Source organism: Panthera onca, chromosome B2 (genome assembly GCF_046562875.1).
Source record: "Panthera onca isolate mPanOnc1 chromosome B2, mPanOnc1 haplotype 2, whole genome shotgun sequence".
Taxonomy (NCBI): domain Eukaryota; kingdom Metazoa; phylum Chordata; class Mammalia; order Carnivora; family Felidae; genus Panthera; species Panthera onca.
The window spans coordinates 114,474,229-114,762,586 of NC_138343.1; the positions used below are offsets into that span (position 1 = coordinate 114,474,229).

The window sequence follows — 288,358 nt, forward strand, 5'->3', positions numbered from 1 at the left end:
GTATGCTCTCAGTTCTATTAATAGTTGTGGGCTCCCAGAAATGTTTGTCAGTCCTGAAAAAGACAAATGATCTGTAGACATAGTAACAAGTAGACACCAAACCATTTTTAGACTGACTTCAATCCATCAACAAACACTCCCTTCGGTGAACAGGTTTTGCAAGTATCCAATAAGTGACATCTCTTCATTTCTAAAAGTCAGTCAACAAGGAATGGACTCCCGGCATAAACATTTCTCTAATGACAAATGACAGCTGTCTCACCTGCATAACCCTCCTATACTGATGACTCAACTCACTTAAGTGCCTAAAAATCTACCCGTTTCTGAACCCTGCATCTCCTAATAACTTACCTCAAGATGAAAAGAGTGCTCTTCAAAGACTTCAGTGAAAAAGACAGTGTAAGATGGAAAGATTATTACCATATTGAAACAAAATAACTCTAGATCCACTCTTACCTATTGTGAAAGTTTTTACAAGCAATCTCCAAAGATGAGACATGTGCAGCCCATAAGTACTCCAACAGGTCATCAAAGCTACTAGAATGTGACTTTACGTGCTATCCAGGGAAAAAAACAAGTTATTGATATGTGGGCAATTATAACAATCTGTCTTCTTGAAAATCAGTTCTATTTACAAATATAATTTTTCAACATTCTAAATAAGGGGAGAACATTTTTTTCTAAGAGTTAAGGTATGAAAGAAAGATGTAATGCTTAACACTTCCTGAAGAGCTCAATATCAGTTATTTTAATTACTAGTGATACTGAAATCATACGAAAAGAATAAACCATGTGTTTCAGAAATGTTCAGGATTTTACACTGTTCAGATCCAGATCTTTAGTATTTTGTACATTTGTTTTTTTCTTGCCATGCAACAAACTGTCCACAAAGTGTCAAAGCTAATCTTATGCAATATAATGAAGAAGTTCTCTAAAGGGAAACCCAATCTTTAGTCATTTACTCTTTCACCCATGACACTTTGCTTTGGACATCAATATTTGCTTCTGAGTGTCAAATGCTCATTTTAATCAAGTCATATGTGATTTGCTTATCAAGAGAGTTGAAATAAGCTGATCAAATTCACCACAACCTATCCCACAATTGCATTTGTATATCAGTTATTGCTCAGTTGTCCTGAAATTGTGATGAGCTAGGATACTTCATGCACTGTTAAGCCATAATTTCTCTGGGTTCACCTGTGTGTATATAACTTTAGTATGAGAAGAGTAGATAGGGCAGTCTTGATACCTTATTGGCAGTGAGGATGTTATCGAGGTATGATGTCATGCAGCAATCCACTCATACTAATATTGCTGTCACCATAATATTTTCACATTAGGAACTTTATTCCTTAGGACTGCATTGTGCAATGCATAAAAAATCTACATGAAGTGCTATTCAAAAATTATCTGGCTAGCCTTGAAAAGTATTAATTAAAGCACACACACACGCCCACAAACACACACACAAAACCTGGTAAAATTCATTCCACTTTTTCATTGCTTCTGGAAAGGATGAATGACAGCTAGAAACATTGTAACAAAAATTCATCTGATCCTTGGGCGGTGGCAGAAAGATGACTTTGTCTGATGGTATCCCCATTATACCAGAATCAACCGCAGCAAGGAAGGGCATTGCAGAGAGATAATAATTAAGATCTGTATAAACAAACATTTATTAATATTGTTAATATATAAAAGAAGTTGTTTTTGAAGTAAAGAAGTCTCTCATAAAAGTACACCCACAGATCTAGAAATGTGGTAAAACTTAAGCAGTAATTTTGGGAACTTTGGGAATATTATCAGAAATTTCCCTTAATGTTGGGACACCTGGGTGACTCAGTGAGTTAAGCATCCAACTCTTGATTTTGGCTCAGGTCATGATCTCACAGTTCATGAGTTCAGGCCCCACATAGGACTCTGTGCTGATAGCAGGGAACCTGCTTTGGATTATCTCTCTCTCTTTCTCTGCCCCTCCCCTGCTCATTCTCTCTCTCTCTCTCTCTCTCAAAATAAATAAGTAAACATCAAAAAAAGAGACATTTTCCTTAGTGTTATATACAACTTGAATATGCTTCTCTTAAAAACCCTGCTCTCATAAAGCAAAATAGATTTATGTTGTACATTTATTATTTTATTTTATTATTTTATTTTACACACACACACACACACACACACACACACACAGAGTGGGAGAGGAGCAGAGAGAGAGGGAGACACAGAATCTGAAGCAGGCTCCAGTTTCTGAGTTGTCAGCACAGAGCTCCACGTGGGGCTCGAACTCACAAACCGTGAGATCATGACCTGAGCTGAAGTCGGAAACTTAACTGACTGAGCCACCCAGGTGCCCCATACATTTGTTATTTTAAATCATGGATAATAATTGCACTGGAATTTAAAATACTAATTAAATTCCAAGGTACAGTAAGTGAAAAATTTAAAAATTAGTAACAGAATTCTATACTTTTCTAAGTTTTTATTCTAAAGCTGAAAATCTGACATAGCTTTAAAATACAATAATATTTATCTAGATATTTCCCTTGTTAACAAGTTTTTATTTTATAATATAACACAAATTTTGCTCCCGCCTTATATGTTTCAATCAAACTTTGAGGTTTCTGGTCTCCCTGATATTTTTATAATTAAATAAATTAATCAGTAAATTAAAAATATATCTATCTCAAAACCCATTTCAAGACATCCACATTTGAGCCAAACAGACTTTGTTTTGTTTCGTTTTATAAAAGCAGTGATTCTGGGTTTGGTTTTGCTTCTCTGACTGGGATCTTAAGTTGAACTGATTTTTTATGGACAGGTCATCTATTTGAGGTTTGACGGTCACACTGAACTCACCAGCCCACCAACTGTCCACAGAGATGCACAGATGATCCCCAGACTTATGGCCACAGTCCGTACTTTCCGTGGGATCGGCTAATCTGCCTAAAAGAGACAAAATCCAGAGTTGGTTTTACCAGGACCCCCTCCTAGCTGTAGAGACAAACGCTAACTAGACACACCATGTTTACAGGAATAAAGAATTGTGTCAGCTTTCCTATCACATTGTCTTTCCTTCACTTCATGACTTTCTGCTTCCTATCTCCCATGCATATTTTTTCCTTTTCCTTAACATCCCTACAATGATCTACTTTCTCTCACAGGCCTTATGTTTTTTTAACTTCTGTAGTCTGTGTTTTTTCCCTTTACTAACTACTCTGCATCTTCGATATTAGGGAGTGAATATTCCTGTATAGTAAGCAAGATCTGGACTCATTTGCTGAAAACCAAATCCTTTTTCATTGCTTACTGACTATTTGACCCTGGGTAAGTAACTTCTGCAAGCCTCAATTTTCTCGTGTATATATTAGAATAACAATAATTACCTCCTAGAAGTCTGGGGTTTTTAAATGAAGGACTTAAAAAGTGCTCAGTTCAGGGGCATTTGGGTGGATCAGTCTGTTGAACGTCTGACTCTAGATTTCGGCTCAGATTGTGATCTCACAGTCATGAGTTCAAGCCCCAGGTCAGGCTCTGTACTGACAGTGCAGAGCCTGCTTGGGATTCCCTCTCTCTCTTTCTCCCTCTGCCTCTGACTTGCTGTGCTCTCCCTCAAAATAAATAAACTTTAAAAAAGTGCCCAGCTCAGAGAATATGTGTTTCCATAAATATTAGCAATTATTCTATTTTTATCTTTTTGTCATCCTCTCTTACCTCCGACTTTCAAAACATGCCTTTCTGGTTTTTTTCACACTTGATATTTTTTACCTTCTGCATATACTTGCATATCCCTGAAGCTGTCTCTGACTCAATGCCCATCTCTGTCCCTGTTTCAACCATTTTCACACTGGCTTATTCTCTTTACTCCTGCTAACTTTCTCTTTTCTCTAGTTCTTGACCAGATGAACTTTCAATGGGCAAAAGGAAAGGTTTGAGTGGTTCTGCTCATTCATGGAAATTTCCCAAAATTGTTAATCTTCTTTTGAACTAGAATAATATTCAAGTATGTGAAACATACCTCTCCTGGTTCTTAGGTTTTGTCTCAGTTGGGAGTTATTTTAAATCTGCTTCCAAGACTCTCTGTCCTTTTAAGACCACTCAGTCTCAGAGGATGGTTGCCCATGAAGCTAATCTGAGGATTTCCTTATGTTGCTGACTTCTGTGTCATCTATTCTATATACGAAACTGTGCTCCAGTTCCATTTTTGCCAAATCTCCACAAAACTGCTTTATTGGTGATTCCAAGTCACTTCCAACTGAGATACCTGAGAGCATACCTGAGACTGAACCCCTAATCTTGATTGTCAAGGAAGATTGCCTCATGAATCTTCTGTTCTTTGTCAGAGGAGTTTCAGGACTCTTCTGGATATCTTCAGTACTTTCTCTTTCTTTACAGCCAAGCTGTGCCTGCTTCCAGATGTTTTATCTTCTGAAGAAATTTTTTTCTTGCCTTTCCATGGCAAGAAATACCTCATCCTCCATAACCTTGACCAAACATTGTTTTTCATCATACCCACTTCTTCCAGAACAAAATTTATGTTGTATTTATTACTATTCAAATTCAAAATTTTGGAAAATATAGCAAACTGTATTTTCCAACTAGATTTATTTCTGTAGCATACATTATGTATCTCCTATACTCTCAACATTTTCCTCTTTCTCTATTTTTCTCATGTATACAAAACTAATTCCACTAATTCTTGCCCTTTTGTTCTTTCTAGTTCTTTGTCCCTGGATTACTATTTTAAAAGCCCATCAACATTGTACCCTTTTCTCAAGATTCACTTCAAATCTTACTCTATTCCCAGATGATTCCAGCTCACGACATGCACTTTTATCTAACATCTTACGATTCAACTCTTTCTTGTTCTATGGTTGGATCATTTCTAACTCTCCTTCTTAACCATGTTGTAACTCCTTCAAGGGAAGGCAATGATATCTACTGTCAATTTCTCGTATATGTGCCAGTCTTCCTTTTTTTCATTTAAGTGACGCTTCGTCACTTCTTTATCCTCCCTCAGACTTCCAGTGTTCTCTCCCCAATTCAAACATTATTCTGATTAAAATTTCAGCTAACCAATAAAAATGAATGAATGCTGACATATGAAACTAGACAGATGAATTTCAAAATAATCATGACAATTGAAATAAACCAGACCAAAAAAAGAGCACCCAACTGTCTATATGAAAATTCTAGATAATGCTATCTAATCTGTAATGATGGAAAGCACATCAGTGGTTACTGGTGAAGTTTGGGAGTGGGGGGATGAGTAGTTGGAGGAATGGGGAAGGCTGGGAGAGACTGGGTAAAGAGAAGTTCCTGAAGATGAGAATACAAAAGGGAAAAGAACATTTTTGGAATGATACATATGGTCATTATCTGTGGTGATGGGCTCAAAGCTATATACCTATACCAAACTTACCAAAAAATACATTTTACATATGCTGTTTATTCTATGTTTATTACATATTAATAAAACTATATTTAAAAAAAAAACACGTGCTAAGCAATCTAGAAGCAAACATTTAACGTATTCAAGTATTGTGAAAGCATTAGGCTCTTGTTACTAAACTAATCCATATTGCTTAAGAGCCCAATTAAAATTCCCCAGTCTGACTTAAAGACATCTCTTTCACTAACCTTGGTTCATCTTCTCAAATAAACCACCCACTACTCTTTCACATCCCAGTTCTTCTGCCTATGTGGTTGTCTTCTTCCAGTAAAACCTGCTATCAATGTCATCTTTGTAATTAGTATACCAGCAGTTATATTCTCGAAATGCCTCCATCAAGCTCTTTGGTCCTCATTTCTTCCCATGATATTCTCAGCCCATGGTTGTCACTATCTGTCCTGAGCTACTCTTGTACTTACAGTCCTTATCATGTCTTTGAGACTTAGCATACTGTGGGTGAAATATTTTTATGGGCTATTTCATAATTTATAATTCTGTTTTGGTTTTCTCTAGTCGTATCATAGAATTCAACTCAATTAAATACATAAATCAGCCCTTAAAAAACAGTAGAATCCCATGTATTGTATTCATGAATGAAAATGATATTTTGAAAATACCTTATCCAATATTTTACTTTACTGTTTGTTCATTACTGGGCCCAGAGCTGAAAATTTTTGTAGGAGTAAGTGTGTGCACCCCTTGGGGGAGTTGATTATTGTTTACGGAGGATCTTATGTTTTTGCTTCTCCAGAACCATGTCTCAGGAGTTCATATATTCTTCTTTTCCATGCCAAGAGCAGCCCAAGAATGGGAATTATACTGGATGTCAGGAGATTCTCCCAGCGAACTTGGAATGTCATCACAGATCAGACGTTGCAGTCTCTTTCTCTGTCTTTTCTATAATGCCACCCATCTTCTCACTGATTCCTTTCTTCCAATAGTGTTTTCTAGAAGTTGATAGTGAAGGTCTCTTCCCATTGAACAAGATGACTTGGGGCTTATGATATTTTTGTTCCAAAACAAATATCTATGTTTATTCCTCAGTAGAGATGCTATTTTCAGGTTTTCCTACAGAGGTTTTGTTTTTTCTCTTTTGTCACTCCAATCTCTATGACTATAGTCTAATCATATTTAGAACTATAGATAATGCAAATTAATCTTGTACACCCATGTGTAGTTAATGCATATCACCTTAGCTGTTTTGTTGTTGGATGTACTCTTCAGTGCTTAGAACTAGGCTTGGTCCCAGTAGCCCATCAATTAATATTTATTGATATTGACTGAACTAAGCCTAATATGCTGTGCTTCGGTGAGTGTGGTAATCACTAGCCACTTGTAGCTCTTCAAGTTAAATTAATTAAAATTAAACAAAATCAAGAATTCAGTTCTTCAGAAGCATTAGCCATTTCAAGTGCTTAGTAGCTTCATATAAGAATATAAGAGCTGCTGCTTTCATAGAGAACAGTGCAAATAGAAACATTTCATCATTGTACACAATTCTTTTGGACATTTCTGGCTAGCAAAAACCATGCATGTAGGGGACATTCCATAAATAGTTGATAGAGATTGGGCAAGAACGCAAATGGCTGGAAAAGGAATAGAAAGGAAAGAGAAAAAAATCAATTTTCACAAAGATGGTGCTAAATGTACAAGGTACTACTTCCTAATTAATTCACACTTAAATCAAAGGTCATTGTAATGTAGTCATTGTAATGAAAAAGAGACATTCTTACCTGTCTGATATTGCCATCCATGATGTACAGGCAATCCCCATAAAATATTTTGTTCATTTTCTGGTGAAAATTTTGCAAAATATTTGGCTGTCTTGTTCAGTAGGATTTTATACGTCCCCAGTCTCTCAGGATAATGCCAGAAGTTAATGATATACTTTCCATTTTCTATCTTATAGTCACTGAACTGACCAGGACTCTCTTTCCACAGAGGGGGATATACATCTGCGATATCGGATGCTCTTGCTAAAGAAGCAAAAATACAATCAATGATTAGATAGGGCCAGGAAAGACCGAAAGCCATGGTGTTTAGCCCAGAGATTGAGATTATGACAGGACCTTTGTTGGGAAATGGAGGAGGAAGCTACGTTGTTTTTCTGCACCTCATCTAATCAACACCTTCCACTGCCTTTCTTGGTAATGAGAAGGTGGAGGTAAACAAATGCCTTACCAAAGATAGTAGGCTACCTCCCTTGTTAATCATCTCAAAAATTGTTGAGTATGTATCAGTCTCTAGAATTTTTAGTAAGACTGGGTTTCATCCTAAATTTATTTTTGTCTCTATCTTCTGTCTGTCTCTCATATTAATTATAATAATAAATTCTATGTCTTCCCCAGAGTTACTTGACTTTTTTTTAAATTTTTTATTTTTTAGAGAGAGTGTGTGGGTGGGGGAGAGGGGCAAAAGAGAAAAAGAATCTTAAGCAGGCTCCGTGCTCACTGTGGAGCCCAATGCAGAGCTCTATCCCATGACTCTGGGATCATAACCTGAGACGAAATCAAGTCAGCTGCTCAACTGATTGAGCCACCTAAGCGCCTCTAGAGTTATTTCAGTTTTAAAGAACGGCTGTTTATCCAATTTTATCTCTAGTTAGTGGGATTTCAGCCACATAAATAAACAGTTAAATAAACAATTTTAGATACAATTTGTAAGACATTTTAGTGATATTTGGGACTTTACCAAATTTCTTTGAAATTTTAGTTCAAGTGCAAGTCCAGACTTGTATGTCAGACATAGCAACCCAAATTCCATGTTACCAGGATCTGAGCCAAAAACTTGTGTGCAGGCAGTTGCTTTGTGGTTACAGAGTAAAAGAAAAAGAGGGAGAAAAAAAAAAAAAGAAAGGAGGAAAGTAAATACAAGGAGAGACTATCAGTTTGCTTCCACTAAGGGTGTGGGTGCTTAATGTTTTCTTGGGACTAAGGAGGAACACTCCTATGAAAAAGCCCCTGGCCTTGAGGGATGGAATTAAGCATTTGCTCTTACCGTTCACTGGCCAAAGGCGACCCAAAATGTAGAAACTCTGCTGCACTTCTGGTTGCACAGACCTGTGTGCTAAGTCTGTTGTTATTGCTGTTGTTTTTGTTTTGGTTACACTTTCTTTCCAGATAAGGAAACAGGTTAAGTAGCTCAAAAAGCTGATGGAGCGCTTTAAGTGAGCTGAAAACTATACGTGTGTTATTCTGCTCCACCTTGAGGGTAATATGTCTTCTGACTGGTTTGGAGACACATTCTTTGCATGCCACCAATCGCAGGCTTCCTCTTTGCCCTGAACTCAGCTGCTCCAAGGATTAGAGGTGAGGCCAAAGTCTCCCCATCCCTAATAGACTGGAGGGCCCTACATATGCTGAAGAACTCCAAAGGCAGGGAGAGATTGAACTCTTCAAAGCTCTCTTGGATACAGGGACCCAAATCACCAACTTTCTCAGTCCCATATGAAAAAGGGATGCTGAGTAGAGGTGGTAAAGCCATGACTCTGGAGTAGAAACCACTGTACCATGTGAGGGAGTAGAAATAAAGAGCATCTGAGCCAGAGCACTTTCTAGACACTGAGAAAGACACAAATGAAGCACCAACGAGGAAAAAAATCTTCTCCAACAGCTCCAGCCATCACCTCCAGTCTAACCAACCTGCCACTTTCTGCTTCCCTAACTCTCAGGTAGGAAGCGACACAGTGTCCCGGAAGAGCAGTTGGATCCCTTGATATCCTGAATTGAACTGATAACAGATCAGTTTATAAGAAACTTTTTTTTATTAGAAAACCATTCCTAAGCCACACACCTAAGTTGAAAGGCGTTTATTGAGCAGTAACTTTTATTGTAGGTGCTGTATCAGCCCTGGCCTGTCGTGGTGAACAAAGTACAAAGATGCCTGTCTTTGAGATGTTGTTGGTTCACAACCCTCTCAGGAGCTTCCTAGATGTCACCTGAAACATATGAGGAGGGCAGGGAAAGACCGAAGAAAGAGGCAGACCACTCCAGGTTGGTAGATGGCAGCCTTCCTAAATAAAGGAAGCGTACATAGGAGGCTTGTTTTGGACAGCAGCAAGATGAATGTATCCTGCGTCTGTCTGCCAAATCTTAAAAGTTTCTAAAAAGGCCTTAACTGTATTTAGTCACATATACCATGTAGGTGTTTTCAACACCGCATCCCTATCCCTGTAGGTTTCAGATAGGTAGGGATAGGGATAGGAAAGACAAGCAGAACCCACATTCCAAGGACAGAGGTGGGGGGGGTGCGGGGAGGAGCCTCTGAAGACCAGGATCCAGCTCATGGGTCAACTGGCATCTTTTTGATGTCTTTCCCCAACAGATGCTCAACAAAGGATTTTGGTAAAAAGGTAATCTCTGAAAAAAGAAAGTAATTTGATTTGTGACAGATGAACTTTACCTTCAATTTCATTTTTCAATTTTTATTGATGTATAATTGACAAAATTTGTATATATTTAAGATACATAATGTGATGCTTTGAGATGTATATACATAATAAAATGATTACTACAGTCAAGCTAATAGCCCTTCCATTACCTCACATAGTTACCACTTTGTGTGTGCATGTGTGTGTGTGTGTGTGTGTGTGTTGTGAGAATACTTAAGTTCTACTCTCTTAGCAGTTTCAAATATGAAATACAGTACTATTCACCATACTTGCTATGTTGTACATTAGATCCCCAGAACTTATTCATCTTATAACTGAGTTTGTGCACTTTGACCAGTATCTCCCCACAGCCCCCAGTCTTTAGTCCCTCGCAACCACCATCCTACTGAGCTTATGTGAGTTCAACTTTTTTAGATTTCACATGTAAGTGAGATCATGCAATATTTGCCTTACCTGTGTCTGGTCTATTTCACTTTGTATGATGTCCTCCAGGTTTTTCTATGTTGTCACAAACGGTAGATTCCCTTCTTTTATACAGCTAAGTGATGTCCCATTGATGAGTTCTTATAATTTATATTTTATTACATGGAAGAGAACTAAGTGCATATGCAATGCTGGGAGACTGCAAAGGAGGAGGAAACATCTTAATATCCGAGAATCCTAACAGTGGAGTAAGAAGGGTTACACATAATTTATTAGGTCAGAATTATGATATATTTAATAGTATTATCTTAGTCTTTTAGGCAATATTGGTATTACTGATCTTAAGAGCTCAGGATGGAGTTTTAAACAGCTTTGACTTCATGAATCCAGATGAACTGGAAAATTTAAACATTTTATTTCTTCTGGAAGAGGGGCATTTATTTTTTCATTTATTTTTTTTAACTATATATTTACTGAATATCAACTAAGTGCAATATATTATGGAGAATGAACATTTTAAAGGAATCAGATATTATTTATTTTCAGGGGAAAGTTTTGAGAAAATTATGAATAAAGAGTTATAGAAGTTCAGAAAAGGGAGTGATATCTGTAGGTTTCAGATAGAACTGGAGTCATCAAATAAGAGAAGATTTTTAAAGAGGAGATGGTATATGAGTTGGAATTTATACATGAGTTCAACGAGCAATGAAGGGTCTGTTTTCTGATTCAGAGACATCTTGATTCCAGTCAGAAACTGTATATACATGAAATAATGGAACACACAATTAAACACATATATACATGAAATAATCCTTGGAGACACTCATCACTTTATTTTTATTTACATGTATAGCTTTATTTTACAAACATAGCTTCTCTTTTCCATGTAACTTGTTCAACTTTGGTAAGACGTGCTCCAGAAACAGTTAAAAATAGATTGTTGTAAGAACAAGGTGATATATACACAGTGGGAGGGAGAATATATTTGTATGTTCTCAGTTGAGTTTTAGCCATATATTGGAGCTAGGTGTGATACCAGCTCAAATTTCTGTTTTTCCATAAATCTTTCGTGACACATCATATTGCTGTGTATACAACAGGACTTCATTTGATGTATTTGATTGCACTTGTTGTTGGTAAATGAGGATGTATTCTGGATATATTGTAAGTAAGCCAGTAAAAGAAGAAAGAACTCAATAACTTTTAATTTTCAGTTCTAAATTAACTGTTCTGCACAGAATGGCCATGTCTCAACATTTTTAGTGCCCTTCATAGTTATTCGTTTTCCTGAGTATATGTCAGTTTCACAGTTCTTAAAATGAAACTTGATGTCTGTTTGTGGTCCTTGTATTGGGTAAAGACATAAGCCTAGAAAAATTTGGTTACCAATTGTTAACTGCTTATTATTTATGCAGAATTTTAATATAACCTGGCAATTAAGTTGTTTGTTTGTTTAACTGCCAATATTTTTCTTGGTTAACTATCAATAAGCATCTAATAAATATTTTTAAATCACATACTTTTGTCAAATCCAATATAATTCATTCTGCTGAAATATTTTCATTTACCTGAAGTTAGTGCTTTGTATAAAGGTATAACTTAGTGATAGAGATTTATGCTAACACTGAAACAGAAGTAGCCAAAGAATTATTTAAGGACAGACATCACCATAATCTTTCAGGACAGGAAGTGGTTTACTCCATCACAAACACCAGGCACAAAACTAGGATCCCTTCACTTTGGTTATATCTCTGTTGTAAAAGCTGAATAAAGATAATATAAACTGTAATTAACCTGCTTGTAATGATCCAGTCTTCCATTAGAGGTGTGTGCGAGTGTGTTTGTGTGTGCATGTGTGGGTGTTAGCATTTTGATATGCTTCTAGGTTCATTTTTTAAAAAAATATTTATTTATGGAAAAGAGAGAGAGCATGGGAAAGGGGCAGAGAGGGAGACAGAAGCAGGCTCCACTCTGTCAGTGCAGAGTCTAAGGGCTGGAACTCACAACCTGTGAGGTCATGACCTGGGCGGAGAGTAAGATAGGACATTTAACCAACTGAGCCACAGAGGCACCCCTAGGTTCATTTGTTTATGTTAAGATTCAATTTTGATTTTTAATCTATATTCATTTTATTTTATTTATAATTTAAATTGTTAACACTTTAAATGCCAAAACAATGTAAGAAGCTACACTCGAAATTTCATTCCTTTCTCTATCCCTTCCAAGCCCATTTTCACACAAGATTGGTAGTCAGTTAAATAGCTTCTGGTTTATCCATTCTGTGAGTGGGTCACCGCCACCATATCAATCCCACCTGTCCGCACTGAAAGCCTTCAGGGAGCAAAACAGTGCCACCTAGTGGACACTGGAGCCTCTTACACCAAGTCCAGACCCCTTGTGCCCCCGAGGTGGATTTCCACTAAAACATTAGCCTGAGAATCAGCGCCGCAGGCCCCTCTTCCAAATGACCGGCATAAACCAGTCTACCAAAGAGTGCTACAAAGGTTCAACTGTAGGGGAAATAGGATCTAGTTTCCTGTTTACTTTTATTCTTTATTTTTTATTATTGTTTTTTCATTTTTTTCAATTCTTTTTAAAAATATTTATCATTATTTTCTATTTTTATATATGTTTATATATATCTTATTTTTTGTTTATTTTAATTTATTTTATTTATTTTTACTTTATTTTTTTCATCTAGGTTTTTTTTTTAACAAGGAGACCAAAATACACCCAGGATCTAGTTTTGTTTTTTTGCTTGTTATTGTTTTATTCTTTTTTGTTTTGTTTTGTTTTTCTCTCTTCTTTTTTTTTCTGGACAAAATGACGAGATGAAGAAATTCACCCCAAAAAATGAACAGGAAATAGAACTCATGGTCAGGGACTTAATACACTTAAGTAAGATATCTCAACTAGAATTTAAAACAAGGATTATAAGGATACTAGCTGGGCTTGAAAAAAGCATAGAAGATACCAGAGAATCCCTTTCTACAGAGATTAAAGAACTAAAATTTAGGCAGGCCAAAATTAAAAATGCTATAACTGAGATGCAAACCCAAATGGAGGCCATAAAATGAGGATGAATGAGGCAGAGAAGCAAATTAGTAATATAGAAGATAAAATTATGAAAAATAATGAAGCTGAAAAGAAGAAGGAAAGAAAGGTCATGGATCATAAAGACAGATTTAGGGAACTCAATGACTTATTAAAATGTAATAAGATTTGTATCATAGGAGTCCCAGAAGATGAAGAGAGAGAAAAAGGGGAAGAAGGTTTATTTGAGTAAATTATAGCTGAAAACTTCCTTAATCTGGGGAAGGACACAGACATTAAAATCCAAGAAGGATAGAGAACTCTCATTAAATTCAACAAAAGCCAAACAGAGCCAAGGCATATCATAGTCAAATTCACAAAATAGACAAGGAAAGAATCCTGAAAGCAACAAGGGAAAAAAAAGTCCCTAACCTGCAAGGGAAAACAGGTTAGGTTTGCAAAAGATCTGTCCACAGAAACGTGGCAGTACAGAAAGAAGTGGCAGGATATAGTCAACATGCTAAATGGGAAAAATATGCAGCCAAGAATTCTTTATCCAACAAAGCTGTCATTCAGAATACAAGGAGAAATAAAGAGTTTCCCAGAGGAGCAAAGGCTAAAGGAGTTCACGACCACAAAACCAGACATGCAAGAAATTTTAAGGGGGACTCTGTGAGTGGAGAAACAAAAGACCAAAAGCAACAAAGACTAGAAAGGAACAGAGAACATCACCAGAAGCACCAACTCTACAGGTAACACAGTGGCACTAAATTCGTATCTTTCAGTAATCACTGTGATGTAAATGGACTAAATGCTCCAATCAAAAGACATAGGGTATCAGAATGAATAAAAAATCAAGATCCATCTATATGCTGCCTACAAGAGACTCATTTTAGACCTAAAAACACCTGCAAATTGAAAATGAGGTGATAGAAAACCATCTGTCATGCTAATGGAGGTCAAAAGAAAGCCAGAGTAGCCATACTTATGTCGAACAAACTAGATTTTAAAACAAAGATTGTAATAAGAGATGAAGAAGGGCAGTATATTAAATTGAGTAGCCTATCCATCAAGAAGATCTAACAATTGTAAGGGCACCTGAGTGGCTCAGTTGGTTGAGTGTCTGACTTTGACTCAGGTCATGATCTCATGGTTTGTGAGTTCAAGCTCTACATCGGGCTCACTGCTGTCAGTGCAGAGCCTGCTTCGGATCCTCTGTCTCCCTCTCTCTTTCTGCCCTTCCCCCATTTGTGTGCTTTTTGTCTTTCAAAATAATAAATAAACATTAAAAAATAAAAATAAATAAATATTTAAGATCTAATAATAGTAAACATTTATGCCCCCAACTTAGAAGAACCCAAATATATAAATTCATTAATAAAAAACATAAAGAAACTCATTGATAATAATATAATAATAGTAGAGGATTTAACACCCCACTTACAGCAAAGATCATCTAAGCAGAAAATCAACAAGGAAACAATGGCTTTGAATGACACACTGGACCAGATGGACCTAACAGATATATTCAGAACATATCACCCTAAAGCAGCACAATACACATTCTTTTTAAGTGCACATGGAACATTCTCCAGAATCAATCACATACTGGGTCACAAATCAGCCCTCAACAAGTATAAAAAGTTTGAGATCATATCATGCATATTTTAAATTTACAACACTATGAAACTTGAAGTCAACCACAAGAAGAATTTTGGAAAACCCTCAAATACATGGAGATTAAGGAGCATCTTCCTAAAGAGTGAATGGGTTGGGGAGCCTGGGCGTCTCAGTCAGTTAAGTGTCTGACTTCAGGTCATGATCGGGTAGTTTGTGAGTTTGAGACCCACATAGGGCTCTGCACTGACAGGTCAGAGCCTGGAATCTGCTTCAGATTCTGAGTCTCCCTCCGTTTCTGCCCCTCCCCTGTCTCTCTCTCTCTCTCAAAGATAAATAAACATTTTTTAAAAATTAAAAAGAAAAAAAGAATAAACGAGTTAACAAGGAAATTAAAGAAGAAAGAAAAAATACATGGAAACAAATGAAAATGAAAACACGACAGTCCAAACCCTTTGGAATGCAGCAAAGGCAGTCCCAAGAGGGAAGTATATTGCGTTTCAGGCCTATCTCAAGAAGCAAAAAAGGTCCCAAATACACAACCTAATCTTACACCTAAAGGAGCTAGAAAAGGAACAGAAAATAAAACCTAAATCCAGAAGAAAAAGGGGAAATAATAAAGATCAGAGCAGAAATAAATGATATAGAAACAACAACAACAAAACAGTAGAACAGACAAATGAAACTAAGAGCTGGTTCTTTGAAAGAATTAACAAAATTGATAAGCTCTTGGCCAGACTTATCAAAAATAAAATAGAAAGGACTCAAATAAATCAAATCATGAATGAAAGAGGAGAGATCACAACCAACACCATAGAAATATAAGGAGTTATAAAAGAATACTATGATAAATTATTTGTCAACAAACTGGGCAATTTGGAAGAAATAGACAAATTCCTAAAAACTCACAAACTACCAAAATGGAAACAGGAAGAAATAATAAAAAAATTGAACAGACCAATGAGCAGCAAAGAAATTGAATCAGTAATCAAAAATCTCCTGACAAAGAAGAGTCCTGGGCCGGATGACTTCCCAGGGGAATTTTACCAGACATTTAAAGCAGAATTAATACCTAGTCTTCTCAAACTATTTCAAAAAGTAGAAATAGAAGGAAAGCTTCCAAACTCATTCTATGAAGTCAACATTACCTTGATTCCAAAACCAAAGACCCCACGTAAAAGGAGAATTACAGGCCAATATCCCTGATGAATATGGATGCAAAAATTCTCAACAAGATATTAGCAAATTGAATCCAACAGTATATTAAAAGAATTTTTCACATGATCAAGTGGGATTTATTCCTGGGCTGCAAGTCTGGTTCAGTATTTGCAAACCGATCAATGTAATACATCACATTAATAAAAGAAAGGATAAGAACCCTATGATCCTCTCAACAGATGCAGAAAAAGCATTTGACAAAGTAGGAATAGATAGAACAGACCTTAACATCATAAAGGCCATTTATGGAAGACCCGGAGATAATATCATCCACAATGGAGAAAAACTTACAGCCTTTCATTTGTCAGGAACAAGACAAGGATGTCCACTCTCACCATTACTATTTAACATAGTACGAGAAGTCTTAACCTCAGCAATCATACAGCAAAAAGAAATAAAAAACATCCAGATTGTCAAGGAAGAAGTCAAACTTCCGCTATTTGCAGATGACTTGATACTCTATATAGAAAACCCGAAAGACTCTACCTAAAATTGGTAGAACTAAAACATGAATTCTGCAAAGTTGTAGGATATAAAATCAACATGCAGAAATCTGTTGCATTTCTTACATCAAGAAGGAAGCAGCAGAAAAAGAAATCAAGGAATCAATCCCATTTGAAATTGTACCCAAAATAATAAGATACTTAAGAATAAATCTAACTAAAGAGGTTAAAGATCTATACAACTATGTAACACTTATGAAAGAAATTGAAGAGGACACAAAGAAATGGAAAAGCATTAAATTATCATGGATTGGAAGAACAAACATTGTTAACATGTCTATACTACCCAAAGCAATCTACACATTGAATGCAATCCCTATCAAAATACCACCAGCATTTTTTTTCAGAGCTAGAACAAACAATCCTAAACTTTGTATGGAACCACAAAAGACCCTGACTAGACAAAGTAATCCTGAAAAAGAAAAACAAAACTGGAGGCATCATGATTCCGGATTTCAGACCATATTACAAAGCTTTAGTCATCAAGCCAATATAGGACTGGCACTAAAAGAGATACACAGATTAATGGAACAGAATAGAAAACCTAGCAATGGACCCATAACTATATGGTTAACTAATCTTTAACAAAGCAGGAAAGAATATCTAATGGAAAAAAGACAGTCTCTTCAATAAATGGTGTTGGGAAAACTGAATGGCAACATGCAGAAGAATGAAACTGGACCACTTTATTACACCATACACAAAAACAAATTCAAAATGGATGAAAGACCTAAATGTGTGACAGAAAACCATCAAAATCCTAGAGGAGAACACAGGCAGCAACCTCTTTGACTTCAGCCACAGCAACTTCTTACGAGACACGTCGCTGAAGGCAAGGGAAACAAAAGCAAACATAAACTATTGGGAATTCATCAAGAGAAAAAGCTTCTGCACAGTGAAGGAAACAGTCAACAAAACTAAAAGGCAGCCTAGGAATGGGGAAAGATATTTGCAAATGGCATATTGGATAAAGGGCTAGTATCCAAAATCTATAAAGAACTTACCAAACTCAACACCCCAAATATAAACACTACAGTTAAGAAATGGGCATAAGACATGAATAGACACTTTTCCAAAGAAGACATCCACATGGCTAACAGACACATGAAAAGATGCTCAACAGCACTCATCATCAGGAAAATACAAATCAAAACCACAATGAGATGCTTCATACCTGTCAGAATAGCTAAAATTATAAACATCAGAAACAACAGGTGTTGGAGATGATGCAGAGAAAGGGGAACACTCTTGCTCTGTTGGTGGGTATGCAAACTGGTGCAGCCACTCTGGAGGTTCCTCAAGAAACTGAAAATAGAAATACCTTATAATAAGCAATTGCACTATTAGGTATTTACTCAAAGGATAAAAAAAATACAGAATAGAAAGTGTATATGCACCCCCAATGTTTATAGCAGCATTATCAACAATAGTAAAACGTGGAGAGAGCCCAAATGTCCATTGACTGATGACTGATGAATGAATAAAGAGGATGTGGTATACATACACAATGGAATATTACTCAGCCAATCAAAAGAACAAAATCTTGTCATTTGCAACTATGTGGATGGAGCTAGAATGTATTATGCTAAATGAAATAAGTCAGTCAGATAAAGACAAATACCATATGATTTCACTAGTATGTGGAATTCATAGAGAACAAACTGAGGGTTGATGGAGGGAAGTGTGAGGGGAGGGGAGATGGGCTAGATGAGCGATGTGTATTAAGGGCAGTTGTGATGAGCATGGGTGTTGTATATAAGTGATGAATCACTGAATTCTAGTCCTGAAACCAATGCTGTGCAGTATGTTAACAGACTAAAATTTAAATTAAAAACAATAAAGAAAAAAATCTTGAAAAAAGTAGGGTGAATAATATTTAATATAAAATTAATAACATATTAATTTTCTTACTCTTTTATAACTTTATTTTCAAAGAATTACATTACTGTGCAGTATGCCTCTCTAACTGGAGAAACTATGTATTAGCTTATCATCACAGGTAAGTGGTTTTTAAAAAGTGTAGTAATGTTTCCAATACTGTATTATGTATATGACTATAATAGTGTATGTCATAATGATTCATTCATTATGTACATTCATTCATTCATTAATGTACAGGTTAGACTACCATGAAGAAATTGTATCAATTACACTGGTAGGTTAACATAAAGCAATCATATTGCTTCTTCATTATCAATGCATGAGTCATTTACCTGTAAATGAATTTGAATTTCTTTCTCCCACATTGTCTTTTCAATTTTTATATGAGTTAGTAAATGCATATAACATCTACAGTGTTTTGTGTTATATAAGACAATATTGATATAGGTACTGACAGGCAGGTGATTTGTTTTATAAACAGGTGATGTAAACTTACAGTATCTGTAAATACAGAATAGTAAATGTAAATGTGTTTTCTCTTCCTAATGGCTTTCTTAATAACATTTATTTTCTCCAGTGTACTTTATTGTAGGAATTCAGTATGTATTACATATTATATACAAAATGTGTTAACTGACTGATTATGTTATCAACAAAGGTTCTGGTCAACAGTAGACTCTAAGTAATTAAGTTTTTAAAGAGTCAAGTTGTACATGGATTTTTGACCATGCAAGGGGCTGGCACCCAAAACCCCTATGTTGTTCAAGGGTCAACTATATGTATATACAACAAAACTGTAGCAAAAATTAACTGCCATTCATTCTTCCCAGCAGCAATAAAAAACCAAAATGCATTTAACTACTTTTGAATTTAAGAGGACAATTGTTCGTATTTAAAAATAATAAGATATTTGGTGTATGCATTTCACATTTGTCTAAGAATTGAGATTCCCATAATGACAATGTAAATTATTATTGAGTAATAGCATTACTATAGGGTGATATATCATTATTAACTCTTTTCAAGAAAGAATTGACATGTACTCATCCATTCCTTTCTTCATAAATTAAACATATAGCCATCTTGAAGGATGGAGAAGAAGGTGTTTAGGTTAATTGAAATTTCAAATCCACCAAGGCTAACCCTCTTTGTATAGATATGATTGTGAAATTGGTTTTTGCAGAGTTGAAAAGTGTTTAAACAATTTTGTGGTACTTAAAACTGAATATTTGTTGGCCAAGGCTTATCACAGAAACTAGACTTGGTCTAAGTTTGATTATGGAAAATAATTTTAGTACACTTTTATATAACCAGGTTTGTGGAGGGATGTTATTAGATTAAATGCTATATTTTCCCCTCAGTTTTCATAATATCATTCTAGCAGAAAAACACATAAACATGTCCCCCAAATCTGGTTCTAGCCATTATGAATACTGATCCACTTTGAAAGTATTCCAGCTTATTCTTCCAGATACTTACCTACTACCACTGAAACTCTTTCCTGTGTTTTACACATAAAAGGTTTTACATATATATGACAACCACAAATGGCATTCATGCGTCACTTATAACACTGTAAAATTATATGTGTGAAATTTTCAGTGAGAGAGATTTTACTGTGGTATAAATATTAACTAGAGTCTGCCCCTTTGGTTAGCATTCATAGGCATCTTTTAGGAATTTGATAACACACTAGGAACTAATAGACTGCATAGTTTGTCCCTGGAAGTTGCTGGCAATATTTTTAATGATCAATAATATTGGATTCATATATTACTTTAAGTCATAATTTATATTTGTATAAAAATACACTTTCATTCTTAAATTTTTGTAGAGAAACATAAAATACCTATATAATAGTTGAGGAGGCAAAAAGCAAAAAAATATTATATAGAGTTCAAAAATTAAAATAGGCAGAAAATAATGTGTGAAAAACAGTCATATACTTTCCTTCCAAAAGCAAAAAATTACAAGGATATTTTTTAAAAGTCCATTTATCACCAATCTCTGCCTATAACTCTTGAAAATGTAACGGAAAAGAAATGCCTGCATATCTGGATATTTTTTTTTTTTACCACAGAACTATAATATGATCAGAACACTCTTAAATAAAAACTATCATTATGATGTGACAAACGAGGCAATGCACAAGAGCCAAACGAGGTTACCTAAAAAAAAAAAATCACTCTTTAACATACAAATATAAACACCATACAAATATGCTAGTTAACATATAACCCTGGAAGTACGTATGCTATCAAAATTAGGTCTCAATAAATGACCTGATCTGGAGCATGTCATCAACTATCCAGAGTGAAACAGATATGCATTAGAAATAGTGTATCCGTATATCCAAGCTTGCCTGATAGGGAGTTTGCCTGGCAATTTTTCACTTACAATGTATCCAGATTTGGAGGAGAAATTATATGTCACCCTAGGCCAAAACCCGGATTGAATCCCGAGAAACAAAGAAAGGAGGTGTTACTGCTTGCATGAAAACATAAATCCAGGCTTGTATGTTTCAGGAATGTTGATATGTACGTGTTGTTTCTCTCACTGACTACTTGATTCATATTACCTTATCTATCTATCTATCTGTCTATCTACCATCATCATCATCATCATCTATTTGTCATCTATCATATCCCTCTATCTTTTGATTTTCTGTTACAACGGATCCTCAGACTGAAAGGTGAAGGATTTCAGGCTCTTGGCTGCTCTGGTTTCTGTCATTTGAGGTAGGATAGTAACATCTGCAACAGTGCTTCTGGTTTGTGAAAACTGCTAAGGAATAATGGGACCGAGACCATCCCAAGTTTGAGGTGGACAAGACATGGTCAATATTTTTTAAGTGTTGATTGGCAATAAGTCCTCATAGAATATGTTGGTTTTATTATTATTGTTATTACTATATACAGATTTTCAGGCCCACTTTTAAGAGTGACACATTAGAAAATACCATTTTGTTTCCAGCATAATAATATTTCAAATGGTTAAAATTCAAGGAGACTGCAAAATGTTATTCTTACAGGTACACTTCTCATCATTTGTGAACTTAGTCTGTCACGCTCACTGCATTTAGTCTACCGCTGTTCCCTACCCTTGAAAAGATAGATTTAAATAAACAAAAATATATATGGAACTCCTGCAACATGCAAAGGTGAGGCAGATATAAAAACTATAAGATAGATGTTCTTCCCTGAAAAAAGATTACAATACTAAAGGAACATGGCCACAGATCAGTTAATTAATTAGTTAATTAAATATGAGATCCCTTTAGACCCACTTGTCTCTCTCTAGAGCTGAGAACACAGATCAAGTCAGCCGTGTCACATTCAGTGTGTAACGAATCCTGAGAAGAGACTCTCAGTGAGCCCACCAGGATTCAGGAATTTATGCTTCAGGCAAAGTTTCTTTTTCTTTCCATTTTGTAAAAAAATTGACTCATTAAAAAAATTTATTCAAGCTATGTATGCACATAATTTGGACTCAAAATTTCTATAAATATTTTTTTTCTTATAAGCCAAAAATGGAATTAGATTATTGTAGAAGCTAAAAATACCCACAGCACATAATACCAACATAATTATGTTTGCTGTCTACTATGTGGGCAGGCAAAGTCCTAGGTGCTGGGATAGTAAATAGTAAATGAAGAATAAATAGAAATAAATGAGCCAAGTGATTACATAATATGTTTATTTTTAATTTTTTTAAATTTTTTAATGTTTATTTATTTTGGAGAGAGACAGAGACAGAATGCGAGTGGGTTAGCGGCAGAGAGAGGGAGACACAGAATCTGAAGCAGGCTCCAGGCTCTGAGCTGTCAGCACAGACCCTGATGCGGGGCTTGAACTCACAAGCTGTGAGATCATGACCTGAGCCGAAGTCAGACGCTCAACTGACTGAGCCACTCAGGTGCCCCTACATGATATGTTTAAATGACAAGACAAACTCATAGAAAACAAAATTAAAACCATGGTAGATATTACTAGTTTATTATTTATATTACTAAAACACAAAATGATAAAAAAGTTAATTAAAAAATAATGTCATACTATTCATAAATTCAATGAAAATAAAGATAATAAAAGTTAAAATAGAAATATTTAGCAAAAGGAATAAAGAAATGACAAATATAGGTACCGGTGCAAAGTTCAGGATGAACTTATTTGAGGAAAAGATATTATATAGATCTACAGCTTTATGAGGATAGGGGATCTCTGACCTGGATGCCTTCTGAGGCTGAAATTTACTGCACAGGGCTTATGGGGGTTGAAATCCAAGTTTAGTTGTCCTCAAGCCAAGAGCGAAAGTTAGGGAACAGAATGTAATCATAAGCATCAATCATCAGTTTGCCCTAGCTGATTAAATCTAGCAAACAAATATATTTACATCTAATTGTGGAAGTTGCCAGGGATGGATATAATGCCAAAACAAGAAACAACAAAAATGTTTCCATCTTTGCAGTTAGGTAACTTCCTTGAACCTATTTTTAATACCAATTTTACTTGTTACAGGAGTACATTAATTTAATCAAATACTATATACATAGGTGATGCAATGTGCTTTTTTGCCCTATTCTGGAAAGTCTCAATAAAAGGGAATTGCAAAGACAATTGTGTCATATTAAAAATAAACTATAAAAGTTTACGGAGTTGGATTCTAGAAGAATTTTGCACTCAGACTACGTTTTAAGGATCCTTAAAATGTTACCTAATTTGCAGAAACCTATCCAGGAAATCATAAGGTATTGTGTGGTGGAGACAAGGACAAAGCTGAATTCTAACTAACCAAGTCAAGGGCAGGCTGTGGCTGGGGAGTAAACATTGATACATGGACAGTTCTAAGTTAGAATGAGATATTTAAGTCATTTTTGTATCTATTTGTTTTGTGATTTTCTGTCCAATTTCTTCAAATCACTGGCCAACTCCTTCATCACCCAGTTGTGGTTTTAGGAAGACTCCTGCTGAATGTTACTTTTGCTTTTACGTCCTCTGTGTCCTGATCTGTCACCCTCATGGCTTCCTCTTTTATGGGTTGCTAGCAACCCTGTAATTTACTTCATGTCTTGAAATGCTTTTGTGATGATTTTGCTGTCCTTACTAAATGTACTTATAGGCTCACTTGTCTACTCTGCTGTGTTTGAACAGCAGCTGTGGTATACTGAAAAAAGCACTGACCAATACAATATTGAAAAAGAACAAAGTTGGAGGACTGACACTACCTAACATCAAGACTTACTATAAGATGATAGTAATCAAGACAGTGTGGTATTAATGAAAGAACAGACAAATCAATGGAACAGAATAGAGAGCCCAGAAAGAACCATACAAATAAAGTCAACTAACAGATCTTTGACAAAGGAGCAAAGGCAATACAATGGAAAAAAAGATCGTCTTTTTAACATATTTTTTTTAAAAAGTTTTATTTACTTTGAGAGAGGGAAAGAGAGAGCTGAGGAGGGGCAGAGAGAGAGGGCAAGAGAGAATCCCAAGCAGGCTTCACACTGTCAGCACGGAGACCATTGTGGGGCTCGGTCTCACGAACTGTGAAATCGCAATCTGAGCCAAAATCAAGAGTTGGAGGCTCAGCCAAATGAGTCATCCAGGTGCCCCAAAAGATTGTCTTTTTAAACAAATAGTGCTGAAATAACTGGATATTCACATACACATAAATGAATCTATACATTAAACTTACACCTTTACAAAAATTAACTCAAAAATTAACTAAATGTAAAATACCAGGGGCTGGGGGGAAGGAAGGAAGAATAGGTAGAGCATAGAGACTTTTTCGGGCAATAAACTACTCTATACAATACTTTAATCGTGGATATATGTCATTATACATTTTTCATAAGAATATACAACACGAAGAGTTAACCCTAATGTAACTATGAATTCTGGGTGATAATTATGTGTGAATGTAGGTTCATCAATTGTAACACTTTTGGACACAATTAGATTTTGAGTGATAATGATCTATCAGTGTAGGCTTACCCATTGTAATAAATGTACCACTCTGGTACAGGGTATTGATAATGGGGGAGCCTGTGCATGTATGGGGTTAGGAAGTATAAGGGAACCCTCTGTACTTTCACAACCAATTTGCTGTGAACTTAAAACTACTCTAAAAATAGTCTGTTACAAGGAAAGGGGGGAGGCCACTGAATGCCTACCACCTGCCTCCTAGGGGGAGGCAGAGAATGTGTGCTATTAGCATCAAGTTCCAAAGGGAGAGCAAGCACTGTGATCTGGGTTAAGTTATTGTTTATTCACATTAAGAAGCAGGAATTAAGCAGCTACTGTGTAAGATACACAGGCTGGCTGGTTAGAGACTTGGAGATGTAGACAGCAATGAGATCTAAATACTTGTTCACTACATGGAATGGGGAGTTTCCAGACGCACTACCCCAGAATATGGCAGTTTAGCATGTTCAGATATTTAACATGCTACTTTATACAAGGCTGAAGGAATTTGGGAATGGCTGTGGCAGGAAGTACTTTCTGATTTTCCCTCGAAGCAGGTCACACAAACTTAAAGTGAGAGGTACCCTCTCTACAAGAGGAAAGCAACATCCTTATCTCTGAAGACAAGGAACACATAGAGAAATCTGAACAAACAGTCCTGTTAAGAAATTTCCCTTAGTTTGGGTACCTGGGTGGCTCAGTTGGTTAAACATCTAACTTCGGCTCAGGTCTTGATCTCACGGTTCGTGAGTTTGAGCCCCCATCAGGTTCTGTGCTGTCAGTGTGGAGCCTGCTTGGATCCTCTGTTCCCCTCTCTCTCTGCCCACCCCCACCCCTCAAAAATAAATAAACATAAAAAAAGAAATTTCCCTCAGTTTAGTTTATTTACCTCATATCTTTTGTCCTAACATATCTTTCCATTCTTCATCAAACCTAGTACAAAAACACTCAGGTTTAACCATTTCTCCGGATCTTCATTTCCTTCTGAAGATTCTCATGTCACATAAAGCTTATATTAAATAAATTCACATGCTTTCCCTTTGTTTTCCTGTCTTTTGTTACAGTGGTTGTAATTGAGAATTTCAAAGAGTAAAGGAAAAATACATTTCCCCCCCTATGGGGGAAATTAACAGGTAAATATATAGTCTCTATGGAGTGTGGAGTGTGAGGGAAAAGGAAGTAATTAACTCAGCTCTGGGGGCACAAGGAAGCTTCCTGAAAGATGACATACACTCCAGTCTTAAAGGGTGAATCGGATTTCACCTGGTGGAAATTAATGGCAGAAGAAATGGCACACAAAACAATTTCCAGGAAAGTTCTTGCTGCATGCCTAGACAGTCAAGTGGACCGGTGGAAGGATTTACACAGTTGTGTGAACACTATTCGCTAGCCTTAATATTTACTTTTTACTTAAGATTTCCCTTGAAGAAATCCTGTCTTTTGAATTGGAAAAGCCAGCTTCTGGGTGGATTGCCACTAGAAGACTGTCACACTTAAGAAGGAATTCAAGTTCTTTCTCAATGGTGCTTCACATTCTACATGCTGATTTTAGCAAAGGGGCTCTGCTTGAAAGATCGCCAGATCTGACCAGAATTTTGCCTCAACCTCTTTGCCTTTGTTTCCAGTGTTATTATATGTTTAACGTAAACATTTTTATGTGGTTTTATCTGGTATCCAATTATACTGAACATTAGTACATGAGAAAATATAAGTAAAAATTAAACATTTGATGAGAAAATTTTTAGAAATTTAAAGTTTTAATAATCTCATCTTGTATTTCCAAAGAATGAAGATTAAGTCACCAACATCTCCCAAAATATTTATTCTAGTGAGTAAACTCATATACTTGATGTGATGGCAGATAAGATCTCCTCATCTTACTCGAAAATTAGGGAGGGTGAGACTCTGAAAAGTCAATCAGTTTACATTAACTTTTACCTTTGTTTATATATGAATATTATGAAACAGAATAAGCAAAAAGCTGAGCTGTCTTTGTGGACTGCAACACTCATTCCTATAATCTTGATGAAAAAAATCTTTTTCTAAGGGACCTATCACAGTAGATCTTATTACTGGAGATGAGGGCACCTTCTGAGTGGCTTCGCTAACTTAAAGGACAGCGTTGTCTAATTTAAGTTTTTTCCACAAACCACCTAATTCTACAGGTTCTCTAGATTCTTTGATACATTTTACATTGTATGTCATGAATAGGTAACAAATTAGAAGTTTAATCACAGACATAAGTCATTGATAACTAATTTAAAAAAAAAGGAAGTGTGACTTTCTTAGAAATGCCATCCAATGTGTTTGCAACAACAGTTGATGGGTGCCTTTATGGCTCTCCTACAATCATCCTGCTGTCTCCCTGTGGGCTCAGGCAGCAGGTACCTTGTAACATCCCCTTTGATTGACCTGGAGATGGTATGAAGCTTCTCTCTGTTCCTTTCCCGGGGCTCATTACTTTTGCTTCCTCCATTGCTGTTGAACAGAAAAAAAGTTAAACACAAAACTCTGCCTAAGTAATGGAAGCAATAATCACAATTGCTTTACCAGAATTTTGCCTATCAAGCTCTGTAGATTTCAGACATAGCCAAAAATCTTTTTCCCAAATCTTAGTGTTCTGTAGCAGGCTTTCCCCAGCTCCTGGGTTATATAGCAAAGGAAGAAACAGAAGTACATTATAATCAAAAGTTTGAAAATTACTCATTTAGCATAGTTACAGAATAAATGTGTCCTGTTGAACCAAGTTAAAACATAATTGAAACATCTGTAGTCCTTAGGACAAAAGTATCCAAATTAATATGGGTATGGAGGGAGGCAGGTTATATATTAAAAAATATGTTAAAAATAACTTTTTAGATATCATTATGATATTCCAGATTTGGATGCTATAAACTATATCTTATCTTTTAGATATAATTAAAAGATATTGAGTGGAGAGTTCAAAATATTTCTTTTAAATTTTGAGATGTTACAAGTTTTAGCTTTTTATAAGCTCTAATGTTATTGAAAGTTAGCGTTGGATTGGATACTGTATTTGGAAAACATTTGTGAAGAAGTCTAAGGTATAGAATTGTCCAACCACAATGTTGTACACGAAACTAATATAACATTGTATGCCAATTATACTTCAATAAAAAAAGAAAGAAAGAAGGAAGGAAGGAAGGAAGGAAGGAAGGAAGGAAGGAACATGGGTGCAGAAAAGGGACAGGCAAGTTTTTGGAAAATGTGGCTACTTAGGTTTATAAACTAGATGACTAGCAACATCTAGTGGTCATTCTTATAATCAACTCCTCTATTTCTATTGCTTAGAATTCAGTCACATGACAAAAGTTTTGTCAGGCATTTTGAACCAAGCAAAAATAAAATAAAAGGATAAAATCGCTCTTTATAAGCTCTATAAATTGTCCTTCATCTCATCCTTCTGTCCAGCTGTTGATTACATGATTTCTCTGGTACATACGTTCTCAAGTGTGAACATGTCTGCCTCTGCCCCTTGCCAGATTTCCCATTTTTGTATTGAAAGCTTTCCAGGTTCAATAAAATAGTACATTTTGTCTGAAAAAAATTAATGTTATTTGATTTTTAAAATTTTATATTTACAGATAAAATTTTATATTTTAAAATAAAATAAATATAGGAAACAACATAAACTGCAATCTAAGCATTAATATATATATAATATTTACCTGTTATAAGAAGGGTGATGACTTTGCTCAACACAGGACCCTGGACTTAATTTTGCCAACTTTAGCCCTAAAAGTTAAACTAATATTTTAAGATTTCTGTAACAGATAACTCTCCATTATTTTAATTGATAAAACTGGCATGGATTTTGAACCCTTGTTTATTTTACTCAACTGTTTGAAATTATTCAATGAGAATAGCAGGTTTAAATCCTTGAATACATGTAATCTGGCAGTGAGGGCTCATACACATGCAATTACATAATAATAGCTAATAATTACTTGGCCATGAAAGAGAGTTTGCCTGGAGTTTTTATATTTTTCATGGCCAATCTACACATAAAAAAATCAAAAATTGAATACCGATTAAAAATTGGCAGGAAAAAAAAAATTGGCAGGAAATGGACGATTCCTATTAACATAATTCAAACGCTCTAAAAGATTATTTATTTCAAATATTGCTAATATAACATATAGTATTGATACTGAAAACATAAGCAGGATTCCAATCTAAAAGCAGAGGGGAAAGGAAGGAAAGAGACCAACATTAACCATGTACATTTCAAGTGTGAGACACTGGGTAGTGCCTCATGGGCATCTAATATCTCTCTTCATCTTCATGGCAATTCCAGGAGCAGCTGTCAATAGCTGTGTCCCCCACCCCATTTTATAGGTAAAGAAATGGACTCCCACTCCTGTGATCACACAACTAGTAAGTGACAAAGGTGGCTCTGAGTTCAGCTCAATCTAACTCCAAAGTCAATGCTATTGTAGATCGTGCTGCTATAAACATCAAGGTGTGTGCAACACTTTGAATGAGAATTTTTCTATTCTGTGGATAAACACCTACGAGTACAATTGCTGGATCACAGGGTAGTTAATTAAAACTTTTAAAAAAAATCAGCTTGTTCTACTACAGATTGGTTATTAAAAATTTCCCATTAGAATTGTAGAGTTCCCTGTTATCATTTCTGTCAAATTTTTGCTTTATCTATTTTAAATCTAAGATCTAAAAAACTTACAATTGTTAATTTTTTAGTCAATGTGTTAAATATTCTATTTTTTTTATTTTAGTCTAATATTTTTATTATAATGTGTAGCCATTTATTCTTTGGACCTTCCTTATTGGCCTTAAATCTATTTTATCTACTTCCAATAAAGCTATACTAGCTTTCAAAAAACCCCCAAAATGCATGCTGTCAGTGCTTATCAAATTTCCATATACGTACACCAAGCTTGTACTCTAGGAAAAGGCTCTAAATTTAATATCAACAATTTTTTAGTTCTCTCATTGTTTCACAAGCTTTGGAAAAGTGGCTCCAGGGTCACATGTGGTCTTGAAGATGCCCCACTGGTCAAGTTTGACTTCTATTCAGGTGACTAGAGAAAGCTTAAGACAAGATCTAAGTTAAAGGCAACATAGTAAATTGGATTTACACATCAGAGATTCATCTACTTAAAAAACATGTATCATGTATCTACAATGGGTCACTGCAGGTAAAAATAAGCCCTGAATATCAGGAACCCAATGAAAATATTCACAAGTATTCACAACACTGAAGACACACTTGTCCCATATGGACGATATATGGTGTGGTGAGAAGATGTGGGAACAATGGTATTTGCCTCAATGAGTCCTGTAGAAATTACACAGGAGATGTTTGAATTCTGCCATTCACTAGCCTGGTTGAGGCGGGGTGAAAGCGGAGTGCATGTAAAGGCAAGAAAGGGATGCAGAGAAGTAAATGGACTTGAAATTTATTTAGAAAGTAATAATACATCTTGGGTAATGACTCTTCATGGCCTCAGAGTAATGGGAAATAGGCATCCTCACGAGGATGCAGGAGAGTTTGGTGCAATGAGAAGAAGCTGTTGACTCTTGCACATTAACTGGTTTAACCTGACATGCTCCCTCTCCCTGGTATCATTCCCAAAGTTATGAATCATTCATTTCCTACTTTGGTAACACTTACTATTTAATATAGTTGTACCACTGTCCCATAGTTATTTTTAAAACTGTAATGTATTTATTGCCAAAGTTAAACTATACACCGCCATAATTTAGGCCCTCAGTCCTTGCTTTACATGGTGCCAAGGAACCAGAAAAATGACTGTGCAAGCTGACATTGGGCACAGTCAATGAGAACCTTTAAAATTGTTCCATGAGCTTTACACTCTGCCTAAACATGGAAAAAACTTTACTGCCTGTTATAAATGTATAAGGAAATGACAAAGAAGAGTAAAACGAATATCGGTTTAGCATACTGTAAATGAAAGCATTGGGAACATTGAGAATTCAGGTGTCATATTTCTTTGTAAAAGGCGCATCAACAATAGTGAGGCCAGACCTTGCCTCCTTCGCATGGTGAATCCTACAATACAGAGCGAGCATACCTCGAAAGGCTTCCAACATTGCATCCTTTCAGTGTTGTGAAATATCTCAGAGAGTTCCTTTAATGTGAGAATCTGCAGTCAGTGCCTCCTCTGAGGGCTCTTCGTTCACCTTTTTGCGGTGAGGTTGGCTTTTACCAGGTTACCGCGGCTGCGGAGCTAGGGTCTCCAATGGCAGCCACGTCAACACTCTCGTGGCAGCCAGCAATTCTTCCCAATTGCATTCATGTTTCACTCAAATTTCACCGCCGGTCCTGCCATCTTCCATTTCGTTGCTTCATTTTCATTTCTGTTAGCCTCTTTGATATACCCATTTTGAGTTCTTTAATTTCGTGAAGTGTCGGGTGAGTTTATCACTGGGAGACAAGGAAGCAACCCAACTACATGCTTTGCTGTCCTGTGTGAACACAAGCAATAACAGGCAGTGAAGGAGCAGTCGCCCGCATACCTCCAAAGAAGTGATGTGATTAATCACTGATCAATATGTACACGTGTTCCTTGCACAGAGATTCGTGGAATGAGGAGCTAGCACCCCTGTTCGCACTTTGTGTCCTTAGCTCATTTACGGCGATACTAAAATTTGATGTGTTGTTAGGGGACTGTTATTCTTTGGTGTGGTTTAATTAAACCATGGTAACTGAAAATTGTGCAGAATGGAACCATGCAACACACACACACGCACACACACACACACACGCAGGATTTAACACACGGAGGTGTGGAACAATTGGAAATCTCATCATACACAGCTGATTGAAATGAACATAGGATAATTTTGGAAAACATTTTGGGAGTTCCTTAAAAAGTTAAGCATATACCTACTGTATGACCCAGACCTTTCATTCCTAGATATTTACCCATGAGAAATAGAAGCAGGTATCTGTAGAAGAACTTGTAGACAACTGTTCCTAGCTAGTAGCTTTATTTGCAGTAGCCCAAAGCTGGAAACAATCTAAATGTCCATCAACAGGTGAATGAATAAACAACTTGTATATCCACACAGAGGAACATTACCCAGCGAAAGAAAGAATAAGCAATTTATATATGCAATATAGCATGTATGACTCTCAAAATAATTACACTAAAGAAAAAGTAAAAGAAAGTAGTATATACTCCATTACTCTGCTTATAAAAAGCCTGGAAAATGCAAGCTAATTTATAGTGATAGAAAGAAGACAGAAATTTTGTTGCATGGGGATAGAAAGAAGGGACAGAGAAAAAGAGAAAGAGCTAATAAAAAGGTGCAAGAGGAAATTTTTTTTGGCATTATGGATATATTCATTATGTTGATTGAGGTGGTGGTTTTAGGGTTTAAATATATGTAAAAATTAATCAAATTTTCCATTGTGAGTATGTGCAGTTTATTGTATGTCAGTTATATCTCAACGAAGCTGTTGCAAATGTAAGTAAATATAAAAATATATTCTATTTTTCTTTGTCCTTCTTTATACTGTCATTAACTTTGTATATACTTCAAAATTGTATTGTGTTTTGCTGGTTCAATGGTGGATATAAATTACTTAAAATAAATTTGGTTTAATATTTTTTTCAAAAATTTGTTCTGATCTTTGGCATTATAGGACAAGAATTGATTCATTACTGACACAATATGTATTAAGTTCCATGCCATTCTTGTTGTCCAGATAATTTGTAAAAATAGGTAATGAAATCTAAAAGATATTTAGACTCTTTACCTATGTGGTTAATAGATCAGTATAATTTCATCATTAAAAGTAGTTAATGAAATCTAAAAGACTGTTTTATCTTAATTGGCTAAATAGATCAGTGTAATTTTATCATTAAAGGTAATTAACATAACTGCCAGCTGTTAGAATAGGATGCTTATTGGTCACAAAAACACTTAAAAATTGGGCTTCCTTTTTCTCAATAAGTAAATTTTTTCAAAAATTTAGAAAAAGCAAATTAGGATGATTTAAAATATTCATTACAATTATGGGCATAAAACTCAAATTGAAAAAGTTTTACTAAAATTCCCATTTATGGGGGTGCTTGGGTGGCTCAGTCAGTTAAACATCTGACTTTGGCTCAGGTCATGATCTGATGGTTCATGAGTTTGAGCCCCACGTCAGGCTCTGTGCTAACAGCTGGGAGCCTGGAGCCTGCTTCGGATTCTGTCTCCCTCTCCCTCTCTGCTCCTTTCCTGTTCACACTCCGCACCTTTCTCTCTGTCTCAAAAATAAATAAACATTTTTAAAAATTTAAAAATAAATAAGTAAATAAATAAATAAATAAATAAATTCTCATTTATGGTTGGTTTAAGTGTACTTTGTAGAAATAAGATAAACGGTATCCTAAAATGAATTTATTGAGCAAGAAATTTGAAACAATATTTTTAAATGAATATAAGCAAGTTTTATATTTGCAGAAATCAAGGGAAAACATAGGACTTCTCCTTCCTTCATAACTTATAGTTAAACTTACGTTTTGACATAATTGAGTCAAACTATCTATGAATCAGAACAGGAGCATGTAGGAGGGAAGTGGTCAAATCTAATCATTCATGCTTTCTTGTTGCTGTTGCCTTGTTGTAATTTTGTGTTTGCGGCCCTGATTACTGTTAATGGTAAGGTATTCTTGCAAATAAAATTAAAATTAACAAGTTTACATACATAGTTTACTTTATATAAACTGATGAATAGTGTTCCCCAAATATCAAATTTCAGAAGCAAAAAAGCTTTTAGTTGTCAATTTTGGCACATGATTCTGTGGAGTACTGTTAACCATACTCATAGGTTGGAATTGTTACAGTATCCTAGTAATGTTGCCTGGCATTTCCAGTGATTAAATCTTTGCTCTAGGCTGTAGCCCTTTGTAACTACTTTAACAGAAGAAATGCAGAAAGAAGATAGGAATGTTGTTGTTGAATACCCTGGTGGAATGAGAAACTGATCTAAAATCTAATACAGCCTAAGCAATACCAATTTCAATGGAAAAACCAACATCAAGCAGACAAAAGATATTCATTGTTAAAATGAAAATGAGTCCATAGGAAACAACACATGCTCTAGCAACTAATCTTAGTAATTCAACCGACATCAATGCAACATTTTCTATGTGTGGAGTTTGTCTCAGAACAATGATCAAGATTATGGATGAGGACAATTACTGCCTTATGTGTTGTAAGATTTGATTTTAAGAACAATAAGTGTTAAATAATAAATAATTGTGTTATTATCATTTAATTTTTAATGATTTTTATTTAACATTTATTTTGTTAATGTTCCAGTCTTTAACTTTTTTCTAATAATCAAATATCTATTTCAGGTAGACATCATTTTTACATTTTATCACAATATATTATCTCTTAAGAATAATAAATCATGCATTTATTGCCACAGCTTTATTTTTTAACTGAAAACCTCTGAGACTAAAACTCTCTCTCACACAAAATGATTCACTATTTACTATTAGGGGCATTCATTATTATTTTAAAGTATAAAAATAAATTACTATTTTCAAATCTAAGAAAAACATGATTTACAGAATTCCTCAGATTCCCCACAAATGCCAATTTCTTATGCCTCAACTCCCAGTATTAGTATCTACAGGGAATTTGAGAGCATCTGGTTAGCAGTTTTATTTATTCTCCACTTTAACAGTCCCAGATATATAGATTTATGTGAAATCACCTTCATCTCTAGTTTCCATGGCTGGGGGGGTATTAGTGCTGGGTCTAGACTGGACCTACTTATCAAATTTCCCTTCCCCATGACTTTGTTGTAAGAATAAAATGTAGTAGTATTTTGAGTATATCTTTCTGTACACATACGAAAATGAAATAATTCAGTTACTCAAACACAAACCACAAGGACAAAAATTACCAAAAGTAATATAAAACAAAATATATGGTCTAATTCTCCCTCTTATAAGGGAAATATATTTGTGACAGACTCTGATAAAGTGAATTAATATTTTACACTTTTAGAATCTAAATCAGAAAAAAAACATATGGATACCTTTTACTTTTTCATACTTTAAATTTATAAACCAGTAATCCAAATGAAATTATTATCAGGCAATTATTCCCATGTAATGAGATGAGAAATCATTTGGCCATTCTCTTCCAACTATTAGTCTAATAGAGGATATGACCACTTGAAATTTTTTTGCTACTATTTCACTACTAACCTCTAACTCAGAAATAAGAATTCTTCACGTACCTTAACATGCATTGTAAGTATTCAACCCAAACCTGAGGTTTCCTCAGAATGCACAAAAGGAAATGAAATTAAATCAATTAAATATCCGGGTTATGTCTAAAACCATATAAATATCATGTGCAGTAAATGCTTTGATAACACTGACTAAAGAGTTCAGCTTTTACTTTTGAATACTGCATAAGATAAGAATTTGACAATGTGGAAGGCATTTATTTTTAACAAAAAGATTTGGAGGCATTTGAAGAAACATGCTGAAGAAAATGTGTTTCTTATCTTTTATTAGTATGTGGGATAAATATACGAAAATATTTTTGAGACTATCCCAAGGGAAAAACGCATTCCAGCAAGATAAAACTATATGCCTCCTAACAGAGTAGTTGAGCAAGAGCAAAGCAAAAGTATGCGCTTACTAACATTACATACGATAGTGCGCTCGCGGAGGGTTATAATGTATACTTTGACGAAGGTTTGCCAAATCTTTACTTCCTCTGTTGGCCAAATCAAATAGCAGTGTTTTCTTTGTATCATTTTTCTTATATTGATTAGAAAATATTTCACATACACAAAAACCTATATATAACATGATATAATATACATACCATATAAGTACATGTAAAGAGTAGAAAGCATCCACAGATCCACCAACAAGCATAAGAAGTAGAACGTTACCAATATACGTGAAGGCCCTTAGGTTCCCGTCCCAATCCCTCTTCAACTTTTACCCTGGGATTAAAATTATTCTGAAACTTGTTCTTATCATTCTCTTGTTTTATCATACCTATGCAGTGAAGTGCGCAACTGTTAAGTATAAAGTTCGCTGACCTTATATCTACATGCATCTCCATGTAACCAGATAACAGATTAAGATATGTAACATTTCTAGTACCCTAGAAAGCTCTATTGTACATCCTCCCAGTCAAACCCAAATGCAAACAGTAGACTTTCTTCTATTAATATAAGGCAGTACTGCCTATTCTTAAAATTAATATAAACGGAATCATGCAGCATATACTATTTTTGCTTCTGACTTCTATCATTCACGTTATGGTTTTGGAATATATTCAGGTTGTTGCATGTATCATTGCACTCATGTTGTTGCTGCCTCATTTTCCACAATTTGTCTATTCTACAGGTCATGGGCATGGAGTGTTTCCAATCTGGAGCTAGTATGAATAAGGCTGGTACAAACATCTTTGTACATGACTTATTGGTAGGCTAATGTATTGAGCTTTGGTGGTGATTTACACCTAAGAGTGGAAATTCTGGGTCATGGGTAGGTATATGCTTAGCTTTAGTAGGTACAGCAGTTGCCAAAGTAAATATATCAAACTCCCACAAGCAATATGTGTGAGTTCTGATTGCTCCACACTTTCTTCAAAACTTGTTCTTTTCATTTTTTAAAAAAAAATTTAGCCATCTGGTGGATTTGTAATGGTATATGTCATTGTGGCTTTAATTTGCATTTTCCTAAAGACTGCTGTGATTTTGAGCACATTTACATATTCTCATTATCCATTTGGATATCCTAGTATGTGAAATGCCTGCTTAAGTCCTTTATCTTCTCTGAAAACTGGGTTGTCTGCATTTTACTTAATGATTTTTAGGAGTTATTTATATATTCTGAATATACTTCTTATGTTGGATGTATATATGTGATATATCTCTCCCATTCTGTAAATTTTCTTTTAATATACCATTCCTTCCTGATTCTCAGATTTTATTCCTGGATATATTTTCTTTCTTAGACTACATCCTTCATATAGTCTGGTACTGAGAATTCAGGTTACTGCAAATCCTGTCTGTTTTTGGTTATGTGTAAGAGTCTTTATTCTTATTTTTTTAATTATTTAATTTGGCTTACAGTTCTTGAGAGATTTTCCCCTTGCATCCTGGCTTCCAGCTTCTGTTTTGACGTTAGAAGTCTACTGTTTTCCAAATTATTACCATAGCCTGATCTTCGTATCCATCTTCTCAAATTATACTATAATATGATGTGTTGGGAAATTACTTTTTTATCTTTCTTGAGATATGCTATACTTTTGAAATCTGAGACTCAATATCATTTATCAATTCCAGAGTTTTCACATATCATCTCTGAACATTGCCTCACTTCAGCCTGGCACCGTTCTCTCAATTTCAATGTGTGTCTTCTTAAACACATCTCAACATCTTTTAACATCTCTTTTATATTTTCTCTTGTTTTTATTTGATGCCTCCTGAGTGATAACTTAAAGTTTACCGACTCATCGACTTTCTCTTCTGTTGTGCCCAACTTTAAAAAAATATATTGTATTTTTTGTTTCTAGTATTTTTATGTTTCCTTTGTACTCTTGCAAAGAGAAGACTACTAAAATGAGTTTCACTTTCAGGTTGTCAATCAAATGTACAAGACAAAACAGGCTCACCTTGCATCAAGTTTATTTAGCTTTAATAAAGGGGAGAGAACAGGAGCACTATGCAGAGCAAGACAACCTTGGGGGCTTCAGACACCCAGCTGCAGCATCTCATGTGCCCAAACATTGCACTGCTCTAAGAAGGGACAAGAAGATGTTAAGAGTGTCAGTCACAGAGGGATAGGGAAGCCACAGAGACTTAAGTCTCAGCTTAAGTATCTTTCTAGTCACCTAAAGGGGTATGTAGTGAGATCCCATTCTTTAGTGAGGCTTCAGTACCTTAATGACAGAATATGTAATAAACAATAGTTAACAGTCATGCACACAGTGCTTGATTTTATCCTTTCATAAAGTAGGTCAAATAATAAATAGAGTCTTCCAGTCCAAGTCTATCCCACAGTAAGTTTACTGGTTCCACAGACACAGTGGTCATTCCCTCAGTTCTCAAATTATAATCAAAACAGACATACAGACTGGCTCTTAGAACCCTAGCAGTGATCCCTTGGTCTGTGGAGAAAGTCCACAGACCTATTATAGCAGAAAAAGCTGAGTTGAGGGGCTCCTGGGTGGCTCAGTCGGTTAAGCGTCTGACTTCAGCTCAGGTCATGATCTCACTGCCTGTGAGTTCAAGTCCCATGTCAAGCTGTGTGCTGACAGCTCGGAGCCTGGAGCCCGCTTCGAATTCTGTGTCCCCCTCTTTCTCTGCCCCTCCCCCACTCACACTCTCTTTCTCTCTCTCTCTCAAAAATAAAAATTAAAAATTAGGGGCACTTGTACCCCAATGTTTATAGCAGCACTTTCAACAATAGCCAAATTATGGAAAAAGCCTAAATGTCCATCAACTGATGAATGGATAAATTGTGGTTTATATATACAATGGAATACTACTTGGCAATGAGAAGGAATGAAATATGGCCTTTTGTAGCAATGAGGATGGAACTGGAGAGTGTTATCGTAAGTGAAATAAATCATACAGAGAAAGACAGATACCATATGTTTTCACTCTTATGTGGATCCTGAGAAACTTAACCATGGGGGAGGGGAAGGAAAAAAAAAGAGCTAGAGAGGGAGAAAGCCAAACCATAAGAGACTCTTAAAAACTGAGAATAAACTGATGGCTGATGGGGGGTGGGAGGTGATGGGTATTGAGGAGGGCACCTGTTGGGATGAGCATTGGGTGTTGTATGGAAACCAATTTGACAATGAATTTCATATTTAAAAAAATTAAAAATTAAAAAAGCTGAGTTGAATCTCTTGAATCCCTTCTTCACTTTCTTATGACCAACATACTGAACATAAAATAAATCATATCATAACTGTATTGGCAGAAATCCGTGCCATCCTCAAAGATTTGAGGATATATAGTGTATTAGACAGAATCAATCCTTAGGGAGAAAATAAAATAAAATGTGGAAGGAGATAGGAAGAACCAGGTGGGGTTGAGGTGATAGTTGGAGACAGTGTGTTCAGGGCAGGCATTTGTACAGAACCTGAGGAATATCTGGGCAAACTACTTCCTGTGGAGAGAAAGCAAATGCAAAGGCCTTGAATCAAGACCGTCCGGCCATGTTTGATGGGCAGTGGGGAGGCCAGCATGGCTTGAGCTCAGTGAGTGAGAAGAGGCCAGAGAGGTGACAGCAGTAAATCATGTAGGATTTTGTAAATCATTGTAGGAATTTTGGCCTTTACTCTGAATGAGGTGGGAAGCAATGTGGCATGAAATAATAAATGTTTTAAAAAGCTTCATGCTAGCTACTTCATTAAGAATAGATTGAACGTTAGCAAGAATAGGAGAATGGTGACAGGGTTAGTGCAAGTAGAAGCAGTAGAAATGATAAAATTGTGGAAATGTTTCTGTGGCAACATCAGAAGAATACTTTCATTCTATTAGATTCAGTTTTTAGTGTTCCAGCTTATTGAGATATATTCCTACGAATTTTATATATCCTCTTTCTTTTAGAAGTAACTTGTATCTTAAGCCTTTGGATAAACATCCAGAAGTCTCATTAATGTTGACTTTGATCTTAAAACAAACACTTTTTATATTAAAGTCCTGGTTTTAAGAGCCGAACACATCTCAAAAAAGAACATTTTCCTTCTTCCATTTCTCACGCCTTTCCATCTCCTTCCCAAAACTGTTTACCTGATTTAATTAGGAAGACGGTAACATTCATAATTGGAAATCTTGGCAGCTATCCATACAGCCTGACCATACTGTGAAATGTGGTCACTGGGACCATTGTTACAGGCTCCTGGTTGTGGCAGACAGGGGCAGGAGGACAGTATCTCTATTCTCCTGGCTTCTCTAACATAGGCGGCCTTCTTCTTACTAGTGAATAACTGGTTTCAGTTCTAGTTAAAAATTTTAATTTAGTTGTTATATAATTTAGTTATATAATTTAGTTGTTATATAATTTAGTTATTCCACAGTTAAACATGACAAAGGACACACACACACACACAAATACAAATTAAAATTAGAAAATTTATTTCCAACCTTCCAAAATCTTCCATAGATGAACATGAAGTTGATTAACAATTTTTAATAGCAACAGAGCTGGAAGCATAGTACCTATAAGGATTTGTATTGTTAGAGATGTTTATATATGATTTCCACTAGAAAGACCTTGATAGTTTATAACCAAACTAAGACATGCATTGTCTTGATTTTCTAATCAAAGAATTGTACTGACTAAAAGTACTAATTTAATTGTTCTCATATAGCAGATAAAAACCACTAATTATTCATTACTATTTGAAAAATAGAAAATTGGTCTGTGAGTTTTATGAGTTTGCCAACATCGATGAAGTGAGAAGGGACTTTCTGTGGAATTTAATAATCAAAGGTGAGGACATAAGCTTTTTGCAAAGTTCTTGTTCTTATGGGCATAAACCAGCAACATAAATAAAAGTGAAACCTTCTCAGAAAATTTCAGAAGTTGTAAATAACCAACTGTAGCATCACATGAAGTCACTAAAACAGTCTTTAGGGTATTGGAAATCAGGATTCAGTTCCACTTAAAAAGAAAAAAAAAGGTAAGAAGAAGTAAGCTATACCAGTTTATCAATAAAGCATTGTGCGAAAGATCTCTTACTGTAGGTTTTTTTTTTTTTTCTGTTGAAGAGATGTTTCATGATTTGTTGTCTTCAGAGACTCCTTGGTACTAAAGCAATGAATAATTGCTATACCCAATAGAAAATAATTATGATATAGGAGATTAACTAACAGTTTTTGTATAGAGTATGACCTATGAACAAAGTCCAAAGCTTGCCATTAAATTCCTGTGTAACTAACAAGATAACTTCTCTGTCTCTTCATTTTATTAGAGGCAAAATAATATGTCCCTGTATACTCAGTACATAATGATACATAAAGGAAATGGCTTCACTATAATCCTAACAAGCATTCATCTAAAGGGTTATCTAGTATACAGTACATAAAATAATAAAGCATATTATCTGATCTTTGGTGATATCGTAGTCATGAACTCTGGTTGTTAGGAGGCAGGGGAGAAAGTTATAGAAAATTCCTGTGACTCATGATAGCTTTGGGGGCTAAGCCTCAAACATACTTATTTATAAACAAACTGAAAATGGGCAGTCAAATTCATTTTCACAGCTCCCAGGGAATCAGATAAGAAACTTGGGTATTTTAAATCACCCTCAGATATAATTATTTTTTAAGTTATTTTTAGCAGGAATGATGATAATTCTAGAAAAATTCTAGAAAGAAACCAAATTCTGAAACACTGAAAATATTTGGTGGGCTTTCAACCTATTTTCAACTGGTTCACCTAGAAACTGAAATATAAAATTCATTTTCAATTGATTCATGGTTGGCAGGGGAAATAGGAATCACAGAAAGTGTGTGCACATTAAATAAATATGTCCTAAATAACAATAAAACCATATATACAGATTTTGGCACAACAGAATAGATTATGTGAATTCCATACCATAGGTTTCTCTTTGAGTATTATCTGTTAAAACTTTTAAGGTTGTGTTTTTCCTTTGCCATGGCCAGTCCAGTTTCTTCTGAAGTCTGTTGGGGAATAGTTGTTTTCGGCTTGAAGGCTAAGCTTACTTTTCCATTGCAACATTTATGTTCACTGCCCAGGTGGCTTCAGTTGCATCTCATTACTTTTGATGTTTTTTACTTTTGGAGATTTCTATAAGTAAAGAAAAATAAGAAGGGTTCATCAGAAATGTGTATTGGAAATAGCCAGGAAAGAAACTATGTGCTTTCAAATACTGTTTATTGTATACTCACATGCATATATGTTTTGGGGAAAATAATTAGAAGCAAAACAAGAGGAGGCAAACAAACAAACAAACAAAAAGCCAACCAAAAAACAAAATAAGACAAGGAAGAACTATAAGCTCTTCAGGAACAAGATACATATTTCTATGAGGTAGGAGACAATACCTTAAATTTGTAGTGTTTTTCAGTTTACAAATTGCTTTTCTTTGCATTTTAGTTTAGAAAAACTCTATTATACAGGCTATGTAAGGTAAAAACAACAACAACAACAAACCACTGAATCCACAGTGAAGAGACTTGCCCAGCAATCACACAGCTAGTAAGAGACTGAAGCTTGATTGTGCTCTGAAAGTGTCTGATTGCAGACCCATCACCTCGGCTGTGACATGAGGCCTACAGAATGGAGCCCAAACCTAGTGGAGTTCCAAAGACTGCACAAGGGGAAAAGAGTACCTATAAATGTTAAACTGAAGAAAAAGTACCAGGTCCCAAGCGTAAGCAGAATGATCTACTGTTTCTGAGGAGCACATACAGATTTTCCATTAACGTAAAATAACACTGTATCAAGCCCTCAAGTAAAGCAAGCTATATCACAGTAGGGATTCTGTCTATGTTCAGGCAAGACACTTCATTCCTTTCCATTACGGCTTTGGGGAGCATGGGGGCTGGGAGGTTTAAAAAAATTCTACTAGCATCCACTATAATGGTCAAGAGGTACAGAAAACCTGTCATCTCCTTTGCTCTCCCATACCTCCATTGTACTAGTGATCTGTTGAGTGCTAGCCATGTGGCCCTGAAGAGGAACACTTCAAGGTTCTTGACTCTGAGCTCTCATTAGCCTATGACTTCTTCCCTTCCTTCCCTTCCTTCTCCTCCTTCCCTTTCTTCCTCTCTTTCCCCCTCCATTTCCTTCTTTTCTTCTCCCTCCCTGTCTTTTTCCTTTTGTTTTTTCCCTTCTTTCCATCTCTTCCTCTCTCCCTCCCCTTCTCTTTTCTCTCCCCTCTTTTCTCCTTCTCCTCCCTCTCCCTCCTCCTTCTCCTTCCTCTTCCCTCCCTCCCTTTCTTTTCTTCTTTCCTTCCTTCCTTCCTTCCTTCCTTCCTTCCTTCCTTCTACATACTAGCTGTATAATCTTAAGGAAGTTACCTAGCCTTTATGTGCTTCATTTCCTCATGTTTAAAAAGAAGAGGGGGTAAGGGATAATAATTCCTATTTTACAGGGTTATGACAAAGATTAAATTAGGTAATAGATGCAAAGAGTTTTACATTTAACACTAAAGAGGTTTACTGTCTCACCAACTGTTAGCTATTTTTATTACATGTGTGAAATATAAAGACAAAGTATAGTTTTGTGACATCTGAGGAGCTCACAGACTAACTGGGAAAGAAGAAAGGAGATGTCAAAGCAGAAAGAAGTGGAATTTCTCCACACATCATGCTAATTTCTCTGGAAGCCTCAATTTATGTTCCTGCGTCAACATCTCTCAGTGCTAACTGGGGCGGGGAGCTGAGGGTAGGGGGTGGGATGGGGGTGGTCAGTGGCCTAATGAGAGAAAGCCTGGATTCCATGCGCTTATGATTTCATTCTTTCTCATCACCCGCCAGTCCCAACTTCTACCTTTAGATTTTTAGGTCTTCCTCACATCTCAAACAGCAATAAAACTACACACTGTCAAATATACATTATAGATGAAGGAACACAGCTTTTTAGGCAGTATGCCCAGATTTAATTCCCACTTCTATCACCTACTATCTTTATCTGTAAAAAGGGATAGCAACATTATTTCTCCCTCACAGTACTGCTTTCCTTGTGGGAAGAAGGGGGCAAGGGCAAATGAAATCAATATATTGTGATATAAAGAAAGGGAATCTGAAGAACGAGGTCTGATTCCTGAGTCTAAGACTTATGGACTGTGTGTCTGGAGGAATCTCTGAATTCCATTTCTCTATCAAGGAATGAGTTGTGATAGTAATAACTGAATCATAGAGGTGAGGAAATATCAAACGAAATAATGGATCTGCAAGTGCTTTGTACAATGTAAAGTGCTACAGAAATATTACCTGTTATTACCATCTCATATTCACATAAAACTATTTATAAGCCTGTAGTCTGAAAGTTCAATCTGTCATCTTGACAGTTATTAGTCTCATTCTCCCTTGTCAATAAACTGATTTAAGATAGTACATAGTTAAGCAGAAAAATGGGAGGTGAGGGAATTAGAATAATCAGGTTATCTCAGTATAAAATAATAGGATTTAAATAATCTTAGTTTGGAGGGGACCTTACAAGTTGCCTTTCCTTGATCGAGCCCAATCTTCCATCCAGCACAAGAACGCCTCAAACAACACTTGGGTTCTTGTGGCCAGTTCAAGTTGACAGAGCAGATTTCACATGGAATAGAAAAGGAGTTCTTTATTGTATTAACTTTTAAGAATCTCAAAATGTACAGGAACTGACTTTTCTGACAATTGTTTAGGTTTTAAAATTCAAACTGATTTAAAAGCTTCAACTCTTTTGGCATTCATCAACCATTCCTTTTGGAAATGTCACAAACTTTATATGGAGGTGATGTTTCTTACACTGAATTGAATATTCACTGATGGCTTTTGAATTCACATTTACTTAAATGACTAAATTAACTGAGGGATGTAGAATCATGTACACCCCTTGGAGATCAAGCCAAACACTTCATCCATAGAAGAACAGGTAAACAATGCAGTCTTGTTTTGTTTTTCTCTCTAAAAAGTATTCTTTAGTAGTTAAAATCTACATCTTTGTAAGAATAACCTATTATTCAATCCACACAATAAAGCTTTATATAGGTAAAATCAGATGAATTTTTTGAATGAGAAGATTAAGGTGAAAGAAAAACATCCATTTCCTTTTAGTTTAGAGGAATCAAGTTCAAATTCAAGTCTATCTAAAATTGCTTTACATTATCTTCTAATGCTGATCCTTCCTAAGGAGTGAATTTGAACCACTGCTAGTCACACCCTGCTCATTTTCCCTTTGGGAAACTTTGGGATCCAGTCTCCTCAAATTGCTCAAGCTGATGATGAACAGTAGAACCTGCAGAAAGCACAACTACTTCTTAGAGGAGGCAGCTCAACTGTGAAATGTGGCTTCCTGGAATCTCTTCTCAAGGTTTTCAACTGGATTTTCATCCATTTACCCATTTTCATATCTGTATCTAACCTCTACTTTCCTTAGGACCTTTTGTAATTAAGTTATTGGCTGAGATTGAAATAGCTGCTGTATTCTTCCTATCATCATATTTCATCATTTTCTAGGGGTGAGTCTTATATTTATACTCATGGCAACTATTTTTGCACACAAGAAATGTTTCATAGTTGTCACACATTATCCATCAAGCCCAAAATGGGAATCTGGGGCTCATTTCTTTGTTCAAGAAATATTTATCAAGAGAGTCAGCACTCTTTTAGAATCTAAGGATAGAGCAAACCGATAAAAATCCCTGCCTCTATGGTGCCCTCATGTGGGGGAAGGTGACCCCTGGTCAAAATAAAAAAGTAAGGTGTATATAATATGTTGGATGGCACCAGGGAGATAGGCAGCCCCATACAGGAAGGTTATAATTTTAAATAAAGTGTTTACAGAAGGGATCACTAAGAAGCCAATGGTTAAGGGAAGACCGACTGAAGACAAACCTAAGTCCGTCACTCTCTGGGGGAAGATTATGCCATTTGGAGAAAACAGTCTGTGTAGGTGTTGAGGATGCAGCACACTAGAGTTTCAGAGAAACAGTTGGGAGGCCACAGTAGCTAGATAGTGACAAAGGGGGAGAAGTAGAAAGGCCATTGGAGGGTTTTGAGGAAAGGAGTTACATGATCTAAGGTTTTTACACATGCACTCTTGGCTGCTGTGTTGAGAATGGACAGCATGAGGCAAGGGCAGAAGCAGACTGGGGCACCTGGGTGGCTCAGTTAGTTAAAATGTCTGACTCTTGACTTTAGCTCGGGTCAAGATTTTGCCGTTCATGGGTTTGAGCCCCACATTGGGCTCTACGCTGAGAGTGAGAAGCCTGCTTGGGATTCTCTCTCTCTCCGTCTCTTTGCCCCTGCCCCACACATGTGCTCTGGGAAGAAGAAAGAAGGAAAGAAAGAAAGAAAGAAAGAAAGAAAGAAAGAAAGAAAGAAAGAAGCAGACTGACTAGGAAGCCAATACAAGAATCCAAAAAAGAAATGATGATGACTTGGACTAGGTTGACAACAGTGAACATGGTAAAAATAAATAGTCATATTCTAGATATTGCTTGAGGATAAAACCAGTAGGATTTGCTGATAAAATGAGTGTGATGAGTGAGAAGAGAAAAGTTGTCCATAATTCTTCCACTGCATTGTTTTTCAAAGTGTGGTCCAAAGAACCTCCTGCCTCACAGTCACATAAAATATACGTCAAAATAGATTCCTAGTTTCTACCTGAGAACTACTGAATTAGACTGTTTAGAGCAGAGGTTAGAAAACTTTCATTCTAAAGGATCAGAGAGTAAATATTTTAGGCTTTGCATATGGTTTCTGTCAAAATCACTCAACTCTGCGGATACAGTATGAAAGCAGCCATGGGCAATATTAAATGAATGAGTGTGGCTGTTGTTGCAATACAATGTTATATAGACATTGAAATTTGAATTTCATGTAATTTCCATGTCACAAAAAATATTTTTTCATTGTCTTTTTCTAACATTTAAAAATGAAATAACAAATATTCTTAGCTCATGGGCATACAAAAACAGACAATGGGACAGGCTGACCGACTCACTGCCAGTTTGCCCATCTTGCTCTAGACAGCAGATTCCAAGAATATGTATTTTCCCCCAAGAATATGTATTTTTAAGATGCTCATAAAGTGACTTTTTTATGTGCAAGAACTTAAGAGAATCACTGCAATAAGTTTTGAAAGTTACTGTCAACTGTTCCTTTTTCCTTTACTTTGTTCATTGGTGAGAATAAAAAACGTTTCTTTAATAAAACAAGAACTAGAATTGGTATGAAATAATGGATAAAAGAAAGATTCTCATGTGCCAACAAGAAACATGTTTAGAAAAAAAAAGGAGAAAGGAAATTTGAAATGATAAGATTGAAAGTTATTTATGAGGATTTTCAGAGAATTAGGGAAAGACTCAAAAGTATATTATTTAGAAGTAAATTCTATAGTTAAAAAAATGCCTTTACCATTAAAAAGGATCAATTGATGATTTGTGCATGACTCCATAAAGGTCAAAGGCAGAGGTTACCACACAGATTCAGGCTCCTGGTCTATACAAGTGAAGATACTGTCCTCAGTCTGGAGAAAACTATCATTTTGCCACATGAAAGAATATCACCTATTGTAAGTTGGACACCATGCACGCAGCTTAGTTGTTAGGTCACAGTTGTTAGGCGTTTACACCATGACATCTCCTTTTTTCACTTGATCATCTAATGCTTTGATCGCTCTTTCTTTCTAGTGTCACACTCAAATCACAAAAAACATGGGGGAAACAAGAAAAAAACTTCATTTACTTAAATGGATCTGTTAATCATAATCATAGTACAAAAATCATTATTCTCGGCTTAAAACCTGATTTTGATTTTTCATCTAGTATTTCTCAACTTCATCTCTACTTTTCTAGTATATTATTATCTTCTTAATCTCAAGATTTAATTCGCCAAAGTTTTATTTCTGATACTGAATCAAATATAAATTGATAATTTTTATTTCAGAGAAAATAATTTTGGAAAATATAACTCAAATGCAATGTACAGTCCTAATAGATAGATCTAAAACTATTAGCAAAGAGCCTTTGGGTACCTAAAGAATTTACTGGTGAAAAAAACAACAAGTTTCTAAGTGTTTAGCAAGCATTGTGAAATCTAGATGAGTGGAAATGAGAAGAAAAAGAAAATGGAGTGGAAGACAAGACTTCAAACAGGTTATCTCAATAATATATCTTGGTCTAACACTCCTGACAACTAACAGCTAGAAGACATATATTTCTTCAAATCTCTAACAGATTCCTTGGTATACTCACATGGTTAAATATGATGCCACAGCAATCAATAGAGTGCTAAACAAAGACTGTTGATTGACCCTATAATAATAATAATATTTTAGTGTATCCTCTGTGCCAGTCTCATTACACAATTTCATGTGAGGCAGGTATTTTTATTCTCATTTTACAGATAAAGAAACAAAATCACAAGAAAATGTGACATTCATTCAAATAAGAGTTCAGCCTTGGGTCTGTCTGGTTGCAAAGCCTGAATATTTCCCTCTATAACTCACCATCTTGCACAATGTTTCCCCAGTGGTTAATGTTCCTGTCCAGCCGCAGATTGAGGAGAGAATGGAGTGAGAAGAAAAGAAAAGAAAAAGGTTGCTTTGCCTAGAGAACTGCTTTTCCCTTTCAATATGGTATATGATTTTGCTTTTACAATTAACATTCTGCTGATGAGATTTCCCATTGGTGAAGGCTGACGAGTCAGATTTTCCGCGAAGAGAAAACACTGCAGGAAATAAATTAATCTCTGGGGAAGATGAGGGGCAAGGCTGTCAGTACTCACACAACTGCCTAATAGGAAATGATATTTCAAAACTGTTGAAAAAATGAAATGACTGTGGGTTCTCCTTCCAGCATATTCTTAAACATTTAAACCTTCCGAGAAGAGGAAAATGGGTTGCTATAAAATGAAGAGCAATCTTACAACATTTCACTTTAGGCTGTCAGTACTTCCAAACTCAGATAGTATTCCCTGGAAATGTCAGAGGAATCATACCAGTGTCCTTGTTTTGTTTATATTATGAAAAATCTGCACTGATGTTAAATAGAAGGATGAATGATATACCAGATTTTTTGATTACCAGTTTGAAATTATAAGAACAAAACAGATGAACATAGGGGAAGGGAAGGAAAAATAAGATAAAAACAGAGAGGGAGGCAAACCATAAGAGACTCTTAAATACAAAGAATAAACAGGGTTGCTGGTGAGGAGGAGGGAGGGGAATGGGCTAAATGGGTGATGGGCATTAAGGAGGACACTTATTGGGATGAGCACTGGGTGTTATATGTAAATAATGAATCACTGGGTTCTACTTCTGAAACCATTATTACACTATGTGTTAATTAACTTAGATTTAAATAAAATTTAAAGAAAAGATAAGCAAGTAGGCGTCTTTCATGGAATAAATAAATAAATAAATAAATAAAATTGTTCAATATTTTATATAACAGATTTTCCAGTCTTTGGAGTAAGGGTAATTATTGTGCTTAGAATTACACACTACTTACAATAACACTGAATTACTGAAGTGTTCCTTTATTAAAATTGAGAAACGGAAATATGTTTTATGATATCTAAAGTACTATCTCTTGATAGCATGTTTTCAGTCATTCTTCAGTCCAGGTCTTTAATACAGAACACCAACTTTATCTAACTCTCAAAGTAGTCCCGATAGATAACTGCCTCATGTTTCATTTCTCATAATACAAGTAAAATCTAAAGTTGAGATCAAATGTTAAGGTTAAATTAAAGCTCAATATAAAAATTTATTTATTTTCCGATAGATCCATTCTTCATCTGTAGCTTCTACCTTGACTTCAGTGATGAGTTTTTTCCACGGAACTTGTTTTCTTTCCCCTGTTTAATTGACCACAATATGTAGGTTCCTACATGTGGTGAATCACTTCTATGTGACTTTTGCTTACAGATGACCAAAGCTGCATGCTCTATGATATCAGAATAGGCCACAGAATCTCATACTTTCAGAATTGACAGGGCACAGAGATTTCTTGGTGTACCTCCTCTTTTGGTAAGGAAATTATAACTCAGAAAAATGAAATGGCCTGTGAAGGGCAAGACATCTGGGTATGGCAGAACTGGAACTAGACCTCAGGATACCTGTTTTTTGTTTTCTGACCTAGGGCGTCTTCTCACTCCTTGACAAGTTGAATTTATTATGTAAGATGAGTTGTGGCATGAATTTAATGTAAAGATGGAGGAATAATTAGAAGAACATAACTGAAGCTTCAAAAGAAAGGACATTCCAATTGATAGCTTTGTTCAGGAGAATATAGAATTTGCTCAGTAGAGCACATTTATGCAGGGCAAAAACAAATAGGCATATTTAAAAGATTATCCTTTCTGGCAAAGAGTGCAGTTTTTAGAAAGACACAGAAGGAGGAAATCTTTGTTCAGCCAGTCAGATCACCACAAGCAATCTCTGCAATTAATGAGTTGACCTACATTATAGCCAGATCCTTTTCACAACTAAATGATCATCTTCTGATACCAAATGACTTTGCCCTTGGCTGAAGGAAGCCACCTTACCCACAGTCCTGCCCCCTTCTTGGAAGCCTCGATATCCAATGACTGATAAAGACCTGGCCCCTCACCCCAAAACAGGACAACTCTGAAGAGCCATACCAGCTCCAGGCCTTCCGGTGGGAACAGCTAAGGTCTCTGTTGTGACTGTATTATGACTCAACTTCCCCCTCTGCCTAGACCTGCTTTTGTTTCTCTGCCATATGTGTCGTTCCCGAGAGCACTCCCAATAAACGTTCCACATGCAAGCCCACCCAGGGAACTAGACATGAAACAAATAGCTTAAAACAAACATTTGTACTTAACACACGTCGTCTACCAAAAATAGCACTTTAACTGAATAAACAGTGAAGTCCTGTGCTCTTCCTGAGCTATTGCAGCTGACCTAAGATGGGGAAGATGTCCATTAGGGAGGGTCAGGGCTTTCCTGTCCCTGCAAAGTTGCACTATATCTTGGACTCAGAGGAGTCAGGGTCTCATCTCCAAAGAAGGTTTCCAATTGACTCCCAGGCACATGGGATTCATAGGAGCCATGAATTTCCCAGGAGGATACATTCTTCAAAGGAAAAAAGGCACCAGCAGAAACTCAGAAACCACAAGAGCCACAACAGGTGGTCACAGCCAGCGCTTTGCAGAAGACACTGTCTGGAACCAAAGTTTTTCTTAGCGATCAACTCATAAGGATGAAAAAGTTAGTTATAATAGCTATGATTCAATTGGAGTTTATTATGTCCTATACCAACTTTAACCTATTTTATCTAATATAGTCTCCAAAATAGCCTATGGTGTAGCCCTATTATTAATGCAGTTTTACAAATAAAGAGCTAGAGACATTAACAAATTGCTCGTGGTACACAGCTAGCAAGTGGGAGCCAAGATTTAAACCCAACAGTCTGAGTTCAGACTCCAAAGGTTAAGCACTTAATCATCCCACTTTTAGAGGACTGTTCTTTTAGTAATTTATGGACAAAACTATGTACAGGCTTAATAACAAAGTTCCTAAAATAAGACGTGGGCATTGCCAACCTGCCAAGCAACCAGAGTGAGTCAAGGACCCACAGAAGAAGGTCATGCAGGAGACTGGGGGAAGCATTTACATTGGCTGCTTAGGGAAGAAGAGCCAGGCCAGGCAGCACGGCTCCTGAGGTAGAATTTATTGCTCCCCTGGCTGCAGCAGTGCAAACTTTCATCACACGATGTGCATGCAGCCATTCACAGCAAATCTTCTCATTATTTACGTTCAATTCTAAAATAAAGAATTCCTTTTAGTATAATGATTAGATACATATTTGAATTGGTTCCACTTCATCTAAGTGGAAGAACAAGATTTGGGCGTCCAAAAGGAGCAAACTGGGAGAAGCAGCACCCCTGTCTTCATAAGATTTTTGCTTTTGTTTTTGCTTTTGTCTGTGATGTGCTACAAAAGACTCTAAAACTGCCATTCTTACCAAAGAGAATGACTTCTGTCGAAGCACTAAAAAGAGGGAAAGTTCAGAAAGGGTATCAATCTGTGTGTCCTGATCTCCGTGGTGGCTCCTGGATCCTCAGAGATGAGCTATCTCTGGTATATGGTAAATATTAAGTAGAGATCCAGTGAGTCTTTTTTTTTCCAAATAGAGAGACATATATTACAGAAGATAAAATGGAATTTGAAGAATTATATTTCTGTGTTATCTAACTTTTGTATTTTTACATATGGAATTGTCATACACTTTAATTCATAGTGAAGACAGCTTATTCTGTAATTGATTGTAATTACAGATGGGAAAGCAAATGAAGATATTTCCCAGATAAGCGGACTAAACAATTTCTAAATAAATGTATGTTGAAATTAACCTAAGTAAGGAGAGGTCAGTTTACCGTTCTTAAATAAAGTTAGGAGTCTCACTTGCTTAAAAACACTACTTTAATTCCAGGTGTTCTTTTTTCTTAAGCCATCACTTAGAGGCGACATCTTCAAAGCAGGTGCTGCCCGGGTCTGTGACATATTCTGCACGATTCATGCAGGGTGCAAAGCTGGGGCTGTCCAGTGCCATCCCAGGAAGAGGCACACACAGGGGTAGATCAGATAAGTTTTCCAATGATTGAAACATAAACTTTGATCTTGGGAATTTTGTTATCTGGTATTTTGTAGGATCCATAATCTTAAGGGGAAAAAGTTTGCAATGAATTAGTAATGGCTTGAGACTCAATACACTGCAGCAATATTCATTGCAGTGGTTGTTTCTTTTATAGTCATGCTTGATTAGTATTTGAAATTTGCAGGAATTGCAATATGCATGGTTTTCAAAGCCCTTCACAGAATTTCATTTTTATCAGTCGGCAAGAGTCAATGAAAAGGCAATAAGAAAAGCTCTATGGGATATTTTTATAGGAGTGTCAAAAGTCAGTAAGCTAACTACATGAAAGAACCCAGATTGTACAGACAGAGTTTGAGCAGAAACACTTCAGAGACGTTATATCTAGTATTTTGACTTTTACATGCCCTTGGAGAAAAAAAGGAGCGCTAGCTACAAAACCAAATACGGAGGGGAAAGGAACAAACCATATGCTTAAGAATAATTACTGTTTCCATTTTCCTACAAACGAAATGTGAAGTTTCAAAGATAAAGTGTAATAGAAATTGAGCTGCTTTGGTGTGTCTAAAATATTGCCAAGAAAGAAAATTCTCATTTCCCTTGCTAACTCATCCCAGATTTCTACAATATGGAAGTTAGTAGCAACGCTATCAACTTCTCCACAAGTCAATTTGTTCTTGTTTTGCTTTTAGTAGAGATGAAAAATATCAGATCATCACCCCTAGAAACAAAACCATCATAATTCACATATACATTAGGTTACTTCTTTGACACATCTTTAAATTAAAGACATCTCAGTTGCTATAACCTCTTCTCAAGCCATTAATCCTTCTTGTTAATTCTAGCAAAAATTTAAAAATATTATTGTCATGATAATACAAGCAATCTTAAAACACATCCTTGGCCATGAAAACCATAAATGAAGAGAATAAAATAGAAATAAAAAATAAAAAAGAACAGACTTATTGTGAGTGTCTAATATTACGCTGCACTTAAAACTACATCTCAATGAGATTTGCAATTCAGGCAGTCACTTTGAGAGAGCCATATATTCCAAGCAAAGTGGTAGTAACAATCTCTAAATTATGCATTTGTCATGTGGGCAATTAAAACCATTGTCACGTGGCTTAACTAACCTGTGGTTACATCGGTGGCTGCTACAACAGTTGCCCCACTCTTGCTTTTCTCTTTCTCCAGATCGGCCGAATCATTTTGACAACCAACTGGTACTTTTGAATCCAGGCCAGCTTGATTTGAGTGCAGTTTCTTGTCTACATGGAGACTCTGAAATGACACAGGCCAGAATGATTGATTTCACAAGTAAATTATCAGTCCAAAATAAATGCTTCCCAGAGATATGACAAGGATAAACATTTATCATATGGCAAGTTATGTCTGTATATCTGAATCAGAACATTCGAAATGTCAAAGTGAGTTACAAATTACATTTTCATCAATATATTTTGGTAATCTAGGTGTGGAATTTTTTAGGCAGTCTGAGTGACTAGAATAAGAAGTCATCTGAGACTCAGAAAATCATCTTCAAATCCTGTTTGTGTACATCATTTTCTTCTTGTGAAGTTTATAAGATATTTCTCATTTAACACATTTTCACTCAGTTTTTATTCTTAGAGTTAAATTCTACAGCATTTCATTATGTGTTACATAATCACATATTGTATAATGAAGAGCAGGTTTCATTTCTGCGTTACCTGTGGCCTTTATGTAAAACAAATCATAGCATCTACTTTAAATTAAATCATATTTTATCAGCATTATGCAAACTTGACAAAGCTTCTCTACTCAATTTAAGAATAATAATTCCTCCTAACAATGAATTATTAAGGCACAACATCAATGGGCCCTAAAACACCTCTCACATATAAGAGATGTCAGTGTTTGATGTAATACTGACATATTGTATGCTTCAAAAGAATCATCAGATAGGAGCAAAAACTAGAGACCTAAACAGGAAACTGAACTTTCAGCACTTTGAACCATATTCAAATTCAGACTAGAATTTCAATTTAGTTTTCAGTTTAAACATGGTTACATAATATTCAAAGATTCATAGAGTCAAAATTAGCCAGTCAACATTGGCCATCCATATTAGCCACTTTGGTTCACTAAGGGATAGGATAATGAACAATTTTCCTTAAGTTCCTCTCGCAGACTGTGTACAGCATTAAGTTTATTAAAAGCTTTATCAAAAGCTCAAATTAAAGGCTTTTAAAGCTTGTAAAAGGCCAATCAGGAAATTAGGGTCCATCATGATTAAATAATTAACCCAAATAAACAGAATGAATGGTGCCGAGCCTCAGGGATACGTCTCCCAACCCTTAGTCCAGTGCTTTTCACACCACTGTGCAATCCATTTGTTCATTTATCCATTCAATGTGGTGGATTGGTTACATTGATGGCCCCATTTCTCCACCTCTCTCTGTATTCATGTCCTTCATGTAATTTTGCCATGTCCTTCTACTTTGACTTTTGACTTGTCCATGTGACTTCTGGATCAACAGGATATTGACACATGTGACACAGAGACTTGAAAGAGAGTTCCACAATTGGCTTTGCTCATTCTTGTCCTTTCACTACTCCATGAAGACATGCTTAGACTAGCCCACTGGGGGTTGAGTGGCACAGAGAGTAAAGTCAGGTTACCCCAATCATCAGAGCTGAGACAACCAACAGCCAGTAGAAACCCAGACATTTGGGTGAACCAGCCTTGATCAGGTCAGCTGAACTACACAGTTTCGTGGAATAAATAAATGTGGTTTGGCTATATGCATTAGGTTTTGCTGGTGAGTATGCAGCATTGTGTGGCCATAGATAAATGATATATCCAATTTATCTATAGAATCCCAGATACTGGGTACAGTATGAGAATACAAATGTAAATATGACATAGTTTCAGACTTTAAATTGTTCCAACATAATTTCTTAAATTGTTTAAATGGAGAATTAAAATAGAGTGTGGTAAGTCATTTGTAGATAATTCTCAAATTCCTTCTCTACTAACAAAAGATGGGATCCAGGTGATCCTATGGGGGACAACTCAAAAGATCAGCATTTGAATGTCGGTATTGCCCAAATTAAACCGTTTATATTTGACTCATCCACAGCCCAGAAAAATTTAAGTCAGTATGAATTTTTAAATTTATTGTCAGGCTTGTCACATAGTTTGTATTGGCCCATAGCTTTGAAAAGAAGCAGATCAAACTAGTATTTAAGTATTTTTGATATTAGATGCCTTTGGAAAATATATTCATTCAATGACTATTAAATCATAGTTTTTCAGTATTGAGTAATAAACTAGGATAAAGAAGAAATGTGGCTTCTTGTTTTTTCATTTCAAATTCAATCAATATTATTAAAATGTTGAGGGAGAAATGTAAAAATTCATGAAAATTATGTGAATTATAACCAGATTTCAAAGAAGAAACATAAAACTTAAATAAATTTCTTAAACCTGAAACTTGTAACATGAAAGGCTGAGCAGATCAAGGCTGACCATTTGATCATAATGGGTCAAGTATTGCACAGGTCTTGGTGGGCTGGGGGTAGACATCAGGTCGGACTGCGGCCCCGCCCACCAACTCCAGTTATACACCACAGCACAGGGGAAGTGCCCTGCAGGTCCTCACCACTCCAGGGACCAAACGGAAGAATTCCCCTCAGAAGAATCTCCAGGAAATAACAACAGCTAATGAACTGATCAAAAAGGATTTAAATAATATAACAGAAAGTGAATTTAGAATAATAGTCATAAAATTAATCGCTGGGCTTGAAAACAGTATAGAGGACAGCAGAGAATCTCTTGCTACAGAGATCAAGGGACTAAGGAACAGTCACGAGGAGCTGAAAAGCGCTTTAAACGAAATGCAAAACAAAATGGAAACCACGACGGCTCGGCTTGAAGAGGCAGAGGAGAGAATAGGTGAACTAGAAGATAAAGTTATGGAAAAAGAGGAAGCTGAGAGAAAGAGAGATACAAAAATCCAGGAGTATGAGGGGAAAATTAGAGAACTAAGTGATACACCAAAAAGAAATAATATACGCATAATTGGTATTCCAGAGGAGGAAGAGATAGGGAAAGGTGCTGAAGGGGTACTTGAAGAAATTATAGCTGAGAACTTCCCTGAACTGGGGAAGGAAAAAGGCATTGAAATCCAAGAGGCACAGAGAACTCCCTTCAGACGTAACTTGAATCGATCTTCTGCACGACATATCATAGTGAAACTGGCAAAATACAAGGATAAAGAGAAAATTCTGAAAGCAGCAAGGGATAAACGTGCCCTCACATATAAAGGGAGACCTATAAGACTCGTGACTGATCTCTCTTTTGAAACTTGGCAGGCCAGAAAGGATTGGCACGATATCTTCAGTGTGCTAAACAGAAAAAATATGCAGCCGAGAATCCTTTATCCAGCAAGTCTGTCATTTAGAATAGAAGGAGAGATAAAGGTCTTCCCAAACAAACAAAAACTGAAGGAATTTGTCACCACTAAACCAGCCCTACAAGAGATCCTAAGGGGGATCCTATGAGACAAAGTACCAGAGACATCACTACAAGCATAAAACATACAGACATCACAATGACTCTAAACCCGTATCTTTCTATAATAACACTGAATGTAAATGGATTAAATGCGCCAACCAAAAGACATAGGGTATCAGAATGGATAAAAAAACAAGACCCATCTATTTGCTGTCTACAAGAGACTCATTTTAGACCTGAGGACACCTTTAGATTGAGAGTGAGGGGATGGAGAACTATTTATCATGCTACTGGAAGCCAAAAGAAAGCTGGAGTAGCCATACTTATATCAGACAAACTAGACTTTAAATTAAAGGCTGTAACAAGAGATGAAGAAGGGCATTATATAATAATTACAGGGTCTATCCATCAGGAAGAGCTAACAATTAGAAATGTCTATGCGCCGAATACCAGAGCCCCCAAATATATAAAACAATTACTCATAAACATAAGCAACCTTATTGATAAGAATGTGGTCATTGCAGGGGACTTTAACACCCCACTTACAGAAATGGATAGATCATCTAGACACACGGTCAATAAAGAAACAAGGGCCCTGGAGGATACATTGGATCAGATGGACTTGACAGATATATTTAGAACTCTGCATCCCAAAGCAACAGAATATACTTTCTTCTCGAGTGCACATGGAACATTCTCCAAGATAGATCATATACTGGGTCACAAAACAGCCCTTCATAAGTTTACAAGAATTGAAATTATACCATGCATACTTGCAGACCACAATGCTATGAAGCTTGAAATCAACCACCGGAAAAAGTCTGGAAAACCTCCAAAAGCATGAAGGTTAAAGAACACCCTACTAACGAATGAGTGGGTCAACCAGGCAATTAGAGAAGAAATTTAAAAATATATGGAAACAAACGAAAATGAAAATACAACAATCCAAACGCTTTGGGACACAGCGAAGGCAGTCCTGAGAGGAAAATACATTTCAATCCAGGCCTATCTCAAGAAACAAGAAAAATCCCAAATACAAAATCTAACAGCACACCTAAAGGAAATAGAAGCAGAACAGCAAAGGCAGCCTAAACCCAGCAGAAGAAGAGAAATCATAAAGATCAGAGCAGAAATAAACAATATAGAATCTAAAAAAACTGTAGAGCAGATCAACGAAACCAAGAGTTGGTTTTTTGAAAAAATAAACAAAATTGACAAACCTCTAGCCAGGCTTCTCAAAAAGTATTGCACAGGTCTGGTGCATCTTGGTGCAAATCTCTGGCAGATTGAGCATTTTATAAATACATTAGCATTTCAATAATTAAGAACCCACTTTGCTAAATAAAGGCAGTCCCCATACTGGCCTCTGCTAGTGGAGCCATGCCAAGTTTTTCAACCTCTCCTTTTTTTTACTTGTTACAGCCTGGTTCCTATTCCCCAGTCCTAATGTAAAAGGAGTTAGATATGTCTTAAACTGCTGATCCTGCTGTGTTCTCTCAACCTTGTTTACTTAAAGTCAGTCTCTCCCTCCAGTTCCTGGCTTTTCAAACCATCCACAGGTACTAATTTTCTACTTCAAAAAATCTCCACAATGCTCCATTTTTCGCTGACCAAATGCTTTCCATTAAGCATCAATCCCTTCCTCTTTCTCTTCCTTCTTATCTCTCAGATTCTCTCAGATGCCTTCAGAACTTTGCTCCATAGTTTGCAGTTTTCACTACATATTCAACTTTCTTTTAGAACATTGTCACTACCTCCCTACCTTGACTAAAATTCCATTCTCCATTGAGGATAGCACTTCTCCTACAAATGAAGATGCTGCTTATTCCTCCACACTCTAGACAGCCTCAAGTTGATATTCTTTTTTTTTTAATGTTTATTTATTTTTGAGACAGAGAGAGACAGAGCATGAATGGGGGAGGGTCAGAGAGAGAGAGGGAGACACAGAATCTGAAGCAGGCTCCAGGCTCTGAGCTGTCAGCACAGAGCCTGACGCAGGACTCAAACTCACGGAGTGTGAGATCATGACCCGAGCTGAAGCCAGACGCTTAACCGACTGAGCCACCCAGGTGCCCCTAGATAGCCTCAAGTTGATATTCTTGCCATAGTACTGTCCACTGCACCCTTACCTCCTTGCTAAAAATCCCCACTGCTTTGATATTCCTGCCAGCTAGGTAGGCACCATCTCCCTTCTTGTTGGTATCATCCATCTACCAATCTCTAGTCACAACCCATTCTTCATAAAAAAGGACAGGATTATTGTTTTTCCTTCCATCCCCATGATCCTGGATGATGTTCATATTTACAAAGACATTCTATTCAACACCCTGACTGGATCTCCTTATTATGAATGAACTTTCCATTTCTCTCCCTTAGACTTTCACTCCCAGAGCCACACCTGAAACCTGTCATAATAACCTTTTCCCCCTCCAAAATCACTAAGTGTCTTCCTCCCTCACCTAATCTCCTATCTTTTATTGTCTGTACTCAAGCCAAGCTCCCATCTCCAACACTGTTTTTTCCACCAGGACAATTCTTGGACCTCACTGGAACCTGGGCTCCATTGATCATTCTACTTTCTCTATATCCACCAGCATCCAAGGCTCATTTCCCCTTTTTTTCTACACATCATCCATCCCAGTTTGAAAACTTCTATCTGTCCGACTTGATCCTGCTTTAGCCTTCAGCAGCACTTGACATGTCTAGTCACTCCCTTTCTTTGCCTCAAAGTCTCTAATACCACTTTGACCATTCACTCTTAGTCCCCTTTGCTGTTTCAACCTTCTTTACCTACACATTGACTGTTAAGACTTTCTCAGAGTTTTGTTACTGACTGAGCTGTCTTTGTACCATCCTAGATAATTCCAACAATCGTGTGGCTTAATTTACTGTCTATGTGTTTATGACTTCAGGGGTGAGGGAAGATTTATAAAATGAGACGACCAAGGGCTTGTGTGCTATGATAAGTACTCTGGATTCCAATTATAAATGTGCTTTAGCTTTACAACTCCACCACTATTCCTTCCTGTCTTAAGGCTTGGATCTTCTGTTTGCCTAGAACATTCCTCACAAACTCTTCCTCTTTAAAAAAAAATTTAATGCATTTTTATTTTTGAGACAGAGACAGAGTGTGAGTGGGGGAGGAGCAGAGAAAGAGGGAGACACAGAATCTAAAGCAAGCTCCAGGCTCTAAGCTGTCAGCACAGAGCCCGACGCAAAGCTCAAACTCATGAACTTTGAGATCATGACCTGAGCTGAAGCCAGACGCTTAACTGCCTGAGCCACCCAGGTGCCCCACAAACTCTTCCTCTTTAATTTATTAAGTCTCAAGTTCCTGCAAGTCTCCCTTCACCATGTAGCCTTTAGTCAGCACCTTTGTCTTCTAGGCTTTGAGTACCTTGTAGTTCTACTGTGATGCAGTTTTCACAGTATAATTAAATACTACCTGATTTAGTGTTTAATGTTTATCTCTCTGGTTAAAATACAAACACACTAAGAAAAAGGACTATGTCTGTCTTATCCATTGTTCTCAGTCCTTATCTCAGTATTTTAAATATAGTAGGTATGACATAACTACATGCTAAATTAGTGGAGAAATGCATGAATAAATATAGACTTAATTTTTATGACTTTTTCTTTAGCTAGCCTATCAATGGCTACTATATAGTCACATGTTCATATGCTAGAAGTGATATCCAGTCACTCTGAACAGTAATACTTATTATATATTTGAAAGGAACACATATTTTTAACTTGTTTCACCCATAAAAAATACATATTGCAAATTTTGTGCTTTTAAATAAATTCACTGTTGCAATCATTGAAAACACTATGGTTATATAGTGTCCCATATATTTCTGTGACTCAATTTGGATTGGTTACTATCTATGAAAGCTATAAATCAAGGAATGGTTACATTAGGGAAATAGAGAACTTAGTGTGTACACACTGTGGGCCCATATTCCCTAGGCATGAGATTGTGACCTGACAATAATGGAAGAAATAAAACTCTGTCAGGCACTGCTTCAGTGATGTCAATCAAGCCTTCAACCTGAATATCAGGTCCAGAGGAAAATGAGAAAAATAATGTGTGCAAAGAATAGAGAAGAACACAGATAAATTTGAACGGGCATCATCAGGCCTTTGTGACCACTTTACAGTTGTAGTTCAAAAATAAACTGTTTATTTTATATAATTTCCACTTAACTTGTCATTAGAAATAAGTCATTATAATCCTGTCTGCTAATATAAAACAACTGTTCAATTATTTTTCATGTTATTCTTGGTGTGTAGCTTGTATATTGCTTTTAGTGGTCCTGCTGAAAGCAATGATCCAATAACAACACACTGAATGTTTTTCTCATGAACAAAGAAAGGAACAAATTAATATTACCCCAAAAATATTTTCTTTCTTCAAATCCATCTTTCATCTCACCAAGGCCATGTTATGAGGGAAAAAAATCATCCTCTTCCAAACAATTTATTGAGATTCTCTGTTCATGATTGCATTCATCCACGTCCCTTTTCCCCAAGGGCGAGACTCTCTTTTCTTTAGAGAGTCACAGAGGGCCTGTCTTGGCCCAGGGACTGAACATCATTTACATGTTAAACAACACGAAGTATCCCAGATAACGTGCTTTACTTTTTACAAAAAACCAACCACTCTCCTAACAGGCTAAAAAAAGCGTCCTCTTTCTCTGCTTGTATAAACAACTGATCCTTTCCACTGTCTGTACTTTTTCACTCCAGAAAAGTGAGTACAAGGGACATGTGACATTTCAAGTGGTATTTGGGAAGAAATTTCCCATTAACTAACTTTCTTCCCCATAATTAAATTACACTTAAAACAAGAAAATAGTAACAGTAATTCAGAAACTATACATTAAAATAAAGAAATGAGGTTCCAAATCCAATCATAGGAAACATAGGTTTGCATATTCAAATTATCGTCCCAGAACATATAATCCTCTATGCCATCTGTCTTCTAATGGGAGAGAGAGAGAGAGAGAAAGAAAGAGAGAGAGAGAGTGTGTGTATGTGTGTGTTTTCTCTTTTGTTTGTTATATGGTTGAATCACCATAAATAATTCAGAAGATTATTAAGCAGTTTAAAAAAACTAATAAATTTCTCATTGTGCGTTATAAAGACCCAATTAAATGGAGACAAATGTTTGTTTTTTCTGACAAAAATATTTAAACAAGCAAGAATATAAACTGAAAAATAATTTAAAGTTGATCATATAAACAGTCCTCTCTTTCAGACAATATCTGAGATTTCATAGAATTATCCATCTGTACTAATAACCTGTCTTTTTACATAGAATATGTTCTTTTGTAAATATTTTTTTTTTTGAGAGACAGAACAAGAGACTGTGTGTGTGTGCAAGCGAGAGAAGGAGGGTCAGAGAGAGAGAGAGAGAGAGAATCCCAAGTAGGCTGTCAGTGCAGATCCCAACATAGGGCTCAGTTCCACGAACCATGAGATCATGACTTGAGCTGAAATCAAGGGTAGGACACTCAACCGCCTGAGCAGAATATGTTCTTTATACGACCTGCAAGAGCGTCCTTTTGAGCTTGTTCCACCCAATCCCAACAAACTATCTTTGAGAACCTTCCTGTCCCTTGCAGCCGGAGGTTGTTTATAGGGGGGTTGCCCAGAACTATGGTTGGTAGGCCTCATTTCATCAGCCCAGCAGAAGCCCACTACCACCTCTCCCACTTATCCCAGAGTTCCAGGCTGTGTCCCTCCCATGTGAGACCCTTTGCTGGCATCCTTTATCCTCAACAAGTGTTTTCCCCCTCAACCATGCAAATGAGACCATTCTTCAAGTGAGACCATGATGGCTGGGCTCTGAGCTGGCAGCTAACTGGGCACCTCAGCAGCAATATCAAGTGCATGCATGTGGCTTGACACTTAGATACTCTTGGCCCAAATGTGGTTAACAAGTGGGATAGATCTGTCTCTCTTTTACCTGCTGCAAGTATCACCAGAAGTTCAGGACATTTAAAAGAGTTGGGGTTTTCTATCTGCCTTGCCCTTGCCCTTGGGTCAGAGAAGAGGCAATTGGCCCATGCAAAAGAAATATGGCTGTGTCTGCTTTCCAAGTTGCTCTGATTAAAAAAAAAAAAAGACATCTTTCCATCATAGCCCTTCAAGAACTTCTACCTGCTGAACTTCCTGGAACCAGGTCCAAGAAAACAAATCTCTGCTGGAACTATTAGAGATCTTATCATGCATCATATATCAAAGATGTACCATGCTCTCTGGGAGAGAAATCCTTCATTTACCTAAAGACTGCTTTAAACCTTAACTTTCAAAGACATCTTTCCAGAGCATATTATGTATTAAAGAAGATATTATCAGTGTTAATATATTTCAGTTGCATCTTCCTCTATTTTCCCTGCTGAAAACAGGGAACTAGACAACTTGACATCTAAAAGTCCTGCCATTCTGATTTGACCACCCTCTTGAGGAAAACCAAGTCCTAGCTCATGAATATTGAGGAAGAACTCAATATAATCACAGACTCTGTTTGATTTAAACACGTTTAAGAATTTTTCCTTCGGAGTACTCAGGGTGAAGAACCTCTTCACACCCTTTTGTCAAGCTCAATTCAATCTGCTTCTTGCTCTTCTAATCTTCTATAATTTTAGCCAAAAATGAAATGGACACTTGAAGAAAGGCTTAACCAATATATCTTCACTTTAAAATGAGTCCAGAAGAGACAGCTAATCTGTACGTTTGCTAATCTTAAGGAGATAAATGAGAAGTCTAGCTGCCCTCAAAAATGTTACCCATGTCACTTCAGACAATGAACAAGCATGCAAAAGGGTTTGCTATTTTAAAGCTGCTGTGACAAGTGCATTTCCTACAAAAGACCAAGGTCCTCTTATCTTTAATGTTGATCCATGGACGCTGGAATAACTCTGTATATAAATAAATTTTCTCCTTTCTTTCTATTTGCCTTCCTGCAAATTTTAAAATTATTCATTCACAGGGCTATTGTTATAACTTTCAAGCTCCCATTTTAATTGGAAAATCATAACCCTCAGACTCAGTGGGGGTAATCTGTGGCCAAAGGACAGGAAAATTAATTTTAGTTTAAATTACAGACGCAGAAATTACAGTAGAATAAAGTATGTGACATATTTTTTGTTTAGATTAGTTTTCAGTGGATTTAGTTTTTAATCAGTAGATGTATGAATAGCATTTGAAAAGTGTCCAGCAGAGTAACACTGGCTGCAGATGGCAGATGGGAGCTGCAATGCACCATATAATAGTTCTGTATCCAGGAAAAGTATTCTAAATTCATTTATTAAAAACTACATTTGAAATCATTTGAACGTCCTGGATATTAAAACACAGCTTTTCATATAAGTCTTTGAAAGTCTTCCATATACAGCCTGATGTAAAACACTGCTGTATTATTATTTAAGCTAGAAATGATTTTGGTGAGTATGATTCATCTATTTCTTTAAGCATTCACATGACATGAAATGTAAAATGGCATGCTTCCCACTGAAGAGTTGCTAAAATGTAAAAATTTCAGGCCATTGTGATCTAGTGGCTAACATACCGTGCAGTCACCGAAGGATGGTTCCCACCTTCTCACCTCAACTCAAGCCTGGACACATTTCCTTGAAACACTTTCCCACGAAGGCTGCCCTTTTGACTTCTTCCTACTCACACACCCTATTCCCCATGCCCTTTATAAAGCACTGTCTGGCACTACCATTCAATACCTTCTCTAAATTTCTACAGAAACCTGGCCTGATCCTTCAGTTGTCTCCACGATCCTCCTCCACTTTCTTTATAATGCATTCTTCAGCTCATGGCCTCCTCTCTGCCATTCCTCTGCCAACATGACATCAGAGGACCTTAATGTTCACATCTCCGTGGAACTTTTTTCCTACTCTTTTTTATCCTCTTGTAAGTACAATCGGAACCTGGACCTCATTGTCCCTCAGAATTTCTCCATCGTCAAGATCTTGGATTTTAGCACCCTCTCTGTGCCCATAATCTCTTAACAATGTTCATCTCTCTCAATCTTCAAATCGTTTCTGCCTCTCAGCCTCTTTGCCTCACCTGTTTCCCCATCCAAGGGGTCCCTGGAAACTCCTTATCATTTTTCTTATTGTGGTTATAAGATCCTCACTTTCCATTCTACTCTTGTCACCGATCTTCCAAAGGCCACTTATTTCTGGTAATTTTTTAAAGGCTTATAATTTTCCTATTTGTCTCTAATAAATTTATGTTTCCTGGTGATATCTAGGTCCTCCAGGTTACCCAGTTATCTGAGGATCTCTGTTTCAGTTCCTAGTGAGAGGTACATAGATGATATTTCAAATCTTTTCCTCTTTTAACAAGCTCACAGTCACAGCCTGGCATTCCTCAATCTTAGGAAGTTATTTGATCATGTAATTCATTGAGATTGTGGCTATCTGAAATCAATTCCCACAGCTTTCCTTGTCTTGTCTTAGAAATTCATTTGATCTTTCTTACGTAGAGTCTTTCCTTTTTCTAAAGTCAGTACCTTCTCCTTTTTCTGTGACACTTCCCCACCTTCCTCTTTGAGTTAATCAATTATTCTGCCCACTTATATTCTTTGACTCTGCCTCTCCATTGCCCCATTCATTTTCTGCCAAACTTTAGTAAGAGTAATCGATTTTTACTGCTCTTCCCCCCACCGTCCCCCCGCACTCACTTATTATCTATTTACTGAGTGGAATCTGGTTTCTGTTACCACTTGATTAAAAATATTTTCACCAATAGCCTTTCAGCCATCAGTCATAAATTCCATGGCCTTCTCTCAGACCTCACGGTTCCTGAGCTTTCTTTGTACATAACTCTGATAACCATCTCATCATCTGAAAAAAGCATTTTCCCCTCAATTTCCAGCAACTCCGTTCTGTCATTTTCCTTTTATCTCTTGGTTCTCCATTCACTCATCAGCTTTGCCATCTTTTCTCTTTCCTACCAACCTGCAAATCAGTGATTGCTAAACCATTCTGATTGCATGTTCTTAATAAAACTTTGAAGCACAAAATATAAATGTCATACATGTACATATACATAAAATTACATATATATGTACTCTACCAACATATATGTAATTGTGTACATTTACTCTACTAATAATATACCATGTATAGGGTGCCTGGGTGGCCCAGTCGGTTAAGTGTCTGACTTTAGCTCAGGTCATGATCTTGTGGTTCATAAGGTTCGTGAGTTCGAGACCCATGTCGGGCTCTGTGCTGACAGCTGAGAGCCTGGAGCCTGCTTCCAATTCTGTGTCTCCCTCTCTCTCTGCCCCTCCCCTGCTCACACTCTGTCTCTCTCTCTCTCTCAAAAATAAACATTAAAAATTTTTAATAAAAAAATAATATATCATGTGCATTATAAAACAAACTCAAAGTAGAAATTTTAAATAATAAACTGAAGTTGATTAAAGTTGAAATAAAAATATTTTAAGCAAAATTATTAATAATATTGAGAAAAATAGTTGAATATTTTTCATTACTTTTTTTACTTTATTATTTAAAAAAATTTTTTTAAATGTTTATTTACTTTTTTTGATAGAACACAAAGTGGGGAGGAGAAGAGAGAGAGGGAGACACAGAATCCGAAGCAGGCTCCAGTCTGAGCTGTCAGCACAGAGCCAGACGCGGGGCTCGAACCCAAAGACCATTAGATCATGGCCTGAGCTGAAGTCAGCCGACCAACTGACTGAGCCACGCAGGTGCCCCAGTTTTCATTACTTTTTAAATCTTAATTTAACACTTTGTGATACAGCAATTCAGTTGTTCATTTTATAATTCAGTTGACCGATATACTGAGTTTTAATGGCTGCCATGCTAAAAATGATACTTCACAAAGACACATAGATCCAAATGGAAAAGGCACATTGTTAGTAATTTTACAAAGATATTGATATTGGCTAGTAAATTATTATCTTCGCTGATGTCAAAGTGATAATATTTTAATTATTGGATTAAAAACATACTGAAATTCTGTGGAAGATTTTATAAATGGTTAGAAATTTTGTTTCCAAGTTTTTGAAGTTTGCAAGATGAGAAGTTGCCTTGTTTTCAGTAATGGAAGCACATAACATCAGAAATATTTTAGGGGCACCTGGGTGGCTCAGTCAGTTAAGCGTCCAACTTCAGCTCAGGTCACAATCTCACAGTTCGTGAGTTCGAGCCCCACGTCGGGCTCTGTGCTGACAGCTCAGACAGAACCTGGAGGCTGCTTCGGATTCTGTGCCTCCCTCTCTCTCTGCCCTCCCCTGCTCATGCTCTCTCATTCTCTCAAAAATAAATAAACATTAAAAAAATTTAAAAAAGAGAAATATTTTAAAGCAATCCATTTTCAAAAAAACCCTATATAGGAGTATTCTTTTGGTACAGATATGTTTGCTCCTTTTAATGGAAGGGCCAGCTCAAGTGTGTACGTGTGCGTTCCTCCAGGTGGCACACTACTGACAGGCAATTATGAATTAGGTAGATAAATTTGAACACTCACCTTTTAGTAAAATAAGTCTTAGTATCTGTGCTGCCGAAGCGAGCACGTAAAATAAATCTTAATATTAGTACATCTATAATTTTGGGAAAAATGATTTGTTACAAGGCAATCAGCAAATCTTTTTTTTTTTTTTTTTTTTTTTCCCAGAAGCATGTCTTTTTTATTTAAATTTTATTTAGGTAGCATACAGTGCACTAGTGGTTTCAGGAGTAGAATTCAGTGATTTATCACTTCCATGAAACACCAAGTGCTCATCACAGTGCCTTCCTTAATAGCCATCACCCATATAGCCCTTCTCCTACTCACCTCCCTCCATCAACCCTCAGTTTGTTTTCTATCGTTAAAGAGCAAATCTTTAAATGGTTCAAAAGAGTACCACCCTTATTCCTCATCTTACAAAGTGTCATGAGAGGGGGTATAGCTCAGTGGTAGAGCATTTGACTACACAAAGTGTCATGAGGGTCCTACTATATTTTAAACTTTCGTTTCTATAAATTAACCCGATATTTAAAACATCATTCAGAACTTTGTAAATTTCTGGCTACTATTTCTTTGCTGTAATAACTTGCTTACAACGGCACTGGGAATACATTTCATATGTGGAGTCATATCATTAATCTTCCTTTAGAATCACTTTTAAAAGTCTAGACAATGCAGTTTTTCTATTAGTAGTTGTACTTACTCAGTTCATCTGTAAGGTAATGCTTTTGCTAAAGAGGTCATTAAGGAATGGAATAATCTTTTTTCCAATGTATAAAAAAAATCTCATGGATTTCATTTTTTAAAAATTCTTTTTAATTTTTATTTATTTTTGAGAGAGAGAGACAGACAGAGTGTGGACGGGAGAGAGGCAAAGAGAGAGGGAGACACAGAATCTCAAGCAGGCTCCGAGCTGTCAGCACAGAGCTTGATGCAGAGCTCAAACTCACGGACTAAGATATCATGACCTCAGCTGATGTCAGACACTAACCAACTGAGCCACCAAGGCACCCCCTCATGGATTTCATTATTGAAGCATAATTTAGGAAATACAATAAACTCATATGTTGGAAAACAACTGAAGTCTTACGCAACTTTGCAGAAAACCTCCCTTACTGAGTCATTTGTTCATACAGATAATTATTAACAGCTAACATTTATTTTTTACTTTCCAAATGCCAGGTACTATTTTATGTCTGTTACATGTATTAGTCTATTGAATTCTTCAGCATTTTTTTTCTAACCACCTTCCAAGAGTATTTTCAGAAAAAGAAATGTGTTTCGTTTTTCATCATACTGCTTCTTTGTATTATTCTAGTCATTTTTAAGAAAAAAACTGATATACTTAATAAAATGTAGTGTTTTTTTATCTCTGGTAAAAGAAAAGCCTCATATGGGTTTAACCTTAATTTTAGTGAATTTTAAATGTAATGAAGTACGGGACTGATTATAACATAATTATAAGCAGCACTGAAAAAGTAATTGTCTTCACATTCTTTTTGCTCAGTTTTAAAATATATTGTTAATCATGAGAGCTTCATTTTCCCAGTTTCTAATATCACATAACACAGTATAAACTATGATGAAATTCACCATCGCTTATACTATTTGTGAATCTTCATTTCAATCTTCTTGAAAATTTCAAATTTGGGGCTATCTTGATGGGTATGATTAGTTTATCTTCTTTAATTTTTTTCTCCTAATACAGCCTATGGAGAAATCTGAGAAGTGTGAACACTGTCAGTTCTACTTTTCTTTTTTATCACTCTGGTCTTTTGCTCATATTATAGATACAATATTTTAATAAATTTATCTTCTGAACGATGTAATGCTTTTAGAAATAGGCACAAATAATAAGGACAGCTCAATGACTTGACACAAATTGAATGCATTATGTAACTCCTACCCAGATCTAGAAATAGAATATTAATAGGCCCCCAGCAGCTCCGTCATGCCTCAACCAGTGACATTTCCAATCCCTCTTCCCCAAAGATAACCAGTATGCTGACTTCTAATATCATAGATTGCTTTTCTCTCTTGTGTGGAAGTTTCATATACTCTAAGTCATAAAGTACATTCTCTTTTGTGTCTGGCTTCTTTCTTTTTATCCCTAACTTCAGAGTATTCCATTGTATGAATACCAAAATTTGTTTGTCTGCTCTACTACTGAAGAATGTGTAGAGTTGTTTCCAATTTTAGCTATTAGAAAAAATACTACTATGAATATTTGTATACATGTATCTTTGTGCACATATGTACACACTTCTTCACATATGCATATGCTTCTGTAGGCATCTAATTGCTGGTTCAGTGGGGGTATGTATGCCCAGCTTTAGGAGATCCCGCAAAATGGTTTTCCAGAATATTTTCTCACCAGGAGTAAACAAAGTTCTAGTTTCTCCATAATCTTGCTGTACTTTGGTACCATCAGCCTTTTTATTTTATCAGTCTATGATTCTATAGTATTATGTCATTGTGGTTTCCATTCATATTTTCCAGATGACAAGCTTAAATACTTTTTCAGTGTTTTAGTGGTCACTGTGAAATACCTATTTTGTAATGTAACTATTCAAGTATTGCCCATTTTCTCTATTGTGCTGTCTGTATTTTTGTCATTAATTAGTAGAAGTTCTTTATATATCTGAATACAAGTCCTTTTTAGTATCCTTACCTGTTTTGCACAGAAGCTTCCCCACTCTGTAGCTTACCTTTTCACTCTCTTAATGGTGTCTTTAGTTTAGTATAATCTTAATTGATGGGTTTGTTTGTTTGTTTTTTTAGTAAAAGATACTTGTCCATTTTGTGAGATTCTATTTTGCTTCAAGTAGGAAATAACCATTTTCAAACAACTTGACCAGGCTCATTGAATCTACAGCATAGTACGATACTCCCAAATGAAGGGTGCCTAGTCAGGGTCCCATTCTCAGAGATATTCTCTGGAAACAAAAACAAGATCCAGTGGCCAGAACTGCTCTATATTTTGAGTTAACTATGATCATCAACAGCTGCTAACTTTATATATTAAAAAAAAAACACACACACACACACACAAAACAAACAAACAAACAAAAACAAAAACAAAAAACTACCAGATGCCATAGATCTCCTGATAGAAAACACACAGCACACATTATGGAGTAGTCTTCCCAGAAATTCAAATCTGAATCTATTAAGTATCAAGATTTAACTATCACAGTACAAGACAGAAGGACATCTTGATAGGAAGCAACTCACAGGCAAAACAATTCTAGAATATATGACATACAGAATACATGTTATCTAGAATACATGGCATGTGATAGACCAGGGAAGAGACTGAAATACAAAAATCATATGGGAAGTATGAGAAATGTAGGAATAAAAGGTATTTGGAAAACAACAAAGGGCACTAAAACATCACAGTCCAGTTTCTACACAGGTTGTTCATACAACTGGCAGAAGAAAAACCATTTCCACTGCTTCTCACTGGGAACGCAAGCAGCAGAATTCATGTTTTGGGAAGTTCTGTAGAAGTAAGCCGGTTTCTCCAACAAATTGAAAACAAAACAGGAAGAAACCTATAGATTAAAAGAGATTTTAAAACAAATACTTCGATTGCATTGTGTATACCTTATTTAGATCCTGATTCAAACTGTACGAATGCATTTATGGGGAAACCATGCAAATCTGAATCCTAACATGATATTTGATATCCCTAAGGAATTATTGCTAATGTTTTCAGGGATGAGAACTATATTGTTTGCTTTAAGAATCTCTACTTTTTAGAGGTATCTGACGAAGTATTTGCTGAAGGAATGAAATTAAATGCTATCTGCTTTTGTTTTCTCCCCAAAATATCCAGTATGGCTGAACAGTGAGGGATATAGGTAGAACAAAATTAGCCTTGCATTGATAGTTGATGAAGCTGGGTAATGGCTATCTGGACATTCATTATGCTATTCTCTCTACCTTTGCATGTACTTGAAAATTTCCAGACTAAAAAGGTAAGAAAAATAGTTTTGCCTGACTTGAGATCAAGGCAGTAATAGACTTGTGCACAATGTGAGGACACATGAAAAATATACTGCATTTCAGAAAATAGGCTATAGTTGCTTAAATCATCTTGTCTGCCTAAAACTGGAATTGGTGGTTAGGACTTACTTGGCCAGGATGACGTAGCTGGATCCCCTATGCTTTCAGAGAAGAATTGCAGATTTGACTCCACTTGTCCAGAATCTACATGAAAAGCTGCAGTCTGGAAAATATCGCAGGGAGTTGGGGAAGGGATGAGGGGGTAAGACTGCAAGCTAACAGCAAGGTTGAAAGGCCTAGAGGGATTTGCTGGTGAACAGTGACACAGACCAGACCCTCCAAACTGGAGGCCAAACTCACCATTCAGCATGGCATTTGCTTTTGGTTAATTATAGGGAATAAAGAGAGAAAAGAAGAATGTTTGGTTCCAGGTGTCTTTTCCATCTATACCTGAAACTCTCACTTTATAAAGAACCAAAAATTGAGACACATCTCTTGATGTGTTAGTAATGTACGCCTAAAGTATTGTATTGTGAAGAAATTAATTGTATTATATATAACTTGTATATTGAGTAGAGAGATTTTAAATTCATACTTAGAAAATACTGAATAATAAGTGTGGTTCACTCACACACAAAACTGATTTATACATACCATTTGAAATTCTACAGAAAATGCTTCAACTTACTCCCATGTTATGTATAAGAGAAAGAAATTCAGTAGAGAATAAATTGATGGTAAGAGGCATTGAAGAGTTGAGCATTAGTAGATATCTTTATAACACCAAAATCTAGCCTCAGGATCATATTAGCACCTTAAATACATCAAAATCTCCACACAAGTACTTGTGCAATCTGTCATTACTATCTGCCAAATTAAAGCTCAGCTGACACTGAAACTATGGAGGTCAAATCTGATAAATAAAACTCAAGTACAAAAAGATTAAATAATATCCTCAAATGCAAACCAGACTAGAGTCTAACTTAAAAGCTCATTGTTTTCAGATCTATGTTCAGATTATTTTTATTACTTGCCATTTTATTGATTCATCTATATTTTTGATCTCCCAAAGTAGTCAGAGTTGTGTATTACATTGCCCTTATTGTAATCACAAGGTTTATCCCGGTTTCTGAGGACTAAAAAGTGATGAGTAGGGAAAATCAGATGGAATAAAAGAAAAATATGTCAACTCCTTTTTTTTTCACAAGTCAGAGAAAAGGTACAACAACAGAACAAAAAAAACAATATAACAAGAATAATCACATGGTTATTAATTAAAACATGACTCAGGTGGTGTTTGATTTAAAGTATCATTTCATTTTGCTTTCAAGGTTAGGTTGTAAACAAATGCTTGACAAAGCAACAGGGAGCTTGCGACTGTATTTTAGCAGTAATTTCATTTGCCCACCAGATGGCAGGCTTCTCCGGATCTTCGCGGCTCCCTCTAGAGTCCAGCTATTCATTGCTGACAAAGCAGTCAGATTATATCTGTGTACTCCGTTTGAATATGGGAAATCTGCCAGGACTCCGTGGCTCCAGGATTAAATGTCTCTTATTTGAAAAGAGATTTCCATGGGCAGAGGTTTTTATTTTTTTAAGTCATACATATATCTTCGGGACAAAGGCTATTTACATAAACTCCAGGCTTAAGTTGAGCTTCTCAGGATCTCAGCTGGCACTTTTTCTTGATGTTCAGCACCCCAAGAGGCTGGTAAATGCACTAGTGAATGTTTCAGAGTATTGTATTTCTTAAAGCAGAGCCAAGTAAGAAGTATTCAAATGCTACCCGTATCTCAAGTATTCTCATCTAATCTCAGCTCCTAGAGTATTTACTTAAAACATTTTTATTTTCTTGGCAAGGAGCTATGTAAATACATTCAATTTTACCTTTTTTTATACATAAGTCCTTGAGACATTTTGACTAATGTGTTAGGTTTAAGAATTTTACTCTCTAACTACATGTGCACAAATATATCATAAACTAATTCCAGAATAAAAGGCTTACCTCAATGATCAGTGACATTTACATTCAGGAATCATAAGCAATTGAAAATTCATCTACTCCCCATACTGTTAGAAAGAAACAATGCATTTTCACATTATGTATTTTTAATTTGTATTTCTAACAAATTCCTATCTCTGACAGAGATCAATATTAGTGGACTACTTTTTCAATACAGGAAATCACACAATCCTAGACGCTATCTATACCTTAGATTGGGAGAAGGCTAGGAACATTCTCACAGGATGCCTGCACAGAGCAAAAGGTGTGGCTTTAGGGAAAGAGACTTCCCAGGCAAGGAGAGCATGACTGGGACTCAAGGAGGCACATCTGGGGTGGGACTCTGTCCTTATCACCTTGACTTTTTCCTACTGGAGGGTAGCAGAAAATGCCATCCCCAAATATGACTGTAGGAGTTCAGGACGTGCCACCCCAAAGATGCCACTTTGGAATACTGATTACTCTTAGCTGTAGGCACTAACAAAAGGCAAACACAAGGAAAGACTGTCTCTGAGCTCCTTGTATCTACCTAGAGACAGATCCTCCAAAGGTACTTGGTTATTATAAATCTCCATCAACCAGAAGATTGCCTTGTATTATAGGAGAAGAGACTTGAAGTTGACATCACACCCAGACAAACTTGGTCACAAACTGCCATACCTCCCATCTATTTTTCTAAAGGTCCCTTCATTTTCTCTAAAAATTATTTGTAAAAAATCATTCTACCCTAAGAAGCCTGCATTCCCTAACCCCTTTCCCTATTAAAGTCTAAATTTAAAGCTACCTCTTTGTGTTACTCAGTTTCCCTGGGTATCTCTCTTGTGTATATGAGGTCTACATGTTAGTAAACTTCCATTTGTTTTTCTCTCATTAATTTGCTTTTTATTATATGGGTCTCAGGCAAGAACTCCGAAAGGTAGAGGAAAAATTATTTCCCCTTAAACTACTCATACTTAACAGAGAAAGGCACAAGTTAGTGAGCAAAACTATGGGTAAGATCTACCCTGCCTTAGATTCTCATTCTTTCCTCGTACCCCCTACTCCACACAATGCAGTATGATGCAAGTCTAGAGAATCTACACTATTTTTCATACATGTAATACAATGCAAGTATTAGAACTCAGTGTAACTTTTCATAAAAAAAATACTCATTACCCAGAACTAAATTCACAATGATTCAGAGAGAATAGGTCTGTAATCCAGTTGCCAAATAATGTAGCATATGTGGATACAATCATGCATAGAAAAGGGAAATTTTCTATGGATGGGGAATTGGGGACAAAATTATTTAGGCAAACAAGGCAACAAGGAGAGGTTTTAGTATTATTCATGCTAGTTAAAACAGAGAGGGAATGGGGCGCCTGGGTGGCGCAGTCGGTTAAGCGTCCGACTTCAGCCAGGTCACGGTCTCGCGGTCCGTGAGTTCGAGCCCCGAGTCAGGCTCTGGGCCGATGGCTCGGAGCCTGGAGCCTGTTTCCGATTCTGTGTCTCCCTCTCTCTGCCCCTCCCCCGTTCATGCTCTGTCTCTCTCTGTCCCAAAAATAAATAAAAAACGTTGAAAAAAAAAAAAAAAAACAGAGAGGGAATTCTATCCTATTTCAAAAGTGAAAAGCCATAGGTGCTTCATATAAAATTAGAGTTTTCCATTTAACTTCTCTATTTAAAATTCCTCTATAACTCCTATTCTGTAGCCCAAAGGATTAATTCCAGACCACTTTCTGTGACCTTTAAGATTAGTCCACAGCTCCCTTTCATGGCTCCCCTTCTCTGCTTTGCTTTGTAATTTCCTGAGTAGACTGTGAGTTTCTTATTTTCAAGTCCATCTTGCCAGATAGTATGCTCCTGGCCATTTTTCTGCTTATCTTTGAAATTTCCAGTGGATTCTCAATACGTGTGTCATGACTTTGTTAATCAATTAAGTAACCCAAGGTTAGTTTTCTGACTACACTATTTCTGTAAAATTCCAAACACCTGCGAAATATATGCCTATTCATTTTTCCCTGGAAAGCCCTGGAACACCTGTGTATTATACTAGTACCCTAGGGCTGCTGTAGCAACTACTAAAAGCTGGGTGGCTTAGAACAGCAGACATCTATTCTCTAAAAGTTCTAGAGGTCAGGGGTGCCTGGGTGGCTCAGTCAGTTAAGCGACCAACTCTTGACTTTGACTCAGGTCATGACCTCACAGTTCCTGAGTTCAAGCCCCTGATCAGCTCTGTGCTGAGAGTGTGGAGTCTCTTTGGGATTCTCTCTCTCTCTCTCTCTCTCTTTCTCCCCTCCCCCACTTGTGCTCGTGCTCTCTCTCACAAAAATAAACTTTAAAAAAATTTAAAAATAAGTAAAAGTTCTGGAGGTCACAAGCTTAAAGTCAAGGTATCAGCAGGGCCGTGTGCTCTTCAGAGGGTCTGGGGGAGAAACCTTTTTTACCTCTTCCAGCTTCTGGTTGTTGACATTCGTTGGCATTTCTTGGCTCTTGGCTGCACCACTTCAATCTCTATCTCCATCCTCACGTTGCTTTGTCCTCTGTGCTTTTGTGTGTCTACAGTCCCTCACCCCTCTCTTATAAGATATGCATAGTGGCATTTAGGGTCCAGCAGTTAATCCAGGATAAAATTCTCCTCTCAAGCTCCTTACCTTAATCACATCATTGCCAGATAAGGAAATATTCATTCTTCTGCCATATAAAATGACACTCAAATTTTCAGGTGATTAAGATGCAGACTTCTTTTTTATTTTGTTTTTTGTTAAAAATTCTTTTTTCTAATGTTTATTTATTTTTGAGAGAGAGTCAGAGTGTATGCGGGGGAGAGGCAGAGAAAGAGGGAGACACAGAATCTGAAACAGGCTCCAGGCTCTGAGCTGTCAGCACAGAGCCCGACGTGGGGCTCGAACCCACAGAACGCGAGATCATGACCTGAGCCGAAGTCACATGCTTAACCAACTGAGCCACACAGGTGCCCCTAGACTTATTTTTAGGGGCCACATGTAGCCCACTATAACCTTAGCACAAACAATTGAGCTTATGAGAATGTAAAGTCAAAACTGGGTTCAGGGTATCTATCACCAACACAGTGTATTCTTGGAGAGACCTAAAGTTAGATGTTTCTATATGGTGAAATGGAACCTTTACATATAGTACATCCAGGTGGATTGCTAATGCTAAGTGAGCTTTATAAAATTTTTTTAATGTTTATTTATTTTTGAGAGGCAGAGAGAGAGAGAGAGAGTGTGTGAGCGAAGGAGGGGCAGATAGAGAGGGAGACAGAATCCGAAGCAGGCTCCAGGCTCTGAGCTGTCGGCACAGAGCCCGATGCGGGTCGAAATCACCAACCACAAGATCAGTACCTGAGCCCGAGTCAGACGCTTAACCGACTTAGGGAGCCCTTAAGTGAGCTTTAAATAAACTGACATTTCCTAGAAAAAAAAGGGATGCAGGAGACAAAAGTACAAAAGACTCTGGGCGCGTTTGGGTGGCTCAGTCGGTTGAGCATCCCATTCTTAATTTCAGCTCAGGTCTTGAACCCTGGGTTGTGGGATCGAGCCCTCTGTCAGGCTCTCTGGGGATTCTCTCTCTCTCCCTCTCTCTCTGCCCCTCCCCTGTTTGCTTTCTCTTGGGGGGGGGGGAACAAACAACAACGACAACAACAACAACAAAAAACATAAATAAAAGAAGACTCTGGTGATAAAAGCATAACAAGGCCCTCTGGCTCCCCACATTCGACAGGCCAGTGTTGTGAATGTTTAGGGATGGAGACCTCAAATACATGTAGCCCAGAAAAAATATTTGGAGGCTAGATCCAAAAGGTAGATAAGAAGCTCAAGATGAAAACTTAATTTTCATTTCCCTGAAACAAAGGAGTTGAGAGAGCAAGAGTGAGCAAACTGTGGGGTAAAAAGAAATAAAAAATCACTTCCACCTACCTCCAAAAGCTCAGGATAAAGGAAGAACCAGCCAGTGTGAAGGAAGATGTGGCATGTGAAATGGGGGGAGGGGCGGGGCGATGGTCAGTCTACTCAGTGCTGTAAACTAACAAACTGTCCTAAGCATGTAAACTAAAATAAGGTTTTATATGAATCTGTAATCTGCCCGCCACTTTGCCAATATTCTTACACTCTAAGATTCCACTATATGGAGAAGAGATCCCTGGATTTTGAAGCAGAGATTCACCCCTGATTCCGCCAGGGAAAGAAGTCAGAAAATAATTAGAACATTGGCAATAGGAAACTAATTTTTTTTTTCCTGGGCAGGGTGGAAATATTTTATCACAAAGGACACAAAAAATCATTTAAAATACCTGTAAAATTATATGCTGGAAATTCAAACACCTTCTGTACCCATAAAGCAAGGCTCAAGACAGATAATAGAAGAAAAAAACCTAAGGACTGTATTTGTGATTGACTCCAGGATTGAAGTCACCACTTTGTCAACCCTAATTAATGAGAGTATCTTGTCAGACAAATACTACTAGTTTGGAAGCCTCTAGTGGATTTGAACATTACTAAAATCTTTACTGGATATAAAGTTCAAACTGTAGTCATAGCCCAGTGATTAAAAAAATAGAATAAAAGTGATTAATTAGGTGATTTTAACCAAACTCAATTGCATAGCCAATCCAATTGATTCTTTTAAAAGTGTCTCTTAATTGGTCTAAAACCTCCCAATGTCATTAAAAAATGGTGACCATAAGGCCACCCCCATTTTGCTGAGTTGCTGCAAACAGACATGAGAGCATAAACAACTTGACCATTATTTTTCTTTTGTTATCTGAAAATGAAGCTAGTATGTGGTTACAAATGGCTGTGGTGAAAGGGATGCTCTATGTATTGAAACAGTCGCATTTATGAGTTATTAGGACTCCAGTACACAACGTATAAACCATTTACTACAATATTTTTTTAAAAGAAAAGGAATAGGAACTCAGTGGGCATTATATTGTGTGTGTGTGTGTGTGTGTGTGTGTGTGTGTGTGTGTGTTTTATATTGCCAGCAAGTATTCAAAAATCAAAAGCCTTTAAAAATTTTTGCTCTTGTAATCATCTTTGAAAATATTTCCACCTGTCTCATCCCCTCATCATATATATACAAGGACATTTGCACATGTTTGTTTTCCCACACCTGAAAAGTACTTAAATTTTATAGCTACCATCTATGAGAAACCAATAAAACCCTACAAACACTATAGCTCTGTAGAAAATTCAGTTTTAAATCTGCACATTTACTATTCAACTTCACTATGTATCAACAAACATGTAGTTAATAGACCCAGAGCAGCAAAAGATAACCATCTACGAAACATGAATTATAAACATATAGGCAAGTTTACCATTTTCTTTAAGCTTTGACATTAAAATTTCTGGTGTGTTTTCAGTTTCATTTTTTTGTCTTTTTTCTGATCTTCAAAATAGTTCTTTGAATAGCACTATTTGATGTTGCTTATCAAATTTCATTTGCAATTTATAGACTTACAATCTACAGAGGAAGAATCTCCCAGATATGATATGGAATTTGTTCCATAATAAAATGAAGATGCAAAATGAAGTGAATGAGGAGGATAAGCCAACTAAAGATAAACAACAATGTTAGAAAGTTTTTTAAGGCCTGAATCATAAAAAAAAAAATCTAGAGACATGGCAGAAAATGTTCAGCTAGGAATTTAGAAACTATTCTAACTGGTTTCTCCAATTCCCTCAGTGACTTATAGAAATCATTTATGTTTACTCAGCTCTTCAGTTAATCCTTACTATACCAACGAATTCTCATTACATACCTGCTCATCTAATCTATTTCTTAATCTGCAAAATGGGAATAACAGCTACTGGCTGGCCAAGATAATGGCTCGAAATTACATGAGGCTGCTCAGGCTAGATGGGAGTCAGAAGAAATCGCTGGAACTCAGATATCTTTCAGTCAGGTGACACTTGATACCCAAGCAAATAATAATAACACCAGTGAAAAATGACAAAAGAAATGACTGCTGCAGAAAACACTAAGGAAAAACAATTTAAAGAAGGTACTTGCTGGGCAGCCAAGACAGACACATTACGTACAGTGGGGTAGGGGTGGGGGCGGTGAGGGATACAGATCACTGTGGGAAAAAGTATGGTGGTTCCTAAAGAAATTAAACATAGAATTAGCATATGAGCCAGCAATGCAACTTCTGGATATTATATCCAAAAGAACCAAAAACAGGGACTAAAACAGGTATTTGTGCATCATGTTCATAGCAGCATTATTCACAATAGGCAAAAGTGGAGGCAACACAAGCATCCATTGACAGATGAATGGGTAAACCAAGTGTGGAATATGCATTCAGTGGAATACTGTTCAGCCTTAAAAAGGAATACAATTATGATACATGTTACAACATGGATGAACCTTGAAGACATGATGCCAAGTGAAATAAACCAGACACAAAAGGACAATAATATCACTTATATGAAGCACCTGGAGTGGTCAAATTCGTACAGACACAAAGCATAATGGTGGTTGCCAGGCCTGGGAGGCTGAGGGAGTGGGGAGCTATTGTTTAATGGGTGCAGAGTTTCAGTTTGGGAAGATAAAAAAAGATCCATAGATGGATGATGGTGATAGTTGTACAACAATATGAATCCACTCGCTGCTATTGAATTTTACAGCTATAATAGATTAAAATGGTAAATTTATATTATGTATAGTGTATCACGGTGAAGAATATTTCTTCCTGAGTTTTACAAAACTAATTTATGAAAGAGGCTACCATATAAAAGAACAAGTTATTTTAAAAATAATATACAAGATATGAAAGGTGATTTATAAGAGAAAAGAGAAATAGAAAGTGGGCCATTTTCTTGAGGAAGGTCAGCATACTAATAAAGGTCCAGAGAAGACTAAAGGCAAGAAGCACCACTAGATGACTGTCTTTTCCAGGTTAAAATAATGATACCCAGTTCTGAAGATAGTTTTACATTAGAGCCTCGTAATTTCAAGTTTATCACTTGGCTGCTAATCTTTGGGACACCAAACACTCCAGATATGAAGCCTAAGACTGAGAAAATGGCATCACCCTCAATTTTTCTCCTACCCAAAGCCAAATTAAATGAAAAAGTCGGCGTGGCATTTCGAAATTTGTGGATGTGAATGGAATGAAAGAAGTTCATGTTAGAAATATGTTTGGTGTTTAAGAGGACTTAAAGAATGATATATATGGAAAAAGAGTAGAGCAGAATTGTATTGTTCAGAGGATTAGGTATTTAATCCTTAAATGTTATGGATATGGAGTATAAAAGGTTTCTTAAGATAGAGTCTCTTAAAGAAAGGTGTACTAGTGTTTCTTAGTTGCTATGGTATTAGCTTTGTGGGCAGATGCTGAATTCAAACAAAACTACAGACATCTATCTTATTGTGCCCCAGGCTACTTGACATATTGATGATGAAGAGGATAATTAAACCAATTCCTTTTGTAAATCTTAGCCCAAATTTCTCAGGTCCATAATATATCACAAAAGCAAATCTTGTATCTAGAATAAGTTCTACTGAAAAGAATGTATAAATAGTGAGAAGCAAGTCTATTTTTTTCAATATTATTTTAGTCATTTCTGTATTATGCCTACAGGTGTTCCCTTAGGTAAAAGAACAACAGCTCGCTAGTTTTACTTTGAACAATTTAATATGTTATCCTTTGAAAATTGCTTTTGGCCAAGAAAAAAATAAAACTATATAGTAAAGATGAATAACTGAGACTTTGAAATAAAACTTTTATTACATCATTGAAATTGACTAACCATCCAATATCTGATATCAGGTACAATGACCAGAGTTGCCCCTAGAACACTAGATTTTTCATTGCCTGCTCCAGGCAATTATCCTCCAATAAGTTACAGAAGCTGCAAATGTCTGTATTGGGTTTGCCAGAATCATCTGGACTTACCTCAGGAAGCTAAACAGTGGTTTGATCTTTCAGAAATTTTCAGTGGAAACAAAACTTGTCTTTAGTAGTCTCTTTTCTTGCTCATTCTCCCTTCTTTAATTCTCCAAATCATCTTATTATCCTCACATTATCCCTGACCCTTCATATTGTGTCAAAAGTATAATTGAAAAATAATGAGAAGGAAAGACTAATATAATGAAATAAAACATAGCGGTACTTATGTCAAGATGACCCCTGATACTTAGAGATATTTAAACGGAATCTCTCTTAACTTCACAAATAAAATCAGCCAAAGTGACCAAAACAGCACTTTCATACATTCTAACTTGGGAGAGCATAAAGTATTCCCTAACCCTGCAATCCCTATCAAAATAACACCAGCATTCTTCACAGAGCTAGAGCAAACAATCCTAACATTTGTATGGAACCAGAAAAAACCCCAAATAGCCAAAGCAATCATGAAGAAGAAAATCAAAGCTGGAGTCATGACAATTCCAGACTCTAAGCTGTATTACAAAACTGTAATCATCAAGACAGTATGGTACTGGCACAAAAACAGACATATAGATCAATGGAACAGAATAGAGAATCCAGAAATGGACCCACAAATGTATGGCCAACTAATCTTTGACAAAGCAGGAAAGATTATCCCATGGAAAAAAAAAGACAGTCTCTTCAGTAAATGGTACTGGGAAAACTGGACAGTGACATGCAGAAGAATGAGCCTGGACCACTTTCTTACACCATACACAAAAATAAACTCAAAATGGATGAAAGACCTAAACTTAAGACATAAAGCCATCAAAATCTTAGAGGAAAAAACAGGCAACAAACTCTTTGACCTTGGCCACAGCAACTTCTTACTTGACATGTCTCTAGAGGCAAGGGAAACCATAGCAAAAATGAACTATTGGGACCTCATCAAGATAAAAAGCTTCTGCACAGCCCATTTCTTCACTGGATTATTTGTTTTTTGGGTGTTGAATTTGGTAAGTTCTCTATAGATTTTGGATACTAACCTTTTATCTGATATGTCGTTTGCAAGTATCTTCTCCCATTCTGTTGGTTCCCTCTTAGTTTTGCTAATTGTCTCCTCTGTGCAGAAGCTTTTTATTTTGATGAGGTACCAACAGTTCATTTTTGCTTTGGTTTCCCTTGCCTCTGGAGATGTGTTGAGTAAGAAGTTGCTGCGGCCAAGGTCAGAGGTTTTTGCCTGTTTTCTCCTTGAGGGTTTTGATGGCTTTCTGTCTTAAGTTTGGGTCTTTCATCTGTTTTGAGTTTATTTTTGTGTATGGTGTAAGAAGTGGTCCAGGTTCATTTTTCTGCATGTCGTTGTCCAGTTTTCCCAGCACCACTTGATGAAGAGACTGTCTTTATTCCATTGGATATTCTTTCCTGCTTTGTCAAAGATTAGTTGGCCATACGTTTCTTCAAAGAAGACATCCAGATGGCCAACCGACACATGAAAAATTGCTCAACATTATTCATAATCTGGGAAATACAAATCAAAACCACAATGAGATACCACCTCACACCTGTCAGAATGGCTAATATTAACAACTCAGGCAGCAACAGATGTTGGCGAGGATGTGGAGAAAGAAGATCTCTTTTGCATTGCTGGTGGGAATGCAAGCTGGTGCAGCCACTCTGAGAAGCAGTATGGAGGTTCCTCAAAAAAATTAAAAATAGAACTACCCTATGACCCAGCAATTGCACTACTAGGTATTTATCCAAGGGATACAGGTATGCTATTTCAAAGGGACACATGCACCCCAATGTTTATAGCAGCACTATCAACAATAGCCAAAGTATGAAAAGAGCCCAAATGTCCATCGATGGGTGAATGGATAAAGAAGATGTCATGTATATATACACAATGGAGTATTACTCGGATATCAAAAAGAATGAAATCTTGCCATTTGCAACTATGTGGATGGAACTAGAGAGTATTATGCTAAGCAAAATTAGTCAGAGAATGACAAATATCATATGACTTCACTCATATGAGGACATTAAGACACAGAACAGATTAACATAAGGGAAGGGAAGCAAAAATAATATAAAAACAGGGAGGGGGACAAAACATAAGAGACTCTTTTTTTTTTTAAATTTTTTTTTAACGTTTATTTATTTTTGAGACAGAGAGAGACAGAGCATGAACAGGGGAGGGGCAGAGAGAGAGACACACACAGAATCTGAAACAGGCTCCAGGCTCTGAGCTGTCAGCACAGAGCCCGACGCGGGGCTCGAACTCACGGACCGCGAGATCATGACCTGAGCTGAAGTCGGACGCTTAACCGACTGAGCCACCCAGGCGCCCCAAGAGGCTCTTAAATATGGAGAACAAACAGAGGGTTACTGGAGGGGTTGTGGGAAGAGGGATGGGCTAAATGGGTAAGGGGTTTAAGGAATCTACTCCTGAAATCATTGTTGCACCATGTGCTAACTAAATTGGATGTAAATTATAAAAAATAAATAAATTATAGAAAAAAAATTCCCCCCCATTGAACCTTCTTGCACTGTAGGTGGGAATGCAAACTGGTGCAGCCGTTCTGGAAAACAGTGTGGAGGTTCCTCAAAAAGTTAAAAATAGAACTACCCTACGACCCAGCAATAGCACTACTAGGAATTTATCCAAAGGATACAGGAGTGCTGATTCATAGAGGCACATGTATCCCAATGTTTACAGCAGCACTTTCAACCATAGCCAAATTATGGAAAGAGCCTAAATGTCCATCAACTGATAAATGGATAAAGAAGATGTGGTTTATATATACAATGGAATACTACTTGGCATGAGAAAGAATGAAATCATGCCATTTGTAGCAATGTGGATGGAACTGGAAGGCATTATGCTGAGTGAAGTAAGTCAGTCAGAGAAAGACAGATATCACATGTTTTCACTCATATGTGGATTTTGAGAAACTTAACAGAAGACATGGGAGAAGGCAAGGGGAAAAAATAGTTACAAACAGAGAGGGAGGCAAATCATAAGAAACTCTTAAATACATAGAACAAACTGAGGGTTGATGGTTGGGGAGAGGGGAAAGTAGGTGATGGGCATTGAGGAGGGCACTTGTTGGGATGAGCACTGGGTGTTGTATGTAAGCGATGAACCACGGGAATCTACCCTAAAAACCATAGGCACATTTTAAACACTGTATGTTAGCCAATTTGACAATAAATTATATTAAAAAATCATTAAAAATATAACATTTCAAAAAAAACACAAACAAACATAAAAGCTTCTGCACAGCCAAGGAAACAAGCAGCAAAACTAAAATGCCATTGATGGAATGGGAGAAGATATTTGCAAATGACATATCAGATATAGAGTTAGTATCAAAATCTATAAAGAACTTATCAGACTCAACACCGAAAACACAAATAATCCAGTGAAGAAATGGGCAAAGGATGTGAACATTTTTCCAAAGAAGACATCCAGAATGCTAACAGACACATGAAATAAAGCTCAACATTACTCATCATCAGGGAAATATAAATCAAAACCACAATAAGAAACCACCTTACATCAATCAGATTGGCTAAAATTAACCACTTATGCAACAATAGATGTTGGCGAGGATGTGGTGAGGATGTTGCACTGTTGGTGGGAATGCAAACGTGTGCAGCTACTCTGGAAAACAGTATGGAAGTTCCTCAAATGATTAAAATTAGAACTACCCTATGACCCAGCAATTGAACTACTAAGTATTTATCCAAAGTGTACAAAAATGCTGATTTGAAGGGACACATGCACCCTAATGTTTACAGCAGCACTATAGCCAAAGTATGGAGAGAGCCCAAATGGCCATCAACTGATGAATAGATAAAGAAGATGTGGTACATATATACAATGGAGCATTATTCGGCAACCAAAAAGAATGAAATCTTGCCATTTGCAAAACGTGGATGGAACTAGAGTGTGTTATGCTAAGTGAAGTAAGTCAGAGAAAGACAAATATGATTTCAGTCACATGTAGGATTTAAGATACAAAACAGATAAACATAAAGGAAGGGAAGCAAAAATAATATAAAAACTGGGAGGGAGACAAACCATAAGAGACTCTTAAATACAAAGAACAAACTGAGGGTTGCTGGAGGGGTTTTGGGGTGGGGGAATGGGCTAAATGGGTAAGGGGCATTAAGGAGGACACTTGTTGGGATGAGCACTGGGTGTTATATGTAAGTGATGAATCACTAAATTCTATTCCTGAAATCATCATTACACTATATATTAAATAACTTGTATATAGATTTTTAAAAATGATAAAAATAAACAAATTATTCCCTAACCCTTATGAAAAGCAACTTGGAAATATGTATCAAGGCCTTTAAATATTACTATACCCTTGACTGATAATTCTACTTGTGGGATATATGCCTAAGTAACTAATCTTAAATATAAAATGTTTTACACAGAAAAATTATAAACAATCATTCAGATGACAATTAAAATCTCAAGTAATGCAGAATAACTAAGGAAACTGTAGTGAATCCATATGGTAGATATTCAAAGCCATTTAACAAGATGATCTATAACACTTACAAATATCTTTGTGCTATCATTTATATGGAAAAAAGCAAACAGCTGTGCAGGTAGGTTGCAGAATGTATTTGCATTACGGTATCAAATTATAGGTACTGACTGTTGGCATGAACATAACAGATTAGTATTTTACCCTGTGGATTTGGATCCCAATTCTAATTCAACATATCCAAGTATGTTACTTAAAGTTAAAAGTTTTTAACTTATTGTCTAGATCAATCATCCTATGTTTATAAATATGGGTAGAATGGTCAAAGATTGTTCAAACTACTAGAATAAGATTTGAAAGTATAAAATGGCTGAAGTTAATATGCACACTTAGAACATTGAAACTATTTGTTTCAAATTCCGTTTCTATCCAGCTATTTCTCCATTTCTTTCCAAGTTATTCTTTTACTGTCTTCTATTTCCACCAGGTAATATTCTAACATTCTAATATTATTAGGTTGGGCTACATCAGAGACAAAACCCAAAATATTAGTGGCTCAATGGAGAGATTGTATTTCTTTTTCACAGGAAAGGACAGTAGAGGTAGTCCATCCAGGGTTGGTATGAATTGAACATTACCAGGCCTGCAGGTGTCTTTCACTTTCTTTCTCCTTCCCCTTCTCCTTCATCAAACATCCTCAAAACATTGCTTCTTCCTCAAAGCCATGATAGCTCTGAGTTGCCATAGTCACTCCAGCAACCAGCCTTCCACCTCCCATTTTAGAGACATTCCTTGGCATTTACGGGTACTATTTCATGCTTATATCTGAATGCTCATAACTTTGTCACATAATCGACCTTGCTCCTAGGAAAAGCTGGGAAGTATTTAAACTGGCAGCCATGCCCTAAAAATCAGGGACTGTATATTACTGAGGAGGAAGTACAGAAGAACAATTAGAAAATAACCAGCAATATGCTGCACAGGTCTTGCTCTTCATTATATTCTCATGGTACCTATCACAGGGCCTTGCACAAAATAGATGTACAATAAATAGTTCATTAATAGTACTTTTAAAATTTAATTCAACTGATAGAGATTACTCGGACACAAATTTGGGAATATGATCTAGAAATGCTATGTCTAGTCATTTATATTAAGTAATAAATCAAAGATGTACTAAAGGATTTAACAACTGCTTATTAAAATACTGTTTTCAGGTTCAATTGGTTAAGAGTCTGACTCTTGGTTTTGGATCAGCTCATGATTTCATGGTTCGTGAGATTGAGCTTGGCATTGGGCTCTGCATTGACAAAATGGAGCCTGCTTGGAATTCTCTCTCTCCTTCTCTCTTTTTGCCCTTCCCATGCTCATACTCTCTTTCTCTCAAAATAAATAAATAAAATTTTTTAAAAAAACATAAAATATTGTTTTCAAGACTAAAAAATGGGAAATAATAAATGACCAACAATACAAGACTGATAATGTAAATTATTGTATATCCCTAAAATATGATACTATGTTTGGAAAATGTTGGTTCTATATTAAGTTGAAAAGGGCTGATTACAGGGGCTCCTGGGTAGCTCAGTCGGTTAAGCGTCTGACTCTTGGTTTCGGCTCAGGTAATGATCTCACAGTTTCGTGAGTTCGAGCCCCACATCAGGCTCTGTGCTGACAGTGTGGAGCCTGCTTTGGATTCTTTCTCTCTCCCTCTCTCCCTGCCCCTCCCCTGCTCACGCTGTCTCTGTCTCTCTCAGAAGTAAATAAATAAACTTAAAAAAAAAAGGGCTGATTACAAATCAGATTTAGCAGAGGAAAAGGAAACTGAAAGATTTATCAAAATTATTAAGGTAATTAGCTAGGTAGTGTATTATAGGCAATTGTATGTTCACGTTTATGTCTTTTGCAAAATATTTTTTCTACAATAGCATTTTTTTTCACAAAAGACTACTCATATGATGAAGTTACTTTTCAAATCATACTGTGAAAAGTAGATCAGCATCAAAACAGGATATTGGTCAGAATTCACACAATATTGTTCATACTCTGGACAAAAGATAATTGAGGGACATGAGAAATCTCCACCTTATTTTTTCTTTATTATGTATTTTTATTTATTACATTTGCATAGAAAACAAGCTAGCTTTAAGAAAAAGAAGAAACAATATAAATTTCCAAGGTAACTATAACAATTGTTTAAACTGAAAACAGCCTCAAAAAATGCCATATGCTATGAAGGCAATACATACAAGAAAAGCCTCAATTTTTCTGCTAGTGTTTTCTACAACTAGCCATGCTGCTGAGCTGGAGCTAATGGCTGATAGGATCTGCTGCTAGTCAGATTATAGTCTCTCCTCTGTTGAGTGGACTATATCCATTTGGATTTATTCACTTGGAAGAGTCTGCTTTACCAACATACATAAGCAAGATCTGAGGGCCAAAGGAAATGTTATGGATAGTGCACCAAAATGCGAATTAAAAAACAAGTATAAAAAACTCTTAGAAGAAAACATAGGTAGTAAGCTCCTTGACATCAATCTTGGTGTTGTTATTGTTGTTGTTGTTTTTGATCTGACACTAAAAGCAAAAGCAAAAAGTAAATATATAGAATTACATTAAACTTAAAAGCTTCTGTACAGCAAAGGACTATCAAGTGAATGGGAAGTTAGGGGTTAATATTCCAAATATAAGAAGAACTCATACAACTGAATAGCAAAACAAAAACAAAGACAAATAATCCAATTAGCAAATGGGCATTATATCTGAATAGACTTTTTTTCAAAGAAGACATACAGATGGCCAACAGGTCCAGGAAAAGATGCTCAACATCACTAATCATCAGGAAAATGCAAACCAAAACCACAATGAGATATCATCTCACACCTTTAGAATGGCTATTATAAAAAAGACAAGAAAAAACAAGTGTTAGTGAGTATTTAGAGAAAATGGAACACTTGTGTAGTATTGATAGGAATGTAAATTGGTGCAGCCATTATGAAAAATAGTATGGACTTTCCTCAAAAAATTAAAAACAGAAATACCATATAATCTAGTAACTCCACTTCTGGGTACTTGTCCAAAGAAAAAAAAAGCATTAACTTGAAAAGATATATGCACCCATGTTTAATGCAGCATTATTTACAATACCCAAGATAGGGAAACAGCTAAGTCTCTCTCAATAGATAAATGGAAAAGATGTGATATATATGTATACAATGGAATGTTACTTGACCATAAAAAAGTTGAATGAAATCTTGCCATGTCTGACAACATGGACAGAACGTGAGAACACTATGCTACATGAAATAAGTCAGACACAGAAAGACAAAATACCACATGATCTCATATATGTGGAATCTAAAAAATAAAAAGAAAATCAACACTAAGCTCATAGATATGAGAACAAATTAGCAGTTGCCAGAGTGGGGGATAGGGGTGGGTGAAATGGGTGAAGGGAGTTAAAGGTGCAAACTTCCAGTTATAAAATGCATAACTATAATAATACTGTCTTGCATATTTGAACATTGCTAAGAGAGTAAATCTTAAAAATTCTCATCACAATAAAAAAAATGTAACCATCTATAGTGATGGATATTAACTAGATTTATTGTGATGATCATGTTACAATATACACATATATCAAATCATTATATTGTACACCTGAAACTAATATGGTTTTGTCAGTAATACCTCAATATAAAGAAGGAAATAAATTATTAATCAGTTCTGTTACTACTACTATATAAGTCACAATTTTCCAGAAAGTTAGTTTCCATGTTAACCAACTGCAATATAATTATATGATATTTAGATACTTTACTGAATTAAAATGAGATTCATACCTCAAATTATTTCTTAGTGAAAAGCAGCCCTGGGCTGAAAGCCAGGAGATTAAATGTCCACTCTCAGTTCCAGTCCTAATTTCTTATTAATTCTAGGCTTAGACAATGTATCAGAAGCTAATAGCATATCTGTATATGAAGAGGGATATGATGAACTCTAAGGTCTCATTGAATTTATTATTCCATTATTCTGTGAGTATGGCTTCCATAACAATTTCACATGCCAGAATATTGCCTCTGGCAAAAATTTCCTCGTATGTAAAACCTGATCCAGTTTTGAGAATATTATGCCTTATTGAATCTAGAGCTCGCCATAGTGTGAAAGCTATTCATCCTTTATCTGGAAAAACGATGTGCTTTTCCAGATAAAGGAAGAATAGCATACAGTTACTCAGTCTATGCCCCTCACACTGTGGGTAACTTCTCTAGTCTGCCTTGTTCAAATATGACAAAAGCATAAAAAAATGTAGTGATTGTAAACTGAGTGTAAGCAAGGCAACTGAATTCGGTATTTATTTAAACCGCAGGATTGATGCTCTCTATGTCAAGTTGATAGGGAAGAAAAGTCTTCATGGAACTAGATATGAAGCATGACACATTAGCAGCTTATTTTGAAAGAAAATTTGAAATAGAAAAGAATGATTCGCATTCACAAAAAGGCTCTATCACATTTTCAATTCTCCCTTGGGATTTTTGCTGCATGTTCCATATGCCTTCATGGGAAGTGACATCTCTAATGTAGCAGGAAACTTTCAGGTGGGTCTAAAATTGATGCTGTGATAGGACCAGAGACTTTTAGACAATTTGTGAAAAGAGGCTAAGACTCCAATTAAGTAATCTTGTTTTGTAAGACCCTGACAAAGCATTATTAGGCCATAGGGTTAAATGTTCCTAGACCTTACTAGATTGAAGATGAAGTGTAAGCCATAAAATAGGCCTTATCCTCTGGACATGTCGCTGAACTGGAAGTTTATTAGAACATAATACATCATGCAGAATTGTGGCCAACTCCACTGACCACAATAACACCATGTCATGAGTTTTGCAGAATATAGACATAGATTTCAAATTTTGAGTAGATCAAGGTATTAATAAAAAAGCACTTAACTTTATATTTTCTGGGGCACTAATAAAAAGCCATTCCTAATCTCTGTCCATTTCTTAATAAAAAGGGAGCACCATTTCTTAGAGCACTTGAAAACACTTATCAGAAATGTTCCACATAAAGTGTCAGTATCCTCATTATAATCATTGTTATTAAGGGATATTACCATACTTCTGTCTAGGTCTCAGGCAACAAACTTTATTGGATCTCAGTTGGGAGAAGAAAGTTGTCCTTGCAAGGAAGAGGAAAAATTACCAATGTCTTTTCCCAACTAATTAGCATGTTCTGATCACCTACAGTCAAAACAAAATTTTTCTCTTAAGTGGGAGAAAAACAAGGACATATTATACTTTATATATCATCCTTTTGAATCAGGCATAATTTTTTGTCATAGCCTTGGCCTACGAGGAAAGTATCCCTTCATATATACATTTGACGAGCTGATTCTGTTTATCTGTTTTTATATATATTGCATATAGTATTTTGTATGGTTAACCTGAAAGGGAAAACACAAAACAACTAATTATTAATAGGCGAAATTTCATTCATGCCTGATCACAAATTCTAAACCAGGATGTCAATGTATCATTAATATAAGAGTTGTTCTCCCAACACATGTTTGAATTTGGACTTCGAGACAGTGGCACAAGACATGGCCAAACAAGGTCTTTTTATCTGATTTGAGGCAGGAAAAATTTGTTTGCTCTAAGACTGGATAACTACTCATATAATTTTAGAGGTTAAAATTTATGAAACATTAAAATATTATAACGAAGTTGCTTAGTATTTATTTGACATTACTTAAATGCTTTTGTTTAAAGTACTTAAATGCTATACAAATTAAATGTTTTATATAAGCAGTCCCCAAACTGTGAAGGGATTATATTCCCACACTCGAGCAAAGTGATCTGGCGAATTTTTTCTTAAATGCATTCTAAACATATGCTTAGGCTTTAGGACTTTCTCACAACAGTTCCCTTAATGTAACTGAACTTTAGTACAAATAAAAATTTTAAATTGATATTTAATACATAATTCTCATGGTGAAGTGTTTATGAAGTCGAAACTCAGGATCCTGTGGCCCAGGGATAATGTCATGGATCCAAATTAACAATGTCTCTCCACTCTTGTTTTTAGTATGTCAATTTTGTCCACCAGCCTATTCCTCCGACGGTCACAAGATAACTACCAGCAGCAACTTTAGTCCACGTCCACTGGAAGTCAGGGAAACCTTTCCCTTAACTAAGGAATATAATATTCTCCTTCCAGTCTCACTGGGCAACCTTGGATCATGTGCCCATCTCCACACCAATAATGGCTGTTAGGGAAATTGCCTTAAATTAATCATGAAATTACCCTGGAACTCAGGACAAAAGTTTTAAAAAGCAGGGGGGGGGGTGGTTTTATATTAAGAAGAAGGAAGACAGCAATGTATTTAGGGATTTGGGATTTGGGACGCAGTGGATACAATAAGAACAGATGAAGAGAGGATGGTGAATGGGGACAACTGTTCAAATTGGTGAATTGTTTACAGGTTATCTGTTGATAATTTAGGGAATATTCCTATTTTTTAAATAAAATATGTATGTAGGGTCATGTTTCCAGAAATTATTGCAACTAATTTGAGAATCTTCCCAAGAAATCAGGTAGAGGATTATCTTAAAACTCCATCACATCTATTCTTTTCAAAAGACCTCCTTAAAAAAATCCTGGTTGCTGAGATGGAAGGCATCTTTCCTCTAAAACTGCCAGCACTGGGGCACCTGGATGTCTCAGTTGATGAAGAGTATGACTCTTGATCTTGGGGTTATAAATTCAAGCCCCATGTTGAGTGTAGAGATAACTTAAAAGTAGAGTTTTTAAAAAAAATTAAGCTTGGAAAAATTTTTCCCAGAACACATGATGCTTCAAAACTATATTTGTCATTAGCATTATCCTCACTAATTATATTCAGACAACGCAATTTGATGTTATAGCACATGATAGGCAATGATTCCCTAAATAAAAAAAAGACCAAAATACTTTTCAAATAATGTTATTATAAGGAACTGGTTAGTTTGGCTTCTTGGTCTAAGCAAGTTTTAGATTTATACTAGGAAACCAATTGAGATGTCAATGAATAAGAATTGTGATTTTCCAATACATTGTTTAATATTTCATGTTTTCATTCAAATTATACATTTTTCCCTCATCCTACAGAATGCTGGGAGGAACCATCTAGCATAACAAGATACCACTCTTTAAAGGTTTTGTTTGTTTGTTTGCTTTTACCTTTGGTATCAGTGTGCTAGAACTTTAAGTTTGGGTTGTGAAAACACTCTCCACAATCAAAATAATTGCAAAAAATAAGCAATATTCTCATTTTCAATGTCATGAATTAGCAATCAATATCCAACTCTAACTCATCCAAGTACAAAAAGGAATTCATTGCAGGTAACAAAGACAGGTCCTTAAAGAATCCCCCTTTTTTAAAAAAAGGAAGGCTCTATCATCATTGTCTTTTAAAAAATTAGGAATTTTGTTTCAACCCTGTTCAATTTAACTTTCAAGATACCTAAATATAAGATTATCAATATACAAGTAGGTATACATTTGTGTGATTTTGCAAGAACAATTGTACAGAGTGGCTGTCAGGTTAAAAAGGTAGCACATAAACATCTCATTAACTTGTAGATCAATGCCACAAATGCAACTATAAAATCATGGACAAATTTTACTATACAAAGGTTATTACTAATCAATTTCACTTTTTGCAAGAAAAAAGATGAAAACTCTTATATGACATTCTCTAACAGAATACTTCCGTGACCAAATTCACTTTAATTCAAGATGGCTGCATGCCCATTGTTTCTAATGGCAACTTTTGACAAGATGATAATAAAATAAAGAGGTGAGAATGCTCAACACACAAGACACTTCAGAAAGCATTCTGGCATTTTTAAATGAAGCTTCTGGCTTTTCCCACTGATTCCTCTAACTGTCATTCAACTGCAACCTCTAATATTTTGCACCAATTATTAATTATTTACTAATATGAAAGCTACTTTATTTAGCTGAAGAAATAAAGCCTAGAGAGATAGTGTATTTTCTAGTATTTTAATATGCTAGTTGAATTAATTCCAAAAGTGAGTTTCATTACAGTTGTTCATTGTTTAGCTTTTATGAGGGAGCAGTAATGTCACTTTGAACTCAAAAATGTGCCTGTTCTACGGTCCAGTTATTTATATCCTAACAGAAATGCTATGATTAATCTTGTTTTTTTTTACTATTAAGTGGACAGTACATAGTGACTTTTCAATTCAGATGTTTCCTTATTAGAATGTTTCTGCCAACTTGTGATTTTTGTGGCAATAATAATAATGAAATCGTTTCATAATAAAAAAAAATGGTGACCACCATATATTAGAAAGGAAAAGTAGGAATTCAAAATAATTTGTACTGCAAGTCAAAAAACATTCTTCTATTCAATAATAGAGCTTCCTAACAGAACTTCTTGGGAAGATAAAAATGTTCTATATCTGTGTTATTCACTACTGGCTACATATGGCTATTGAGTACTTAAAAGGTTTGAACTAAGGAACTATATTTTTAATTTTAGCTAATTTAAATTTAAATAGCCCCACATGGCTACTAGCCATATTAGTCATGATATATGGTGTAATATGTTTCTGGTTTCTACAATTATTGTTGGAGTTACTGATGTATCTAAGTCTTTAATGACAATATACATATGTGTGTATATACATATATATATGAGTTTATTCTTGAATACAATGTACTAAAACAATGTACTAAATGTTTTAAAATGTACTAAATGTAGTAAACTGTGACAATCTCTAAAGGCACTAATATGTTTAGGTACTTTATATGTGCATGTTTGTATATAGATATGTAAATCTATAAATCTATGTGATAAGTAAATTGACTTCTCTTTAAATACAGACACACATATATGCATATATGTATACATATTAGTATAAACTGTATTAGCTCAAATTAGTTGTGGTATCAACAACTACTAATTCTTAGTAGGCTACAACAATATAGGTTTGTTTCTTACTTCTGTTTTTCAGGATTCAATTATAACTAGGCTCTGGGACCAAGCTAAAGGAGTGGCTACTATCAATGAATTAATCAATTTCTTGGCAGAGAGAAGAGAACGATGGTAGAACCAAGTACAGGCTCTCAAAGATTTTGTTTGGAAGTGGCATATGTCACATATGTCTCATTTCATCGGCCAAGTCAAGTATGGTAGACAGATCTGATATGAGTGGTGTTGAGAATATTATCTTCCTTTAGAAATAGCCTGGTAGAGAAGAATTTGATAGAGAAGAGCAGCAAATACTTTGACAATAATATAATTTATTTTCTAGAGATACATGTATACATACGTATAGATACAGATATATACCACAAATATCTATATGTGTATACATTCATGTATTTGTATATATACATATATACTTACACAGCTTCATTACAAAAGAGATTTGAATCATATACATGTATATATAACACCAAGAGAATACAAAAAAAGAATTAAGAATACAACAAAAATAAGAAATAGTCAAAAAGAGGGAGTACATAAATATCAAATCAAAGGTCCTTTACAATTGATAGAGTTGGGTTGTAAAATGGATTCTAAACTTACTAGTACACCAAAAGGGGGAAACATAATAAATTCTTACATTTACATTAATCATAAGATAAAAATAAATCAATTTCCTAGAGAAACATAGCTTTCCTTGGTAAAACAATTTATGAAAGCACTATGTGATAATAAAAAAAATTTGCCTCAAAATGAATATATATTATAAATATATGCCACTACAATAAATAAACAGCCTTAATGCCCAGTAGGCATTCAGTAGATATTGACTTAATGGAACAAAAAAGATAGGAATGTCAAGTTTCCTGTAGCAGCAATGTAAAAAGTCGCTTAATGTGTAATGTTAAAGCTCAACAAAGTAAACTATCTTTTATAAGAAGGCAAATATATAAATAATTATCTAAAATATAATTATGAAAACAATTTTAAAAAACAACAATTATGTGACTTGATACAAGAACAAGTTTAAAGTATATGGAAGAATGAATGGACTAGACTATTTATGCAATAATTAATGAAAGAATTAGACCATTTCGTGGAAAAAGAAACTGATTCTTTAGTGGTAAAATAACATAATCAGAATTATAATAAAAGTTTACAAGAATTTTTAATCTAAATTGTGTACTTTAAAGTGATACTTAGGTAAAGGTTGGTGCAGTTTCATACATGTGTTAAGGACTTAAGAAATACCTATAAACAAAAGAATTCAATGCTAGAGATGCCAAGAAGTCCCAAAAGAAATATACTAAAGCACTGAAGTCATATTAGACATTCCCTTTGAAAATGACTATATTTTACATACAGATATTGCTTATATTTTCAGAATTTAGGAATTTCCTAAACTAAAAAAGGAGTTTATTATGTAAGTGTAAATTTATATAGGGGAATTAAATGCATACTAAAGGATTAGAGTAAGGGTTAGGATGAGGATTACATAATTAGAGATGACTTCTTTTAGCTTAAGTCATTCTCTCTTTACATAGATCTGCATTATCCAATATGTAACTACTAGCGGCATGTGGCTATTGAATGCTTGAAATGCAGCCAATCTGAACTGAGATGTGTGTAAGTGTAAAATACACACTAGATATGTTTTTAACTTAAAAAATGTAAATGATCTCATTAGTAATTTTATATTGATTATATATAAATCAATGAAATTATTAATATTTTTAAAATATCAGACTGAAGTCTATGAACCAGATTAATTTCACCTGTTTTTTTTTTTTTTTTTTTTGATATGGCCACTAGGAAATTTAAAATTGCATATATGGCTAACATTTGTGGTTTACATTATAGCATTATTGGATAGATAATTCTGAGAGGAGACATGATAGAATCAATCATACACATACCTAAAAGCTGGCTTAACTTAGATTTAATTAAGAAGGAGATAATTGAGAGCAACAAAGGTATCTATCACCAATTTAGAAAGACACAAGAAAGTGTGCAACATAATCTGTATCCAAAGACTGGCTGGTAGACACCTTAATTATTGATAACATTTACTGAGTGCTGACTAGGTACCTGACATAGCACATACTTTATCCCATTTAATACTCATAAAAGTCCTATGAGGTAAAGACTAAATCGGACTGAAGGCACTTGCTGTACCTTTTCCATAGTCATTTGCCAAAAATTAGCTTGTCTTTCTTTTTTGTTTATCTAAGTCTGCAAAGGTGGGGTTTTTATACTTCAGTAGCTTTCCTTCAATTTTCAGACAGAAATGTTAAAACATGAAAAAGAAAGTTGGTTCTGAAGTGTATGTATGTAGAAGAATCCGTGATCAACAAGATTAAAATATAAAATAAACTGATTATTAAGTATATAGAGAGATATCATAGCCTGAGAGAGGGACTGAATGGGGCACTAGTTTATTGACACCTTATCAGAACCTTGACTTTTAAGGCCCTATTTCCTAGAGTAATATATTTGGTAAAGATCTAGAACACACCCCATGGAGGGGTGTGGCATGCTGGCCTTAACTGAAGGCAGTGGCAATCATTGGTAATCACACTGTGACAGATTGCATATTTGTCTTACTCTTTGCATTCTCTCATTTAATTTTTGGGAATCTATATTTTCTCCACGAGTTGCTCCAATTCTGCTTTTCCTGAAGAGATTAGTATAAAAGTTATTGTTTGTTTTGCTCTCTCTCTTCCACATTATCACAAAATCAGACCCCTCCCCCCACTACAGTAGGAGTTTATTCTTCATTTTGTTCTGACATCTCCATTTGTATGGGCCACCACCAGGGAAATCTCATTAACTGTGAGTTTTAAAGCTTCATGTAAACTACAAGTGTCTCATAAACCTAATTCTGTTATAGGAGACCCTTGCATTCTCAAGGGATACCCCCCTGAGACTTTCAAGAATGCTCAAAGTTAAGACTACTATTATAGCACATTTCTTCCTTAACAATGCAGTAATGCAGAATGAATTATATATATATACATATCTTCAGACTCTCAACAGTTCTACAAACACAAGGCCAAAATCATGTATAAAGCTATTTGAGGGATAAGAATCGTTACTTTCTTAGGTCTCTATCCTGCTCACCAACATTATCATCGGGCTATTTTCTGGGGAGTATTTCACAAAGCAACAAAGTTTCCATCATGTCACAAGTGTAACTATTGAGAAGATGATGAAGAGAGAACAACAGAAACCCAAGTTGACAAAGATTGCCACGTAGAAAAAATGGATGGGGAAGCTAACTCGAGCACACTAGCTTCAAAACATGAGATTCAATTTCAGTTGTGGTAAATTACAAATTATTACTTGGTATTGTGTCTAAAGATTGGTTATGAAATAATGAAAGGAATTTTCTAGCACCAAATTTAAAGGATTACTCAAGCAATTTAATCAAAATTGAATTGTATTGGGTGTATTTGAATGCTAGCTGACCATTAGAGCATTCCTTGGACACATCTATAATTATACTTTAGCAAATCCTTCTTTATGTGAAATCTGGAGCAAGGTTTTATTTAGTGGTTAATGTAGAAGTAAACAGATCAAAATTTAGCACCCAAAAGTCAGAGCACTTGCTCAAATGACTTTCAATTTGTGGGACCTATCTGAAATCACTATTTCATTTTCTGTGTCCATGGCAACTTAATAAGAGAATTGTAATAAACTCTTAATCATCATCCAATGAGCTCATTACATTTCTGATTTAGCCCTTCTAATGACTGCTTATGTCTTTGAGATGCCCACTAGGAATCCCCAAAGTGAATTTCATACATTCTATGTAGCTTTTTTGTTTGATGCAATAACCAACAGAATTACTGAATGCAGCATAAACCATAAATCAATATTTGGAAATCTTTGTTTTAAAAAATGTCTAATGATACTTTTGGTGAAAATAGTTGGCTATTAGACACATATTTAGCCTTTTTTCTGTTCTACTTCTAGAAATAAGAGAATTCCCTTCCTCACGTAAGTAAAAATGTAAAATACATTCGTCAGTTCCAGTAAAACAGTTGATGAGTTCTTTATTAATAGCTTGTAATAGAACCCCCAAATATTCATAAATAAATCTCCCCCTTTCTTCTTAACATCTCTTTTTCTGAGCTGTAGAACACACGTGCACGCAAATACACAATTCACTCTATTTAGTTCTGAGCCTAGGTATTTAATGATTTTTCCATTCATACAGATTATAAATTGGTGGAGTATGATGCTTCTTTCATTTAATTAAAGAAGTACACTTGTAGAGCAAAATAAATCTTAAATAACATTATTTGTATTCCAGGGATTCATTTTCCATTCCTTCTAACTAACTTAAATGTCATGCTGTGTTTCTGGATTCGTTAACAACTCCAGGCACATTTCCCTCCACTTGCCTCTGTCAACCCGGCAAGCTGTTCCTTCTAACTTCAAAGTGTGAATATTTTTGCTTCATCATCAATTTTGTAGTTTGAAGGGAGAGTTGGCTTACCTAAAAAGAAACCATACTTTCCAATGAAAACAATAGAATAGGGATGCTAATTACCACTTCCTTTTAAAATATGTATGCCTTTTCTTCCAAAAAAAAAAAAAAAAAAGACAAGGGAACTTTCTTTTGTAAAAGAATAAAGGCAAAGTATAAAAGAGATCTTCGAACAGTATTAATTATATTTTTAAAATTTAGAATATTAAAACCACAACACAATTATCAGCTGAATATTCATGTATTCAGACTATTCAGATCAGAAATTGAACAGTTTCAAAAATATTACAATGTTTCTAAACAAAAGTTCCCAAGTTGCTCATCATTTCTACAAAGTTACCTGGATACAGCTCAATGCTGAATATAAAAGTATCACTTTGTATTCCCTATATTGGCTTTGATTCTACTAGCAGGATCTAGTCATTATGGCAGTCCTGGTCTTAGTTCCAACCGCACATAATCAATCTTGCTAGTTTATCACATGGCTAACCCTAAAGAATCTTTTTACCTTAAACAATACAAAGTTGAGCTCAGTCTAAAATGTAAATATTACAGTGTTCCAAACACATCATCAGAAGACAATATTCATTTCCAATTCACTTTACTGACTTTACTAGGTGGCTCTCTGAATTTTAGCGTACAGCTCTGCAGAGAGATGGAAACAGCAATTATGTTTGGAAGAATTATTTGATTTCTTAAAGCTACCTTTCAAATGAAAGGTTTAGGAAGGAAATAAATAAACGGAAATAAAACTAACATTTTTAAGGATTCCATTAAATTGGGCAAATCTTCAGAGTTAGTGATCCTTAGCTTTCTTTACTTGGTTCTAATCAGTGATTTAAATTTCTAAGTTAGTTGTATTTATTATCAATAAGTGAAAACACGTACCAGTATCTCAGGACTTATGTGCTTGACAGTGTATGAAATGTTGTCCTCTAATATCTTCTTTGGTCTCCCCCAGGAATTTATAAGGTGTATATCACCTCCTCATTGTACAAGCGAAGAAAGAGCAACAGAGAGATGAAGCACCATGTTCAATGTCACTAAGCCCCTACACTGAGGCTTTGCTCTCTACTGCCAGTCATGCTTATTTCCCCGGTTTGAGATTTTATTTCCGCTCCATTAGATAAAGGACTTTACAAACCACCTTTACATTCCATAGCAATTACTGACCTCACATTGAAATTTGGAACTGCGAAAGTGCTTAAATTATTTATGGTTCACCTAAGTATAGTTTAATTATGCTTCACCTAGGCATAGTTTAAAACCAAAGATGGGATTCTTTTAAGTTGCGCCTGGGATTTTTTCCTATTCTTTTTATTTCTGCATAATTACAAAATGAATATATGCATAGCCCTGATTTCACAATTTCTTCCACACCCATCCCCAAGATCACTGTATTCAGAATGATATGTGTTTCACATCACATATATGTATCAGAATACATGAAAGATCATATGGAAATGAGTAGTTTTGTGATTTTTTTTAATAAATGGAAAAATACTGTGTATTTTGTTCTACAATTTTCTTTCTTTACTTAATAATACATCTTAGATGCTTACCTTTCACTGCATCTGTCTCATTTTAAAATGTACACTATAGATTTTTTAGATTATATAATCATTCTTCTATTAATAGACATCTATATTGATTCCATATGTTCATTATTTGAAACAATGTAATAATGATTATTCTTATGAATGCACATATGGGAAGACTTTCTCAGTCAGATAATGTTAAGTGGAATTGCCAGGTCAAAAAAGTATTCATACAGAGTATAAGAGAAGCTGTTTCCTTGTACAATCTGATTAACTTTTTATATTTTTTTTATTTTGCCTGTGATGAATTAAAACAGCTTATTTTCAAATTTGAATATATCTATTTAATGGGATTAACAAGTGTTTTATATATTTACTGGTCATTTGTACTTCTATAAATTTTCTATTCCTGTAATTTGCCCATTTTTCAAAGAGAATGTTCATTTTTCATGGAGGATTTTTAAAGAAGAGTCCTTATATTTGAGCTAATGATGTATTTGATTTACAATTTGATTGGTTAAAGATTAAGTTCTTGGGATCATTTTTCTGGGAAAAAAAAAACTTGAATGTGATGGTTCATTTCTGTGTATCCAGAATCATTCAAATATCTTCCATTCCCTAATTCTCTTTTAATACGTATTCTTGACAATAGATTCTAATTCCTCTGGCTTCCCCCCCCCTTGAAACAACAACAATATCTTTGAAATCTAATGTGATTTTGATGTTTATATTCCCAGAGAAGTCTAAAAATGTAAACTAGCTCTGGTGAATGACATAGAAGTCTAATCTTTTTGCTTAGGTGGTTGACTAAAAGGAGAGGAAAACTCAGTCTTTGAGGAATTCTTATTCTATGAGAAGTAAAATGTGTTTATTAGATTCCTCTTGGCTCTGCCAGTCGTGATCTACTTAACAGACAAATAAGGTTATACTAAATCAAGTTGGTAACACTGGGTAGGTTCCAGAATTCAAAGTCTGTCTGTGTATAAGGATATGCTGATTCAAACTATACACCTAAAGCCTCAACATTACTTGTTGCATTGTTTTGAGGACAGAAAAATAATAAGAAGCTACAGGTAATTCCAAGATTCTGCTGATAATAGAACTTTGGCCTAAAATGCACTTCCTCGGGGGGCAAGATAAAGAGCGCAGCTTGTTATAATGGTCTTATGTAATTAAGCTAATGTGGAAGCCTTAAGACTTAAAATGTTTCTGTAAAGGATCAATGTTTCTGATCATCTCACATACTCTGGATATATTTCAGCATGACTTGTATCCCAAGTGGTTACGCTAGAAATTTCCAAAAGAAGGATTTACATTTTGAGAATGTGTTTGAGCCTCTTTATTCCATTTTCCACCATCAAAAAGAAAACAGTTACAAATACTCAGAGATCCCTTAAAAATTCTTTATCTATTATTAAAAAATTATCTGCTTTCCTATGACTGAGAAGCAACTATAAATTTAAACTAACACTAAAGGATTGAAAAGACTTTTTAATGACAACAAGAAGATTATGGATAGTTCCATCACATACATGACATCTGGTATCTTCTTCCTTGCCAAGATCTATAAATGGCTTAAACTGTCACTTAACTTTGTAAGGAGCAATTCTTTTTTGAAACCAAACAACCTAAAGAATGATAATCAATACAGCAACAACTGTAGAAGCCTTTAATATTAGTGGCTATGTAATTATATACCAGAATAAAAGGTTTAAGATTAGCTCAAGTTCAAGTAAAATTAGCCAATATATTGATTTTATTCTATAAAATCTTATGTGCAGATACATAGTGACTTGTATAAATGTCTTAGCTAGCAACTGCTGCATAACAAATGATTTCAAAAGGTAGTGATTTGCAACAGCATTTTATTATCTCCACCATTCATTCTGTAAATCAACTAGACCCAACTCAGTGTGATGTTATCTGGGTCTGCAATGTCCAAGATGGCTCGCTATGTGCCCAGCACTTTGGTGGAGAAAGCTGGGCTCTGCTGGGATGCTGTGACAACTGAATATCCCAGTGGTCTCTACAACAAGATAGCCAGTTCTTTTACAGCACAGTTCAGAGTTATCCTAAAAGGCAAAGCAAAACCTACTAGGCCTTCTAAAGGCTAAGGTGAGAAACTGGCTCATTGATACTTGTACCACAGTAAAATGGTTAAAGCAAATCACGGGGCTAATTCAGATCTAGTGTGGTAAAGCACTAGAGAGAGGCACAAACACTAGGAGGCGTGGTTCATTGGGGGCTGCTGAGAGTTTAGTTAAGCAACTCCATGGCATTGATGCCTTGGCATCCATTTTGTTTGACCAAGCATCCTGCAGGGGCCTTAAACTGAGATCAGCCCATCATACAAGCTGACACCCTAGATACAAGTCCACAGAGTCATAAATAAACATTAAGTTCCTGTTATGACTTCGCCAGTGGTCCTGTGATAAACAGTCTCCTCTGTCTCCCAGAGCCTTTTCCTTATAAGCTCCTTAGATAAGACTCCTGCAAAGCTTACCAAAATCTCACTCTTTTTTGTTTAAATTGACCCATTTAATCTAAGCCTGGAAACTCCCCAGAGCACTCCACCCTGGGACCTAATTAAGGCATGTGCCCTTGGTCCTGCCAGCTCTTTTTGCTGTACCTTGTCTTGACCTCCCCATGTGGTCTCTCCAGGCTTGCCATGTATTTTTTCCAGGACTTGTGAGTAATAAACTTCTCTATTTCAATTCTTTTGTGATCTTTTGTTGAAATGAAGCTCACCATATGACACCCTAGTGTTTAACTTAACAAATGTTAATCTAATAAAATTACGATAGGGACCGTTTTTGGAGAACAACGACCACAGTTAGTCCTCTGGCCAGATATGATACACATCCTTCCCATTTCTGAAATACATTTACCAAACTCCCTAAACCCTCAAAGTTTCATCCCATTTCAACATCAGGAGCACACTTTAAGTCCAGGAATACATGATGTAAATCAGGTTCAGGTGCTGTTGAGGTTAGTTGTGGGGGCCTCTTCTTGATCAGAAAACAATGGAATAAAGAAATGGGAATAAAGAAAGCTATTGGGCCCCACATACCCAACGTACAATGGGGAGACCAGATCAGGAGAACTGCAATAGTTGCTTCCATTCATAAAGAGGAGGAAAAATGGGAGCAACATAGAGTCACTGGCCTGAAAAAGTCTGAGATCTAGCAAAGCACAGTTGCCATCTCACTTTGCTCAGAAGGGAGTATGTTGATCAGGGCCCAAACACATTCTCTGGGTGGTTCTTCTTGGCTGCTGGTGCCATGCTCTGGACACACTTTCATTTTTCCTTGGTAAGTTCCTTCAAGTGGAATGGCGAAGTTTCACAAAAGATTGATATGGAATTTCTTTTAAAAATCTGTCATACAGTTTGGTGGTTTTTTTCAAGTTGTATCATTTAATCTACATCAGCATGTACCAGTTCTTCTAGAGTTCCAACTCTTCCCAAGTGAACCAAAAGTTGATCTTGTTAGCCTTTTTAACGTTAGCTGTTTGGTACCTCATTGTGATTTAATTTTTGATAATGATTATCTTACCTGTAGAGGATTTTTTTCAGTTATCGACCATTTTCAATGACTTCTTTGTAAAATGGTCAAATATTTTTTCTTCTGTTTTTAGTTATGTTGTCTTCTCATTGTTAAATTTTAAGAGGTTTTTTTTTAATGTATAGCAAATACAAGTGCTTTGTGTTTGTATATAATATTTTCTCTCAGACTGGGGCATTTCTTTTCATTTTTAATAGAATATCTTAAAAAGTGAATAAGTTTTTAAATCCAATGACATTCAATTTAATTTTTTAAAAATGGTTCATTCTTGTTGTATCCTATTTTTGAAAAGTCTTTGCTGTGAATTTCTATTTTTATGAAGTCAGCTGAATTTTTATTGGAATAGGATTAAATGTATAGGTCAATACATATATATTACAAGTTATTTTTTCAGAATGATACATCTTAAAGTCAGAAAGTTCTATATGAAGTATACTTCCTTCCTTTAGATCTGATTTGGTGTAATCTCTACTACATGAAATGATTTTTAAAAAATGTAATCACCAGGGACGCCTGGTGGCTCAGTTGGTTAAAAGTCCAACTTTGGCTCAGGTCATGATCTCACGGTTCTTGAGTTTGAGCCCCTTGTCGGGCTCTTTGGTGTCAGTGCTAAGCCCACTTCAGATCCTCTGTACCCCCTCTCGCTTCCCCTCCCCCCTAGTGTGCATGTGCTCTCTCTCTCTCAAAAATAAATAAACATTTTTTTAAATGTAGTAATTAAAATAGTTCAGTTAGAGATGAAGAACAACTCTTGAGCCAATAGAGGCATTTTTTTCTTGCTTACTCAAAACTCAGAGCCTTTAGGATACTAATAAATATAGCCTCAAAGAGTATTTATAATGAAGTGGGTCATTATATGAATATTATGCTTAATATATCTATAGAATAGAGGGCAAATAACTAAAAAATTTTCATAATTAATTACTATTGTTAAATATTCTGAACTGACCATTTTGATTATACATTAAACTTACTCATGGAATTGCCACGTGCTTTCTCAGACCGGCTGGAGTTCGCTGACATTTAAGGCACTGAAGGAGTCCTAATATCCATTCTCCCTCAGTAGAGAATGTCTTAAGGAAGCATCTTTGTTTATCATCAAAATTTAAAACACTTTATAAAAACATCAATGACTTTGAGAGTTCTAGGTATTTCATAAAATATTGTAAATTTTATATTTGATCCCTAGGCAACCCTCTCAAAAAGTGCTGTTTTATATACCATCTTGGCAAAAGAACATACATAATCAGGCTTGTATTTCTGAGGTAACAAAAGGCAAAATTACCCTGTTTGAGTATGGTTTTCAGCCTGCTTATAACCATAATGTCTGCAACGGCCGGCCATCAGTTACTGTTTAAAAATGCTCCGGGGAATATTCAACTGCTGTAGTCTGAAGCTTTGTGGAATAGAACCTATAAATCTACCTACCCAAATAAACCAATAAAAAAAAGTGCGACTTATGCTATGAATATAAAACCAAAATTAAAAAAAAATAATAAAGGGTAGGTTTGTTATTATTTTATTTAAAAACTTTTTTAACTTATTAATTTATTTTGAGAGAGACAGAGACAGAATAAGTGGGGGAGGGGCAGAGAGAGTGGGAGAGAGGATCCCAAGCAGGCTCTGTGTTGTCAGTGCAGAGCCTGACATAGGGCTTGATCTCAAGAACCATGAGATTGTGACCTGAGCAAAAATCAAGAGTTGGATGCTTAACCAACTGAGCCACCCAGGTGCTCCAGAACTAATATATTTTAAATAAATATACTTGATCTTAATGGCAGGTGTTTATTGGGTGTTTGTTATGTGCCAGGTACTATTCTCAGTGATTTTCCTAAATAAACTTGCAACAACTTTCTGAGGCATGTTATTATCCCTGTATTACAAATGTAAAAACTGAGAAAAAAGGAGGTTAAATAATTTGCCCAAGATCAACAGTTAGGAATGGTGGACTAAGGACCTCCAAAATGCCACTCATCCATAAAACCAATAAACACTGGCAAAAATCATTAGAATCAACTTTTTTAGAACTCCAGAATTAACTAAATATTTTCAACAATCCGAGAAGCTTTTATTCAAAAAATGACTCAGTTTTGATGAGAACGGTGAATTTTGTGGCATCCTGCCTTGCTTTCGTCCTATTCCCCTCCCCCCAGCTCTGTAGTAGTCTCTAAACCCAGCAGACTTGCAACCACCCAGAGGGGCACACTGGGTTTGGAGCTCCTTAGGAAACAGGATAGAAATTCCTCAGACAATTAAAAACACAACCAGTATATGATCTAGCAATCCAAAGTCTAGATAGTTATCCCAAAGAATTGAAATCAGGATCTCAAAGAGATATATGCATTCTCATATCCACTGCAACACTATTCACAATAGTCAAGATGTGAAAACAAGCTAAATATCCATTAGCAGAGGGATGAGTAAAGAAAATGTGGTATATGCACACATACAATTCAGCCTTAAAAGAGAAGGAAATTCTGCAATATGCAAAAACATAGATGAATCTTGAGTACATGATACTAAATGAAATAAACCAGTCACCAAAAGACAAATACCGCATGATTCTCCTTATAGGCAGTATCTAAAGTAGTCAAATTTATAGACTCAAAGAGTGGAATGGTGGTTGCCAGAGGCTGGAAGGAGGGGAAAATGGAATTATTAATCAATAGACATAAAGTTTCAGTTAAGGAAGATGAATAAGTTCTAGAGATTTGCTATATAACATTGCACCTATTTGCAATAATACAGTATTATACACTTCATTTGTTAAGACAGTAGATCTCTTGTTAAATGTTCCTATCACAATAAAACAATTTTTTAAAAAGCTTCATTCACACACAGACTATTGTCGCTGTTACACTAATCTGGCAGCTCCCTGGAAAAGCTCCTTTTGGAGCTGACTCCACCCACTCTGGAAGCAGTCCTATCATTAGCCATTTTTTGAAAACAATCAGCAGCAATTATTTAACATTGCATCATCCCAAAGCTGTGACGCTAGTTGTGACAATCAAAACATAAGATATCAGGTTAAGTCTCCATATTCTAACCCCCTCCCCCGCAACTTTCTTGCTTTATTTATCTCCAAGTCTCTCCAGCACCCTTGCACACACACACACACATGCACACCCCACATACCACACCTTCTTCCTTTAGCCAGAAGACAAAAACCTTGCTTATCTACTCATGCAGATAAAAAGCCTCACAAGTCACCAATCCATGGCGTAAGCCAACATGACTCTCTGCTGCACTCATGTCACCATGTTCTTTGCATGACATCATCCTTCACAGCATGTTTCAGTGAAATTCAAACCTATCACCACAGCCAAGGAAATGCTTTTATGCATCCATCTCAACAGTCCTGCAAATATGTGTGTGTGAAGAACTCCATATTTACACACACACTATTTCTGTTATCTGTTTTGAATGTATCATAAAGAAAAAATGACACACAGAATATCTTGACAACTAACATAAAATGAGTCTCATTCTTCATCAGTACAAATATCAATGTGGCGTGAGTCTCATAAAGAGAAGACATCAGTGTTGAGTCTGAAATTTAAGGGTCTGAGACAATACTTATAACACAAGAAGTTAGCCTGCCACAGTGTCAGATAGATAGATGATAGAAGATAGATGAAAAATGATAGATAGATAGATAGATAGATAGATAGATAGATAGATAGATAGATATCCTGACAGGAAACACAAAGTTTTTGTTATCACAGATCATCTTAGCACTGATGAGGCTATAAATGGCCTCACTACTAAAAGCATCCTGAAAAATGGTATTGATATAATTGTCTAATTATTTGGGGGGAAATTAGGATTTTGCACAAACAGAGGGGTTGTACCACAGACTCACAAAACCACGACACCCAGAGCTTGGCTGGCACATTCTCCCACCCTACCGTCTGGAGAGGGAAAGGCTTTTATTCTGGGATATAAGCAAATACTACAGGAGAGAGAAGTCTCTGAATCTCTCTGAAGTAATATACTATCTCTATCTTCCAGGACATGTTTGCTATTCAATCTTTCTCTAACCAAATTTGACAGTGGTCATTCCTCAGAAAGTTTAGACCATGAGGGAATATGAAAGCATTCAGAGAATTGCCTTCCAACAATCAAGATATAGAGAGTGAAGCTAAATAGTCTAGTGACCTCTACTGATTTATTCCACAGCTTTCTATTATTGAACAATGAAAAGTTGGGTAGACTAATGTAAATGGGAAAAAAGTAAAATGACGATTATTGACATTTTGATTAAAGAAATCAATGACATTCATAATTATTGTCTTAGTCTAAACTACCTGAACTTTTAGAGTAATCATTTACTGGCAGTAACATGGAACTATAATATATTTTCAGATTGTAGTTCTTATTTGAAAGTAAGTGATTTTTAGAAATGTTTTTCTTCCTAAATCTTTTCTTGAGAAGACACAACAAAAATAACCATGCTTCAGATATTGTCCCTTTTCATCACTGAATAGGTAATAAATTTATATATCTTATAAATTCTGGTCAGACCAGGTTACTTTACTTAAATCCTCATTACCTTCTGCCTACTTGCCCAGAATATGGCAAAACATTAGAAAAATAAAACTGACTTTATTTACTTTGATATAGCAAAGATATGTTCAAATACATTTCGAAATGAAACAAAATGGCCCTAATATCTAGAGTACCCTTTGGAAACAAAGCTTCACATCCTAAGCATGGCCTATGTTAAATAATTGGACCCCCTCACAGCCATAGTGATTCTTTTAAAGCATAAATCATACCATGCCACATCTCTGCTCTCCCCTTTTGATAACTCCCTATCTCAGAAAAAAAATCAGAATCCTTTTGAATGGCCTATAATAACCTTCATGGTCTGCCCATCTTGAGTAACAGTTGCTTTTTGTTTCTTTTGCTTTGTATTGCTATATCTACATATTCCAACTACTTGGTGGATGGTTTGATAAATTGAGTATGATTGGCATATAGACTAGAAATAAGTCCTAGGGTTACTTAGCTTTCCATTAAAGCTAGATACATTCTGTATATAATCCAAATGGTTTCTCCTGGGAGATTTTTTAAGTGTCATGAAAATGTGTTCTCTTGTTCAACCCCAGACAGAGACTTATTAAGCATCTTTTGAGAGCAGTCATACACTCATTCAAGACATAGTATTTGGAGTACAGACTATCCCAGGTCTAACAGAGGAGATAAGCTATGTACATCAATATTAATATGAGCAAAGTAGCAAAAGAAAAAAAAATGAAATGCTAAGAAATTCCAAGGAAATTATAGTCAAGACCACCTGATTACTTGGTCCAAACTGGAAAATTGTCCTGAGTGAAATGAGAAATATCTAGAGATTTAGTTTTGCCCTATTTCAGAGAAAGACAGAACAGAAGTAGGGTCACGCTAATTTTATAAATTTCAGAAAAAAAATTTGGTAGTGATATCTATATATGATATAGGTATATTGGCATAACACAGGCTTTGTTTGCCTGGTTAGCACACAGAACTACAGAATTCGTGCAGATCCAACTAGGAAAAGGGCATACAACACCTGTCTCTCCAGCAATGTGTCAGCAACATCATTTTTGTATGAAAAGAAAAATGTGCTTGCTTCTATATATTACTGATGTACCTAATCACAATGACTTTCACTTAGAGGAGAAGATTTTATTTTAAATCATGGAATTTATATACAAAATTGAGCTTTTTAGGCGAGGTCATATTAATTCCCTTTTGATAGGGCTTTTTTTTTTTTTTTAGGATGTGTGTCATTTCTTTGTATTTTGTCTTTACAACCACCCTATGGTGAAGGTGTTATTGCTCTGTTTTGTCAATGATGGAAACAATAAACATGGATATCAAGCAAGGAGCAGTAGAGCAGAAAAGTTGCTGGAGATATTCATACACCACCTTTCCAGAACGCATCATGGGACTATAAGGAGGGCCGGAGCTTGCTTGGCTAGCAGCAGAAAGGTCCACATGGCACTTGCCGTACATCTAGGAACTCTGGGCAATTTGCTTCAGCTATACGATGGGGACAACGATACCTATATCCCAAGGTTGTGTTACAAGAGTTAAATGAGATGAAGTACACAAAACCATGGTGTACGATTATCATGGTTCTCAGGAAAGCATAACTTAAAAAAAATGTATATATTTATCAATAACCCAATGTTAGAAAATTCTGAGAATCATCATTTTGGATTGTGTTTCTGCGTCTCTCAAAATGCTTCCCATTTTGAACTATTCCCTGAAAAACTTACATTGCCAATCAAATCTGAATTACTGCTTGCTTCTATAGACTACTTTCTTGAAGACTGATTACCTTTTGACTATGATTTGAGATTTAGTTTTCATAATGGGAAGTAACAGTTTTGCAGAGTGGTCTGGCAGGGTTTTATAGAACAGCTTCAGTCAGGCTGACATGTGCTTTTATTAACCATATTTCCTGTAGCTGCACAGACAATGAGAAATCCACTTCTGTGAGCAGAACCAATTATAACTGAACAGGTACACTTTTTCCTCAGCCTGGTCATGATGTCAAATGTTTGATTAGAAAGATCTTGTGCTTTTAGCAAAGTGGGGGTGAATTTCTTTCCATTTGCAAGAACAAGCTATTTCTGCCTTTCATTTCATAGTCTCTTAATATCTTAATTCTGGTCTCTCAATGTCAAATAGAGTCATAAATACAATGCCCTTGAGATGAGGAAAACAATATTGTTCTATGTTTCAAAGCAGATTGAGCTAGCTTTGGACAGGAGCAGGCTGCACCTAGGCACAGAATCAGACGTATTATGTGATCTAAGAGAGAACAGACACAAGGTACACATGAAGAATATGACCCAGGGGAGGCAACATGGGATGGACCCTGGTAGCCCTGCAAAGGAATCTTAAGAACAGCATCAACTACAGGGAAATGTTAGGCTGAAACAGATAGAAAGGTGAATGGAAATACTGCCTTGTGCATATATAAAACAGTGACACCACCACAATAAATCAGGTTTTGAAAGTGTGGGACTAAAATAAGGAAGGGTAATTCTAAAAAGACATTTCTTAGGAAAATCCTCTTATAGATGGTAAGAAGACAAAGTAGGAACCAAGTTCCCACAAAATGCAGGATTACAAAGACAAAGCAGGCCCCATTAAGTCAAGCATTACAGACGAGGGCCCCTCCGCTCTCAAAGAGAGAAACTTGCCAGCAATGTCAGCAGAAAGACTACCATCCCCTCAAAATACTATAAGCTTATCTTTGGAAACTTCCTAGTTCTTCTCTTAAAAATTCTTCAGCTATGGCAAAACAATCTGCTGATATTTCGAGGAACTCAAATGAAGATTTTTCAGTTACTTTTAACTCTTTCCTGACCAATGTACAGATACAGAATCATAGATGGGTAGAATATTTAAGCTCAAAGGAATAGTAGTGATCATTTGTTCTAACCTCACTGTGTAGTCAGGAATGCCTGGATTATCTCAGATCACATGGCAAGCTAGTAACAGAGCCAGGACAGGAATCACATTCTCTTGATTTCCATACAGTATTTTTTTTTTCCACCACAGCTCAATATTTTCAAAAGAGAATTGCACCTGTATAAAGTCCAAGAGAAAACTCTGTTAATAAGAGAACCCAAGTAGGAATAAGCTAAATTTAAAAGGTCACCAGCAGAGACTTATAAAATGAAGATTCTTTATTAAAAGTAGGAGGGGAAATGGGGTGTCTCAGTGGCTCAGTCGGTTAAGGATCGACTTCGGCTCAGGTCATGACCTCACAGCTTGTGAGTTTCAGCCCCACATCGGGCTCTGTGCTGAGGGCTTGGAGCCTGGAGCCTGCTTCAGATTCTGTGTCTCTGTCTCTCCCTCTCTCAAAAATAAATAAACACTTTTAAAAAACTTAAAAAAAAAAGTAAGAGGGGGAAAAATGCAACCTAGAAAGAAATACCTTTTACTTTCACTCAAAATATATCTAAAGCTAACCATTTTTTGTTATTCCCATTGCTGTCCTGCTGACCCAAGGAAGCATCATGTATAGTAATGTCCCCTAATTGATTTCCCTGTTTCCATCCTTGTTCCCCTACTAACAGCAGCACAGAAGTCAGAATGAGCCCTTTAACACGTGATTGTCATTCCCCGACCCAATCCTCCAATCACGTCTTGTTTCATAAAAATTTAAGCCAAAATTACTACAATGACCTGCAAAGACCTATACAATTTGCGTCCTGCATTCCCTCTCTGATTCCATCCCCTTTTGTCTCCTTAGCTCACCATATTGCAGCCATCCTGGCCTTCCAGGTGATTCTTGAGTACATTAGGCACATCCCCGCCACAGGGTTTATACTATCTCTTTCTTCTGCCTGGAGCATTTACCCCACTCTCTGTCTGCAAAGCTCATCTTAACTATTCAAGTCTTTGGACACGTGTTGTCTTTTCCATAAGGCACACCATGGCCAGCTTATTTAAAATTATTCTACTCACTTTGCACTCTAAATCTTACTTACCTTGGTCTATTCTTTTTTACATAGCACTTATCAAGAACTACTATATTATTTACTCCTACTAGAATGTAACATTAAATAGAGTATCAAGGCATTTACCAAGATGTTTTGTTATTGATGAATATGCAGCATCTAAAACAGTACCTAAAATATAATAATCAAGAAGTATCTGCTGAATGACAGACTTGACTAAAAGCAGAGGGTCACCATGTTAAAAGCCATAATCTCTGGTTTTACTCAAATGAAAATACAAAAATTCTACACTGGAGAGAGTACCACAGAACGGAGTGTTCCTAACTCTGAAGGAAGGGGTCTAATATGAAGAAATGGCAATCTGAAGAAATGTCAGAAGTATGTCAAAATTTGTTATAATGATAGTGCTCGCTTTGGCTGCACACATACTAAAATTGGAATGATACAGAGAAGATTAGCACGGCCACTGTGCAAGGAGGACACGCAGATTCGTGAAGCGTTCCATATTTTAAAAAAATGTTATAAAGATATTCAGGACTTGAATTACAAGATTTAACTAAATGGAATATCAAACAATTGGCCAAGATGGTAAAATAAAAATTCATATTCTTTTAAATTAATATTTAAGTTTAATAAAATTTCAATCTAAAGCCCCACTAGCTGTTTTTACAGAAATTAATGAAATAACTTAAAGGTTCATTTGAAAGAATGAGGAGCCGAGAACCTACCTGATCAGTGATAAGAAGAAAAAAATTATACCAATATTAAAACGAAATTAGACAATACTACTTGTGAGCTACTGATTTAAAAAACGGCCAGATAAATCAAAGAAATAGAATAAAATATTGAGAAACTTCTTTCCGAACAGATGGGTAAAGAATAATTTAGTAAATGTATGGAACTGGGAAAATGTTTCAACCATTTGTTTTAAAAAAGTTTTTTCATACAACATACAAAGTAAATTCCTCATGGATTAAGGAGTTAAATAAGAAAATAAATACAGATTTAGAAGAGTTATAAGTGGGTCTCATCTTAAGGCAAGTCAAGCTCTCCAAGTTTAAGATTTCATAACTAAATTAGGAGATGAACATTTCTGAGAGCATTATTATTACTATTATTACTATTAATAATTATTATTATAATATTATATCCCATTCCTGGGATACTTTGGCAGATTACTTGGAAATAATAATAATTGTTAATATTATAATGTTGTTACTGTTAAAAAGCAAACAACCAATATGAGATGATCCTGGAAGGAATGGCACTAATTTTGTGAGATAAAAGCCTGAAGAGGATTCAGGGTCAAGGATTAATCAGTAGGATTTAGAACTTTCACTTTCTGTTCCTAGTTATTATTACCAGATCTTCAGCAAGTTCATTTTTACCCACAAGTGCCCTGTTAGTGGTTCCTTGAAAAATCAAAGAAAATAAATTGAATTCATAGTTTGGGGCATTAAAGACCAGAGCAATCTCATGCAGTTGGAACACCAGAACTGAGATGAAAGATAAACATGAAGTGAGAGTGAAGAGCAATAATAAAGAGGATGGCAGGAAACTTTTGGAGCTGATGGACAGGTTTATGGCGTAGACTCTGTTGATGGTTTTGGGTGTATACTGATTACTAAACTCATCAGGTTATATACGTTAATTATGTATCACTTTTTGTATGTCAAAAATATAAAATAAAAAAATAAAATTTGGAAGAAAGAGAGTGAAGAGCAAGAGAACAAAAAAACCAAAGTTGAATATATATAAATCTCCCACATAAATTTTTGAAACTAAAGGAGGAGGGCACCGGAATGTCAAAAATTATATGAAATTGAGGGCTTATTTGATTTTATTTGGACATTAGAAAACTTGACATCTAAAAGGATGCTGGAAAAAACAGCATTGCACATACCCACACTTCCATACTCATATACAGAGAGAGGCACACATGGGTGTACACACACATGTACTCCCAAGTAATTTACTAAGAAAGTTAGACTTGATGGATATAAGAAGGAACCAACTTCATTCTTGTTCTCTTAAATCCCTTCAAATTTATGTGAACTAGTAGTTGTTCTAACTCTGCATAAAATTTTAAGGAAATCTCTTTTAGTCTTTAGTGAACAGTAGTTTATAAAAATCCACATTGTGTTAGCCACTTAGATCCAAGCCAGTTTTGTATAACAATGAAAGCTCAGAGAGCTTCTCTAATTTAAGGCTTCTCCCTGTAGTAGCTTAATCTCCCTGACTGCCTTGAGAGTAAAATAAAGTTTCTTCCTTCCTTCCTTCTTTTCTTCATTCCTCCTTTCCACAAAAATTTATTGAGTGATTGCTCTGAACCAGGAACTTTAATAAAATACCAGGGAAGCAAGCACAAATATATATTTAAAGAAGCACAGTATCTAATTAGTAAGACAGGTAACTAAGAGAGCCATTATAACACTTTATGGTAAAGACTCTGATAACAGTTCATTAGGCCTATTATGGAAACCCAAATTAGGAACACCAAACACAGACTTGTGAACTAGAGGACAGGAGGAAGAGCACCAAGGAAATTTCCTTACAACAGGTAACAACAGAGAGCAATTTAGATGAAGGATAAAGAGGATAGCTTAGAATTCTAGCTCTAACACTTATTGATAGCTCTCTTACTATGGGCAATTATTCTCTGAGCCTCAGTTTCCTTGTCTATAAATTGGGAATGATAATAACATTCATATGAACACTGAAGGGATTTAATTAGAATTATTTTGTTCTTTAGAATTTATTAAGTCCCCCATAAATGGTTGTTAAAAACAAATAAAAATAACACAATTCCATTTGGGAAGACTGGGAACTCAGGAGAGAATAAAGTCCTTTGCAAACTGAAAATTCAGTGTGGCTGAGGTAAAAATGTGAGGCATGATAGAGAGAGAAGTAGGCTGAAGAAACAAATAAGGGACAGATGGTAAAAAATTAAAAGGAAAGCCACAAGGAATTTTTAGCAAGAGAGTCACACGGTAAGATTTTTCTTTTATAATGATAAATATATCAGAGTGTGGATAATAAATTTGAATATAATGTGACCAGACATAAAAAGACTAGTTAGAAGATGGTTTCCATAATCCAGAAATGATGAAGACCTGAAGTAGAGAGGTATATATTCAAAAATGTTAAAGAAGTAGAATCCAGACGATTTCACGACTAATAAATGGGAAGAGGGGGAATCAGTAGATGCTGGTGGCCTTCGCAAAAATAAGAAATCAGAAGGAGGATTAATGTGATTAATTTTTTTAAGACAGTATAGCTGTCCTTTTGTTGTTCACTGTTACCCAGTTTCTTTCCACTTTGAGGGATAAGGAAAGATTACACTTTCTCACCCCCAAATAGACATAATACAGTAATCAGTGCAGTGGATAGAGCTACACATAGAGATCTCTTGGTGCATTATTTTGAGTTCACGGTTGTGTACCTTCTCTTACTCACAGGGTGACAACTGGCCATGTTCCAGAAGGAGCCTCCCTTAATATGGGTCCCTAACTAGAAGATTCTGTGTTTGAGAACATTTTCTTTTGACAATGTATAGTTCCATGGAATTTTAAAGTCCATTTAAATTCTGTATCTTAATGATTTCCACAATTTTTCTAGGAAAAAAATAAGCATCACTTAGTCATAACTTGAATTTTGATTCTAAAATCACAAATACTCTCCAAGACTGACTAAGTCTCTTAAAATATTGCTCATTACTTCTATTGAAGGCCAATAATCCAGACTTTTGGTCTTGGAAAGTTACCCAAAGTTGATGAGCCTTAATCACCTGTAGAATTGAGATAATAATTTTGAAACTAACTTCACTGGATTTTCATGAGGATTAAATGAGTCTATACACGTAAAAAGCTTAGAATTGTGACTGATTCACTGTAATCACTTAGTTAATAAAGCTCTCCAGTTGGTTATTTTTAGGCTTTATATGTACTTTTTTTGTTCCTTATATTTTGGACTTCCTCATAGAAGTACACCTTTTTTTCATTTTTTTTTTCCTCATGAGCTACACACTCTCCAGCTTCATCTCATCTTGTCACAGAACTTTATTTACCATTTGCATTTGTCGACACTTGGATCACCAAATTCAGCTTGGAATTCTTTCCTAAACTGTAGATCATCGTTAACTTCATACTGGTCATCTCAGCTCAGACATCTCACTAACATTTCAAACTGAGCATACTTTAAACCAAACTCCTCCCTTGCCCTTGCCCTTGCAAAATCACCATTCTATCTAGGTCTTGAGCTCCTGATTTAGTAAGTTTAACCACCATCTATGTTGATGCTTATGCCAGGAACCCGGGTATTTTCCTCATACTGTGACTTTCTTATTCCCTACACTTCATCAACCACCTGTCTTACAAATACCACCTCATAAAGTCCTCTTTAATATTAGTCTTCCAGTCACACAGGCGGTCAGCTCTCTCTGATATTAGTACTTCCGTTTTCTAACTGTTTTCCTGCTTCTGTTTGAATTGATAATCTGCTCTAAAATTAGGCTGATTTTCCAAAATGGATATTTATGGAGGTATAATTGATGTTTTCACCATTGTAAGTGTGCAATTCAATGAATTTAATAAATTTAAAGGGTTGGGCCACCATCCAGGTGTAGAACTTTTTTATCATCCAAAAATTTCCCTCTAGCTTGTTTGCAGTTCACCTCTGCTCCTACCCACCACTCTAGATAACCACCACTCTAGGCAACCACTTATCTGTTGTCTATCTCTATAAACTTGCCTTTTCTAGGTGTTTTGTATTTAACATCTAGATATTTTGTATTTAAAAATAGGAATTTTATTGTTAGTTTCCTACTGGAAACTCTAAAATGCCCTCAATTTTTCCTCTGTAGAAAGTACAAATTCCTTTAAACATAGACTAGTTTAAGGAAGGACCAGTCTTTTTTTTTTAATATGGAATACAACTGATTTTGTTTGTCTTCATTCTTTTCTGTACTAGAAGAATAAAATGTGGTATTTTTTTTAGGAGGGTGAGGTGAATATGGGAACTAGCTTGTTTCACGTGCTAATGTTTTAACTGTGGGCTTAATGGGGCACCAGGGCCTATGGTCAAAGGAGTGGAAGTACAGAAAACAAAACAAAACAAGGAACAGTACCTCTTAGCAAAATCCAAAGAAAGGAAGAAATGACTAAAAGTTTGAAAGATAAGGGATTATGGGTGGAGTCCCCAAGAACATAGAGGTAATCTTTATGAAATTAGCCAGGGAGAGAGGGGTCCATAGTCATGCAATTGTCTGATGGCTGAACCAGGTAAAGGAGAGATCAAGTAACATAAAGACTGAGCCCTGAGCACTGAGAGAGCACAGTGTGGCAGGGAACCTAAGAAGGTGATATTGAAGAAGTCACATTCTTTATCTGGAACAGACTGATTAAAGAAGTGAACTGAACTACTTGCAAGCCTGAGCTAAGAAACTTGGTAATGACACACTTTTCCTGATCTGGTCCTCTTCGCTCTTCCATCCTCATAATATTACTCTGTGCTACAGACATTATAAACCTATCCAGGATCCTGATACAGTTATGTCTACACCAGATGCTCCTCTGGCTGGATCACGCTAAACATCACTGTACATCTGACTAATTCTACTTGTTTAAACTGATATACTTCAATCTGGACATCTAAATATCCTTTTCTGATCTCAATCCTAATTTTTGATAGATTATAATAAATTGTCCCCCAAACCCCTGTAGTCTCCAACTAATAGCACTCTTCCCTTGAGTTCTCATACTGAAATTGTTTTCCTGTAGCTAATCCATTAGACAGAAAGTCTCTTGAGCTTAGATACTGTATTTCATTTTCTTAATGTGTCTCCAGTGCTTATCACAGCAAATGGCACGCAATTAAGATTTTACATCTACGGAGCTAAAATAAGTGTAAACAATTATAATAATAATCATTATTTTAACATTTTAAAATAATTATAGATATAAATAATTTAAAAGCATTTTACATACAATATACAATAAAGTAATAGATTTTTAAATCTTTCTTGTCAATCTTTTCTTGCAATTATATAATTGTAGTTTTCCTCTATGTAGCAGTAATATACGTTGCATTTTTCTTGGCTTATTAAGAATATGTCCATTATTTTGAGCTCTTTAACATATTGATCCTTATTAGTCCTCTTTTCTTTATTAGTTTCATCTCTCCCTTGAAAAAAAGGGTTGACAGTCTTTCTGGATCTTATGTTATCACCTACTTGACGTAGAAATTCCAAAGTTACTAGTTCTAGTCCTAGTCTGACGTCCAGCTTTTTAAGTTTATTTCAGCTAAAACTGAATTGTTACTAAAAAAGCTTTCTGCTGATGCCAGGAATGGCCTTAGGCCTTCCCCAAAATTCTAACATCTCTCACATAGTTTAAGGTACTCTCCAGCTTTTTGCCATCACTGGAACATTAAAAAGAAAAATCCTAAGCATGACAGGGCACGTGGGTGGCTCAGTCAGTTAAGCTTCTGACTCGATTTCAGCTTAGGTCATGATCTCACAGCACGTGGAGCCCTGTGTGGGGCTTTGCACCAAAACTGCAGGGCCTTCTTGGGATTCTCTCTCTGCCCCTCCCCTGCTTGTGCATGTGCTCTCTCTCTCTCTCTCTCTCAAAATAAATAAATAAACTTAAAAAAAATCCCAAGCCCGACAAACCTACATTTACAAGAATAACATCAGAAGGAAGTGTCTGTCCTCACCTTGATCACTTCCCTGACCTCTGACAACCACAATAGATCAGACACAATGTCACAGGCTACTATCTCTTAAAGATTGAACTTTCTTTTTTTTTTATTTTTTTAACGTTTATTCATTTTTGAGAGACAGAGAGACAGAGCATGAGTGGGGAAGGGGTAGAGAGAGAGGGAGACACAGAATCTGAAGCAGGCTCCAGGCTCTGAGTTGTCAGCACAGAGCCCGACGTGGGGCTCGAACCTATGGACCGCGAGATCATGACCTGAGCCAAAGTCGGACGCTCAACCAACTGAGCCACCCAGGCACCCCTAAAGATTGAACTTTTTTTAGCAGACGATATCTAAGCACATAAAAATAGATTTTAAATGAAAAATATGAGATCATTTCCAGTTGTTTTTCTTAATAAATCCATACACATGACTAATTCTCCTGAAAGCCATTTCATAGGTATAAAATAAGGAATCTGTGAGTACAGATGAGTGTAGATATGGAGAGTGAGTATGGATAGAGAAGACACTGAGGATTAAACTCTAAAGCACTCAAAAACTTACAGTTATGGGAGACCAGAGGGAAAGCCAGTCAAAAATTCAGGAGGAAATTCAACCACAACGAGATAAGAAAACCACGATGTTCCAGAAAATAAAGGATTTCAGAAAAGAGGGAGTGTTCAACTAGTATTCAAATAATACGAGGACTTTGGATACTAACCCTTTATCGGATATGTCATTTATAAAATCTTCTCCCATTCAGGAGGCTTAGTTTTGTTGATTGTTTCCTTCACTGTGCAGAAATCTTTTATTTTGATGTAGTCCTAATAGTTTATTTTTGCTTCTATTTCCCTTGCTTTGGGACACACATCTAGAAAAATGTTGCTATGGCCAATGTCAGAAACATTACTGCCTGGCTCCCTTCTAGGATTTTTATGGTTTTAGGTTTCACTTGTAAGTCTTTAATCCATATTGTTTTTATGTATGGTGTAAGAAAGTGGTCTAGTTTCATTTTTCTGCATGTAGCTGACTGCTTTCCCCAACACCATTTGTTGAAGAGACTTTTTCCCATTGTATATTCATTCCTCCCGTGTTGAAGATTCATTGACCATATGACTGTTGGTTTGTTTCTGGGTTTTCTATTCTATCTGTTGATCTATGTGTCTACTTTTGCACCAGGATCATACTGTTTTGATTACTACGGCTTTGTAATATAGCTTGAAGTCTGAAATTGTGATACTGACAACTTTGCATTTCTTTTTCAAGATTGCTTTGGCTATTTGTTGTCATTTGTAGTTCCACATACATTTTAAGACTCTTTGTTCTAGTTTTGTGAAAAATGCAATTGGTATTCTGATAGGGATTGCATTAAGAGGGGAAGTAGGTGGGGGGATGAGTGAAATAGAAGAAGCAGATTAAGGAATGCACTTGTCTTGATGAGCACTGGGTGATGTATGGAATTGTTGAATCACTATATTGTATACCTAAAACTAATATAACACTATATGTTAACTATACTGGAATTGAAAAAAAATAATATGAGGACTAAGGATTGACCACAAAATTTGCCAATCTGAGAATCACTGATAACCAGGACACACGACCTACCTCTCAGCCTCAATTACCTCATCTGCAAAACAGGATAATAACAGCACCCATGTCATGAAGCTGTGTGAAGGATGAAATAAGATAATACATGTAAGCACCTAGCATAATGCTAGAAACAGAGGAAGAGCTCAGTGATGGGCAACTATATTTTAATTACGGAACACTGAACAGCTTTGATCATAGAACTTATGATATTTTATTGAACACAGGATGCCTGACAACCCTGTGGGAGAGAATTTGGCTAGAGAAGAGTCTGGTGTGAGTAGAAACATATAGAAAGGATTCCAGCTCAGGGGAAAAGCTAGAACAAGAGACAATGAAGAGAAAAATACCTTGGGTAGGGCAATTTCCATCCTTGTATAACACAATTGATATGACTCTGGGTTTTATACTATTTCACAACTAGTAAGCATGTTCTTTTTAAACATTAGTTAAGGTTTGGAAACCATGTGAAAGCAAAAACAATTTTCCATTAAGGACAAATGTTACATAAAGTTTAATTATGTAAATAAGCTTAACATCACAAGTTAAAATCACATTTGTATCTCTTAACCTAGGAGAACAGGTATTTCTTGTTTTTTATATATTGTGTAACTCCACAATTTTACAATCAGCCCTTTCCAATTCTGTGTCTACACAAATAACAATAGACTTATTATACAATTTTTGTGGTCCATGATACATTTATATTTGTTCCATTTGACTAATTTTGTAGTCAGTGACCTGATCTTATAGGACTTCCTCTATTTTTTCCTCTCTTCACCAGATTTTAAATTACCTATGTAATTGGTTCATGGCAAATACCTTAGACAGTGGCATATCTTACAAAATAGCTAAAAGACGCTTGTTCTAATAGAAGTGTATATTGATATTTAAGTACTGGGTGGAGGTTTTCTAAGACATCATGATCATATTGTTGTTAGAGTCTGATGAAGTGTGATAAAAAAAACTTAGTGCTATAATAGGCTGGCTGAGAGTTTGTCCTTAAATAATGTATTAATATGAGTCATTTCTTTCTCTTTTAATTTCTAGAGTTTTTATGGACCCTCTATTCTCTTAAACTCTATGTTCATTTTTACTTACTACTCGTCTATTATTGAGATAAATCTTTTTCTTAAGTTTTCTATTTTTCAAATTAAAAAAAAATACTGATTTTTGGAAGCCTATCCCCATGCATGCTTTCATAGCACTCTTATACTCATTTTCTATCCTAACATTTACACAGGAAATTTGGTTTGGGAAGCAAAATATAAATGTTTTCATTTATACAGGCCTGGAAACAGCACCAAAGATTAAAAGTAATGGTTCACTTGCAAGAAACTGTGAGTTGTAGCAAAACTTATTTGCTCAAATATATAGCTTATGTCTTATCAATTTATTTCGGGGTATGGTTTTTATTCTAAAATAAATTCAGAACTGATATAGTAATGGAAAACTCAGATAAATCAGTTTTTAAAACTGCAAAGCCAGCCAACTTACCTCCTCTAGATTTTCCCAACTACTCTTTATATTTTTTTGAAAAATTAAAAAACAGAACTAAAGGTACTGAGCTCAAAGAACAGAATTTAAATATCTAGTGAGCCCACACCTACCTCAATGAATCAATGAATCCCCATAGGATTACAGGAAATTGGCAATTCAAATGCCCTTACTCTATACATACTGTGCACTGAACATTCCAAATTACTGATTCTTCCGTTATAGCTGGCCATTTCTAAACAGGGATTTCTAGGTTATGAACATCTTAAAAAGATGAAAACTCTCCTAATCTTCATAAAAGCCAGAAATCTAACGTGAAATGATTTACTACAAATTTCATTCACTCATTTTGCCAATCCCCTGGGAAAATAAATACATTTTTTTCTTTTTCTTTTTTAATGTTTATTTATTATTGAGAGACAGAGAATGAGTGTTGGAGGGGCAGAGAGAGGAGGAGACACAGAACCCAAAGCAGGCTCCAGGCTCTGAGCTGTCAGCACAGAGCCCAACACAGGGCTCCAACTCAGGAGCTGTGAGGTCATGACCTGAGCCGAAGTCAGACACTCAGCTAACTGAGCCACCCAGGTTCCCCTGAACACATTTTTTAAATGACTTTTTTTTGAAGCTAAAAAGTAATACTCACTAATACCGAAAATGTGACAATCACATATTTGGTGGTATATTTTAGTTCTTTACCCCACAGATGGCAGAGGGAGGGAAGGAACAGTATTAACTAATGTTTTTCATCAGCATTTCCTCACTTTCCTGATGAGAACATTGTTAGTTGAAAACTCAAAGAGGGCCAAAATTTAGGTCAATTCAAGTATTTCTGAGTAGGAGTATACTTTAGTCTCCCAGAAGGAAACAGTGTTCTTTGGACATAAACTCTCTGGAGATAATGAGTATTTTATTATTAGTCAGATAACATTCATTTTGGTTGAAATTTCCTTAAAATCAGGCCATGTCTCCTAATGCCTGCCATTTAGGAGTTGTTTTCATTTAGTGGTCATTTAAACCATTCTTTGGCTCTCCAGCTAGAAGTATTAATACAGTACATGTTATGCCAGAGGAAAATTTTAACAGTTCTGTTTACTCTCCCACTTCCAAAAGCACAAAAACAACTTATAACTATTCCACACTTCCCATTGGGCACAGGGTTCTACCTGCAAGGATTCAGCTGGAGCTTGAGTTTGGCTAATTTTCAACTCAGCACTTCTTTATTCATCCTTTTCCCTCCCCTCCCACCTTTTTCATTTGCTCCTACTACAGTTGGCTATTTACAGGCTCCAGACCTTGGGCAACTCAAAAACCATGGTGTATTAATCTTTATGTGTCTCAACCTTGAGGACAGCTCAAATATCTGCTAAAAATATGCCAAATTTGTCAACTTTTTATTTATTTTTTTTTATTTTAAAAAAATGTTTATTTATTTATGAGAGAGAAAGAAGACAGGGCACGAGAAGGGGAGGGGCACAGAGAGAGGGAGACACAGAATCGGAAGCAGGTTCCAGGCTCTGAGCTGTCGGCACAGAGCCCAATGCAGAGCTCGAACCCACAGACGGTGAGATCATGACCTGAGCCGAAGTTGGACGCTTAACCGACTGAGCCACCCAGGTGCCCCAAATTTGTCAACTTTTTAAAAGAAGATCATAAGCTCCCTGTATCTTTCTTATTTCTCAGATTTAAAATCTCAGTGTTTCAATTATGTGCATGTTTTCCACCATCTTTGCCTTTGGTGTCTGAAGACTGCTAAAGCATTACTTTTCGTTATTCATAGGGAAATAGACTTACAGCTTCTCTGTTAGACCAAGAGAATACACCACAAGTAGAGAGATAGTGATCTTTCAAAGTGCAGAGGTGGTTACAAATCCAAACATTCTTAATGTCTACACCACATTGCATTAACAAAAATAAAAGAAGGAGATATAATACTATTGTCTAACGATCTAGATTTACCCTAGGAGCATGGTTTCTTTAATGCTTTTTCAGCCACTAACTGTCACATCAGATCAGAAGTGAGTCTTAACACCCAGCAGCAGCTGGTGAAGTGTTCTCTCTACACCTCCCAGAAACGATTGCTTCCCTCTGCCTTTTTCAGCTCTCACTCTAATTCTGGTACAGGGTTTGTTTTCTGCTCAATTCACACTACCTTGCCATTACTGCCTCCCTTGCTCTTTGCCTTAATGTCTCCTATGGGTGTTCTTGTCTGACAGAAATCTAGGAATTCCGGCAGCAAAGTGGACACTTGGGCATCAAATGGCCAAACAGAGTTAGTGAAATGCAAGATTTCTGGTCCCAGGTGCAGCCTTGGAAGGAGTAGAATATCTCATCTTTCAACCAAAGGTTTGTTTTTCTATGTGGTTATAGGCCCTTTCATCAGAATACAGAAGTTACATTTCTCCTATGTGGCACTCAGCAGTCATAGCCATATATATCCAGGACAGGCAGAAACCCCAGTGAGTACATGTTCTTTCAAACTATCTGAAACTATTTCTGACATAGGAACTAACCCTCAGGAAAGGAGAGTCTGCCCCAGAAGATTCCTATTTCGAAAACAGTTTTAAGCCCAGACATTTATTTAGTCATTTTATAATATTGTTCTCATCTCATTAAGAATCTGAATGCAAAGCTCTTAAAGATACTATGTCTACATTGTCATCAGGCTAAAAGGAATTTTGAGGGGTCACTTGGTATATTCTTATCCCTTTGTTTAGACCCCATACATTATTTTCCCTAACAGCTATCACATTTTCAAAACAACAATAAATTCCTTCAGTGTAAAACTTCATAGGCTTTGAGATGTGCTGTCATCTCTATTGAGATCTACCCCCCCCACACACACACACCCCTCACCTGCCCTGCTCATATCCATATCACAGTTCTCAAAGTGCTACTACAATTGATTCTTATTTTAGGCATTGCTGAAGCTACAGAACAGTTGTAATCCTACCCTGGAAAATAGTTCTTTCTATTTATTCTAGTTTCTGTAACCTGTCCTCATATTCTCTTCATTTCTAAACTTCTTTGAACATGTAGGTTCATAACTAACAGTGGATACCTGTACTCTTAGATAGCACATGTGTCTGTCCTGTTGTTTAATAGTGCAAGAAATGATCTAGTAAAATTAATGACCCACTGGGAAGGCACAAATAAAGTTACATAATGAGGAATTTGATGCTCTACTCTACATATATAATAAGGTATTTTAATGAGTTAAGTGAGTTTGAATATTTAAACACTGAATAGCCCTTGCAAATTATTCTCTGAGTTTCAAGCAATATTCCATATGCAATTCAAAATCTTAGAGGCTTATTTCCAATGGCTGCTTCCTGTCTGTGGAATATAAAAAGTGTTCTAACCAATCACTTCTAAAAGCATACATCGATAGAAGAGCTTTAATGCAGATATCAGAAGAAACATAAAAGAAGTATATGAAAGGATGACACTGTGATGATAAGAAATAGTTGGTTGCAAGACTTTTCAAGTAGATTATGCAGAAACTGACAGAGCTTCTGTTTATATTCCAAAAATGATCCACTAAGCAGATTTTTATCTTCCTGGTGAAAAAAATTGTTGAAAATGAGGTCAGTAGGTCTGAGCACAGGTAAATTATAGCATCCTTTGATTTTAATGTGATTTCAGAGAAAATATAGTTTTTTATCTACCACACTAGCATTGATGAAACTAATTACAAACAAAGAATTATAGACCCTTCTCAACTGACTGATAAACTGTCAACTGAGGAGAAGTGTCCTGATAACATCACTGGCCTGGGATTTTTCCTAGCTTCTGCTTTCACCTTTTCTGGGACAAGAAATCTGTTCCAAAATATCACACCAAAGTTGTCTTCCCTTTAACTCGCAACCAACGTTGTGATAGAAAAAGAGAATGTGGGGTGCCTGGATGGCTCAGTGGGTTGAGCATCCAACTCCTGATTTTGGCTCAGGTCATGATCTCCTGAATGTGAGATGGAGCCCCCCAACCTAGCTCCATGCTGAGCATGGAGCTTGCTTGGGATTCTCTTTCTCCCTCTCTCTCTGTGCCTCCCCTACTTGCACACATATGCTAGCTCATGAGCGCTCTCTCTTTTAAAATAAACAAATAAACATTAAAAAAGAGAGAGAGAAGATAACTTGGCCACACAGTAGCTCCTTAAATGTATACAATAGTATCAACTAGCTCCAAGTCATTCAAGTTTAGACTATCACTCATTTCCCTCAACCATTTGTCAGATGAAAATGGCTCCTGGGTTTTTTAACATCTTAACAAACAACTCAACATTTAATAAACTTTAATTAATATTCTTCAGAGGTGGAACTCAGAAATAGACAAAAGAATCCATGTGAGGTCTGACCAGTGAAAAAGCAGTCAGAAATTATTAACTTGATATGGAATTCTACATGTAAATGGCATAGGATTTAGTCAAAGACTCTGTTAGTTTTATTTTAGTAACTGTGAGATACCAGAAAATATAAATAGGTCTCTATCATAGGTTCCTGACACTGAGTTCCTAAATCCCCTGGAATTTCCTGGGTGATAGGAATATACATATTTTTTTTTTTTTCTGATGAGGTGACCCTGAATGGATTTCTGGATGGGGGCTTGTCACCAGAAAAACCACCACATAATTAGAAGCTTGGAGTTTTCAGCCCCTTTCCCACTGTCCACTCTGGAATTTTCCAGAGAGGGGAGAGGGACTGGAAATAAGGTTAATAATTGATTGTCCCTGTGTGAAGAAGCCTCCATAAAAATCCCAAAAGTATGGGGTTTGGAGAGCTTCCAGGTTAACAAGGGGGGGCACATCCCAACTATACAGGACAGAAGCTCCTGTGTTTCCAGACCCTACCAGACCTTGCCCTGCTTATCTCTTCATCTGACTGTTTATCTGTATCCTTTATCATATCCTTTAACAAACTAGTAAACCTAAGTATTTCTGAGTTGTCTGAGCCACACTAGAGAATTCATTGAGCCCGAGGAGGGGCTCGTGGGAACCTCCAATTTGAAGCCTTCTCGGACAGAAGTTATAGGTAACCTGAGGACCTACTACCTGCAATTAGCATCTTAAGTGGGGGGCAGTCTTGTGGGACTGAGCCCTTAACATGTGGGATCTGATTCTATCTCTGGGTAGATAGTGTCAGAATCGAGTTAAGTTGTAGGATGTCCAGTTGGTGTCAATAAATTGCTTAGTATGAGAAACACTCACATATCTGGTGTCAGTATTGTGAGTGTGGCAGTCTTGTGAGAGGAAAGGAGAGACTCAGGAGGGGGTCTGGAGGTTTTTCCAAGTCAGTAACCTATGTGTAACTTGTTTTTTGAGGTTCTCTCCTAATAAGACATGTACATCATTTTCATCTGACATTCTGTGAAATGGCATTCTAAAAACTTTTAACCTTTTTTTTTCTATGAATTCTTCCCAATAGTTTAGGATTGTTGACTCCTTCCTTTCTGATTGTAATGGACATCTTCAGATCTTCACATACTGTTCCGGTATCTCTACTACTTGCGACAAGCAGTCCTCATTCCCTTCCCCAACAATCTTGGCTGTAGTTGGGGCAGCCAATGAACTGATTCAGCCAGGATATGGGCATGTGCTCCAAAATCCTAGACTTTCTAAATTGGAACAAAACAAAGAGATGATATTCTTATCAAGCGGTGAAACTCATGATTAAGTTGGACCTATGTGGTTAATCCAGAATAATCTCATCTCAAAGTCCTTAATTTTTAGCACATGTGCAAAGTCTCTTTTGCTACCTAATGCAACATATCCATAGGTTCTGGAGGCTTAGACATGAACATCTTGGGAGGGCATCGGGGGGCAAGGGGGTTATTATGCCTCCTGCTAAAAATGAGACCAGCATCGCATCTCTCACATCATTCCATTCAGCAATAAAAATATATGAAACAGGAAAAGCCATATACTCTCCACATTAATAGCAGCCTGTTAATCAACATTATTTGGGAACAATGATTTAATTTAAAATGACTCTTTCAAGATTGTTTTTCTGGAAAGGAAATTTCTGCTGCTTTTATCTTTTTCTGAAGATGAGTTTGAAGATTCTTACTGGATTTATCCAGCATGCACTCAGAATGCAATCTTTGAAATGGAGAATTAAAAGTATTTTCATACCCACATACTTGAAGCCTGAGGCTGCTATCATTCCTGAGTATAGAGAGTAAACACAGCGTCTCTCTTTGTTTTACTAATTGCTTTGTTTCCCCAAGCTGCTAGCACAACATCTGCTAGGCCAGAACCGCTTCTTCCACACGCCACAGAACCACTGCCGGCCAGATGAACGACCTGCGCTCCATGGGGTAAGGGCAAGTGCTTTCCAGGCACTCAGCAGGCAGTTTCCAAGAGGCAAAGACTTCAAGTAGAAATGAAGCTGAAACCCCACCCCTCCCCAAATCTTTACAATGGTTATGGAGTTGTTGATTCTGTAATGATCTCACACTGTCTGCAATTTTATTGATTTTGTTTTTCAATAGAACTGTTAAAGATTACAATCCTCAGATAGGCAGAATGTGGGCAGATGCTCATATGCTCACACACAGTTCTGCCAAGATATTTTTACATCTTTCTGCACATAAAACAAAATGAAGACATGTGTTATAGACCCATGCTACTGGTAACCCCCCCGAAGAAGGGAGTTTATGGTATGCTCATTTCCTGGATGAAGTATTAAAACAACTCTACCTAGAAAAAACGAACAGCACTTTCAAAATAAAAGAGATTTGCTTCTGAGGCACCTTATAAAACATTCCTAATTACCAAAACCCATTGAGACGGCAATTTGGGTCATCATATCCAAATGTCATCCCTGCTATTTCTAATTCAATATAAACTTCTTGTCACATCTACTGGTTAAGCATCAAAATACAAAATGCTGCAACAGCTTATGCTCTGTTGATGTTCATTCATCTACTGTGCATCAGAAAGGCTCATTTCAAATACGGCATGAAAGAAAGAAAAGTAAGCAAAAAACAAACTCAGAACTAAGACTTGAAATAAAGTGCGTCAAGAAAAATGCTAAAGAGGAAAAAATCACAAAATCATAGCCTTACCTTGGGAGACTTAGGCAGACCTACGGCCCTGTCTTCTGCCAAGGTGAGCAGGGTTAACCTTGTTTCCTCCACTGCGGGATGTTTGGGAGGGCGAGGTGGGGGGTGGGAGAAAGAGCTTTCATATCTTCGCATCATGTAATATTGTTCTTCAGTGATCTCTTCAACCAGAGTCCTGACTAGAAATGATTTTGTGTCCTTAGAAAAACTATTAACTAACTGAACAGTCATATTTAAGCGGCTGACAGGAATTTCCCAGCACTCCTTGGGGTTGGCAAAGTCACTTATGAGTAGGTAAGAGTCTGTGATGGCTTCCTCCAACCGCAGTCCTGGTGTAGCAGCCAAAATGTCTTCGTCAATGGAAAGATCTCTCACAGATACCTTCACATTGAAAGGCAAGTGGAACTGCGAACAGAGCTCAGAAATCTGGTACTGTTTCTTGTCATGAATCAGCTCTACAAAACCTCCTTCCATGTATAAAGGGAGCAGTGCTGCCTCATAGGATTTTTTGAGGATTTTTTCACAGGCCAGAACATTCACCACTTTTTTGATTCCCTCACAAAGGACTTCAGTCATCTGTGAGTGATGCACTAGAAACTGGTCCCCGACAGATACAGATGACAGCTCATCATGAGGGGGATGAAAGGCTTTGGTGGCCACCACATGGAGAGGCTCCTTTTCGCTCTTTGCTATCTCAAGGTCATAGGCAGTTGGGAACTCCCGAGGTCGCCGCTTGAATTTGCCTTTATAGCTAGTGGGGATCAAGAAGTGCCTTTTAGGAAAATTGCTTCGAATTTCTGAAGCTAAGATCCTCGATGCCTGATACTTTTTGTGGATCACAATGGTTTTCCCAGGCTGTAAAATGCTTCTGGGCAGATGGTTTCCTTGAGGTGCCTCTATGACTTCAGCCACTATGGGGAACTCTTTACTGGTCATTTCAAAGAGCTCTCGTGTAGATAATAGCTGAAGAAACCAGTTGGCATCATAACTGTCAGTAATGTCTTTGACTTCAACATCTAAACTGGGGAGGATGCGGACTATGTCCTTTCGGACTGAAAAAAAAAAAAAAAGACTATGACATTTTGTCCATCAAAATGTTGCTCCGAGATACTATTAGAATCTCTCTTGGTGCCACAGATAAACTCCATTAAAAAAATCAGATACTCATGATATAACATACGTATGTGTGACTTCCTTTTTTCAAATTTTAAAATGAAGTAGATAATATGTAAAATTCACAGCCATAAGCCCACTGCTCAGCTTAAAACACAGGAATTAAGCTGTCCTTTAGAGCTCTGTGAAGCTCACCAAAATCTCATCCTCCTCACTACAACCTAAGGGTAAATCATTCTCCTGATTCTAGTGTTAATTATTTCCCTGGTTTTATCATACATAACATAAATACATAAATATATGCACATATCTGTAAATGTATACTTGGTACTCTGAATAACACCCTTCCTGTAGAAGGCCCAAGACATACATTCTTTACATAAAATTCAATCCTCTTGCAGGACAATACTGCAAGATCATGGGATATAAGGTACTTAAGATTAATATAGGGAAGTGGACAACAAGATGGAATCCTTTTCCAATGTGAAAGTTATTCTTTCTCTGCTGATGTTCCGTTAACACCTGGATAGAGGAGTATCATAGGACGGGTCACAGTCAGAGGAGCCATTCAGGAGCCTTAGGTATGCTGGTGGCTGCTTACCACAGTATTCCTTGCCTAATGTGGAACTGTAGACTAAGAAATCTAATTCTTTCTCTAAGCATTCACTATCCTATAAGTCTTTGTTTGAGACTACAGAGACACTTAAAATATTGTCCTAAAATTATTTACCTGTTGTCCATGCACTCTCCCACATAGATTGTTATAAATAGCCTTGAATTAGAAACATAGTTACTATTAACAGGATTTTATAATGGCTCATATTTTCTTAAATTTTTTTAACGTTTATTCATTTTTGAGAGGCAGAGACAGAGTGTGAGTGGGGGAGGGGCAGAGAGAGAGGGAGACACAGAATCTGAAGCAGGCTCCAGGCTCTGAGCTGCTAGCACAGAGCCTGATGCGGGGCTTGAATCCATGAACCGTGATATCATGACCTGAGCCAAAGTCGGACCCTCAACCGACTGAGCCACCCAGGCACCCCTTTGGCTTATATTTTCTTGACAGTTTCCTACCACTTAATGTTTTGCAACATTTTCATGTTTCCCAATATACCCTCTGTCAATACACTTTCTTCCTTGCATGCTTTTGGAAAAAAATTAATTTGGCAGATTTCAACGACAGAATTTCCTTTTATAAAGCATTACCTATGTTACTACTTCTTATATTATTAACTTTATGCAACTTCTGGAAACTATAACTTTATAATTTATGTCATATTACTTGCACATGCTGTGTAACAGAGTTGCTGAAGACACAACATAAAAAAGTATTATTTTTTTGAATAGAGAACAGAAAAAAGAAAAAAATCAATGGTTATCAATAGGATAAAGGTCTGTAAAATCTGTAAAGATTTTTTATTTAAAAAAATAAAAAGGCAGCTAAAAGAACACTTCTTAACTTCATCAATTCATTGTATAACATTTAGCATACCCAAACTTTTAAGATTGTTGCCACAGGCTTCCCTGGACCCCAAGGTAATTTTAAAAACACTAAAATCTCAGTAATTGGATAGAAATTAATGAGGTTTAAAAATTGTAGAGTTATCACTAGATCAGCATCTTAGGCTCATGCCATTTCTCAAGTTGGAATAGTTAAGCATTGGTAGAACAGATGTCATTAAGGACTTTCTGGGGGCTCTAAATTGATCCATCAGAACATAGGGACCTTAATGTAACTTAGATCCCAATCTATATTGGGGCACTATATGTACTGTGGACACAAGGGTCTTTGATTATTTTGTTGACCAATTTATCACAATGTGTTAAATGGTGCCTGGTACATTGTAGGTACTCAACAAATGAATTGAATAAATGAAAAACTATTGCCAGAATAATGTTTTTGATTGAGCATTAAAGGATGTGATCCAGTAAATAAGTAGGGTTCCACATAACATTTCATTGGGGAAAATAAATTTCTAAGACTAATATTCCTGCTATACATCATAGAAGGTATTGTACTTTCATTTAAAACACAATGGAACTGGAGGGTATTATGCTAAGTGAAATAAGTCAGGCAGAGAGAGACAGATATCATAAAACCTCACATTAAAGGCCTATTTGCCTCAGTTTCTTTTATCTGACACATCATGTCTAGCTTTCAACAAAAAATTACAAGGTATATTAAAAGACAAACAAACAGTACAGTGTGAAGAGACACAGCCAAACCAGATATGCAGAGATTTTGGAATTTTCAGACTAGGAACTTAAAATATGATTAATATGCTAAGAGCTTCAGTGAAAGAAAATGGCAAAAAAGATGGGTAAGGTAAGCAGAGAGTTGGAAACTTTTGGAAAGAATTAAAAGGATTTGCTAGGTGTTGAAAACATAAAAACAGATATGAAGGGGCGCCGGGGTGGCTTAGTTGGTTGGGCAACCAACTTTGGCTCCGGTCATGATCTCACAGTTTGTGAGTTTGAATCCCGCGTTGGGCTCTGTGCTGACAGCTAGGCACCTGGAGCCTGCTTCAGATTCTTTGTCTCCCCCTCTCTCTACCCCTCCCCTGCTCACACTCTGTGTTTCTCTGTCTCTCAATAATAAATAAATGTTAAAAATTAAAAAAAAAAACAGATATGAAGAATGACTTTGATGGGTTCATCAGAAGACTGGATATGGTTAAGGAAAGAATCAGTGAGCTTGAAGATATTCAAGATATATTAGTAGAAACTTCTCTAATTGAAAAGCAAAAGAAAAAGAGTGAGAAAAATGGAACATAATATCTAAGCACCATGAGACAACTACAAAAGGTGTAACATGTGCACCACAGATATGCCAAAAGGAAAACAGAGATAGGAACAGGAACAGTATCTGAAGTAATAATGTCTGACAATTTTCCAAAATTGAGGAGGCTTAGAGAACAGCAAGCATGATAAATACCAAAAAATCTACACCTAAGCATATTATATTCAAACTGCAGAAAATCAAAGAAAAAGAGAAAACCTGAAGGAGCCAGAAGGAAAAAAAAATCTTACCTCTAAAGGAAGAAGTATAAAAATTAGATCATATTTCTCTTCAGAAACCATTCAAGCAAGAAGAGAGTAAGTGACACACTTAAAGTATTCAAAGAAAAAGCCCATGAACCTAGTATTGTCTCCAGCAAAATTATCCTTAAAATTCAAGGGTGGCAAAATATGCCACCTCAAAGTATACCACTTTGGCAAAGATTATTTTGAGGTAAAGGGACTTGAAAAACAGCAGATATATGAAGGGTATTCTAACCTCTCCTTTTCTTCCTGAAAACAGGTGATAAAACCCCCATGTGAAAGATGCCTTCCCTATACAAGGAGAAAAGAATCATCCTTCTATAGGGAGTTAAAGCCAAGAGAAATCTGTCCAAACAGACCTTGTTAAAATAATTCTTATCTTCCTTTAGCCTCTCCACATTCTTAGAGTAGCTACTCTTCCACAGTTGCCTCTCTTTGTTCAAACCAATATAAAAGTATTCAAGTTTTGCCATTTTGGGGGTCTTCATTCCTTTATGAGGGCTCCCCAGTCACATAAAACATATAAATCTGTATACATTTCTCTACTTAATCTGTCTAATGTCAGTGTAATTCTCAGGCCCCGACAATAAACCCTAAGAAGTGACTGTTCCTACAAATTCTTTAATTTTTAATTTTTTATTTTTTTGTGACTTCCATTCTACAAAATTTTTAAAAAGTAAGTTCTGTCAATTCTAGCCCTGCAGTTTCAATTGCTAGTTCCTCCTATATTACTATCCAATAATAATAATAATTCATATACTTATTGGAAATTTTGATTTTTCTAAGTTTGATTTCTTTGCCATTTACTTTCCAAGATTATAATTATTTTTTTTCTCAAAAGTGTTTTCACATTTGATGGCCAGTGAGTTGTTTTGTTTATATTTTGTATCACATTATACTCTTTGCTATATGGTGCTTATTAGATGCACAAATAATTTCAAAGATCTGCCTTATTCTAGACATTTTTAAGAAGTTTTTACTCTATCCGAGTTTTATTTGTTTATTTACTTATTTATTTACTTATTTATTTATTTGACATCCAAGTTAATTAGCATATACTGCAATAATGATTTCAGGAGTAGAATCCGGTGACTTATCCCCTATGTATAATACCCAGTGCTCATCCCAACAAGTGTCTTTTTTAATGCCCCTTGCCCATTTAGCTATCTCCCCACCCACAAACCCTCCAAAAACCCTTAGTTTGTTCTCTATATTTAAGAGTCTCTTATGTTGTGTCCCCCTCCCTGTTTTTATATTATTTTTGCTGCCCCTCCCCTATGTTCATCTGTTTTGTATCTTAAATTCCACATATGAGTAGTCATATATTTGTCTTTCTCTGACTGACTAATTTCACTTAGATAATACCCTCTAGTTCCATCCATATTGTTGCAAATGGCAAGATTTCATTCTTTTTGATTGCCAGGTAGTATTCCATTGTATATATACACCACATCTTCTTTATCCATCCATCTGTTGATGGACATTTGGATTCTTTTCATACTTTGGCTATTGTTGATAGCACTGCTATAAACATTGGGGTGCATGTGTCCCTTTGAAACAGCATACCTGTATCCTTTGGATAAATACATAGTAGTGCAATTGCTGGGTCATAAGGTAGTTCTATTTTTAATCATTTGAGGAACTCCATACTGTTTCCACAGTGGTTGAACCAGTTTACATTCCCACCAGCAAAAGAGTACCCCTTTCTCTGCATCATCGCCAACATCTGTTGTTGCTGCTTGACTTGTTAATTTTAGCCATTCTGACTCATGTGAAGTGGTATCTCACTATGGTTTTGATTTGTATTCACCTGATGATGAGTGATGTTGAGCATTTTTTCACGGGTCTATTAGCCATCTAGAAGTCTTCTTTGGAAAAGTGTCTATTCATGCCTTTTGCCCATTTCTTCATTGGATTCTTTGTTTTGGGTGTTGAGTTTGATAAGTTCTTTAAAAATTTTGAATACTAACCCTTTATCTGATATGTAATTTGCAAATATCTTCTCTAATTCTATCAGTTACTTTTAGTTTTGCTGATTGTTTCCTTCACTGTGCAGAAGCTTTATACCTTGATGAAGTTCCAATAGTTCATTTTTGCTTTGGTTTCCCCTGACTCCAGAGACATGTTGAGTAAGTTGATGCTGCCAAGGTCAATGAGGTTTTTTCCTGCTTTCTCCTCTAGAATTTTGATGGCTTTTGTATTATGTTTGAGTTTATTTTTGTTTATGGTGTAAGAAAGTGGTCCAGGTTCAGTCTTCAACACATTGCTGACCAGTTTTCCCAACACCATTTGCCAAAGCAACTGTCTTTTTTCCATTGGATATTCTTTCTTGCTTTGTCACAGATTAATTGGCCACACACTTGTGGGTCCATTTCTGGACATTGATCTATGTGTCTGCTTTTGTGCCAGTACCATACCGTCTTGATGATTATAGCTTTGCAATACATCTTGAAGTCCAGGATTATGATGCCTCCAGCTTTGGTTTTCTGTTTCAGGATTGCTCTGGCTATTTGGGGTCATTTTTGGTTCCATACAAAAATTTTAGGATTGTTTGTCCAAGCTCTGTGAAGAATGCTGGTGATATTTTGATAGGGATTGCACTAAACATGTAGATTGCTTTGGGTAGTATCGACATTTTAATAATATTTGTTCTTCCAATCCATGAGCATGGAATATTTTTCCATTTTTTGTGTGTGACTTCAATTTCTTTCATAAGCTTTCTATAGTTTTCGGTGTATAGATTTTTCACCTCTTTGGTTAGGTTTATTCCTAGGTATCTTACAGGTTTTGGTGCAATTGTAAATGGGATTGATTCCTTGATTTCTCTTTCTGCTGCTTCATTATTGGTGTATAGAAATGTAACTGATTTCTGTGAATTGACTTTATATCCCGCAACTTTGCTAAATTCATGGATCAGTTCTAGCAGGTTTTGGGGGGAATCTTTTTGGTTTTCATATAGAGTATCATGTCATCTGTGAGGAGTGAAAATTTGACTTCTTGCTGATTTGGATACCTGTTTACTCCTTTGTGATGTCTTATTGCTAATGCTAGGACTTCCAATAATATGGTGAATAACAGTGGCAAAAGTGGACATGCCAGTCATGTTCCTGACTTTAAGGGGAAAGCTCTGTTTTTCCCCATTGAAGATGATATTAGCAGTGGGTCTCTTGTATACGGCTTTTATGATCTTGAGGTATGATCCTTCTATCCCTACTTTATTGAGGGTTTTTATCAAGAAAGGATGCCATATCTCATCAAATGCTTTCTCTGCATCTAGTGAGAGGATCATGTGGTTCTTGTCCTTTATTAATGTGATGTATCACAATGATTGATTTATGGATTTGAACCGCCCTGAATCCCAGGTATAAATCCCAATTCATCATGGTAAATAATTCTTTTAATGTATTGTTGGTTCTGGTTGACTAGTATCTTGTTGAGAATTTTTGCATCCATGTTCATCAGAGAAATTGGTCGGTAGTTCTCCATTTTAGTGGGGACTTTGTCTGGTTTTGGAATCAAGGTAATGGTGGCCTCATAGAATGAGTTTGGAAGTTTTCCTTCAATTTCTATTTTTTGGGACAGCTTCAAAATAATAGGTGTTAACTCTTCTTTAAATGTTTTGTAGAATTCCCCTGGAAAGCCATCCAGCCCTGGACTTATTTTTTGGGAGATTTTTGATTGCTAATACAATTTCTTTACTGGTTATGGGTCTGTTAAAATTTTCTATTTCTTCCTGTTTCAGATTTGATAGTTTATATGTTTCTAGGAAATTGTCCATTTCTTCCAGATTGCCCAATTTATTGGCACACGCATAGTATTCTCTTATTATTGTTTGTATTTCTGTAGTGTTGGTTGTGAACTTCCCTCTTTCATTCTTGATTTTATTTTTGGGGGTCCTTTCCTTTTTCTTTCTTTAAAAAATTTTTAAAATATGTATTCATTTTTGAGAGACAGAGGGAGACAGAGTGTGAGCGAGAGAGGGGCAGAGAGAGAGAGAGACAGAATCCAAAGCAGGCTCCAGGCTGTGAGCTGTCCGCACAGAGCCTGGCATGGGGCTCAAACTCATAAACAGCAAGATCACAACCTGATGACAACCTGAAGTCAGAAGCTTAACTGACTGAGCCACTCAGGCACCCCTTACTTTTTCTTTTTGATCAAACTGGCTAGGGGGGTATCAATTTTGTTAATTCTTTCAAATAACCAGCTCCTGGTTTCATTGATCTGTTCTACTGTTTTTTTGTTTTTGTTTTTGTTTTCGACAGTATTGATTTCTGCTCTAATCTTTATTATTTCCCATCTTCTGCTGTTTTGGGGTTTTATTTATTGTTCTTTTCCAGCTTTTTAAGATGTAAGGTTAGGTTATGTATCTGAGACCTTTCTTCTTTCTTTAGGAAAGCCTGGATTGCTATATACTTCCCTCTTATGACTGTCTTTGCTGCATCCCAGAGGTTTTGGGCTGTGGTATTATCATTTTCATTGGCTTCCATGTACCTTTTAATTTCCTCTTTAACTTCTTGGTTAACCAATTCATTCTTCAGTAGGATGTTTTTGGTCTCAAGGTATTTTTTGTCTTTCCAAATTTTTTCTCGTGGTTGATTTTGAGTTTCATAGCATTGTGGCCTGAAAATATGTATGGGAGGATCTTGATCTTTTTGTACTTGTTTAGGGCTAATTTGTGTCCTAGTATGTGATTATTCTGGAGAATGTTCCATGTGCATTCGAGACGAATGTGTATTCCATTGCTTTAAGATGAAATGTTCTGAATATATCTGTTAAGTCCATCTGGTCCAGTGTATCATTAAAAGCCATTCTTTCCTTGTTGATTTTCTGCATAGATGATCTGTCCATTGTTGTAAGTGGGGTGTTGAAGTTCCCTACTATTATGGTATTTTTATCAATGAGTTTCTTTCTGTCTGTGATTAATTGATTTATGTATTTGAGTTACTGTGGAGTAACCCAATGTGGATTGGATGCATAAATGTTTACAATTGTTACATCTTCTTGGTGGGAAGACCCCTTAATTATAATATAATGTCCTTCTTCATCTCTTGTTACAGTCTTTATTTCAAAATCTAGATTGTCTGATATAAGTATGTCTACTCTGGCTTTCTTTTGGCAACCATTAGCATGAAAGATGGTTTGCCATCCCCTTACCTTCATCTTTAGGTGCCTGTAGGTCTAACATGGGTCTCTTGTAAACAGCATATAGATGGATCTTGTTTTCTTATACATTCTGTTAATACCATGTCTTTTGATGTGAGAGTTTAGTCCACTGACATTTAGAATGAGTACCGAAAGGCATGAATTTATTGCTATTGTGTTACCTGTAGAGTTGGGAGTTTCTGGTGGTATTCTCTGGTCCTTTCTAGTCTTTGTTGCTTTTGGTCTTTTTTGTTTTGTTTCATCTTTTCTCCCCTCAGAGAGTCCCCTTTAAAATTTCTTGCAGGGATGGTTAAGTGGTTACAAACTCCTTTAGTTTTTGTTTGTCTGGGAAACTCGTTATCTCTCCTTCTATTTTGAATGACAGCCTTGCTGGATAAATATGACTGCATATTTTCCCAATTCAGCACATTAAATATATCCTGCCATTCCTTTCTGGCCTGCTAGGATTCTGTGGATAGATCTGCTATGAACCTAATTTATCTTCCCTTATAGTTTAAGGAATCTTTTCCCCTTGATATTTTCATAATTCTTTCTTTTGACTATTATATGCCTTGTTGATGGAGAATTTGGCTATTATATGCCTTGCTGATGGTCATTTTTTGTTGAATCTAATGGGGGTTCTCTGTGCTTCCTGGATTTTGATGTCTGTGTCTTTTCCAAGGTTAGGAAAGTTTTCTGCTATGATTTGCTCATGTAAACCTACCCCCTTTTCTCTCTTCGTCTTCTAGGATCCCTACGATTCAGATGTTATTCATTTTTAATGAGTCACTGAGTTCTCTAATTATATCGTGCTCTTTTGCCTTAATATACCTGTTTTTATCTTCATTATTTTCCATAAGTTTATCTTCTATATAGCTGATTTGCTGCTGTACTTCATCCACCCTTGCCGCTGTGGCATTCATTTGAGATTGCATCTCAGTTATAGCATTTTTAATTTCATCCTAACTAGATCTTACTTCTTTTATCTACACAGAAAGAGATTCTATGCTTTTTTCAACTCCAGCTAGTATTCTTATTATCATGATTCTAAATTCTGGTTCAAACATCTTGCTTATATCTGTGTTGATTAAGTCCCTGGCCATCATTTCTTCTTGTTCTTTCTTCTGGGGTGAATTCCTTCATTGTGTCATTTTGGAGGAAGAAAAAGAATAAAATAAAAAAATTTAAAAAATTTAAAACACCAAAAATATCAAGTAAAGGAAGCTAGATTTTCAGGTGCGTTTTGGTCTGGTTGTTGAAAGCTTGATCAAATAGAGAAAAAAAGGAAAGAAAAGGAAAAAAAAGGAAAAAAGTTAGGAAAACGTTTAAAATTTTAAAAAGATGTATACAATAAAGTAGAATAAAATGAAATGAAGTAAAATGGACTAAAAATTACAAAAAAATAAAAATATAGTAGAAAAAATTTTAAGAAAAATCTTTTTTATCAAAACAAAATAAAAATAAAATTTTCTCTTTCTGTATACTCAATAAAGAAAAAAATGAATACATGAATCAGCGAACAGAATGAAATCAGAATGAAATTACATCCAGTTTCCCCTAGAGGCACTAAGAAGTTCTTCCCCTATGAAGCACTTCATAGTCCCTAAACTAAGCAGGCAGAGAGACTTGTGGTATTCCTCTAGGGCTTGGTTGGTGCAGCTGGTAGAGGTTGGTGTAATAGCTCCATTCTCCACTGGGTGGTGCTGCTTAGCTCACTGTGGTGAATAGGTGTGGTGCTCCTATGCATGTATGCACATGCGTGGGAGAGGTGAAAATGGTGTCACCCAGCTTCCCAGTCTCTCGCATCAGAACTCTGCTCTCGCCAACTGGCAATCAAACACCCCTCCTTTGTCTCTGGCTTCCATCCACTCCTTGCTTCTACATTGTCAGTGACAAAGCTGTCAGCCTGCCAAGTGACACCTCTCTTTTGAATTTTATCTCAGATGGAGCTGTTTCCAAACTTAATTTCTTAGAGCCCTCTGGCTTGACCCCACTCCGACCTTCTGGGGGAGGATCTTGGGGAGCAATGGCTAGGTGTTGGTCTGCCCCCAGGAACATTTACATGACCATGCCACTGCAGAGGCCCTTAGACTGCAGCCAGGTGCCAGCCAAGCCTAGAAAATTTTCACATGATCGTGTAGTAGCAGTGGTTCAGGGACTATAGTAATTCACAACATGAATCTGGCCGGGCTTCACAACACCCTAGCAACCTTGTTCCAATACCAGCAAATGTGGCTGTAATCTTGGGTCTGCTGGGACCTTTGTGGGGAGGCTGCATGGCCTCTACTGAATGCCCTCCCGGCAGGGGAATCACCTCTCCCATGTGGCCCTCAGACCCCTTGGACCCCACTGTCTTCTCCTGCGAATTTGCCCTTTACACCAGAGGACTGCCAGGTATTGAGCTGTGGAGTTTCCGACTCTGCACTCCCCTGTTTATAGTCTTTATGGTATTTAAACCCTCTCCTTTCTCCCTTTCTTGTTCAGTTTCTTATGGGTGTTTCCCTTCTTTCTCTTTCTCTCCAGCTGCTTTTGAGGGGAGTGTTTTTCCTGTACTCTCCCCTCTGTCTCCATCTTCTCTCTGCAAACCACAGCTCCCTAACCTCCACGGCTTCTCTTTCCCGTACTTCACCTCTCTGTGCCACATACCTGCTGAGTTCTGTGGCTCAAGTTATGTAGATTTTTGTGTTAGTCCTCAGATCAATTTTCTAGGTGTGCAAAATGGTTTCATGCTGACCTAGCTGCATTTCAAGGACAAGAGAAGCAGCAAACTGCTATCCTTATTCTAGACTTTTAAATTAAAATTTTCTTCATAGTTCATCCATTTGGTTTCAGTTTCCTTTATGAATATTCTGTGAATTATATTTTTTTTCCATTTACTTAGCTTCATTTCAATTTAAGAGCAACTATACTGTGAATTTCCATTTGATTAGATAGTTCTCCCCCATTTCTACTGCTGTTTGTATTTATGAATAGAGAAAGTGCCTTTTGGGTTGCTGATCATGACCTTCACTGAGAAATCAAGGGTCATTTTAAATGAATATACTTAGGGGCACCTGGGTGGCTCAGTGGATCGAGCATCCAACTCTTGATTTCTATTCAGGCCATGATCCCAGGGTCGTGGGATCAAGGCCCATGTCAGGCTATGTGCTGAGTGTGAAGCCTGCTTAAGATTCTTTCTCTCCCTCTGCCTATCTCCCTTGCTCACACACACACTCTCTCTCTCTCTAAAATAAAAATAAATAGGGCTCAGTCGGTTAAGCATCTGACTTCAGCTCAGGTCATGATCTCGTGGTTCGTGAGTTGGAGCCCTGTGTAGCACTCTGTGCTGACAGCTCAGAGCCTGAAGCCTGCTTTGGATTCTGTGTCTCCCTCTCTCTGTGTCACTTCCCAACTTGTGCTCTCTCTCTCTCTCTCTCAAAAATAAACATTAATAAAATAAAATAATAAAATGAATATACTTACATTTAATATGGGCTTATTTATGATACTTTTCTTTTTACATTTTTATTTAATGTATAAAAGTTAGGAGAAGTGAATAGCCATTTTCTTATATTGGATGATACATGTCAACCTGTTTTCTCCATTGATGTTTGTGATGGTTATTTCTATGTATCAACGTGACTGGGCTACAGTACACAGTTACTTAATCAAACACTACTCTACACCTTTCTGTGAAGGTATTTTGCAGATGTGGGTAACATCTTAATCAGTTGACTTAGGATAAAGGATGTTATCCTCAATAAGGTAGGGGAGACTCACCTGATTAGCTGAAAGCTTTGAGAGCAAAAACTGGAGTTTCTCAGAGAAGAAAAAACACTGCCTCAAACTACAGCATCAACTTCTGCCTGATTTTCCAGCCTGCCAATCTGTCTTATGAATGCAGAACTTATAACTCCCATAATTACATGAGCCAAGTCCTTAAAAGTAATTAATTAATTGATTAATATGTAGTCTTGTATATATTAAACAATATAATTATATATGACATTATAAATAACTTCTGTTTCTCTGGAGAACCTTGACTAATAAAATATTTATAGTTGGTAGTAAAAGAATAAATATACACAGTGAAAGCTGTACTTTCTTCTTCTTGCTGTTTGATATTTCTATTAGCAGTAAGATTACTTGCCTAAAGGAAGAAAATGAAATGGAAGCTGACTAGGGTATTCACTGGTTCTAAATATCATGTTAAGTCACAATATTTTCATAGGCACCTTAGGAAAAGCATCACTAATAAAAATTGAATTGTTATACAAATATAAATGATATCAACTTTGGTGCCCTGAAGTGAATATTCATTCTCCTTAGGTGTTAAATTCATAAGTATGTTATCATAATAAATCAAATCTGGATATGGTGAGCGAGAAAAATCTCTTGTTACCTAAATAGGAACTCTGTACTATGCAATAAACACATGCACACACACACACACACACACACACACACACACACACACAGAGAAACAAATGTTTAAGCTTCTTCATTAATTCATGTATTCAATTTGTTCAATGTTGAATATTTACTTTATCTCATCATTGAGAAGATAAAAATACATAAGATCTTGACCCTGATATGTTTATAAATTACTGAAGATTACATTTTATTAGAAATATTGTTTATAAATTTTACTTACTTTTTAGCAATATTAGCAACCAGTTCTTTCAGGATTAAACTAGCTCCAGGAAAAGCTCTGGGCTATGACTAGTTTAAGTAAGTAGTGAGGTTTATAAGTAAAGTATATTGCTTCCCAACCCTTTTTCTCTCTCAAATTTACCACGAAGGTAAAAAGAAGAAAGACAAAGGGAAAAAAAGAACAAGATCCCATGAATCTAAAAGGCATCTACAATCCTTACAGTGAATGAAAACAGAACTCAGATGGAAGAATAGTCAAAATTTTGGTAGAATAGAACAAGGAAAGGTCACATGCTTAAGGAGCCACAGTCCAATGAAAAGTTGTTCTTTATCACCCCATGGGATCTCAAAAAGGCTCATAAATTGGAAGTGTAAGTCCCCTCTGACCAGTGAGTGAGAAGCTAGAGGGCAAAGGGGGTTATCTGGATATCTGAAAAATGGTTAACCCATTCTCCAACTCTATGTTGGGGAAGATAGGCGGCCACCCCTTCCACCACTCTGTGCCGGAAACAGTAGATACAGAGGCCCAGAATCTGAAAGCCAGGCATTGGTGAGCAGGGAAGAAACACAGGTTAAAAGCAAAGAAGGTAAGTCTAAACCTGTAGGGAACAGTGAAACCCTCAGCAAGTTTCCCATCAGCTACAATAGTTTCAGGATCCCTGGAAGGTATCAGAAAGATTCTTCTCAGGTGAAACTGTACAAGTCCTAGAGGAAAGGCTCACAAGAGGCTGAATTTGGGGTATGCTCCGATGAAAAAGATGAAAAAATGAAACCTAAAATTCATAAACAAAAAACTTGTATGTAAATAGTGCTTCACTTGTAAAATAAAAATAAAAGTGCCTCACATGTAAATGTGAACAAATGGCGAATAATCACCAGGCATTCAAGGAAAACAGTCAATGAGAATGACAGATCAAAACTTTCTTTTAAAAAAGCCTGAAAGAGGCAGATAAAATGTAAGGAACACAGAAAACTTTCAGGAATTGTAAAATATTCTCGGATAAGGTACTGCATTCTTAAAACAAGAACACAGTAACATTTAAAAATGATGTGAGAAATAACTCTTGGAAATTAAAAATATGATAGCTGAAATTAAAAATTCATTAAAACAGTTGGAAATGCAGTTAAGGGATTTTCCCTAAAGGTAAACTGAAGACAAGAAAAATAGAGAAGAAAATAGTCCTAGATCAGTATGGGATCTTCAACATAAGATTAGATGTTACAGAAAGAGGAAAGAGAAAATAAGTAGTTGAAAGGAAACTGTCAAAGAAATTATCTCAGAAATGAAATATCTGAATTTCCAGACTAAAAACTGCCATGGTAATGAAAGAACAGACCTACCCAGATGGTTTTAAATGAAGTCCCAGGACAGCACTATTTTGGACTGTCTTCCTCCTCCAGGATTTACATGTTGAAACCCTACTCCAATACCCCAATACCAATAGGTGCTGGTATTAAGAGAAAGAGCCTTTGGGAGGTTACTAGAATTTGATGAGGTCATGAGGGTGGAGCCCTCATGAATGGGATTAGTGTCCTTCCATCCTGTATAAAGTCATTGACCTGATAAATAGGCAGTATCTTTAGTTATTTGGAAATTTAAATGCAAATACAAGAAAGCAAGGACAAAATATTTAAAGTAGTCACCTGCAAGTAGCAAAATGTGGGGAAAATTTGGGAATGGTCAAGGGCATAAAGTGTGCTAATCACACTAATAAGTCCTTTTACCACTATTTGACTTTTTTGACTTTGATAAAAATTGAGATTATTTTTTAAGAATAAAATGAAAGAAAAAGGAAGTTTCAGAATACTGAAAGATCAATGTATTTTTTTTGCTATTGATTTATCACCTATTATGCAATATTCAGACACTGCTTTTCTGATACCATCTTTCTGCTCATGTGATGTCAGCCCTCTCCTTATAAATGAGTTAATATATCATATATCTCAGCAAAACCTGTACCCTCACATTTTGGAAGGCATTGAGGTTTCTTTCTTAAAATGAAAGGCAGCTTTTCAACTCAGAATTTTCATTAGGGGAGAAATAATTATCAATCTATAAATCAAAACACAGCACAATTAACAAGTTTTAACTAGCAAGACTTCTGAGTTTTAGAAGCAACTCAAAAGAGCTGGCTCAATTTTTCATTTGTAAATATTATGCATTTGCCACACTAATATGAGTTTTATCTTCCTATGAAAGGCCAAACAGATCTTACTATTACTTATATAAGACTAGTAGTTAAAGGTCTTGGGTGGTTATTTGTATCTATTTTTCAAAGAGGCAGAAATTTTTACAAATCATGAAATGTATAGCGAGAATCAGAGGGGCTTCAGGCCTGCAATGGGGATTATGACCAAGAGTTTCCAGGAACTAATATTTCATTTAAACACGCCCTGCTACTTGTTTATGATGCCTGAATCTTCACATCAATAACATATTAAAAACCTAGCACCAGGAATAAAATATGTTGTATTCTTTCTTTTCTCTATTCACTATGTTCTCTTTTAGCAAATCAATATTTCAAAACTTCCTATAGTTCTCGATCTTTTTCATCTTGCTTTTATCCCTAAGGTTTCTCTAAAATTTTCTATCCCTGACACAGACCTATTCTTTTTCTTGTCACTTTAGAAAGGAAGGACTTGAGACGGGAGGGTATTCAAATGTGCCTGACAGTCAAGGCCATTGGAAAGTAACTTAGCAAGCAATATACTGTTGTATTCAAGGCAAGTTTGAATCTTCAATATAAGAAAGAATAACGTAAAACAAGACCACAACTGATTTTAAAAAATAGTCTACATTTTATATTTAGAAGAAAAAATGTCTACAACAATTTTTAAAACTGGACTTTTTGTGTTGGACAACCATCCTCTATTTCTAGGAAATATTCTGCAGTCAGTATACATGCAAAGCAGTCCCATACAGCATCTGTCCTGAAACTGCTTTACAAAAAGAACTAATGTTTAAAATAACCCCTAAGAAGTTAAAGATCCAAAATAATTTAAATCAAAATTCAACTTCAATACCATTAAATAATGGAAATTGGACCAAAAAACTTTGGAAAAGTCTTTATTTTAACCAAAGGCTTTCTTCTGGGACCTGGGTTAGCATGAAACCATATATAAGTCCATCTAAACAATTCTGTTAATAATGCCCTGCTCATCTGTCAATGTTTATATTTAGTAAATTGCATCACCAGCCAACCAGTAGATCCAGTCAGACACCTGGGAATCAGGCTGATTTCTTTCCTCCTTCCAAAAGACCCCCAAATCTTGGTGGTTGTACTTTTTTTTTTTAAAATTTTTTTTTTTTTTTTAACGTTTATTTATTTTTGAGACAGAGAGAGACAGAGCATGAACGGGGGAGGGGCAGAGAGAGAGGGAGACACAGAATTGGAAACAGGCTCCAGGCTCTGAGCCATCTGCCCAGAGCCTGATGCGGGGCTCGAACTCACGGACCGCGAGATCGTGACCTGAGCCGAAGTCGGGCGCTTAACCGACTGAGCCACCCAGGCGCCCCAAGAATGGGAATCTTGCATGATACCACTACACCAGCGGCGCTGGTTGTACTTCTTAAATACCCAGTAGGAGCAAGTGTCCCACTGATATCACTATTGTACTAAGCCCCCAATACCCTACTGCACATCCAATAGCCTTACTACATGACTCTGCCCCTGTCCTTTTCACTGAAACCCTTTTAATTTGCCCTGTGGAAAGACGTTAACTCCTTAACATGTATTTCAAGACTCTCCATGACTGATTCCAAGACCCCATTGTATGTTTTGATATTTGTCTCAATCTGCCCTCTCTTTTCTCATATCAGCTGCACTGGAGCTCCAATATCTTGCTTATTTGCCTTCCTGGAGACTGTTACCACTTCCTCCAATGCTGTTCCCTCTTTCTTTGCCTCATCAGCTCCTATTCATCATTCAGGTGTTGGTTTAAATGCCATTTCCTCACAGAAGCCTTTGCTGACCCCCGACCTAAATTCACTGAACTCAGTAACCACCTTGTTCACATGCTTACGTCGTGGGTTGGTCTACATTTGCAGCTGTGTGATAGGAGATGTCGATGGTTTTTAAAAACTAACAAATTTAAAAATGAGAAAATGCTATATTCATTATTTATGAAAAATGAGGAAAACTCAATTATCAATTTCAATTATACATTTGGGGATAGATAACAAAACACTAATGTGAGGTCTAAAATTTGCTGCGACTTCCATTTTTTGTCATATTAAAAAATGATCATGCTGTTGTCTCAATTTTTTGTAGTATTAAAATATAATCACTACTTGAGTGAAATTCCTTACCTGTACCTTTAATTCAGATGAATTAATCAATTTCTAGTTAAATACTTAACATGCCACAAAATTTAACATGTGGTTCTAAAACACATAAGTTTTTTCATATTTATATAAGTGACCAACAATATGTATAGGAACAGAGATAAATAGAATTTGAGATGTTCATGGGACAACCTTTGACCAAACATCTTTACATACTTTTTTTCTCAAGTGTATTGTATATAGTACTTTAATACAATCTTATATCATTCTCAAAACAACTCTAAGAGGTAGGCAAAAGAGGTATCATTACCCCCTTTGCAAAGACACAGTTTAAATGGTTCACCCAAAGTTACCACCTACCGAAGTTAATGACCCAACGTTAGAATCCAGGACTTTGATTGCAAATACAGAACTCTTTGCTCCATGTGCTATAATCTTGAAAACTCCACGTGCAATACCTTGAAAACTCAAGGTTTTAATTCCTTTAGGGTAACAATGCTCTCTCGAGCTTTTCCTATTTTTAAATGCAAATAATCCTATCTAAATTACATATTAAAACATACTTATGTGTGAATTATTTTGTCACATCATCTCCCTTAAGTCAGAGGGACTTTCAGCTAATAGGATTTATGACCAGTGATGGGTAGTTGAGAAAAAAAAAAGAAAAAAAGAAAAAAAGAAAAGGCATCACAAAAATACTAGTAAGGAACACATTAAAGGAACTTTGTATCTTTGCCACTTTGTAGGCCACTTCCGTACAAGAAAGCCTCTTTCAAACAAATTAAACTCTATCCTAAAAAGTAGCTCTTTTCTGACCATGTTAAACTGACAGAGATAGAAATGAATTAGTAGGTTAATCTGTCTGCATCTGACAATTACAGCAATTTACATTTGGATAGCACCACACAATTTACAATATATATTTATATATATTATTCAATTTGATCCTTGTACCAACTAAGTGGTTTACTTATTTATAGATGAGAATCTGTCAGCAGGTTCAAAAGACAAGTCAGGACAGTGTCCCATTCTTAAACTTTAAAGAGCCTCTTTCCCAAACCCCACAATGCTCATACTTATAGAGCATCATTCTGTTTTTTAAATTTTATTTATTTTGAGAGGGGGAGAGAGGGGTAGAGAGAGGGAGAGAGAGAATCCCAAGCAGGCTCTTCGATGTCAGTGTGAAGCCGGATGTGGGGCTCCATGAAGGGGCTTGATCTCACGAACTGTGAGATCATGACCTAAACCGAAACCAAGACTGTCACTAAACGACAGAGCCACCCAGGTGCCCCCATAGAGCATCATTCTTAGTGAATACTTACATTTCATCACAGCTTGAATTTCATAAACAGGCTTGAGAATCAGAGCACCGTAAAAGCCTTTAGGAAATGGATTTGTTAAATCCCATTTATTTGAAAAACCTGTAAGTTTCACAGTTCGTGTTCGGTTCTTGGGTATCTTCCATTCGACAATCTCCTTTAGGGTATAAATATGTTCATCTTCACACTCATAGAATTCTCCTTCTTGTGACAAAGGCAAGGTAAATGAGTGATTCTGATGATTCCTTACCACTCCACAGTTCACCATTATTTCTCCATTGATCTCTTCAACTGAGTTGAGCATGATTTGCTCACCATGCTTTATAATGAGATTTTCTAGTTTTACATCCTTCTGATGATAGAAGGAAGGATGCCCTAGTCTACTTGATCCAATATGAATGGTCCTTGTAATTTCTTCCATAGTAAGGTATGGAGTTTTATCAGCCACAATCTTAAAAAGACCTAAGAACAGAAGAATTATGCAAATTAAAGAGAGTTCCTACAATGCAAGTTCTCATAAGAAAATCACAATGAGAGAGTTACAAAACAAGTGCAGTGTCCTTTATTAAAAAGTGATGTATCTGTTTTAATCCTGAATACTCTAGGTAAAATTGTAACGTATCGTCTGTAGATTACTGGATTGTCAGATCCAGGCAACATAAGTAAAAACAAGGGAAAATATCTTGAAACAAAAAAGCTTCTGTTCTTAGAAATGAGAAATAGGAATGAGATATTGACTGGCTGTATACCAACTACGTGTGTGATCTTGAGGAAGGCATTTCATCTCTCAAGATCACACTTTCTGTTTTTAAGTTTTAAATTGGGAGGATTGGATTAGGTTGGTGTTTCCATAAATACATTTCCTGGACATACCAAAATTAAAAGATATTCAGGAGAAAACTGTTTCATGGTCAAATTAACAATTACAAAGCTATATACCTGGAACTACACAGTGGTGATGGTTATATACCATCGTGAATGTACTTAATGACACTGAATTGTACACTCTTAAATGGTAAATTTTATGTTGTGTATTTTACCACAACAAAAAGTACCTACATATTTCCAATTAAAGACTTCTCAGAAACTTTAGATGCATTGTAACTCACAAGAAGAGACTGTAACATACATGCAGGATTTTGCAAATTTCTTTTATTATAAAACTCTTGGGGAAATATCCATAATAAATTATAACATATTATATCATGATATATTGGTGCACCATATAACTCTCCTTGGAAAATGCCTGGTTAGGTAGTTGTTCTGGATTGATACTCTTGGTTATATATTATTCTTCTCATTGCTTCTGTAATTTTGCCATTGTTTCACTATTAAAAATTTCTTCCTCTAATACTATTAGGACAGTCACCAATATGATGAAATTTTTACTGTTTAAGGTATAGCTTTTTAAGCTTGCATGTTTAATTCTCCTCTTTGAATTACTTTTATTTTATGGGCACATCTGCTTTGTAGCATTTATGGAAATGTATTTACTGAAAAGATTATAAAAAATTCCAGAGAAAATATGAGCAAAGCAAAAATTAGGTAACTGCTTTCTTAACACGAAACTAACGATAATATGATACACTAGCACAAACTAAGAAGATAGTGAGATTATCTTAGTAGATACTCATTAGACAATTAGACAATCTTACTAGAATTCAATATAGCTTGGAAAAATAGTTTAAGAGTTTACTCAATAAATATGTTCTAATTAAATTCATCTATATATCAAATCATTATTAACCAGACTATAATGTCTCATGTCTATTCTGGGTTACTACACAAAGATTTATGATCAGTTATTTTTGTAGCTGATCTTTGCTAAAACAAAAACAGGATTTGGGTTATTTTTAGAAATAAACTTCCAAACAAGTGTGTGTGATACATCCTGGCAGTAAGTAAGGTAGCATGTGCAATCTGTCCTGCAAAGCTTCAGAAATTGACTAGGGTTCATTCACTGTATGCTGTGCTTGGAGACAGTAAGGCAAAGAAACATTTACTTTGAAGGAACTTCTTATTTTATTATATCTTGTATCACAGAAAATCCAATAAAAGAATATTCTTGAATTCTGCACAATAAATGAATTTTCATGTATGCATGTGTGTGCACATGCACACATATGTTTAATCTCACTTGTCTATACATGAAGATTTCTGAGTCCACAATCATTATCACGGTATAGAAAATTCAGCTATTTTTGTGAAATGTTAAAAAAACAGCTACGAGAATCTCATAAATGGTAGAGACACATAGTTTTATTTCTATCCTAGATATATTGATGACATAAGTCACAGAAGAATTAATTCAGCATCTTCTTTCTTGGGGAATTGAGTTCACCTAAGGTAATAACAGACCTAAAATGTTATGAAGTAGAAAAAGCCTGGAACCCTAAGGGCCACCATTATTTCAAGTTAATCGCATACTTCAGAGCTGTCTTGTTGAATGTCTCTACTGCAAGAAAAATCCATCTATGAATCTCTGTGTGTTTCCCTTACATGATGATTAAGTACACAGTTTAGCATACTAAGTGGTAGATACAGGAAAATAACTGCGATTAATTTATTTCTTCATCTACTATTGTAGCCAATCCAAAGAGTCCTTCCTTATAAATAGCACTTAATACCATATAAACCATGTCAAATATATATATATATATATATATATATATATATATATATATATATATTTCACAGTAAACTGAAGCACCATAAGCTTTAAATTTCATCAATTTTCTTACATCTTATTCACAAAGAGTACAAAAGTTTTACACTGGACAAAATATAATTTGCTTCCTAGAAAACAAAAACAAAAACTAAAAACCCCCACCACAACAAAAAAACAACAACACACATTTCAGAAGCTGAATGATCATTAGGGTAATTATAAAATAAGCCAGTGTGTAACCTTCATAAAGTAAGCTAGGAAGCAGAAAGACAATATATTTCAATTTCCAAATTTGATTGTCATCTATTAAAATGTATATTATTTTTAAATTAAGAAAAATTATCCATAAAGAGCATGCACTTGAGAAACAAAAATTATAAGGAAGTACAATTAATTGATCTATTGAAAGTCAGCTTTAAGTGAATTTAGTCTTTTTTTTTTTAATGTTTTTATTTATTTTTAAGAGAGAGAGAGAGAGACAGAGCATGAGCAGGGGAAGGGCAGAGAGAGAGACACAGAATCTGAAGCAGGCTCCAGGCTCTGAGCTGTCAGCACAGAGCCCAACGCTGGGCTGGAACTCACAGACTGCGAGATCATGACCTGAGCTGAAGTCGCTCAACCGACTCAGCCACCCAGGCACCCCAAGTGAATTTAGTCCTTAAGATCTTTTCTCTGAGTCTTAAGTTTTTGGAGAGTTTATAATTTTAACCAGTTCTTAATGATCCACAAGTATTATTAATAGTAACAGTAATAACTGAAATTTGTTTAGAAATTTACAAGTTTGAATGATTTAAAAAAAATTTTTTTTAACATTTATTCATCTTTGAGAGAGAGAGACAGAGCATGAGCGGGGAAGTGGCAGAGAAATGGGGACACAGAATCCGAAGCAGGCTCCAGGCTCCTAGGTGCCAGCACAGAGCCGGACACGGGCCTCGAACTCACGAACTGTGAGGTCATGACCTGAGCCAAAGTCAGATGCTCAATTGACTGAGCCACCCAGGTGCCCCTTGAATGATTTTTTTTTTTTATGAATCATTTATCCTGACAAAAATACTTTAAGAACAATAAAACAAACGTTATTGAAGGATATAAAAATAGTCATGATTTTCATAGTCATGGCTCTAGAATCTCAAATCAGACCTTTGACATCCAAGTCTTATGCTTTTGCCACCACACAAGGCTGCCTCCCTGTCTTGCATATAACGTATAAGGACATTGCTTAGAAAAACACGTTTATTCAAGTTGGCAAACTATTTATATGGGTCTTGTGAGCCAGTCTTCCCTTTCTAGACCCTTCAGCGTAAGAAGAGCAAGAATAACTTCCTGGTTCACTGTGTACAATTTATGCTTATCAGATGTTTTTCTACTTTTTTTTATCATCAATAAATGGGTGTAATTTTAAAAATTAAAATTTCCAACTATATATAACAATATTTTTTAATATACACAAAATCATTATAAAGATTTCACAATCTTTTTCATAGACTAATCGCTAGCTTGCTTTCCAAGTTCGAACCAAATGTATTCCCTCCATCCCTGAGATAAGGAATCTTACAGTGAACTTTGCCTACTAATTCTCTGAAAGTAATGGCCCAACATAGTGTAAATAATCAGATAGTCTGTTCTGTAAAAGCTTGGATGTATTCTAGTCGTTAATTGCCACATCCCCAATTCCACATCCTATGGTTCCCTCTTCCCTGTATTATCTAAGAGATTAAAAATTAACATTTGGTAACCATTGTAAAAATTTTTTTTCCCACTCACTCAAACACACTATTTATTTTGTTAAGGTCAAGCAGGATGATCTGTTGAGAGGTTAGTGGGAAGTGTCCAGCATGAAATATATATGCATTTTCCACAGTGGACTACAGGATAAAAGCCACAGGCAATACCCCTGACTGAAATTTCGCTCTATAGAGCTAAGCTATGACAAAGGCGGGGGGAAGAATCAGCCACCATCTAAGAATGCCAAGGGCAAAATATTAGCACCAGATTGTTGTTGTATGTGGTAATATAGCTATGTTATGCACAAAGTTATGGACATTGACTCACTGGAATCTTTGGTTCCCCACTAACCAGTCATTTAACAGGCAAACAGGGGAATGCACAGGATAGTAGTGATTACATGTGCTTTGCTGAAAGGATAAAGGGCACTATATGTTGCTATATATAAAAGAAAGTCCTCAAAAGACCTCAAAAGACTAGATACAGACACATACATTCTATTATTCATATTTTACATATTTACCATGGAAATGATCACAATACTGTATTTGACGGGAAAGAAACTTAACCAGAGATGTGAAAGACCTATACTGTGAAAACTATAAAAGAGCAATGAAAAAAATTTCAAGACATCACAAAGAAATAGAAAGACATTCCATGCTCATAATTTGGAAGAACAAATATGTTGTTAAAATGTGTATACTACCCAAAGCAATCTACAGATTTAATGCAATCTCTATTAAAATACCCAACATCATTTTTCTCAGAACCAAAACAAACAATCCTGAAATTTCTATGGAACCACAAAAGACCTCAAATAGCCAAAGCAATCTTTAAAAAGAAAAGCAAAACTGGAGGTATCACAATTTCAGACTTCATTTTATCTTATAAAGAAGTAGTAGTTAAAACAGTGTGGCATAAAAATAGACACATAGATCAATGGAACAGAATAGAAAACCCAGAAATAAACCCACAATTATATGATCAATTAATCTTCAACAAGGGAGGAATGAATGTTCAATGGGAAAAAGACAGTCTCTTCAACAAATGGTGTTGGGAGAACTGGACAGCTACATGCAAAAAGAATGAAATGAGACCACTTTCTTTCACCATACACAATGATAACCTCTAAATGGATTAAAGACCTAAAAGTGAGACCTGAAACAATAAAAACCCTTCATGAGAACATAGGCAGTAATGTCTCTGACATTGACCATACTAAGATTTTTCTAGATATGTCCCCTGAGGCAAGAGAAGTAAAAGTAAAAATAAACTACTGGGACTACATCAAAATAAAAAGTTTCTGTGTAGAGAAGGAAACAATTGACAAAACTAAAAGGCAACCTATGGAATAGGAGAAGATGTTTGCAAATGACATTTCTTATAAAGGGTTAGAATCTAGGGGCACCTGGGTGGCTCAGTCGGTAAAGCAGCCGACTTCAGCTCAGGTCATGATCTCGTGGTACTGTGAGTTCGAGCCCCGCGTCGGGCTCTGTGCTGACAGCTCAGAGCCTGGAGCCTGTTTCAGATTCTGTGTCTCCCTCTCTCCCTCCCCTGTTCATGCTTTGTCTCTCTCTGTCTCAAAAATAAATAAATGTTAAAAAAAAAAAAAGAATGAATAGTTAAAAAAAAATAAATAAAGGGTTAGAATCTAAAATATATAAAGAACTTATACAACTGAACACCCCCAAACCAAATAATCAATTAAAACTGGGCAGAAAACATGAACAGACATTTCTCCAAAGAAGACATACAAATGCCTAACACACATGTAAAGATGCTCAACATTGCTCATCATCAGGGAAATACAAGTCAAAACTACAATGAGATATCACTTCCCTCCTGTCAGAATGGCTAATATCAAAAACACAAGAAACAGAAGTGCTGGGAGGAAATGGAGAAAGGGGAACTCTCTTGTATTGTTGGTGGAAATGCAAACTGGTGCAGCCACTGTGGAAGACAGTATGGAGGTTCCTCAAAAAGTTAAAAATAGAACTACCATATGATCCAGGAATTGCACTACTGGATACTTACCCCCAAAATATAAAAATACTAATTCAAAGGGATACATGCACCCCTATGTTTATAGCAGCACTATTTACAATAGCCAAATTATGGAAGCAGCCCAAGTGTCCAAAAATAAATGAATGGATAAAGAAGGTGTGGTGTATATGTGTGTGTGTGTGTGTGTGTGTGTGTGTGTGTGTGTGTGTATTATTCAGCCATGAAAAAGAGTGAAATCTTGCCATTTGCAACAAGAATAGAGCTAGAGAGTATAAGGCTAAATCAAATAAGCCAGTCAGAGAAAGACAAATATCATTATGATTTCATTCATATGTGGAATTTAAGAAAGAAAACAAACAGACAAAAGAAAAAGAAAGAGAAAGAGAAAAACCACAAAACAGACTCTTATCTATGGAGAACAAATTGATGGTTACCAGAGGGGAGGTGAGTGGCGGATGGGGGAAATATGTGCTGGGGATTAAAGAGTACATTTATCATGAAGAAAAAAAAGTAAACAAAATAATGAAAAAACAAACAACCGCCCCAAAATAAGATTATTGAAATATGCAGCTTAGAATGTGCTAGAAATGTACACGTATATTTAATTTGCACAATTGCAATATGAGGTAACTACAAATAAAACACCAACACTTCACAGATAAAAAAGGACATGAAAGTTTGAAAAAGATACCATAAGTCCTCTATCATCACATAGCTCACATGATACACAGTAGGTTTTTGTGTCTCCAAAGGTCAAGGGCTTAATCACAGAGTTACACATTTCAATCTTTCATTATTATTGTAAATGATAAATTGTTTGTCCAGCCTTTCATTAACTAACAGGGAAGGTTTCAAAGGTGGATGTCCACCCTCCTTCTGGGTACAGAAAATCTTAGCACTTTTAAAATCAAGCAACCTAAGAAAGTGAACTTCACTGATATTTAAAATGTTGATTGGCACTAGTCTCATCTGTCCATGTTTCAGATGGCCAGGTGCTTGTAGGTGTAGGTGAGGCCTCTGGGGGAGGCCCAGGGATTATGCAAAGCAAAGGGATTGACAGTGCTGCCCACACAAGTTCATGTACTCCCAGGGTGCTGCAGGTCACCCAGCCATATATAAGTGGGTGTTCAGAATATATTATTGTAGTTTCTAAAGAAAGTAATCCTCACAAAACGGGTAAATGCCTTCAAACACTTCCTGCAAAGAAACTATGTATTGAAAACAAACTAATACAAACACAGGTGAACAACGAAGAAATGATGGATTTGACATTTCTACTCCCACTTAAGCTTTTTCTGCAGCCATGTTATGAGCTAAAACAATGATAGACTAGTCTAATGAAATATGAAAAGTAGCTGAAACTCCTTTAACATCTCAAAGTTACTAAAATGTGGACTCATATCCACTATCATTACAAAGAAATTTGCCTTTGAAATACAGGTGAGGATATGTCAAATACACACACACAATTTTGAATAAATAGGTATTTAAGATGTATGTTCAAAACTTTCTAATAAACTGAGCTATGTGAAGAAGATCTGGAGAGGAAGCAGACTGCTGTATATTTTGATTATGGGTCTTATCTCTGTGCCAATAATGCAAAGTGTGTCTCATTTATTTTTGTGGGTATGTGCTTCCACCTCTTTAAGAATTTTAACAAAAAAAAAAAAAAGAATTTTAACTGCACTCTGTTCTGCAGTCAAATTCCTAAGCATCCTTGTTATTTTATACTTTCCTGAGTAGATTTACCTTTTTACATGCTTCCTGTGGCTTTTCTATCATTTTGTTATATTTCCAAGATAATTTTTAGGTCAGCATATCCTACAAAAACTATCTTTTTCAAGACTATCCCAAATCCAGTATTTCCACAAGAAATTCTAGCTCAGGTACCTCTATTCAGCTTCAGAATGAAATGGGTGCATAAAATACATTATCAAAGCAAAAACTCAAAATCCTTGAGCAAAGGATTGAAATTAATAATAATAATAACAATGTCCAAACTGTGAGAAAATTGTCCAGATTACTCAGAGCCAATTATAGGATTAGTAAACATCAGCAACTAATGAGGGACCCCAAAAGTCTTTATAGAAGAAGACAGAAGAATCTTGCTAGAAGAGCAGAAACAAGAAATGTGAAGGAAAGTCAAAGTTTAAGGTAACAAAATTTTGCATAGTAATTTACTGAGTATTTGAGAGAGGGGGAGCAATATCAAAGACAGTGACCATGTTTGTTAAATGTTAAATGAGATTAACTGAGACTGTAGAATTCCTGTGTTTGAATATCTTTACATTTACAATGGCATCAAAATTATCTGTAACTGCTACTAGCAGTTTTTAACAGTTCTTTTACCTGGAGATAAAAAGAATAAATCATAAAATCTTCTGATTTATGGAGCACCTGGGTGATTCAGTCCGTTGAGCTCAGGAGATGATCTCACAGTTCATAAGTTTAAGCCCCACATAGAGCTCTATGCTGACAGCTCAGAGCCTAGAGCCTGCTTAGGATTCCTGTCTCCTTTTCTCTTTGCACCTCCCCCTCCCCCCCCCCCTCCCTTGCTTGTGCTCTGTCTCTCTCTCTCCGAAAAATAATTAACATTTAAAAAAATGTTCAAAACACCCCCGAAAATCTTTAGATTTTTATCTAAAAATTTATCTAGATGTTTATCTCTTTGATTCAAATTTTGCATTAAAAAAAAAAAAAACCCAAAAGCAAACAAGCAAAAAACTTACTTTCCCAGGAACACTTAAACTCCTTGAAAGAGTGACTATGTAATATTTAATACATTTTGGGTGTTTAACAGATAATTTACATTAATGTTAGGTCTTGAAATCAAATGATGTAACTCGACATCTATGCCAAAACTCTGTTATCATCTTAGCTTAACAATGTGTCATACATACTTGTTCATGCTAAAGTTTTCTCTCTCCCAAGCAGTGAGGAAGAGCAACAAAGAGGAGACAGAATATGAGAACTTCTCACAAACCTTGGCAAGAGCACAGCTCCCTGGACCCTTTAGTTCTTCAGAGCATGCCCCTTGTGTTATGGGAATACACACAGAGGCATCAGGACTAGAAAGAACCCCCCTAGACCTCAGGCACCCCAAAATCTCTCACTAGGCCTTTTTAGGAGGTTCTTCAAAAATACTACACATTTATTATTCCTGGCCTTGGGTGATGATTTTAGGCAACAGAATTTTCAGGGTCAGCAATACACAACTATCCCAATAGTAAAGTGGAGTGGTTTAAAAAATATTAATTGTTAATTTCAACAGCCTGGGTTGAATTCTGGCTTCAGGCCTCTCATCCCTGTGTAAACCTGAGAACTTACACTCTCAGGACTACAGTTAATTTCCTTTTCTATATAACAGAGAAAATTATATCATCTATCACATGCTTAGAGATTCCTTCACACATAGCAAGCCCCCAAAAGGCAAAATAATGATGATGATGACAATAATAATAATAATAATAATAAATAATAGTTATTCTTCCTACTCATTTTCTTTAACTCTGGAATTCTAAACCTTTGTGAAATGATTATAAGGTCAGAGAGATTAGCCTTTACGTGGTCAAAGAGGACAAGATAAATATTCCAGTCTGTATCACATTAGATGGGACAAAATATATAGAATCTACAATGTAGCATCTGAAAGAGACTGAGCAAAAAATCCCAGCCACAATCATGTCTACAGATTTGGCCAGGGTGTTAGAATATGGAAATGAGCCTTAGGTGACCTCTTGAGGTGGACTGCCTTTGGGGAAATATTTCCAGGCTGCTTCGAGGAGTCTGTCTGACCCCATGCTTTGATAAATTGCTTAGAATTTAACTACCATAATTTTAAGCCCATAATGAGCAGATTACAGGGAGATGTAAGCAAATTTTAAATGCAAATATTGTGCTGCTTGTAGTTATTCACGAGGTATACATTATACACAGTTGCTGAAGTTCCCTTGAACAAAAGGAACAGCAAAATGCCAATGCATTTTTGAAAATGTGTTTTATTCATGGCCCTGAAAGGTGGTTGAAGCCAACTGACTGAGGAGTATACCCTCCCTCTATTTTAATGATCTTAATTTTGCTAATGGACTGTTAGTGGAAGGAGTTGGGGAGCCATGTGGCGCTGATTGCGTTTTTCAGTATTGCTGTTGCCTGCAAATTAAATGTACCTAAGTAGCCACCTGTTTATGCTTACGATTATGTAAAGCCCCATATGTTTCCCTCTCTACACATGGGAGGTAAATATTGAAAAAATTATTCTGGTGTGAAGGGTGAAAACAGCAGCAATCCTTCTATAACTGTCAACATATGCTGTAGTATTTCCTTTAATGTTGTGCTTTGTCTGACATATTTGCTGATTTTTACCATGCAGTGTTCAAAAATATCTGTTACTCATGGTTATACAAAACAATTAAAAATCAGTTTACATTAAATTCAAATTAGGAAGAGACATAATTTCCTGATGCAACCATAAGTTTTAAATGGATTTCAGAGCTTATGATTTAAATAGATTTTGATTTGCACAATAAAGAAAACTGAACTTTTTTTCCCTAAATTCGCCAGCATCTAAAAAGGAACATTTTCTTCGTAGGCACATCCTCTTGATTCCATATTACTAAGCAACAAAAAACCTGAATAATATGAATTTGAAAATGGGCAATGGATCTTCAACTGGCTAGTCCACCACGAGGCCCACTGGACTGGCTCTGGAAAGCAGCTTCTCGGATCCCATACAGAAGATCAGACCTGATATCTAGTCAGCAAGAGTTCTGAGAAGTTCCCAGATGAGTTTCTTTAGAGTATTGGGAGATCTGGTGCAGGAAATGCCTGTGGAGCTGCCTCAGGCTATTCAGAGATTGGCCCAGACTGTAGCTTGCTGGAAAGACCAGAGAGACTGGACTTGCTCTTGTTGATCATTTTAGACACTGAAGATAAATGAATTAGAGTTTTATACGGTTTTTATGTGATCAAGAGGAATTTAAATATCAACTGTCTAGCAGGCTGGACATGAAAGTCCCTGGCTTCTCTTTCTTTTGCAAAGAGACACAGAATATGATAGAAAAAGATGAAAACTTACAATACCATCAAAAACTAAGAATAATAGATTAACTGCCCCCAAAGCCAGGGAGTTACTTTCATAGTAAGGAAAACAGAACTGAAATAAGAACCCCACACTGGGTCTCATGACACAGAGGAGGAGCCCCTCTAAATTTTCTAAGATAACAAGATTAATAACAAAAATAATTAAAATCATTGAGTAGTTTCTATAGACCAATGTTTGTAGTATGCACTTAATGATCATTTCATTTTTTTCTTCTTGGAAGAATTTTATGACATAAAGAGTATTCATATTTCCTAACTTTATAAATAAGGAAATTAGTAAACTGATGAACTAAAACACATCAAGGAGATCATCCAGTCTTAAAATTTTGGTATTTTTTTAAATCTTGACATACATATCAATAGAGATAGAAATGCTTTAACAACATTGAAACTATATCATATACATTCATTTGGATTCCACTTGCTTCGTTAAACATTGAACCATGATTAAACCTCACGTTTTAAAATATTTTTCACAAGTAGGATTTCTAATGGCTGTAATAGTATGTTATAAGGAATGTATACTTGTCTTTTTCTGCACTATTGGGCATTTAAATTGATTCCATTATTTTGCTATTACAAATAATTCTAAGATGATTATTCCCTTAGAGTTTACTCTAATAAGTGCAATCACTGAGTCAAGGGCTGTTTTCCAGGCAGACAACTAGTTCCAGGAGACTGGGACCAAGACATAAGTGTATCTCTGCCATCAATCACTATTTCTATACATGTACAAAAGAAACATTTGCCAATTGAGTGGCAGATGGCTCTTTAAACAGAGTATCAAATTTATGTTGAGGGAGGTTATAACATTCTATACACCCTTCAGTTGGGTTTGAGAGTAACCATTTGATAATATCTTTCTCAATTTTATAATCCTAATTATAAAACTTAGTTAGTAAATATGTGGAAATGTTGTCGTTATTGTTTTAATTTACATTGTGTCCAAACTAATTTGTATGGGTGGTTCCCAGTAGTGTCTACTAGACTAATTGGTTTTTTGTTTACATTTTAGTGATATCAAGTTTTTTTGCAATTGTGGCAGTTTGTTATTAACTGGTTTTTTTTTTTTTACCCTTTACTTTTCTGACATGCAGAAATTCCATTTTATGTAATAAAATACATTGTTTCTTTATGGTTTTTCATTATATTTATAATCTGAAACTTGTATCAAATAAAATAGTTTTACTTAAAATGTAACTTTTTCATCTACTTCAAATTTCCTTTGCTATGTGGTATTAAGGTGATGATCCAATTTCATTTGTTGTTTCCTAGATTGATAACCATACTACAATAATTTGCTAAATAACTTTCCTTAACCCCAGGCAGGTAGTACCAACTTCATCAAATAGAAAGTAATACTCTATATGAAGGTCTATTTTAGAGCTATAAATGAATATTAAATTCAGAGTCACTAGAGTCAAATTCAAAGCATTGCTTTGATGCTTCTATAATTAGTATCACTGTTATGAATGCATTAATTCAGTTTTTTATTTTCTATAAATAACATTCAGCAAAATTTACTATAACTTTGTAATAGGCTTTAGTATTAGCAGGACAAATATTCCCTTATTGGTTTCTTTTTAACATTTTCTTAAATATTTTCACATGCTTATTCTCCCACATGAACCTTAGAATTACTTTCTTATTATGATATAATAATTATGGTTATAATATGGGAATTATGTTTACCATTGTGTTAATCTCACAAATTAATTCATGTGTAATTGATACATATATATACATATATGCACAATATTCAGTTTTCTGATTCAAGCACTTAAAATGTTTTTTGTTTTTATTTTTTTCTTTTTTGTTTTTAATGAGTAAGTAAGCTTTTACAATATTGTAAGTACATAAGTAAATAATAAGTTCAAGCCTTATAATATTTCTTACACTAGGTTGTAAAGATATTAAGTCTAGTTGTTCTATGCTTTTACCTTGCTGTTTTAAATAGATTATCCTTACATATTCTAAAGGATTATAATTGAGAAGTTATGACTGTGTTTATATATTCTTCTATATATAAATTATATTTATGTACATATTTTATATGTATTTGCTTTCTATACATTTTTTATCTTGTTATCCTGGTAAACTCACTTGCACATCTTTTTTTTTTTTACTTAATTAAAGTTTATTTATTTTGAGAAAGACAGAGACAGCATGAGCAGGGGAGGGGTAGAGAGAGAGAGAATCCCAAGGAGGCTCCGCACTGTCAGCAAAGAGTCTTATGCGGGTCGCGAATTCACGAAACCATGAGAACATGACCTGAACCATAAACCAAGAGTCAGACACTTAACTTACTGGGCCACCCAGGGTCCCTGCCCACTTGCACTTCTGGCAGTGTAACCTTCTACCACCCTGTGTCAGGCCCTCCATTTTCTAGGATTTTAAAGGTTTTTAAAACTCATATTGCTAAAAAAGAAACAAAAACGAAACAAAACAAAACCTGAGACAGGGTCACTAAAAGCTACTGAATTGTATACTTTAAACAGCTGAATTTTATGCTACATAAATTATAACTCAATAAAGTCATTATTTTTTAAAAATCGGAGGGGGAAAGGATAAACAGTTAAGTCGTAGATTCAAAAAAGCAGTTAAATTGGTCCTTTCATTAGTTCCTGGTAGAAAGTACACTGGCAGATTATTTACCAAATATGATTTTGCAATACACATCAAAATCTTTAAAAATGGGATGCATAGGTGACTCAGTCTTCTATGTGTCTTACTCTTGATTTTGGCTCAGGTAATGATCTCGGTTCGTGGGTTCAAGCCTGGAGTTGGGCTCTATGCTGGCAGTGCTGAGCCTGACTGGAATTCTCTCTCTCCTTCTCTCTCTGCGCCAACCCTGCTCCTGCATGCACACACATGCTCTCTCTCTCTCTCTCTCAAAATAAATGCATAAACTTAAAAAAAAACCTATAAAACATTTTTATTTCTGAAGTCATAATTTCATATACATGAAATTGTTATAATAAACAGAAGTGCAGACAAAACTCGAGTTAAACAGCTGCTTGTAATAGGATAGATGGATTTAATTACAGTATATGCATATGAAAAACTATTACATAGAATGTATTTCCTATTATATAGAAAATAAAAATCATGTTCTAAAGAGTATTTAATCACATGGGCAAAGCCTCAGAAACAAGCTTGTTCAGGGGTGCCTAGGTGGCTCAGTTGGTTAAGCATCCGACTTCCACTCAGGTCATGATCTTGGAGTTTCTGAATTTGAGTCCTGCGTCAGGCTCTGTGCCGACAGCTCAGAGCCTGGAGCCTGCTCCAGACTCTGTGTCTCCCTCTCCCTCTGCCCTCTACCCTGCTCACACTCTGTCTCTCTTAAAAATAAAGATTAAAAAAATTTTTTTAAAGAAACAGGCCTGTTTCCCATTATATGAAAACATATGTCTATATGTATGTGCATGTACAATATACTGGAAAACAATGGAAGGAAATGTATCAAACTGATTCACGCAAGATAGCTTTGGTGATGAGATTATAGGGAACTTTAATTTACTTCACTGCATTTTCTTCCATTTTCTAATGTTCTACAAGATATATGTGGTATTTGTAAAACTGAAAAAAATCAATACATTTTATTACTTTAAAAAGTTGTGTTCCTTATGTCCATACTAAAACTTGCACATGGATGTTTATAGCAGCTTTATTCAATTGCCAAAACCTAGAAATAACCAAGATGTCCTTCAGTAGGTAAATGGATAAATAAACTGTAGTACATCCATACAATGCAATATTAGTGAGCACTACAAAGAAATGAGCTACCAAGCCATGAAAAGACATGGGGGACACTTGGAACGCTATTACTAAGTTTAAGAAGCCAACCTGTAAAAGGCTACGTATGCCATGATCCCAATTGTATGACATTTTGGAAAAAGACAAAACTGGAAACTGTAAAAAGATCAGTGGTTGCCAGGAGTTGTAAGGGAAGAAGTATGAACAGGAGGAGCACAGAGGGTTGCTAAGACAGTGAAAATAGTCTGTAAATACTAGAGTGATGGAGACATGTCACTGTATTTGTGTAAACCCATGTACTACTCCAAGAGTCAACCGTAATGTAAACTTTGAACTTTGGGTGTTTATGATGCATCCAGGTAGTTTCCTCAATTATAACAAGAGTTCTACTCTGTCAGAGGACATTGATAATGGAGGAGGCTATATATATGTGGGGGTAGTAGGCATATGGGAAATCTGTGTACCTTCTGTTTAATTTTCTGTGAACCTAAAGCTGTTCTTCACAATAAAGTCTATTTTTATTTTTTATTTTTATTTAAAAAAAATTTTTTTTAACGTTTTATTTATTTTTGAGACAGGAAGAGACAGAGCATGAACAGGGGAGGGTCAGAGAGAGGGAGACACAGAATCCGAAACAGGCTCCAGGCTCTGAGCTGTCAGCACAGAGCCCGACGCGGTGCTGGAACTCACGGACCGCGAGATCATGACCTGAGCCGAAGTCGGCAGCTTAACCGACTGAGCCACCCAGGCGCCCCAATAAAGTCTATTTTTAAAAAGCTTTTGTTCCAATGGCAGAACCTCTAAATCACCAGCATGTAATTATGAAAAAATATAGTAGTGTGCTTTATCAATGTTCAGTTAAGAGAGTCAAGGAACTGAAGACCTGAGTAGACAATGTTTTAAGGACAATCTGATTCTTCTCATGAGAGTCTCTCTATGGTGATAACATTGAAATAACACCAGAAAAAGCTTTAGAGTAATTATGCATGTAGAAAAGAGGATGGTAAGAGCAAAATGTGATGAGACAGATTTTTAGAAGATGTACATAAGATAGCAATACTATGAAAACTTATGGAAAAATGCCAGTTGTAAAAAAGCCTATTTTAAAATAATCTTTCTGACAGACTTCTGGGCTGATGATAAAATGTATATAGGTGAGTGAAAAGAACATTTTAACCTAGAATTGCAAAGTCTCTTATCCTCCAGATAATATACATTTTAGTTATCCAAAGATCAAGGATTTAGAGAAGTAATTTGATTGCATACTAAAGAATAGAAGAAAAAGAGCCCCCCCCGAAAGGAACTGAAAATTACTGTAAAAACCTGCATTTCTTGTGCATTTAGATTGCTTCAGATTTTCTTGTACAGTATATGCAGAATACTCCTTTTTTGTTTAGGAAAATATTTTGTATAGTAGACATAACTCAATTTATTTTGCCTAAGTGAGCACAGTGGGAAGAGGAGCCTTAAGAGAGGCTGACCCAGAAAATTTGGAAGAATATCCCATGATCCCTTGAATAGCAAATTATCCAAAAGGCAAGAAGCCCTATTTAGGGCTTTTCTGAATCCTATGTGATCATAACATCCAGATGGGAAAATAGGAGCAATTTCTGCACTATATCTTGCTTCTTTTAACAGAAATCCTTCAAAAAAAAAAAAAAAGATAAAAAGGTTATTCAACTATAAATCTAGTAAATATATTTTAAATATTTTTTGCATAACAATTTTCCTATTAGGTCCTTTTAGAAACTGATATTTTAGTCAAACAGATACCTACAATCATAAAATGGCTAAACATGAAAGATCTAGTCATTTCAATGGTACATAAAACATATAACGAATGGCCATTGAATGTAATATTATATGTTGTCTACAATTAAGCACATAGTGTTCCAAATGAAACAAAGGGAAAATTCATTTTGAAAAAGTGAACATACTATTTTTGATAAGGCATAAAAGAAACAGTTTCATAAATTTTAGTCATTTAATCTGAATTTTTTGAAGAAATAATTCTATTATTAATCCAACTTTTGCCACTGATTGTTCTTAGTACTTTTCTGTACTTTTCACATTTATAATTAAAATGATTTTGAAAAGAATCTTACTGTTCAGAAGAGAGAGATTTTGGAAGATAATTCTCCATGGCATGTCTACATGCTTCAGAAGCTGGAGGTTTTATTTCCTGACCAGCAGAAAAGTGAGAGAATATCTCCCTCCCGAGAGACATTCTAGGATAGCAAAGTCGTCTTCCTCCTCCCTAAAGAGTTTCTTACATTCCAGGATAATAAAAACAATGTTTTCCTAGAGGGCAAAGATTGGCCAGTTTGCCAGAAGCAGCTTCCATGTCTGGGATTTCCTAAACTTACTGTTCCTCTGCTGTGCATTTAGCACCCACCCGACCCTACTCTATTATCACCCCCCCCACACACATACACACACACACATGGGGCTGACGGGACACTAAAGCATGAAGATAATGCTGTCTGTTGTGCCATGAGAAATAAACTGCTGCTTTCATTTGGACTCACTGCTTCATTACTGACTGCATTTACAAAAGTGTGGCAATTGAACTTGGCAGCTGCATGGCGCTTCGGAATGGACTGCCCACCTGACAGATAAAATCCGTTTATCCATTTGCCTGTAGAAATTCTTTTTAAGTAAGAAGCACTGCCTGAAGCTCATCTTTAAGATATGATTTAAATCCATTAAACATATGAAGGAAATTTTATAGTTAGTGAACTTTCTAAGTCATCTAAAAATTCCTATTTCATGTTATTTTAGGACAGGGATCGATTTAGTTCATTTTAATATCACAATGCTTACTGCATATGACAGAAAAATTAGGAAGGATGCCACATATCCAAGGCATCTTTGGATCTTCATCATAACCCTGATGTTGGCTGACAAAAAAATCATTTCACTTTTTTTCTATGATTAAGCAAGAAGTGCTTCAAAGCACAGACTCTGGAATTATACTGTTTACATCCGTATTGGTGCTTCTCCAATACACTACTACTGTTAGAGGCACTGTTCGGAGCATTTGAAATATGGCTACTTGAAACTAGCGTAGCCTGAATCGAGAGGTACCAGGAGTTAGAAAACATATCTGCATTTGAAGACTTGGCATGAGAAGAATGTGAAATATCTCAATAGTTTTTATATTGATTAGATGTTAAAAGCATAATATTTAGATACACATTGTCAATAAGATATTTTATTAAAATTAATTTCACCACTCTCTCTCTCTCCTTTTGTTTTGCTTTGCTTTTTTCATTTATTTAAATGTCTGAGCCAGGTAGCCTTCAAGAGAGGCCCCAGGGATTCCTGCCTCCTCCACCCTTGTGCAGTCACCCCCTAGCATGCACCAGCATTTGTGTGATCAAAAGAAAACAGCAGAAGTGAAAGACTATGATTTTTGTCTTGCCATTTCTCTAATTCTCAGATCATTCACTCAAAAGGAGCTTTCTAGAGTGGGCATGTATCAAAGAACTGAAGCCTCCTGGAACAGCCCTATAAATGAACTTGAAGGAACATGAATGTAGAGTCTTATATTATATTTTATGTTATATCAGAGAGTGCTAACATAGAATCAATGGAACCGCTTAACAACTATTTGGCCTTGGGCAAGTTCCTTATTTTCTCATATGTAAATGTGAATTCAATTAGTTATACAGATATACATATACACACACATACATATGGATACATATACATATGGATAATACATATGGATACACATGGATAATATATACATACATAAAAGTATTTAGAACAGTGCTCAGCACATCATCAGGATTCTAATTTAAGTGTGTGTAGGGTAGTAGAGAATGTTCTATCTCTAAGCCTTACTATCACATTTTCTTACATGCCTCCACCTTCCAGCAAAATCATTCCACACAGTGATAAAATTCATGGAGTATGACCTATAAATTCAAACAGAAAACTTCAACCTGGCTATATAACTTTAACAGTGGTTTTACAGATGCTACCACAACCGTTCTTGGACATGGTTTAGAGACACTTGTGTAAACCTGCTGTTGGGAGTGGCAGGACTCTGATTACCAAAAAAATGTATTTCTTCTTTGTAACACTTCCTCCCAGGAAATTTCTTATGTCTAAAGAGAAGGCATTTAGTATTCATGCTTTATAACATTAGAAAGAAAGATCTTTCCAGGAAGTAATCTGAAATTTGAAACTTCACTATAACCCAAACATTATATGATTCATCAATCTATGGGGATAATGTAATCCACTACCAAATATCAGGATATATATTTTTGTTGTGCTTGGCAAGAATGGCATGTTTTCTAGCTCAGAAAAAGTGTCTCAGTCAAGATGGCTGTCTTCTAAAAGAACAAATTAGGGCACCTGGGTGGCTCAGTGCGTTGAGTGTCCAACTCTTGATTTCAGCTGAGGTCATAATCTCACATTTGTGGGTTCAACCCCCACACTGGGTGCTGTGTTGTCAGCTTAGGATTCTCTCTCCCCTTCTCTCTCTGTCCCTCCCCCACTTGCTCTCTTTCTCTCTCTCTCAAAATGAATAAACAAACATTAAAAAAAGAAAAATTATACTTCTAAAGCAGTATGTTTATTTCTATAAAGGACTTAAATAATTGCTCTTTATTTTTTTAATATACTGAACAGTTTTTGAAGTGACAAAATAGACATATGGAAATGTACACGAACATAGAATGCCACCAGCAATATATATCGCAAGTTTAGCTCCCCATTCACACTTAGCAAAAATCAACTCCAGTTTGTCCCCTGGAAGCATCTCACCAAATCCCTACAAAGCTTTCCTTTCTGGACAGTTGCTTGAGCTTCCTTCCACTTACTGGAGCATCTACAAAGCCATATTTACTGGTCAAAGGGTGGGTAACTTTTTTCAGTAGAGCATCTTTATTTTTTTTAATTTTTTAAATGTTTATTTGTTTTTGAGAGAGAGGGGGAGAGAGAGAGAGAGAGAGAGAGAGAGAGAGAGAGAGAGAGAAAGAGAAAGAGAAAGAGAGAGAGAGAGAGAAAGAGAGAGAGAAACAGAGTGTGAGTGGGGGAGGGGCAGAGAGAGAGGGAGACACAGAATCCAAAGCAGGCTCCAGACTCAGCTGCCCACACAGAGCCTGACGCGGGCTCAAACTCACAAACTGTGAAATCAAGACCTAAGCTGAAGTTGGACGATTAACCGACTGAGCCACCCAGGCACCCCGAGTAGAGCATCTTTATTAACAAAGAAATACTCTTCATGGGCACCCTTGCCAAGGGTATGATCATCCTCATCAAAACTTTTAAATTACAATGAGAAATTAAGATCTGTGTTAACATACTTTATCATAGTAGGGTAGATGATGGCAGCAAGTATGATAGAATAAGGACCTCTGAAAATTATCTCCTCCTTTATAAAAGCAATGGAGTAACTGGGTAAAAAAACAAATGGTCAGAATTAATTTTTTCAAGAACTTTGTAAATTAGCCAAAGGATTACAGCAATCTGGGGAGCATGTATTGAAGAAAAAAATTGCTGAATCTTGGTTAAAAACAGCAAACTTTGTGACAATTTAACTTGCAGTATTCCACCCTCCCCATCCCTTTCAAATTCATAGTGAAACTAACAGCTTGCAATCATAGCAAAACCCCCAGTGCAGCAGTCACAAGAGCGGGCAGAAAGGAGCTGGAAATCTTTCAGAGTTCATTCTCAGGGAATTGTTATTTTTTGACATGTCTGGTGACTACCTGGAAGATTCTACTTGCAACATTGTCTTTATTTGATCTCATTTTGAGCTCACTCAGTGGGAAAAGACTTTTCCTAGGGATCATGTGTCAAAAACAATAAGAGATAATTATTTAATTTTTGTGACTGCCTGCGGTGATGTGTAACAGTTGGGGAAAAAATAGGCTAACCAAAAAAGTTTAAAGGGAAAAGCTGAGAAATAAGATGTCAAAAAAGTGTTGAAAAGTTCTAATATAGTCCTCGTAATCTAGAAAACCACATACATGTGTAGGACTGTATGGATGTTTAAGAAAGACCTGAGAAAGTCCTCAGCTCTCAAACCCAGCTGACTTTGAGGCTCTACATGAGCAAACAAACAAGAGTTTTTACCTGCCTGATTGAGTGTAGAAGGCATGCCCCCAAATGAACACTGAGCCCCTCAAAAAGGACTGGGAGAACTCCTGTTTCCAGTTGTTTAAGGAAATCTCTGTCCAGGCATTAGTTGCCCACCAAACTAACTGAGCAGAGACTCAGTGGCTCCACATGACAAAGAACACAGACTTCACATATATAGTTCAAAAAAATCATTCAACAACCAGCAATAACAAAACACCCTAAGGAGGGGAGAAAATTCAATTTCTAGAGTTGCCAAATTATATTGTTTAAAATATCCAACTTTCAAAACAAACTATGAAACAGGCAAAGGAACAAGAAAGTGTGACCCATCCACTAGGGGAAAAAAGCAATCAATAAAAACTATTCTTGAGGAAGCCCAGACATTAGGTTTCCTAGAGAAAGACTCTAAATAAGCTATTTTAAATGTCTTCAAAAAATAAAGAAAACTATGTCTAAAGAACTAAAAAGGAAGTATTAAAATGAAGTCTTACCAAATAGGGAATATAAATAAAATTTTAAGATGGTCAGTTGAGATTATTCATTCTGAGAAACAAAAATAAAAAAGTACAAAAAGAAATTAACAGAGTCTCAAAGACATAGGGACAGCATCAAACATATAAATATGTGAATAATGTGTGTTCCAGAAGAAGAAGAGAAAGACATCAAAAGACTATTTAAAGAAATAATGACCAAAACCTCAAAAATTTGATGAAAAACATTAATCTACACATTCAAAAACTCAACACATTCCAAATAGGATAAACTTGAAGCTTCATGTCATTCTGATCAAGCTATTGAAAACCAAAGACAAATAGAGAATTTTGGAAACAGCAGAACAGAAAAGACTCATCAAGTATATGGATTTTTTCAATAAGATTAAAAGTTAATTTCTACTCTGAAACCATGAAGGCCAGAAATCATTGGGATGACATATTTAAAGTATTGAAAAAAAAAGAATTTTTAACCAATTCTGTATACAGAAAATTTATCCTTTAAAAATGAAAGTTACTCAAAAAATTGCAAATAGAAATACCATATGAGCCAACAATTCCACTAGTATTTACCCAAAGAAAATTAAAAACACTAATTTGAAAAGATATGTGCAGCCTATGTTTATTGCAGTATTATTGACAATAGCCAAGATATGGAAGGAACCTAAGAGTTCATCAACAGATGAATGGACCAAGCAAATGTCTGTGTGTGTATGTGTGTGTGTGTGTGTGTGTGTGTGTGTGTGTGTGTGTGTATGAATATTATGCAGCCATAAAGAGAATGAAATTGTGCCATTTGCACAACATGTATGGGCCTAGAGGATATTATGCCAAGTGAAATAAATCAGGTTGAGAAAGACAGATACTATATGAGGTAACTCATACGTGGAATCTAAAAAACAAACAAACAAAAAGCAGAATCAGGCCCATAAATACAGAGAACAAACTGATGGTTGCCGGCGCGGACGCGTGTGAGGAGATGGGTAAAATGGGTGAAACGGAGTGGGAGATACAGGTTTCCAGATATGGAATAAATATGTCACAGGAATAAAAGGCACAGCATAAGGAACATAATCAGTGATATTGTAATAGTGTTGTATGACAACAAATGGTACCTACACTTGCGGTGAGCATAGCATAATGTATGAAATTGTGGAGTCACACTACACTGTGCACCAGGAAGTGATGTCACATTGTGTGCTAACTACACTTAAATAAAGAAATAAGTAAATAGGAAATTAGGACATCTCCAGATAACAAAAACTGCGAGAATTTATTACTATCAAAACTGCCACACAAGAAATCTTAAAGGGAATCCTTCAGGCTGGAGGATATAAGACAGTAACTTTATTCTGGGTCAAGAAATAAAAAGTACTAGTAAAAGTAGCTATCAGTGTAAAAATAAAATAAAGTTTAAGTGTATTTATTTTCAAATATTTTTCCTATCTAATTTAAAAGGCAATTGCATAAAGAATAATCATAAATCTATGTTGGTGGGCACATAATGTATAAACACATAATTTTCATGATAATAGCAATTAGAAAGATAGGGTAGGGAATAGAACTACAAAGGAGTCCAATTTTACATATTATTAAAATTAAATTAGTTAATCCAAACTAGATTGTTATAAATTAAGACATTAAATGTAATCCCTAAGCAACCACTAAAAAAAAATAACTAAAAAAAAAACAAAACAAAACAACAACAACAAAAATATATATATAGGAAAAAAACATTGGGCTTCTGGTTTCTGGCCTTGGATATAAAAAGTTTTCAAGCTGCCACTCTGCCCAGCAAAAAGTAAAAAACCAAACAAACTGAAAAATCAGCAACTATTCTTGGATTCATTAGAGAAGTGAGGTCAGAGGATAAACCAATGCCTCCAGAATTGAAGAGACAGATAGGCAAGCACAGAGAACCACAACTTACCAGAGAAGAAACCTCGATATGAACCAATACCAGACTAGAAAAATATGAAGTATAATTGCTAGAAGCTCTGAATGGACAAGTCTGAGAGAAAAAGCTCCAGAGTCCCAATCATGGGGAAGCTCTCATAATTTTGTAAGTTCTACCTCTAGGAACTTGACCAGGCTTTCACAGTAAATATCAGAGAAAAATCTCCTAATGCTTCTGGCAGGGGGAGAGGAAAAAAAAATTCAAAATAGTCAGAATATTCTGTTCTTCTTAATAAGGCTTGCCCTTAAGAGACACGATTGGTGTTTTATTAGGACTAACTGACCTGGGGGGAAGGAAAATATACAACTAACACCCCTTCTAGCCTTCCATTTAGAGAAAATATGCAACTAAAACCCACTCCAGTCTTTCTATTTGAGGAAATGGAAATACCCAGATCTAGCCTGTTCTAGGCTTCCACATATGAGAAGGGCAATACCCAACTCTACTGTAGCCACCCTTTCCCACATAAAGAGTGGGGAACAAGATTGAGAAGCACTTGTGCAGTTCATAGTTCAGAGGCACAGGTCTATAAAAATACTGAGACCTAATCATAGGACCATAGAATGCTTCCCCTCCTACCACACCTTACTGTTACACTACTAAAGTCCTATTAACTATGGTTTCTTTCTATGCAGTACATCATGTCTGGCTATCAAGAAAAAATTATAAAGCATACTAAAAGGCAAAAAAGACAATTGAAGAGACATAGCAAGCTGCAGAATCAGACTCAGATATGGCAGGGATGTTGGGATAATCAGACCAGGAATTTAAAACAATTATGATTAATATGCTAGGGCCTAAATAGATAATGTAGAAAAGGTAGGCAATGTAAGTAGAAATAGAGAAGCCTAAGAAAGAACCAAAATTAAGTGCTAAAGTTCAAAATCACTATAACAGAAATAAAGAATGTCTTTGATGGGCTCATTAGTAGACTGGACATAGCTGAAGAAAGAATCTCTCAGCTTGAGAATATATTAATACAAACTTCCAAAACATAAAAGCAAAGCAAAAACAAAAACACATAACAGAATAGCTAAGTACTGTGGAACAACAAAAGGTGTACCATGTATATAACGGGAATACCAGAAGGAAAAGAAAGAGAAATAAGAACAGAAGAAATATTTGAAGCAATGCCTGAGAATTTCACCAAATTAATGTCACACAACAAACCACAGATCCAGGAAGCTGGGGAAAAACGAAACTGGATAAATGAAAACAAGGAAACAAACAACCCCAACTACATAGGAATATTATATTTAAATTGCAGAAAATCAAAGATAAAGAAAACATCATGAAAGAAACCACAGGAATAAAACTCCTTACATACAGATGAACAAAGAATTACATCCAAATACTCAGACATCATGCAAGCACAAGAGTAGAGTGAAATATTTAAAGTGCTAAGAAAGAAAAAATCAACCTAGAATTCTGTACCCTGACAAATTATCCTTCAAATGTGAAGGAGAATTAAGGACTTTCTCAGACAAATGACAACTGGGAATTTGTTGCCAGTAGACCTGCTTTGCAAGAAATGTAAAAAGAAGTTCTTCAGAGAAAAGAAAAATTATACAGGTCAGAAACTTGGATCTACATAAAGAAAAGAAGAATATCAGAGAAGGAATAAGTGAGGGTAAAATAAAAACTTTTATTTTCTCATTATTAATTGATCTAACAGATAAAAAGCTTATAATAATAATATCAGCAATGTATTTAATTATGTATGCTTAGGTATAAGTATATGCTTATGTATGCTTATGTATAAGTGAAATGAATCACAGCAATGATACAAGGGACAAGAGGAATGAATTAGGAATATTTTGTTATGATAAAGTATTTATACTACATGTGAAGGAATATGGTGTTATTTGAAAGTAGACTTGGATTATTTGTAAATTTATATTGCAAATCATACAGCAAACACTAATAAAAGTTTTAAGTATAATAAGTATAATGGATATGCTAAGAAAGGAGAGAAAATGGAATCATACAAAATGCTCAATTAAACCACAAAAAGCAGAGAATGTATGGAAGACAAAAATAGGAAAAAAGAACAAAGGCAACAAAAAGAAAACAGTAACAAATACTGCAGACATTAATGCAACTATAGTTGACCCTTGAACAACATGGGTTTGAAATGTGCAGGTCCATTTATACACAGATTTTTTTTTAAGTACAGTACTAAAATATACATTATTTTCCTTGTGATTTTCTTAATAGCAATTTATTTTGTCTAGCTTACTTTATTGTAATAATACAGTATATAATACATATAACCTACAAAATATGTGTTAATAAACTATGTTCTTGGTAAGGGTTCCAGCCAACTGTAGGCTATTAGTAGTTAAGTTCTAGGGGAGCCAAAAGTTATATGCAGATTTTCAGCTGTGTGGGGGAATTTTGCTCCACACCTCTACATTGTTCAAGGGTCACCTGGATAGCAATAATCATTTTTAATGTCAATGGTCTAAATACATCAACTAAGAGACAGAGATTATCAGAGTCAATCAAATGACAAGACCCAACTATATATTTTCTATATGAAATCTATTTTAGGGGCACCTGGGTGGCTCAGTCGGTTGAGCGTCTGATTTCGGCCAGGTCATGATCTCATGGTTCATGAGTTCAAGCCCTGCATTGCACTCTGTGCTGACAACTCAGAGCCTGGAGCCTGCTTCAGATTCTGTGTCTCCCTCTCTCTGCTCCTCCCCAACTCGTGCTCTGTCTCTCTCTCTCTCAAAAAATGAATAAACATTAAAAAAAAATTAAAAAAAAAAAATCCATTTTATATATAAAGACACATATAGATTAAAGTAAAGAGACAAAGATATACCATGGTAACACTAATCCAAAGAAAGCTGGAGTACCTATATTAATTTCAGACAGAGCAGACTTCAGAGCAAGAAAAGTTATCAGGAATAAAGAAGGGCATTATATAATGATAAAAAGTCACTACTCCAAGAAGCCATAACAATCCTTAATGTGTATATGCCTGTGCAAAAAAGTGTCAAAATATGTGAAGCAAAAACTAGGAGAACTACATGCAAAAATAGATTAATCTAATTCATAGTTGGCAACTTTAACACGCTTATATTAGAAATGGATAAATCCAACAGGTAGAAAAAAGTAAGGACATAGTTGAGCTCAACAGCACCATCAATCAGTGGATATAACTGACATCTATAGACACTTATCCAACAGCAAATTACACATTCCTTTCCATCTCACATGAAACATTCACAAATATAGACCACATTCTGGGCAATAAAACATCTTGACAAATTTCTAAAAATAGAATCATACAATAGATGCTCTGAAACCAGAGTGGATTAAAATAGAATCAATAACAGAAAGATAACTACGCCCACCCCTGTAATAAATAACACTTGGCGGGGGGCGCCTGGGTGGCTCAGTCGGTTAAGCATCCAACTTCGGCTCAGGTCATGATCTCACGGTCCGTGAGTTCGAGCCCCATGTCGGGCTCTGTGCTGACAGCTCAGAGCCTGGAGCCGTTTCAGATTCTGTGTCTCCCTCGCTCTCTGCCCCTCCCCTGTTCATGCTCTGTCTCTCTCTGTCTCAAAAATAAATAAACGTAAAAAAAAATTTTTTTTTTAAATAACACTTGGGGTCAAAGAAAACAATTCTCAAGAGAAATTTTAAAATATTTTTAACTAAATAAAAATGAAAATAACAACTTATCAACTGTGACATGAAGTGAAAGTACTGCTTAGAGGGAGACTGAATTAAATGAATATACTAGAAAAGAGGAAAGATCTAAAAATCAGTCTCTAAGCTTCCACCTTAGAAAACTGGAAGAAAGAAAAACAAATTAAACCCAATTAAGCAGGAGAAAAGAAATAATAAAAGTTATAGGAAAAATCAATTAAGATGGAAAAGAAGAAATCAATAGGAAAAAAATCAACAAAAATACAAGCTTTTTCTTTGGAAATGTCAATAAAATAGATAAGTCTCTAGCCAGGTTAAAAAAAGAAAGAAAGAAAAGATACAAATTACTAAAGTCAGAAATAAAAGAGAAGACATCATGGACATTAAAAGGGTAATAAAATAATATTATGATCAACAACTCCATGCCCCAAATTTGATAACCTACATGAAATGGACCAATTCCTTGAAAGACACAATCTACCAAAACTCACACAAGAAGAAACAGACAATTTAAATGGCCTATGTCTATTAGTGAAAGTGAATCAATAATTAATAACCTCCCCAAACAGAAAGCACCAGGACTAAACAGGTTCAATGGTGAATTCTACCAAACATTTAAAGAAAGAAGTCATAACAATTCTTTACATCTTTAGAAGACAGAAGTAAAGGGAATACTCCCTACTTCCTTCTTAGAAACCAGCACTACTCTAGTATCAAAACCGGGAGAAGATATAAGAAAAAAACTACATATCAATATTTCTCATAAATATAGATGCAAAATCTTCAACAAAATATTAGAAAATCAAACCCAACAATTTATAAAAAGAATTATACACCACAATCAAGCGGGATTTATCCTTTTATGCAAAGATGGTTCAACAGCTGAGAGACAATTAATGTAATCCATTACATTATTAGGCTAAGAAGAATATCATATGATCATATCAATAGATGCCAAAAGAAAGTGACAAAAGCCAACATCCATTCAATGTAAAAAGAAAAAACAACAACAACAACAAAAACTCTAAGTAAATTAGAAATGGAGCAAAACTCCCTCAACTCAATAAAGAAAATCTAAAAAAAGCCCAAACCTACTGATAACATAATACTTAAGAAACTAGCTTTCCCACTAAGATCAGGAACAAGGCTAGGATGTCCCTTCTCTCCACTCCTTTTCAACATTGTACCAGAAGTCCTAGCTAATGCAATAAGACAAGGGAAGGAAATAAAAGGTCTATTGATTGGGAAGAACAAAAAAAACTATGTTCACAGATAATATGATTGTCTATATATAAAATCTGAAAGAATAGACCAAATTAATAACTGAGTGTAGCAAGATTGTAGGATAACAAGTTAATATGCAAAAACCAATCACTTTCTTATATACTAGTAATGAACAAGTGGATTTTAAAATAAAAACAGTTAGGGGCCTCAGGGTGGCTCAGTTGGTTAAGCATCTGTCTATTGACTCCAGTTCAGGTCATGATCTCACAGTTTGTGAGTTTGAGCCCTGTGTCTGTGTTGTCAACACAGAGCCTGCTTGATATTCTCTGTCTCCCTATTTCTCCCTGCCCCTCCCCTGCTCATTCTCTCTCTCTCTCTCTCTCTCAAAAATAAATAAACATTAAACAATAAATATAAAATTAAATTAAATAAGTAAAATAAAATAAATACACTCAAACAATGCTTGACAAAGGAGTAAAAGCAGTACAATGCAGTAAAGAAATGTGTTTCATTAAATGGTGCTGGAACAACTGGACATCCAAATGAAAAAAAAAAATCTGGACACAGATCTTACACCGTTCACACAAAAAAAAATTCAACATGGATCATAAACCTAAACGTAAAATGCAAATCTATAAAACTTTGAGGAAATCAGGGCACCTGGGTGGATCAATTGGTTAAGCATTTGACTCTTGATATCAGCTCAGGTCATGATCTCATGGTTCATGGGTATGAGCCCAGCATCAGGCTCTGTACTGACAGTGTGGAACCTGCTTGGGATTCTCTCCCTCTCACTGTCTCTCTGCCCTTCCCCTGCTCTCTCTCTCTCTGTATCTCTCTCTCTCTCTCAAAATAAATGAACTTTGAAAAATTTTTTGAAAAAACAAAACTTTGAGAAAATCTAGGTGACCTTGAATTTGATGATGACTTTTTAGATATAACACCAAAGACAATGTAGCAAAGAAATAACTAGCAAGCCAGGCTCCTGTTTTTTTTTTTTTTTAAAAACAGTTCTTCTCTGTAATTGATGCTGCCAAAAGAATGAGAAGACAAGCCACAAAATGGAAGAAAATATCTGAAAAAGGACTTGTATCCAAAAACTCTTAAAACTCAACAATAAGGAAACAAAAAACCTGATTTAAAAAGTGGGCAAAACTCTGAACAAACATTTCACACAAGAATATATACAGATGGCAAATAAGCATGTGAAAAGATGCTCCACATCATATGTCATTAAGGAATTGAGAATTAAAACAATGATGAGATATCAAAGGTATATACACACACACACACACACACACACACACACACACACACACACACCAGAATAGCCAAAATTCAAAACACTGACCACACAAAATACTGATGAGGATGTGCAACACCAGAAACTCCCATTCACTGCTGGTGGAAATGCAAGATGGTATAGCCATTTCAGAAGACAGTTGGTAGGTTTTTTTTTTTAAACTAAATATATTCTTACCATATGGTCCAGCAATTATGTTTCTAGGTACTTAACCAAACAAGCTGAAAACTTATCCATGCAATCACCTCCACATGAATGTTATAGCAGCCTTATTTATAATTGCCAAAACTAAAAACAACCAAGTTGTTCTTCAGTAGGTAAATAGCTAAATAAATTGTGGCACATCTAGACAATGAAATATTCAGCATTAAAAAGAAATGAGCTATAAACCACAAAAATATTTTATGGTATTTTGATATTGGGGAAGCCATGCCTATTTGGAGGCAGCTATCATATGAAAAATCTCTGTACCTTCTGCTCAGTTTTGCTATGAACCTAAAACTCCTGTATAAAATAGAGTTTTAATTTAAAAAAAAAGGGTGGGGGATATAAAATGGTGCACTAGAGGGGTGCCTGTTTGGCTTAGTTGCTAGAGTGTGTGACTCTTGATCTCAGGGTTGTGGGTTCAAGCCCCATATTAAGTGTAGAGGTGACTTAAAAAACTAAAATCTTTAAAAAAAGGTACATTAGAAAACATCTATTTAACAAAAAACACAAAAAGCATCAGACATATGGAAAACAAATAGCAAAATGGTAGACGTAAGTCCTACTTTATCAGTAATTACATTAAGTATAAATGGATTTAACATTCCAATTAAAAGGCAGAGATTGGCAGAACAGATTAAAAACATCATCTAACTGTTTGCTGCCCATAAGAAACATACTTTAAATTCAGAGACACAAATGGTCTGAAAGTTAAAGAATATAATATAGATCATGTAAATAGTAACCAAAAGAGAACTGTAGTAACCACATTAAAATCAGATAAAAACAAACTTTGGAACAAAAATTTTACTAGAGACAAAGAAGAATACTATATAGTAATAAAAGTGTCACTTCATCAAGAAGAATAACAATTATAAGCACATATACACCTAACATCATAGCCCAAGAATACATGAAGCAAAAGTTGACAGTAATAGTTGAAAACTTCAAGAGTAGTTGGAACTTTCAATAATAGAAACATCTAGGCAGAAGATTCTTAAGGAAATAGAAGACTTGAACAGCACTACAAACCAACAGTCATCTGTAGAGCACTCCACTGAACAGCAAAATACTCCTTCTTCTCAAGTGCACATGCAACCTTCTCCAGGGTAGGCCATAAAACAAGCCTCAAAAAATTTAAGAGGATTGAAACCACAGAAAGTATGTCTTCTGACCACAATAGAATGCAATTAGAAATCAATAACAAAAGGAAATTTAGGAAATTGCCAAATAAGAAAGGATGTTTAAAATATATATTAAAATACTTTCTGAGTTTAATTTCTGAGAGTTTAAATTGAGTTTTAAATAGAGTACAAAGAGATGTTTCTATTGAAATTAATTTAAAAAATATTAGTGGCCTTAATTTCTCTTTCTCCCTAGAGCTGATGTACCAAAAATACTCCTATATCTGTGATCCCTTTCATCATCAGCTAGGAGTCCTCTTTAAAAGAAAGTATATCATCACCAATCACTTTACCTTTCCATTTTAGCCCTGATTGTTACATTAAAGCTAGTTTTTTAAATAAATATTTTTTAGAAACTTAAAAAAAATTTTTAACATTTATTTTTGAGAGAGACAGACAGACAGAGAGTGAGTGGGGGAGGGGCAAAAGAGAGGGAGACACAGAATTTGAAGCAGGTTGCAGGCTCCGAGCTGTTAGTACATGGGCACAACGTGGGGCTTGAACCCATGAACCATGAGATCATGACCTGAGCTGAAGTCTGATGCTTAACTGACTGAGCTACCCCTGCGCCCCTGTAGGTAAATATTTTTAATTGTTGCTCAGTTGATGCAAGCCTATCATATAAATTGAAAACTCAAAAAGATATTCTAAATAGCAACTCCCCAAATTAAACTCTTAATCAAAAGGTAAGTGATTTTGTGGGAAATCAGCTCTGTAGATATTGGATTTGCCAATCTCTATAATCATGTAAACTAATTACTTATCATAAATATTACATTTAAATATAATAAATAATAATATATAAAATATATATATATTCCCAAAAATTAGGTGTTTTCACTACTCTAATAAGAAACAATCTTTCTACTAGAAAGTCATTATAACTTACTAAATATTTATTATATACATCTTCTCCTAAACACTGTGGGGATTATACCAATAAAGGGATTCAGATTCTGTTGTCAGCAATGTTGTAATCTACGAAGCAGTTGGTTCTCATAAGACAAGCACACAAATAATTTCAATTACATTCAAAATGTGATAAATGCAATGATTAAGGCATAAAAGAGTAAAGTGATTCAAAAAGGAAATTATTACATCCAATTAGAATACTTAGGAAAAACTTCTTATAAAGCAATGGTTGGCAACCTTAACTGCTCATTATTATCACCCTGGTAGCTTTAGGCAACTCTGGTAACCAGACTTCACTACAGACTATCAGAATATCTCAGGGAAGTGGCCTAAGCATCAGAATATTTTAAATCTCCCTAGGTGATTGCAATGTGCAGCCAAGTTAGAGGACCATTGTTATAAAGGATGGGGGTAGGAAGGAGTAAATAGAACTGAACGATGGGTAAGATTTGAGTTGAAAGGAAGAAGATACTGGACAACGTGGAAGAATCTTCTCCTCATATGACTGATTATTTTCAGTTTTCAAATCAGAGCCCAAGTATAATATTCTTTCAAATGCTCTGAAAAACTTCACTCCACTGATGATAGTAATAATAATGGTAATAAAAGCTGACACATTTTTATAGCCCTTGCTATATGACAAGTATCATTCTAAGCACTTCAAATATATTTCAAAATTTAATCTTCCCTCAAACACTAGGAGATAGAATTATTATTCCCATTTTTCATGAGAGGAGGGTAAATAACTTGGCAAGGTTATACAGCTAACAAGTGGCAGAACTAGAATTCAGATATAATGACTTCAAAATCCATGTTGAAACATGGCCAACAGGAGCTAGATGTTCCTTATCAAGACTCTCATGGAATCCAGGCATATTTCAATCACACCATGAATCACATCATATTGTAAATGTTTACTAGATTTCTCTCCTCAGCTCATCATTTATTCATTCATTCATGCATTCAATAAACAACTACTGGAAATGTGCTTGGTACTAGGTATACAAAGTCAGATGTGATATTTTATCTGTCCAGAAGTTTTAGTCTAGAGGAGAGTTCAGCAAACTACAGTTCACAGGCCAAACTCTGCTGGACATCTGTTTTTATAAATATATTTTTTATTGAACCACAGCATGTCCATTGGTTTATGTACCACCTATAGCTTCTTTCATGTTACAGGATCAGAGTGCAATAGTTGTGAGGGAGACCATCTGGTGGCAAAGTCTAAAATATTTACTATCTGTTTTCTTATAAAAAAAAAAAAAAACTTTTGCCAACCCCTGGTCTAGAGAATAAGGCAAATAAGAAAATCATCAACAGGGGCACCTGGGTGGCTTAGCTGGTTGAGCGTCCAACTCTTGATTTCAGCTCAGATCATGATACCAGGGATGTAGGACTGAGCCCCAAGTCGAGCTCCATGCTAAGCATGGAGCCTGCTTAAGATTCTCTCTCTCTCTCCCTCGCCCCTTCCTCTCTCTTTCTCTAAAATAATGAAAAAAAAAATTTAAGAAAATCATCAGTGACTATCCAATAAGATACACGTTATTGGTGACCAAGATATTATGGGAATATAAAATATATCTACAGTAAGTTACATATATAACAGAATATTATTCATTATTATGAATATTGGAATAATGGAATAATATTACGGCTGAATATTTTCAGCCCTAATAAAGGATGGAATCTTACCATTTGCAACAACATGGATGGATCTAGAGAGTATAATGCTAAGTGAAATAAGTCAAAGACAAATACCATGACTTCACTCATACGTGGAATTTCAAAAACAAAACAAATGAAACAAAGAAAAAAGACACAAATTAAAAAAAAAAAAAAAAGACTCTTACTACAGAGAAAAACCAATGATTACCATAGGGGAGGTGGGTGGGAGACTGGATTAAACAGAAGGGGATTAAGAGCACACTTATCAAGATGAGCCCTGAGTAATGTATGGAACTGCTGAGTCACTATATTGTACATCTGAAACTCATATAACACTGTATGGGAAAAAAAGAATTCTAATTTTTTCACCCACTTCCCTAGAGTGAAAAAAAAAGCTACCACTTTGTATTGCTTTCAACTGTATAGATGTATATATCTATTAACAATAGTTTTACAAATATGAAATCATTGCAATTTACTGTACCTGGAAAATTCATAGGCAGCTCAAATGGTTGTGGACGTTCACAACCCTCGATGTGCTCACAAATTTCAGCTATGATCTTCTTAATTTTGAGACCAATAATTTTAATTACTTCTCCTGTTGATAAACAGCATTCATTTCCAAACATTTCATAAATGGAACCTAGAAAAAAGGAAGAGTTGAAACAGCTTTAAAAAAAAAGAAATAAGGAAGAACAAAGCAAGAGTCTAAAGCCTCATCTAAAGTGTTTTTATTCAGTTCCTCTCCTAGCTACCTACTTACTAAATAGGAATTTAATCAAGCTTGGCAAAATGTACAGCATGTACCAAGAAAAATATTAGATTTTCACTTCATGCACTGGGCAAAGTATAAACAACCTTATTTTTGTTATTATTGTAAATTAGATTTATGGTTTCCTCAGCACCTTTAGCTCATCATTCCAAGGTCAAACTACAAACATGTCTTCCCTCGCTGGGATTTATGATCTATTTTTGCTGGGTCACAGAATTAAGCTCCTGTGAGTCAACAATGATCTAAGTATGTATTACAAACAAGGTTGTATTACAATCCAAGATCCAAAGATAGAAGGTCTGCACAACAGGGCCTTATATTAAGAGCATCCTATCTACTTATTAAACCTGTTTCTCTTCATCCTTGTGAATATAAGATTTTTTGTCCATCTAATCTCTTGATTTTTGACAAGCTGGAAACATCTCTTGATATCTTAATGGCAATAGGGGGCAGACCAGCCCAGATAAACTGAAAAGATTCACTGTAGTTCAGAATTTCAGTCTCTTTCCTAATAAACCTTTTATCATAGATACTAAAGTTAAGCTTTCCATCCATTTATTTTCCTTTTATCTCCTGATGGAAGGAAAGTGAGCAGTGAAATAACCAGAACATGAACAACAGGAAAGAGAAGAGGCAAAAATGTCTGGATAATCTACCCCAAGTAAAAAGGGAAACAACTCGAAAACTACATCTCTGAGGTATTATTACTTTACACCTGAAGAGTAAATGAAAGGCTGATGTAAAAAAAATTACAGAACTGTGGGGATTTAAACATATCAAATTTTCCCTACCTCCAATATGATTTATATCCTCTTTACCATACTAAAGTGTGAACAATATGAGTACAAGATTTCAGGTTGGTTGGTTTGCTTTCTGAATTCTTCTTTATTGAATCCCCTCCTCATAGAATCTTACTGATATATAGCAGGCACCAAAAACATTTTTGTAGCATCATTGGTTATCCTAAAAGTTATGAAGAGTGGCTTCCAATCTAGCATTAAACAACTCTGCCACTGTAACAGAATGTCAACAGGGAGCAGGGGGGCACACGCGAATTAGAATAATTTAAGGAGATTTTAACAAAGGGGCAATTTACACAGAGGCACAGACAGTTCTGGGCAACGCAAGAAAGTAAATATCCTGACCTCACTCTTCTCCCTCCGTCTGATCCTCTGCCAGGGTACCCTTCTTTGGCCAAAGTCAGCCAGAAGCCAGAGGACAAGGAAGCTGCTGATGCCGCCACAGAAGTCAGCCTCCAAGGTAGAAAGTGGAAATGCAAGTCCAGCACGCCATCCTTACTGTTCAGTATTTAATGAGGACCATTTTTGCAAATATGCTAGTATATCTGCTCCTCAAGTCCTGAGTATGTACTTTCATAACTCCCCTTTTTTCTCATACTATTCCCTTACTATGTATGTGTTCACAACGTTCATTCACTCCCAGACATAGTTTGTTAGCTGTCTCAAATCTTTTGCGGAACAATTGGAATATTAAAAAAAAAAATAATACCAAATATATAGTGACAATTTCCTCCAGTGAACTCAGAACAGCTATTTTTTATGATCCTCATTTGGCACTTAATCATATACTAACATTTTATATCTTCAGTATTATCTCATTCTGTACTTACCTTTTTATGACGTTAGTTTGTATTACTCTCCATTCAAACCTCATGAAAGAAAATGTTGCATTATATTATTGCATAACTACAACACATCCACCACTCTTCCTCATTCATTCAGTAAACTTTAATGAAAACCTACTATGTGTCAGGCATTGTGATTAGTGGTAGGTACCAGAGATAAAATGCATAACCTCTTCCTCCCAAAAAGCACTGCCTTGAAGCAAACAGACAAGTAAGCACACACTACAACATATTATCAGAAAGTTATAACATAGAAAATACAGCACATTGTGGGAGAATATTGGAAGCATTTAATTAAGCAATTACAAGGTAAAGCGATTAGGGAAGGATTCCTGGAGGAGACAACAGCTAAGCTGAGCTTTAAAGGAAACAACAGAAGATGTTGGAGAGACAGTATTTGAAAAGGCACTGAGATGTGAAAGAGTTTGATACATTCTGGAAATTGTAAGTAGTTTGTTAATGTCTCAAATCTAAAGTAAGGAAGGGTAAGAAAGAAGACTAGAAAAGAAAAGGAAGTCCAGATCATGCAGCATCTTTATGACATTACCAATAAACAAAGAAGTCAAAGTCTAATGCAACCTCAAAGTCAGAGAATCTTAATTTTCAGTTATCTGGGTCCAGGATCTGATATCAATTTGATGAGAGGTCATATGTATCTAGGGGCTTGCTATCCAAAGTGCGGTCTACTGTATCACCTGGGAGCTTGTTAGATTCTTGGCCTGACCCCAGAACTGCTGAATCAGAATCTGCATCTTTAACAAGATCTCCAGATGACACATAAATACATTAATGTTTGGGACGCTGTGATCTAGGCCACAAATGTATAACTAAAAAAAGTTCTGTTCTGAGACTGTTCCAAATTAACCAGAAAGGGAAGGACATGCCATACAAAAGCATTCGTGACACTGAGCTGGAGGACATTGTAAATGGGGACAGGGAAAAAGAAAGATTTTTAGTCAGGAAGTGACATGGTAAGATTTTTCTTTGTCATATGAAATAGAACATGAGCTGAAGTCCGTTAGGCTTAATATTGATGCAATGAGTGTCTAATTGTAGATGTAATGTGTATCAGACTGCCTTCTCAAAGGTTCCACTGGAATTCAAAATTAAAAGATGAATTTATGCGAGATTATATATCAATTCACAGGACTAGAAGCCAGAGAATTCTACGAGGAGAAAATTCTAAGAGTATTAGTCACCACACAAAAAGGTTTTGACTCTTCAGGTCTCTTTCCAAGAAGCTCTCCTTTTGAAAAAAAAAAAAAAAAAGTCACTTCTTTCAGTCATACAAGGAAAAGAGCCTCATGCAAATACTAATCTTTTATATTTACCTTTAAATATTTGTGACTTTCAATTTTCTCTAATCAAGAATGCCGTTAATTCATTTTTAATAAAGAAAGTGGTTGCTGACACAAAACACTAAAAAGTTATGTCCATGAAAGGTAGCAAGAACGTATGGCAAATCACAAATCCCTGAAACTTGAAGGGTTCCCGTACTCTATTATCATCAACATAATGTCTCCTAAAATATATTTTTCCTCAGTGAAAATGTAAAATGGTTAATTTTTAAAATAGCCAACTTTCATAATCTCAGAATGAGCACATATAACATATGTAATTGCCTTTTAAAAATTTGCTGAGATATGCCTGAACTATGTGTTTATGTATAATACAGATGTAGATATTAAAATAGTTTTCATTTCATTTTAACCATGACATATATTTTGAATATGCAAATCTCGAATCTATTAAATCTTTATAGACTGATTCTTTCCAAGTCAGAGCATATGTATTCAGGATAATGCCAAACATCAGAGGAAGCTGGAACAAAGCAGCCTGTTTTCAGTGATCAAACATTGCCCCTGAAGGCTGTAATGAAAGAGCCATGTGCCTTTGAAATCACCTTCTCTGTAATGCTACTTTGCTCAATAAAAACGACACATTAATATCCTTTTATGAGCTCATCCCTTACTTGACAATCCATATAAGCAATGCTATGATCACATTGGAACAGCCAAAACAATTGGTTCAATAGATTTTCTTCCATTTCGTATACAAAGTTAAAAGCATGTGGCAATCAGGAGAAGGAAACTTACATTATTTAGAGGCTATTTCCCCTTTACTCAAGAGGTACCCATTCTCTCCATTCCCTAATTCCTTCCCCTGCCCTACCAGGTCACTCACTCACCCCTTTACCTCATCAGCCTTTCAAAATTCAACAAAACCTAAAGATTCAGCTCCTATTCATCATCTTCTTCAAAGTCTTTCTTGATTCTTACACCTAGGTGAGAATTATTCTCTCCTCTGTGCTCTAAAGCAGTTTGCATGTATCTCCATTATAGCCCCTATGTGATTATTATCACAGCCCTTATGCGATTATTATCACAGCCTGCTATTGGGATATTATCTTCTACCCACTGATATTATGTATGTTTTAGAATTTATCATGAGTTCCTAGAGAAGTGATAACTCTTAACTATATTTATACCTACCCTCACATTAAACACAACTAGTAACGCAGTTTTTGACAATTAGTAGATCCTTGGTGAATATTGAATTATATATAACTTAGCTTTACTGTCAAATGACAATAAATTATTGTGAATATAGTAGAAAGAATGAGTAACCAGCATATCATTTGACATATTTAATATCAAATGTACAAGCATATGTGAGATTAACCAGACAAGGCATAGATGGGTAATTCTACAATATGAATCTCTTACTCATTAAGTTTCCTATTTTACCATTAAGTTTACTATCTTTATATTGCTGAACCTGAGGGTGGTGCTCATGAAACAATCTGAGACAGGTGTAGAGTTAAAAAATTACATCTGCAAAGTTTGATTGGTATTGTATGACAGTGTATATAGAGCCTTGTCAGATTGGGATTGCCAGTGAAGATGTGTTTTTACTCCTCATAAACAGGTGTGAATATTTTTTCTTTGCTTAAGAATAGTGCAAATTACCAAGAAGAAGCTTTCCCACAAAGGAAACATGTAAGTATGAAAAAAATTTTATTAGCAATGTCGTACTTGGTGGTTAAGGCATTCATTGTAGTAATAAATTCAATTTTCTAAATGAAACTCTAGATAGTGTACCACAGGCATAAAGCTTGAAGTGGCCTATGGCTGTAACAGACATTTACATGGCCAGTCGTCCGTAAAAAGACCATCTCCATCCCCTGTAAAGCAGAGACAAAGTTATTCCCACTATATGAAGAATATGCCTAAAAATAGATAGATGAACATCATATTGGAACGCAGTGTGGAAATAAGTACGCATGAAACAACAAGCTTGCAGCTTTACTGGGGTTGGATACTACCAGCTGATACTGGATATACCACAGAAATGTATACAAATTTGAACACTGATAAGAAATGATCTCGAAAGGTCATACAGACTCTCTTACCCTACTGCCAAAATATCGACATAAAGAGGGCAAAACTTTGGCATCAGGTAGTAAGAAAAATGATGGCCACACTAAGAAAAATTAAGGTATAACGTCTCATCTCTATAAACATGGGGTTCTTCTTGTGAGATGGGCATGTAAGTGTTATCCAGGAAGTTCAAGGTTAATGACAGGAATATGCTAGAAACTGTAGTGAATGTTGGTGAGCCTCTAGAAGTATAAACAGGGAGCCAAACTACAGAAGGAGCCCAAGTGTCCATTGATTGATGAATGGATAAAGAAGATGGGGTATACATAAAAATGGAATATTACCCAGCCATCAAAAAGAATGAAATCTTGCCATTTGCAACAGTGTGTATGGAGCTAAAGTGTATTATGCTAAGTGAAATAAGTCAGCTGGAGAATGACAAATACCGTATGATTTCACTCATATGTGTAATTTAGGAAACAAAACAGATGAACATATGGGAACAAAAAAAAGAGAGAGAGAAAAAAACATAAGAGGCTTTTAATGATATAGAATAAACTGAAGGTTGATGGAGGGAGGTGGGTGGGATATGGGCTAAATGGGTGATGGGTATTATGGAGGGCAGTTGTTATGATAAGCACTGGGTGTTATAAGTAAGTGATGAATTACTAAATGCTACTCCCGAAACCAACATTGCACTATATGTTAACTAACTAGAACTTAAAAATTTGGCTGAAAGAAAAAGAGAAAGAAAAAGTATTAACACAGAAAAGCAATGAAGGCCAGAATAGGTTGGAAAGGTTGAAGTTTGAGAACCAATATAGCAGATTAAAATAGTAGTGAGGCCAGAAACCTGAAAATGCCCACTTTTTAACCACTCTATGTGATGTGTGTAACATTTAAATAACTAAGTTTTAGTGGCTAAAGAACAAAAAATTCATAGTTTTCTATGTTAGCTAAAAACTTAATGTTTGTTTCATGGCAGAATCAATTAAATAGGTTCAATAAATCTATAATGAGTTTGCAAATTGGTATTAAGTCATCATTGTGGTTCTTTGTGTTAACAATTATCAGAGCAAAAGGATTTGGGATGTGTATGTATGAAATGAATATCCATCTTTCCTACACATCTATGAAACATTTTCCTATGATGATGAAACAAGTCAGTGGTTCTATATCTTCTGACACTACTACTGATCAAATATTCCCCACATTTTACCCAAGTTTTAACCCTCAAAATAATATCATAAATAGTATTATAATTTTTCATATGAACAATGTTGCACTGGAAATTGGTTTATTATTGTAGGAAGACCTTGGTTTCAAGTACATTTTACATACTTTAATATAATTGCTTATGTTTTATACCCTAAATACTAAATAAAGGTACTATAGACTTCTAAGCCATTTAAAAAAATAAACCTGTTCTCTTCATCTCATTTAATGAATATAAATATGCTGATTGAATAGATTATACATGGGCTCCAATGCACTGTAATGTGTTCATTCAATGCATAAAAATTAAGCTCTACTGTATTATAAATTTTCCTTAAGTTCATTAGCATTGAACACTTCATTAAGTATTCTGCTTATGAAATATGGTTGAGAAATTGAGAATAAAGTTTTAGAAACTTTTGTAAGAATTTTGAAGCTATTTTGTGCTCACCGAATTAAATATAAAAGATATGCCTGTATTTTGTATGTCTTTGTTTTTTAATTTTATTTTATAATAATTCATTTATATTGCATTTTATTGTAATAAGTACCAGCCCATAATGGACTGGGAAAACAAGAGAAATTGGTCCTTCACCACAGCCAGTTGATTCTAAACCATTAAGTACACATGTATGACCAAAGTCAATGAAGGGAACCAGGATATAGTCTCAGGAAGTTAGAAAGTTAGAGTGAAATCTGAACACACTGGGAAAAGGAAAGTTTTAAACGAATACACTAAGTCTTAGCTGGTATTATTAACTCATCTATCTCAATGTCACCAGCAGCCTGAGTGCCCTGGCTAAAAAACACAGGAATTTTAATCAACTTGACAGTAATAGTTCTAATTGAAAATTATTACATTGGCATTCTAATTTGTACATTATACTCCTCTGATTGTACAAGGCAATGCTTGAACCTAATTGACCCTGGATTCTTTGAGTTTTTGGACCTACACAGCTAAGATCCAAAGCCATGAGCAGGTGAAGTCCCCTAGGAGATGAATTCCATGAGTTCTAACTAGAGTGCCAAGTATTCTGCATGAGAGGGATGACAAATATCTAGACTATATTCTACCATTTTCCTCTCCCAGCACTAATCCCAATGGCACATGTCCAGCTGAATCCCAACCAGGCCTAATAATCAACTTCAACATGAAGTTCCAGGTGACCATCCATCAACTGAAGGTGGCATGCCAGGTATGAAATATTTCCAGCCCAGTCCTGCACTATGACTTATCCTGTTTTAAGCCCCACTGGCTGATATTTATTTATTTATTTATTTATTTATTTATTAATTATATTTTTAAACATTTTTAATCCTCATATTGAGCTAATTTACTCCCAAAGGCTTAGTTATAAGAAATCTGTCAGAAGAATATAGACTCCCAGAATCTACCATTTTTTTCCAGGCCATCTCTCTGAATTGAGGCATAAAACACTTAACTTGATAACAATCACAACTTCATATAGCTGGATGGCAGCCATAGGATGAGTTTCAATTTCATTTACATCTCTAAGCACAGTGCTGTTAATTCTAATGATCTCTTGAATCATTAGGTTTCAGTGTCAAACAGGAGCTTAAATACCATCTAATCCTACCTACATTACTACAATGACTGAGTCTCTATACAGCATATCTACCAAGCAGTTGTCCAAACTATATTTGAACACTTTCCGTGATTGATTCCAATTATTTCAAAGTAAATTACTCCACTTTTGAGCAATTCTCACTGTTAAGAACCTCCACATTTTATTAAGTGCAATATGTGTTCCTATAGGATATACACAGTAGAACTATTTTTAGCCATTGGAATCATACAGAAAACAACCATTTAATTCTTCTTGATGGCAGCCTTAAAATGTTTGAAGATAGCTGTCACAGTTACCCTTTCTAACAAATCAATCTGTCAAACAACTGAAATATGTTCAGGGCCACTCCTTACAGCATAGGTTGCCCCATTATAAAACTATTTATAGTGCAACTTACATGAATGTGAATGGCATTCTCTGAGTTGTATAACATGGTATCATGCTTCTCAAAAAGTGTGCCCTTGAGTGTTTCAGGGAGGGTTAATAGTGCCTACTGAGGAGGGCTTTCTTCTTCTTCTTTTTCTTCTTCTTCTTCTTTTTCTTCTCCTTCTTTTTCTTCTTCTTCTCCTTCTACTACTACTACTTCTACTTCTTCTTCTTTTTAAGTTTATTTATTGAGAGAGAGAGAGGGCATGGGCGAGCATGAGTGGGGGAGGGGCAGAGAGAAAGAGAATCCCAAGCAGGCTCTGAACTCAGCGCAGAGTCCAGCACGGGGCTAGAACTCATGAACTGAGAGATCATGACCTGAGCCGAAATCTAGGTGGACATTTAATCAACTAAGCCACCTGGACGCCCCTCAAAGGTTTCTTGCCATGAAACTAAAAATCTTTGAATGAGGAATAAGGCAGCCATTTCACACTAGCAATATTTGGCTCTGCCATCCAGTGAGTCAAAGTAATTTTTATAGAAGATAAAGTAAAAATGTCCTAAGGCTAAGTAGTAAGTTTAAGGAAATAACACGTCATCAGTAACTGGATTCTTCTTCTGCATTTCTCCCACCATTAAAGCCAAGACATGAAGTTTATTTTCCCAGTCAAGGAGAGAGCTTTAGTCATTATTTAGTTCTGAGATTCAAAGAATTTGTCAATACTTGGGGAGATAATAATCCTGAAAAAATAGACTTTATTAGAAGGGGAAACTGTTTTTTTTCACAACTGCCAAAATCTTTTTATATGAATGTAAGAATCTAATAATGGAATATTATCATATAGTAGATTGTAGATGGGTGGGGGGCACTCAGTGCATGACATAAAGGAATTGCCTGTCCACTTGCAAAACAATTAGTATTTTTTGTATTTGCAAAGATGAAAAAAACCAATATGGTATTTTTTACTCCCAAAATTTGTTCTTTGTGCCATGCCAGGAAAAAATTAGTTTTGTAAATCAAAGCTTTTGATTTATAAAAGCTGTTTCTTACTGAGAGAAGTAAAAGCCAGGTCCTAAAGAGGAAGGTCATAGAATTTATACTCCAAAGTTAGTTTGTAAAGAGAATAGAGGAATCCCAGAGTATCTTTTGGGAGGCCAGCTGGGAAGGAGAGAGGTGAGCTCAATGGAGAGTCATCTTGAAGATTAGTAGGGGAGAGGCACAGAGGCTGCCATAAGTAGCCCTCCCATTGTCCTCTATGATCAACTCCAGGAATCTGTGACTACGGTCTGGGACAAACGACCATTCTAATAAACACTAAATTAACATGAAAAAACAAGCTTAGTTTCTCAGCTCCTCACTTCTGTCTTTTAAAGGCTTCCTTCAATAGCTGCCTGAATGTCCACCCTCAGGTTTGATGATTTACCAGAAGGACTCACAGAATTCAGAAGAGCTGTTATACTTACACTCATAGCTTATTATGAAGAAATGATACAGACCAGCAGGAGACAAGGTTCCAGTTGTCCTTTCCCACTGAAGTCATATGAACAGAATGTAATTCTACCAGCAATGGTAGATGACAACATATATAAATTATTGTCAACCAGGGAAGTTCACTTGAGCCTTGGTGTCCAGGGATTACATTAGAGGTGAGTTACATAGGTGTGGAGTGCCCATATGACTGACCTTAATTACTCAATGTTTAGCAACCCCCTCAGAGGTCAAACTAATACAGCATGGCCCAGAACCCCAGACATAGAAGAACTGACATTTACCATAAGTCACATCATGAACATAAGCTATCTAGAGTGGCCCAAGTTCCAAAGTATACACTCGTATCAGGCAAGATATTCAAAAGGAGTCAGTCAAAGGCCTATCCTTTCTTTAGATTGTGCAGAGTTTGAACATCCAAAGTCTGCTGAGTTAACCCTTTAGTATACACCATGTGTCAAGATTTTGTTGAAGCTTGTCAGAAGTTGTCCAAGACTTGTAAAGAGCAAAAACAAGTAACAGCTGTCTTTTTAGTGGAGAGCCGAATATCATCTAGCAGACTCTTTAGAAACTGTCTGATTCTATAGAGATATGCAGCTTTGAATATGATTACATTGACTTACAGAAAATTGATAGATATAAATGATACTTAGCAATGCAAATGATTATTTACCATTGAAATAAAAATAGATTTTTCCATTATACATACAATTGACCTATGCCTTGTACAAAAGATAACCCTAAACATTGCATATTCAAGGATGATAATCAGGTTTGAATACTGGAAAATTTATTTCAGCATTTCTGACTGTATTTTTGCATGCATGTATGTGTGTGCTTGACATGGGTTTAATATCTCACTGGTTCTCTGATTTAGTGAGTTTAATAAAATCTTTCATGTGTTCATTTTATGCTTATATGGGAGTGATGTTTTTATCTTTGTGAAAAATTTTACTCTATCAGTCTTACCTTAGTTGCACAGGGTTTGCATTCTCTTTTCAATATGTCTACTTGTTTGTAACAGAGTGGGACCCTTGATTCCCAAAAGTGCATTGACAATGTGATAAACAGAATATTCAATGTCTACATTTGGGTGGAAATGTAAAATGTTGAAACTCACTACCCTTACATTTGTAAAGTGTTGTATAGGATTTATACTGCAGATTTCCTTTTCTGTTTTTGTCTGTTTCTTTGTTTGCCTGTTTTCCCTTCCCTGTTTTCTGATTTACTGAAGAATTTTTAAAAAAATAATTGGTACGTAAAGAGAAGATTAAAGATTTGTATTGTCCTCAAAATATATTAAATGTACTCAAGTTCTTCTATCATGTGTAATATTTATTATAAGGCACCTATGCAAAATGTCTAGAGTTTATAGTTTTATTCAGTGAATAATTTTTTTAATTTTTATTTTAATTCCAGTTAGTTAACCTACAGCATTATATTAGTTTCACAAGTACAATGTAGTAGTTCAATACTTCCATACATCACCCGGTGCTCATCTTGACAAGTGCACTCCTTAATTTCCATCAACCTATTTGACCCATCCCCCCCACCCTCCTCCACTCTGCTAACCATCAGTTTGTTCTATATAATTAAGAGTCTGTGTCTTGATTTGTTTCTCTCTCTATTCTTCTCCTTTGCTTATTTGTAAATATTTTTAAATAAACACTGATTAAAATCATTATATAGTTATGTTACTTAATGATATAATTTATTTTTGCAGATCAAATAATTTTTCTTATAAACTTTTCCCATTAAAACAAGTCTGCAACAGATAAAATTTCAATATCATTTTTAAGAATGGTAAGTGTTTTTTTAATTTTATGTTTGAAAGAGATTGAGAAATTATAAAACATAATAAAATTCTAAAGTTCATTCTACATGTTAAATCACCCAGTTTAAAGAGCTCACCATCCTTATAATTCTATGAAGTTTTGAAAACAGTGAAAGTTTCATATCTAATTGAGCTGACAGGTATAATATTTAAAGAATTTCCAGTACTCAATCTTATAATCACTAAATATCATCTACCGAGATCCTACACAATTCAGAACACAATACCAGAAACTAAAAATACAAAAAGTCAACCAATCCAGCCAAACAAAAACAAAAGATTATTTTTCTTTGGGAAGTTTACATTCTAGGTAACTGGAAATTGAAGGTACACACAAATGGTAAAGAAAGAAAACAAGTAAACTAGTAGACACTTAGCATTGGCTAAGCCTAATAAAGTTTTTTGATATTTAATAGAACTGATCGTAGCCAAGAAAAAAGGGGAGGAGGGTTACTGTACTGTAGAAAAGAAAATTTGACTACTTTTTTCAGAAGACTGTTCCTTTCTTTTGGGCAGAAAAAACACGAAGAGCTCCTTTAGTTATATAAACCGTTGTTGTTCTGGGAAAATCTCTGAGTCAACCACTGACTTGAAGGCAGCTGTGTTTAGCCAAATGATTTCTCTGTAATATTAATTGATATCTTTGAGCCAAAACTCTTTCTCTACACTGAGAAACAAAATAATGAATGGTTGTGAACCCAACCCAAGAAGCTCAATTCAGCTGCTGAAACAAATCGTAAAACAACAGTTGTTTAACAAACAAACAAATATCTATTTCTTTCTTAAGTAACAATTTACTGGTAACTTGTCAGGGTTTATATGATATCTGTATTGGTTCCAGCTTTTTTGTAACCTCTCATTTCCTCAACATGAGACTTTGTGTTATGTTCTAAGATGTCTGCTCCTGCTCCTATGATCATGTCCAAATTTCAGTTAGTGACAAAGATGAGAAAGAGAGATGGAGAAGAGGAGGAAACATTTCTTTTGTTTTAGTGGCATACAACAGAAATTTCACACATCAAATACGTTCACAATGCACTGGCCAAAACTTAATCAAGCTGCCCAGATAAGCTTCAGGCGAGCTGTGTTGTATCATCTTTAGCTGGGTAGCTGTGGTAACAGCTGAAACCATTACTACAAAAGAAAGAGAGAATAGATATAGTTAGGAGGACAATTAACAGACTCTCATCCAAAAGGTGAGGGAAAGGTATGTATATTTCATGATTTAAATTAAGCTGCACTGTGTCTGTAAATCTTACATTGCAGGGGTGGGGGACATATAGTTTTCTTTGAAACACCAAAGCCAGGAGGTCTGTTGTTGAGGTAAGACTGCAGGATGGAATTTCAGGGCTGATCTTTATCTCTGCCGAAGAGATACAATTATCAAACCCACACACACACAGGCACCAATGCATGCATAAAATTCCTCTATCCATTCCTTCTTAGGCATTTAACTAGGTAAAAATCACAGATAAGAGTGCCACTCTAGGGTCAGGTTCAAATCCAGGATCTGAATTTAATAGATGTATGACTCAAGCAATATCGTCATCTGTAAAATGGAGATAGTACCTCAGTTTCCTTAACTTTAAAATGAGAATATTAATATTACTTTAAATAGTTACTTTGAGGATCAAAGAAGATAATTTTTAATGTTTTTTTAAATTTTTTCTTTTTTTATTTTTGACACAGAGAGAGACAGAGCATGAGCAGGGGAGGGGCAGAGAGAGAGGGAGACACAGAGTCTGAAGCAGGCTCCAGGCTCTGAGCTGTCAGCCCAGAGCCCGATGCAGCGCTCGAACTCACAGACCGCGAGATCATGACCTGAGCTGAAGTTGGATGCTTAACTGACTAAGCCACCCAGGCGTCCCAAAGAAGATAATTTTTAAAAGCATATGGACCAGCACCTGGTATCTATTTAGCACTTAATAAACATTAGCCATCATTGATGTCATCATTATTACTGCATATGATGGTAAGACCAAATAAATTAGTATAATGTTATAGTATTGTAAGCTAGTGTGATTTTCTTGGTCAAGATGATAGATAAGTGGGCTCTTATGGATGAGGGTGGGGTTTTCCCTGAATAAAGAAGGAGAAGAAGAAGAAGAAGAAGAAGAAGAAGAAGAAGAAGAAGAAATTTTCTTTGTCAATCACCCTAAGAAAGAGAAGTTTATGGAAGAGAAAACAGAAACTTGAGAATGGCAATGAACTTTATTCCCAACCTGTACCAATGAAACCTGGTATGCCACAAATAGGTTACAAGGGTGCCGACATACTGAACTCCCCATTCCTTGAAGTAACCACCTGAGGTGGTTCTGGAATGACTGGTGGTTTTGGCTGGTAGCCTCTGGCTGTAGGTTGCCTTATCTATGTACCCCATGTGCCAAATAAGTATTCCTATTATGTATACGTGTCTGACATAATTAAGAGTTGGGAGGAATGGTCTAGGAACACTCCTAGTGAAAAAAATAAGTGCTTTCTTTCATATGGAAGTTGGCTGAGAAGTAACTGTTATACCAGGCAAGGTTACAGCCCTATAGCCATTCCGAAAGGCACCCTGAATGATGCTTTGTGTGCTTATCAAATTATTCTTTTTTTTCATATTTTAATCTATTCAACAAATTAACTGAATGCATGCAATGTGCCAAACAAAAGAACTATGTTAAGTACTACTGATATAATGGGTGAGCAAATGGCATATGGGCTCAACTTCATGAAGATTTAAATAAATTGAAATAAAAGATGTTAATCAAATAATAATAAAAATATATAATTACAAAATGATAATTACTATGAAAGAAAATTGCATGATACTAGGAGAAAGGGACTGGGCTGCTGGGCTCTATGAATAGTACATCCATACTATATTTACTTATTAAACCATTCAATAAACATTTATTAAGTATCAGGCATACTAATCTCAAGGCTACAGTGAAGACTTATTAAAAACTTTCAGCTGGGACTTCTGCTTCTGGGAAGATGAATTAGACATAAATGTTCCTAACTTCATATATCCTAGTCTTGAAGGTGAAGAAGCTGGCAGCCTAGAAATGCCAATGGGTACAAAAAAACAAAACCGCCAACAAATCCTGTTCTCTCTAGCTAAAGAGTAAGGAAAGGAACAGCCTAGTAAGAAAACCTTTTAACGTTACCACTTTACCACATAAAGGAATTTGGTTCTATAGCAGGAAAGGATGAGTGGAGACTTTAGAATCCCACCGTTGATGAGTGTAATTAGACACTCATCCACCCATTACTGGGGTGGTATCAAAAAAGGCAGAGTTGAGATGGGACTTAACACCTTTGTGAGCTGGTAATAAGCTCCCACCCCCTGTCAGGGAAACCAGGTAGAAAGAGTCTGGACTTTCACCCTCACCCAGGAATACTGAGGTGCCCTATCCCCTCCCCATCTGATGTCAGATGTCTAGTGAAAAATCACAACTTTCACCACTGTCCAATGTAATGAGGCACCTCCCCACCATAAGGCCATGTGAGTAGTAGTAATGAGGCACTACCATGCCTCCCATCAAGAGTGGTGTCGGTGAAGGCTCAATGAGGAGCCAGTTCTCCCACTCTGGCAAGCAATAAGGAGGATCCTTTCCCCTGCAAGTGTCAACAGAGGATAAAGGGGAAGCCTGAATTTATAACCCCACCGGGCAATAATGAAGCAGGGCACACCATTCACTGCTGGAGAAACACAAATCAGAAACCAAACAGAAAACTAAAGATATAATGGTAGACTTGAACCTTGATATTCCAGAGTTACATAAAATGTAAATGGTCTAAATATATCAATAAAAAGACACTGACAGAGTAGATTTAGAAACATGATCTGATTATATACTATCTACAAGAGATTCACTTCAAATATAACAATACAGGCAGGTTGAAGAAAATGAATGAAAAAGATAGATCATGCAAAACGTTTATTAAAGGAAAACAGAAGTAGCTATCTTAACAAAAGGTATGGTAAACCTCAGAGCAAAGAAAATTACTAGGTATAGAGAGAGACATTACATAATGATACAAGGGATCTAACAGGAAGATAGAGCAATCCTAAATGTGTATATGACAAATAACAGTTACAAATGTAAAGCAAAAACTAATATACTGAAAGGAGACATAGACAAATCACAATTATAGTTGGAGACTTCAAATCCATTCCTCAACAACTGATAGACATACTAGACAGATTATTGCTAAGGATATAGAAGAAAAACCATGTGATCAAACCACAGGATCTAATAATCTACATTTATGGAACACTATACTTAACAACAGCAAATACACACTGTTTTCAAGTGCCCACCAGAACACATACCAAGATACCTTGTGCCATAAAACAAATCCCAACGTACTTAAAGAATTGAATCATAGTATTCCCTGACCACAATGAATTAAATTAAAAATCAGTAACAGAAAGATAACAGGAAATTCTCCAAACACTTGAAAACTAAATGCCATTCCTCCAAATAATCTGTGGACCAAAAAAAAAATTTATAAAAATGTTTAACAGATTAATGGTTGAAAGGAGTTAAGGACGTGACTGGGAAAGTGGGAAGGAAGTAGGAGTAGCTTTTATAAAAGGGCAACATGAGGGGTGCTCGAGTGGCTCAGTTGGTTAAGCGTCTGTCTTGGGGTCTGGTCATGATCTCACGGTTTGTGAGTTTGAGCCCCACAGGGGGCTTTCTGCTGTCAGCGCAGAGCCCACTTCAGATCCTCTGCGTCCCTCTCTCTCTGCCCCTCCCCGGCTTGTGCACACACTCTCTCTAAAAAATAAAATAAATATTTAAAAAAGGGGGGAAACATGAGTGGTGAGATGATAGAAATGTTCTGTATATTGAATAGATCAGTATCAATATCCTTGCTGTGATCACGTACAATCATTTGGTAAAGATGTCACAATTGAGGGAAACTGTGAAGGACACATGGGATCTCTGTATTACTGCTTATAGTTGCGTCTGAATCCTCAATAACCTCAAAATACAGAGTTTAACTTAACTCAGTGTGTGTGTTTGCAATCTTCTCAAAATAGTTCAATTTAAGTGTGTTTGTGTGTGTGTGTGTGTGTGTGTATGCGTGCACTATGCATGTGCTGCAGTGCAACTTTCCACATCAGTGACAGACTGAGAAAGCCTCAAACACAGAAACACATTCAGACAAGACGAAGTAGTAGAAGCAGCCCGAAGAAAATTTTAAACCACAAAACTGAAGCCAGTCCTCAGGAGAGTCGTGATAGCAGAGGCAGAGGCCGTGGGTTATATTAATATTGGAGAAGATGTGGGCCTCTTTCCCCTTTGGGGCTCCCTCAGAAACTCCAGAGCAGAACTCTCCAACAGAACTTTCTACAATGGACATATAATTTGAGCTGTCCAACACTGCAGCTAATAGCCACACAAAGCTCAAATGAAACTAATGTAACTGAGGAACTCCATTTTTAAATGTACTTACTATAATTATTTTGAATTTAAATAGCCACATATAGCTAGTGACTACTATACTAAACAGAACTTTCCTTTTCTACTAAAAAAATGGGGGGCGGGGAGACTTAAATGAGAGCCTAGATTTTGTTACTGATGAAGTGCTTCAGAGCTTTGGTAATTTGGGCACCCGTGCAGCACCTGGATTGTCCTCTTGTTAATGATGTCAGCAACAAAGTACAATCTCTTATATATGTAGTAGTTAATACATGCTTATGGCCAAAAGGAGTTGATGTGGATGGCTGGTTATTAATGATGATGGAAAGGGCATTCCAGAAAGTAAAAATATCACTTTTCAGATTTAAATTAACATGTGTTAGAAGATTATCTGACATCAAGTATCTTTCCAAGATGATCTGATTACAAAATAAAAACTCCATGGTTGGAGAAAACTTAACAGTAGATTTGAAAGACTTGAACTGCAGGCAATATAGTACTCTTGCTCTGAGAAAGTTCTCACAAGAGCTGTTTGCGGGGTCACAAGACAGGGGCTGCTGGATGAGAGCCTAAAATAGAATGGCAGCTGCAAACCTGAAATGGGCCTCCATGAACTGGTAAAAGAAAAGAAGAAAAATGAGACCAAAACGACTTCCAGACCACGAAGCTGGGGCACTGAGAGAATGATGGATATTGACGAAAAGACAAAAACGGGAAAGGAATAAGGAGCTCAGTTCTGGATACACTGATTCTATTGTCCAATGATCATCTTCTGGTAAAGATGGTCCTATCTAGTTCCTCTTAAACAACAGTTTGCCAATGGGCTGCACAAAAATTAATTGGGAAGAATTTTAAGATCCAGATTCATGGGCTGTATTCCAGAAATTCTAAATCGGATTCTCCAGGGTGGAACCCAGGAATATGTAATTAATTTAAAATTCTCTAGTAGATTCCAAAGTTTACTTAGGTTTGAGAAATACTGTTACAAATTACTAACTAGTTATAGGGAAATCAGGACTACATATGTCAGCCTGGGAAATCATACACATTTAGGACTTACATAAAACTATAAGAACAAAAACAAAACAAAAGAAACTCTAAGGATAGATCTCCACTGAGAGCTAGAAGAGAGCATCTGGGGCATGTGTGAAGATAAATGTTTAGTATTACTATCATGTGCATGTAATTTATTTCAAACTTCAGCATAGACAGTGAGATACATATGTGTGTGCTCATTAGTTTTAACCTACAGACCCCCTGAGGAAGAGATGAGGAAAACGTTAACATTTTAAGTACAATAATCAGAAACACAAACCCAAGATGACTAGTTAATATACAAAAGATTAATCAGAAGTCCATATTCTTTAAACAACTGCCACAGGTCTTACTACATTTATTTCCTATTAACACAGAACTTTCTTAATTAGCATAATGAATATTATTAGTAAGACTGATTCGTTGGTGAAATGATGTTCAAAATGTGTTCATTAATTCCAGAGGTAACATAGGCATGTCTGTTCTTGCAAAGGGGTATTAGAATCTAATAAGTTCAATTTAAGTCCTGTGTTACACAGCCCTGGTTTAGTGGCTGATTCAAAGCAGTTTTGACATTAACTAGAAAGGTAGCTGTATTCCACTTCTGGAATATTGAAGTCTCTAATGAACCTGTTCTGCAAAGTGCTATCAGAGCTTATAAAAAAGACAAACAGCTGGGATTACATCAAGCTCTCTGGTCATATAACTGTTTTTATGCCTGATTGCAAATAAGTGTTTCACATTTGGCAACATTTGATCTAGGGTTTTCTTTTATTGTTGTGTTTCCAAGGATTGAAGGCAATCCACATCTATCAAAAATAACCTAATAATGGTGCATGACCAAATCAATTCTGGTCAGTTTGCAACAAAAGTCATATTCTCCAGCAAGTCTGACAGGATTTTTTTTTTTTTAATTCTCATTATATAGGATGAAATTAATGTTCATCAATGGATTACTTCAATAATAGGAGCTGCTTTTAACTGAGCAGTGAGCCTGTGGTTTTTTAAAGAAACACATGATGTTTTCTTAATAATTCTCTTTTTTTTCCCCAAAGGAATATAAATTAGAAAAGCAACCAGCATGAAACCCAACAGTAAAAAATACAATGCTACAGGTCACTTGTTAGATGAATGGCAACTATCAGTAGTTAATTTCACTGTCAAATTTTTAATGAGAATTTACAAATGAATGGCTTAGTATTCCAAGTTAAGAAGAAAATGTTCTTAATAGGAGAAATTAAAATTTCCATTCTTACTTCTATCTTTAGTGGTTACTTCTATCACTCATTTAAGCTTAAAGGATGTGTTACAACAACAAGTAGTTTATTAAATGTCAGCTTAAAAAAAAAAGTCTACTTCAAGATAATGTTATTTAGATACCAGAAAAAAAAATTCTCTTAGATATATTATCTGAAAATTCAGATGGTCTAACAGTTGACAGAAACTGTATCAATTCAGAAGTGACCGCATATGATGAGCACAACCTGATGAGCACGTTACTATAGAGCATGTCAAGACATGGAGTAATTGCACAAAAATGTAACTTTGAACAGGTCTCTGCCTCTATAAATTAAGGTTAGTTTTGTTGCTCTAGGATGCTGTCTCATTCTAAAAACAGTAGGTTTACTAGAAGTGTAGAAAATTACTTTTTAAAAAATGGACACATTATTCGGGGGTAAGATAAAATGGATTCTTAGGGCTGTTAGGGAGGGAGGGTGGATAAACTGTTTCTGCCGTGGCTGCTCTGCTGCACCGGGAGAGGCCCCGCGGCGGGAGAGCTGCGACAGGGGTGAGGGCGGAGGCGTCACGTCCCCACAGCCTCAGGAGCTGGAGCTGCCGCTCCGTTTCCGACCTGACCTGTCTCGCTGAGCTGGTCTTCCAGGATTTACAACCCGCCCTCCCCAGAGGTTGGTGCCCCGTTTCACATTTTCCCAATGGGGCCGCCTGCACGAACCCTTCCTGTGCTGCTGGAATCTAGAATCCACGCTCGAACCCGGAGCCCACTCCAGTCCCAACTCCCGCCGGGTCTAATCCAATCACTAGGGTCACGGCCACGTTGTTCTCCTGATTTTTAAAAAAATAATGCAATGCCTGTATACTTGATCTGGAATTTTTGTTGTTGTTGTTGTTGTTGTTTCTGGTGTCATCTCCATTATTATTCCCTTAATTGTCCTTTCTTTGAATGAAAAACTTAATGGCGTTGGGTTTTACATGCCCCGCCCCAATCGTGCTTTACTACAGTACTTAATGGGTAATTAAAGTACGTTACTGTTAAAGAGCATCTGTAAATGTATCCAGTTTCATTTGCCTAACGTACAAAGGGGAATGGAAGGGAGGCAGGGAGGATGGCAAGGGTAAGGACTAGTCTGTTTCTGACCTAAGACAAGTTCAAATTTCCATTATTGTCAACATTCTATAAATTCTTTTACCACGCTCAATAGTTACTTTTTTTTAAACTTCTGTAATACATACACTGTATTTAAATAGGAATATATTTAAATTAGTAACTATGTTATTAATGTTCAGAAGCAGAGTGGTCTCTGACAATGAACAGTTAATTCAAAATTCAAATGATTTGATTTCATGAGTTCTGGAAGAAATAGTTTAAATATGTTTTAAGCTTTTCCTGATGTCAAATAGGGAAGTCAAAAAACAAAATGTTCTTGGGCTTGTGGTTAGAATTCATACATTGTTTATATGTCAGGTGTTCTTTTCCTAACTGACACAAATGCTGAATCACTAAAACCAACACTACTAACCTAGAGTCAAGCTCCTTAGACCTAATTACTGTTTATAAGAATCAGAATATTGGATAGCCAACTTCATTACATAGATTAGTAGAAAACTTGCTCCATTTTCCAATAAATAATTTTTCTTCAAAATAACAAAATCTTGCTAAATAATGACAGTCCCTTACCATTTAAAAAGCTTTATTCTATATGAAAAAGATATGTTTCTCATCTAAGGAAATTTCATCTCATTGTTTTTGCTAAAATCTTGGTTTTAAAAAGGTGTGGTAATTCCAAATATTTATTAGGAGTAAAACAAAGTAGATGTCCCAATTAAAATGTAAAGTTTTCAAATGCAAGAATTTGGATATTGTATCAAAGACATTTCTAAAAATAATTTTTCAGATTTTTTTTACACATTATTTGAAGTTACTTTCTCTTCCATTTTCAATACTTAACTCATTAGTCATTTAGCAGTGCCTAACAAAATTTATCAGTATGATAATAAACAAAAACATAAATCACTACACTCAAGGCAAAAGTTTCAATTTTCTTTTCCTTTTGTAAATCTTGTTCAATGTGACATAATTGACCAATAATAATTTGTACCTATTAAAAGGAGTTTAGGTAATTAATATCCCAAACCAAAATGCCCATTTCACAGCATTTGAAAATCTAGCAGACAATACAATTTTTACTTAATCACTTTCTCAGTCACTTCTTTATACTTACAAAATGAAGGAAGCACATGAATAATCTGTATTTACATGGTTACATGCAAAATATACGCCAGCATTCCATTTTTTAACTTTGCATCGCATAGTCAAGGTTGGTACTTAACAATAAATAGGTTAGAAATTTTTAAGTTGAACACCACTACAGATGTGAATAATGTACTCCATTGTACAAAACTGTCTACATTTTGGAACATCTCCACTTAAGTAAACAACACAAAAAATTTTCTAGCAGTTATTTTCCTCTGCAGCTTTTGTATGTAATACAACTGAAATTACTCTTTTCCGAGCTTCTTTTGTTTGTTTTTAATGTACCTATTTTAGGACTTTTTCCTAAAATAAGGCCTGTTGGAGCTAAATTTTAGGGAAAAAAGTATTCCATTTCAGAACACAAATAAAAATGCATTGAACTTTAAAAATTATTTTACATTTTTAAACTTGAATTTTGATTCTTATTTTTTTTTAATGTAATGTTTAATTACACTGAAAGGGTAACTTCTTATTGATCTGTACTGTATGGCCTGAGGGCATCCTAGGAGCATAATTATACAGTAACTGAAGTGTCAAGTCTGAGATAACAAAAATGGTTCCAAAGTTTTTGTAGAAAAAATATTTAACATAACATCATTTCCAATAATATTATGCCTTAAAAGAAGGTAGCTACAAATGTAATTTATGCATATATCAGATATAATTACAATATATATTTTTAAATGAACCTGAATATTGAAGTCTTACAAATTCTATTCTTTTTTTTTTTAATATGAAACTTATTGTCAAATTGGTTTCCATACAACACCCAGTGCTCATCCCAAAAGATGCCCTCTTCAATGCCCAGCACCCTCCCTCCCCTCCCTCCCACCCCCCATCAACCATCAGTTTGTTCTCAGTTTTTAAGAGTCTCTTATGTTTTGGCTCCCTCCCTCTCTAACCTTTTTTTTTTTTTTTTTTTTCCCTTCCCCTCCCCCATGGTCTTCTGTTAAGTTGACAAAGCAGGAAAGAATATCCAATGGAAAAAAGACAGTCTCGTTAACAAATGGTGCTGGGAGCACTGGACAGCAACATGCAGAAGGATGAAACTAGACCACTTTCTTATACCATTCACAAAAATTAACTCAAAATGGATAAAGGACCTGAATGTGAGACAGGAAACCATCAAAACTCTAGAGGAGAAGGCAGGAAAAGACCTCTCTGACCTCAGCCACAGCAATTTCTTACTTGACATCCCCAAAGGCAAAGGAATTAAAAGCAAAAATGAACTATTGGGACCTCATGAAGATAAAAAGCTTCTGCACAGCAAAGGAAACAATCAACAAAACTAAAAGGCAACCAACGGAATGGGAAAAGATATTTGCAAATGACATACCAGACAAAGGGCTAGTATCCAAAATCTTTAAAGAACTCACCAAACTCCACATCCAAAAAACAAATAATCCAGTGAAGAAATGGGTAGAAAACATGAATAGACACTTCTCTAAAGAAGACATCCAGATGGCCAACAGGCACATGAAAAGATGCTCAACGTCGCTCCTCATCAGGGAAATACAAATCAAAACCACACTCAGATATCACCTCACGCCAGTCAGAGTGGCCAAAATGAACAAATCAGGAGACTATAGATGCTGGCGAGGATGTGGAGAAATGGGAACCCTCTTGCACTGTTGGTGGGAATGCAAACTGGTGCAGCCAAACGCTATTCTGATAGTCCTTTTGGTGTCCAGCCATATGCCACTGACACGGAGCAAATTTATATTTAATGAATCATTATCAATTTTAAATTTGGAGATATAGTAAGTTTTACTTAATTTTAGAGCTCAGATGTAGAGGCACCTGGGTGGCTCAGCAGGTTGGGAGTCCAACCCTTGACTTCAGCTTAGGTCATGATCTCATGATGCATGAGATGGAGCCCCATGTTGGGCTCTGGCGATGACAGTGTAGAGCCTGCTTGGGATTTTCTCTCTCCTTCTCTCTCTGCCCTTACCCCATTTGTTCTCTCTCTCTCTCTCTCTCTCTCTCTCAAATACATAAATTTGTATAAAAATAAATTAATTTTTTTTAAAAAGCTGAGATATAAAATGTTTTCAATTTTCAACATTTGTGAACTTAAGCCGTCCTGAATCTCAACAGCAGTTTCATACCTGTGAGGCTTAACAGAACGTATTACAAACAGAAACAATCTACTTTATAAATTTAATGCTTGTCTTTAATAAATATTTATAAGTATAACTTCATGTAGAAAAATACTGGTATTCTATTTTCATTTAGCTAAAATTCTTTTTTAAAAATGTGCAAGTCATATTTCATTAGATTTTTACATAATTTCATTCCTCTTAAGTCCACATGAACCAGTGTCAATGTTGTGAATACATATTAAAAAGAGGAAAAAAAGTGTTCTTGTCTGAATATTTAAAGCCTATGAAATACAAATAAATGTGAGTTAAAGGCAATGCTATAATTTTATAATTTGCCCTGATTTTACTACCATGTCCCTAGCTGAGTAAGCCTGAAAAAAAATTAAGCTCAATTAGCCATAAAATAATTACTGTTGGCATTAAAATAGGTGTAATTTTTTGCTATATGAACCCTCATAAATGTATCAAATCCATAAAAGTCATGTTCATATAATGCACAATTCACTAAGTATCATTATTCAGTGTACTTTTTCAACCACTTTCAGAGTTAATTATTTAATGTCATACTAATCAAATTGTAATTGTAGTCATTAATCATAATAAGTTATTAAGAGACAAAACAACCTTTATTTTAGCAATGCTATTTGTAGCCAAATTGCAGTAAGTTGTTATAAAATTTCTTAAAAACCTATGGTATATAATGATAGAATTCACTACAGAATTTCATAAACTCTTCATATGGGCAGAACAAGGAAAAACTTTTAAGTTTTATCTTTTGACCAGGGGTAAATGATATGGAAATAGGTGACCTTGAAAAAAGAAATAATATCACCCAAGATACCTCCAAAGATTAAATATTTTTAGAAAAATAATGAATTAAATAATTTAAATAGGATTATATGTATACATTTATACATATGAATACTACATTTGTATACAGATGAGCATATATAAAGTTTCACTTATTTATATATGTTGTACTAGATATATTTATGTATAAATATACACATATATAAAATATATTTATATATGAATTATAAATGCTTACACATCCAAATCTATATACAAAGGACATAGCACAGTGTTTAGTCCATAATAAGCCTTTAATATATAGGGCTATAATTATAATTAATAACCTAATCTACCATAAACTATGTGCTGAAAGTAAATATTTATCCCTGACACTCTCTTAACCTAGTGTTCCATGTCATTTTTTCAAAAACAAGGTACCTTACTTTTTCCTGCTTCTCCTCCAATGAACAAGAGGATTTGGGGTTTTTTTCTTGTTTTTTGGTTGTTGGTGTTTTTTGTTTTATTTTGTTTTTTTGGCTTGACAGCCTCCTCCGCTTTCCATACTCCCATACTGGTATTCATTGAGACCCATATATTTCTTTGGACCTGACATATGGACTACAGGAAAATTCCTAAAATAACAAACCTTTTATCCACTTACAAATCTGTAATGTTAAACCTGTAAAGTTTACTACTTCTTTTACATCAGGTGTACATTTTTGGTGGTCCAATGTTCATTTGCATCTGAATCTTCTATAAGGGCTTCAGACTCATTGGACTCTAACTGAATCATGCCTCCATCTGCAAAACCACTGCTGCTCTTGTAATAACTCTTTAAAGTGATCTATTTTTTAATCATCTACCATGTTTACTTGGTCCAGGAACCTCAGGTCTGTCATCACCTCCCCACTCTTGCTCGCTGCCTTTCATAAACTGTCAAGACCAGAAGATTCTATCTAAAAAGACCATGGATTCTGTCTCTCTCCTATGTCTATAGCTGCTTTTAGCTTCTGGTGTTTGTCTCACATCTAGACCAACTGCATGTTATAATTTTTTTTGCCTTAACATCTCATAAATTCTTCAGCTTTTCCTGTAATTTTCACATTACTTACAATGAGTATGTTATACTTTTATAATTAGAAAAACACACTATAAAAATAACATCTTTTTATAAATTTCCTATTGACTACAGAATAAATTCAATATCCTTATTACAGTTCAGAAGCCACTTAAAATATATCCACGAATTACCTGATCATCTACTATTCCCTGAGCTGTCTTTGGGCCATCTTTTGAACGTTCAAACTTATATGACATTCTAAGCACTTGTCTCTCATCCTGAGAATTTCTTATTTATCTGTTCATCTTCCATATAGTCTGCAGGCCCCAGGAAAAAATACTATAGCCCCTTGTCAAACTTTCTCTGGCTTCTTGGGTGGTGAGTTATGCTCTCCCCAGCATTCTCAAAACAGTTCGTGTCTAGTAGAGCACCTTCTGCATTGTTTCATAAATATTTATTTTAAAAAATCTACCTCCTTTTACTGACCTTTGGAGTTGTTAAGGGCAAGGACAATACTTTATTCATTTGTAGAAGGAAGAAAGGAAGAAAGAACAGAAGGAAGAAATGAAGGGAGATAGATATGTAATTTAAAGAATAATTTCCATGATTTTAACACATTTTGGAGGGAGAAAGAAATATAATATTTAATATACTCAAAGCATGGTACTTAAAAGTTTTACCTCCCAAAAGGGGAGAAACATCTTCATGGTGTTTAAAATTTTTTATACGAAACACTTTTTAACATTATATTTATGGATTCATTTAAGCAAAACTATGCTCTGACCTCTGCAAATGTGTGGTTACATCAGCATTGCCTTTCTTGCTAAACAGTGAAAAGAAATGGGTGATGGTATCTAAATTCGTTGTGAAGAGAATTCTAGCATTGTTTTAGTTGTTTTTGTTAATTTAGACCGGTATCTCCAAGTACCCAATTCTTCCAAGAGTAAAATTCTTACAATGTCCAGAAGACCCTTTTAAGGTTCTCCACCATTTCCTCTCTGATATAATTTCTGGTCACTCTCCCCCTCCTTCCAGTCTCACTGATTTCTCACTTTTTCTGAAATATGATAATACATTCTTGTCATAACACTTTGCTGAAGATGTTCCCTCAGCTTGGAAAGCCATTTACCCAGATATCTGTTTGATTAACTCCCTCACCTCTCTCAACTAGAGTCTTTTCTACCTGAGTTGTTCCCAGTATGCTTTGTAACTGTGTAGAAAAATTGGTTATTTCTTCCATTACTCGAATTTAAGGCTTTAGAAAATTCTGGCTAACTCAATTGGATCTCAGATGTAAAGATAAGAGTTAAAACTCTTCTAAGAGAAAACTATGCAGTAAAGGATTAACTCCATGGACTTGGAATGCTCAAACCCTGTAAATTCCAAAGAAAGGACTACCTCTTTGACAGGCTTTTAAAAGATAAAGTCTAAGTCTTTGGAATATCCTGCCAGGAAATAGTATTTCTGTATATCTGGGTTCTTGGACTACACCAGATAGTGTATGATAACAGTGTGATTTATGATGAATGCCTGTTTTTATTCACATGGGTCCTGGATCACACTGTATCACTTGACCTCTGGAGGTGCTGGAGCCTCATAGCTAGAGTCAGTCACACATACTCCATACCAATGTGACGGCTCCAATAAAAACCCTGGACACAAAGGCACAGATAAACTTCCCTAAATTGGAAATACGTTGTGTTGTGACACATTAGTGCTAAGAGAATTAAGTACTCTGCATATATTTCCATTGGGAGAGGACAAATGGCAGCTGGTGCCTGTTTTCGCATGGACCCTGCCTTTTTCCCTTCACTGACTTTAATCTGTATCCCTTCTCTCTATATATTTTAACTCGGAGTCTTGTATTTCTAAGAAATCATCAAAACTGGGGGCAATCTGGGAACTCCTCAATACAAACATAGGAAAAAACTTTTGTGATCTTGGGTTAGTAACATGAAAATAAATGCATTAGCCCTAAAGAAAAAAAAATGATAAATTAGACTTCATCAAAATTTAAAATATTTTTGCTTCAAAAGATAACATTAAGAAAATGAAAAGAAAAGCCACAGAAGTGAAGATAATATTTTCAACTATATATCTAGAATATAGAAATAATTTTTATAACTCAATAAGAAGACAAACAAACAAACATGGGCAAACAATTTGAAGACATATTTCTTTTTAAAAAAGGACAAATTGCTATAAGCACAGGAAGAAAATGTTCAACACCATTTGTCATGAGAAAATGCAAATTAAAAATACAATGAGATATTATTGAACATAATATAAAGATAGACAATACCACGTTTTGGTAAGAACTTGAAGAAACTGGAATCCTCATATATTATAAATAGAAATGTAAAATGATTCATTATTCATAATGTCTCCAAAAGGGCAAGAGTCCTTTAACTGGTGTTGGATAAACTGGTGTCCTTTAACAAGTGTCCTTTAACTGGTGTTGGATAAACAAAGGTGGTATATCCATACAATAAAATATATTTAGCAGCAAAAGGGAGCAAAATACTTGTTCATGTTGCAACATGGATGAACCTTAAAAACATGCTAAGTAACAAGAGCTAGATGCAAAAGACTATATATTTGTATGATTTATTTATATGAAACATCAAGGAAAGGCAAATTCATACACAAAGCAGATCAGTGGTTGCCCAGGGCTGGAAATGCAAGTTACGGTTATTGGCAAAGTGTTCAAGGGACTTCTTTGAGAAGATGGAAATGGTCTACAACTGGTGGTGGTTGCACAACTCTATAAATTTACTAAAAATCATTTAATTGTACACTTACAATGGATGAATTTTACAGTTTAGAAAATTATACCTCAATTAAAGTGTAAGAAAAATCTTGTATGAAAAGGCAGAAAAATAAACACCAAATAAATAACTTACTACATATGAAAGAGATAGGTCTTTTGCTACAGAAAAATGAAGAACATAATAAAGATAAGGAATATAGGGAAAGAAGATGGAAATTTTTCAGTATCAAATAAGGTGGTCAGGGTAAGCCTCATAGAGAAAGGAGTTAGCCAAGGTGACGTCAGGTAGAAGAGCTTGCCAGCCTGAAGGAAAAGCATTAGCAAAGACAGGAACATATCCCCAAGTTTGAGGAAGAGTGAGGAGGCTTGTGGCTGGAAGGAGGAGACTGGTAAATGATGAACTCAGATAAATGATGGGAGCAAGAAGAAAAAAATACGGGGCCTTATTACTCATTGTAAGGTTTTTATTTTAAGAAAAAGTGGAAAGCTACTGGAGGCTTTTTAATAGAGAAGTGCATAATCAGGGGTACAATTTCAAAGCATGACTCTGGAGGCTCTTTGGAGAATAAATTTTAGGTATGAAAGAGTAGAAGCAGGGAGACCAATTAGGTGTCTATTTTGATAATGCTGGCAATAAATTATGGTGCCTTGAACCACGGGGGTAGATGGAATTTGTGGGGGAAGAAAAAACAAAGCATGGGGAAAGGAATTTCAGCATCAGTTTTTCTCTTTAAAAAAAAAATTTAGTGTTTATTTATCTTTGAGAGACAGAGTGTGAGTGAGGGAGGGGCAGAGAGAGGGAGACACAGAATCTGAAGGCCAGTTCCAGGCTCTGAGCTGTCAGCACAGGGCCCAACACAGGGCTTGAATCAACAAACTGTGAGACCATGACCTGAGCTGAGACACTTAACTGACTGAGCCACCCAGGCGCCCCAATTTTTCTCTTTTTGAAAGTTAACTCAGGGGCTCCTGGCTGGCTTAGTTTAGTAGGGCATGTAACTCTTGATCGCAGGGTCGGTGAGTTCAAGCCCCATGTTGGGTGTGGAACCTACTTAAAATAAATTTTTTTAAAAAGTTAAATCATAATTTCATAAGAATCAGAAGAGCATACACCAAAATGTTAACTGTATTTTTCCATTTGAGGAAGTTATTGATAATTCTGTGCCTCTGCATTCTCCAACTTGCCAGCCATGTGCATACACTATTTCTATAAAGCAGAAAAATAATTTTTTCAATATTCGGGTCACTGAACACGATCATAATGTAACCAAACTTACTTTTTTCCCAAATTTTTAAGTCAAAATGGTTACATATGTGAAGTAAACAGTGGTGAATGGTAATGTTAGCAATATGAAGAGTAGTTAAAGAAGCAACAGCTGCTTCCTGACCCCAGAGCAGTGAACTCACGCTCCCGTTAACATGCAGTAGTATTATTACCAAGTAACTTTCCTGGCATTATAGGACTCTCTCCTGTGTTTTTCTGATGCCTAATTTTTGAAATTGATAATTAATACAGTTCCAGCCATGATAAATATAACCTGGATCAATCAGGAAAGTTACAGTTATGCTCACATTACAATCTCAAAGTCTTGGAGATTTAAACAATAAAGATAATGTTTCTTTTTTTAAAATGTTTATTTATTTTGAGAGAGAGAGAGCAAGAGTGGGGAAGGGGCAGAGACAGAGAATCTAAAGCAGGCCCCGAGGTGTCAGCGCAAAGCTTGACACAGCTTGAACTCACCAACTGTGAAATCATGACTTGAGCCGAAATCGGATGCTTAACCGAGTAAGCCACCCAGGCACCCCATAAAGGTAATTTCTTATTCCACTACATGTCCACTACAAGTGGGTGAGGGCAAGTTATCCAATAATTGTAGTCATTTAGGGATGCAAACTGTCAAAGATTCCATTTTGACATGGCCTACCAGGATGAAATACGTTAAATTATGAACTGGTTTGTAAAGCATCTGCCTCCAAATGATACACATTACTTCTGTTGTCATTACATTGGCCAATGCAAGTTCTATGGCTAGAAAAGAACTGTAACCTTATGATGTACTCAAAAGGGAAAACTGGGATAAATGAACATTAATTTTTTTTATTCTTTAAGTTTGCTTCTTGGTCATAAACTATTCTTTCAAAGAATTGAACATGGGATGATGACACAGGTCAAGTTACCTACAATTATAATTATTCATGAACTAGCTTGCCCAGTGCTATAATCCGGGATTTGTGATGGCAATCATGCTATCTCCTAATATGGATCTCATAAGCAGGCCACATATCCCATAGAGTATTACAAGATGTGAGGTAAGAGAAGAAAATATGAGCTTCAGTTAATGTTCATTTCTACATAAAACAAATAAGAACATTAAGTTATTCTAGTAGTTAATATAAATGTTTGTAATATTTAATTTTAAGTTTGCTAATATTTAATATTAAAAAATCCTAGGGGAGCCTTTGTGGCTCAGTCAGTTAAGGGTTCAACTCTTGCTTTCAGTTCAGGTCATGATCTCATGATTTGTGGGATTGAGCCCTGCGTTGGGTTTTGCACTGAAGTGTGGAGAGGGCTTGGGATTTGCTCTCTGCCCTTCCCCTGCTCACATGTGTTTTTTTTTTTCTCTCTCAAAATAAATAAACACGAAAAAATTAAATTAATAATCCTAGTTTATTTCTACATCAGATGGTAGTCCACATCAGATATATATTTCTACATCAGATATAGTCCAAAATATAATGAGTCAGACTGGGCATTCCGAAAAATGAGAGTTAAAAGAATGTCCTAATCAAGAGAAAGGAATCCTTGTGTATTGTTAGTGAGAAGGCGAACTGGTGTGGCCATTGTGGAAAACAGTATGGAGGTTCCTCAAAAAATTAAAAATAGAACTACCCTATGATCCAGTAATTGCACTACTGGGTATTTACCCAAAAGATACAAAAACATTAATTTGAAGGGATACACGCACTCCTATGTTTACAGCAGGATTATTTACAATAGCCAAATTATGGAAGCAGCCCAAGTGTCCATAATAGATAAATGTATAAAGAGATGTGGAATATCTTACACATGCACACACACACACACACACACACACACACACACACACACACAGGAATACTATTCAGCCACAGAAAAGAATGAAAATCTTGCTATTTGCAACAACATGGATGGATCTAAAGAGTAGAATGCTAAGTGAAATGAATCAGTCAGAGAAAGACAAATACCATATGATTTCACTCATGTGGAATTTAAGAAGTAAAACAAATGAACAAAGCAGGAAAAAAAGAGGCAGAAACCAAAAAACAGACTCTTAACTATAGACAACAAACTAATGGTTACCAGAGGGGAGGTAGGTGAGGTGATGGATGAAACAGGTGAAGGAGATTAAGAGTACACTTATCTTGACGAGCACTGAGTAATACATATGAAACTGTTGAATCACTATATCACTATATCACTGTTGAATCACTATACACCTGAAACTAGTATAGCATTGTTTGTTAACTACACTGGAATTAAAATAAAAAAAAAATTGTCCTAATCATTCATTTACCTGCAATACTTCCATATAATGGATTTTATGAGTCAAGTTAAGTTGCCTTAAGAATTGTTATAATCTAATTTTAAATATACTAACTCTCACAAAATAGACAATAACTTTGCAAGATGCTCACAAAGACACTTGAGAATTGAAGATTGCAGGGACTAACAAGAAGAAAATGACAGCATGACACATCTATTCCTAGTACAAACTTGTCATCAGCTGCATACAACTGCTACCTAAGGAAACTGCCAATATCAAGTTTATGAATATTCTTCCACATATAGATTGACAGCCACCAACATTAATGAAAATCTGCTCTAAGTATATGTTACATACAGTGCATACTGTTAATTTTATCTTTACTTTATCCTCTTAAAATTCTTACTATTGTGTATGTTTTAGAATGACCATAAATATCAATAAAGAAACATATACAATAAGGATAACATGCTCATTTTTTTTTTTTAACTGATGAAGCTTGCATTCAAATAAAGTCCTGATCAATTAGGTCACTGATGGGGCATTCCAGCCATGAGCTCACTCTGTGGCCAGAACTGGCTTTTCAATTGTCTACTTGAAACTTCCACTTGCACAAATAACAGATATTTGTATTTCACATGACCAAAAAAACTTTTGCATTCTCATCGAAGCTTTCCTTCCCCCGGTCTCCACAACTACTCTGTCAAATGCACAAACATCTATCTTCTCTTAAGACTTTCCTTTCTGCTTTCTTCTCTATGTTCGAAGTCATAGGAATATTTTCCTCTTCTTCAGATACACTAAGCTCTCTTTGCTCTCCAGATGTTTGCACTAGCTGTTCACCCTGTTTGGAACACTCATCTCTCGGCTAATTTCTTCTCAACATTCAGGCCTCTGCTCCTAAATTGGTTCTTTAGAGCAGCCTTCCCTGATCACCTTCTGTTACAGGCTCCCACCTGCTTCCCTACTGTGCACCAGATTATGTATTACGATGGCCCTGAAGGTCTACAATAACTGTGTCTCCCCACATCCTCACCCTCCTCTTCTACTGCATACCCCTCAGTTGCTCTGCTTCGGACTCACTGGCTTCCTCTGTGTTTATCAATTAGATGAAGCAAGCTGTTATGTGGCTTGCACTTGTTCTGTCCTCTGTAGGAGTATTCTTCCAGATATGTATAGGATCATTTTCTCAGTTTATTCTGGCCCCTGCTCAAATTTCACCTGTTCAGAGATACCTGCCTTAATCACCCTCTCAAAAGATCATCCCTTCTGTCTGTCTCAGTTTACTCTCTATCTACTTAGTTTTTCATGGCACTTGAACATATTTTAAATCTATCATCTGTTTGTCATTTGTCCCATTCACTGGAATATAGGCTCCAGTAGGATAAGAGCTTTGCATTTCATCCTCCCCCACCCCTTCCCTGCCACTGTAATTCTAGCCTGCTGAACAATACCTGATCTAGTTTTTGTTTTCGTTTTCAGTGCAAAAAATGTGGTTTTATTCAAAGATGGGGACAGGACCTGTGGGCAGAAAGAGTTGCACCGGGGTTCTAAGGAATGATTGATTATACACTTTTAAGTTGGGAAGTTGGTTATGGATAGCTAAGTCTCTAAGGAATTTGGAAGCAAACTTTCCAGGACTGTGTGGGGTCCTTTACTGCTGTCTAGTAAAATCTTAGTCATGAGACCGTTCAGATATGTATCAGTGGGCTGTATTCTTTGAGGGTGACTGCTAATACATATCTTGGGAAAGGGTAGAGATAAAGGAAGTTTCCAAAATGATTTTCATGTATTAAAGAAGACTTACAGGATCCTGGAGTTTGGGTTAATGTCAAGCTAAGGTTGCCTTTTGCCTCTAGCAAAGTATTCACATCCAGCCAGTTGAGTTCCTGGAGCAAGGTCACTCTGATCAAATATTATCATAATTTATATACGCTACTCAATGCTGAGACTCACCTGTGTCCCTGTAAAACATGTTGCTATGACCATTGCAGTATAATCATTATTTTTGGTTTTTATAATTACATTTTAATTTAACTTCTAGAGGTCAGACATTTAAGTGCGTTACATGTTGATGCATTTTGCTCAGTTGATTCCTAGAAATTCTGTAATGGTTTACATACCCACTGATCATGTCTCCTTTCATTTCTGTGCATTCATGCCTATATTGGGTTTTGTGAATCTTTTTAATATCTGTGATATGAGGTGATTAAGAATGATTTATTGCTGGGGCGCCTGGGTGGCGCAGTCGGTTAAGCGTCCGACTTCAGCCAGGTCACGATCTCGCGGTCCGTGAGTTCGAGCCCCGCGTCGGGCTCTGGGCTGATGGCTCGGAGCCTGGAGCCTGTTTCAGATTCTGTGTCTCCCTCTCTCTCTGCCCCTCCCCCGTTCATGCTCTGTCTCTCTCTGTCGCAAAAATAAATAATAAAAAAAAAAAAAAAAAAAGAATGATTTATTGCTTATTTGTGTTTTATGGTTAATAAATTTGAAAAATTTTTATATGATCTGGCATGTGAATTGCCTTTTACATATTTTTCCCATTTAAAATTTTTTTTATTCATTTCTATTTATTGTTATTTAATTATTTTTATACACATTTAGGTATTTTTTAATAAGGAAGTTTTCTAGGGGTGTCTGGGTGGCTCCGTAGGTTAAGTGTCCAACTTCAGCTCAGGTCATGATCTCATGGTTTGTGAGTTCAAGCCCCACATAAGGCTCTGTGCTGACAGCTCAGAGCCTGGAGCTTGCTTCAGATTCTGTGTCTCCCCCACTCTCTGCCAGTCTCTTGCTCACACTATCTATTAAAAATAAACATTTATATAAATAAATTCTCTCTCTTAAAAATAAACATTTTAAATTTTTTTAAAAAAATAAGTAAGTTTTCTATTTCACAAGTTCAAATTTTCGTTATTTATTTTATATATATATATAATTTATTGTCAAGTTAGCTAACATATGGTATATACAGTGTACTCTTGGCTTTGGGATTCATCTTTTAAATACTTAGTTTTAATATATTCTTCTATGGTTTCTTCAGTTTTATTGTTAATGTTTTAACTTTTAATGTTTTTTTCTCCTTATTTAATTTATGTTGGCATATGTAATAGTAGTGGAATTCAAATTAGTTACATTTTACTTTTTAGGAATGGTTGATCAGTTTCCCTCATTATATACCAACATTATGGTAATCACGATAATAGTTAAGATTTCCTGTGAGATTTCTATGGGCCAGTCATTTTGCTAAATATTTCATACACAATAGTTCAATTAATCTTCATATCAACCTTCAGGGTCATGATGAAGCCTATTTTTCGTGAGTGAGGGACAAAGCAAATGTCAAATGTTAGAAGTTGACTGAAATTATCTATCATTTTTAACAGTCAGGAGGCAGTTGGGTTTTTAACCCACAGTTTTATGCTTCATATCAACAGGGCAACTTAATAAGTTTTTGAGCAACATGTTATTAAAGTAGCATTCAATCCAGTGCCACAAAACTTCATGTCAGCCTTTCTCAAGTTCCCTCAAGCCTCCAAAATCTCTTGTTGTGGAATCATGACCACAGGATGGGCAAAACCTGGTTCTACTCTCTGTGCTGTTAGAAGAAGCAAAAAAAAAAAAAAAAAGATAAAGCATATGTTTCCCTGCACTAAAAACAAGAGACACCAAGATATTGAAAGTAGATGCTTAGAAAAAAAGATATTCCAAAAGAAAACTGGAGAAGTAATATTATTGTTTAACAAAATAGAACTTAATTAAAAAAATCATATAGGAAAAAGGATGATAAAAATAGAGTAAGAAGATATAACCCTCACCAACATAAGCACAGGCAGCAACTCAACCTCAAAAACATGAAGCAACAAAAGAGAAACAAGGAGTGAACTAGATAAATGAACAACTGCTGAAAGATTTCTTTTATAAAATCCCCTCAGAAAAGTAGATGAAAAATAAGCAGTGAGAGCAAAATCTGAACGAAACAATTTAAAAATTCAGGCTACTTGGGATATATAGAGAGATGTTATACCAAACAACAAAACATATGTTTTCTTTGAGCACATGTGAAATATTCCAGAGCAGGATATATTTCATACCATGAAGAAATAGAAGCCTCAATCAATTCCGAGGAAACAATATAATACAGACTATTGTTTTCTAACAACATACAATAAAATTATTAATTAAAAGCAAAGATCCTAAAAGAAATCCCATATTATGGTAAATAAATAAAATAAATAGTCATTGGATTGAAAAGGAATAAACTGCACTTTGAAGTGCATAACAGAAAAAACGCTACATGGTAAAATTCATGAGGAGTCGTTAAAGAAGTACTTAGAGGAAAAATTATAGTTTTAAACTATAATCAAGAGGATCAAGAAATGTTTTTAAAATGACTACTGATTCAACCTAGGAAACTAGAGAATAAGCAAGGGAACAAACAGAGAAATGAAAGAAAATAATGAAAATCAAGCCAGAAATCAATAAAAGAAGCAAAGGAATAGAGAATATTAATGAAACCAAATTCTGATTTCCCCTCCAAAAAATTCTGTCGTTGGTCAGTAGTTCATACAGGAGAATTCTAGCAAATTTTAGGGAAGAAATTAAAAGTTTCTCTTTTTTTTTTTAAATTACACAGAAGATGCTTAATTCTCTGTAGTTAATTTCAGGAAGCTAGTTTTATCTTGAATCTAAAACAGATGAGTTTATTAGTTCATTTCAATTATGATTAAATGCAAAAATCTTAAATATAATATTAAATTTCTACATTATATTTTGAAAATGTAGATATAATATGAAAGGATTCTTCAACTCAAGAAAATCTTTAAAGGTAATGTGTATTAACAGACTAAAGAAGCCAAAGTACATTATTATCAATGAAGAGAAAAATATTCATTGGGTTCAATATACATTTATTATGAAAACACCTAGCAAGCAGGAAATTGATGAAAACTTCCTTAATTTAGTGAAGGTTAAATACCAATTTTATTATTAATTTTTTAAGTTTACTTATTTATTTTTGAGAAATAAAGCCCAAGCAGGGGAGCGGCAAAAAGATAAGGAGAGAGAGAGAATTCTGAACAGGCTCTATGCTGTCAGCACAGAGCCCAATGCAGGGCTTGAACTCACAAATCATGAGATCATGACCTGAGCCGAAATCAAGAGTTGGATGCTTAACCAACTGAGCCACCCAGGCGCCCCAGGTTGAATACCAATTTTAGAACATTACACTTAAAAAGAAGGAATTTTTGATGCATTTCCTTTATGATTAGGAATTAGATAAGGATTTTCATTACTGTTTATATACTACTGGAGGCCCTGGCCTACTATGAAGGTAAGAAAAAAAAAAAAAAGGTTGCAAAATAATGTAGGAAAGTGATGCAACTCTTGATACTTTCTAATAATATCAGTATCTATTGGCTTTAGGAAAGCCAATGAAATAAAAAAGATAAACTATTAGAATTAATGAGTGTTCATTAGTACTGTTGATATTTACTTGCATTTCTTTCAGTGATAATCAATGCAAAAACAAAAGATATATGATTATTAGTCAATATAGCAATGTATATACACATATGTAAGTAAGTGTGTGCATTCTAGGAAACATTATCTTGAACTCTAATACATGATCTAGAAGATGAGTTTTGCTTTTCTGTTTTTGTTTTAATGAGAGAGAAACATTGCTCATAGATAGGAAGACCTACTATTTAGAACTTGGAAGTCATAATTAAAAAGATCTCTATATTAGAAATTCCAGCTCAGAATGGTTTCATTAAGAATACTACTAAATATTTAAATGAGAAGTAACACCATATTTGCACATCTTTAAAAGAATTGAAAAAGACTCTACTCAAAGAAGTTCTATTAAGTTCAACATAACTCAGTACAAAAACATGGCTATGACATTATAAGAAATAAAAATTATAAGCAAATTTCATTCTCTAAAAGAGATATAAAAATCCTAAAAGAAAAAAAAATTAGTAAACCAAATTTAGTGTTATATGACCAAATTGGTTTTATTCCTCATGGAAAATGCTTATTTAACATTTTAAAAATGAATCAATATAAAAAACATAATCATCACAAAAATCACAGAAAGAATATGTGATGAGTTAAATGTACATTCATGATTAAAAATTATTATTAGAAAATTGGATACTTCTTTAACTTAAAACAAACATACTTCAAGAGGAATTATTTAAATTTTCTCTCTGTGGTTGTAAATAGAGATGGGGGGGTTATCATTACTCCTATTTAGTATTACATTAGAAACACTAATCAGTTCTTTAACTGAAAAAAAAAATTGGAAAGAAAAGGTGAGATCTGTCAATGTTCATAAAATACAGGACTGTGTATATAACAAATCCAAAATAATCTAAAGATATGTTTTTAGAATTCAACAAACACAACAAAGAGAAAATGAAAGTTTCAAAAGGTACTATTTATAACGGAATGAAAAAAAAAATCAAATTAAGAATAAAAGGAAGTGCAAGAACTCCACACACAAAAAAGCTATAAAATGAAAAGAGATCTATATAACTAGATAGCTATACCAGGTGTGTGGATCAGAAGACTTAATTTAAAATGGTGCCAATTTGGGGCACCCGCGTGGCTCAGTCAGTTGAGTGTCCCACTTCGGTTCAGGTCATGATCTCATGGTCCATGAGTTCGAGCCCCATGTTGGGCTCTATGCTGACAGCTCAGAACCTGAAGCCTGCTTTGGATTTTGTGTCTCCCTCTCTTTCTCTGCCCCTCCCCCTTCATGCTCTGTCTCTCTCTCTCTCTGTCAAAAATAAATAAACATTAAAAAAAATTTTAAATGGTGCCAATTCTCTCTAAACCAAGGCATTGCTAAGCAAAATGCCAAGAACACTTTTGTGGAAGTTGGTAAGTTAAATGTACATGAAATATGTATGAAAATTCACATTGCCCAACCTGAAAGAGAATAATAAATTGGAAGAACTTATTCTACATTATAATTCTCAATTTTGGCAGCATGTTATAATCATCAGGGAGATTTTTCAAAACCTGATGGTGACACCGCACTTATCACATAATTAAATCCTTATCTTCTGAGGAGAGACCTAGGCATCGATATTTTCGGTATTTCCCAGGTGTTTCATGTGCAACCAAGTTTGAGAACTACAGGTCTTAGAGCATATCATCATATATAACATAACCTAAATTATGTATTGTTGCAAACCTGCATTAACTAAGATAGGGTGAAATTAATGTAAGAATAGCAATTAGTTGAATGGAACAGAATAGATGCTGTGGAAGGAGACCCACACATGTATGGACACTGTCAATGACTAATGTAGCCCAGTAAGGCAGTAGGAAAAAGGCAGTTTTTCAATAAAAGTCACTACACCAATTGGCTCCATAGAAGAAAAAAATAAACACTGATCTCAATCTCAAATCATACACACAAAAAAATCAATTTTAGTAGATTACAGATCTAAAGGATGGAGTAAACAAATGGAATAGATGCTGAGAGAATGCCTTCATGAACTTAGGATAAAGAAAATTTTGACAACACACAAAAAGGAAAATAATTATAAACTGACTACATTAACACTAAAATTAAAAACATCCATTCATCAAAAGGTGACATTTAGAAAATGAAATGTCAATTTACGGACTGAGAGAAGACATTTGCAACACAGGTAACTGACAAAAACTGATAAAGGGTCAGGACCCTCTCTTTCTCTCTCTCTCTCTCTCTCTCTCTCTCTCCACACACACACACACACACACCACACACACACACACACACACACACACACATATACATACATATAAATACATATATATACACATATATATGTATTTAAATTTATAAACTCCAATAAAGAAATGAGCCACCGACATGAACAATGTCTTTCACAAAATAGAATTTCCTAGGTGCCTGGCTGGCTCAGTCGGTGGAGCATGTGACTCTTGATCTCAGAGATGTGAGTTTGAGCCCCATGTTAGGTTTAGAAATTACTTAAAAATAAAATCTTTAAAAAAATAGCATTTCTAAAAGGCCATTAGTCACCAGGGATATGCAAACTAACCATGAGCTACCCTTATACTCTTAACAGAATAACTGCAATTACGAAGACTGATGACATCAAGTGTTACCAAAGACATGGATTAATTGGGACTTTCATAGACTGCTGGTGGGAATATAAATTGGTATAACTACTTACTTGGTAAAATTGTTTTTCATTATCTATCAAGGCTGAACATATACATAGCATATGACATGGCAACTCCACTTATTCATATACCCAACTGAATGCACATACAAGTGAACACACTTGGACAAGAATGTTAATGACATTACTGGTAACAGCTCCAAAGTGGAAATAATCCAAATGTCCGTTAGCAATAGAATGGATAAACAAATTGTGGTATATTTATCCAACAGACTATTATACACACTATATAGAACATCATGGGTTAATTTTACAAAGATAATGTTGAACATATATGCCAACCAGAAAGAATACATACTATAATTTTTCATTTGTGTAAGTTCATAAATGGACAAAAGTCAGGATAATGGTTACCTTTGGAGAAGATGGTGGATAATGATTGAGAAAGGGCACAAACTAGAGCTTTCAGAATATTTGCAATTTTCTATTTCTTGACTACAGTGGTGGTTGTATAAATGTGTTTACTTGTAAAAATTCATCAAGTTGTTCACTCTTTTCTCTTAATTGAAGTGTAACATAGTAGTGACGTAGTAAAGAATGAAGATGGTCGGAACACATGGAGAGACATGCTATATTCTTTTGTAAGATGACATAAAGATGTCAATTTTTCTCAAGTTAATCTATAAACTCAATACAATCTAATGCAAATTCTAGTAGGATTTCTTAAGTAACTAATTTCTCTAAAAACATAATTAAAAGGTCTATGAACAGCTAAGTCAACTTAGAAAAAAGGAGTAGAAACAAGGGACTGGTCTATACATGAAATATATTTTAACACTTAGCCTGGAACCATTGTTACACACATTGGTTGATTTGGGCACAATCAAGAAAAAACAGACTGATGGAATAGAAGAAATATTTCAGAGACAGACTGATCCAGATGTGAGTACCTAATATGATGTAAAAGTAGCCACATAAATCAATTGGGAAAGGATGACTAGCTTCTCAAATGGTACTGGGAAATCAGATTTATTATATGGAAAAATCTAAAACTGGATCCCTCTATACCATATCTAATCCTCCAAATGGTTTAAAAACTAAATGAGAAATATAAAACTGTAAAGTTGGTATACAATAATAAAGAAAAATATCTCTGTAATTTTGTATGCAAAGCTTCAAAAACACAAACGATGAAACCAAAAAAAATGATTTGGGGCTGGCGTAGGAACAAAGATACATTTCTTAATATTGTATACATGGAAAAATATGGTCCGATTCCGTATAATCAATTGACAAATGAATTAAACAAAATCCAGTGCTAAGCTGATATAGCAGAGGTGTGTCTGTGTGTGTGTGTGTGTGTGTGTATGAACTAGGTCTGATATTTGTCAATTTTTATTGCATAATATAATAATATATATCTAACACATTATTTTGTCTTGAATGAGAAAGACTGGACTGCCAGAAGTTATTTACCTTAATTTTCCAGTAGTTTGTCTGGATCTAATTCTATTACTGCCTCAACCCTACCACTCTTGTGACCAAAAATATATATTTTCCTAGAAAATAACTCTTTGTCTTGCATGTATTCAAAGTAATTCCTTAAAGATTCTAGGGTACCTGTTAATAGGCTTTAACATTTTTCTACTGAACTAACATCATACGTGACATCAAAGCACACTAACTTATTAAATAATCTTAATGAAACCCCGATTTTTCAATACAGATTCTTAAAAATTATCTTGCAATTAGTAGATATTAATTTCTATGCCTTCAAATAAGAATGTCATTATCTAAAGAATTAGGAGCTAGGCCACTCCAGAAAAAGTGAGAGAAATGTTGGCATAAGCAACATTGCAAAGTGGTTCAGAGTTTGGTTAGTTTTTCTTTCTAAACACTGTGCTTTTAATAATTGTTTTTGTTTTTAAAAAATACTTTTTTTATATCCTAGAAATATAAACATGGATAGCGACTTTTCACTCTTGGAGTATAACCCATTTCAAAGAGGCAGAAATAATTTACCACTCATGTTGGACGGTCTGAAGGCCTCCAGAAAGCTCAAGCTTTTCACTCCATTCCTTTTCCCTATCTACCCCAGAGTCCTATTAGTTTCTCTTCTCTAGCACTCTTAGATTGTGACTGTTTTGTCAGTTACTTTCTCTCTTTTGTGATCACCTTCCTTTCAAAGGAACTCACATATTTTCTATTAAAATTTCCCCCTCCGGTTTCCAAGAGTACATATCTTATGAGAACTTTCTAGCCAGCCAAGAGATAGGAGAGTGCTTACCTTCAAAATAGATGCCCGACTGGACTTCTAGAACCCTGGGAAGGGTCCTGAGGTCAAGGGAGTGAACGAATTCCTCCAGCGTCATTGCCATTGCGCTGACTTGGGTCTTGTGCAGACCTGGTACTTACAGAAGCTCCTGGCTTCTGGGTGTCACTTGTCTGCAGTGTAGTTTCCCCTTCTCATTCCTCCCTCAGGCAGGCAGGGATGTCACGCTACAGTCCAACAAGGGTGGAGTAGCTCTATGTGGGTAAGACTGTGAAGAGGGAAGGAGGAGGCAGGGGACAAAGGTGTGACAGCTCTTTTTGTTCTCATTGTGGCTTCATTTCCTTCTGATGCTGAAGTAGAACAGGATGGGGGGGGGGGGGGGGTGGTGAGCATGTCTAAACAGACAATGCTAAAAAAAATGAGAGCTGATTAGCAGCTTGCTCTGTCTGTTGCCAGCCAACAGCAGCAAGACTGGAGTGAGAGTTGCTTGTGGCTTTTCAAAACCAGAAAGGAACAGGAATACAGGACGAGAGTCTAATCTTAAAAATGGCACCATGTTAATTCTTTATCTCTTATTTCATTTCTAAAATTTGGCTTTGTGCCTTATTTGCATACTCTCAGTGCTTTCATATTAAATTTGGTTACAAAAGTGCTTTGTGTCAGCTCTTTTGAGAAATCTGATACTCTGAAAAGAGAGGATCGAAACCAGTTTTTATTCTTCCACATTAAAAATTGTGCTGAATCTTAAAGGATGGTGGGGGAGGGGCACAATATGCAAAGTGAAACAGTAAATTAATCCAGTAAATTAACATGAATTTTTTAATCACCACAGTATAGTGAAAGTATCTAAATCTGTTGCAAGGAAACAGTTTCCTGGGTTTGGCTCTGCTTTTGATGTAGAGGTGACTTCAGCCTTAACTTCTCTGTGCCTCATTTGGCTCAATTATTAAATGAAAAAAAAAAAAAAAAAAGTAGAAGGAGTCAAATAAATTAAACAATTTCTTCCCAGGCTAAAATTCTGCAGTTTTGATTCTGTGGTCCAAACTTTAACTGGGGAAAATGCCTGAAGTCAAAGGAAGCCAGAGGAGCCTGGTTGAAACAGATCTCTTAAAAAATTCTCCCTCTCTCTATTCTTTGTATTTAGCAGAAACAGTGTTTCAGACCTAGTGTATACAACTCAAGCTGATATTTTCTAAGTTTCTTTAAGGATGAGTAAAGGAAGACTAGTTGGTATACATACAGGTGAAAGATACTAAGAAGCTGCACATTCTCCTTCCAAATTGGACTCCAGGCTCTCTGTTGAGAAACTTATGGCCTCAGGCTTCAGACGGCATAGGCAGACAGAGGGGGTCCGGGGCTCACCCCAGCTCCACCATATCCTTCACATAAATAACCAAGCAATAAAAGCATAGCCTTAGTTTGAGACAGAGCTTGCAAAACTCTTTCAGCTCTTAGAATCATATTTGACATTTGCAATAATCTGCCTGGTTTCATTTCTTTCTTTACAAAACTAGAATTTATGGGGTCATGTTAAAAGTTTTTCACTAGTAGCTTCTACTTCCTCACTTGCCAACTCTTTTGCCCCCACATCTCCCAAATTTGATCAGTCTGCTTCTGTACTCCTCCTCCCAAACTTAGGCTCCTTAATCCAGTGCAAACATTGTTTATAGCCTAACAGCATATCTTACTTGGCAGAATATATAAAACAGGCTGCTGTGGACTGCTCCTTAAAAATCACACATCTTTTAGAACTGGTGCTACAACAAATTTCATTTCATACCTAATCCAAGCTAGACTTCACTTGCTGTTTTTGTTTTTGTTTTTTAGTTTTCCCAAATCAACTTTCTATCCTAGTAGCCAATGAAGCCTTTTTGAAACATCACCAATATCTTACAGTTATGTATAATACCCTGCTTCTGCTCTTTGAACAGATGACCCTTGGTGTGTGTCACAATCTGATTCTCCTACATTTCCAATCTCAGTTTCCTAAATCAGAAGGCTGCATCAGGGGAAAGGCCATCTCCGGCCTCCAAATCCCTCAAGCCTTCTAAAATGTGGCAATACTCAATATCACGTCTTCTGTTGTTGCTCTGTATCCCCACTGTTACTACTTTAGTCTAGATCCTAATCACTTCTGACACTGCAGGGCAAGGAAATCCTGACATGAACAGCCAAGACAGAATTGACAAAAAAAAGGCATTGAGACGGCATTTGAATCACCAGTTAGTAAAATGGATGACTCAAGTTCAGCAACTAAAACAGCAGATTACAAGTGTAATAATAATCAGATTAATGAGGGCTCAGAAGCAAACCAGAGTACAAGCAATAATTTACTACATGAAAAAGGTGAAATCCCAAAGCGGTAGAGAAGAATGTTTTATTCAACAAATAGTTGTTAAGTAAGTTATGAAATAGAAGTTAGTTTCCTAAAATTCTATGCAACAAAATTAAATCTAGATAAATTTAAAAATTAAATTTAAATAAAAATAAAACAAAGGAAAAGTAGAGAAATGTCTGGAGAAAGTAAGGAAATATTTTTTCTTTTCCTTTTCCTTTTTTTTTAAAGGTTTATTATTTATTTCGAAAGCGAGAGAAAGTATGGGGGGGGGGAGGGACAGAGAGAGGGGGAGAGAGAGAATCCCAAGCAGGCTCTGTGCTGACAGTGGGGAGCCCCTACCTACATGGGGCTTGATCCCACGAACTGTGAGTTCATGACCTGAGCTGGTATCAGGGAGGTTTAACTGACTGAGCCACCCAGGCGCCCCAGGAAAGAATTTGTTTCTAAGCAATAATGAACGTCTTAAAGGAAAAGATTAATAGATTTGACAACAGAGATAGGAATTATGTCTATAAATCAAAAAGAAGCTTTAACAAAATGGGAGTGGGGAAGCACATACTCAAATTAAGAACTGATGTCCTAGATGTATAAAGAGAAGTTATTAATTGATATGTAAAATAAAAATATTCAAGGACTTCTGTTTCTGGCTATGAGCTTATATCTGGCCAACTCTCTTACAAAGGGCAACTAGAAAAGTGAATGGTTTTTTGAAACTCTGTTTTAAGGAACAGAAGAGCCATCAGGGCAGTCGGGACCTGAAAGGCCACGTCCAGAAAAGCAGAGAAACACAATGAGGGGAACCCAACTCTCCACACTTCTTTTTTCCTCGAGTCATTTGTGGATTAGTAACTGGCACAAAGAGAGGGGCTGAGAAGCGGAACATAGGTGGTGGTTAAGGAGGAGAGAAGCCAAGTTGAAGTTTTAGCAGTTTCACATAACTAGCGAGATAAAAATTGGAATTTCGGGCTAGCAAGGCATCCAGGGAAACAGAGAAATGAATTGTCCATTTTCCCCCTTCAGGGTTTTGCCCATTCAAAAATAGTACAGGGTTGATGTATGAGACACCAATTAGAAAGTGATCGGTTAGAAGCTGACAAAACCAAGCAGCACTTTTAGCAGTTTCATGGGTGGGAAGCCTGGGCCTTCATTTACGGGAAAGAGCTCCGGTAAATACCCTGTGTTTTCAGCTGGGGCCCCTGAACGCTACTCCCTAAAAGAAAGGTTGACTATAAATAGACAGGCCTTACCAATATTGAAGGCCAGATCAAAATTAGTTCAATCCCTGATTGGATTAAGGTGATCTGCCCCCATTTTAACTGCCAAACAAAAGCAAAAGTCAACCTTGTCATTGGGGAAAGCAACCATAACTTCTATAATTTTTTAAACACAATGTCTAGGATTCGATAATATAAAAAGGTCCAATATGGAGTTATCAGGAATGTAATTTAAAATAATTTTGATTCGGGGCACCTGGGTGGCTCAGTTGGTTAAGCATCCAACTTCGACTCAGGTCCTGATCTCAGGGTCTGTGGGTTCAAGCCCCGTGTTGGGTTCTGTGAAGACAGCTCGGAGCCTGGAGGCCGCTTTGGATTCTGTGTCTCCTTCTCTCTCTGCCCCTCCCCTGCTCACGATCTGTTTCTCTCCCTCTCTCTCTCTCTCTCTGTCTCTCTCTCTCAAAAATAAATAAACTTAAAAAAATAATAAAATAATTTTGATTAATATGTTCAAAACAGAAAGCAAGAGGGAGAATTTCAGTAGAAAACGGCCATCTATAAAAAGTATCAAATGAAATTCTAGAGTTGAAAACTAACAATAACTGAATTAAGAATTCAGTAATTGGATTTAACAGAAGATTGGACAGGGGCGCCTGGGTGGCTCAGTCGGTTGAGCGTCTGACTTTGGCTCGGGTCAGGATCTCACGGTCAGTGAGTTCGAGCCCCACGTCGGGCTCTGTACTGACAGCTCAGAGCCTGGAGCCTGCTTCGGATTCTGTGTCTCCCTGTCTCTCTGTCCCTCCCCCACTCATGCTCTTTCTCTCAAAAATAAATAAACATTAAAAAAAACAAAACAGAAGATTGGACATATATTAAGAGAAGGCTGTTAGCTGGAAACAGGAAGAAGAAAATATTACTCTATTTACAGAGACATAAAAAGAATCCAACATTAAGAACAGAAGAAACATTTTAGCCATAGCGAAAAGGTCTTCTGTTTACATTGCGTCCTAAATGAAAGGAGAGAGGGGACAGAGAGAGAAGCAACATGTTAAGAGACGACAGCTGAACCTTCTCCAAAGTTGTTCAGGGTATAGCCATGCGGTGCGGGCTCCCGGCGATCTGTCTCTTGTTTCACCAGGGTTGCGGGAAGAAACCCGGGGACGCCCCTTTTTCCAGCCTCAGACCATTCTCCAATCTCTTTCCCCAGTCACAGCCTTGAGAGCCATCTTCTCAGCTATCCCCTGCCTCGAGGACGAGCCAAGGCCGATTTTTGCACTTAACTCCTTACTGCGGGTCAACCATGAGCTCCAGGCTCATCAGAATTAATCCACCAAGGTGGAGCCCCCCACCCCTCGCCCCCGGCCCCCTGCCCCCAACGAGCATCTGCCGGCCTCCTACACCTACCTCTCTCTGGGTCTCCATTTCCAACATGATGATGTGGCTCTGGAAGGCGCCGGCCACTTCCTCGGGAGTTTGCTGAGAAGCATGAGGCCTTCCAGCGTCTCTTGAAGACAAAAACCCAGCTCGGAAGCCACGCCCTCTTCCCCGCGCGTGCAGAAGCCTCCCCATTTGAGTGGGTAAAACCCAGGACGCTCCGAAGCCGCCACGGTCCTGGACAAGAACCCGACCCAGGCGCTTTGGCCAAGAACCCGACCCAGGCAGATGCGACCCAGGCGCTTTGCATCTGCCGGTGCAGACCCCACCTCTGGGACTTCGGAGGAGCCACTTCCGGGATGAGAGGTGAACAGCATCAGGGAGATGGCGGCCACCCAGCTCCCCTCTGCAGGCTGGGCTGGAGAGTATCTCTCCGAAAGCTCACCCTCAAGCACAACTAGGAGCCTGCGGGGCCCAGAGCCTTGCATCCCCCTGAGGTCAGGGCTTCTGCCTGAGTCTCTCCCTGCAGCCATTGGGCAGCTTTTTAACCACCCTGGAGCTCTCTCCCAAGCTAGGGACCAAGTGGAAACAATGAAGCTTTTACACCAAAAAAAAAAAAAAAAAAAAAAAAAAAAAAAAAAAAATTTTTTTACAAGTGGACCAGTGTAGTTCAAATCTGTCTTGTTCAAAGGCCAATAGCACTTGGGGTGCCTGGCTGGCTCAGTTCATAGAGCATGTGACCCTTAATCTTGGGGTTCTGAATTTGAGCCCCACATTAGGTATACAGATTACTTATAAATATAATCTTAAAAAAAAAAGGTCAACTGCAATCAACAGCTCAGAGAACAGCCATATATTTAATTCATAAAACCCATATTGCTGAGGGTGCAGTATATAGTCACTTATATGTACTGCAAACTTATGTGATCTATCTTGAGATCAATTTGGTCTAGTAATGGTACATTAAATGTACCATTAATGTTAAATGTTACATTTAAACATAATCAGATCAACAGAAAGATCTATTTATACCAGTCATTGAAGCCTTTATTACTTTTAATAGCAAAAAAGAAAAAAAAAAGGAAAAAACCTCAAGTAAAAGAATGGAGGTTATTTACATAAGTTATCCATATGATTATATACTACAATGCCACTAAAAAGCATGTTTTTAAAGAAAATTGTTGATATGAGAAAAATGCTAACTATATAATGCTAAAAATTGAGAATAAAGGAGAAGCAGCATAGACAACAAAATCTAGAATAAGTACCAAATTTTATATTTTTAATATGCTTGAGTGGCAATATCAAAAATTAAAAGTCAGTGAAATACTGTTTTTTTTCCTCTTGAATAAAGATCACTTTTTTAGTTCTGTAATTTCTAGCACCTTCATTTTACTGCTTTTATCTAAGCCACCTATTACTGTATCCCTTTTTATTATATCTTCTCAGCATTTTTATTCCTTATCTTACTTTATACTCATAGCCATGCTCTTTTCCTTGAAATACTCTCTTTACTTGCCTTCCTTAACTTTTCATTCTATTTTCTACTTACCTCTTCTAGGTCAAATTTTCAGCTTCCTTTTTCTCTACTTTTTTAAGATTTTATTTTTTTTAATGTTTATTTATTTTGGAGAGAGAAAGAGACAGAGTGTGAGTGGGAGAAGGGCAGAGAGAGGGAGACAGAATCTGAATCAGGCTCCAGTCTCTTCTCTGTCAGCACAGAACCCAACGTGGGACTCAAACCACTCAGACACCATGAGACCAACTAAGCCACCCAGGTTCCCCCTTTTTCTCTGATTTTTAAATGTTGTGTTCTTGTTCACATTTATTTTGGATATTCAAATGTAATTTCTACCTTAAATGCAATGTAGAAGGTAATAAGAAGCACCACAAGGTCAAGTCTAAGAAACAAGGTGTTTTGGACAAAGGGCCCCATGGAGAGCAGCTGTTGCATAACTTGTCAATTGTTGTCAGGAAAAAATACAGGCCCGATGGTGTTGGGTTTTAAAATTTTCAAAAAAATAAAAATAAAAAATGACATTTTTCTTGGGAAATAAACTTTACATGTTTGCCACTAATTCTCATTTTTAAGAGTGAGAGGCAAATTAATATTATGTGAAATAACCTGATCTTTTTACTAAAAGTTTTCAACTTATTCTCAGAAAAGGAAATGCTGATCAAAAACAAACCAATTAAAAGGCTGTCCAATATGATGACCTCTGACCTTGACCAGAATAGTGATAGCTTCTAAATCTGTCTCTGGTCCATAAATAGACCTATATAAAATCTTCTGGATATTTTTCAAATCTTATATTCAACATGCCCAAAATTGAATGTTTCTTTTGCTTGAAGAAACAACTCCACTGTCTGCCTCTCCTGCTATATTCTCTGTCCCAGGAAATAGCAATAACTTCCATCCAATTTTTAAGCCAGAATCCTGGGTCTTGTTAATGACATCTTCCTCTGTGTCATACCCTCTATCACACAGTCAATGAGGAAATCCAGGTCTATTGCTGGGATGTTTCTCAAGTCTTCTATGTTTCCTCAAGTCTATTGCACCTACATAAAGAAGGCCACCGCCATCTCTTGCCTACATGAGGGTGAAAGTTCTTAGACTATCAAATCTTGAAAACCTCCTTCCTCCCTCACTGTGAAATCTACTTGACCTTTCTAAAGTATTAATCTGACCAAATTCCTCCCTTCATTAAAAGACTTCTCTGAAATGAGCATAACGTTTTTTTTGTCAACTATACCTCAAAAAACAAAACTTTGGCAGCTTATTCTTTAGTGGTTATTATCTGGAGTCTCTCTGTTGCAATGAATAGGTTGCAAGTGACAAGAACTCAACTCAAGTAGTGTGCTCCACACGACTCGTGGCCACATCCTGTGCGTGCTGTTTGGTCCTTTCTTTTAGGAAAAGTAGGAAGAAATCCTTGTGACCAAAAGCTTTTGTTCTCACGTAAGCGTCACCAGTGTCTGAGGGCCTCTCTCTCTCAGAAAGATGCACTTCACATTATGCCAATATCTCAAACGTGTTTGGAAAGTTCTTGTAGAGAAAGATCTCTGTTCAAACCCTGAGCTTGCCCCTCAATGGTTTTACCAAAGAACAGAGACACCCCTGTGCATTAACCCACCTAAAAGGAAACAATAGAGTTCTAGCTAGTGCCATCACTGCCAATCGTATCTGCCCTAAGAGTAGTAATGTTAGAAAACAAAAACAAAAACAAAAAGAAAGAACAAAAAACAAAGAAAAGCTAAAAACAAGCTTTGCTCAAGATGTCTATTCCTTTGTTAAACTCTCAGTAGCTACTTTCCTAAACATTGAGCAGAACTAGCTGAACACAAAAACAAACAAACAAAAAACTCATAAACTGCAAAGCAGGGATTTAAAACCAATATTTTAATATTTGAATATGACAGAGTATGTCTTGAGTGAAGACTAAACTTAGAGATGGATCATTTTGACTGGTATCTAAATCTCTTAATTTTCCAAAACTTTCTCCTCCTTATTTCTAAAATAATAACAATAATAATAAAAAGCCTTTCCTTGAAAAGAGGACTTACTCCCTAATATTGGCTCAACTAAAATGTGGAATTGATGGTTTCAAGTCATTGATGAGTTAAGAAGCAATTCTAGCTACAGGATAAACTGATTCTGAGCAATCATACAACATCAGAGCATCGGGTTCAACATTCTCATGCATGAGTTGCATTTCAGGGAGATCATGCTTTCGTGGTGACACCTGGCAACTCAAAACTTCTATCTCCATAGATCCATGTGCTATGGAAAGAGACTCTTTCCTCCTAGTCATACCAGCAAAAGTCCCAGGATAACCTCTGATTGATTCAACTTGGGTCACATGTCCATCTCTCAACCAGTCATTGTGACTGAGGACACGGAATATGCTGGTTGCCCAAGTCAAATTCATGGAATGTTATTAGGTTCTTGTCACAGCTAAGTCACAAAAATAGAGTTCGGAGAGAAGTCTCCAAGGAAAGTCAGTGTGCTGTTACCAACAAAAGGAGAAATTGGTGTTTGATGGGCAAATTCACAGTATACATACTGTAGGTGTCCCCAGGGCTATCTGGCTCCCTATTTGCAGCACTTTGATCACTTTGCAGCACTTTGATCTTCATCTTCAACTGTAGATACAATTAGGTAACTTCTTAATTTATAATAAGGGTGAATTATTTTAATGATCCAGAAAGAAAATTAAAGCCTGCTATAAAACTATATATCTTGTCAAAATGCACATGGGCATATCTTTAAAAAGATTGCTAAACCACAGCCTCTCCCTTCTCTAGTCACTCTTTGTATGAGTATCTCACAAACTATGAGTGTGTGCCTGTATCAGGGCCTCATTTTCAAAGTACCTGCCTCCTAGCATTCTAATTCTTCTTTTGAATGAAACTCAGAGCAAGGTTAGCATTTCTTCCCAAGTAAGTTTATCATTGTAGGTATCCTTTTTTGGTACCCTAATTTTTAATTGTTTTTTTCAGTAAACATTTATCGAACCTGCCTCTTACTTTCATAATACAAGGCACTGAGGATATAAATAGCCCTTAAATAAGGTTACATTTTAGCAGACCATGCACACAGCTTAAGAATCATAATCTAATGTATAAAGTTCTCCATAGAAATGAGCAGGCTACTATATGGGACAGGAGGGATACTCAACCCAAGGACTTAAGTTAAGAATGGGTTTCCCTAGGAACAGTGTCCTGGGGCTTATTTTTAAATGTAAATGGTGGTTAGGTAGCTTAACCTGCCCACCCTTACTCAAATGGATGGATATTTTTCCATGGCATTCTGCAGGAGCACAGGTTGAAACATGAATGTTGCAAAGAGGATAGATGTGGATGTTGGCATCATGTGAATCCTGAGCTGACATTTCCCTTGCTGTGGAACTCAAGCCCTCTCTTTGAACCATAGTGACTGAAAATAGAACACCTTCCCTCGTGAAAGATATTCCATGTTCTCTCTCCAAATGGTGAAATTCCTGTGATATAACCCTACCATTTTCTTCTGATGTTTATATGGCATTATTTAACAACTTAACTGCAATATGCCTGTAGAAAAGATATTCCCACTTTACCAGTTCTTTTCTTTTTTTCACACATTTGTTATATCTGAAAGATAATCAAGGATGTCATTTACCTATCAGTGCGATAACATTTTAGAGTCTGAGAAACAACTGAGTCCTAAGCATTAGAAAAAATAAATTTTTAAAGATTTTAAACAATTTTTCATTACAAATTAAACATTAAGTTCCAACCTCTTGAAAAAATCAGGGCTTTCTTTTCAGACTTAAAAATTTTTTTAATATATTAAATATAAATTATATTAGAAAAATGAAATCTATTAGAAAAATGAAATATTAAAATATACGTTAAATGTATTTTTTTTAGTTTGACAGATTTAACTTAGGGTATGTATTTCTTTAACCCAAATAAGTTTCATGAGCATTAAACCTTTTGCTTAACCAGTCATATATATATATATATGTATACATATATATATATATACATATATATGTATGTATATATATATATACATATATATGTATACATATATATACATATATATTGTTCATTGTGTGTGTGTGTGTGTGTGTGTATATATATATATATATATATATATATATATATATTGTTCATTGTAAACTTTTTTTCACCTGTTACCACCAGACTGAGTCAAAGTCTAGGTGACTAAAATTCTGTACTATCAATAGCAGATTGATTATGAGAAAAGTGACTGAGATAGCAATAAAAATAAACAACATACACACATAAAATAATGACCAATGCCAAAAAATATATATACATTTATATAAATGTATTTATATATATATTGATGAAGAGAGAATGGTGGGTGTTGCACCTCAGTCAAAATTCCTATTACCTAAAGCCAGTTTGTTGAGAAACTATACCTCCCCCTACCCCAAGTAAAAATCTAAAAGAAAGGGATTGAAAAGATAACAATGTGAGAGATTTACAGATTCACTTTAAAAGAATGACTTTAGATTTCATTACTTTCTAGTGCATCCAATTTCCTTCTTCTTTCCTTCTTTCCATCCTTCCTTCCTTCCTTCCTTTTTCTTTTCTTCTTTCTTTCTTCTTTCTTTCTTTCTTTCTTTCTTTCTTTCTTTCTTTCTTTTTCTTTCTTCTTCCTCCCTCCCTCTTTCTTTCTTTCTTTCTTCTTTCCTTCTCTTTCTTTTGTACACATGAAATAGCTAAGAATTCATCAAGTAAAATGCTATCTTTTTCTCCAATTCCTTCAATATGGTTATGTTATGCATTTATACATAAATACATGATACATTTATGTAACCACTGTATACATAATACACATATTATACACAATAATAAGTTAGATTCTTTTGTCACAATCTGAATTCCATTCTGGAATTCCCAGGCAGTTATCACTTTTATAAGCTCTTTATCACCTAGCAGTGAGATGCCTAATTATTTTTTTCTAAGATACAGAAGAGAGATGCAAGAATATAGAGTATTAAAGTCCGAGTTAATAATTATGTTTTGCTGTATGGAAGAATTTAGTGCATGTTAACATATGAATGTGTATGAAAACTAAAAAAAAAAAAAACTAAAATAATCAAAAGCAATAGTAGAATGAGTAAGTACAGCAGGGCCTATTCCTACACTGGAATATTATGCAGAGTAAAAAACGAATTACTGTACATACAAATGCGTACACCAACACGAGTGCATTTCAAACACAAGAATAAAAGAGGTCACAAAATAATACAAATAATATAATTACACTTAATGCAAATGTTTATTTCAATTAATGTGTAATATTATAAGCAAAGGAATAAGAAACATAATCAGGTTACTACAAATATTGTAGGGAAGAAGGAAAGAGATGTGTTCAAGGACCTTAAAGGTAGTGGTAATGGTCTAATCCTTAAGCTGGTCAGATGTTTAATATTATTAATATTATTATTGTCATTTTAACTTATTAAACTTATTAAAAAGTACATATGCATATGGGCTTAGTTATCTATTTAAAGTTATAAAGTTGCAATAACCAAAGCAATATACTCATTAATTTATTTGATAGATATTGAACTTGTGCCATGTGCCAGACACTGAGCTGAGTATTGGAGATATTCTACTAACCCCAAACAGGTATGATCTCTTCAGTCACAGAGCTGACTGACTAATGGTAGTTTGCCAGCAGTAGACAATCTGATATTTTCTCAAAAAACGTCATGAGCTTAATAGCCATGGACAGAGCTTATCCACTCTGTCTTACCTTCCTTTGAAAGCCAGTCTAAACCTTACTCAGATCTTAAAGCATATACTTAGTCTAAAAGGATTGAAGAGCTATGGAATTCACTTTATTATTTCCAAGCTTCCATATCATCTCAGACTCAGGAATCTCTTATGTCTAGGACTAGTCTGAGTTCTCACTGGAAACATGAACCCTTCTTTAAGAAAACTTAGACATCTAGACTCTGACTAACTTCTGTGGTCTAACTCAATTTTTAATAGACACATTATAACTGAAAAACATTTAAAAGCATCAGGCAAATGTAAAAACAAAAGCTATAATCTTTTTTTTTTTTAATTTTAGAAAGAGAGTGAGCAGGGGAGAAGAGCAGAGGGAGAGAGAGAGAAAATCTTAAGCAGACTCCATACTTAGCATGGAGCCCAACACGGGACTCAATCCCACAACCCTGGGATCATGACCTGAGCCAAAATCAGGAGTCCAGCACTCAACTGACTGAGCCACCCAAGCACCCTGGAAAGCCATAATCTCCTTGAAAATATGGCAAATGTCATCTGCCTTTTGGTATTCTATAGCAGAACCTTTCACACAAAAATAATTTTTTTTTGCCAAGTCCAATCCATTTAGTATGGAAGTGAAGGCCTCCAGCGCCTCGCCTGAAGTTACACATTCCAGTGCTTCTGCCGTGAATCCTGTCGTCTAAGCAGAGAACCTCATTTTTAAGGAACGTGTCCCTTTTCCAATGGGAAAAGATTGCTATTGTACGTGTTTCTCAGCAATCTGACTGGGTTACCCATCCATCCCTGAACAACCTTAGTGATCAGATGACTGTAGGGCTCTTCCTGGCCAGCTTAGACAGCCCCACTCTGACACTGAATGTAAAACAGCTGGATGGACAGTGAAGTAGGAAGTGATTTCCTCAGAGAAAGGCAAATAGATACTGGGTGGGGAAAAATAATGTCTCCCACATTCATCATTTAAGTTCTAGCTTTAATTCTTTTACCTCTATGAAGCCTTTTTTTGATCTTTAAACTATTTTCTAATATCTCTTCTTTCATAGAAGTCTCAGTAGCCAACCATCTCTTATTATGTGGCCTTTTGTATTCTTTTCTGTTTCTGGATTTAAAATTCTAAAGGGAAAGATCTGTGTCTAATTGAGCTGCATGCACTTCATAGCTCCAAGCACTGTGCTAAGAATATTTTCTAAAAGAACAAATGAATGGCCTTTACATATTTATTGTATCTAATTGAATAATCTGAAACTGACCCAGGTTAATTTCTGCCTCTACCCTCCTTTTCTTTTCAAGATAACAGTAAAGTCATGACCAGACCTGGACACGGGCCAATGCTTGGACATTTGTCTCACTGAGAGACTTCTCAGTTGAAGTAGGAGTATAAATCCAGGCCTTTAATCCCCAAAGCATTACTTACTCTGTGTTTGAAGTAAATATTGACCACATAAAAAGGCTAAATATTTTTCTCCTGAGTAATATTTTATAGTTCATACCTTAGAATTCAGTCACATGTACTATATTTCTAGGCTACTGGTATTGAATTGGTAATGACAATCAAGGACTGTGTATTTTGTAGCACTTAATCTAGAGGAAATATTGCTCTCAAATTCCTTACTGAACAGTACAGAGAAACATTAGATGCTAAGTCTTACACTACTAGTCCTATAAGGGCATATCTGTGAAGATACTAAGAAAAATGTATATTCCTTCTTCTTGTCACTTTGTAAATCTCTACTGCATGAATCCCTTATGCTATATATTATTCTATATAATGATAGAGTTTAAGGAAGAAGAAGAATCTTTTCTATAGTAGAATCAAGACATATCTGTATGACCTCTACAAAGTCCTATTTTGTTTGAAATAAAGTAGTATTATAAATAAAATTCCAAGTACAATATTTTATAAATGCACATAGTTTGGTTACCAGAAGAGCAATTGACTTGAAACACAGTTTGACTTTCTTTTATATACTACCAGCGAACCTAAAGAATTGCTAATTTTTGGAATTGAGTCATTTTTGAGAATCGGCAATATATTATTTTTTCCAGCTTTATTGAGGCATGATTGAAAAATAAAACTTTAAGATAAGCAATTTGATATTTTGATAAATGTATACATTGTGAAATGATGAATGCAATCATTAATAGAATCACAAACATATCCATCACCTCAAGTAAGTACCTATTTGTGTGTGTGGTGGGAACATTTGAGATCTAATTCTTAGCAAATTTTAAGTATGCAATACATTATTATTAACTATAGTCAGCATGTTATACATTAGGTCTCCAGAATTTATTCATCTAATAACTGAAAGTTTGCACCTTTTGATCAATGTATACCCTTTCCCCCTAGTAACCATCATTCTACTTTCTGTATTAATGACTTCATCTTTTTTTTTTAAGATTCTACATATACATGAGATTATGTGATATTTATCTTTCTGGGTCTGGCTTATTTTACTTAGCATAATATACTCCAGGTTCATCCCTGTTGTCCTAAATAGAAGGATTTTCTTCCTTTTAAGGCTGAATCAAATGTAATATGATTACATATATTACATATATGTAATATATATAGATATATACATATATATTGGAGACTTAGGTTGTTGCCATATCCTGACTGCTGTGAATAATGCTGCAGTGAACATGAGAGTGCAGATATTTCTTTGAGATGTTATTTTTATTTCCTTTGAATATAAACCCAGAATTGGGATTGCTGGATCATATGGTAGTTCTATTTTTTTTTTCAATTTTTTTGAGGAAAATCTATACTGTTTTCCATTATTCTTTTGCCAATTTACATTTCTACCAACAGTGTACAAAGGTTTCCTTTTCTCCACATTTTCGCCAGCAATTGTTATCATTTGACTTTTTGGTAATAGCCATTCTAACATGTTTGAGGTGATATTTCATTGTGGTCTCAATTTGCATTTTCTGGTAATTAGTGATGTTGAGTATCTTTTCATATACCTGTTGTGCATTTATGTGTTTTCTTTGAGAAAATGACTATTGGTTCATTTATCCATTTTTTTAAATATTTATTTTTGAGAGAGAGACAGAGACAGTGTGAGTTGGGGGGAGGGTGCAGAGAGAGAGAGACACACACACAGAATCTGAAGCAGGCTCCAGTCTCTGAGCTCTCAGCACACAGCTCCACGCAGGGCTCAAACTCATGAACCACGAGATCATGACCTGAGATGAAGTTGGACGCTTAACCGACTAAGCCACCCAGGCACTCCTCATTTACCCATTTTTAGATTGGCCTATTTGTTTTTTGCTGTGGAGTTGTCTGAGTTCCTTATGTATTTTGGGTATTAACTTCTTATCCAGTGGATGATTTGCAAATATTTTCTCCCATTCTGTAGGTTCTCTTTTCATTTTTTTATGATTCCTTTGCTGAGAAGAAACTCTTTTAGTTTGATGTAGTCCCATTTGCTTATTTTTGCTTTCATTGCCTGTATTTTTGGTGTCAGATCTAAAAATCATTCCCAAGACCATTATCAAGTAGCTTTTCCCCTATGTTTTCTTCTAGGAGTGTTATAGTTTCAGATCTTATGTTTGTCTTTAGTTCATTGTGAGTTGATTTCTATGTAAGATAAGGGCCTAATTTACTCTTTTCATGTGGATATCCAGTTTTCCCCATACCATTTATTGAAGAGACTATTCTTTCTCTATTGTATGATTCTTGGCCTATTGTCAAAAATTAGTTGACTGGATATGTCTGGGCTAATTTCTGAGGTCTTTATTCTGTTCCATTGGTATGTATGTCTTTTTATACCAATACCATAATATTTTGCTTACTATAGCTTTGTAATAGAATTTGAAATCAGGAATTATAATTCCTCCAGCTCTGTTCTTCCTGCTCAGGATTACTTTTGCTATTTGGAGTGTTAGGTAGTTCCATACAAATTTAAAATTGTTTTTTCTATTTCTGTGGACAAATGCTACTGGAATTTTGATAGGGATTGCACTGAATTTGTAGATTGTAGATTGCTATTGCTTTGGGTAGAATGGACATTCTAACAGTATTAATTCTTCCAATCCATGAACACAAGGTCTCTTTCCATTTGTGTGTGTCTTCTTTGATTTCTTTGATCAATGTGTTATAGTTTCAGTGTACAACTCTTTCATTTCCTTGGTTATATTTATTCCTCAGCATTTTATTTTCAACTTCATGTTATCTTAACTTTACATATATTGAAGTCTGATTATAACTGCACCTTTCTGATGGATCTATTTTTTGTCCTATTTGTGGAAAATCTACTTTTAGAAGAGCCACAGCAAAACCTTTTAAAGCTTTTGTTGGAGTGTTGAATGGGGCTTATCATACCTCCCCTTTAGGAACAAACAAAATTGAAAACAGACATAAGAAGCAAAATGATGACTCTTGTATTTATTTGTTGTTGTTTCTTTTGGTATAGCTGGGCTAGAGAACATATCTGTGACTATTAACTAGAATTGGATCCTCCAATCACCTTCTCCTGAGTCTAGAGTTTGGAATTGGCAGTGGAGAGAGTTGGAGTTTCAGATTCTAAGTTTAGGAAAACTCACAACCTCTTTCACAAGTCAGACTTTCAGGACTATCTCTAAAAAACAGGTCTTGGGCCTTAATTTGGCTATACTTACCAATTAAAGGTGAAGCAGAGAATAAGTGATCTTCCTGGGAGCAGGAGAGAGAAACAGATGGGTAGAGAGAGAGAAAAAGGTAAAACCACACAGGAACCTTTATCCCAATGTTGTCACAAAAGAAGCTTCTCTTATGGGAAAAGCAAGTAGGGAAGAAGAATGGACAAACTTTTTTCCAGCATTTAAAATAGAGTGTAGGGGCGCCTGGGTGGCTTGGTCGGTTAAGTGTCCGACTTCGGCTCAGGTCATGATCTCGCGGTCCGTGAGTTCGAGCCCCACGTCGGGCTCTGGGCTGATGGCTCAGAGCCTGGAGCCTGCTTCCGATTCTGTGTCTCCCTCTCTCTCTGCTCCTCCCCTGTTCATGCTCTGTCTCTCTCTGTCTCAAAAATAAAATAAAAAATTTAAAAAAAAATTAAAAAAAATAAAATAAAATGGAGTGTAGAATTTCCTACCTTATGTCAAGTGGAAATATGGAAAGATTCAGAAAATCAGCCCTATATTTCTTTAATTTAAAAATTATTTTATATCTTGAAACTTATAGAAAGTGTTAAAAAGAATATTTATATTGTTTTACATTGCAATTAAATTCCTTTATTGAAAAAAATAAACCTAAGCAAAGAGTTAGAATGATGACCAAAGCTAGAACCACATCCTCTCTGTGGGAAACTTAAATTATGAGAACTATAAGACAAAGGGAGTAAGAAAAATAAAATGGATGGCATTCATTCATTTCAGTAGTTAACAATGCTTACACAAAATAGTTAATTACTTCCTGCTGCATTGTTAGATTGTAAATCTGATAGTTTCACCTTTTGATAGGATCAGTGAACTCTTCAATTTGCTTAAAAATGTTTTTCTTTTTGCCTAAACCAGAGTCAATTTCTATTGCTTGTAGTCAAGGATCTTAAAAATCATACTGCCAGGCAATTGTTTCAAATTGCCCCAAGGCACCGGACAAAATGGAGGCCAGTATATTGATGGACAGGTCCAAACACCCAGTCTCAAAGCCACTGATAAGGAACAGAGACTTCTAGGCCGGCATTAGAATCAAAGGGTTTGAATCTGCAGTATCACTTGTTTTGAAATCTAGTCCATAGGTGCACGAAATGGAAATAGACACAAACAAACAATGGGAAAAAGTTTGAGTTGTATTTCTAGAGAAAACAAAGCCTGACAAATGACAAAGTATTAGATTATTCAAATTCTAAAATAATCCCAAATCTCACAAACTATAGAAGGGTTATAAAAGTGGGATAGTTCCCAAACCCTTCCCAAGGCTATCTCAGAAATGGTCTGGAAGTCAAAGTCAAGAGAGCAGAATGGAGTCAATCTTCCAGTTTCATTTTGGGACTATAATACATTACAGCTGCTTCTGCTACCAATCTCTATATCATTTAGAGTCCCTTGGTTGCAAGCAACACATAAAAATGCTAATTAAAGTAAAAAGGGGGTATGCTTGGGTGGTTCAGTCTGTTAAGCATCTGACTCTTGGTTTCAGCTCAGGTTATGATCTCAGTTTTGTGAGTTTGAGCCCCACATGGGGCTCTGTACTATCTGTGCACAGCCTTCTTATAATTCTCTACCTGCCCACCTCCAATCTCTCTCCTTCTCTCTCTCAGAATAAATAAACTTTAAAATAAAATAAAATAAAAATAAAATAAACAGAGGGAATTTATTAGAAGGATACTGTGTATAGAATTGATAAAATACTAAAAGAGCACAGGAACTAGAGCAGCAGAATCTGGAATGTATGAGCACTGTATCTAGTCTTTCGCATTAATCCTCAGATCATCAGTTTTAAGTGCTTCCCTGAGTCAGTTCATCAGGATGATCATTATTTAACATATTTTTGATCTATCTGCCCAGCCCCTGCTTATCTTAATTCCCTTCCTCTTGGAATGTTCACCAGGGACACCCTCTCAAGTCATATTGTTATGATCACTTTGTGGACCACAGTTGATTAAAGGGGGACCAACACCAAGACAAACGAGGTCAATGAGATTCTCTTCGTTAGAAATTTAGAATTTGAACTAAAAGACATGCTGGAAATTGGGAATTGTCACTCAAGTGAGAATTTTTAAAGAGCTAGCCAGAAATCCCTGCATCTAGGATTTGTCTTTCCTGCTTTCTACATTTAGAAGGCCTAATGGTTCAACATTTCTTTGGATTTCATGAGATGTCATAATATATTTCTAAAAAATTTTCTCTTTCTATATAAATTAACACTAATCAGTTTATCTCAATGATATCTGGAGAAACCTAACCACTACTACTTAAGGTCCTCTTGCAACTTGGTATTGATTTTGAAGAATCATGCATGGCTTGGGGCACCTGGGTGGCTCAGTCGGTTAAGCGTCTGACTTCAGCTCAGGTCATGATCTCACACTCTGTGAGTTTGAGCCCTGCATCGGGCTCTGTGCTGACAGCTCAGAGCCTGGAGCCAGCTTCAGATTCTGTGTCTCCCCCTGTCTCTGCCCCTCCCCTGCTCATGCTCCGTCTCTCTCTGTCTCAAAAATAAATAAAAACATTAAAAAAAAAAAAAAGAAGAATCATGCATGCCTGGGGGTGCCTGGGTGGTTCATTCAGTTAAGCATCTGACTCTTGACCTTTGCTCAGGTCATGATCTCATAGTTCATGAGTTCAAGCCCCACATTAGGCTCTAGTCTGATGGCATGGAGCCTGCTTGAGATTCTGTCTTTCTGTCTCTCTGCCCCTCCTCTGCTTGTGTACTCTCTGTCTCTCTCTCTCTCTCTCTCTCTCTCTCTCAAAAAAAAAAATAAATGAATAAATCAACTTTAAAACATTAAAAAGAAAAAGAATCATACATAGCTGACTTTTTTTTTCTTATAAGAGAACTTTTATTTTTTTAATTTTTTTTATTATATGAAATTTATTGTCAAATTAGTTTCCATACAACACCCAGTGCTCATCCCAAAAGATGCCCTCTTCAATGCCAATCACCTACCCTCCTCTCCCTCCCACCCCCCATCAACCCTCAGTTTGTTCTCAGTTTTTAAGAGTCTCTTATGCTTTGGCTCTCTCTCCCACTCTAACCTCTTTTTTTTCTTTTTTTCCTTCCCCTCTTCCATGGGTTTCTGTCAAGTTTCTCAGGATCCACATAAGAGTGAAAACATATGGTATCTGTCTTTCTCTGTATGGCTTATTTCACTTAGCATAACACTTTCCAGTTCCATCCATGTTGCTACAAAGGGCCATATTTCATTCTTTCTCATTGCCACGTAGTACTCCATTGTGTATAAACCACAATTTCTTTATCCATTCATCAGTTGATGGACATTTAGGCTTTTTCCACAATTTGGCTATTGTTGAGAGTGCTGCTATAAACATTGGGGTACAGGTGCCCCTATGCATCAGCACTCCTGTATCCCTTGGGTAAATTCCTAGCAGTACTATTGCTGGGTCATAAGATAGATCTATTTTTAATTTTTTGAGGAACATCCACACTGTTTTCCAGAGTGGCTGCACCAGTTTTCATTCCCACCAACAGTGCAAGAGGGTTCCCATTTCTCCACATCCTCTCCAGCATCTATAGTCTCCTGATTTGTTCATTTTGGCCACTCTGACTGGCGTGAGGTGATATCTGAGTGTGGTTTGTTTTTTTTTTTTTTTTTTTTTTTTTAATTTATTTTTTTTTTTTTTAATTTTTTTTTCAACGTTTTTTATTTATTTTTGGGACAGAGAGAGACAGAGCATGAACGGGGGAGGGGCAGAGAGAGAGGGAGACACAGAATCGGAAACAGGCTCCAGGCTCCGAGCCATCAGCTCAGATCCTGACGCGGGGCTCGAACTCACAGACCGCGAGATCGTGACCTGGATGAAGTCGGACGCTTAACCGACTGCGCCACCCAGGCGCCCCCTGAGTGTGGTTTTGATTTGTATTTCCCTGATGAGGACCGACGTTGAGCATCTTTTCATGTGCCTGTTGGCCATCTGGATGTCTTCTTTAGAGAAGTGTCTATTCATGTTTTCTGCCCATTTCTTCAGTGGGTTATTTGTTTTTCGGATGTGGAGTTTGGTGAGCTCTTTATAGATTTTGGATACTAGCCCTTTGTCCGATATGTCATTTGCAAATATCTTTTCCCATTCCGTTGGTTGCCTTTTAGTTTTGTTGATTGTTTCCTTTGCTGTGCAGAAGCTTTTTATCTTCATGAGGTCCCAATAGTTCATTTTTGCTTTTAATTCCCTTGCCTTTGGGGATGTGTCAAGTAAGAAATTGCTGCAGCTGAGGTCAGAGAGGTCTTTTCCTGCTTTCTCCTCTAGTGTTTTGATGGTTTCCTGTCTCACATTCAGGTCCTTTATCCATTTTGAGTAAATTTTTGTGAATGGTGTAAGAAAGTGGTCTAGTTTCATTCTTCTGCATGTTGCTGTCCAGTTCTCTCAGCACCATTTGTTAACGAGACTGTCTTTTTTCCATTGGATGTTCTTTCCTGCTTTGTCAAAGATTAGTTGGCCATACATTTGTGGGTCTAGTTCTGGGGTTCCTATTCTATTCCATTGGTCTATGTGTCTGTTTTTGTGCCAATACCATGCTGTCTTGATGATGACAGCTTTGTAGTAGAGGCTAAAGTCTGGAATTGTGATATGGCTGACTAACTTTAGAAGCCAGATTCTTGGATAGGTCCTAATCTCAGTATAGAGAATGCCCCATCATTAATTCCAAACTGGTGCTTACGACTATAAAGGACAGACTCCCACCATCAAAAATAAATGAATAAACAAACAAACCCATGTATAACACATTCCCTGAGATTGACATTTTAATACTAAAGAAAAAGGAAAATTATCAATGTGATTCTGCTGGTAACAGTAATTTTTTTTTTTTTTTGGAGAAAATTCCTTTTCTAGATTAAATCTCCTTAATTGGGTACTTCAAAGAATAAAATCTTGAGAGTATAAGCATAACCAGTGATAACTGTAACCCTCAGAAATCTTATAGAAGAGGAATTGTTTAAAAAAATACAAAAAACTGTACAGTTGATGGGAGACTGATGTTAAGGATCATTATCTGCATAAGGGCATGAAGGTAGCATAGGTCTCCTGTCCTGCAGGAAAGAAGGGAGCCATGAAGCTCCCTCACCCCCACCAACAGCAAAGTAGACCGACTTAAATATAAACTTTGTAAATGTAAATAAAAACTTTGAGTCTTCAGAATGCTCCATTTGTGAACCTGGTGTGGCTACAAAGGGGGTGGAGCTCTTAAATCTTGATGTGGTTAAACCTAGATTGGACTAGACTTCGTATTTCCTGCTGTGTTAGCTGAAAGTAACAGCCACCAATTCCAGTTAGATTAATCTGAAGAGTAAAATTATTGCAAGATTTCAGAATTGTTTAAAGGCAAGCTTGCAGCTAAGAATCAGGTGAAAACTAGAACCACAAATCAAAAAGCCATCTGGAACTTAAAGCGTTCTCTCTTCATCTTTCATTTTTATTTTCTCTGCATGTCATAAAAGAGTCTAAGTAACCCTCCCACATTCACTCAGCTAGTTTGTTATAAAGGTGGAACTGAAAGTTGAGTCTTTTCGACTCTGGTTTTGAGCAATTTCAAATTCACTTTACTCTCTGCCTTGAGAGCAACTAAAACCAGCCATGCAACTCTAACTCTTTCCATGTTTTACTAATTGGTAAATTACACCAAATGAATAGGTAATAACTGAGTTTGATGAATAGTTGCATGAAGGTCCATGTATTTCCCTCCTCCCACCTGTCTGCTGCTTTTCCAACATAGTGTAGTAGGTGGAGTCATTGACCAAGAAGTCACATGGTCCCAGCTCTGAACCTCACTAGGCAGACCTTAAGCAAGTCATTTAAACTCTCCAAGTCTTGGGGCACCTGGCTGGCTGAGTCACAGGAGCATGCAACCCTTGATCTTGGGGTTGTGAGTTCAAGCTCCACGTTGGATATAGAGACTACTTAAAAATAAAATCTTAAAAATAAAAATAAACTCTTCAAGTCTTGTTTTCTTGTCTTTAAAACAAGATAGTAATTGTATCACCCGTAGAGTATTGCTGCAAAAGTAAAGTGAAATATTGCACATGCATGACAACCGGTAGTACATTAGCATGTGATAAACGTTTTGATGATATTCGAGCTATTGATATCACTCTTTTCATGTCAGTTCTTCAAACAGCTATGCCATCCCTCTCCAGTTCTAAACATGAACACCATGGCCTTGAGCATTCTTAGAGCAAGATATTTATACTGATAAAAACAATCTTTTAGTGTTTTTGTGGATGAGGAGGTGAGGGGAACAGATGAACTGACATTCATTTGTGACCTAACACAAGAATCAAAGTCTGGTTTTCCAAAGAGAATGGCCAGTATTTTGGGGGGCACCTCCCCCATTTATACAGATGCAACAAACACCTGCTGAATTAACCTGTGGCATTTGTCAAACCCAACTTCTGCCAAAACCAAATCTCTTTTCTCCTGGCATGCTGAATAAGAGATAGGAATGCATTAAACATTTACTGAGACACTTCAAGATAGTCTCAGGTAACAGGAAGTGTTTTGAGATTTATTTGGCATACTTTAAGTGCACATAAGACAGCGGGAGATACACAGGGAATGTTCCTGAGATTTTTTTCTTTTCAATCAGCTTCCTCTGTGACTTTTACACTATAATTTATTTTTAAGGAGGCATCATAGTTTTCTGGGTGCCATAATAAAATCTAAAATAAATGTTTTCACCCAGATAAGCACTATTAAAAGGAAAGGATACTGAATTCATTTAAATACATTTGCAAAAGATTGATTTTCCCAAGAGAGTGTACATATTCTATTTCTTTAATTATTCTTGAAGTTTTGCCTATCAACTGACAATTTCCTACAGAAGGGAAGCAAAACAGCCTGGCTTTCCTGACAGCAAAGAGCTATAATAATACTAGAATGAAAACGGGTTTGTCACTTTCCTTATCTCTTCTAATGTCTGAGTTCTGGGAGTCAGAAATGAAATAACCCCCACTCCAGTGAACACAATTGCTAAGAATATATTACACTGAAAGTTAAATTCAAAGTCAACTTTCCCTAGTTTTTGAAGATTAGTAGGCTCATCTTTAACTCAAGTAACCAGTAGGACAAGTTATACAAAATTAGAGTAAAATATGATCATATTGACTTTTTCTGACTACAATTCTCTATCTTCTCTAAAACCCAGCCCCTGCCCTGGTAGCTGCCAATAGCAGGGTTTCTCATCAATGCATAAGCAACCCATTAAGCCCTCCACACCCTTGTGCTTAGCCTAGGTCACCAACTCCAAATCTCCTTTCTATCTTGATATTGTTTTTTTTTAGGAGCCTTAGTTTCTTTCTTGTCATTGGATTTGGTTCAGATCTTCCTGAACTTGGTCTTGTCCCAAAGGCAATGATCTCTGTTGAACAGTGGTGATGGTTACACAACACTGCGAACTAACCTAGTATACAATATTGTGTTTTGTTCACTTAACAATGGTTAAAAGTGGTAAATTGTACCTTATGTATATTTTACCATACACAAAAAAGTAATGGTATCTAACTTTATTCCTAGGTAGCAGAGGGGCTTACATTCCAGAGGACACTGGCCTGTTTCCAATAGATCTTCCCTCTCTACCTCTGCATGCTAAAGGCAAACGCGTTTTGTGCTAATCATAGGTATACAAAATACAACCATGTTTTTATACCCTTTCCTTTCTCCTTCAAAAGAAGGAATATAATTTCCCCCTTGAATCTATGTGGGCTTATGACTCTATTGAAACCAATTGGATGTGGGAACTACCATGCTATCTACATTGTGAGGATAGATGATTAAAGGCAATTCATCTTCCTGCTTGCTTGCTCAAACACTCACATTGGGTCCCTCAGCTACACATAGGCAGTCCAACTACCTGCCACCAGCCTGTAAGGAAGCCCAAACTAATCAATATAGAGAGACCATTGGAGAAGCCCAAATTCTACGTGAAGACAGAGAAATACAGCCCTCAGCTGCTGCAGCTTCAGTCAGTCTCTGATTGCAACTGCATGAGACTCTGTGCCAAAACTACACAGTCAACCCTTTCCCCAATTCTAGACTCAGCAAACCACAAGAGGTAATAAAATTACTGTCGTCAATTTTGATCCATAAATTGTTCTACAGCAAACAGAGAACTAGAACAGAATTTGGTGCCAAAAGCAAGTGCAATAATAAAAACCGAAAATATATGACATTGGGTTTAAGACCAGGCAGATGTCAGAAAATCCTTGAAGAGACTGTTAAGAAAAGCTTAAAGAGCCTGGAGAAAAGTTCAGCAGAATCTTAAGAGATCTCAAGTAGGCTGTCTGTGGAATCATGAAGAAAGTAAAGAACATATTGATACAAGGGTAAGGAAAAGAGATCCTTCCATCCAGCAACAGAAAGTTGGGCAAAGCTGTCATCTGAAGCAACATGGAAAACAGATGTACCTAATGAACTTTATGATCTAGCTAAGGTCATTTCCAGGCAGAATGTTGAGAGAGCTGCCTGGTTTCTTCAAGGTTCCCAACTAAAAAATGAGAGAAAAACAAATTCTGCAAGTTTTGAGTTGGATTGGAAAAGATCCCCAAAATAGCTTTTCAGCTAACAAAAACTTCTCAACACAAGAAAGGGTCTGAGGTCAAAGATCCAATCCAAAACGTGACCACAGGCCTATCAAAAAGACCTAAGGTAGTGCCTCATGGCACCTTTCAGACAGACAAAAGGGCCTCAAAGGACCTTAAGGTCATGGCTTTCAGTTAGACAAAGGGATTTCTAACAGCATTGTCCCTCAGCAGCCTCACAGGTAAACCCAAGGGGAAAAGGGTGTATCCTGAAGAAATCTGTGGGTGTGGCTTTTGTCTAATGAAGTAAGTTAGAAATGAATACACAGGAAGCCTATACAACATTTTGAAAGAATTGTGTTTGAGAAAACTGAAAATTAAAAGAGACCTTTAGAGCTGATACACCTGGTGAGCCCCCTGTATGTCTTTGAGGTTTTGTGTATCTCTGAGCAGGAGCCACAGAGTGGCCCAGTTGATGAGTGACTGTCTTAGGAGACACCCCAGGAAGGGTCTGGGTCCCTTTTGTTAACTGGGTCATCCAGTTAGCTACTGTCCAAGGTCAAGGATGTCTCAACCACATCATCAGTTAAAGGGACAATGAGGAAGTGGATTTAGTTTGGAAACCCAGATACCTGTATCTGAGGGGAAGCAAAAACAGCAAAATAGAAACATACTCGGATCAGAAATAGAAAAGCAGAATGTGATGACCGAGGAAGCTCATAACCCCAGCAGTGAAGGTACAATGAAGCAAGGGATCCTGGGATATTAAGAAGAAACACTTAAAAACAGATCACTGTACAGAGGATATGTGTTTGCTTCTGGTTATAACCCACTTTCTAGAAGCCCCTGAAGGTCATATTCACATCTTTTGCCACAGGGTTTTAAGGAAGTGGATATGGGGGTGCAATTTTGATCCCTAACTTTGATGCCGTAGGAATAGAAAGGGTTCTAGACACAAACTTTCCATTTTGCTTTTTTTTTCTCAGAAAATGCCATGTCTCATTTCATAAATTCAAAACTTAGGATGATATATTTAATTGTAGTTTCTTCCATGGCCCAGGTAAAGTTCAATCTGAAACAGTTTCAGAGTGTTTCATTTTAATGATTGAAATGTGTATTCAATTCCTATAAAAATCCAAAGCTCCATTCTGAATGCAGTTGACATTCTCCAGCACATCATTTAAATTTCTCCTAGTAATTTTCTGCCTTCTGTGAGACAGTGATATTACATTGCCTCAAGGCATTTTGCATATTTTGTTGATTTTAACATTTAAAGTCCTGGTGATTTTTACTCTCTCATTATGTCCCTGTTCATGTCCCATATTTCCCTCCACTCCTCTCTAGAAAGCAGTGAGAGAGTTGAAATAATTTGTGTGAGTTTAAGAAGCAATTTCTCTGGGATGGGGAAAGATGAGGGTTTGAGACAGGAGCACCAATGAAGATATTAGGGATAAAGGAAGTCCTGGTTGTGAAGTCCATGAGGACAAAATAATTGAATTCTTATACCTACTATGTAGAAGTCCTCAATATAAGATAAAAGCTGAAGACTAGAGTCACTTTCAGCATTCAGGGAAACAAACAAACAAATCTGTAAAAACATTATATTATTTGTGATTTCTTAGGCAAAAAATTAAGAATGGCATAGGGTAAAATTGATAAGGTATTCCAGGTCTCTGACCTTTCAAAGGTAAACTCTGCTGAGTAGAGAAGAAGAACTCGAGTGAAAACAGGAGGGAAGAATGAGCTCATCTGATCAAAAGGCAATGCTAAGAGCCATTATATCCATTCAAAATTTCCAGACTATTCCAATGTATTAGTATGAAAAAGAGAAGTCTGTCTTATATCTAATGGTTAATATATATATATATTACATATATTATATATATTTTAGTTATGTTTTTTATATCTTAATGTCTAGACTATAATGCATAATCCCAGGAACTTTTAAACTTTAAATAGTAATATTCTTTATAAATATTTTCATTTTTAATCTTTACCTATGATTTCTTGTCATTCATCTGCTTTCTTTGGCCTAGATCTTTTTCACTTATCTATACATCCATCCATCCAGCTAACACTTACTGAGAAATGCCAGTATGGTAGAGTCAAGATGGCCACACACTTTTGTTGACATTTTCAAATTGAGAGCTGTGATCTATAGCTCCTTCTTTTGAATCCAGATGGGTTTCACAACTACTCTCACCTATTAGAATGATTGATCAAGCTGAATTAATTGCTCCATTTTTTTGAACCAGGCCTTAGAAGACTGGGAACTTCTACTTCCTATTTCTTGAAATGCTTGTCCTGGGGAATGTCACCTTGTGACAAGTTCGATGCCCCTGAGTCTACCATGGTATGATGAAGTCCAGGTTAGCCCCATGTAGGGGCCTCATGGAGAGAGATGACCAATTAGCCCTGGTGACAGACATGTGAGTGAGGAAGCTTCTTGGCTCCAGCCAAGGCCATCTGACTACAACCATGAGTGACACTCAAAAACCAACCTATTACAGAGCCTGTCAACACTCAGAAAATATAAAAATAATATATTGCTATTTGAAGGAACTAAGTTTTGAAATTGATTTACTACATAGCAGTAGATGACTAGAGCAACCATACACCACATGACATGTGGGGAGGATACAAAGAAAAGGTAAATAAGAACCCTGCCCTCAAGGAAACAATAGAAAAGATTTTTATCTCACATTATAAGAAGAGGTACACTTGTTATTATGGCTAATTATGGCTAGAATGAGGTTGCATAACAGGCTCATGAAGTAAAAGAGGGAAGTCAATTTCACGGTGTGAATTATTTAAATTATCTGAGTCTCAGTTTCCTTATCTGTCAATCTTGTAAAGATTAAATAGGTCAATCATGTAAAACGCTTAAACTATGATCTGGCTCACAGTAAACAATCAATACACATTAGCTGCTAAAAATGATCGCTATTACTGTTATTACCAGCATTAGCAGTGGCAAACACCTCCGTCCCAAGATGGTTAACTAAAAAGGCCCATAACTGTCCCACATTAGTTCTGCTGGCCCTTGGTGGCAGACGAGTATCTTTGATTTCAACAGCCACCAGAGAGTTGTATTGCTGTATGTCACACTAGTCTAAAATTATTATTTCTAAATAGCACACGAGGGAGACAATATGGCATAATGTTTAAGAGGGGGTTCAAATCCCATTTTGAACATACACTGGCTGTGTGGCTTTCTGTGCTTCAGCTGTCTCATCTTCAAAACAAAACATAATTATTTATCTACCTCAAGAGGTTGTAGTGACGATGCAATAGGATAATACATGTAGAATCCTTAGCACATAATGTGGAATACATGTCAGTTGTTATTGTGATCATTATTATTATGGTCACTGGCAAATAAAAACAATACAGTCCCTACTACATGCTAGTCATTTTTCTGTATTACTGATGACCCATCTCATAGCCTTTGATCATAATTTTTATCACGTCTTCAGGAACAATGAGGTTCAGAGACAAATTACTTTTCCACTATCATCTAGCAAAGAACTTAAAAAGTCAGACTTCAGTCCACACCTGTTTGATTTCAAGTCTCATTCCTTTGCTGCTATGTCATTCCTTCTTAAAAAAAACAGTAATATTTACCATAAGTAAGAATTAATATGGATTCTTACTTTACTTAGGTTGCCAGATTTGTCAAGTAAAACTAAAAACAATATATTCGTTTTTATCTGAAATTCAAATTTAACTGTGTGTCTTATCTGGCAACCCAATGTTTTTATATCTTTTTACCTGTTAAAAAAGCATGTTTGATTTCTTGCTAACCATTGAAAATCAGAGATCTTGCCTTTTGCCACTTATATTTTCATTTTGCTAGATGCAATTTGGTTGAGGGAAGGAGCATGGTCTTGTATTAGATATCTCCTACTCTTAGACTCACAGATTAGTAGGGAAACAGATCGAAAGTGCTCCTCACGGAAATGAACTTTGTCTCACTCATGTTTGTGTCTCCCAACATTATATATAACATATCGGGACACTCAAAAGTGCTTGTGGAATGAAAACAGCAGTCAAGGGTGCTTCAGGGTCCTTGAGAGGGAAGATTGGTGCTGTGAGAACATGTTTAGCAAATGGTGTGCACAGCAAATATGAAACAGCAAGAACTTTGTGTAGCTGTTTGGCAACTCAGAAACTAGCACTCTTTTTCCTTCCATGACCAGAAGAAACTCCAAATGCACTTATCCAAGCCTTAAGTAAATGCTTTGACTATTTGCTTATTTATGTTGAATCTCTAAACAGAACTAACACCAGGATATCTAAAATGTTAAATCCTTTGGACCAAAGGTTGATTCAAAACTGTATTATAGCAGTAAAGCTTCATCAACATCATCATCATCATCATGATATTACACCTCATTTGCACACTACATCATCTTTAAGATTCCATTAAGTGAGAAAATCATAAGCTAAGGAAATTCTTTGAGCAAGAAGAGAAGTTCTGATTAAGGTTCAGTCACAGGAAAGGACAGTGGAGCCCCTGAAATAAAATTACCCCAAGAGACAGAAGCAGTGTGTTCGGAATGGAGGAAAAGGAAACAAAAATAAAGTTTTTGATCCATGTTCTAGAAAAAAATGGGAGATCTGACTCAGAACAGACTAGCACTCTGGGGAAATACATGCATCTAAAATGACGTAACCCCAAAAGCCCTGGCTGGGTTTGCATGGAGCTCTCTTGACACAGTGTCTCTAGAAGCATGGAGTTATCACCTCTGCTCAGGCCAGGAATCTGAAGTAGCAGCCATAAGAGTGGCAAGAGAAATGGAGTAATCTAACCACATCGCTGTGAACTTGACCATCAGTGATGGTACAGCTTACCCTTGCCAATCCCCAGGGCAGTTGAAAATCCATGTATAACTTCTGACACCCCGAAAACATAACTGTTAAGAGCCTGCTGTTAACTGGAAGCATAGCCGATACAATAAGCAATTAACACATATTTTGTATGTTACATGTATTATATATCATATTCTTAACAATAAAGTAAGCTAGAGAAAAAAATATTATTAAGAAAATCATGAACAAAAAATGCATTTATATCACTATCCTGTATTTATTGAAAAAAAATTCACTTGTAAATGGACCCACCCAGTTCAAACTTATGTTGTTCAAGGTTCAAATATACTTACTTACTGTGGACGATTCTTTTTTTTTAATTTTTTTTATAACGTTTATTTATTATTAAGAGACAGAGCATGAACAGGGGAGGGTCAGAGAGAGAGCGAGACACAAAATCAGAAGCAGGCCCCAGGCTCTGAGCTGTCAGCACAGAGCCTGGCTTGGGGCTCAGGGCTTGAACTCACAAACCACAAGATCATGACCTGAGCCGAAGTCGGATGCTTAACCAACTGAGCCACCCAGGCACCCCTGACAATTCTGTGTCTTATATAATCTTGTATAATTTATGTAACATCTCTGTGTCTATTTTCTCATCTGTAAAGTGGGGTTAAAAATAATACCTAAGTTAGAGTACGTGGCTGGCTCAGTCAGTCAAGTGTCTGACTCTTGATCTCAGTTCAGGTCTTGATCTGAGAGTTGTGTGTTCCAGTCCCACTTTTGGTTCCATACTGGGTGTGAAGCCTACCTAAAAATACATATAATAGATAATAATAATATCTCTGTCATGTCTGCCTGACAAGCTAAGGTTAAATAGCAATATAATAGATGCCTAATGTTGATAATACTATTTTTCTGTAGATGCTTTACTATGCAGTGGTAGTGCTTTATTATAACAAAGCTGTAGTTTGGAGAGCCCAAAACCATTTACTCAGGCCTCGAATTTCTCTGACACCTACTGAGGGAATAGGAGGGAGTTTTCCTTTTGAAGACCCATTCTGTCCTGGGCAGTAGGAGGTCAAAGGGTATAAAGATAATACATTGCTGGGGTAAAAAAGAAAACAATACATATTCTATAGATCATTGATATGAAAGCCTCCTATGTTTTGCATTTTAATCAAGAGAAAAAAAGGATACAACCCTAACATCTCATTTTTCAGGACCTGGTACATTTTTTTTCTTAAATTCTGGAAGCTAAACCCAGATTATTTTTACTTTTTCATTCATGCAGCATAGCATATTTTTCATTGTTAGCAATTCCTGGTTATGGCTGGGGTTGGGAGTTTGATGACAGCAGTATGTGACATTTGATTTTTTTAAAGAAATTTGAGAACATTTCTTTACCTTTGGAGTAGACTTTATTTGTTTAAATTCCTAAGAATTTATTCAGAAAAATGGAAAACCAAAAGAAAAAATAATAATTCTATATCCGTTTTTTAACATTTTTTTCTCCTGATGGTTCATCTTATTTTTGTTTTGCTAACTCACGGTTTCTTTGAGGGTTGTGACTCTAAAACAACTAACCACTTCAAAGTTTTTTTTTGCTTCAAACAAAACAAAACAAAAACCCAACAAACAAACCAACCACAGGCTCCTGGTTAAAGCACATTTACAGGGATTTTTTTTTCTTTTCCCGCTTCAGTACTCAACGCAAATACAGTACTTACAATTCATAAAATGACAGCATGCACTGCTCTTTTCAACACTTTTAGAAATACATTTAGTGGCATGTTTGTGGATGGCAAAATGATGTCAACGCATATATCCATCTGCCTTTCTACTAAATTGGAGATCAACGCAAGGTATTTGATGTATTCTGTGAATTATAAGTGCTGTCCTCAACATTTCTGAAAATGGGTTATACCAAAAGCTATGAACATGAATTCATGATACTTTATTTATAATTGGAAAACTACAAATATGAGAATATCTTATTCTATATTGATTCTTCTGCAGAAGAGGTATAATCTTTGGAGATTATGTTAGCTAGAATTTTCTCTCTAAAGAAACAAAGCAAACAAACAAAATGGTAAAAGTCCTTTTTCTTACAGAGATACTCTTGTAAGTTTCCTAGAAACAAATGAATAAGAGCTCATCAAATAAGACTTCTATTTCTACATCTGTCTATGATGCATATGTATGTATATATATAATTTTGAAGGCTTTGGGGAAATTGCTGAAGTACACAAAACTTGGGGATCCAAGGTCTTTAGCCACCACATAAGCATCCCAAGTATCCTTAGGCCACCAAGCTGTAAGAAAGCCCAAACTAGACCACATATAGAGTCCATATGGAAGTCCATATAGTCGTAGACTATATGAAGAAACAGGAGACCCTAAGATTACGTGACAGGCCAGTACCCAGCTGTTCTAGCTTCACATCACTGTCTGATTGCAACTTCATAGAACACACTTAGCTGGGATCTTTTCAAATTTTTTACTCACATAAACTGAGAGATAATAGAATGATGATTGTTATTTTAAGCCACACAACGCACACGCACACACACACAGAAGATGGAAAACAGATACTTCCTCAGGCATATGCCAATTTTTGGAGCATAGTGAGAGACCTAGAATCTGGATGCAAGTTTTAATTGGGGACAATTGTAAAGAGGCAGAGAACCTACAGAACATTAAAAAAATCGAGGTGCTGAAGAGACAAAACTTGGAGTTAAGACTCTCAAGTGGCCAATATTTGTTTTCTAATAGACAAAAACAGGAAATAATCCAAATATCCATCACATTAGAACGGACAAATAAATGATGTTGTATTCGTACAATGAAATACTATGCAGTAGTGAAGGTGAATGAACTGCTTCTGCATGAAATAACACAGTTTAAACCTAACAGACATTGATTAAAATAAAGGCAGACACAAAAGAATTCCTTCTATTTGATTTTATTTACATAAAGCTTGAAAACAGGCAACACTAATGTATGCTATTAGAAATTGGTGTAACTGACCTCAGAAAGGGTAATGCCTGGAAGTGGTCATTAGCAGGGTTCTGGGATGCTGCCCATGTTCTAATAGTTGACTAGGGTGCTTTTAGAAACACATGGGTATTTTCTGTTGCTGAAAATTTATTGAGCTTTACATTTATGACTTGTACATACCAGTATGTGGGCTATACTTTAATAACTAATTATTTTAAAAACATAAGATCTCGCTCTTGCATTTTTATGGGTTTTGCTTCTGGGAGCTTTCTAGGTGCTCACACAGAAGAGCCAAGCTAGAGCCTGGCTCTAGCAAAGGGAGGAAAAGTGATCATCTTGAAGTATGAAATACAACTAGCACATTCTCCATAAGAAAGGCCTGCTCTCCAGGGGGAAAGACTTTACCAGAGCCCTAACCCAGGTAAAGTGAAGAGCCTTTACTCAGCTCCAGATCCTTCTAGCCTGAGGGGGTGGGAGGGGTAGGAGGGTGAGGAGAAAGTTAAGAAACACCTGTGAAAGTCAAAAATCCAGGAACACAGGTGCAGTAAATGGCTGAGATTTAATTATATGATTATAGATCACGTTCCCTCCCCCACACTTTACCATCACACCAACAGGACTGTTACAATAACAGTAGATCCCAGTTAAGAGCTGCAATGTGCAGACTCATCTGAGGAGTTCTTAGGGAAACCCAAAACAACAAGGAGTGAGGGCACCAGAAAAATCTGAAGCCAATGGCACCTATAGCTCTAGCTACCATTAAACACAGCCCAACTCCTAGACAGTTGAATATAAAACCTCAGATTAAAGCCTGTTTACCTCAGGTTCTATTACCTCATGTCTAGCCTTCAATAGCAACAAAAAATCACAAGACATGCTAAGAGGCAAGAAAAAGGAAGATCTCCAGGGCGGACCAATGCACAGTTTTTATCTGTATTATAAATTGTCTCCTGAACTACTGAATTAACCCACCTGAATATAATAAGGCTTAGTTGAATATAAGGCCTAGTTACCTGTTTGAGTTATAAATAGTATTAGACTTTTAGAGATTGTAATGCTGTATTTAATTAACACATTTTCTGGTAACATGCAGAATAATATTCTCTACCTCAGCTCTCTGCTCAAATGTCACACTCTCAGTGAGCCTTCCCATCACTTAAATTAGCAGCACTTCTCCACATTCCTGAAATATTCTCCCTGCTTTACTTTTCTTCATAGTATTAATCTTTGTCCGATACACTGTATCTCACTCAATTGCTTATGATTTGGCCTCCTCCCGATAGAATGTAAGCTTCCTGAGTGCTCTCTGTTTTATTCATCACCCCTCCCAAAGTACCTAAAACAGTTAAGTGTTTGGTAAATATGTGTTGAATAAGGAATCAATAGATACTCCATCAATACTTATCAATAGTTAAATAAATACACCAGATTTTTTGAAGGTAGCTAACATTGGTTGAATTCTTACTATGTACTAAGAACTGTGCTAAGCAGCTGTGGATATAGGATTACCTCATTAAGCTTCAAAACAACACTGTGTGTCAGTGTTATTATCTTCTCCTTTTTGCAAATGAGAAAACTAAAAACAAAGAGATGAAGTAAATTATCCAACATCCTCCATAGATAAATTGGACTTTTTTAATCTCTTAGACTATTAGTTAAATTACTGATATTATAATCCATAAATGATAGGAACTTACTCATTCTAAAGAAGAACCGATATATGTATCCGTGTAAGATTGTTAAGAAGGTATACTAAACAATCTAACATCATCAGACCATCACCCCCGTCCAATGTATATAAAAGGGAAACTAGGAATTGAAAGGGGTTTCTTAGAAGTAATATAGTTGTCTTTTTAGGTAGTCATTACTAGATTGCTAGAAAGGGATATAGCTTTTTCCGTCTGCTTTCCTTCCTCCCTTGTCTCCACTCTGTCAAGAGTGATGCTATCCAAGAGAACAATCTGGAGATGATCTGTCACTTTCATACTTATTGGCTTCAGAAACTCATACACCGTCTGTAACTCACTGCACCAAGGTGAAGTGCAGTAAGAGAATTTACGATAGCTTAAGTTGTGTCCTCTAGAACTTGGAAGCATGCTTGGACATAGCATCATGTCTGTAACTCTCACCTGTATAATAGTGAAGTCAAACTGATATCTGAAGCAGTTTTTGATGGCAGGGCCCAAAGACAGAGCCACACATAGCCATCACTCTCAGCTATTTGCCATGATAGAGCAGGGACTATTCCATGTTGAAGGTTCCCATTTATGAATGGGGACTCCTGGGGCAGCAGAAGCTCAGCAGTGAGAGACTGTGGACTAAACCCACTAGATAAAGGACCTGAATTAAGCATGACCAGATGTCAGTTCAGAGAAGGCACTGTAGATATTATGAAACCATGCAGAAGTTCCCACGAGTTATCCAAGGAATGAAATGCATCATATGCTGACTTTGGATGTCTGTCCAGAGCAACTATTGTCAGTTTATCAGTGGTAGCCAAAAGAAAATAAAATTATAGGACCAAAGAAGTAAAAAAAAAAAGTGAATAAAAAGTTTACACCCTAGACCTAATTTATTTTCTCCTTCACTGTTTTGCTTCAGATTTCTTTTATGTCAGGCAAGAGAGAGGAAGAGTAAGTGAACAGACCCTCCACTAATGTAAGACTGCAAGCCCCAGGTCAGCATTGAGTTGGGATAGAAAAGGGAATTGCTTTTAACTGGATTAAGATTTAAGTCAGTTGTGGTCTGTTATGGAATTTATAACACATAAACTTCTTTTAACTGAAAGTTCTTAGAAAGCTATGGGATCTGTCTGCCCTAGATATCATCAAGAAACAAAGAAGGCAAGATTAAGTCAGACATGTTGAAAGAAGTGGTGAAGAAAAATTAAACTTTCCTGTTGTACTCTACCAAAATTAGATGATTCTATAACTAAGTTATAATGATAGTGCTCATGCTATATATATTCTTTAATATATCAGAAAATAAATAATTAAAAAGTAATATAAAATAATTCCCATAATCTCCCAAAACACTAAAATATGGCAAAATCTGGGCTAGCATCAACTTCCTATTTTGGGACTAAGGGTCTAGGCTTGTAGCATCAATCCTGTCATAAACAGGTTATTTTTGATGCAAATTCCATACTTAGTCTGTCAAAAACTTTGCATCTGCTCCAATAGCCATATGTGGAATCCAAAATATGCAGTAAAGACCAACACAGTAGAGAAGACACAATGGCATATCCAATCTGCTAAGAGACCATAAGATTATCAAGATTATGTGTGAACAGATAGCAAAGAACCTACTTAGATCACCAAATAATAACCAAAATCATTTTTTATTTGAGGATGATTAACATACAGTGTTATATTAGTTTCAGGTGTACAATATAATTATTCAACAGTTCTTTGTATTTCTCAGTGTTCATCAAGGTAAGTGTACTCTTAATCCCTTTACCTATTTCACCCATCTTGCTACCCACCTGCCCTCTAGCAATTATGAGTTTGTTCTCTGTATTTAAGAGTCTGTTTTTGTAATTTATCTGTTTTTTCTTTGTTCCTTTGTTTTGTGTCTTAAATTCCACATATGAGTGAAATCATATGGTATTTGTCTTTCTCTGACTGAATTATTTTATTTAGCATTATATCTCTAGGTCCACCCATGTTTGTTGCAAATGGCAATATTTCCTTATTTTTATATATACATATCTATATATATCACATCTTTTTTTTCCCATTCATCCATTGATGGACACTCGGTTGCTTCCATATTGTGGCTATTATAAATAATGCTGCAATAAACATAGGGGTGCATGTATTTTTTTCTAATTAGTGTTTTTGTTTTCTTTGGGTCTACCCAGTATTGGAATTACTTGGTCATATAATAATTCTATTTGTAATTTTTGAAGAACCTCGATACTGTTTTCCAAAATGGCTGCATCAATTTACACTCCCAACAGCAGTGCATGAAGATTCCTTTGTTTCCATATCCTTACCAACACTTGTTATTTCTTTTGTTTTTGATTTTAGCCATTCTTACAAGTGTAACATGGTATCTCACTGTTGTTTTAATATTCATTTCCCTGATGATTGGTGATATTGAGCATCTTTTCATGTGTCAGTTGGTCATCTGTATGTCTTCTTTGGAAAAATGTCTATTTAAGTCCTCCACCTATTTTTAATTAGATAATTTGTTTTTTCAGTGTTGCATTGTATCAGTCTTATATATATTTTAGATATTAGCTCTTTTATCAGATATATCATTTGTAAATGTCTTCTCCCATTCAGCAGGTTGCCTTTTTCTGTTGTTGATGGTTTCTTTCATTGTGCAATAGCTTTTTATTTTGGTAATCCCAATAGTTTAATTTTGCTTTTGTTTCCCTTGACTGAAGAGACATATCTAGAAAAATGTCTCTATGGTGGATGTCAAAGAAATTACTCTCTATAGTTTCTTCTAGGGATTATATATATATATATATGAAATATATTTTTATGTTTATAATATTTCATATTTTAATATATATAGTGGATAACCATGGTCATTGATTGATGCCAATCCCTATACAAAATACTTTATTTAACTCATTTAATTTCACATTCATCCCATGAGGTGAATTTACTATCATTCCCATGTATTTCACATATGAGGAAACGGAGGCATAGAGAGATTTAAAAACTTATTTGTCGCCCAGCTAGTAGGTGGCAGACAGGACCTGAACCCAAGCAATTTGGATTTCAATATACACTTCCTTTAATATTTATGTCAAAGGGATGCCTCGAGTGGCAAAACAGAACTAGTCAAAATTCTTTACAAGTTCTTATAAAATTATAAGAGAGTCACTCCCTTGTGTTTCTTTAAGAACCCAGAACTCCCAATGCCAGAGGTGTCAGTTTTAAAAAATTTCCTCTGCCCAAAGTTGATTATAGCATTATTATAAAATTCTCACTGCTTGTCTCCTTTGGATCTTCAAACCCAGTATGGTGGGCAGGGATTCTTTAAAGTCAAATTTAGCTGGAGGGGAAATATTAATCATTAAAGGTGGACTGGCCCCAAAGGCTTAGTGTTTCTATTCTTTTATCTTTACACTTACTTGCTGTAATACAAAAATTACAAGATTATATATTTTCTTTTTTCCATTCTTTAAAAGCCCAAATATATATTGGTTTCATACTTTTTATTATTATTTTAGTAACCCTCTAGTTGAAACAAATGTGAAGTGCTCAGAAGTAATGTATTCACTTCCTCAGCTGCTAAGAGTTTGCTGGCAATGGCTCCCAATTGAATTCATCTCTAACAATTACCCTTGGCTGAGAGAAGTAAGCTCAGTCAATATTAAGACACTAACTTGAGGGCTGCTTGAATTTAATAAGTAGTCTAAGTTGTGGTACAAAGCTTTTGATACCCTTGACTCAATTGAGATAATTCTGAAGGACTATCTCAGTTTCAGAAGCCTCTGAAGAATCAGGTGTGGTCTCTTTTGCAACTCCTCACAGTTCAATTTTATCCTCTGCCCTATTTTGCCTCCCTCATCCTTCACTTGTGTTGTTCCTCAGTAAAGGCACTCCCCAATAAACCTGCATGCAAATCCCAGAGTCTGCTTCCTGGGCAATGCAGCCTAAAAGAGTTGGTACTGAGAGTATGCCTAGGAAGCAAACTAAAAAATGTAATTTCAGAGTAGATCCACTGCTGGCCATGTGGCAATAAAGACCCCATCACTAGAGGTAGGTAGAGTACTTACAGTCTCCAGCATGTACTTGTAGTATAATTATTAACATTTTTACCAGTGGTGTATTAGGATGAGATACTGGTGAAATGGAATGTGCTAGCAGGTGCAATATCTTAGGACTTTGAGAGATGTGGGAAAATAATAATGATAAGAATGATGGAATCAGATGGTTACTCCTGGGATAATGGACATATTGGGAAAAATCATGAAAAGTTGAGGGTGATTAATCACCAACATGAGTTAGTGAGTCTCCTTGACACCATACAGAGACTCTCCTTTCCTTTAGTTAGAGAACAGAAAAATCTGAGGGTCAGATCCAGATATAATTATAAAGGATCTGTCCAAAGCAGGTTGAATCTTTAACTCCAACAGGTCTGATACGCCAAGGTCAGGGCACTAATTAAGAAGGAGTGGGACTCAAACTCGGAAAGGGTATGTCTGAGAAAATGTACTAAAGGATCCTGGATCTCCAGAGGCTACAGAAATATCTCATTACTCCTTTTTAACAATTACCATTCTCTCCTTATTTGAAGACAAAGCATAGGTTGCTGACCTGAAAGACAACAGATTCCGTGCTTAAGATACAGCCCCATGTTCTCTCCTGACTCGTAAAAAGCAACTAGGATTGGGTCACAACATAACTAGCCTAGAAAAGTGCTAGACCTTCTAAGAAAAGAAAGTCAGTAGACACCAAAGACATTGATGGACCTAGGCAACATGTATGGGTGGGGATTGGGAGAGTACATATGAGACTGGATCTTGAGAGTGCTATAACAAAGGGGATAGAATACAAAGTTGTATGAGAACATGTTTATCAATGTGGGATCTCCCATAAAGGACTTAATATACTGGCAAGAACCTTCAGAGATAGTGCTATTCCACTGCTAGACTAGCTCTAAGATGCTTGGAAAATGGTGTTCCATACTAAGTGAAGTGGAAATAGCAAAACTATCACAACAAGTAATAAAGCAAAAAATTAAAGTGCTCAAAAATAGGCATGTTAAAGTTGATAGTCTATATAAATCCAAGAAAACCAGCAGAGAACCATATTCTGTTGGAGGTCCCAGAGAACATTCCATTTAGTAAAGTGATAAAGAATGTGCTTGGGAGGAGGGTGATGACATTTTAAGAGTTTATTGGAGACTGTTCTCTATAGACCAGAGCTAATGGTAGGATGTGCTGGAGGTGGAAAGAGGCCTGACACATGGAGAGATATGGAGGTAGTTAATAGAACATGTATTTCCAGAACACAATAAGTAGACAGTCTACAAAGGCGTTCAATCTTTGCAACCAAAATAAATCAGTGGTACACTCTCAGAAGGCCATTCCAATAACAAGTCATGATTTACTACCGTTTCCAGACCTGAGCTGCTTCTTAGAGCTGGGAACACATTGACTGTGGGAGAGGCTCATTAATTATGAGAAAGGAACCTATAGTACCATGACAGGTGTATACATAAGTCCCTCAGTCCATCTCCAAAAGGAATTATGAGATTTGTAACTGTATATTAGAAAAAAATATTCAAACATTAAGATTTTAATGGGGATCAGATTATAAGAGTCTTTGCCCAAATCCAGCTCACAGTGAGTCCACTGATTCCGTGGAAACACTCTGGTCACTACTCTAACTCCAAATGTCTGACTCAAATGGATACCTTGTGAGTTGGCAGAATCTCTACCTTGATTCCTTGATCTGTGAAGTAAGAGCTTTGTAGCAGTGAAAACAAACAAAAATCGTTTGAAACTTCCTCGTGAGATGGTAAGTCCAAATCAACATTGCCTAACTAAAAAAAATTGAGTTGTGCTGTTTATTGTTTTTTATTTAAATTCAAGTTAGTTAACATATGGTGTAGTCTTGGTTTCAGGAGTAGAACCAAAGTGATTAATCTCTTACATATGACACCCAGTGCTCATCCCCCAAATTGCCTTCATTAATGCCCATCACGCATTTAACTCATGCCCCCACCAACCTCCCCTCCAGCAACCCTCAGTTTTTCTCTGTATTTCAGAGTCTCTTATGGTTTGCCTTTTTCTCTGTTTTTCTCTTATTTTTCCTTCCCTTCCTTTATGTTCATCTGTTGTGTTTCTCAAATGCCACATATGAGTGAAATCATATGATTCTGTCTTTCTCTGACTGACTTATTTTGCTTAGCATGATGCCCTCTAGTTCCATCTATGTTGTTGCAAATGGCAAGATTTCATTCTTTCTCATTACTAATATTCAAATATATGTATGTCAATGGACACTTGGGCTCTATCCATAATTTGGCTATTGTTGATAGTAAGTTTTGATTTGTATTTCCCTGGTGATGAATAATACTGAGCATCTTTTCATGTGTCTGTTAGCCATTTGGATATTTTCTTTGAAAAAGTGTCTGTTCATGTCTACTGCCCATTTCTTCACTGGATTATTTGGTTTTTGGGTGTTGAATTTGGTAAGTTTTTTTTTTATAGATTTTGGATACTAACCTTGAATATCATTTGCAAATATCTTCTCCCATTCCATTGGTTGCTTTTTAGCTTTGTTGAGTGTTTCCTTTGCTGTGCAGAAGTTTTTTTCCCCCCTTGATGAAGTCCCAATGGTTCATCTTTGCCTTTATTTACCTAGCCTCTGGAGACATGTCAAATAAGAAGTTGCTGTGGCTAAGGTCAGAGGTTGCTGTATGTTTTCTCCGGTAGGATTTTGATAATTTCCTTTCTCACATTTAGGTCTTTCATCCATTTTGAATTTATTTTTGCGTATGGTATAAGAAAATGGTCCAGTTTCATTCTTCTGCATGTTACCAGTGAATTTTCCCAATTCGTTGAATTTTCCCAATTTTTCCATTCGCTGAATATACTTTTTTCCATTGGATACTCTTTCCTATTTTGTCAAAGATTAGTTGACCATACATTTGTGGGTCCAATTCTGAGCTCTCTATTCTATTCCATTGATCTATATGTCTGTTTTTGTGTCAGTACCATACTGTCTTGATGATTATAGTACTGGAAGTTGTTCAACAGAGTTGTGCAGTTTAAATGAGTAAATTGTATAGTATATAAATTATATCTCAATAAAACTGCTTAAAAATGAAACATTGGGAAATAGTGGATATTAAGGTCATCCTTATCATATTCTTACTTCATTCACCAACGTGGCACCTAGAGAAACTAGATGGATCCTTTAAGTAACAGTGGTTCCTACCAATTCAATTGTAGTAGTAGCTCCAATTATAGTTGTCATTCAGGTATATTATCTTTACTACAGAAAATTAACATGGCCTAAGGAAGGTGGTGTATAGCCATTGATCTAGAAAATTAGTTCTTTCCATCCCTATCTGGAAATAGAACTGTTCGCATCTACATGGGATGAATAGCAGTGTATATTTATGGTCTCGTCTGAGAGCTGCAACATTTCTTCCACTCTCTATCATAATATAGTATAAAAGGGCCTGGACATTTGAATATTTTGCAAAAGATCAAATTGGTTCACTATTCAATGTTAAGATGTTAGTCAGACCTGATGAGTAGAAGTGGCAATTACATTGTAGGACTTGGTAAGAAATAAACCCTCCTGAGGTTGGAAGATAAACTCCACAAAGATTCAATGACATGCCACATCAGTAAATTTTTCAGAAATCTAATGGCCCAGGGCAGGCTGAAATATCCAAAAGTAAAGAAGAAAGATTTCACCTTTCACCTCCCATATAAGATGAAGTGCAGGAGTGCTTAGGTGGCTCAGTTGGTTAAGCATCCAACTTCTGATTTTGGCTCAGGTCATGATCTCACAGTTTATGAGAGTGAGCTCCATGGTGGGCTCTGTGCTAACAGCGCAGAGCCTGCTTGGGATTCTCTCTCTCTCTCTTTCTCTTTCTCTCAAAATAAATAAATCAACACTTTTTTTTTAAAGGGAGTGCAGTGCCTAGTAGACCTTTTCCAATTCTAGAAACAGCATACCCCATTCTTGGGAAACTACATCAACTTATTTACTGAGAACCAAAGAAGCTTGCTGGCTCTGAGGGGATCCGGAGCAAGAAGAGTTCACAAGAAGGTCCAAGTTTCAGTGCAAATATCCCTGCCACTTAGGCCCAATACCTGGCAGACTTATTGTATTAAAGTTATCTGTGGTGATAAAGATGCCATGTGACTTTGGGGTAACTTCTAATAGGAGAATTGAGCTATGGGTTCCAGAACAATGCCATTCTATCTGCAGCAGAGAACTAATCATTCTAAAAACAGCTCTTGGTGTGCTACTGGGCCCTAATAGGAATGGAAAAGAAAATGTGACCATAGATGTGAAGTGGCAAAGAGACAGAGCTACCCACCTTGATTTAGATTCTCCTAGACTCACCAGTCATAAGATCAGGTGGGCCTAGCCATAATCAACCCATTGGAGAATAAAAGTTGTATCACTTGGAACAAGAAACAGAAGAGAAGTACAGAAGAACGCATGAGATAGTGTAGACCGCCAAGCCATCCGCTGCTATTTTGCCAGGACTCTGCTCTCATGGAACATTTAGCTATGGTTAAGTGAGAAACGACCAGTGAAAGGGGTGAAAGGCCAAGCTATGTTCATAAGTTGGTTGGTTCAGTATGTGGGTGCAAAGTAAACTTAGCTTGGCCTTTTTTGCCCCTGTTGAGAAAAGAGCTCTGGTGTAACAGCACTTGGTGGTGGCCTTGAAAAAGTAAATTTTTAGCACTCTATAAAGTTTGGGGCATCACTCAACCACATAAGCTCTCAAGGCCATCAGAGGAGCTAGTCAAGAGTAGGCAAATCAAGAACGAGTAGTAGAGAAGGAAGATGTATATCCCTGAAAATAGCTGCAGCAGTGGTGTCTACACTTTGTACCATTAACTTTACTCTTGCTCGTTTTCCTGGTATGAGAAACCAACCAGAATGTTAGAAGAGCTGATTTCAGATGAGGTGAGCTCTCTGTATGAAGTACTGGATTCAAAAGACACATTGGGGGGTAAGCTGCAATGAATTCTGTGGTATACCACCCAAATACCTTTTTAGATCCTCTGTATCTATTCCCCAGCTGTCAGAAATTTTGACTATTGACTATTGACTATTGCTGGCTCTTATCTGAGCCCTTCTTTAGGAATTACCCTTCATTTGTGCAAGCTTCCTTACCCGAGGTTACATCCCTTCTTCCCTCTGGGTAGTCTTCAGCCAATGGCTTGTCAATGCAAGCCTGCAAAGGCCAGGCCTCTTTGCCTCAATTGGAGCAACTCTGCAACTCTGAAGGGCCATCTCAGCTCTGTTGCAACTGCACCATGGTTGAACTCTTCCCTCTGCCCAATCCTGCTTTCCTCACCCCTCAACTATGTTGTTCTCACTACCCCAATAAACTGCCTGCCTGCTTATCTCCACTTCAGGGTCTCTTTTTAGTGAAATTGACCTATAGCGTTTACTAACTCTGTTCAAATGCTGCTTCTTTTTTCCTACCTAGCTGTTGTAAACATATGCTAAATTATTTTGTTGATGATCTTCTCTCTTAGATAACGAATGGTACTTTCACACATATACTTCAATGCCTCTTTCATGTTTCTTGAAGGCCTATATATCAGATTTCCTTTAGCCTCCTTTTCCTTACCTTTCCCATAAGACAAGATTGCTAGAGCTGGGTAACTGAACACTGAGACATGGAGATATGACATTGATTCATCTAATATTCAAAAATACCATTATCTATTTTTTTTCTATTGCTATAGCCTTGGCATAAAGAAAACCCCTGTAACAGCTCCTTTTAATATGAAACAATGCAAAATCATTATCAAAGCCACCAATTTCCTGTACCTTCAAGCCTCTTTGTGTCATTTCAAGAACCACAAAACATTATCATTAACAAAAGCCAACAGCATTTCTCAACCTAAATTCAAATTTGATATTTCAGTTTAACTTTACTACAAAAAACATCCTCAGAAGAGTGCTGTTATGGTTACCTGGATAACTTTTCATTGACAACAAAATAAACACCAAACTCCTGCTGTGTTGGGTCTTCCATACTTTTCCTTAAATTAATCTCTACTATGCTCTTCTCCAGCTAAACTGGCTGATATATGATTCACTGATATATCTTGTCTAAAAAGGGATGCCTTTGGGGTGCCATACTCTCACAATTCTCCCACTCATTATCCAAGCCCATCTCTCAAGTCATTTCCTCCATAAAGTTTTCATGACCAACAGAGGTCATGAAAGTGTTTTCCATTGCTCATGGGAGAAAACTCTAATCCTTAACCCAGCTCAGAAGGTTCTGTACAGCCTGGCTTTCCCCCTAACCCCTGCTTTATATTGCACTTTGCTCTCTAAGTTTTAGCTCTACCAGTATTTTTCCCTTCATACCACCATGCTCTTCTTCCTAAAGGGCTCATTCCTATGACACTTCCATGACTCATTCCTATAACACTTCCTCTGGCCTGAAAGCACTGGTCCTTTGCCTAGTTAATTCTTATTCTTTCAGATCTAAGATCAGTTTTCACTTCCTCAAGGAAGCTTTACCTGATTCCCCAGAATAGATAAGGATTCCTTTATTGTATGCTCTCACAGAATACATCATTCCAGTCATGGCTCTAGCTAGGCACTAGTTAACCTTGTTTTCCTTACTGATTCAGTGCTTTTCTTTTTTTTTTTTTCAATATATGAAATTTATTGTCAAATTGGTTTCCATACAACACCCAGTGCTCATCCCAAAAGGTGCCCTCCTCAATACCCATCACCCACCCTCCCCTCCCTCCCACCCCCCATCAACCCTCAGTTCTCAGTGTTTAAGAGTCTCTTATGCTTTGGCTCTCTCCCACTCTAACGTCTTTTTTTTTTTTGATTCAGTGCTTTTCTGATGATCTTAGTCAAGGTTTAGGTAGAAGATCAGAAATACTTGAGGTATTCCAGGAGGAAAGGATGAAATACAGAAATGCAAGGCTTATACAAGTCTTTGGAAGGGTGGGAAGTGTGAAGTCTGGGGAAAAAGTGCCATCAGAATTAAGGAAGTTATAATGTGAAGTAGTTACTTATGATCTCCAGTTGGTTTTGGGGTTAATTCACAAGAGGATGCCTAGAAACTGCTGGCAAAACCTACTATCAGCTGTCTGTCAAAGCCTTGAAGTTTCTTATACCCCTTATAAAAGCTACTTTCTAATTCTTTTCTTTCTTCTAAATCTCCTGTGAGCACCTCTCATTAGTGGAATCTAAGCTACTAGGAATTTGGGGCAATCTAGTTCCCAGGCTTATAGATCAGGGTTGACATTTTTTCTTTCTATAAAGGACCAGATGGTCAAACATTTTAGCTTTGTCATTGTAGCATGGAAAGTACACAGAGATGCTGAAATTTGAATCTCAGATAATGTTTGCATGTTATGAACTCTTAGTTTTCTTTAGATTTCTTCCCAACCATTTACAAATATAAAGACCATTCTCAATTTGGAAGCAGTACAAAACATGCGACAGCCTGAATTTGGTCCACAGGCACTTGTTTGCCAACTCTTATTCTAGACCTTGTAAAACAAGAAAGGAGGATATGCTGATACGCCAACAAACAACCTATCCACTAACTAATAAAACCATGATGACTTTAGAATCTCAATGAGGCCATAGGCCTGAGTTTGCGAGAAGAAGTGAAGAGTAGTAGAAGCAGATGTCAGGAGAATCTAAGCCACCACTTCTGAAATGTATTCGTGGCTTCTTAACCTGCCCAGTCTCAGTCTGATACATACCAATCACATTTCATAATGGAATGCTGGCGCACACAGACAAATTTATAATTTCTTGGGTCAGAGAACACTCAGCTGTTGATGCTAGCCATTCTTATACTCCATCATCATAGTCACTTGGTGTTCCATACATAGTTGGATGTCATTTTTCTACTAGGGCCACACAACAAATCTAAAGCAGCTCTACCAATGGAAAATAGTAGTTGGCAGAAGAGGAAATAGCCTTCCTCCAACATCTCAAGGAACTGCATTGTGATGTTACCACTGCTGGTTACATGAGTCATCCCTTTCTGTTGCAACGTCTCTAAGTACCACTCAGTCTGCTGGGTCATGGGCCTAAGTGGTATGTCATTTTGTGCAGAAGCCTGGACCTGTTATAGACCCCTTTTTGGTGCACATATTTCTTAGAAAAGAAGCCTTACAGGTTACCTGGTAGATGGACTAGAGCAGTATACCCAAATATAATCTCTTACGTATACTAAGTGTTAGGTATCTTTCTGCTATGGGCTGTGCAAAGTGAGGTAGCTTATCTCTCATGGAGGAGGGGATATCCTGACATTTATCACACCATTGTCCTACTAGAAACTTCATAATATCACAGGTCTGTGAACTTTCACATGGTTTTGTCTCTTCCTCAATTATGCTTATTCTTTCTAAGGCATCTGGTTGTTAGCTTCTTCCTGATGACATGGCCAAATTAATATGCCCCAGCATGATATTCTGTTGCATATCAAGATGATCAAGTTCCCTCTAGACCAGAATAACAACAATTCAAAGTACCTGCATGCGACAATGAGGTAGAGAACATGCACTCGAATGTAAATCCCTTACCAGAAAGTCTTGCCAAGAAAAAAATTGTCACCTGACTTAAACAGGGTGCATAGTTCACATTCTGGTGCAAACTCTAATTCATTAGAGATAAGCCAGAAACATGGACCAGAAGCCAGTTCACAGATGACACCTTGAGGATCACTGCTGTAGACTACAGCATGACAGAAATCAGATAGAGCTTTGATAAAAGACAGCAAAGGGGTGCCTGGGTGGCTCAGTCAGTTAAGCTTCTGACTCTTGACTTCTGCTCGGGTCATAATCTTGTGTTCATAGGTTCAAGCCTCGCATCAGACTCTGTGCTGATGGCATGGAACCTGCTTGGGATCCTGTCTCCCTCTCTCTTTACCTCTCCCCTTCTTGCTATCTCTTTCTCAAAATGATGATAATAAGAATAAGAATAAGAATAAGAATAAAAATAAAAATAAAGGAATAAGAGTAAAAGACAGCAAAGTATACTGCTGAATCACTGGGCAAAAGTGAGATGTTGCAGGTGGTATTTACTGATGGAACTAAAGGGAAAGCATTTACTAGGGCAATAGGTTCATATCACATACTAGAGGCACATTTGTTTTAGCGAAGATACCAGCTTTTGTTTGCCTTAGATTACCAGTGTCCCATTTCCTCATGGCAAAGAATCTATCTATGCACTCATCAAATGTATGCATGACCCAACTCCATAGTCCAATTTGATGGACTGTGTCTTAGGGCCACTTCTGGAACCAATTACTGTATCAGTCAAGATTTTGGCAAGAAATGGACGGCATACTTGACCAGTGAATTGAGAGATTAAAAAAAAAAAGATTATTTACAGTGGTGCCAGCAAGTTTAGGAGACCAAACCAAGGTTATTAAAGCATGAGGAAAGTAGCAAGGGCTGAAAGTCATTATCATCCATAGACCTGAAGGGGTAAGATAATGAAGCAGGGTTAGTGGAACCAGGAAAGCTAAAACTATGGGGTGAAGCGCTACTGTCCAGGAGATTGGTAGAGAATTGTAGCCACTACATAAAATGTGGATCAGCAAGGGGAAAGGGCCACCTCCCTGTTTTTCTGCCAGCCGATCTGTTATTGGTGCCTTGCGAAACCCAACTCTGAGTTAGAAAGCAAGGAATTCCTGGTGATGCAATCCCAAGTGATCAGCTTCCCATGACACACAGACAGCCAAAGAAAGGCTCTTAAAAGGCCAGTAAAGAACACACACTCATGAAAGGCAAATAGAGAATAAGGTGTGTTCATTCAAAGAGAAAGTTCTGATAAAATAGCTCATATCTCTACAATCAAGTATCATACAGCAATTAAAAAAATGAACTAGCTTTCTGACATAAATACATCTCAAAATCATAAGTGAAAAACAGCACCAGCAGGATACTTACACTACAATATTTATATAACATTTGAAATCCAATAAAACCATATTTTATGGAATCATAAATGTGTAGAAAAAATGTTCTAGCCATAACCACTGGGGATGCAGTTCTGTATATATCACTGCTATGGGTTTAATATGCTTGAAAATATCCTCTTTCTACCTTCACACTCTAATAATTTGGTGAGGTATATTAGTTATCTTGCTGTGTGTTAGGGACTGAATTGTGTCCTCTAAAAAGATATGTTGAAGTCCTAGCTCCCAGTAACTCAGAATGTGAACTTCTTTGGAAATAGGATCATTGTAGTTGCAATTAATTCAGTTAAAATGAGATCATTGTGGAGTAGAGTGAGCCTGTAATCCAATGTGACTGGTGTTACAAAAAGAAGAGACATGGGGACACCATGTGAAGGTGTAGACAGAGATCAGGAATGATGTAGCTGCAAGACAAGGAATGCCAAGCATTGCTAACAAATCACCAGAAGCTACAAGAAGCAAGGGAGGATTCTCCCCTGCAGGTGTGAGAGAAAGTATGACCCTGCAGACACCTTGATCTTGGACTTCTAGCCTACAGAATGGAGACGATAAATTTCTGCTGTTTTAAGCCACCCAGTTTGTGGTGCTTTGTTAGGGTAGTCCTGAGAATCTAATATTATAATTTAATCTCGGGACTCTTCCCCAAAGTAAGTGATGTGATTCTGGGCTATCAGGCCCCATTAGGAGGAGGTGGGTATCTCCATCTTTCAGTCAGGGGGAGTCTGCTTTTCTTCTGTCTTGGAAAGGCTCAGGCCCCAGATATGCAGACACAGTGTGATCCGGAAGCCCAGCTCAGCTATGGCTTTCTATATGCTTTTTAGAAAAGCCTCTCTGTTTCTGATTGATGAGATTTTCATTTCTAGTTTTCATAGTAGGCTCTGTGTTTATAAAATATGTTTATATGCTGCTATCGTTTATCTGCTTGAACTGGAATAGAGAAAGATTTTGTTTATATTCAATCAGTGGTATTGAACTGGATGAATTGCCATAGTCTCCTTAGACCCAGATTTATTTATTTATTTTTTGTTTCTGATGATCCTGAGTCATATTATTTTAACTAAAGAGCTCATTGAATTCATGAATACTATAAATGAAGTGCCAAAGTAGTTAGGAGAATGAGCTACCCAGTGTACTCAAAGGATAATCCTGGAAAGTGCCCAGGAGCAGATGCCTGTGGGTTTCATCTATTTGTCTGCTTTTTTTAGAGGCAGAGACACTGTATGATGTTGTGGGGGAAACATAGGAGAAGAAAGAAGAAAACTGGATTCCAGCTCTGGCTTAAATTATATCTAATAAACATTTATTGAAATCTGCCATGTGCAATGCAATGCATTAAGCTCCAGCCTGTGTAGTGTGAAGGTTCAGAGAACGGAGGATTTGGCTGAATAATATATCCAACTCTTGGCCTGGCTTACTAAACCCACATGCTGCAGACCACTCTGGAGGGCTGCCCATTGTATCCCTCTCCTCAGTGTGCTTCAGCCTCACTGGCCACTTTATCATTGCAAATATGCAGCGTCTTCCCATTTGGGGGACTTGGGTTGAAAGAATCCTCTCCTTTATCCTCTGCAGCTACCCAGGTCCGTCTTAACATCGTCCATTATAAATTTCTGCATAGCACATATTACTATCCATTCGTCTTACTTATTTGCTCTCTATATTTTGCTTATCTTTCTGTCTTCTCTATCTGGTTTCAGTCTCTTGGGCATGGCTTTGAAAAATCAAGATTTGGATCAAAATCCTATCTCCTATTTCCTTCCTTTAGGCTGCTATTAATACTCCAACAGTGAGAAGAGGAATGCTGGAAAGGGGTACTTTCTCCATTTGAAAAAGAGATTATGGACTCAGGAGTTAATGGACACCTAACATTTTCTCCTAGATTCAACAAATGAGGAGATGATTTGGATAATTTGCCACTGGGGAGTCGTTGAAAAATTTTATAGTTACATGTTGGATATCGCTGGATCACATGGTAGGTGATCTATGTGCTGTGGCATATCTTTTGATCAATAGAAAAATCTCTCTCTTCTGAGTTCCATCATTCAGGGAAGCTTGAACCGTCTTTTCAAAACTAAAATACAATATCACAACTAGGATATAGACTTTGAGACAATCCACCAATCTTATTCAGAATTACCCAGTTTTACTTTTACTCATTTGTGTCTCTGTGTGTGTGTATTTAATTCTGTGCAATTTTGTCATGTGGGGGGTCATGCCTCATCCGCACAGATAAGATACAGCATGGTGCCGTCACCACAAGGATCCCTTGTGTTGCCCTTAATAATCACACCCACCTCCCACTTACCTACCCCACCCACATGCCTAATCCCGGCTGTTCTCCATTTTTAAGATTCTGTCATTTCAAAACTTTACATAAATAAAGTCATACAGCATATACTCTTTTGGAATTGGCTTTTTTTTTTCACTTAGTATAATTCCCTGGAGATTCTTTCAAGTTGTTGCCTGTATCAGTAGTTTGTTCCTTTTTATTGCTGAGTGGTATTCCATCTTACGGATACACTACAGGTTGTTTAACCGTTCACGTGTTGTAGGATCCCTGGGCTGTTTCTGGTTTGGGGCTTTACAAATAAAGCTGGGGTAAATATTTATATACAGGTTTTTGTGTGAGCATAAGCTTTCATTTTTCTGAGGCGAATGTCTCGGAGTGGAATTGCTGCGTTGTATGTGATTGAATGTTTAATTTTGTAAGAACCCGCCATACTCTTTTCCAGAGTGGCTGTAGCATTTTACATTTCTACCAGCAAAGTATGCTGGTATCCAGTTTCTCTGTATCTTTGCCAGTGTTTGGTGTCGGCGTTATCACTGTTTTTTTTACCTCGGCTATTCTGATGTGTAGTGATATCTCAATGTGGTTTTAATTTGCATTGTCCTAATGGCTAACAATGTTAAACATCTTTTCATGTGCTTCTTTGTCATCTGTATATCTTCTTCAGTGAGATATTTGTTCATGTTTTTTATATATTTTCTAATTATATCTTTTTTTTTTTTTTCTGCTGAGTTCTGAGAGTTCTTTATATGTTCTAGATGCTGGCTCTTTAACCAGATATGTAGATTTTAATTGTGATGAGGCCCAAATATCATAAATTAAAAAATTTTTAGTGTTTATTTATTTTTGAGAGAGACAGAGAAACAGAGAGGGAGAGAGAGAGAGAGAGAGAGAGAGAGAGACAGAATGTGAGCGTGAGCAGGGGAGGGACAGAGAGAGAGGGAGACACAGAATCAAAAGCAGGCTCCAGGCTCTGAGCTGTCAGTACAGAGCCCGAAGCGGGACTGAGACCCACAGACTGTGAGATCATGACCTGAGCTGAAATCAGATGCTTAACTGACTGAGCCACGCAGGCGTCCCTGTACATTTTTAGCTTTAGGATTTATGCTTTGAGGACAAGTCTAAGAGTTCTGCTTAGTCCTAAATCTTGAACATTTTTTTCTAATCTTTTTTTGTTTAAAACCAATACTACAGTTTTCTGAATATGTTAATATCATAAACCTTAATGTTGGGTAGAATAATTTCTCCTACTTTGTCAAGACTGCCTTTCCATATGAATTTTAGAATAAGCTTGTCTCTATCCATAAAAATTCTTGTTGGGACTTTTATAAGAATTACATTAAAACTGTAGATCAATTTGGGGGAAAATGATGCTTTTATTCTTTGAATCTTCCAATCCACAAATAAATATCTCTCTCCATTTATTTAGGTATACTTGATTTCTTTGATCAGAGTTGTATAATTTTGAGCATGTAAATTCTAATACATATTTCAATAAACATGTGTGAGCATTTCATTTTTAATAAAGCAGTTGTAAAAAGTATCGTGTTTTTCAGTTTCATTAGGTTTATTGTTAATATATAGAAATGCAATTGAAATTTTCATATAGATTTTGTATCCCGTGAGCTTACTTAACTCATTTTTAGTTCTAGGGCCTTTTTTGTGGATTCTTTGGGATTGTCTACAAAGCAATCACGTTATTTGCAAATAGTTTTAACTTTCAAATCTGTATGACTTTTGTTTCTTTTTCTTGCCTCATTGCAATGCTAGAAATTTTAGTACTATGTTGAATAAAGTAGTGAGAGAGTACTTGCCTTGTCCCCAGTATTAGGGGGAAAGAAAGCATCCAGTCTTTGACCATTTAGTATAAAGTTAGCTGTAAGTATTTTTTTAGATGTTATCAAGTGGAAGAAGTTCCTCTGTGGAGTTTTTCGCATGAATTAATGCTTTTATAGAATGCTGCTTCTCAGTCAATTAATATGATTATATGCTTTTTTTTTTTTTTTTAACTCTAGCCTATTGATACACAGTGTATAACACTGATTGATTTCTGGATGTTAAACCAATTTGCATATGTGGCAATAATCCCACTTGGCTATGTGCATAATTCCTTTTTACTTTATCAGATTCAATTTGCTAATATTTCATTGAAGAGTTTTATATAAAATTCATGAGATATATTCAGCTGTACTTTTGTTTATTATTATTTTTGTACTATCTTTGTTGGGTTTTGGTAGCAGGTTTAAATTTGCCTCATAAAATAAGTTTAAAAGTACTCCCTCCTCTTCTATTGTCTGAGAGATTGTGAAAAATTGGTATCATTTCTTTAAATGTTTGATAAAATTTTCAAAGGACACTGCCTGGGCCTAGACATTGGTGGGGGGAGCTTTTAGTTATTAACTCATGTTCTTAATGGTTATAGGATTTTTCAGAGTATCTATCTCATCTTGGTTGAGTTTTATCTGTTCGCTTTTCTTCAGGAACGGGTCCATTTTTTCTAAATTGTACAATCTATGAATATACATTTTTTATGGTATTTCTTTATCTTTTCAATGGTTACAGTATCTGTAGTAGGGTTCTCTGTTACAACACTCATATTGGTGATTTATACATTCTTTTTATTTTTGTCTGTCTTGCTAGAGATTTATCAATTTTATTGATTGATTGATTTAATTTTTTATTTTTTTAATTTTTATTTTTTTAATATAATCTATTGTCAATTGGCTAACATACAGTGTATAAAGTGTGCTCTTGGTTGTGGAGTAGATTCCCGTGATTCATTGCTTACATACAATACCCAGTGCTCATCTCAACAAGTGTTATTATTTTTTTTTACAAGATTTATGTTTCTTTTCTATTATCTATTTTGTAATTTTCATTGCCTTTGATTTCTACTCTTATCTTTATTATTTCCTTTTTGCTGCTTGCTTTGCCATTTTGTTCTTCCTTTTCTGTTTTCTTAAGGTAGGAACTTAGATAATTGATTTGAGACCTCATCTCATTTAATTAATATGAGCATTTAATTTTATAAATTTCCCCTTTAGCACTGCCTTAGCTGCATCTCACAGATTTTGGTATGTTGTATTTTCATTTTTTTTCAGATCTGTTCCTTAAAATTTCCTTTGAAAACTTCTTGTCCTGTGAAATATTTAGCAGTGTGTGGCTTAATTTACATATGTTTCGAGGTATTCCCATTTCCATTTATTTATTTATTTATTTACATGTTTATTTATTTATTTTGAGAGAGAGAGAACAGGGAAGGGCTAAGAGAGAAGGAGAGAGAGGATCCCAAGTAGGCTCTGTGCTGTCAGTGTGGAGCTCAACATGGGGCTCCATCTCACGAATCCTGAGATCATGACCTGAGCTGAAATCAAGAGTCAGATGATTAACAAACTGAGCCACCCAGGTGCCCCTCTATTTCTCTTTGCTTCATGCATTTTGAGGTTCTGTGATTTGGTGTGTGCACATTGAGCATCATTACGTCTTCCTTGAAGGTTGACTTTTTTATGATTATGTAATATCCTTTTATGTAGTAATTTTATTTGCTCAGAGGTCTATCAGATGTTAATAGTAACTACTCAGTATTTTCTAAACTGAAAACTTCCATGGCATGTCTTTTTTAATTGTTACTTTCAGCCTACCTATTTCATTGAATATGTAGTGAGTTTCTTGTATAGAGTTTATAGCTGCCATTTTCTTTTTTTTAATATGAAATTTATTGTCAAATTGGTTTCCATACAACACCCAGTGCTCCTCCCAACAGGTGCCCCCTCAATGCCTGTCACCCAACCCCCCCTCCTTCCCACCTCCCATCAACCCTCAGTTTATTCTCAGTTTTTAAGAGCCTCTGATGGTTTGGCTCCCTCCCCCTCTAACTTTTTTTTCCTTCCCCTCCCCCATGGTCTTCTGTAAGTTTCTCAGGATCCACATAAGAGTGAAAACATATGGTATCTGTCTTTCTCTGTATGACTTATTTCACTTAGCATAACGCTCTCTGGTTCCATCCACATTGCTACAAAGGCCATATTTCATTCTTTCTCATTGCCACATAGCACTCCATTGTGTATATAAACCACAATTTCTTTATCCATTCATCAGTTGATGGACATTTAGGCTTTTTCCACAATTTGGCTGTTGTTGAAAGTGCTGCTATAAACATTGGGGTACAAGTGCCCCTATGCATCAGCACTCCTGTATCCCTTGGGTAAATTCCTAGCAGTACTATTGCTGGGTCATAAGATAGATCTATTTTTAATTTTTTGAGGAACATCCACACTGTTTTCCAGAGTGGCTGCACCAGTTTGCATTCCCACCAACAGTGCAAGAGGGTTCCCATTTCTCCACATCCTTGCCAGCATCTATAGTCTCCTGATTTGTTCATTTTGGCCACTCTGAATGGCGTGAGGTGATATCTGAGTGTGGTTTCGATTTGTATTTCCCTGATGAGGAGCGACATTGAGCATCTTTTCATGTGCCTGTTGGCCATCTGGATGTCTTCTTTAGAGAAGTGTCTATTCATGTTTTCTGCCCATTTCTTCACTGGATTATTTGTTTTTCGGATGTGGAGTTTGGTGAGCTCTTTATAGATTTTGTATACTAGCCTTTGTCCGATATGTCATTTGCAAATATCTTTTCCCATTCCGTTGGTTGCCTTTTAGTTTTGTTGGTTGTTTCCTTTGCTGTGCAGAAGCTTTTTATCTTCATGGGGTCCCAATAGTTCATTTTTGCTTTTAATTCCCTTGCCTTTGGGGATGTGTCAAGTAAGAAATTGCTGTGGCTGAGGTCAGAGAGGTCTTTTCCTGCTTTCTCCTCTAGGGTTTTGATGGTTTCCTGTCTCACATTCAGGTCCTTTATCCATCTTGAGTTTATTTTTGTGAATGGTGTAAGAAAGTGTTCTAGTTTCATCCTTCTACATGTTGCTGTCCAGTTCTCCCAGCACTATTTGTTAACGAGACTGTCTTTTTTCCATTGGATATTCTTTCCTGCTTTGTCAAAGATGAGTTGGCCATACGTTTGTGGGTCTAATTCTGGAGTCTCTATTCTATTCCATTGGTCTATGTGTCTGTTTTTGTGCCAATACCATGCTGTCTTGATGATGACAGCTTTGTAGTAGAGGCTAAAGTCTGGGATTGTGATGCCTCCTGCTTTGGTCTTCTTCAATATTACTTTGGCTATTCGGGGTCTTTTGTGGTTCCATACAAATTTTAAGATTGCTTGTTCTAGCTTCGAGAAGAATGCTGGTGCAATTTTGATTGGGATTGCATTGAATGTGTAGATAGCTTTGGGTAGTATTGAAATTTTGACAATATTTATTCTTCCAATCCATGAGCATGGAATGTTTTTCCATTTCTTTGTATTTCCTTCAATTTCCTTCATAAGCTTTCTATAGTTTTCAGCATACAGATCTTTTAGATCTTTGGTTAGATTTATTCTTAGGTATTTTATCATTCTTGGTGCTATTGTGAATGGGATCAGTTTCTTTATTTGTCTTTCTGTTGCTTCATTATTAGTGTATAAGAATGCAACTGATTTCTGTACATTAATTTTGTATCCTGCGACTTTGCTGAATTCATGTTTCAGTTCTAGGAGACTTTTGGTGGAGTCTATCGGGTTTTCCATGTATAATATCATGTCATCTGCAAACAGTGAAAGGTTGACTTCATCTTTGCCAGATGCCTTTCATTTCCTTTTGTTTTGTTGCCGATGCTAGAACTTCCAACATTATGTTAAACGATGGTGGTGAGAGTGGACTCCCTTTCGTGTTCCTGATCTCAGGGGGAAAGCTCTCAGTTTTTCACCATTGAGCATCCTCAATTAGCTGTGGGCTTTTCATAAATGGCTTTTATGATGTTTAAGTATGTTCCTTCTATCCCGACTGTTTTTAGGGTTTTTATTAAGAAAGAATCCTGAATTTTGTCAAGTGCTCTTTCTGCATCGATTGACAGGATCATATGGTTCTTATCTTTTCTTTTATTAATGTGATGTAACACATTGATTGATTTGCAAATGTTGGACCAGCCCTGCAGCCCAGGAATGAATCCCACTTGACCATGGTGAATAATTCTTTTATAAGCTGTTGAATTCGATTTGCTAGTATCTTATTGAGAATTTTTGCGTCCATATTCATCAGGGATATTGGCCTGTAGTTCTCTTTTTTGCTGGGTCTCTTTCCGGTTTGGGAATCAAAGTAATGCTGGCTTCATAGAATGAGTTTGGAAGTTTTCCTTCCCTTTCTATTTTTTGGAACAGCTTGAGAAGGATAGGTATTATCTCTGCTTTAAATGCCTGGTAGAATTCCCCAGGGAAGCCATCTGGTCCTGGACTTTTATTTATTGGGAGGTTTTTGTTAACTGATTCAATTTCTTTGCAGGTTATGGATCTGTTCAAGTTTTCTATTTCTTCCTGTTTGAGTTTTGGAAGTGTGTGGGTGCTTAGGAATTTGTCCATTTCTTCCAGGTTGTCCAGTTTGTTGGCATATAATTTTTTCATAGTATTCTCCGATCATTGCTTGTATTTCTGAGGAATTGGTTGTAATGATTCCATTTTCATTCATGATTTTATCTATTTGAGTCATCTCCCTTTTCTTTTTGAGAAGCCTGGCTACAGGTTTATCAATTTTGTTTATTTTTTCAAAAAAACAACTCTTGGTTTCATTGATCTGCTCTACAGGTTTTTTAGATTCTATATTGTTTATTTCTGCTCTGATCTTTATTATTTCTCTTCTTCTGCTGGGCTTGGGGTATCTTTGCTGCTCTGCTTCTATTACCTTTAGGTGTGCTGCTAGATTTGGTATTTGGGATTTTTTCTTGTTTCTTGAGATAGGCCTGGATTGCAATGTATCTTCCTCTCATGACTGCCTTCGCTGCATCCCAAAGCGTTTGGATTGTTGTATTTTCATCTTCATTTGTTTCCATATATTTTAAAATTTCTTCTCTAATTGCCTGGTTGACCCATTCATTCTTTTTTTTTTTTTTCCAGTATATGAAATTTATTGTCAAATTGGTTTCCATACAACACCCAGTGCTCATCCCAAAAGGTGCCCTCCTCAATACCCATCCCCCACCCCCCCCTCCCTCCCACCCCCCATCAACCCTCAGTTTGTTCTCAGTTTTTAACAGTCTCTTATGCTTTGGCTCTCTCCCACTCTAACCTCTTTTTTTTTTTTTTTCCCTTCCCCTCCCCCATGGGTTTCTGTTAAGTTTCTCAGGATCCACATAAGAGTGAAACCATATGGTATCTGTCTTTCTCTGTATGGCTTATTTCACTTAGCATCACACTCTCCAGTTCCATCCACGTTGCTACAAAAGGCCATCTTTCATTCCTTCTCATTGCCACGTAGTATTCCATTGTGTATATAAACCACAATTTCTTTATCCATTCATCGGTTGATGGACATTTAGGCTCTTTCCATAATTTGGCTATTGTTGAGAGTGCTGCTATAAACATTGGGGTACAAGTGCCCCTATGCATCAGTACTCCTGTATCCCTTGGGTAAATTCCTAGCAGTGCTATTGCTGGGTCATAGGGTAGGTCTATTTTCAATTTTCTGAGGAACCTCCACACTGCTTTCCAGAGCTATCCATTCATTCTTTAGTAGGGTGTTCTTTAACCTCCATGCTTTTGGAGGTTTTCCAGACTTTTTCCTGTGGTTAATTTCAAGAGGGACATGGCGCTTGCCCGTGCCTTTGTTCCCCTGCTGAGCTGAGCTCTGTCTTCTGGGGCTCAACAACTCTGTCTCCCAGTGTCCTCTCACCCTCCTGCTCTCTGAGCAGAGCTGTTGACATTTAACATTCCAGATGTTAAGTCCCACTGGCTGTTAGAACTCACGGAGTCTGGCCCCTCTGCCTTTTCAAGGGGCTCTGCCTTGCCTGGCAAGCTGCCCCTCCAGCACCCCAGCTTCCTCCCGCCAGTCCGTGTAGCGTGCACTGCCTTTCCGTCCTTCCTCCCCTCTTCTGTGGGCCTCTTGTCTATGCTTGGCTCTGGAGAGTCCATTCTGCTAGTCTTTTGGTGGTTTTCTGGGTTATTTAGGCAGATGTGGGTGGAATCTAAGGGATCAGCAGGACGAGGTGAGCCCAGCGCCCTCCTATGCCTCCATCTTCCCCTGTCATTTTCTTAATCCAATATGACAATTTATTTTTTTATTGGCATACTTAGACCATTTAAGGTAATTATTCATTTATATATTAGCACTTATGTTATTCAATTACTTGTTTTGTTTATTTTATCTGGTTCTCATTCCAATTTCTTTTTCCTTAATTTTCTGTTATGTTAACATGTTTTAGGATTCCATCTCGATTCACTTATGGTGTTTTGAGCATATATCTTATTTATTTATTTATTTATTTATTTATTCTTGAGACAGAGAGAGAGAGAGAGAGAGAGGGAGAAAGAGAGAGAATGAGCATGAGTGGGTGAAGGGCAGAGCGAGAGAGGGATACAGAATCTGAAGCAGGCTCCAGGCTCTGAGCTGTCAGCACAGAGCCTGATGTGGGGCTCAAACTCACAAGCTGTCAGATCATGACCTGAGCTGAAGTTGGTTGCTTAACTGATTGAGCCATCTAGGCACCCTGTGCATATATCTTGATACAATATTCTCAGTGGTTCTTCTAAGTATTATAATATACATATGTGACTTATTATAACTAGTGGTATCATAACTTCATCATTTTGAGTAAAGCATGGAAACCTTATTTCTATTTAGTTCCCTTTTGCTTCCCCACTTGGAAGTATTGTTTTCTTAAATATCATATGGTGTAATTTTTGTTTCAATCATCAAATATGATTTATAAAGCAAATATATAAGGAAAAGGACATTCTATTGCATCCATAAGTTTGTTCTTTCCATGATTCTTTCTTCCTTTCTGATGCTTGACAATTCCATCATTTTTGCTTCTTTGAAGAACTTGCTTTAAACATTCTTTAAAGGTAGGTCTAACAAAAAAGATAAGAGTCCAATGGCCTGGAAAAGCTTAAATATTTACTATCCAAACCTTTACTGATAGACACATGACTCTCTTGTTTTAATTTCTTAAACTTAACAATGAGGGCATTGGATTTGATAATCTTAATTATCCCTCTAATGTCTTTCATTTCATGAGGAAGATCAATCCTGATTTCCCATGTGAAGTTATTTTTTTTCCCTCAATGACCACATGTGAGTTCAGAGAATACAGAAGTTGACATTGGAAAGTAAGTAACTAAGGAATACTTCTTCACTTTATCATGCTAAGAACTAACATGAAGGTGAAAAGAAATCGATTTCAGTCTGCTGACTGTGCTTCAGCTAATTAGATTTATGGAACCAGAGTTTAGGTTCCCACAGTGGGCTGGCATGAGCCCATACTGTTTGGCACCTGTCATGGAATTCAGCATGTACCATCACAATCTGGAAGTGTGGTGCTTCTGCAGATGCTTTTCTGCACTTGTGAATAAAATGGTTCAGGCCATCCCATGGATCGTAGAACAAGCACTTCCCCTTTGAGTTATCAATACTATTATTTCCAGAATTTTTTTTCTACTCATCATTTTGGGTGTTACTTATTAAGTGAAATGTGTGAATTACCTTCTAAAATACACTTTTCGAATTTAGTCCAGATAAGAGGGAGCAGAAGGAGACATAAACCTTTTTTTTTTTTTTTCTTTTGTCTTAGGAGGCAAGATTTATATATATGTATATATATGAATAAAAATATATATGTTAAAAAATATATATATGTATATATATGTAGCCAGCGTGGAGCTCACTCACGACCCTGAGATCAAGACCTGAACTGAGCTCAAGAGTCAGGATGCTTAACCAATTGAGCCAGCCAGGTGTCCCATCTATACATATTTTTAAAACTGAAAAATATATGAGAAGATAAGGCAAATTGGAAAAGAAGAATATGAAAAAATAGTCATGATAGGTGTTTTAAGATAGCGAAAGCTCATGTGTCTTTAAGAACATTTTTAGAAGGTCAAACAACAGTTATTCTACAATGGAAGTCACAAACTGAAAGCCGGTGGCTCTTATAGATATCAGATGCATCCTTCTGACAGATTTTGTTTTGCACAGGGTTGGGCCAGAGGTTTGTTTGTTTTTGACTTTAACTGGTTGCCAACATTCAACAATTTTTAAGAGTCTATGTAAAAATTTCCACACTCTTTCAAGAAATGAGACACTGTAGGGTCTGTATTCCCATGCAGCAAACACATCAGGGAGGTGAGTGCCATCTCTTTGGGCATCACATGTGCTTTCAAGTCCAAGTGGGAGTCCACACTGTTCCCTCTGGTCCTTGTGCCAAACAGCTGTTCTCACTAATCATTAATCTTGCTATTGTCTTTTTAAATAGTAGAACTGAACATAGCAGAGTATCTAGTATCTATTGTTCAAGCAAAATTGGGAAAATGCAAGGTGGATCAGGTGGGATGTTGTGTTTTAATAAAAATGGGAGACATACTTTTGTAGAGATGAGAAGTATTCCTATTAGAAAATGCACAAACTAAGGGTGTCTATGATAGTAATACAGCTTGAATGGCCATTCTCAAACACCTGTCCTGCTTTCCGCACAGTGTCCATAGGCCCCGCAGGCATTTGAGTTGACCTCTCTTCTTTCTCAACAAATAACAACAGGATACCATAGTGAGCTTATTTTTTTCTGCTTTTCCAGTTCGATTTTGTCTCAGACCAAGCAAATAGTGGGAATGCATGGCCTTTGCTTGCCCGCATATTTTAGCATCAATTTAGGAAAAGATTTGGTTATGCAATTTAAATATTCTTGTTCTTCATATTCTATATCTACTTAGCATCCTAGTACTGAGAGGTTTTATTCATTTATTTAGTTTCGCCTCAACGCTACATTGAGTAGCATTCAGCACTCTGACTGAATCAAGACTAATAAGACTTATAAGAGTATATTGAAATGAACCCAACTACCCAACAGAATTAGTGCCCAATACTCTGTGTTAGACTTCAGGTATTGTAGATTTTCTACAATTGACAAATGCATCGTGAGAGATGGTATCTGTCAGAAAGTCTCTCTCCCATCCTGTCCCTGAGCAGGCCTTATTAAAAAAAAGGGGGCTTTCTGATATTCAGTAGGGACTTCACACTGGCTTTAATGGTTTAGAAACCCCTTTTACTGGTTTCTTACAGGATTTGATAACAACAGTATCTCTCTAGTGTTTCTTTTCTTCCACGTTAGCATTTCAATTCACTTTGGAGGAGGCTGCAGTTCAGAAGGGTTATATATCTACCACCATTGATTTTTGGACAATTTATATTCCGGAAGCCACTTCTAGCTTACTTAAAGTAGGTCCCAAGACAGAGCTTTCCCTTTTAGTTTCTGAGAGATAATATTCGAATACTCTGCAGACCACTTGAATAGACTAGAGTTATGAACAAATTCAGATAATATTGCTCCCATTCCAAGCCCCCTACACTGAGGGGAAACTTTATGAAATAATATGTAAGTAGAAATTATTACAGGAGGCATAGCCAACTGTCTTCTATCTTAACTTAGGAAAGTGTTGAGTAAAATAGCAGATTGCCCTTACACTGAGTAAAGGTGTTTACTAAAACACTGAAATGAATCTAGGAAGGCTGCGGAGTCTCTGCCTATGGAAATATTTTACCAATATCCTACATATTGCACTGGGGCATGGGGCAGAATATTGATTCTTTGCTATTTTGTTACGAAAAAGGATGGCTTGCTGAAGTGCACAGAAATTAACAATGTAGAATTGTCACTCTCCCATAAAGTGAGGCAAATCTCAAAAGCGTTCTCCCAAAGCTAACAGATGATCTCATATTTCTAG

General features: G+C 36.1%; 2 protein-coding genes and 1 non-coding gene across 3 annotated transcripts in view; 1 reads left to right on the top strand and 2 right to left on the bottom strand.

Moving 5' to 3' along the window:
• The window catches only part of LOC144616272 (protein LEG1 homolog), a 12,535-nt gene extending 5,055 nt beyond the window's left edge, over positions 1-7,480 (bottom strand). Inside the window, exons 1-4 of the mRNA XM_078446444.1 lie at positions 7,180-7,480; positions 2,854-2,940; positions 1,475-1,659; positions 457-557 (exon numbers count right to left, since the gene is read on the bottom strand). Of these exons, the coding sequence (XP_078302570.1) occupies positions 457-557; positions 1,475-1,659; positions 2,854-2,940; positions 7,180-7,480 (674 nt within the window). The remainder of the gene's footprint in view (positions 1-456; positions 558-1,474; positions 1,660-2,853; positions 2,941-7,179) is intronic.
• Positions 7,481-39,727: 32,247 nt separating this feature from the next.
• Positions 39,728-225,773, bottom strand: THEMIS (thymocyte selection associated). The gene is made up of 6 exons (XM_078447293.2): positions 225,467-225,773; positions 183,046-183,204; positions 148,610-149,068; positions 129,080-130,128; positions 52,923-53,070; positions 39,728-41,297 (listed from the first exon to the last, which is right to left on the bottom strand). Exons 1-6 carry the CDS (start codon positions 225,555-225,557, stop codon positions 41,266-41,268), a joined length of 1,938 nt encoding a protein of 645 aa, XP_078303419.2. The 5' UTR covers positions 225,558-225,773; the 3' UTR covers positions 39,728-41,265.
• Positions 112,639-112,745, top strand: LOC132668059 (U6 spliceosomal RNA). The gene has a single exon (XR_009605431.1). It is a non-coding gene; the product is annotated as a U6 spliceosomal RNA (small nuclear RNA).
• Positions 225,774-288,358: the final 62,585 nt, after the last annotated feature.

Excerpts from the sequence above, each read along its gene's own strand:
- THEMIS (XM_078447293.2), bottom strand. The coding sequence starts at position 225,557 with ATGGCAATGACGCTGGAGGAATTCGTTCACTCCCTTGACCTCAGGACC. Across the intron at positions 149,069-183,045 it reads GCTGCCTATGAATTTTCCAG|GTCTTTTTAAGATTGTGGCT; the intron begins GTACAGTAAATT and ends TTCTGTTCTTAG. Across the intron at positions 130,129-148,609 it reads AATTCAAGCTGTGATGAAAT|TCCGAAAGGACATAGTCCGC; the intron begins GTAAGTATTCAC and ends TTTTTTTTTCAG.